Source organism: Lepidochelys olivacea (genome assembly GCF_965140295.1).
Source record: "Lepidochelys olivacea isolate rLepOli2 genome assembly, chromosome: 1".
In the NCBI taxonomy this organism is placed as follows: Eukaryota; Metazoa; Chordata; order Testudines; family Cheloniidae; genus Lepidochelys; species Lepidochelys olivacea.
In genome coordinates this window covers 124,790,536-125,076,954 of record NC_140411.1, presented here as the reverse complement: position 1 = coordinate 125,076,954, position 286,419 = coordinate 124,790,536, and the positions used below count along the sequence as shown (strand labels likewise).

Below are 286,419 nucleotides of genomic sequence, written 5' to 3'. Positions count from 1 at the left end.
AGTTCAGAGATGAAAAGTTCAAGCATCCTGCTGAGAGCACTTCAAGCAACAGACCACGTAAACAGTCTGGCACTCTGCTCCCATGATTAGAATGGATAGCATTGTGTGTGAGCACTCACTATCTTTGTTATTCCAAGACTTGCTTCTTAAATACTACCCTGGGAGAAACTGCTTGTTCTAGAGTGATGAAAATGATGAAGTTTACGCTTTAACTTTAACTCTTTAGAGCCTGCTGCATTATTCTTCTGGAGTGATAAATCCTAATAATGTCAGACATTTCCATTTGTAAAAACTTAAATCATTAGCCAACCTCAGAATGATGCGAACTGCTTTTCAGATTTTAGAGAGCAGAACCGGTCCAAATCAAATGGACTTGCCCATCTCTGGAGTCAGGCAAACCTTTATATGCAATTCAAGACGGGCTAAAAGCTGTCAGACTATTAGAGACAGGGTGGGTGCGGTAATATCTTTTATTGAACCAACCTCAACAAACTTGCCTCTCTCACCAACAAAAGTTGGTCCAATAAAGGATATTACCTGACCCACCTTGTGTGTCTAATATCCAGGGACCTACAAGGCTGCAACAACATGGCATACAAGAAAAAACTATAGTGGCTCAAAGCATTTCAAAAATACTATAATGAAGTGCCAGAGACCGAGCCTTTTTCAAAATTACTATTTTCTACTGCAAGACTCGCTCCAAGTTTTAGCACCATCCTGTACCAGAATGCTTCCAATAGCAGAGTTAAGACTGAGCATACTTAAAATGGAGTTAAATCTGAAATGCTAAACCTGAAAGAGGGGCCTAGTACCTTTCCTCTTAGTGTTTCATTCCTTGGCCCTTAACTTTAAAAACTAATGTAAAAAGTCATCTTGCAGCAAAGTTGTCTAGTACAGACAAAAAGAAAAGGAGTACTTGTGGCACCTTAGAGACTAACAAATTTATTTGAGCATAAGCTTTCGTGAGCTTATGCTCAGATAAATTTGTTAGTCTCTAAGGTGCCACAAGTACTCCTTTTCTTTCTGCAAATACAGACTAAGTGACCGCTGCTATTCTGAAACCTAGTACAAACAGTTGTCTGAATGTCAGACTGAGGGATAACTTAATTATGCACCCTTAAAAGGAAAGGGTTTTTAATTATAAGTTATACTTTAAAATAGTGGTTCTCAATCGGGGGTACATTTACCACAGGGGCTATGCAGAGATCTTCCAGGGATATATCAACTCTTCTAGATATTTGCCTAGTTTAGAACAGGCTACATAAAAAGCACTAGCGAAATCAGTACAAACTAAAATTTCATACAGAAAATGACTTGTTTATACTTCTCTATATAATATACACTAAAATGTAAGTGCAATATTTATATTCCAATTGATTTAAATATGGTAAAAATGAGAAAGTAAGCAATTAAGTGTGCTGAGACACTTGTATTTTTATGTTTTGATTTTGTAAGCAAGTAGTTTAAGTGAGGTGAAACTTCGGGGGATGCAACACAAATCAACTTCCTGAAAGGGGTACAGTAGTCTGAAAGGGTTGAGAGCCACTGCTTTAAAGCAGTGAAATGAACATGGTTCTTTCACTTTCAGTTTTGACTTCAACCTTTCTTCCCAATTTGGACTTCAGAATGAATCAAAGCTAAATAAACTAACAGCACCAACCACTTATTAATATGGAACTCATTAACCATTACAGAAAATAACCCTTTAATAGGATTTCTTTACTTAAAAACTCACAAGAAACCTTTAATCTTTAGCATGACATGTTTTACATTTTCAGCTGGTGCTCAGATTCTTCTCATTTGTAGGTCATGTGCTCTTTCAATTTACCTTGTACTGAAATTTTGCTCTAAATGTGAAAATCCTTTTCATGAAACAGTGTGATGAATTTTAACTTTATACCAGTACTGAAGCTGGGTTGTTAGGCTAGAGCTGGACTTAAACATACAAACAGATGTAGTAACAAAACTATGGAAAGTTACTGAAATTCCTTTTTTTTTTTTTCTCTCTCTCAAGCTTGCTCTGAGTCTCTGAATGGAAATCTGTTTAAGACTGATGAGCAATAAGGCAACCCCATACATTAGTATCTTAGTTAGATCAGAGTGATATTTAAGAGAGGGTCTTCCTGCTAACAGGTGAGAGTTGCTGAGTCAGACAGCCTACAAAATGTAAGATCACTTCATTGTCTGATACCTGTATCAAGGATGTGCCTGACAGCTGCCTGTGCATTATGCCTTCATAGCAGTAGCATAATATTAAGATATTAGTGTCAATTCAATATTTAAACTATGGCTTACCCAAAGTCCATGTATCTGTGGTTCAGGGAATAGGCTATGGAATTTGCTTAAGAACTGAGTTTACTGACTAAAAGTGCTTCACCTCTCTAGCCATTAAAACACAATTATTTTTAGTACTTTGAGTCAGCATGAGCTTTGTCCCAAATAAGATAGACAAAGTTAAGACGATAATTGTCTCTAACACTCCACAGAAGCTAACATACAAATTGTGTTGGGAAAACTCTTTTGCAGCTACTTAACGTCCCATATAAAAATCTTTAACATTCACTCAAACCTGGAAAAGCCATTGTAGTAAATTACCCAGTCCTAGTACCTGAACAGTCTACGACCCTAGCTAAACCTTGCTTGGTGTGCTCATGTATCCGCTGAAAAATTATGGAAGTGCTTTCAGTGGGGTCATGTGGAAGGATGTAAAAAAAAAAATAAATCTCAAACTTCTGCTTTTAATATGACTATGCTTGTTTCTTTGCCCTAATGCTCGTAGATGTGAAACTAATTTGTTGTGACAGTCCTGTACAAAAAAAACCAACAACTTTACTACCTCTCTTGCACAACTACCTCTTAGGCTTAACTACATCACTTACCAGTGGAATTTATACATGTGGATTACATGCAAACAAAATCTGTTAAGATTACTAAAGTTGCAAGGACAAGCTCTTGTGATAAGAAATACTACAATTAAGGTTCCTGTGACCTTAATTTGATCCTCTTGTGTGTATGCATGGCTAGTTTAATTATCACTTTTTTTTCCTACAGGACCTCTGCCTCATTCAGTGCACTCAATATTGTATTTTATCTCGCTTGTACAGTGTGTGGCCTATGTCTGATTTAGTGCACACTATCAAACCTGGCTCTGAGGACAAAAAAAATTATTTCCTCATGGGCTTTTCTATGGCACCTATTACTAGAATACAGGTGAGTCACAAAAACTCAGAGCACAATAGATATTAACCCAGTTTCACAGATAGTGGATACTTAATCTCAATCTTTGCTCAGTTCCAATTGTGGGGGCCAAACTCGACACCTATAACCTGTCAGAGTACTTCGTATTATATTAGCACTTTAGTTGTTCAAAGCACAGCTCCCATTGACTGACTTCAAATGCAGCTGAGTGCTTCCTCCTGCATGCTGCCTGGGTACCAGCAGAGGGGGTCACAGAGTACAGGAAAGACACATTCCCCCAGTTCCAGTGCCTAACCTAGAACAGGCAGGAGCATCTGTTGCAAGGAAATATCTGCCTTTGCCATGTAGTGTGAGTGGGAGGGAGCATGCTTTGGGAGGATGGCCCAGGCAGAGCCTGGTTATCAACACTAGGGGCTGAGAGAGGCTCAAACATGCTAAGCAAGGAGAGAATCTTCAGATTTTTTTTAGCAGCTAAAATGTAAGTATGAGCATGTGCTAACTGCCATTTTTGAAAGGTGTATATACAACTTGGCCACCTTTGGACAAACTTTCATAAGGATGGCAAAAGGCCCAGCCTCTGCCCAATTTAAAGTCCTTGCCCCACAGGATGGGGGCTCTAATTTTTTCAAAGAGGTCACTGGAATTTTGAAGAGTGAAAAATGTATTTTTTCCCCCCCAACTTCATTCTCTAAAACAGCTGAACCGTCTTGGTGAAATGTTCCAAAAAGATTTCAAGCTGAGGTAGATATCCAGCATGAAACATTTTAGCCTACATACTTACTGTTTGGCAAAGGATCACAATTGAAAACAAGGTCTTATAATGGGAAGTGCTGGGTAACCTGAACAGGTGCTGTTACCAGCTCTACCTATAATAACCAGAGGGCCCAGTTCTGTAAGCTTACACATGCACATAGCCCCATTGAAATGAATGGGGCTGTTTGTAAGTGAGAGTTTGAAGGACTTGGGGGAGGGATACCTCAGTAGTTTAAGCATTGGCTTGCTAAACCCAGAGTTGTGAGTTCAATCCTTGAGGGGGCTATTTAGGGATTGGGGCAAAAATTGGGGATTGGTCCTGCTTTGAGCAGGGGGCTGGACTATCCAACCATGATATTCTATGATTCTTCTACATAATTTCAGTTTAACAAAACCTACAATCTTTCTTCACACACTAATGATCAGAGAAGTGATTATTCACTTAAAAATTCATTATCTTTGCCTTCAGAGAAAGGTTCAGTGTTACCTTTTGGAACTTATGTTTTGAAGTTATAACTTACCACTAATAACTTGCTCCAACTCCATTTTGGCAGAGTCCCTGCTTCTGCACGTGAGTGAGAATGGAATTTAAGTGCTTAAATTAAAAAAAAAAAATAAAGCACAAGAAGTTAGGCCTTTTTCCTATCTTACAAGCTTGTCAGAGCGAAATCTGTATTCAATGAGTCATCTAGTAGCTATTTAATTTCTCAAAATATTCAGCTTACAGGCCAGAGAGGCTCAGTGGGATGTGAGTAGTGGGAGTAATACCCTTCATGTATATAGCCTAAAGTCCCAGAGAGAAGAGGGTGGGAAGGGGAATCCAAGGAAGCCAATATCACATCTTAGAAAGATCCAGTTCAAACTTCAGGGAGTGAAGCAGACCAGAACAGCTCAGTAACAAGAGCACGATTCTCATATATCCAGTGTGCATTGTAGGGCCAGAGGGCATTAGAAAGAGGATTTGTTCTTCTATTTGAAAATACTGTTTTAGTAAGACAGGTTTGCAGTATAATGTAGCTTAATATCCTTCCACTGTAGTGTAAGTTTTAAGCTTGTGGAAGAAAGTTTAAGATTCCATCGGATACAAATCCAAATGCCTCTAAAGTGGGTTTTTTATGCCATTTTGTAAAACAAGATTAGAAAAAATAAGCTTACATACCAGAAGAGGGAAAATTTGAAGGAACTGGTAAATTACAAAGCCAGAGAAATGGCTTAGAGATGCAGTTTTAATATAGAAATACTGCTGGAAAAAGTCATGCTGTGCTTAAAACTGAAGTCCTAAATTCAGCAGAATTCCCATTGAACTTTAGTGCATTTTTTTGCCAGAGGAAGGACTGCAGGGTTCAATACACAGTAAGGGTACAACATGCACTATAAGGTGGGTAGAAAGTTGGGTAGAGCTCAATGGCTCCATGTCTAGTTGGCAGCCGGTGTCAAGTGGAGTGCCCCAGGGGTCGGTCCTGGGGCGGGTTTTGTTCAATATCTTCATAAATGATCTGGAGGATGGTGTGGATTGCACTCTCAGCAAATTTGCGGATGATACTAAACTGGGAGGAGTGGTAGATACGCTGGAGGGCAGGGATAGGATACAGAGGGACCTAGACAAATTGGAGGATTGGGCCAAAAGAAATCTGATGAGGTTCAATAAGGATAAGTGCAGGGTCCTGCACTTAGGACGGAAGAACCCAATGCACAGCTACAGACTAGGGACCGAATGGCTAGGCAGCAGTTCTGCGGAAAAGGACCTAGGGGTTACAGTGGACGAGAAGCTGGATATGAGTCAGTAGTGTGCCCTTGTTGCCAAGAAGGCCAATGGCATTTTGGGATGTATAAGTAGGGGCATAGCGAGCAGATCGAGGGACGTGATCGTCCCCCTCTATTCGACATTGGTGAGGCCTCATCTGGAGTACTGTGTCCAGTTTTGGGCCCTACACTACAAGAAGGATGTGGATAAACTGGAAAGAGTCCAGCGAAGGGCAACACAAATTATTAGGGGTCTGGAACACATGAGTTATGAGGAGAGGCTGAGGGAACTGGGATTGTTTAGTCTGCGGAAGAGAAGAATGAGGGGGGGATTTGATAGCTGTTTTCAACTACCTGAGAGGTGGTTCCAGAGAGGATGGTTCTAGACTATTCTCAGTGGTGGAAGAGGACAGGACAAGGAGTAATGGTCTCAAGTTGCAGTGGGGGAGGTTTAGGTTGGATAGTAGGAAAAACTTTCACTAGGAGGGTGGTGAAACACTGGAATGCATTGCCTAGGGAGGTGGTGGAATCTCCTTCCTTAGAAGTTTTTAAGGTCAGGCTTGACAAAGCCCTGGCTGGGATGATTTAATTGAGGATGGGTCCTGCTTTTGAGCAGAGGGTTGGACTAGATGACCTCCTGAGGTCCCTTCCAACCCTGATATTCTATGATTCTATGAGGAATTTACTTGCAGTAACCCTTCTTCCCCTTCCACCACTTGATGTAAGAAATAAAATAGAAAAAATTCAAACTTCAGCAATGGCTCCCATGTTCATGTCAGGGTTAGGACAGTGGCTTTAACTACACTGCAGATTGTTTCTGAAGAGTTCAAAGAACAGCTGCTCAAAGCTACACAAACCAAACTCGAAGAAATCAGTATTTACTATGGAATGACTTCTGAATTGCTAATCTTAATCTGGTGAGTGTGCATCAATTTACAGAATCTTTCAAAACACTGTTGCATATCCCCCACACAAGGCTGGCCACATTTTAATCCATAGTGCATGCCACCATGCTGTTTCCTCTGCAAGTTACTCTATTTGATCTACTAAGTAATCTATACTGATGTCACTGGGCACTGACATTTGTTACAACCAAAATCATGATTGAGTGTGGCTCCTGTCCACAAGCATCTAGGCACAAAAGGATGGGTCCATGGTGTGGTGTCAGGGTAATCCTTTTTAAAATTTCTTGTCTATTACCACCCTTTAAGATTTTAAAAGGCTACTGGTAAGTTACTGTTCTCTGTTAGAAGCTCAGCTAGGGTGCCTGAAGCCTAGTCTGCACTTTGCTGATATAGCTGTACAGGGTCAGGGACTGAAATAAGCTATAACAGCAAAAGCACTTATGCCACTACAACTGTCTATACTAAGGCATTTGCAGGCATGGAAATGTCACAGAAAGTCCACAGCCTTAACAGGCACTGCTATGCGGGTAAACCTTTGTAATATAGACCTGGCCTGCTTGTCCAAACTGAGAGAAATACATGCCCATTTCAGATTTGCATTCCATAACAAAGCTGCAATGAAAGGATTTCTAGCAGCATAAGGAAGGGCTAATTCATCAGCTTTCCGTGGGAATTGTAGGCTATTAGTCCTAGCTTTTTTGTAAGACAAGCTCTTTGTAAGACTTAAATCTGGAGCCAAATTAAGCCTCAGATCGCACTGAATAAATGCCCCATAGCCTTAACATTCTTTTAAAAGGTTTATACAGTACATTAACAATGAGCACTGTGAAATCCCAGCTCTCAGCACCAAAGCGTTATTTAAGGTATGAGTTATAGACAAACTTGAAGTGGATTTTAGCTTGGCATTTCAGTAAGAGCTTAACACAAGGGTCAGAACCTCAGCTATGCCAACTGACACCAGTTAGCAGCCCTGAACTTTTTTCCCTCCTAAACAAACAGAGGTTTGTGCATTTTCTTGTAAGAGCATGGTGTGATGTGACTGTGCTTTCTGTGGATTCGGTCACAATGCAGTAGAAATGGAAGCAGCACTTCAACTGTTTTTCCCCCCCAAGGGAGAGTTTGTATAATCAAATTCACAACTTACTATATAATTTACTGTATTCAGAACTCTAAAAACACAGTCCTGGTATTAGGATAAAATTCCCCATTACAGGGTGGGGAACCAGAGCACTTAAAAAAAAAACTTCACCATTTAGATCTGTGAAAGTTGTGCTACAAATCTGAAGTGTACAATACTACGCTTACAAATACTGAGTTTTTGCAATGGTAGATGATTTGTCCAAGTACTGTCAGTAACTTTAAAAATTTAAGTCTCCTTGTTGCCAGAAAAAGCACCTACAACTGACCACAGACTGGCACCTTCAAACTGTAAAATAAACCACTCCATAGTGGAGGTTCATAGTTGTCCATATTGCACTGTCATATCCTTACTGGAAATGAAGTCATTGTGTCCACCTGTTTTAGATGATTAAAATTTGTTCTGCTATGCAAAACTGTACAGTTGTTAGCATTAACTGAAGTTCTGAAAAGATGTGGAATGTAATCTCTTCAGGGATGAATTTTTCTTCACAGTCCTTGGCTGTACAGTAACGCTTCCTTCCAATGTCTGCAATTCAAGCTATGGGAGGGGGGAAAAAGTAATACTGCATTAGAACATTGTTTTTGCAATTATCAGCTTTCAGTATTCTCAAAATAGAAGGCATGTTAAGAGAACAGTGTGATCTTTTAAACTAGGAATTTTAAGCTTGTAGCTCATAAGCTCAGTGTTGCAATTACATTAAGTAGCAATAAATTGTCAGTAAAATATACACAACTATAAAATTTTAAATGGGGATGGCTGAAGAGAAGAAATCAAGTTACAATAAAATAATGTGAAAGCTAATAGTATACTCTGAACAAAAGTAAAATAATTGTTGCTGTATGTATACTTATGTACTGTCAAACTTTTTTTAACAGATGGATTTAGCGATAATTAGTTTCAATAATAATCCAAGTGCTCATATTAGCTTATTCATACATGCAAGACTGCCGCCACTCATCCCTGTTCAAAGATCTAACAATATAAGACCCTCAGTGGATCAGTAAGATAACAAAATACAGACCAGGAGGAGTATGAACAAGTATGCCTATCATAAATGGACAAAATACACTTATGAATTTACTCGTACTTTAATCATTTACATTTATTAATTTGGAAACAGGCCTTGTCAAATGACAGGTACTTTATAGATATAGTAATACGTTTGTGTTCTAGTTCGCTATTAACTTGAAGATTTAAATAAAACTGAATATAGACATTGATTCTACTGTTTTCATTTTAATATTGAAACAAGACAGTCTGCTGTGGAATGAGAAATTACTTTGTTTCACAGAAATTTCGTACTATAGTAGGTAAGAATTGAAGGGGAATGTATGCTCTGAATTCAGTGAGTAGATATGCTAAACAAGGGCACAAAGTTGGAAAAAAGTTACTGTTCTTGGCTATACACAAAGAGAGAGAGTGCTTGCTATTCTGTCAACTCAATACTTTAGAGGTCTTGTTTAAGTACAGAATTTTTTAAAAAGAAAAGGAGGACTTGTAAAGCACTAAGCAGAACCCACTGCAAATTTAAATAAGCTCTGCCAAGGTCATAGGACCCCTCCTCTCAGCTATATTGCAAGACCTGTCCTAACTTCATACTGAATGAGTGAGCCCCTTAGTTTTCAGTTTAAACTAACTTTACTGAAAAAAAGCCCAGGTTTTACGGAAGTATTATTCATTTTTTCCCTGATTTTCACCCTACTTTTATATCAAATATATAAAAAATAACTTATTAGGAAAATGCAGTACATTGCAATAAGATATGTATCATGATAATACAATAGTCTGTGTGTATATGTAAAGCTGTTTGTAGAAGTAAGGCTATGTATTAATCTAGAAGATACACACAAACAGACATGCACGCAAGCTCTGAAGTGTGTGCACGTCTGAATGTACTGATTAATCTCACGCCCACCACAAACATTTTAAGCTGTTAGCAGTATAAGTTTAAATATCTGACACTATAATGGTAAGAAAACTAAAGTCTGTATCAGAATATGTTTCAGAACATAAAGAAGTATTCAAACCTTTTAAAAAATAAAAACAGGAGAAAAGGATGAAGTTGAGTGTATGCCCTGCAAATGGTATGGCCCAATTATTAAATGTAAGTATTTATAGGCTAGTAGTTCAAAGTCTACAACAGTGAACTGTTTATTCAAATGAAAAGTTTTATTTGGGGATTAGGGATATATTGTTTTCTTAAATTTAGAGGTGGCATTGTGTTTTGAATTCTGTTTTAGTTCTGCAGTAAATCACACTGAATTCCATTCATCAAAGCATTAATCTACTGAATACTTTCCCCCCGTCCTTCCGTCCACCAAAATAAACCCTGATATTTACCCAGAAAAATTAATAGATTTTCCACCAATTTTCACCTGTTTTGTTGTTGTAGTAATAAATTCCCAGGAAAAATTAAATAAAATAAAAACTGAAAACGAAGGGCCTTAAGAATGAAGGAGGAGGCCTTATAGTTACCACACTGGCTCTTAGCTAAGATGGTCAGAGATTCAACCCCATGCTCTGGGTGTCCCTAAAACTGACTTCTAGAAGCTCGGACTGATCATTTTATAAATTACCTTGTTCTGTTCATTCCCTCTGAAGCATCTGGCACTAGCCACTGTCCGAAGACAGGATACGGGGTTAGATGGACCATTGGTCTGACCCAGCGTGGCCTTCGTTATGTTCTCGTTCACTATGCACCATCCACAGTGCATAAGGATTTGCTGAGTTACAGTGGTAACTCCACTGCTTTTAATAGTTGTTCTGGGTTTATATTTGGAATTACAAACAGAATTGGACCAAGCATGAGGCAGGGATCTTGTCCAGCTTTCACAAGGAATGAGGCAGGTGTGCTGCATTACAACAGTAATCTTGGATCATATAATTCAAGTCCACACTGTAACACATACAAGGGAGAACAGCTGAAGTTCTGCATGTAACATCAGCTTTTCTATTTCCTGGCTTTCAAGTGCTTTACTTTGCAAAACTAACATTATCTTTCCATAATACTTTCACTGCTATTTGCCTACACACCATAAGAAAGCCAATGCCATTTTCTTGACACTGTTGTGCTCTATGAATGAATGGTCAGTGGCTCTATGCTCCCACAGCTTCATGCAGAGAAGTCAGTGGTGGAAGCAAGTGCTCCTACAAAGGATGTGCAGAAACTCTGGGGCAGGCAGTCACCAGCCCTTACATATTTCACCGCACCATCATCAGTAAGAAATAACCAATAAGCAGTTGTCTAACATTTGTTGCACACTAATTTCATAGTGCTGCAATGGGTGCAGAAAATGAGGTTACTTGCTGCACTGAAGTTACTTGCACAGAAAATACACAAATACACTACATTTTCCGTACTCCTGTATTTAGCTCCACACACACATGCAGTGCAGCCCATGTCACTCAGAATACTGGGAGGTAGTTAAAGAAAACACATACGCCAACCCCTGATTCAGCTAAATCTATTTTTTTTTACCCTAATACTCATGGTACACCTACACTTCGAGCTGGGGGAGAGAGTCCCATCTTGGGAAACATGCACACACACACTAGCTCTGACTGAGCTAGTGTGCTAAAAATAGAGCATAGTCTCAGAGGAGTGAGTGGCAGGAGGGGCTAGCCACCCCAATTATGTACCCCCCCACTACACTCAGCACATAACTCAGGGAGGCTAGTCCCACTGCTCACTCTGCCATGGCTACACTGCTATTTTTAGCATGCTAGGATGATCAGAGCTAGCATTTGTACATCTCCTCAAGCTTGGAATTATACCCCTAGCTTGAAGCATAGACAACATGCCCTAAAAGGCACCTCTCTTCCCTCAATGCCACCTTTTCTGCCAAATTTCTACTTTATACCACACCCTGCTCAGAACTAGGCTTCTTTTAGAATAAAATTACACGTTTTTTCATGGGCAGAGCTTTAAAAACAAATAAAATCATGCTTGCGCTCTGCACAAACATGAAAGGTGAACGTTTCAGGAAGCTTTAAACAACTGAGAAGGGGGGTTATTATGCACATGCCTAAGCAACTTCAGCTATTCATGGTAGCACTCCATCTATAATGCAGCTACCATACAAGGACAGGTACAGGCTGTCTGTACCCTACAGTCTATACTGAAAACTTTTGCCAGTATAGCTACGGCGGAGGTGTGATTTCCCCCCCCCGCAAATGTGATTGATATAACTATGCCAGCAAAAGCCCTAGTGTAGCAGTTACACCAGCAAAAGTGTCACTTAGCTGGTACAGCTTATTCAATCTGGGGTGCAAGCATAAGACATATTGGCAAGAATTCTTTTACCAGTATACGCGGTCTCTCCCCTATAAGAATTATAGCTGTACCAGCAAACACATTCTACTGTAGACAAAACCTACATTAAAGCTTCTCTTGGGCAATGTTCAGATACTTAGAACTATTAACCTGCCTCATGATTCAGCCAAACTGGTGTAAAGATTCTATGCAAAGTAAATAGGTGGTAAAACACTAAGAGTTATTGTAAGTGGAATGCACATCAGACCCAAGTCCAGTCCTTACACAAATAAAACTCCCTGAGATATACATTGTGAATTTTGCTTGAGGAAATTCAGAGTTAAGGTTAAACTTAAAAAGAAAAGGAGTACCTGTGGCACCTTAGAGACTAACCAATTTATTTGAGCATAAGCTTTCGTGAACTACAGCTCACTTCATCGGATGAAATCCAAATGTATTAACTATGCATTTTCATACCTGAAGGTACCCAAACAACCTTAACTCACACTGTGACACCATGGGGGGAGGGTGGAGGAAGAGATGGAATGAATGTCCTTATGTTGATTTGTCATCCCAGATTAAACTATTATATACTAAAGTATGGTTATTGCATAGTGTCACTACAGGAAGAGGTGATGGCATCTTAGCATGTTTAGATTTCTTTTTAAGTGTAACCTAAACCAAAAAGTTCTAGGGTGTTATAATGCTTGTTTTTGGAATAATTACAATATCTCTGTAATGTTTTTATACTTAAACTGTTATGTACTCAACCTTAACTGCAGTCAACTCCAGCTTACCTGGAAATTAAGACAGTATCTTCCACGGAAGAGCCATTAAGAACCCATGCATATGCTCGTTGAAAAGCTGTTTTAGGGCAGGATCGCTGCTTTTGCCAATGTCCAGAATTCCAAGTGGCAGTACAAGATCAAACATTTGCGTCCGTTAACCATACCCCTTAACTGAAAATGATTCTAGCTGCTTCATAATAAAATACTAAATAAGGATTCTTTACTCCCAACAAAGGCAGCCTGTACTCTGCGTGCTTGGGTCATTGTTTCCAACAGAAGAGATTACAAAATATGTTTTCTTTTATTGCAAGTTCAGCCCAGCTATTCAGAACCATGGGCCATTTGCCCATACAATTATGACATCCACAAAGCCATTCCTGGGCCAGTAAGTGGGCTGGGCTATGTTTCCAACAACATTCTGTCTCCAAATCCTTACTCATTCAAGAATGTTCCCACAACAGCCTCTGGGGCATCTGACTTCTAAAACCAGAACTCATGGTAGGAATTTTTAAGAGTTAGATACAGGCATGAGGGAACATGTTGGAATAATTCCAGGCAAACTCAATTTCAGTTTTAAAAGTAAGCCCAGCCTGTTGACAGTCTTAAAATGGCTTATTGGTAATTACATACTTTGTTTAGCCCCCAGTCAAGAGCGCTATATATTATGGAAAATAAAAAGCAGCCCAGGGTGTTACAGTACAAAAATAACAGAGGCTTTGTGGCTTTACAGCTGCTGAAGTAGATCTAGACCACAAGCAAAAGATTCAATCTACAGTGTCACTAATACAGACTGTGAATGGCATCATCCTTAGACTGACAATTAGAGCTTAAATTTTAAGCTCTTAGAGGAGAATTTTGACTAATGCAAGTATTACTTATATTTTAATCAAGAGGTTTATTGGAAGGCTTAACTTCAAATTAACAAGTTTATGATCCAAAATGTAACCTACGACTGAAGATTCCCTGCTTATTGTGAAATACAATAAGCATTTTGCATTTGTATTTGACCTGAAAGTAATCCTAAGTCACTTGTGTCCATTTTGTGTAAGTCTTCATCTTCATTAAAGACACAGAAACCTTTGTGTAGAGCCAGTGTAGGCATAAACAGACTAAGCAATTGCTTAGAGCCCCGAGCAGCTCAACAAGCCCCCTATTCACTTTTTATTGTGTTATGAGGGGGAGGCCCCCAAAATATTCCTGCTTAGAGCCCCCAATGGGCTAGTACTGCCTCTGTCTTTGTGAAACAGTGAAAACCAGCTTTAAGCAAACACCTCTTTTCAGAGACAAAATTGGCTCATACAAACCCTTAACATACTTATCTAGTTATCTGAGAAACTGACAGTTCTTATTTTAACTCAATAGCTCTCCCAGGCTTACGTTTCATGAAATACTATACTGTCATAGTAAGTGAATTAACAAAATAGAATTTAAAACTTTGTCAAAACAAGAAATGAAATATTTAATGAGACTTTGCTAAAATTAAGGCCTTCAGTCAGAGGAGATGCTAATAGATTATTTTCCAGTTAAATCATAATACAATATTTCCCCCAGAAGGACATACCTTACAGTTAGTTACTCCTGATCATATATTTCACATCAAATGTAGTTATATACTGTAACTAGTTCAGAATCAGCTTCTGAAAAGGAGCAGTCACTCAGGTCATCCTCCTCAAAGCAGCAGCTGCATTAATTGGGGAGAGTGAAGGAAGAATCCCAACTCTTCTGCCAACATAATTTAGGCATCTTATTTATTTTTCAGAAATATACAATACATTAAAAGAACATTTAAGGTTTCAAAATTAAGCACTCCAAAGTTAGGAAATGCCAGAAGTGAGGTTGCCTCTTGTAACATTAATGTGCTCCCCCTTGTGCATCTCTCTTTAATTAAAAAGAACAGGAAGACTTGTGGCACCTTAGAGACTAACCAATTTATTTGAGCATAAGCTTTCGTGAGCTACAGCTCACTTCATCGGATGTAGCTCATGAAAGCTTATGCTCAAATAAATTGGTTAGTCTCTAAGGTGCCACAAGTACTCCTTTTCTTTTTGCGAATACAGACTAACACAGCTGCTACTCTGAAACCTCTCTTTAATTACATGATCACATACCATTTTTCTCCCATAGGACACCTGCCTCTGTCGGTACACAGGATGGATAGTGCACTGTTAATGAGTGGGTAGTTGTTCAATATTTTATTTTCTCCTTATCGTTGAATGTGTGGCTATCGGCCGTATTTACTACACACTATTCACACCCTGCTCTGAACGCAGAATTATTAATTTTCTTGTGTGCTTTTCTATGATGCTCAGCACTATAATATCCAAATGAATCACCCGCTTTATCAATCTATCTTCACAAACCCCTGTGAGACAAGGGGCTGGTAATCATTCCCATTTTATAGATTGGGAGCAGATGCACCAAAAGATTAACATCAAAAAGTATCTATTCCTTTTGGGTGCCCAATTTGAGATGACAAAGTGCAGATTTTCCAGAGTACTTACCATGATACAGTGCTTTATATACTCAAGCACAGCTCCCATTGATTTCAGCTGCACTGCTGAGTGCTCTGCATGTCCGCTAATCAGACCACAGTGTCAAGTTGGGCACCCAGAAAAGGAATACCAGTTCATCAGTGACCACCTGTGAAAAGTTTAGTTCAAGTGATTTGCCAAGTATCACACAGTAACTCTGTGGCAGAGGCAGGAATAGAATTCAGTTCTCCACGACAACATTCAACTGCCTCAACCATGAGCCCATCCTTCCCTTTCTGCAATCCCCTACTTTATTTACTACACATCTTTCGACTTCTGCAACAAATGAAGCAGGGGTACTACAGACAATCTCCTTCACCACACAACCCTGATTCATCTCCAGAGCAGGTCCAATCTGTGTACTGAATGAGGCAGGGGTCCCGTGGGGAAAAAAAAACAACAACTAGCATCACAGAAAGGGGCTGAGTTAAGATTGCACAATCTTAATTCTGGCTTTTTCTAACTTTTGAGTGCTTGACTTTGCATAATGTTCTTTTAACATAATTTGTGTCCACTACTATTATACTATATATGCACATTTTGAAAAATAATTGATATCTTATCAATTTACACATACCACCCCCGTCAAAAAAAGAAATAGACTGGAGCCTCTTCAGGCTTGTAACCAATAGCATTTTAAACAGTAAAAGCTGTACACAGTGTCACTAGTCATATTAACCTAGGTTTTAAAAAAAGCAAACTGAAAAAAGAGAGAAATTCTATCATGTGGCATCATATTGACACGCAGGTGGTTCATCAAGAGGACTGGAACCTTTATCTCCACCACACAGACCCCTGCCCCTTGAGCTAACAGAGTAACTTATAGCAGTGGTAGGTTATCATGTGTGGACTAGAACTAGAAGGGGGAGGAGAGAAGTTTGCCAGTGGGTTTTATAGATATTTGCTGACAGCAGAGAAATTAGGAGATTCAGGACTCAGGTTCCATTCTAGGCTCTAAAGGTTCCTATGTTCTAGTGGGCAGAAAAATCTGCTTGTTTCCCTCAAGACTAACCCCTTGTGCCCCACCACCTCCAACCTATCCCTGTCCCAGTCCTGTCTCTTCCCCACCCCTGACTCCATACCATTTTCCTTATCTACCCAGTCACAGTCTCCACTTCTCAGGCTTCGATCTTGTCCCAGTCTACTTGCCCAGCCAGTCCTAGTCCCTGCCTCCAGGCTTGCAGTCTGCATCCCAGTCTCTCACTCACCTCTGCCCCAACTACTTGTTTCAAATCTCTTCCCCTTCCAGTCTGAGTTCCCTGCTCCCCAGGCTCCTTGTCTAATCTCAGGGTCTCTGACCCCATGCCTGGCTCCCTGTCCCAATTTCTTCACCCAGCCAATCTCAGCTCCCCCCACACTCCTACACTGGAACATTTCAGCCCAAGTGGTTGAAGTTTGACAACGCTGTAAGTAGCTGAAAACAGTGTCTGTCTTATAAGGGGAAATGTCTGGCAACCTTAATAACATGTGCTGTTAATGCCACCTAGAATAAAATCATCTTCATTTCAGTCAAGCAATGCAAGATAAACCTGGCTGTGAAGGGTCAGCACTCAGTAAGGTGGTAATGTAGGTCACTGTCACAGCTTAACACACCAATACTAACAGCTAGAGTTTCTTGGCACTAAATACAAAGATAAACATGCTCTCAGTACTGAGAAGTTATTCTGTCTTTGGCCTGTTGCTGGAGCCAAGGCTGCCAGATGTATCCCTCTAAAACAGAAGTAGTAATGGATCTCCCGCTCATAAAGTGCATTACATTAGGAGGCTTTTGATTGATTAAAAAGGGCTATCAATTTAAACTGAACATTAAATGATCCAGGTCAAGGGAATCTCAAACTGAAAGAGCCAGGATTAACAGAAGTAGGATCTTGAAAATTTCCTCTGTCAAATCAAACCTGTCACTGACAGTATTGCTCTTCCCATCCCCTTCTCTAAAATGGTAGCTCTCTTTCAAGTTTAATGCAAGTGGCAAACCAACATTTAATACAGCATGTGGCTCTATTCTGAAAAATGATTATGGGTAAGTCTACACAGGGATAAAAGACCCGCAGCACAGCCATGGCGGTCAGCTGACTTGGGTTTGCAGGGCTAAAAACCATGTAGATGGTCACCCTCGAGTTTGAGCTCTGGGACCCTCCACCCTCTCAGGTCCCAGAGATTGGGCTCCAGCTAGAACATCTACACAGCAATTTTTCAACCTTGAGCCATAACCCCAGAAGCCCAAGTCAGCTGATCCAGACAGCCATGGGTTTTTTTAGGACGCACCCTATTTCAAAATAGCACCTACTATACTTACTGTCCCTAACAGCCAGCTTTAGTGACAAGTTTTTAATTCTTTATATTCTTGTTAGGCTTACAAAGCCAATGCATCTCAGAAAATATTCTGTTTATTTTTAGCATAATTTTTCCCCCTTCTGAAATATAGTTCCATTGCATCAAGTTTGCATAAGTGTCTGAGGGCACAGATTTGGCCTGCTAAAACTTTTAGTGTTGATATCTGAGAAAAGGAAAGAACTTAGTTTGACTCTGGGCCTTTCTTTGAACTTGCAGGGTTGACGGGGGAAAAATAATCTTTAACTGTTCAGTGAACACATGCAATATGAAAACCATTAAGAAATGAGAAAGTCCACTGTCATTTAACCCTTCTCAGAGGAAATCAGTATCATAAATTTGTACATCTTTGCATTTATCAGGAAAAATATAAAAATACTACTGAACTATTAAGAGAGTTTCCTCTGTACTTGAAATACACCAGCATATTGCATGAATTTCTACAACTACCACCTGAATATTGATCTATGAAGTGCCAAACTAAAACAAAGTAAAACGAGGGGTAAATATTGCTGTCATTGGAGTTTCATCATTTACACAAATGTGTATCAGTACAGCAAATCATACAGTACCCTAGATTGTCAGTTTAAATGTGCAGATACAGTAACTCCTCACTTAAAGTCGTCCCGGTTAACGTTGTTATGTTGCTGATCAATTAGGGAACATGCTCCTTTAAAGTTGTGCAATGCTCCACTCTTACGTTGTTTGGCTGCCTGCTTTCTCCACAGCTGGCAGCCTCCCTACACCCACCCCTACCCCCCAGCGCCTCCCGCCCGCCAGCAGACCCCACAGATCAGTGCCGTCCCCCTCCTCCCGCCCCCGGCAATCAGCTGACTTGCAGTGTTTAGAAAGGAGGGGAGTGAGGGGGAGCCTGCACACCAAGTCCTCGCTCCTCCCTCCAAAACGCCACAAGCCAGCTGATTGCTGCGGGGGCGAGGGGGGGGGGAGGGAGTGAGGACTTGGTGGGCAGGCTCCCCCTGCCTCCCGAATGTGGCAATCATCTGGCTTGCGGTGTTTTGGAGGGAGGGAGGGAGGAGCGAGGACTTGGCCCACAGGCTCCCCCTGCCTCCCGAATGCGGCAAGCCAGCTGATTGCCCCAGGCAGGAGGGAGGAGCGAGGACTCAGCTCATGGCAATCAGCTGGCTTGCGGCATTTAGAAGGGAGGGGGAGCCTGTGGGCCAAGTCCTCGCTCCTCCTACCTCCCTCCAAAACACCGCAAGCCAGATGATTGCCGTGGGCAGGAGGTGCGCAGAATCCTTTGGAAAAAAAATATTTCCCTGGAACCTAACTCCCCCATTTACATTAATTCTTATGGGGAAATTGGATTTGCTTAACATCGTTTCACTTAAAGTCACATTTTTCAGGAACATAACTACAACGTTAAGTGAGGAGTTACTGTATATTGATTGTGTTAATGCATATGAATCAGAGCCTAGATCTGAAGTCTCAGATTTGGAGTAAATAAGTATAAGGTAATATTTTACCAACAGTTATACTGCTTGAGTTCCTACATATCTGAAGACAACTGCATGACAGCTAATCATTAAAGCAGATGATACAAATTATCCTTTGAACATTTATCAGTTTTGTTCCCGTTTTCCCATGAAATTGTATATATAAGCTGTTAATGCATTACATATGATGTAATGCAAGTATGTTGTTCCAAATCTCAGCCTAAACTGCTAAAATCTCATGAATTTGGCACTGATCTCTCCCTTCTAAGCCTGTGGAGTTTAAATCAGTGATGAAAAGTGTTTATGGTGCCACCCCTCCATCTTAGCGATCAATTATACTTTTTGTTAAACCATACCATTCACTAGAATTGGGATTTTGCTTTTTTTAAAAAAATGAAAGTAAAATCTCTCCTATGAAGAGCTAAAATGGTGCAAAACAAAGTGTCTCAGCAGTAATTCTCAGCTGTTCTCAGAATGCAATTATCTGTAGCTTCCCACCATCTCACTTTCAGCAAGATCCACTTCTACTTAATTCGAAAGTTCTCAAATACTAAAACTCTACAGCGCTAGTCCCAATTTAAGCTTTGTTCTTAATCCCCTAAATCAGAGTAGATAAATATCAATATTCTTTGTTAGCTGACACTATATTTTTGTGCTCCACACTCAATAGGTAAGTTTTCAGACTAAGCAGGGTATGTTGCAAACAGGTTGAAAGACACAATACATCTTCAAGGGAAAAATTCACCGCATTAAATGCATCGATGATGAAGTTTTCAAAAGCACTTTAAGTGATTTAGGGCCCAGATTTTTAGAAGTATTTAGGGATTGCTTCACTGAGCATTGCAATGCCTAACTTATGAGTCTATGTCTCATTGGAAGTCAATGATACTAAGGGTCCTAAATGCCTATGTTGTTTTTGAAAATGAGAGTTCAGATCCTAACTCAGTTAGGCATTGCAACACTGAGTGGAGCAATGCCCAAATACCTTTAAAATCTAGTGCACAAGTCTTATGGTCTTTGAATGTGACTTGTACTCTTAAGACCTAGATGCTTTTGAAAATCCCACTCTCAAGATTTTGAGCTCTACAAACTTTCTTCAATTATGTATATTGCCTAGTATTGGGTTCAGGACATTTAGAGTAATTGACATTAAAAACAGAAATGTGGAATGTTAACAGCTCATGTAGTTATACTGCAGAAATCTTGCAGGACAGACTTTCACAGTGGAGGAAAAAAAAAAACTACAAAAAGAATACATAAATACTCAGATAAAGTGTAAGGACAGGAAAATACATTTAAACTGATCACTAATAAAATAAGGAGCAGTGGTGTTAATGAACAAATTCAGCTGAGGATGTAGAAAGGACTTCAATATTGAGGACAAGTCAGACACCTGACAAATTTATCTATGCCAAACTCAATAGGTATTTGAGTGAAAATTAAACAGTTTCTGAAAGATATCTATTTTTCTATTGGATGCAACAGGTTAAGCTGGATCACTAGGCAGATTATGCTTCAGTTTTAGTCATAGTGACTTTAGAGAATGTGAAATTTTATGTTTTCATTCACAACAGTAGCATAGCACTCTGCTCACTGATCCTGATCCTGCAAGGTGCTGAGCACAGTCAATTGCCCCAGGAGAACTGAGTATTCTGATACTGCAAGGTGAAGATCCCTGGTTGAATTTGTTACAAGTGACTCAGCCCAAAATTGCTGAGGTTTTTGATGGAAAGACAGAAATCCTTTTTGACCTTTCAATATGCAATAAAGTCTTACCAGTTTCTGCTCAAGCACATCAGTACAAGTTAGGTAGGGTATATACATGGACAAGTTTTAGAGTGAGGTGACCTAATATGGGTACTGTTCCTCTAATAAAAGGTAAAATATTACTTAAGAACCAATTTCTGTTTGCACACTCTATGCAACCTGACTGCAATAAGGCTGCACGAGAACACAGAAATGGCCCTCAGGCTATAAAATAGGTCATTTCAGTACAAAAACAGTAAAAAGGAAACTCAAAACATGCTTGACAGAGTGAAATTAAATAATTTCTCAAGAACATTTTTAGGATATATTCTCCCTTAGAAGCATGCTTCTGCCAATAATACTAGTGTTAAGATTAGATCTTCCCCTGCAAAAGTGTATTAAGTAATTCTTTCCAGTGCAACATACCAGTCACGAAAACGGTCTACAATGTAATTAATTCAAATGCTCTTTCAGTAACAGTAACTGTAAAAGATTTCTTTTGAACTGCCTTTATTTTCATCACTTTACATGTATAGTTTTATTCTTGATCCAGGATTATCCCCGATTTGAAGTTCACGGTCTTATTTTGTATCTGAGGGTTACATATAAATGCGAGTATAACCTTGAATGCCCTTGAAGCTTTGTCTAAATGCCATCAGATTAAAAAAAGGAAGAGTCTAACAATTTAAGGATCCAATTCTCTGAAATACAACTTCCCTCCCCTTCCCCCAAATGAAAATATACCCTAGTATGCAAGTTCCAAAAAGTTCAACTGAAACCAGTATCTTTAAACTCAAACTGAATCCTAAAAATGTTAAACAAACTTCAGGGTAGGTAGAACTTGCCAAGATTGGTTTGTCTTAACCTTGTTAGGAAATATCTGTAAATTGTTTGGGTGCAAATTTACCAGCTGAGAGGATGTTATTGTTGGGATAGGATGTGAGGGACAGAATCCCGTGCACTGCTGCACCCTGTGTCAGGCAGGAAGTTAGGAAAGTAAAATGTTATTTCGATTAATGCAGAGAACCAAAGTTGAAATATCAAGTATCCACTTTTCATTCTCAGAAGTTTTTACAAGATAGCCAGAAGAATGTGAGAGTCACACTAGATATGACAAACCAATTTTAAAACATTCCTACATTAGGAATTTTGTAAAGAGAATTTAAGAGTTCCGATTAAACAAACATCTTCAAACCCCTTGCTGTTGCCAACTGCTTACTCCACTCCTGTGATCACCATCTACAGTACTAGAGACAAATACAAGGAAGTGGAAATAGCTCTCCTTCCCTTGACTTCATGCGTCTCCCACATACAGTATTAGCAGTGCTGTACTATAATCCATATAGAGAAAGATTATCTCCAGCCCAGTCACTAGGTTATTGGGTGAGTGTGAATGGAAGCAAAGCCCTTCTCAGGTGAAGACACTTTTCTCCATTGTAAACTTGCACCCCAAGCAGTTAAAAGGTCTGTTGGGCTTTATAAAACTTAATATAGAATATAAATTAAAGGCTTAACCTGTTGTGTGTTCTTATGAAAATAGTTTAAATTCTACTTAACATTTGTAGTCTTAAGGAATCATATGATAAAAGAAACATTAAAACCTTATATTAAAATTAGGATTTAAAAAAATGAAGATATGACTTGTTTAGGATGTATATTTATTCTTTGCATTTCTCTTAATTTAAGCAATGAAAAGAATCAAAGGAGTTACATTTTTGAATACTTCAGTTTCATACGATCTGGGATGTTTAATAATTGTTCCCATGTGAACTTTTAAAAATTCTAGAAACATTGGTTAGCTTTAGGTTTTTAATAAGAGCCTGCTTTTACAAGATGTAGATGTAAGGATAAATTAGGGTTGACATCCTCCCTTCAATGTACAATGCTTTCTAATTCCAAAGAACCATGAAGTGGCACTTACTTACTAGTTTTCACTATCCAAGACAAATGAAAAACAAGAAAATTGGGATAAGTTATTATAAAGCTTTTTCAGTTTTAACTTAAGATGCTACTTTTACCAGAAGTAAGGAGAGTATTAGTTTACTTCGACTGGGATCTCTCAGTTGACGGTGTGCCTTTAACATCAAATGTGGTCCAATCACAAATCCATCAAGAAAAAGTCTCAAGAGGAAGGAGTGAAAGTACCAATTCTTGGAACAGTTTAGGACTAGGTTTGCTAAAGCCCTAGGGAACAGAGATCTAACTAGATCTGCTCCCATCAGATTTGGGGAGGGTACACTATAATGTCTTCCTGCATCCCAACTCTTTTGCTTGTAGTCTAGGGATGTTACATCCCTAACCCAACTGCTACATTTTTCTGACCAATATAAAGTTGCAGAATGAGCTTTCACTTTATTAAAAAAAAAAAAAAAAAAAAAGTTTACAACTCTGTTGCAAAAATAACCTTGCAAGGATGGACAGAAATATTGCTCCTGGCCTGAAACAACAGCATTGTAGGAAGTGTAACTGTCCCTATTAATCTCAACAGTGCACTAACTCTGAAGCTTAACAGTGTTCTGGCCTCATTGGAGTGTGTGCAGTTAGGTGTGTGACAGTCCCAAAGTCAGTGGGGAGTGAAGTCCAGTGTGAATGGAGAGTAACTTCATAACCCTGGCCCACTTATCTTAATTAAAATCTAACCCAGTTCTCAACACAGTGAGGGGGGGACACCCTCCTCCAGCTCAAAATGCACTAAGGATGAAATCTTGGCCCCACTACAGTCAACGGCTACTCTTTGAGGTGGTGGTGTCATTTCCATTTCGGGGAGCCAGACCCACACTAGCTCTGACTGAACTTGGGCACTAAAAACATAAGTGTAGTCAGGATGGGCACCCAACAGTCGCAGGAGCTGGCTGCTTAAGTATGAGCAGGTAGGATCTTACTCCAGCGGCCAAGCTATCCCACCACTTGCATGGCCACAGCTATGGGTATGTCTACACATTAAAGAAAAACCCACAAGTGGCCCACTGTAGCTGACTGGGGCTTATGAGGCTGTTTCATTGCTATGTAGACTCAGGTTCCGGGATGCTCCAACCCCACAGGGTCCTTGAGCCCTGGGCTCTTACCCAAGGCCATACATCTACACAGCAATGAAACAGCTCCCTACCCCGGGAGTTAGCTGGCCTGTGTCTAGTTGCTGTGTAGACCTCATCAGTTCAATCAGAGCTAGCGAAGGTGTTTGGCCTCCTGCCAGAAGTTACACCTCCATCTCCAAGTGCAGAGGTGCCCAATGGTGAAAGTCCCACGGACTTCAACAGAGACAGGCTTTCACCCCCACCCCTTTCCTATCCCTAGGAGCGGGATTCCACCTGTCCTCCTCTCCCCTCTCTCAAGGGGAGGCTGCTGCATTATTGCCCGGGCCCTGTAGGTAGAAAGATGGGGGAGGCGTGTTACCTGCATGTCCCGTCCAGGAGGCGGCCGCTACCTGCTGCCCCCCTCCCGGGCTGCGCCGCCGGGCTCGGCGCTGGGCGGGTAGGACAAGAGGCTCATAGCTTCGCCGCAGGCGGCCTCCACCTGGCGCACCTGCTCCCGGCTGAGCCGCTCCCGCCAGGCGTGGATGGCCTCCCGCGCGTCCCGGGCGGAGATGAGGAAGGGCCGGTCGGAGGAGTAGGCGGCGCCGCGGGTCATGTTGAGCACGAAGCTCTCCATGGCGGGCGGCACGGGCAGGCCGGCGAAGCGCAGCAGGCGGCGCAGCTGGGCGCGGGGCTCCAGCACCAGGTCCTCGTAGCGCAGCTGGGTGTAGCGGCGGCGCAGCCAGGCCGGGGCGCGGCGGGAGGAGAGCAGGTCGCGGAGCCAGGCCTGGCAGATCACCTCCAGCGCGCCGCTCAGGAAGAACTCGGCCCGGTGCTGCTGCGCCCGCATCCCGCCGCCCAGCGCGGCCGCGGGCAGGCGCTGCCGGCGGGGGAGCCCCCGGGGCTCGGCGCGGTGCCGGCTCCGCAGCACCTGGATGCTCTCCCGCAGCAGCGCCTGCTTGGCCTTGAGGCGGGAGTTGTGCACGGCGCGGGGGTCGCGGAAGAGCTGGATGACCCGCAGGTTGAGGCCGGGCTCCCGCAGCAGCGGCAGCAGCGCGCCCAGCTCCAGCAGCCGCACGTCCTTGATCACCACCACCGGGTACTTGCGGCACTCGGCCTCCAGCTCCCGCAGCCCGCGCGGCGGGCAGCTCCGCTCGCAGGCGGCGCCGTCGATCAGGCCGATCTCGTGGCGCGGCCGGGGCGCGGCCGGGCAGAGCGGGGCCGAGCAGATCACCTTGTTCGTCCGCCAGCCGAAGAGCCCGGCCGTGGTGAGGTTGCCGCCGCCGCCGCCGCCCAGGGCCGGCGGGTCCCGGGGCGCGGGCGGGGCGGCGTAGAGGCGCAGCACGGAGAAGTCGCAGCGGAAGAGCGAGCGGAGCATGTCGCGCAGGGCGCCCTGCAGGCTGAGCGCGTCCGCCGGGTACAGGGCCTGCCACAGGTGCCACATGGGCTCGTACAGGTAGAAGACGTCCGGGTGCTGGTTGAAGAGCTCCCCCAGGAAGGAGGAGCCCGTGCGCCAGGTGGCGTGCAGGTAGATGTGCCGCTTCCCGCCGCCGGCCTCGCTCCCCTCAGCCGTCGCCCTCTTGCCCTCCGGCGGCGTCTGCTCCCCCTCGCCCTCCTCCTCCTCCTCCCAGCCCCACTCGCCCAGCGCCTCCTGCAGGCTCGGGCAGCGGGGCTGCAGCGGCGCCTCGCCCGCCCCTCGCCCCCGCCCGGCCCCGTAGTCCTGCACGTAGGGCACCAGGAGCAGCAGCAGCAGCGTGTAGAGCGCCAGCAGCAGGGCGAGGCGGCGGTGCTGCCCGCGCCACCGCCACCGCCGCCCCTTCATCGCCCCGCCGCGCTCTGCTGCCGGGCAGCGGCGTCTGCAGCTAGCCGCCGCCGCCAGGAGAGTCCTGCCCGTTGGAAGGCGCACAAACTTGGAGGACGGCGGCGGCGGGGTGTTGGCTCCGTGGGTCCCTCCCCGTCTGGAAAAACACGCCCACGTGCCGGAGACTCCGCGGCTAGAACAGCAAAAGAGGCCGCTGCCCCCGCCTTCCTTCCCCATAGCCAGCTGTTGAAGCTCCCCGCAGACCGACAACTGCCCCTGCTGGCTGAGGAGCCGCCTCGTCCTACCTATCTGGGGCTCAGAGACTGCAGCCTTCACTGGCCTCTTTCTAGAACCAGCCCAGGGGTGCTGTCTTGAAGTGGTTTCACTCATCTGCAGGGAGGGTTTATAATTTTGTTCGGTGACTTTCAGCACCACCACTATACAAATTGTGCCAATGACACTGAACCTGCCCCTTCTTCTGCATCTCTACCCAGTAGAGAGCGAGCATTGGTGGCCTTTTTACTAGTGAGAGGGGTGAGGCTCTATCAATGAACCCAGAGAGAGAGAGGACTCACACACTCACCAGAAATGATTTTGGAAGGCCCAGGGGTCCTGCAGAAAGGTGCAGGGTTGATTTAAAACCTTCACAAAAATGGAATGCAAACCCTTTTTCTGATACAAAATTGATACCCTTAGAGTAGTGATGGGCCTAATCTGGAACCTCAGATCCAAATCTACTGCAAACTTGGGGAAAGTTCCGATCCTGAGACAAGCTTTCTAGCTCACACAATCCTCTACACAGGATGTACAGAAGAAGGTGGGGGGGGGGGCAGGTATTTAAAATAATATTTCTATCTGAAAATTGAATAATTATTGTTACAAGTAAACAACTACATGATTATATCCTAATAGAGGAGAAACATCTTTTTCGAGCTTGTTGAACTTGTTTCATACGCTACACTGGGGGGAGCTCACTTGCCTCCCTTAGGCCCTGCAAGGGAACGTTTATTCCAGGAACAGCAATCAAAGAGATGAGACTGAAGAGGCAGTGGGTAGGCATGTGGTCTTAGGAACAGGAAGGGCATATTGATCTCTAGTAATGTTGCTCTTGTGCTGCCCACTCCGGAGACCTTCTAAACCTTAGTAGAAGCTCAGGAACCCCCCACCCCCCTTCAAATTGTAAAGGGATTTAGTTTTATTTTTAGGAAGTAGCACTGGATGCACAGCAGGTAAGAATATGTCCAAAAGACTGCAAAAATATTTCAGATTTGGTATGGGGGGGGGGTGTTAAATCTTAAGAGAAAAAATTTGCTACCATTATTGCAGTTCCAGAATTTTTCACTTAAGGATAGTTTGACATGAACTGTTGGTGTAAAGACCATGGTCCTGATTGCAGAGGTAAAGATTCTGCACTAGCAGATTCCAGTGCAGGATCTGGGCCCAAGTGAGAAATGAATGTTGTGCTTTGATTCACATCCATTAACCTTATTGGATTTGGACTGGGGAGAGAAAAGAGGGCACTCCAGCCCTGCTGGAAAAAAAAACACCTATCAAATGAATTTATAGGGGAAAACAATTTGTGTCACTTCTACAAGGGCTAACTTTTGCCCTGGAGATTGACTACTCATTTGAAACATTTGTATAAAGGTCTTCTCCTTTCTTCCTTCCTGCAATTACTTCTGTTATGGTCTCTCTAATGTTAACTCTCTATAACTCAGGTTGTCCAAAATCCAGCTGTTCATTTCATTTAGGCCCTGATCATGAAACGTCTTCTGTACCGGTAGACCCTTTACTGAAGTCAATGTGATTCAATATGAACAGAGGGGTCTACCTCCATGGAACAGTTTTGCAGGATTAGGGGCTTATTTTTGAGGAGTGTGGTTGCTACATTTTATTAAATAAACCAATTTTCAAGAATTTCCATTTATTCACAGAGGCAAGATCAAAAGGCACTTGAAGTGATAAATTCATTTTGTGGCTGCTGTAACAAAGAACATTTACAGCCTGAAACCTTAGCTTTACTCTGATTACATTTCGATGCTATGACAGGTAATTTCTCCTACTTCATCAGCAGTTGAAAATGGATGCATAACACACTAGTTAATAAAAATGGATTATACCATTAAATTAATGAAAAAAGAAAAAGGAGGACTTGTGGCACCTTAGAGACTAACCAATTTATTTGAGCATGAGCTTTCGTGAGCTACAGCTCACTTCATCGGATGCATACCGTGGAAACTGCAGCAGACTTTATATATACACAGAGAATATGAAACAATACCTCCTCCCACCCCACTGTCCTGCTGGTAATAGCTTATCTAAAGTGATCATCAGGTTGGGCCATTTCCAGCACAAATCCAGGTTTTCTCACCCTCCACCCCCCCACACAAATTCACTCGGGGGGGGTGGAGGGTGAGAAAACCTGGATTTGTGCTGGAAATGGCCCAACCTGATGATCACTTTAGATAAGCTATTACCAGCAGGACAGTGGGGTGGGAGGAGGTATTGTTTCATATTCTCTGTGTATATATAAAGTCTGCTGCAGTTTCCACGGTATGCATCCGATGAAGTGAGCTGTAGCTCACGAAAGCTCATGCTCAAATAAATTGGTTAGTCTCTAAGGTGCCACAAGTCCTCCTTTTCTTTTTGCGAATACAGACTAACACGGCTGTTACTCTGAAACCTGTCATTAAATTAATGAGGTACTAATTAACAAATTAATGAATAATGTGGGATACAATGTTTACAATTATTCTGTGTTTGTTGACAGTTGCAGCTACCATTTTAAAATTGATGAACCTTATATTTTCTGTCCTTGGGCTCATTCCCTGCCACCATCAAATACCCTAATATTTGTCCCTTGTTGACACCTCCCCATAAAGCATGGTAGATCTTCCAAAGCTGCCTACCACCATTTGGTATAGCCCCCTCTGGCTAATTGACACCTTGATACTTCAGTTCCCTTTCTCATGGTCCATCTCTTCTCTCTCTAATAAAACAAACTCATTTGACTAATTGAGTCTGTTTCTTCATGTATCCTGGTCTCTGAAATGTAGTTATTGTTCCCCTCTTCCTGACTGTCTTAACACTTAGCAGATATTGCATCAGATTCTACTGTGTGATACACATGTATCACCTCTGCAATCAGCAACATTACACCCATATACTGACAGCAGAGTTTGACCCATTATATAGATATTATAAACAACTTTATATATAAACTGTAATCTGCTATGAAGTATTCTGTCTGCTTCTGGAGGAATTACATTAAACAAAATTATTACACTTTGTGTGTGTGTGTGTGTGTATAATATGTGATTAACAAAACTATTAAGAAGTGGAGTCAAACAAACAACACATGCTTTTGTTCTGTCAGTGAGACAGAAGTTTGGTCCCCAGCAGCCTTCCCCTGACCTGTATCAGGAAAGTGTTAAAGTGGTAACATCTTACACTTTTAAGGAGTGTTGAGTGACAGGACTGCCGCAAACAAGACTTTGCAGACCACTAAACAAGATGGGGGGGGGTGGGGGGTTGAGGGCAGTGTTCAAGAGGGAGTCCGTTGGCTACATGCATTCCGCTGTTTTTATTTGTTATTATTGCTGAGTTTAATAAACCCTATGGGTACAATCATGGCCCAAATGAAATCAATGTGAGTTTTTTGCCATTGATTTCAGTGTGACCAGGATTTCACCCTAGATTACAATAACCTACAAATAAAAAAAAAAAAGTAGTATGAGGGAGTGATAACTATAATACAGACCAGTTGGAACTATTGAACCCTAGAGTGAGGACACAGTATGTAAGCCCATCTGGCATGCCGAAGTGACATCTGTGGGTTAATTGTCCTCTGTGATATGAATGTGCAAAAGAATCCTATTAAACAGGATTTAGGAAGCTTGACATCTCAAGAGGTGATTCAGAGAAATATAAACATGACCAGGTAAATACCAGGTTGCAGGGTTTACATTCCACTAAGACAAATACCAGTGTTGACAGAGCGAGCAGAGCTGTAAGAGCTATCCAGACAGTTTAGACAGATGAGATCTGAACATACTACACATGTAGCTGAAAACATTTAGCATTTGATTGGTTTCTAAAACAAGCATCATAGTTGGAGAGCTGTGTATGAAGACTATCAACCTATACAAAATGACAAAAGGATGCTGGATAGCTATCTATGTACACAAAATAAAACCCAGCCTAAAGAGAATGGAAACATTTTACAAAATTAGGCCTACCAAACTAAATGGGAAACTATAGAAATAAAAATATGTATACCTTATACAGAAAATGTATCAGATAATAAAAGCTATAAGCTCCTATGGCAATTATTTCAAGAAACAATAAGACACACAAATTACTTTACCATATGGTATTTTTTTCCCCACATGTAATATGTAAAAGTACTACTCATCAGGGCATTCTGTGCCAAAAAATTAAAAATTCTGTGCACAATATTTTAAAATTCTACAAATTTTATTTGTCAAATAAATGTGGATGCTCCAGCATGGCACTGGGGAGCACAGGACACTGGCCGCACAGAGGTGGGAGATCACTGTGCAGCTCCCCCCGCAGGACATGGACTTAGCAGTGAGGCTGCACCCAACTCTGATGCAGCACAAGGACAAGGCCTGCCACAGAAACACCCAAGGCCCTGCCTCTCCATGTCAGGTGTGGGCAGGCAGGCTTAGCAAGACAAGATCCAAGTGTGGGGGGATGCAGGTATGGGTTGATAGGGTTCTGTGTGGGGCAATCTGGGTGCGGGCGGCTCAGTGGGGGAGCCAAGTGCAGGGGGATTTGGATGCACAGGGGCTTCTTACAGATGCTGGGGGAGTGGGGCTCATCGGGGGTGAGGCTCGGTGGGAGGGTCTGGGTATGAGGGGGTCTGGATGCACAGGGCTTGGGTGGATGGGGGGGCAGCTCCCTGTACAAGGGATCCCTTCCCCTGCAGCTGAGGAGCAATGGGTGCAGGAAGCAGCAGGAGGGGGGAGTTTGCATAGCTGCAGCTGGGGGGTGGGTATGACTCAGCCCCAGATGCTGTGCAGGGGCAGAGGAAGTCCCATCCTTCCCCGCCCAGCCAGGAGTAGCAGCTGAGCTTGGCATAGGGTAGGAGCCACCAGCCAGGTCTTCCCCAATCCCGCCCGTTGCCCCACAGTGATTTACCTCTCTGGTGGCTGCCTTGGGCACCCGAAACATACTGCTGGGGAGGGTTGCATGACCGCTTTTTTGGCTTCTCTTTGCTTCCCCGTCAGAAAGTAATTTTTCTGGAAGGAAGCAAAGAAATTTGTCAGGGACATAAATTCTGCACATGTGCAGTAGTGCAGAATTCCCCCAGGAGTAAAGTACAAGAAGTTTTCAGAATAACTACCCCAACAGACCAGTTTTGTATAGCCTCTCCATGTGAACGGTTCTACTGATGCAAAACTAGCCTGCAGTGTCCTTTTGATTTTTACTTTGCGGTTTCCCTGGAAAGGACAAGTCTTGGAATAGGCGTCACTTACGTCTCGGCAGGTAGTAATCGATCTATTGGGGATTTGTTGTACCAATAAAATAAAAACCAGCAGGATCTTATTAAAGGGAAAAAGGCAAAATACCACATTTATTGTGAATACAGAAAGGATCATAGTAAGCAGTTAGTTATAGTTATAACATTCCATTCAATCTCAAATTTATTCTCACATTCATTCATTCATTCATACATACAAACATACACACACACACACACACACACAGGTTCTGCAAGGTTGTTATCATAGTTACCAGCCTTAGAGTTGCTCATGCCAAGTCACTGGCCAGGTGGCCTGGACATGAGGAGGGAGCAGGGCCTTGTCAGATGCTCATCTGATGCTCCTGGAAGTTGGTTTGCAGAATCAGACCCCAAAGTTCTCACTTTTTAGAGTCTATTTTTATAGGAATTTCTTCCTATGCCAGTCTATGGGAATTGCTTCATCATGCTGTTGCTGAATCAATCAGCAGATAGCACATTCCTGACGGCTCCAAGATGTTATCTTGTTCTTTGGTTCTCCCATTCTTGAGGCTGTTGGGTGGATTCCAGTCTGCCCTCCGGGTGGGGTCCTCTGGTTATTTCCACTTGACACCTTCTTCAGCCGATGGACACTGGATTCTTAGGCTGGCACCTCCCTGATCATTCAGTTATTATCCACACCAAGCATCCATCCACATACATCCTCTATCTCTATTTTAATCACAATGGTTAATACAACAAAAGGGTGGGGAGTCTCTGGGTGCTGTTTCTGTTGTTAGAGTATTGCTTTGAGTCTCTCTCTCTTGTGAATTGCTTTGAGAACAGACTCTGTCTTAGAATGTACTAACACAGTTAGCAGCTTGCAAGTTTCACACATAGAGGGAGAGAAACAGTACCAAAAACCAAGAGACCTCTTAATTAGTAATACCCTGGAATTTAAACTCTGGGGAATCAAACTCATTTGTGATTTTAATACAGAACTTCTTTAATATGATCCAACAGATTGACTTATCACATCTAGTGTACACACGATAAATCGATCCCCAATTGCTCTGCTCTCCTGTACTCCACCGCAGCAAGAGGCGGAAGCAGAGTTGATGGGGGAGTGGCAGCAGTTGACCCTGCGCCATGAGGACACAAGGTAAGTCAACCTAAGATACATCGACTTCAGCTACGCTATTCTTGTAGGCTGAAGTTGCGTATCTTAGGTTGATCCCTCCCCCCAGTGTAGACCAGTCTTAGTCTTATGAATTATCAGGTAGTTTGGGTGTAATAGAAATATTTTAGTTCCAGCCTTCACAGAGGATCATTTGAAATATCAGATCTTGTCACTTGGCCTTGATTACTGGTCTAGTATTGTAGGGAAAAGGGAACAGTTTTAGCTTTTCAGTAGAAAGCTCTTTTTTTTTCCTTATCATGCTGATTCACTCTCTGCCTTGAACCCTAATAGCAGAGAGATAGGGATGATTTTGCTCATCAGCCTTTTTATTATTATTATTTGTATTACGGTATCACTAGGAGCCCTAACCATGAAACAGGACCCTATTGTGTTAGACACAGAAGAAAATAACGATTTCCAGACATCATAGAGACGTCCACAGATGCAAGATGATCCTCTACACTTAACTCCAAGGGCATAAGAATTCAATATACAAAAATTCCAGTGAGATTTCTCCTCACTGATATGCTAAACAACCTGAGTGTTTGCATTGATCTGGCTTGTAATGGTTTTAAGTGACAAAATAAATTTAGGGGGAAAAAAGAGTTATGCAGTGGTAAAGCAGCATTATTTTAAGAACATGTTCTTCATAGTTTAACATAGCAGTATTTCCATTCTTGTTTCCAGCTTTGTTACCAAAGAGACTGTCTGTTTTTGTCTAACAAAGCATTGGCTTACTGGGTATTATCTGTTTCAACTGAAAATTTTCCCTTCTTCTCTAACCATTTGCATAATAGTTGAGAAGAACACAGGCACATGTTGGCACAATGTTGTGGATCTCAGGATCATTCGTATTTCCCTCATCAGAGGTTTCAATAGTATTAGTTGTCTCTTTTATCACTCTTTAGTGTCTTGTCTGCTGTCACTGACACAAAGGACACTGTGTGATTAAAAAGAATTGGTTAACTCAAACTAAATGCGTTTTAAAAGGTGCACCCCTCAAACATCCTGTCTGTTAAACAGGTTTCATACTTACATGCGTATTCAGCAGCAGATTCAGGCCAAAGGAAGGCAGTGGTTAATGAGATCTTCAAAATCTCAGATATATGCATGGCCAGAAATACATTCATGCTGCACTAATACATGCAATTTTTAAAAACAATTTTGAAATCTGTAAATGATGCACTGTAAATAAGTAACATGCCATGAAGCCTATAGAGTCTTAGCTTATTGTAAGGGGATTTTTATCCCCTTACTGAAACTTAGTAGGGATTTTTGGTTGGCACTCTCCCAGTACTGAAAGAAAAGAGAAGGGCCAATGAGAAATCTAGTCCCTGAAACGGACAGTTCCCAGGGCCAAGGGACAGGAGCTAACACTCCAACTCAGCCTGATTGACACAGGAGGCAGGCCAATTATGGAGTCAGGATTTGGCTCAGTGGATCAAATTCTTCCCTGGTGTAACTTTGAAATCAGTGGCAGTATCCCAGGAATAAATCTAGCTCAAAGTACATAAGATTTTCACTTTAGAATGTATCAACTCATTCTTTCACACCTCAGTGATGTATCAGCCTCTTAAGATAGGAACAGGCATATTTTAAACTAACAGCCAATATTTTAAGCTCTCCCTAGATCTCAGAGTTTGTGAACAAAATAATATTTCCTTGCCAGAGATAGCTTTCAAGGTCTCGCAGCTCTAGCTATGAGCAGCTACCTTGACATTAAAATGCTTGATGGGTCAAAGAAATTAATTTTATCAGCAGGAACCATCTTTTTCTGTTTCCTTCCATTGTCACAAGACTCCTACTAAATTAAAGAAGCTGATTAAAAATAACACTATACTTTTGGAACTCTGCAAATTAAAGCCTAAAAAGGAACCACCATTTACTGCTCAGCCAAGCAAAAAAACAGATTATAATATGCAGTGAGTCCTGTTTTCATTTGTACTTAAATGCTCACGTCCTCCTTCTTGGTAAAAAGTTCTCTCAGATGCCCAGACTCCACCTCCATTTTTAGTCTTAACTCAGACTTTAGCTTTTCTCTCAAGGCTAAAAATCTTCAATCCTTCTTGATACTTAATCTGTGCTCGCACATTTCCCTATTACCACCTCTGGAACATTGGCACAATTAATCTTAATCTTCTACCCCTACCTGTGCTGAAAGCCTTAGTTTGTTCACCTACTGACACAATTTGCCTCATCCATTGCTCTCAATCTGCTATATGGATTTCATCACACATTACAAAGTTTAAACAAGGAACTCGGCAAAAATGGAAGAATATATTTTGAAATGACTTGGGATTTGTAACATTTGAAATATCAGAGTGACTCCAGAATACCCCCTTGTGGTGTGGGATGGCCTTTCAAGTACCCTTCCCTCAGTTCCCTCTCAGGATCTTTGCAATAACAGACTCTAAAATCAGAATCCTTACAGTAAGTCCCTTTTGTGGGATCTTTTTTTTTCCCAGTCTTTTATCAACTATGGACCCTTTGGCTCCACCGTCCCTCTTTCCCAGAGCTTGTCAGCTTTCAGCTCTTTCTGGGCTCTTTTCAGCCCCTCCTGGGCTCCTTTGGGGTGCTCCCAGCTCTCAAGTGGGAAGCAACTCCCAGGGCAGACTAGCTAGCTGGCTTTTCTGCAGTCTTTCCTTCCCTTTCCCACTACCTAGGCCTATCTCTTATTTATCCCCAAGGCCTGATTGGGTTACACAATCTATTTTCCCTACCTTGTGAGGTAAGTTAACTGGGTCACAGATAGGGGTGCTACTTCCAAGACCCAGGAAAATTGGCCACTGGCTACCTCTCCTCACAGTAACAAAAAGGGTTGTAATGCCACCTACAGCTAATTATTACTAAAAAAATTTTAGAGAACCATTTTACACAAACAAACACAAATATGTGTATTTTTGTGTTATTGTGTCATTTTTCTTACCGTATCCTAACACGGCACTGCAGTCCGGAGTACAGACGTAAGAATTATAGAGCACTCTAACAGGTCCCAAGTGAAAAAACAACCCAGCATATTAAAACTTTTACCTAATAAGGCAATACAAAAACCAGCCAGGTGGGAACCCTAATCCCAGGTGGGGCTCAGACCGATATCCCCTTAAAGGGCCGGCCACTCTGTTACAGGATTATTTTCTTTAACATACGCAGAACAACAAAAGATCGTGCAATGGGTTAAAAAAACTGTGCAATGGGTATGGCCACAAAAATGAATACAGATCAGTTGTGTCAGCAAAAAACAGTGTTTGTAGGCACTAAACATAACTTTATGAATGAGTGTCTATTTGCACTTGTACTCATCTAGGCTTTTATGCACAAAGCCCTGTTTACATGCACAAATGAAAATTTTGCAGGTTTACTCATTGCACCTGTGTTTGCATATTGGTCCTATAGAGTTTTGTAGAACCTCATTTTGTAGACACAAAATGTCTAATGAAAACAATTTACAGGAATAAACAGTAAGATAACACTAGGTTTGTGTGAGATGAAGAGAAATTTGGTTCTAAAAGAAATGCTGCATTTCATAATGAGGGACAACTGACACTTTCATTAAAGCCATGGACTGTATTCTACAAAGGTTATTTTTAACCAAAGAAATAAGATTACTTATTTATAAAGTCTTATATAAGTTTCTATTTCTAACTGGTTTGATTAAATGTGGATCAACACCTTTTCCAGGCTCTGATCCAAGGTTTCAAACACTTACATAACATTTTAGCAAAAAGAAAAGGAGTACTTGTGGCACCTTAGAGACGAACAAATTTATTTGAGCATGAGCTTTCGTGAGCTACAGCTCACTTTGAGCTGTAGCTCACGAAAAAAGCTTATGCTCAAATAAATTTGTTTGTCTCTAAGGTGCCACAAGTACTCCTTTTCTTTTTGCTAATACAGATTAACACGGCTGCTGCTCTGAAACTTTTAGGTAATTTCCCTCACAGCAATGTTGATTTTCTGAATGGCAGGACAGGGAGTGGGCGCCTTCCGGTCCTTGTACCCTCCCCTGGTGTTGAGTGCAAGGGATACCGAACTTCCCTCCCCTCCCCTCCCCCACCCCCCCCATAGGACATTTCGGGGAGGAGGATGTGGAACTTGATGGCAGCAGGTTCAGCATAGGCTGCAGAGGGACTCTAGCATCCAGCATGCATGTCCCTGGTGTAGCTCTTCTCCCCCATGCCCACCTCAACCAGATGCCTCAACAGGTCTGATTGCTCCTTCATAATCCGCAGCATCTCTTCCTGCATGGCATGCTCGTGTTCCCTGCATACTCTCCTGTCCTCCCTGTCCATGTCCAGGTTCTTAGACAGTGTGATCCTCCATGCTCTGATCTCCATCCTGTCACTCTCGGAGGCGTGCGTTAACTCATTGAACATGTCCTCCTGAGTCTTCTTTTTTCCGCCTTCTAATCTGGGAAAGTCTCTGTCCCGGTGCGAAGGATACGCCGACGGACAAGGTTTCAGCTACAAGGAATGCAAAGCACATGGGTAGCATTGACAGTGCATACATTGTTTCTGGTGCCAGGTTAATTCTTTTTATAAAAAAAACACCCCTCAATGCACTTCCCTGCATGCTACAATGTAATCAAAACCACTGGCTATTGCAAGAGTAGGTTTGCTGCTCCAGCCATGGTGAGTGAGGCCACGAGGCATGGGCGAGAGGTCTTGTGCTGCAGCTTTTGTGAAGACATCCTTGGGATCACTGGCTGGAACTTGAGAAAAGCCCCCTTTCCTATAGCACCCTGGATGGTGCTTGAGGACAGGCACCAGTGTAAAGCTCCCAAACAGCTTGTTTTTCACAAAAGCGACATGGGGTTGGATGGGAAGGGAGACAAACAGGAAGCTGCCCACCGCCCCCTCCTCTCTTTTAAATGCTGGTTGCAACACATGGTGATCCCTTCCAACCACAGCCACAGCACATTTAGGAAAGCGTGGTTGTGTGACCCAGAATTCACCAAATGGGGTGGATTATTTGTTGAATTGTTTGTGGTTTAAGGGCTAGCATTGAAAACTTCCCCCGTTTCCCCTAGGTGACCATATGCGATATCACTCTCCTGAGAGTAACAGAGGGAACAGATGCTGAAAGCATCTGGGTACAGACCTGGTCCTTATGCTGCAATGTTGTGTGCTGCAATGATGCCAGCAGAGTTAATACTGCAGTGGAGTGGGAAAGTGTCCTATCATGGTGGATGAAATAAGGCAGCCCTTCCCAGAAACCTTCTGCAAAGGATTGCAGAGTACTTCCATGAACGCTTCCTAGAGATCTCTTTGGAGGATTCCTGGGCCATCCCCATGCACATAAACAGTCTTTTTCAGAGAGCGCCCTCTGTGTAGCTGGAGTGATACCCACTACACCTACTTTTTTGTTCAGATTAAACATTAAAAATAACAGCATGTAACCCCTACAGTTTGACTGGAAATGTGGACTCACCAGAGGTGCCTTCCCCGGCATCACGCTCTGCTGCCAACTGGTCCTGTGAAGGGACGGGCTCCAGGGTTAAAAACAGTTCTTGGCTGTTGGGGAGAATGGATCCTCTGCTTGCCTGCCTCACATTCTCCTCCTCATCATGAACAATGTCCTCCTCATTGTTGCTTGAGGTCGCCTGGGGCTCCTGGGAGATAATGGAGGGTTTTGGGGTAGTGGTGGGGTCGCCGCTGAGAATAGCATGCAGCTCCTCATAGAAGCAGCATGTCTGTGGGGCAGAACCAGAATGACTGTTTACCTCCCTTGTCTTCTGGGAGCTTGCCAAAGGGCCTTTATTTCCACATGGCACTGCTGCGTGTCCCTGGTGTAGCTCTTCTCCCCTGTCCCCTGTGCAATTTTGGCATAGATGTCAGCGTTTCTTCTGCTAGATTAGACTCTGCCTGCACAGACTTTTCACAGCAATAAGATCCAACACCTCCTGTGTGCTCCATGCTGGAGTGGGTTTGTGGCCTTGAGTCTCCATGATCAGCTGTGCTAGCGAGCTCTTCACACTGATCAACCAGGAAATGAAAATTCAAAAGTTCCCGGAGTTTTAACAGGGGAGCGGCTGCTTCCTGTGTACCTGGCTGACGTGCAGTGGAGTTGAAAGTGTTCTCCAGATTGGTCACAGCAGAGCACTGTGGGACACCTCCTGGAGGCCAATTCATTTGAATTATACAATGCAGTGTCTAAACCAGGGTTTCTCAAACTTCATTGCACCGTGATCTCCTTCTTACAACAAAGATTACTACATAATCCTGGGAAGGGGGACCAAAGCCTGAGTCCCACCCACGCCCAAGCCCTGCCTCGGCCTCCCTGGGGAGTGCCAAAACTTGAGGGCTTCAGCCCAGAGCTCTAGCAAGTCTAACACCAGCCCTGGCGACCCCATTACAAAGTTTGAGAACCGCTGGTCTACACTATGCCCGTGTCGACCCCTGGATGTCGAATCAAGCGCTATGCCTCTCGTGGAAGTGGAGTACAGAAGTCGAATTTACAGGCCACTTAGGTCTGCGGAAGGGACTCGATAGACTAGGCATACATATTATTAAATCAACCTAATGTGGCTTATGTGACCTAACTTGGTAGTGTAAGCCAGGCCTAACAAGTGGTTAAATAATTTGCATACTTACTAATGAACTGCCATGAGGAGTTACAAACTAGAAAATTTCTAAGCTCTTTCTGGGTGGTTGAAGACATCTCCTGAATTGCCTGCACTCTGTTAACTGGCAGGCAAATCCCCATGGGACTCAACTGCACTCCCAAATATTGTACCCCCTTTCTGCTCCATTGCCCTTTTGTCAATGAAACCTAAGCTCCAGTCTGATCCAACTGATATAACACATCTTAACTTCTCAGTTTCTTCACAGGAGAGAGTCTTAATTAGCACATCATCTACATTGGGTTCCCTCTTGCATTTGCATCAGTGTGGCGGGGTGCACAAACCCCATGCTAGAGAACAAGGGGTTAAGGAGCAGCTCTGGGCCCAGATGATCCCACCCAGTCACACCTGCAAAGTCTGCATAAGCCGGAGGTGGGTTTAAAAGGGGAAGCAATGAAAGGGAGCAGACCTTTGCTCTGGGTAAGTACTGCTCAGGAGTTGTTGTGGCCTGAGACCTGGAAAAGCAGACCCTACAAAGGAGAGATTGTTAACTGATTGGGAAGGTCAGAGACTTTAATAGTGATTCTGTAATTTACTGTGGGGAGAAGGGAAACTTGGGTAGGAAGTGTTCTGGGGGGCAGCTGTGTAGCACCCTAGGGCACAGAACATAGCTGCCCATGGTACAGAGCACAGCTGCCCACCATCAGAGCCTGGTGACAGGGTGGGCCTAGACTCGCCTACCCACTCCCAAAAGATAGGACATCATCAGAACCATGTATCTTGCCAGAGGATCCAGCTGGGGAAGACTGTTCTAGATCCCAAAGTCCCCATACTAATGTGACAGCCCTGAAGCCCTTGGGGAAGCTGAAGTGCAGGATTATAACTGAAAAGGGGTGACCACCTGCTGCATTAATGCCTGACCCCCAGGCAGCTCTGGTGTTGAGAGTTCTCCTTTTACGATCAGTCATAGACTTAGGAAGAAACATGCTGAGCTCAGTAGGAGCACTGGTATACCTAAAAGGTGGGATTGTATTCCAGGTGTATTGTTTGTTGTTACCTAGATTCATCTTCAGAGTCCCAAATCCACTTGAACAGGGATTGCCTTTCTCTCAGGAGAGCACTCTAACCACTGAGCCATGGTATACTCTGATGTAGGGCTCTCTCAGTCTCTCCTACTGAAGCTGATCCACAGTCGCTAAATACCATTGAGGCTAGGGGAGACTAAGCCTCCCTAAACCTCATGCTGCCGGGGAGGGTGCGGGGTGGGGACAATGGTGGATTTGGGGGCCCCTTAAAAATCTACCCCTGCCATGGCTCTCCCATTGATGTAATTAATCGACCTCAGCAAGAGGTGGAAGCTAAGTCGGCGGGAGAGCATGGTATAAGTCGATGTAAATTACATCTCTCGGGATTAATTTTTTCACATCTCTGAGCGATGTAATTTACATCGACATATGCGGTAGTGTAGGCAAGCCCATATACACATACTTTTTCTGCCATAAGAGTTACTTTGCTCCTGGATCTAGGAGGGCTAGAGACATAACATCTTGCACTCTCACATTCTCTCTCTGGCCCCTTGGGAGAAAGTCTTCAAAATATACTTTACCTTCACTCAAAAATAATAGATCCACCTGAAATAAATCAGTGTCCTGACAATGATGTGACCTAGCATCTTGAACCCCTAATTGGTCCCAGTTCATCAGCCAAAGGATTTTCTTTGGTTTGATTGGAGAGGATGTAGTTTACTTCAAAGCTATACTTAAAAAATATATATATACATTTTAAAATATAAAATTAGTTTATATGGTTTAGTGTGGGATGCTTTCACCCTCATGTTCTACCCCGATAGACTCTTTTCCCAAGCGCACATTTAAAAACTGTGCGTTTTAAATTTCCAAACTTCCGGGTTTTATTTATTTATTTTAGATTAATGAATCCTTTCCTGGCTGGCTTCTCTTCCTTCCGGACTAAATTGTCCCAGATTTTTTTTTTAACCCCTTAACTGTGAAGGTCCTTGCTCATCTAGGTCCCTAATCTTCTATGATTCTATATTTTAGAGTTGCACTCTTGAACTTGGCCCTGGTGGATATTTGTGTACCTAACTTTCCACCACTATGGCCTAGGTTGGCAATCTCTTATACCTTTGTCATGATGATCCCTAGTATGTGGAACTCCATCTTGAAATCCATCTAATCTTCTCCCTCCCTTCTCTTAAACAACACACATTTTTCAAAGATATTCTTTATAATAACCACTGGTACCCCTGTTATTCAGAAGTTTGTCCCTTCTCCCTGTTTTCTTGGTGGGATCCCTCTATATCTTGTTTGTTTGCAATATTGAAGGTGTTTTTATAGTGTTTTTCATTTATAAATAATTGATAAGTTATTTTACAGTGCTTTGAGGCACTTCAGCAGGTGAAAATGAGGAGAATTGTGGCTTATAAATAGGGTGACCAGGTGTCTTGTTTTTATAGGACAGACCCATATTTGGGGACTTTTTCTTATATAGGCGCCTATTACCCCCCAACCCCCTGTCCCATTTTTTCAAAGTTGCTATCTGGTCACCCTACTTACAAATGAAACAGTAATTCCAAAAATCTTGGGGGGGACAGCATATGTGGGTAGTGCTTTTATATTAATCCTGGATGAAGAGCTGGATTTAAAGAAATAATTAGATAATGAAAGTTTTGTTCAAGTAAATAGATTATAATTCCTTTTTTAAAAAATCACTCCTACTGTTTTTCTCATACTCTTTGTATGTTTAAGGATTTTGTTTCACTGACTGTTGCAAGATGATTAAAATATTGTTCTGTCCTTCATCTACTCTTGGACCTAAACACTTGTTTATCTTCACTGAACAGGAAAACAAATTACACTAATTCTCTGGATTACAGTTCTCTCAATTTCATGTAATTCCAAAATAATAAATTACTGAATGTATTGCTCTTAGAAACCTTTACGAAAAAAACTAAGTAGCAAATTCCTAATCCATATCAGGCTCTGCTCTAATCAGCTCTGAGGTGCACAGCTCCAGAGCAGACAACCCAGACCCAGAACTTTCCTGCCCCTCCCCCAGCTGTCACACTGCTTGTAGCCTGGTGAGTCATAAAGGACATAGAATCGTAGGAGTGGAAGGGACCTTGAGAGATCATCTAGCCCAGTCCCCTGCTCTCAAGACAGGCCTAAATATTATCTAGACCAGGGGTCTCAAACACGTGGCCCGTGGGCCGCAGTTATTTCCTGGGCGCGGTTATTTCCTGCGGCCCACCAGAGCTCCCCCTCACCCCCCCCCACCTCTGACCCCCACCCCCATGCATGCTGCATCCCCATTCCTCTGCCTACCTCCCAGTGCTTCCCACGCTCAGGGAAGGAGGCAGAGAAGAGGCGGGTCTGGGGTGTGGATGTGGGGAAGGGGTTGGAATAGGGGTAGGGAAGGGGTGGGAAGGGGTGGGGCTGGGGCAGGGCCTCATGGAAGGGATGGAGTGGAGGCGGGGCCGGGGGCAGAGGGGAGGGCTTTTGGATCTTTGTATTAAAAGGTCAGGGATGCAGCCCTCAGGCCCACGTACTAGTCCTCATGTGGCCCTCGTGATGATTTGAGTCTGAGATCCCTGATCTAGACCATCCTGACAAGTGATTGTCTAACATGCTCCTAAATACCTCCAATGAAGGAGATTCCACGACCTCCGCCGGCAATTTATTCCAGTGTTTAACCACCCTGACAGTTAGGAAGTTTTTCCTAATGTCCAACCTAAATCGCCCTTTCTGCAATTTAAGCCCATTGCTTCTTGTCCTAGCCTGAGAGATTAATGAGAACAATTTTCTCCCTCCTCTTTGTAATAACCTTTCATGTATTTGAAAACTGTTACCATGTCCCCCCCTTAGTCATCTCTTCTCCAGATTAAAAAAAACAATTTTTTTCCATCTTTCCTCATAGGTCATAGTTTCTAGACCTTTAATGATTTTTGTTGCTCTCCTCTGCACTTTCTCCAATTTGTCCACATCTTTCCTGAAATGTGGCACCCCTAACTGGACATAATACTCCAGTTGAGGCCTAATCAGTGGAGTAGAGCGGAAGAATTACTTCTCGTGTCTTGCTTACAACACTCCTGCGAATACATCCCAGAACTATATATATATATATTTTTTTTTTTTTGCAACCGTGTTACACTGTTCACTCATATTTAGCTTGTGATCCACTATAACCCCTAGATCTCTTTCCACAGTTTTCCTTCCTAGGCAGTCATTTCTCATTTTGTATCTGTGCAACTGATTGTTGCTTCCTATGTAGAGTACTTTGCATTTGTTCTTTTTGAATTTCATCCTATTTACTTCAGACCATTTCTCCAGTTGGTCCAGATTTTGAATTTTAATCCTATCCTCCAAAGCACTTGCAACCTCTTCCAGTTTTGTCCAGTTTATTGTCCAATGCTCTGACAAGCTGCTTATTCTCAAACCCATCATTCTTAAGTTGTTTTTATTTAACTCTTATCCCAAGTCTTACAGCCTGAATTCTTATCTTTCAACAGCCTTCTTGTGTGTTGGGTTCCTAATACCTGACCTTTACACTTCACCTTCCTAGGGAAGATAATTCTCTACCCCCTAACACTAGTTCAGCACTTCCAGATTCAAGAGCACAGATGCTATCTAGCAAGCCACTAGATGCCTTCCCCCCGCCTTCCACTGAAGACCCTTTGGTTAGTTGTGCTTTCTGAGTGAAGGTGACAATTTTCCTTGAAGGGGTCAGCTATCATCTTTATCCTCTGTCGCACAAAAACTGGTAGCTTCTTCAAATATAACTTATTAAGATAGGGATGATCATCTGGGTTGTTATCTCCTCCAACAGTAACACAGATACAACACCTCTCATCACAGTGTCTTGGGCATGCCATCTCTAACGTTAATTTCTGTACGGAGAAGCCCTACTGCTCTTATCACTTCTATATAATAATGAGTAATTCCTGACACTATCTCATTCTCCACTCACTTTGGGGGGAAGGGTATCAAACCAAATTCAAGGTGAACTCTATCAGCTTTTGCAATATTTCCAAAAGGCCTTAGGATTCCTAACCAGGGCAATAAGCTCTTGGATTTGTGCCCGCTTCTTACGAGGGTCACATTTGCCAATTTGCTCAGCTGACTCAAATAACTCCCTTATCTGATCCAAACCTCAGTCTTTCACGTAGCGTCAGGAGTGGTTTAAAGAGAAGCCCAATGTTCAGGTTCTGCAAAATTAGTTTCTCTTTATCCTTCTGCAAAGCCTGAACTTTGGGTTTCTCTTTAAACCATTCCTAACACAATGCCTGACTTAACAAGACTGAACCATATGTAATGTTATCTCAGTTTGTGTTATGGCACTGGTTCTCCGTTCCTTCCCAATTCAAATAAGAGTGTTCTGTAACTTCCGAGTCCCAGCCCTCCCAGTTTGCTGGGTCAAACCCCACTACTTTCTTAGCTAGATGTCAGAATACAAAAGGTGCAACCTCCGTATTATGATAACTTAGCAACCCAGACGATCACCCCTATTTTAATATCACCGTCAGCAAGTTATATAAATTTGTTGTGTGATGTTGGGGATGTGTTATCACTAGGTGGGGAGGGGATTCAAGAAAACTAACATTCTCTACTTCTTGAAGTAGACTCTCTAGCAGTACATCTACAGGCTCTCTGCTTCATGAATAAGACAGTTGGCTTCTCTCTTGAAGGACCTCACAGGTTTTCATTGTAATCTGAAGCTTGTTGACATGCACATGAAGGCAAAGGCAAAAATATAAAAAGTAGGAAACGCCTTTAAAACGCAGAACACACTTGTCTGTTTCAATTCAGGACACATCACAAACAAAACTGCAAACCACTATTTAAATACAGTTAGTCAGTCAAGCTGGGAGGCTTGTCCTTCCATTGAAATTCAAAAATAATGTAGATAATCAATAAAGCAATTTGGAGAAAATCCACAGCAGTTTCTCATTCTCTTTATCACTAAGAAATGGGTACTTCCTGTTTGCACAATGGCAGCTCCGTGGCTAGTGCTTGTTCTGCTTTCTGCAGTACTACTTGCTCTAACAGTCTTTGGATTCCAAGGACAGACTCCAGACAAATAATTCAAAAACAATTCAGTTCCAATAAGGCTAATCAATGTACTGTCAATCAATGTACAATCAAACCCTGCTAGTGCTCCCTCACCGGAACACTCACCAGGTTGCTGTGTTTCTGTCCCACCACACTGGGCCCATGTGCTCTTAAGCTTCCCTGGGTCTGAGTAGGCTACAGCCCTGTCTCCCTCCTTGGCCCCTCTAACACACTTTCTAGGCATAGGCTTTCTGCCTGTTACTCCTTTGTGGAAATGGTATCGCAGGGCCCAGCTGTCCTAGGTCCCCAGGACCAGCGCTAACCCCCAAATTCCCTAATAGCTTATCACACCCTTTCCCAGAGCTCTAACCTTGTGGGCACTAGGGGTTTACAGTTCACCTCTTCAGGGACACTTGATAGTGGCCCACATAATAGACACATAGGGTTCTTCCAAACCAGTCACTCTTTACATTAGCTAGCACAGGAAGTATATTGATTCAGATAAAAACAACAGCTGTACGCATCTCCCTGCCCCAGTCTCCTTAGCACTCTTGAATATTCTTTGAGCTTACATCAGAATCCTCTAAGGCAGGGGTTCTCAAACTGGGGCTAGGGACCCCGCAGGGGGTCACAAGGTTCTTACATGGGGGGTCGCAAGCTGTCAGCCTCCACCCCAAGCCCCACTTTGCCTCCAGCATTTATAATGGCATTAAATATATTTTAAAAGTGTTTAATTTATAAGGAGGGGTCACACTCAGATTTTTTTATATGAAAGGGGTCACCAGTACAAAAGTTTGAGAACCACTGCTCTAAGGAGTCCAGGATCCCCACCCCTTCTGCACACAATTTCTCCTCTCAACCATGGAGTCTTTCTTTCCTGTGCAGCCAGTTTTCTTCTTTGTTGGCTGGTCCCTTTGCTATGAAATCATGCCCTCTGTTCCTCGCCTGCCCAGGCTTCCTTTGTCTCACTTTCTGATCCATCCAATCTCTGGTTTTAAAGGCTAGTATCAGTACCTTTTTTTGGGTCACGCTTTGCGGGAAATCCACTCCTCCAAACACTAGCTCTCTAGACAAGCTGGGTAGAGCTTGTTCCATCCAGATTACAGCTACTCCACTCTTCTGTGATGGTCTAAATGACTATTCAGGTTCTTATAACTTTTACCAATCATCCTATTTAAAGCCAGATACATGTCTGTCCCTTCCCTCCTCAGCACAAGGGTTATGATGTAAGAATACTCTGAAAGACAGCCATAAGATATAAGGATACAGGCAGTTCAAATTTCAAACTGGAGAATTCATAAGCAGTATATAGAAGATTCCCCAAATCAATACATAAGTCAACTTTTCCTTCCTCTTCAGGCACCGATTCTGTGAGAACCAGACTCATTAGAAGGAACTAGATGGCTTCCAGACTGACAGGGTTGTAGCCATCCCAGACCCTAAAAGCTTCTGGTCCCATGTGGCCTACTGAAAGGAATGTGACTCATTATTGGTTTCTGGCTTATAAATGTTGTTGAAACTCTTAAGCTAAAATAAATTCAAGAAAACATATCACCAGAACCAAACTATTCATAATACTAAATGTTGTTTTTACTTAACAAATTACAGTAAACAAACCCAGTTTCAAGTTAGTCTCCACAATAGATTGGAATTAATCAAATACCAAAAATAATCAGTCCTTACATAAATTCTAAGAAGCTTGCTGCCTGTGAGCTTTAAAAATCCCAATTAAACCATTTTACCAAATTAAACAAACCTATGCTTTGAATCTAGTTAAGTACCTTAACACTGAAACCAAACTACCACCTAATGTCTGGGCCACAACCTCAGAGTCAATTAGAAACTACCTACCCGGACTTCAGTTACTATGGGGTCGCTAACCCTCTCCCACTCCACCAATGCCCCCAGCAAACGTATTATAAAACAAACTTTAACAGTACACTCTTGATAAGGAGAAGTTTAACAACTCTTGTTTACCAGAAAAGACAAATGACAATCTCAAGGTTCTCAGGACTTTTACACACAGAACACTCTTTAACAAGTGTCTTGAGACAATATTTAGAGCTGTTGAAACTTTTCTTTCTGATGCCTTCCTCATGTGGCTTCCCCATGCACATGTATACACACAGCCACACTCACTTCCACATCCTGAAAATAAAGAGAAAACAGTTGGGAAATCTCCAGCTAATAAAAACAAAAGATCTAAAATAGAGAGGAAAAAATAAGACCGAGGGTCACCAACGCTTTAGCTTTCTGTCTTCTAGACTTTTGTAGAGTTGGAGCTGGAATTGCAGTCAAGGAGACAGATGGCAATGATATGCTAGCACAGCCCTAAGTTCTCATGAGCAGACAACCTTCAGGTACAGGGAGAAATGGTTCTAAAGCTGGCATGGCCTGTTTGTTGTCTGTCTTGGAGATTCTGATAAGTCTGCCTCCCCTCTAATGGCTTGTAGACCTGTAAGGGAAGGCTTCTCAACCTTACCCTTGATTCTTAAAGTTTATGAATTTTGCTCACTCCACTTCTCAGTGACTCCCTCTGAGATCTGCAGACAAATCAGGTGTGAGGCTCACTTTGGAGTTTGGAGCAATGCAACTTAGTTTAATCAAGTTTGAATAGGTCCTTGTTAGTGAGCACCAACTTGGAAAAAGTCCCAGGCAAGCAGGCAATTTAAAAAGTATTCAGTGTTTTACATATCAGTGAATGGTGGTCTAGATAATAAAAAAAAATCAAGACACCTAAGACTACTTTTGAGTAAGCTAGCATAGTTTTATCTGGGTTATGGAAAGTTAAATATAACCCCCTATAAAAATAGCTAATGGGGGAAAAACCCTAGTACACCAACAAAACAAAATCAGGCCTTCAGCAAACTAAAAATAAATTCAGACTTATAATTTTTGTCATTGTCACTTTTTCCTCTGCTAATCTAAACCCAGACTAATCTTCTTCTTGGAAACAAGGTAATCATAGTAGTCTAACAGCTTATCTTCTAAAATCCAAAATTTAGTAGAGAAAAGTTACTTTAAAGTTCATCAAGATTAAACCCATTTACCATATAAAATTTTAAATAAGGTGTGTGTATATACCCACACAAGGATAACTTACTTAGCATACTATAAGAAAGATAGGGTATAAAACAAAACCTTAATTAAGCAACTGCTTTAGCTGATCTGTTTTAGGGCTTTTTAATTTCAATTGTTTGGGACACAAGATTCAGATTAGTTTGATAGGGTTTATTAAATATCCTTAATGGCAAATAACAGTATAGAATATAAAAAGGCAAAAACTATATTGGACTAAGATTTGGCTACATGAATTAAAAAGTTGTTTGATAGGAACATTTGGTTTTCAGAATCTAATTATATAATAAAATAAAAACACTCAATAATTACCTTGAAGGTAATTTTGTTTAGATTTTTGACCGAGTTCCTCAGAATAGGGCCTTACTTGTGTCAGTTGGTTCAGTTCTGGTGTTGCTAACACAACAGATGGAAAAACAATTCAAAGATAGATCACAAAACGATTTTGGTCAATTATTTACATGCCAATTCACTAAGGTCTCCTACCCAATAGATGTATAATAGTCAACCCTTTTAATCTATTTGCCTGTGAAAGATATGGCCCCAGGATCTGACTGACACTCCTAACTATCTAACATGAACTCTTACAGTTATGACAGACTGAGTGCAGTTCAAAACGCTTGTACACTTGGTCTCATTTTATGTCTATATCATCTAGAACTTGAAAGGTAGTAAGAAACCATAAACAATGGTAGACACAAGTACAGCGTTCTACAATCTTAGTTAACAATGGTAACTTGTTCAGTTTTAAAGCTACCTTACAACAATCTTGATTGGAATCAGTTACAAAAAAAAAAAAGACACTTCTGTGACCATCTTTAAATATGTACACAAGCATCGACACTTCCCTACTAATTAAGTACCCAGTTTCAGGAAGTGGTCAATTGACTGATTTGTGTTATCACCCAAGGGAAAGTCTGTGTGTTACTTATCACCAGATCTTTGCTCAGCCATCAGCGTTCAGCTCAGTTATTGGTCACAAATGGAGTAAAGGACAGAGAAGTCTTTTCTCAGTGCACTAGCAGGCAACCCAATACTAGAAAACAGAAAGGCAGTTAAAATTGCGTACTTGAGATGGGTACTTGATGTCACCAGGAGGACTCCCAGGTGGATGGTCAAGGACCTCCGTCTTCTCCTTTCCAAGTGTCTCTGACTTTTGGGAAGCAATGTGCTGAAGGTCACAGGCTGTTTTATCCTGTTTCTGCTGGATGATCCAACTTGGTTCCTCTTCTTGGATGTCCTAGCAGGGACCAATCAGATGGTGACTGTGGCTCACCCCTGCAGCGCCTCCTCCTGGTAGTCCAGGGAATTAGTGTTTCCAGCCTCCAGAGTGCCCTCTGCAGGCCAGTGTCCCGCTTGCCACTGGGCCCCAAGTCCCTCCCGGACCCCGGTGCCCCTTTCACACTGGGCTGCTGCCCCCTGGCAGTACCCCCACAGATCTGGGTCTCCCCACCTGGGTAACCCCCACCCTCTATCCCCACCTCGCCTCAGTCTTTGGCTACTGCCAGTCACCATCTAGCCCCCGCTCCCTGGGGCGGACTCATCATTAACTGCCACTCATCATCGTCAAGGAGGGTCTGGACCTGCTGCTTCTGCCTACCCTTGGGCTGCCCTCTGCAACCCCAGTACCCTTTTCCTAGTCCTTCATCAAGGCCTGCAGCCTGGGGCTTTCTCAGGCCAGAGCTCCCCAGCTCCTCTGGCCTTTCCCCAGCCCTGCTCTACTTTAGGTACCATGCTCAGCTCCCAGCAGTCAGACCCCTCCCTCTCAACATCTAGAGCAGTGGTTCCCAAACTTGTTCCACTGCTTGTGTAGGGACAGCCCCTGGCAGGCCGGCCCAGTTTGTTTACCTGCCGCGTCCGCAGGTTTGGCCGATCGCGGCTCCCAGTGGCCGCGGTTTGCTGCTCCAGGCCAATGGGGACTGCGGGAAGTGGTGCAGGCTGAGGGATGTACTGGCTGCCACTTCCAGCAGCTCCCATTGGCCTGGAGCAGCGAACCATGGCCACTGGGATCTGCGATCGGCCGAACCTGTGGACGCGGCAGGTAAACAAACTGGCCCATCAGGGGCTTTCCCCGCACAAGCGGCGGAACAAGTTTGGGAACCACTGCTCTAAAGAGAGACTGTCCTCCTGGCCCACTGCCCTCTTATAAACGCCAGCTGGACCCTGATTAGGGTGTGGCTGCAGCTGTTTCTCCCAATCAGCCGAGGCTTGCTGCTTTTCCTAGGAGCAACCCTCTCCCAGGGCTGATTTCAAGCCCTTCAGGGCAGGAGCGGGTGACTACTCTGCTACAGTGATCTTCTTCCAAAGATTTGAAATGTCTATCCAAAATGAAAATAGTCCTCTCTCACCATCCCAACAGAAAACAAGATATCAGCTTTTGTATTCTTGCAACTGGGACTGAAATTTTCCAGTCTCTTTATGTAACACACCAGCCTGTGTAGGACCAGTTAGGCCATAACTGTTGGTACAACCATCTTGGGACATACCTTGAACACAGGCTGGTTTGCTCTGGTCAGCAATTTACCTCTGAAAATCACTTTCTGTGGGCTCTGTGCTGGCTCATGTTGCAGTGTCTCCATCAACCCTGCTAGCTGTCAAAATGTCCAGTTTACAATTCCTATAATTGATAGAAAGTCCCTCCAAATTCTTTGATGCTCTTTAAACTTGTTTGAACAGTCCATTATATAATGCAAAGTCACTTCAAGAACTGTTCTGCAGCAAGCCCAAACAGCTATATAAATCTTCCATTTGTGTTCTCCTTGTTTTAACGATAATGGTAAAGACCTTGGTATGTACAGCTGAGCTGAGTCCAGGCATTATTAACCAGTTACATTTCTGTTTATTCCACTCTGTGGTCAAGTGTCTTTATAAATACAGTATTTGGTTTCAGTTTTTTATTTACTGCCTCTTTCAACACAGACGAATTTACTAAATTGATAGCATAAGCATGCTTGATTGAAAACATTAGCCATACTACTTCACTTTATCAAAAATAAAGTCTTCTTTACCACCCCCTCACCAGGACTGCCCAAGAGGTAAACCCTGTCATTAACGTTCACAATATATTGTCCAAAGCTGTATCACTTATAGCTGACTTCCCTTTTATACAAATTTTAATTAATATTGATTCCCATTTTAATAAGCATCTGGCACATCTAATAGCAACGTTAGATATTAATGTAATATGATTTTTAATTCCTTCATTCAAAGAGATTAAAGACAGGAAGTCTCTTTAGAAGCATCAGCAGTACACTCTTGCAAAAGACTGCAATAAACTTTGAGTTTTCTCAGACTTATTGAAGGAATCTGGTTGTTAGACCTTAGTTTTTTATTCTCTCAGTGCTCTGTTCTATATTTTCCAAAAGGCCTTGATACCTGTCAATTCTTAAAACAGTCATAACCCATAATTTTGAGGCCTTAGTTACTACAATGCATTGTGGCAATAATTAAGGCCCTGATCCTGCAAGCTGATCCATGCGAGCAGAGGCCCATCAAAAGTCAGTGTAGTTCCACCCAGGTGCAGATGCAGCTTGCAGATCAGTCTGCAGCATTGGGGATCTGCATTAGTAATTACATTGAAATATTAAATTAAATAATAAATGTTAAAATCCTCACTTATTGCAGCTTTGTAATTAGTAGAGATAGATTTATAGGAGATATGTGACAGGCTTAACCAGCATAAATGGAGAGCTGTCTCTACAAGATTTCACCTGAAAAAGCAAGGGAGGTTTTACATAATGTTTTTAAAATGTATTAATATGCCAAAGTATCTCATTGTTATTCTGATGTGTTCTTATAGCTGTGCAGAGAGGCATTGATTTTTAGCTGTGAAATGCAAATTTGGCTCACACTGCTCTGGTTGTTTTTTATAGATATTAAAATACTTGTGCAATGATATGCCTGACATTTTTGAACTGGGTCTTTAGATTTTAGTAATATTGATGTCTTATTGCTGCTACATACAATGTATGTAATCTTTCAAAGGCTTAGTGGACTAATCCTGCAAGGTACTGAGCACCCTCAACTCCCTGTCTTTTGTTTTTGTGAGAGTTAAAGGTTCTCAGCAACTCACAGGAAGGACTGAGCACACGTCTTGCATCCTGGATAGAACATATCTTGCAGGCCTGGGTACAATTTTAGCCTAATATATTTATTTTATTAATATTCTAAACAGAACTTTGTGATCATATGACCACACAGCCTTGTCACTTAATAAAAACAAGATGTGCCAAGAAAATAAAGGCAGCATTTACTTGGTGGCTGCCTGAAGGAATATATATTTATATGTAGGGAGGTTTGAAATACACCTCTACCGTGATATAATCCGACCGATATATAACACTAATTCGGATATAACACGGTAAAGCAGCGCTCGGGGGGGGGCAGGGCTGTGAACTCCGGTGGATCAAAGCAAGTTCAATATAACATGGTTTCACGGTTTAACGGTTTAACGCAGTAAGATTTTTTGGCTCCTGAGGACAGCGTTATATTGGGGTAGAGGTGTATGTCACATTTTAAATAACCTACACTAATTTAATTTAGACTTAAGAACAAAAGGTTTATTGTTATGGACCCTTGACCAGATCTCAGTGTGCTTTGCAAAAGACTACTTCTTTTTGGTGGCCACATCAAACACAGGAGACAGTTCACTGTTTACAGCTTGGTGGTCAGAATAAAATGGAAGTGTTAAATGCCAGGCGGCTGTACTTGAATCAGGGTGGTTGCTTCCATTTTCTGGGAGTCGATTGGCTGGTCTTGGGATAGAAAGGACAAGGAACAGGTAGCACAGGAAGGAAGAAAGACTGTCAGATCTGCCAGAAGAGGTACAGGCAGATCCAGGTATACGCCAATACAGAGAAGCCTGGCCTCACTTACACCTACAGCAAGGGCTTCTGGTTAGCCACTCAAAGGCCATGGAGAACATGGGCCGTTACTCTCACCTAGTGGTCCCAAGAGGATTGGTGCCTGAGATTCTGAAGGCGCTATATAGCAACAAGACTGTGGGACTTTTGGGGATAGAGAAGCTTATGCAAAGGGTTCAACATCAGCCTGGATGGGGTAGATCTGTTAAGGACTGGGTAAAGTCTTGCTATACCTGAGGGGCCCATAAGACAGCACATACTACACTCAGAGCACCCATGGCATGGTTGGAGAGGGTAGCTATGGATATTCTGGAACCTCTACCTCTCACTGAGAGGCAGTCACAGTCACTACTTCTTTGTGGGAGCCTATGACCACAATGAGAAGTAATCTGTTCAATCACTGCCTGACCACAAGGCATAGACTGTTGCTAAGGTATTACTTGAGCAGGTGTTAAGCAGATATACAAGGGGAGTGAGCTAGTTTGGGTCAGGGATCTCAGAAAGAAGAGGAGTTTGAGTGCCAAGTTACAACAGAAGTACAAGGGACTGTACAGGGTGGTCAAACGGGTATCTTAGGTACTCTATGAATTACCTCCTATCATGGAGATACACAACAACAGGCTAGAACCAAACCTGGGTCCTGACCCAGCTGAAGCAGGAACTGGGCAAGGATTAAGAAAACTCCAGTCAGTGAAGAAGTGGAGTCCCAGGGCAGCAAATAGGACATGGCCAGGGCAAGTACTGGCATATGTCCCACAGACCAAGGTGTGGCCTTAACAGAGGGAACCAAGTCAGGCCACGAGACAGAATTGCGTGTGGTCACCCCAACAACAGAACCTTCCCCATTTACCTATGGATTACAGGCAAACACACATGATAAAACAAACACTCAAAGAACTGCACATTTCTGGACTGCATACAACCCCCCAGGTGTATTTCAGTCATTGCACTACACTTCACCCTCCCCATGGTAGTTTTACTGTTTACAAGTGACTCATTATGCTGTGGCATGGCTGCTTTGTATAGTGTGATGAACTAAAAGAAATAACAACCTTATACTGCCTTCCAACACCCCAGCACATCTTTGTAAGAATGTGCAAGCACCAAGTAAAAAAGTAATTTTAAATACTTAACTGCTATTTTTGCTTCCTGCTCTCCATTTTGACCTCTTCCACCCTCCTCCCACCCACCAGGAGCAGCCCACTGTAGAACTGTCAGCAAAACCAGAAGAGGCAGAAGTAGCCCCAGAGCCTGGTAAGTTTGTTTCATGTTTCTTATTCATATATGAGTGGAACAGATATCTGACTTATGACTCAATGCAAAATTTATTACAAGCTGCAGGTAGCAACATATATCTACCAATGGCAGAATGCACACCAGCATCTTGGTGTCACCTGCCCCACATCTGCCAGATGGGATTGTGGGATAGTGCTGGAGGACACAAGTCTGCGGGACCTGGGCTCAAGCTGTGTCCACACTACACTGTGAATCCAAGTCATAGTGGGACTCAGGCTCAGAACTACCCCTTGTGCTGGGTTCTAGGGCCTGGGCCCAGAAGGCTTACTGGCATGATTTCATAGAAGATTAGAGTTGGAAGAGACCTCAGGAGGTCGTCTAGTCCAACCCCTTCCTCAAAGTAGGACCAACCCCAAATAATCATCCCAGCCAGGGCTTTGTCAAGCCGGGCCTTAAAAACCTCTAAGGATGGAGATTCCACCACCTCCCTAGGTAACCCATTCTAGGGCTTCACCACCCTCCTAGTGAAATAGTTTTTCCTAATATCCAACCTACTGCAACTTGAGACCATGCTCCTTGTTCTGTCATCGGCCACCACTGAGAATAGCCAAGCTCCATCCTCTTTGGAACCCCCCTTCAGGTAATTGAAGGCTGCCATCAAATCCCCCCTCACTCTTCTCTTCTATAGACTAAATAAACCCAGATCCCTCAGGCTCTCCTCGTAAGTCATGAGTCCCAGCCCCCTAATCATTTTCGTTGCCCTCCACTGGACTCTCTCCAATTTGTCCACATCCTTTCTGTAGTGGGGGGCCCAAAACTGGACGCAATACTCCAGGTGTAGCCTCACTAGTGCTGAATAGAAGGGAATAATCACTTCCCTCAATCTGCTGGCAATGCTCCTACTAATGCAGCCCAATATGCCGTTAGCCTTCTTGGCAACAAGGGCACACTGACTCATATCCAGCTTCTTGTCCATTGTAATCCCCAGGTCCTTTTCTGCAGAACTGCCGCTTAGCCAGTCAGTCCCCAGCCTGTAGCAGTGCATGGGATTTTTCTGTCCTAAGTGCAGGATTCTGCACTTGTCCTTGTTGAACCTCATCAGATTTTTTTTGGCCCAGTCCTCCAATTTGTCTAGGTCACTCTGGACCCTATCCCTACCCTCCAGCATATCTACCTCTCCCCCCAGCTTAGTGTCATCTGTGAACTTACTGAGGGTGCAATCCAACACATCATCCAGATGATTAATGAAGATGTTGAACAAAACCGGCCCCAGGACTGACTCCTGGGGCACTCCGTTTGATACTAGCTGCCAACTAGACATCGAGCTGTTGATCACTACTCGTTGAGCCTGACGATCTAGCCAGCTTTCTATCCACCTTATAGTCCATTCATCCAATCCGTACTTCTTTAACTTGCTGGCAAGAATACTGTGGGAGATTGTAACAAAAGCTTTGCTACAGTCAAGGTATATCCCGTCCACTGCTTTCCTCATATTCGCAGAGCCAGTAATCTCATCATAGATGGCAATCACGTTGGTCAGGCATGACTTGTCCTTGGTGAATCCATGTTGACTGTTCCTGATCACCTTCCTCTCCTCCATTTGTGTGTAGACAGAAGGAGACAGGGATTGGCTTGAGCCTGAGTCTGAGCCTGGGCTTACATTGCAATGTAGACAAACCCTAGGTGCTACTGTAACACAAATAATAGCAATAATATAGGACCCTCTGCAAATGTCAAAATAGGGGCCTTTACACTTGTCCCGGGATCATGAAAACTAACACCATATGAAGACCTGCTTTTAAGAGGGACACCTGGGAATTGAGTTTGACAAGGACTGCAGTGGCCTAAGCCTGACTTTGATAATACTCAGTTATGTTCCTCTGTGCTGCAAAAATTTTTTAAGTATCCCTCCTTTTAATCTGTTAATCAAGTATAGGGTTTATGTGTAGTACAAGGCACACTGGACCTTTACTTATTTAACTTTGAACTGTTTATTGAAATGGATTTAATTTGGAAGATGGGTTGCTAACCATTGCAAAGCAGTTCTTCATTAAATAAAAGTGAATAATGAGACTTCTGGAATGAGACCATGACTGCATATTTCAAGGGGACCAAGGGGCTGGATTCAGGACTCCTGACTTCTACTTGTGGGCTCTGCCACTGATTTGGGCAAATCACTTAAGCTAACATTTTCAAAACTGATTTTTTGGCATCTTAGTTTTAGGGTACTTAAGACACCTAGCAGTCAATTTTCAGAGGTGCTTTAAGCCAGCAGCTCAAATTCAGCTGCCTTAAGAAAGCAGAGAAAAATGCCAAGTAGTACCAACCAAACTGTGGTGTGTGGAGATGGTCTAGCAATAGAGAAACATGTGTGCATGGCTGAGCTCATTGCAGCTGCAGAGCAGTAAACATGACCACCATTTTTCACATCTGTTCCAGGCACAGGACATTCCCTACTGGAAGATGAAGAATGATGTGGAGCTGGAGGATGTATTTTGCTTCTGACTGAGCAGGGAATCAGCAGCCATTTTTCACATTCTCTTGCAATTCCATTTAGCTCAGCCTTGAGGATACAAGCAGTGGTTCTGCAGTTATAGCCGTGTTGGGTACAGGAAGAGAGACAAAGTGGGTGAGGTAATACCTCCATCCAATGCACTAAATGCCCCAATAACAACTATGGGTGAAACCAGACAATCACTCCACTCTTGAACTCACACAGGAAAATGCTAAAAGACAAAAAAAACCCTATCACCTGTGGGTGAACACTTTTTTTTCAAAGCAATCACTCTGTCTGATCTATCAGTCCTCATAATCAAAGGAAACCTGCACAACACTTTCAAAAGATGAGCCTGGAAGCTTAAATTCATAACTCTGCTAAACACTAAAAATCATGGATTGAACAGAGAGACTGGATTTATGGCTTATTACAACAGTCTGTAAATATCCATTTTTGTTCTATGACTGCAGGTGTTAATGGCCCACTCTGGCTTGAATGATCCCTTACAATATGTGCTACTTACACTAAACTACTTACACTAAACAATCTGTTCCACCTTGCATTTTGCTGTGATGCTGGGAGTTCCTTTCCCAGACCTGAAGAAGGGTTCTGTGTGGCTCCAAAGCTTGTCTCTCTCACTAATAGAAGCTGATCCAATAAAAGATTTTACCCTACACACTTTGTTTTGATTGCAACTTTTTTTAAATGTTGCATTATATTATAACACAGAATAAGTCCTTTCAAAACAAAATCAAAATGCTTCATTCCAAAAAAGTCAAAATGGGACATCTCAACAATGTTGGAACTTTCCCCCCCCTGGTTTTCTTCTAAAACTAAATTCTGGCAAAATCAAGCTGATTTTGCAAAGCATTTTGATTTCAACAGAACCACATGTTCTGACAGGATAGGGTTTCATCAGAATTTTTCGGACAATCTCTACTCCCCTCCCACCCCTCCTGTGTGCATGTGAACAATAGTAATATTACCCACACATGCCTCCTCTGGCCGTCACTGTCTCTCTGGTTCCTTCTCCCTTATCATATACAATGTGCTTGGAAAATGCTGCACAGGAGCCCTGGAGGACAGGGGCTCCTTGTACGCTTTCACCACCAATATACTCATACTGGGGCTGCCATTATTTGGCTCTAGAGAGCATTTATTTTGGCTGGGGGATGGGAGGAAATAGTATGGTATTTTTATGGGAAAAGGTAAAAATGAGGCAGGACTTATGTTGAATAGCCAAATAAAAAGGTCTGTTAGAATAGATCATCTAGTTCATTCTCCTGCTAGTGCAGGATTTTTTCCTGAAATACTTGACACAGTTAAAGATATGGGTATTCTCCACTCTTTCACTTCAGTTTTACACCAGTGTAACTCCATTGAAATGGATGGGATTATGCTGGTGTCAATCTTGGTAAAAGGGTGGAGAATCAGGTCCCTCCTGCATGGGCAGTGGGTATAATAGGCGGGGGGACGCTGAGCCTCCCCAAACGACTTGGTGTGCCCTGCCCATGCTCCACCCCCAGGAGTGCCTGTGAGTTCCTGCTCTTTCGTGGCCCAGGCTGGGGCTTGGGCTGGACAGCCTGCCGCCAGAACTTGGGGCAGCTAGGGCTGGTGCCCACCTGGTGTTCCAGCTGGGGATGCTGCGGTGCCGCCCGCCTGGCTGGGGTCAGGGGCACTGCGGTGGTGCCGCCTGTATCATAAATATAAAGGGAAGGGTAACCACCGTTAAAATCCCTCCTGGCCAGAGGAAAACCCTTTCACCTATAGAGGGTTAAGAAGCTAAGACAACCTCGCTGGCACCTGACCAAAATGACCAATGAGGAGACAAGATACTTTCAAAGCTGGAGGGGGGAGAAACAAAGGGTCTGTCTGTCTGATGCTTTTGCCGGGGACAGAACAGGAATGGAGTCTTAGAACTTAGTAAGTAATCTAGCTAGAGATGCGTTAGATTCTGATTTCTTTAAATGGCTGAGAAAATAAGCTGTGCTGAATAGAATGGATATTCCTGTCTTTGTGACTTTTTGTAACTTAAGGTTTTGCCTAGAGGGATTCTCTGTGTTTTGAATCTAATTACCCTGTAAGGTATTTACCATCCTCATTTTTACAGAGGTGATTCTTTTTACTTCTATTAAAATTCTTCTTTTAAGAAACTGATTGCTTTTTCCTTGTTCTTAAGATCCAAGGGTTTGGGTCTGTGGTCACCTATGCAAATTGGTGAGGATTTTTGTCAAGCCTTCCCCAGGAAGTGGGGTGCAAGGTTTTGGTGAGGATTTTGGGAGGAAAGACGTTTCCAAACGGCTCTTTCCCAATAATAAACCCGGTTAGACGCTTGGTGGTGGCAGCAATAAAGTCCAAGGGCAAAAGGTAAAATAGTTTGTACCTTGGGGAAGTTTTAACCTAAGCTGGTAAAAGTAAGCTTAGGAGGTTTTCATGCAGGTCCCCACATCTGTACCCTAGAGTTCAGAGTGGGGAAGGAACCTTGACAGCCTGCCTGGTGCTCCAGGGCTGGGGGTGCTGGTCTGGGACAGGGGATCCAGGGGCTGTGGTGGGGCTCGGCCACTCTGGGCTCCAGCGGGGGAGGGGCAAAACAGGAGGAGAGGGGCTTTGGGTGGAGGGGGAGAGAGCTAGCCTTCCCCAACTGCTGGTTCACCTGCTGCCCATGCCCTCCTGTCTTGAATGTGCCAGGAAAGTAAAGAAGAGGTTAAACGTAAATTTGACAAGAGTCAAGCTGCACACAGTCACCTTTCTCTTGCTTTCTCTAAAGACTATGGTTACAGAGCACTTATCACAAACAGCAGGAAGTTCGCACTGTCTTGCAGTTCCCACCTACCCTCCCCCTCCAATTTCCTCTTTGAAATGGTGTTGCACTAATTACAAGATTTTCATTTGAAAATGAATGTGCACTTAGAGAATATGAATTAAAAGAAATGCTAACCCCAAGATAGGGAAATTTACATCAACCAGATGAACTGATGGGGAAAAAGAATACCCCAAAGTGCACAGAGACACACAGGGTTATTGTACCTGTGTTTGAAGAGGTGGAGGTACCAAGAAAATAAACTGACTTTTTTCCAGTGAGATATTTCCTTGACATATTTGCACCGGGCGTTGTAGATCTCTCAAGGTTTAAAGCACTCAGAACTAAAAGGCGTACAAAGAAACACTGGAATACAAACTCCCCTTTTCTTCCTTTCTCAGTCCCAACAGTCTATGTAAGAGATTTGGAATCCTGCTACCTGTCCACAAGTGAATCACGCCTTAAAGTCAATAGGAATTGTGCATGTGAAGGTCCTCCAGAATCAAGTCCAGTTGTTATATTGTACTTTTTAAAAACCTGAGTGCCCAAAAAGCTCTTCGACTTTCACCCACCCACACACGCAAATTCAGTGTTTCCCTTACAGAAATAATGGAAATAGATTTGATGGTTGCTTTGTCAGCTCAGCTGTTAGTCCCGAGATGACTGGCATTAACAACTGCCTGAATGGTTTGCCTGTAATTAAGAGTCCTCTGCAAACACTGAAACAAATGCCCTTCCTTTTTTCACAAGACCATGAAAACTACAAACAACACTTTAAGATCCTCTTCTGGTGGGAATTATAGTCCTCCTACAGTCACAGGGTCACGTGTGCCCAGGGATAGCCTAGCCAGCTGCATTTAAAAAACAAACAAACTTGAATCTCACACATTAAATCTCTGAACAACACTAAAATAAATACATGTTGCCTGCATGCTCATTTCCTCTAGAAGAGCAATTTATGTAGCCATACATTTCTCAGCAATTATATGTTGCATCCTAACAATAATCTTGGGCAGATGAGAGGTTGTTTTTTTTTTTTAACTCCTCCATATGTGTTTGTTTTGTCAGCTCAGATGATCTCTGACTCATAGGGAACTATATGAACGGCATGCATTCCTCTGTCTAATCTATTTTTCATAGGTTAGTGTGGGAAGGGGACTTTTAGGCAAATAGGTTGACGTAAAAGGCACTGAAATGGGGTTACGAAAAGGAAACTAAATAGGCAGTACGATGACAAGCTTGAGAGAAGGGTATGGGACTGTATGAGGACATGAGGGTAGAGGATGAAGATTCCCCTCTAAAAACGTATCTAGGGCTTGATTCTGATCTCACTGTTATAAACCAGGAATACCCCACTGAAACTGGTGAAGTTACATAGGTATAAGGGAGATCAAAATGAAGACTGTACTGTGTCACTGAGAAGGACAAAGTAGGCCTTTCTCCAGATGAATTTTCTACTTTTGTGTCTTGTGTGAGCTTGTAGAGAAGGAATAGAACAAGTTGGATGTACATAATGAAAAATTAGAAACAAGTGGTGATGTGTACTTTTTTGAGGCCCACAGTCCTTATGCAACATTTCTGCCAGGAGGATAATAGCAGAAAAAAGAGTTGGGTTCAATATTTTTAGGATCCTTCTTCACAAACAACTAAACTGGCTTAAACCCACACCTAGAAATCTGGGAAAACTAAATGCACCCTTCCCGAGTGCCCTTCACAGGCTGAACTGCCACAAGTATTCCAAGACTGTGTCCAAACAAGGAAATCCTTATTATGAGAAATGGACATTCATAAACTTGTGAAAACACAAGGATGGGGCCTCAGGGAGAAGGGGCAGCACAGGGGGCAGGGCCACAGTTTAGGCACCCGTCTGCATTCCACCCCGCCCCCCTCACACACACACTTTTAGGGACCATCTGCCACTTCTGCTTTGAGGACTTTACATGTGTGTGGAACAGATTATATAGCATAAGTAGTTAGCACACATTGTAAGGGACTATTCAAGGTAGAGTGGCCCATTAACACCTCTGCAGTCACATGACAAAAAGAGGGGCTTAGTACATTAGAGATTGTTGAAATAAGCCATAATTCTCAGTATGGCACTCTATACATGGCCCAGTCGCCCCTAGGGGGACAAAGCAACACACTGAGTGGGTTACACATATTTTAGATAACTATAGTAAAATCCCCAGAAAACCTACAACCTGACTATTTCATGAACACATCATGAAGACCATACCTAAAATGCAATGGGGAAATCACCTATACGTTTTAAAATATAATGCCTGATCCTGCAAGTATTACTCATGTGAGCAATCCTTTTTCATGGGATCATGGGCGGCAGGTGGATCTCCCCCTTCGGGAGGCTAGTCCTGCAGCCCCGTCCCTTCCGCACGAGGCCCTACCCCCACGTGGCCAAAGCTCTGAGGCCCCCCCACCCATCTGCCTCTTGTGGCCAGAGAAGGCCTGGGCCGGCTGGAACCCCAGACTGCCACTCCACCCCCCGCGCTGCCAGAGGAGCCCCAGGCCAGCCCCAGCTGGCCAACCAACCTGAGCCCCAGCCCAAGCAGCCCCAGCCTAGTGTCCCACGGCAGCAGCTGCAAGCCTATTATACCCGCTGCCCGTGTGCGGGAGTGCTCCCACTGACATCACAGGGACTCTTTGTGCAAGTAAAGATTACTGGTGTGAGGAAGGTTAACAGAAAAGGACCTTGAAAGGGGCTCAATTCTACAGGGGGATGAGCACTCTGAACCCAATTCAGTTAAGCACATGTTGAAATGCTTTACTGGAACAGGGTCAGAGTGCTCAGCACCTTGAAGGATTAAATCCAAACTGTATATAAATAGTAAAGTACAGTACAAAACACATGGAGCTGCTGTCAGAGAAAGAATTTATACAGACAGCTCACCCACACGATTAAAGTGGAAATATTGATATGTGATGTAACATAGCTCACATTCTGCCTGTAATTACTGAGCACTATTAAATCACACTGGATCAATAAAATCTTCACTATCACAAGAAAAAAAAATCCATTTACTTAATCAACTCAGATTTCAGAATAACTAAATGCAGAAGAAATACTTACATTTCCCTTTGGACATTTTTCCCTGTATGCCAAGACCTTTGTATTCTACTTTGCCAGTAAATTTTTTTACTATAATTTGTTACATTTTGAATTTTATATCTTAATATATTACATAAATGATGCCATCATGAGGCATTATCAATCAGTGACATTATAATTCAACTATAAGTAATCAGTTTTAGATTAATAAAAGTTCCTGCTCTTTTAGCAAAAACTTTCAAATGGTTATACTTCCAACATAGTGCTTTACTACTGAATACTCCCCCTAGTGGTAATGAAACTGCTACAGTTGTAAGCACTATGTTTGGCAGTATTTGCAGGATCCCTCCCCTAGTAATTAAATTAAAAATTCAGGATGAAATATGCAAGCCAACCACATTTTAGAAAACAAATGTCAGTTTGTGCAGAATGGAATGCAATGACAGTCATGACACATTTAAAATGTTTCTTTAAAAATAAGATGCAAAGAGTAAGTATTTTCTTCTGATAATAGTTTGGGGGCCAAATTCTTTGCTAAACTGCATTCTTTGTAAATCCATTGACTTCATCCTCATTGATTTCAAAAGGGATTTTCAGAATGTAGGTGTAGAATTTGGCCCCAATGTCTGAATGACATTAGATCAGACATTAGACATTTCATAAACCAAATAGTTACACAATTTAACCTATTACACACCAGTTATGTCACTAGCTTGAGGTTCATTAGCAATTGTTATCATGTTGACAAACTCAAACTAATCTCTGATACTTCTTTGGTTCTTGATTGTAATTATTTAATATCCTGACAATTAGGGCTATCAATTAATCACAGTTAACTCATGTGATTAACTCAAAAAATTAATCGCGATTAAAAAAATTAATCACGATTAATCGCACTGTTAAACAATAGAATACCAATTGAAATTTATTAAATATTTTGGATGTTTTTCTACATTTTCAAATATATTGATTTCTATTACAACACAGAATACAGTATACAGTACTCACTTTATATTATTTTTATTACAAATATTTTCACTGTAAAAATTATTTTAAAATAGTATTTTTCAACTCACCTCATACAAGTACTGTAGTGCAATATCTTTATTGTGAAAGTTTAACCTACAAATGTAGATTTTTCTTTTGTTACATTACTGCACTCAAAAACAAAACAATGTAAAACTTTAGAGCCTACAACTCCACTCAGTCCTACTTCTTGTTCAGCCAATCGCTAAGACAAACAAGTTTGTTTACATTTATGGGAGGTACTGCTGCCTGCTTCTTATTTACAATGTCACCTGAAAGTGAGAACAGGCATTTGCATGGCACTTTTGTAGCCAGCGTTGCAAGGTATTTACGTTCCAGATATGCTAAACATTCGTATGCCCCTTCATTCTTCGGCCACCATTCCAGAGGACATGCTTCCATGTTGATGACACTCATTAAAAAAATAATGCGTTCATTAAATTTGTGACTGAACTCCTTGGGGGAGAATTTTATGTCTCCTGTTCTGTTTTACCAACATTCTGGCATATATTTCATGTTATAGCAGTCTCGAATGATGACCCAGCACATGTTCATTTTAAGAACACTTTCACAGCAGATTTGACAAAACACAAAGAAGGTACCAATGTGAGATTTCTAAAAATAGCTACAGCACTCAACCCAAGTTTTAAGAATCTGAAGTGCCATTCAAAATCTGAGAGGGACGAGGTGTGGAGCATGCTTTCAGAAGTCTTAAAAGAGCAACACTCAGATGCAGAAACTACAGAACCTAAAACACCAAAAAAGAAAAATCAACCTTCTGCTGGTGGCATCTGACTCAGATGATGAAAATGAACATGCTGTCGGTCCACTCTGCTTTGAATCGTTATTGAGTAGAACTGATCATCAGCATGGGCATATGTCCTCTGGAATTGTGTTGAAGCATGAAGGGACATATGAATCTTTAGCGCATCTGGCAAGTAAATATCTTGCGACGCTGGCTACAACAGTGCCATGGAAATGCCTGTTCTCACTTTCAGGTGACATTGTAAACAAGAAGCAGGCCGCATTATCTCCTGCAAATTGTAACCAAACTTGTTTGTCTGAGTGATTAGCTGAAGTAGGACTGATTGGACTTGTAGGCGCTAAAGTTTTACATTGTTTTATTTTTGAATGCAGGTTTTTTTTTTCAGATAATTCTAAATTTATACGTTCAACTTTCATTATAAAGAGATTGCAGTACTTGTCATGGGGGAAATGAAAAATACTATTTTTTTTAACTGTGCAAATATTTATAATAAAAAGTAAATATAAAGTGAGCACTATACACTTTGTATTCTGTGTTGTAATTGAAATCAATATATTTGAAAATGTAGAAAACATCCAAAAATATTTAAATATATGGGATTCTATTATTGTTTAACTGTGCGATTAATCACATGATTAATTGTGATTCATTTTTTTAATCGCTTGACAGCCCTAGTGACAATATGTGTCCCATTCTGTGCCTGGAAATTAGTTTTAAAAATACACACACTGGGGCCCCAGCTAGACATTGTAGTTCTATGGTACAGAAAAACCTTTTACTATATTATTCTCTGTTGTCACAATGCGACATTAGAAATGTCTCCACAACTATAGACAAGACATTTTTCACGCCAGCAGAGTTTCTGAATTGACTTCACATTTGCTGATTGCCTGCACATACAAGCGACAGTAATACAGGCAGTAGATCATGGTCTTTGGAATTTGTTCAAATCTATTTGGGCTTCTCCTGTGAGCCATGAAAAGGATTCTTTCAAACAGAACCACATGGGAAAACAACGGTGCGGAAAACTTCTGATATTGTCATGCAGTGGGAGACAACAGCTGGGTATTATGAAGAGGCCACAGCTGTTTGTTACTCTTTTAAATTGGTTTTCTTCACTTGAAGTTCAATATTTATTTGTACCAGTTTGAATTTTTTAAAATTAAATATATCTGTGTAGCTTTTATTTTCTGCTCTTTATGCACCTAATTCTGCACCATTCAAATCATGGTATTTGCTCCTTTTGCACTCACTTTGCATTGGTGTAAATGACTACCCAAAAGCATAAGGTAGTGGAGAATCAGGGCCTAGGTCTTACGCCTGAGCATTGCCCATTGGTTTCAATAGGAATTGTGAGTGCTTAGCAACACACTTGAGGATCAGGCCCTAACTACTTCTTTTTTTAAAGATTTCTTTTAGTGCAGACAATTCCAAAATCTTTCTCAATGTCCTAATTTCTTATTGTTCTATGATATTATCAGAAGCAGCCAGAAAGGGATTTGGGTGCAGATCCTTAGCTGGCATAAAATATCATAGTTTCACTGTAGTCAGTGGAGCTATGACAATTTACACCAGCTGAGGATCTGCCCTTTGGTCTTTTTCTCCCCTGTGACTAGCGAGGCATTTTCTGCTAAGATGTATATTCTAATATACAGTGCTACATTATCAGTAATGAATGTAAAATCTGGTGGGATGCAGGGAGCCTATGGAATCCCATCTGTCAATGCCAGTAGAAATGAATGTGCTGTTGGGGAAGAATTTCCAGCTACGGTTTTATGTTGGCCATACTGGTTTCTACTTTGTTGTTCTTGGCCTCATTATTTGGTACCCTTCTTTATGCCACAGTTGGCGCCCTTTTCCAAAAGTGCAGGAAAATGGGAGAGTCAGGTGACTCAAAGTCTGCCTAGTAACAATGAAGTTACTTAAAGGGTATTCATCCACCCTTCAGGGCTACTCGCCACTTGCTGCTTGTTGCCTCAGGGCTGCCAGAGGTAGTAGCCTGATTGGGACCTCTACTTCTGAGCTGAGGAGCAGTCCAGTGGCCCACACAATAGCACAGCTGCTAGAAACCCCCAAGACAGACCAGGTCTGCAGAACTTGAACTTATTCCATCTGGACCTCACACACACATGCATCTGTAATCATCAACTGTAGGTTCGCATACTACACACATGACCATGGGTCAAGAGTGGAAGACAGAAGATAGAAGATCAGCGAAAGACCAACGACTTACCTGTTCACCTGCGTGGTTCCTGAGTCTCCCAAGTTCCTGATCCTGCGCCCTGTCAGCTTGATTCCTGCTTTCCTTGGGGTCTGCCTATCTTCTCCTGTCAACGAGACATGGTAGTGTGGTTACTCTCATTACTCTTATTGTGGATCCCTCTTTTCTGTAAGGGCCTTTGGGGTTCTGGCTTTATACCATATTCCATCCATTGACAACCGAGCCTGTTTTGTACTATTTTAGTTAAGTTGAGGGTCCTTGTTTACTTGTACACATGTATTCAGTTAATAAACCCACTTACTTGCACCTTACCAACCAGTCATGTCTTGTCTCACCACCTAAATGGGCCGATGACTAGATGTGGGTGGGGGTTGAGAACCTGAATTTAGCCCCTCCTGAGGTCAACACACAGTTCCAGGGCTGACTGATTTGGTCCAAGGGCTAACAGTATACATATACAATTAATCAGTTGATACCCATTAAGAGGAGCTGCTCTGTCAGTTGACAGAGGAAGCTTAGATGTCCAGGTCTACTTGTAAAATAGAGGAGTCCAGAATATAAGTTTGATATTACCTCACTGTAGCCAGACAGCCAGCCCCCCCCTCTCAGACCAGCATTGCTGGAAACACAGGAGGAAGCAGGAACAGGGCACTTAACATATATTCCAGCACAGCCTTTGAAGCTGTGAAAGCACAGGGGTGCTGCTACAATGTGCCTCTGGGAACAGATACAACGATTAAGCTCACAGCAGGCAGAGGCCCTGTGACAGACATGGCTGTTAGCCCCTACTAAATTGCGTGATGCACACACACCAACATCCTAGTTGGGAAAATATTTACCCTGATAAAAGAAATGTCCAGTAGTCGACACTTATTGTTTCTCTCCTTTGCAAGTGTAAACTACTCTTGCGAAAGCTGGCGTCACCCCGACAGACCAGCCTCAATTTGGCATAAGAAAGGAGAAAGAGAATAAAGGAGTACAGAGGTATAAGTAGGGGACCTACAGCACCATGATTTTTGAGTGCTTTTCACTATCTATCTGCTGGTCAGATAAGTGACAGCCTCCCAAGGCTTCTGCAGCTAAGAGGGTCCCTACGCCTTGTCCCTTATTCATCTTTCCGCGGAATTGAGTGACCGATCCTGGCTTGGCACCGCTGGAATCGAGAGATGCAAGGAGGGTAAGAAGCACCCACACCTGATCTCCTATCTTTAGTGTACACATATTTTGACATAGAGCTCTATACTTTGTTTTCTTTCTTTGGGATTGTGGCTTCAGTTTTGTAACTTGTTTGTGTGTATAACATCTCTACATTTAAATAAGTAGGCACTAGCAATTTTGTAACCACATGATTAGAATCTAGCTTAATAAATTTTGGTAACCATTTATGCATAAGCCTGACTTGTTTTCTCTGGTTTACTGTAAAGCAGCCAACACAATTAAAGAACCTCAGCCGTTTTGGCTCTAAAGCCTGGCCATTAGGTGAGAGTACTAAGAGCCTAGCGTTGAGTTGTGCCGCCTCCACGGGGCAAACTCTTGGGGCACCTGTCAGTCAATCCTGGCTGCCCGCTGCGAAGGAGCTCTGAGCTCTAGCAGTTAAAGTCACGGGTGTGGAGAGGCTCTTAGTGCTGCCATTGGGGCACCTGTCAGTCAGTATTGACTGCCCGCTGCGAAGGAGCTCTGAGCTCTAGCAGTTAAAGTCACGGGTGGTTAGGACCTTGGGGCATCCGTCAGCCTAGCCCAGGCTGCCCGCCGCGAAGGGACAGTGCGTCCTAGCGGTTAAAGTCACGGATGGTATAAACGGGCATAGCTGGCACCTCACCAAACATCCTTGGCCGTCGGCTAACAGAAATTGGCGTCACGAACAGGATTGTGATATAGGCTGCACTACAGTAACACAATGAAACCAGTCATGATAAACACCACAGAATTCCCTGAGCTAGAGAAAAGTTTGACCCAAGAGGGATGGGGAAACCCTCTGTGGAGCAAAGAACTGCTGGAGAAATATTGGGGAAAACCAGCAGAGATCTGGCAGCATTTCTGTAACTGGAGAACTGCCTGCAAGATGAAGAAAGGGAAAGGAAAAGGTGCTTGTATATGGCTGCTTACTAACGTTTGGCAAGCTGCCTGTAAGGATTATCATGGTCTGGCAATAGAATTTAATAGGCTGCAACAGGAAAGGGACACACTGCGCCAGGAATGCCAGAATTTAGATACCAGAGTAAGAACACTGAATAGGGATATGGAACATCTTCAGAAAAGATTACTTCCCTTAATTGAGAAAGAAGGGATAGAACGAAGGGAAAAACTGGAGACTAAAACACGCAGTATCAACCGGGCTAAAGTTGAGACTGCTCTCTGGCTAGACCCTGAGGAATGGGATGGAGACATTTGGGATTCAGCAAATGAGTCCCCCTCCTCTGAGGAGGAAGGTCCCTCTGTAAAATTAAGACCAGCTATCACACATCACAAATCAGAAGAACATGAGGAAAATTTGAGTGGGGCAGAGCTGGATGAAGAAGGGGATGACAATTATCCATCCACCTCTTCAAAAACAAAGAAGGGAGGTAAAAAGGGAAAAGGGAGTAAAGCTCCAACACACTTTACCAAAATTACCACCCGCCAATATACTCCCATGGAGTTAAAAACAATCCAGGGAGATTTTGCTAAAAAGCCTGAGGAAGGTATAATAGAGTGGCTGGTCCGCCTCTGGGACACTGGGGGTGGATATATACGCCTGACAGCCCAAGAAACTGAGCGCCTTAACTTAGGTGCAGGAATATTCCTGGAACATTCAGAGGGGAACACCCCTAAAACACTTTGGTCTCTGGCTTGTCGATGGGCAAGAGGTATTTACCCAGCAGACCGAGATGAACCCACAGTAATGCACTGGACCAACATAGATGAGGTAAAAACAGCTCTATTAACTGTGGCTGTTATTAGCATGCTTGGCCAAAACCCTCAAGAGTTAGCCTATGAAAGCCCATGGGAGGGTCAGGTAGATGTAGATGATCTCAGACCCCTGCTTAAGGGAGTTCCGAGTAACCACAGGGCTATGGCACTGTCCCTTAGATCAGAAGCTGCAGCACATAACAGTACCTTTCGGGCACTGCTAAACCTTCTGGTGTCATACTTTAGAGAATTCGGAGACATCAGAGCACTGACAGGCAAAGCTAAGATGCGTTCCCTTCAGGGAAACAAGGGGGCACCATCTAAAGGACATAAAAACAAGCGAGAGCCAACCCAGGAGGAAAAGGAGCTTAGAGCCAAGTTGTGGAGACAATGTCTGGCTTTAGGTTATCCCAGAGATGTGATAAATGGACTGCCCACAGAGCGGCTAAAATTATTCACCACCTTTAGAAGAGCTGACTGGGAGACAACTAATGCTACTCCCAGTGCACCTCTGCAGCTCTCTCCTCTTTCCCCACCTGCAGACACCCGGTATACTCCATTGCTGCAGCAACTGCAAGAGTTACCAGAGCAGGGAAACTAGCTTGCGGGGGTCAATCTCCTCTCCTAATAAACCAGCTTAAATCCAAAGAGGAGAAAACAACAGCAAAAGACCCCCGGATACATGTAACTGTAAATGACAAACACATTATTCCTTTCTTAATGGACACAGGGGCTCAAAGGTCCATGATTAAGCGAGAAAGTTTTCAGGGCTTGCCACCTACTGGCCGAAAGCAAGTACTTGTTACAGGGGTAAATGGCAGTACCATAACTTACCCATTAGTTAAGATAAAACTGGATATCCCATTGCAACCCCACCATCAGCCCCGAAAATATGAGGTGATTTTGGGCAATGCCAACATACTGGGCATGGACGTTTTAAGAGGAAAGAAGGGAAGGATTAATGGGGAAAGATGGGCTTTTGGAGTCAGTTCTGTTCCTCATGCCACCCACCTGGAAGAGGAAAGCCCTCCCCACTATTCTGTAAACTTACTTAGCAGCGCGCCTGCTCTCCCGCCCTCAACAGTAACAAACATAAAGCAGTATAATGTCCCAGCTGAGGCCATAAGCCCTGTTACTGACCTGATCAAAGATTTGGAACAGCGAGGAATTTTAATTCGTACCCACTCTCGCTTTAATTCTCCTGTGTGGCCCATCAAGAAACCAAATGGCAAATGGAGACTCACTATAGACTATAGGAAGCTAAACAGTAACACTGGACCATTAACTGCAGCAGTCCCTAGCATAACAGATATTGTAAACACCATACAAACCTGGGATAAACCCTGGCTAGCAGTATTAGATGTAAAGGACATGTTCTTCATGGTCCCTTTGCAACCAGCTGACCAGGAAAGATTTGCTTTTACTTGGAAAGGTGTACAATACACTTTTACCCGAATGCCACAAGGGTTTAAACACTCACCCACTATTTGCCATGGGGCACTGGCAAAGGTCCTAGATGACCTTATACTGCCACACAATGTACAAACTGTGCAATACATTGATGACATCTTAATAGGTGGGAAAACCCCAGAAGAGGTACAGGAGGCTATGAATCAAATCAAAGGAGCACTAGAAGCCCTTAATTTAGAGTTACCAGCTGAGAAATGCCAAGGTCCCTCCCAAGAGATAAAATTCTTAGGTACTGTATGGATGGGAGGTAGGAGGTCTGTGCCTAATGACACTGTGCAAGAGCTAAATCAGGCACCCTCCCCTGAAAGTAAAGATCAATTGAGACAGATTTTGGGAACCCTGGGGTTTTGGAGAAAACATGTACCTGGCTTTGCCATTATAGCCAGACCATTGTACAATTTGTTAAAGAAAAGTGCTGCCTGGGAATGGGCTCCTGCCCATGAGGAAGCCCTCAGGCAACTGATAGGGGAGATACACACCTATCAGGCTCTGGGTCCCATACATCCTGAAGCCCCATTCCATTTGTACCTAACTGTGGGAGCCACTGGAATGTCTTATGCTCTCTGGCAAGAAAGTGACACTGCTCCCAGACGACCAATTCAGTTTGGTTCCAAGTCATGGCAAGGGTCACAGGCTAACTACACGCCTTATGAGAAGGTGCTTCTGGCAGCTTACACAGCCTTGAGAGAAACTGAGGAATTAACTCAGGATAAGGACATCACAATTCACACTCCTCTTCCAATCATTAAACCTATATTGGAAGGGAAAGAGTTACCACCTGGTGTAGCACAAAAGATGACTATCCAAAGATGGGCACTTTACATACACCACAGGGTAGGGAGTGCAGACACTGCACAAAACCCCACTATGATTCAGGAATCCCTATGGAAAGTAGGAATGCCTGATGAATACCGCCTACCTCCACAGCAGTCTCCCATTAAGGATGCTGCCCCATTTGATCCTTCTAAGCCTGAGGGAGTATGGTTCACTGATGGCAGTGCCAGGCTGGTAAAAGGAAAATGGAAGGGAAAAGCTGCAGCAGTGCCTGCAGACACCTCTGCAGCACCCCTAACTGCTGAAATTGATGGGTCAGCACAACTTGCAGAATTGGCTGCAATTAAACTGGCCTGTGAAGCAGGAGCCACCGCAGTATATACGGACTCCTATGCGGTATGGGCAGGTGCCACTCAGTGGATCACTAACTGGAAAAATAACCACTGGGAAATAGGAGGTAAACCAGTCTGGGGACTGGAATACTGGAAGTGGTTATATCAGCATGCCCTGCAACAACCCCTGTCTATAGGACATGTCTCAGCTCATCAGAGGAATAATACCCCAGCTGCACAGTTAAACAATTTAGCCGATGCAGCTGCCCAGCTCTTTACCACACAAGTAGAATGGGAACGCTTATATTCATGGTTACATGATAATTTAGGACACACAGGAAGTGATGAGTTAGTGCGGCAAGCACATATCAGGGGGTGGCCTATCACCCACAGACAGGCTAGAGACCTGGTACAAGCCTGCACTATTTGTGCTGAGACTAGAAAACATATAGCAGAAGGACAAAGGTTTGCCAGGCTAAGAGATGGAAAAACACTATGGGCAACCTGGCAGGTCGACTATGTCGGACCACTGCCCACTACAAGGCAGAGGTGGAAATACATCTTGACTGGAGTAGAAATTGTTTCAGGGATTGGTTTTGCATATCCAACCCGATTGGCAACAGGGTTGTCCACAGTTATGGGACTAAACCGCTTAACAGCAATTGTCCCAATGCCTCAAGAAATCCAATCAGATAATGGTTCGCATTTTAAGAATAAACTTGTAAGGGAATGGACCCTTAACCATGGAGTCCAATGGACCTTCCACCTTCCATATCGACCTCAATCTAATGGCATGGTCGAGCGCTGGAATGGGTTGCTAAAGAATCATTTGAAGCCTACTGATGGCACATGGGGAGACAGACTGGACGAAGTGGTGCAGAGATTAAACAACAGACAGACTCCTACAGGAAGTCCAATCAGCAGGGGATTCTTCCCTACAGGGAAAGCTATCTCCCCTGCCAGAACACCACTGCACAGTTCCAAGTATGCTCCCGGAGATACTGTTGTGATTAAACACCCAGCCCTGGGAACCTTTACCTGCGTTTTGCACGCCTATAAAGAGAAAGGTGTATGGAGTGCCTTAAATGCTGATAAAAGGCTAATAACCATTACAGAGGCTTGGATCGCATCCAAGACCGGCTGACCATGTGATTTATTGCAGGAATGGTCCCATCGTTCCGAGCAACCTGCCAGCTAACCTGTCAGCAAAATGGATCATGCAGCAGACCTGTTTGATCACTAGAGACTACTATGGACTGTTGATATATTTGCCATTACTTATAATAGCAGGTGTAATTTTTGCTTTTGGTTTTAAAATAAGTTTTTTAGCTAGAACACGACCCACCAGAGATATGTTCCTGCAAGCCCTCATGATCCTTCTGTTGGCTCCAGTCACCTTGGCAATACCAGAACATCCTCTTCGGGGAGCAATCCAAACCATCGCCTCAGCTGCTGGTGCTACAAATTGCTGGATGTGCACCTTGCTAGATTCAACCAATGGACTGGGAATTGAATTTGTACCACTACATGCAGTGGCTGAGAATGGACAAACCTCATGGATGCAATGGTTAGCTCAACACTTGGGATTCTCCCTCTCCCCGTTTTTACATTCGGTTGTGAATACTGTTTTAACCATTTTAATTATTGTAATTGTTTTTTGTGTAACTTTATGTATTATGAAGCGTTTGATTCAAACTGCTCTGTCCTCCACGCAAATCAGATACCTAGAGCTAAAAAGGGATCCTAACCAATTCCGCGAACCCTCATCCTCTAATTTGGTTGTTGGGTATTTCTAGATTTCCCCAAGGAGGGCAAGAGGTGCTGGCATCACCGCCACCTTGCAATCTGGGATGTAGTGTGGTGCATCAGGGGGTGGAATGTAGCCAGACAGCCAGCCCCCCCCCCTCAGACCAGCATTGCTGGAAACACAGGAGGAAGCAGGAACAGGGCACTTAACATATATTCCAGCACAGCCTTTGAAGCTGTGAAAGCACAGGGGTGCTGCTACAATGTGCCTCTGGGAACAGATACAACGATTAAGCTCACAGCAGGCAGAGGCCCTGTGACAGACATGGCTGTTAGCCCCTACTAAATAGCGTGATGCACACACACCAACATCCTAGTTGGGAAAATATTTACCCTGATAAAAGAAATGTCCAGTAGTCGACACTTATTGTTTCTCTCCTTTGCAAGTGTAAACTACTCTTGCGAAAGCTGGCGTCACCCCGACAGACCAGCCTCAATTTGGCATAAGAAAGGAGAAAGAGAATAAAGGAGTACAGAGGTATAAGTAGGGGACCTACAGCACCATGATTTTTGAGTGCTTTTCACTATCTATCTGCTGGTCAGATAAGTGACAGCCTCCCAAGGCTTCTGCAGCTAAGAGGGTCCCTACGCCTTGTCCCTTATTCGTCTTTCCGCGGAATTGAGTGACCGATCCTGGCTTGGCACCGCTGGAATCGAGAGATGCAAGGAGGGTAAGAAGCACCCACACCTGATCTCCTATCTTTAGTGTACACATATTTTGACATAGAGCTCTATACTTTGTTTTCTTTCTTTGGGATTGTGGCTTCAGTTTTGTAACTTGTTTGTGTGTATAACATCTCTACATTTAAATAAGTAGGCACTAGCAATTTTGTAACCACATGATTAGAATCTAGCTTAATAAATTTTGGTAACCATTTATGCATAAGCCTGACTTGTTTTCTCTGGTTTACTGTAAAGCAGCCAACACAATTAAAGAACCTCAGCCGTTTTGGCTCTAAAGCCTGGCCATTAGGTGAGAGTACTAAGAGCCTAGCGTTGAGTTGTGCCGCCTCCACGGGGCAAACTCTTGGGGCACCTGTCAGTCAATCCTGGCTGCCCGCTGCGAAGGAGCTCTGAGCTCTAGCAGTTAAAGTCACGGGTGTGGAGAGGCTCTTAGTGCTGCCATTGGGGCACCTGTCAGTCAGTATTGACTGCCCGCTGCGAAGGAGCTCTGAGCTCTAGCAGTTAAAGTCACGGGTGGTTAGGACCTTGGGGCATCCGTCAGCCTAGCCCAGGCTGCCCGCCGCGAAGGGACAGTGCGTCCTAGCGGTTAAAGTCACGGATGGTATAAACGGGCATAGCTGGCACCTCACCAAACATCCTTGGCCGTCGGCTAACACTCACCCACCTTGTCTCTTTCTAAATCTGAGGACAGAAATGGTGTTTTTATAGTCTGGAAATCCCAGCAGGAAACAACCCTCAGATAGGAAACTTTATTCTGTGAAGGGGAAAGAGGTGCGTCACTCAGGGAAATACTCTGCCCACAGTGGTTTCTTTAGATCTCCTGTTAATAAATACATTGCACATTATTTCAGCCTGGAAAGCCAAACATTACTGCACAAATTGTGTCATCCTAAGAACAGGGAACAGAAAAAAGAATGCTTCCAGAAGAAGGAGCTTCGGCCAGAGGGTTTACAATGAACAGAATATTTTAGATAGTTATTAAAGACCAAAATCTAGAAAGGGTTGAGTGGAAAAGGAAGACATCTATAAGTTGTAGCAACTCACCCATCCCCAACATGTGCTAAAATTTGCCTAAGGCTATGTCACTCTGCCACATAATTTATGCTGCTCAGAGGTGTGAATAAAACACTCAGTGACATAAGTTACACCAACATAAGTGCATGAGTGAGAGCTATGTCAGCGAGAGCGTCTCCTGCCAACACAGCTTCTGCTGCTTGTGGAAGTGGTTTTATCATGTTGACAGGAGAGCTCTCTCTTGTTGGCATAGAGCACAGGTGGGCAAACTACAGCCCGCTGGCCACACCTGGCCTGCGGGACCATCCTGCCCAGCCCCATAGCTTCCGGCCGGGGAGACTAGCCCCTGGACCCTCCCCTGCTGTCCCCCCTCCCCCGCAGCCTCAGCTCACCGCACCACCAGCGTTCTGGGCAGCGGGGCTGCGAGCTTCTGCCGAGCAGAGTGGCAGCGTGTCTCACTCCATCTGGGCAGATAAGGGGTGGGGGGGTCCCAGGGGGCAGTCAGGGGACAGGGAGCAGGGGGTGGTTGGATGGGGCGGAGGTTCTGCGGGGGGGGGAAGTCAGGGGATGGGGAATGAGGGGGGTGGATAGAAGAGGGGGGCCTGTCGGGGGGCCTATCAGGGGGCCGGAGTGTGGATAGGGGTTGGAGGACTGGGAGCAGGGGGGTTGGATGGGGGTGGGGTCCCAGGGGGCAGTTAGGGGTGGGGGATCCCAGGAGGGGGCAATCAGGGGACAAGGAGCAGGGGGGTTTGGACGGGTTGTAGGTTCTGAGGGGGCAGTCAGGAGCCTAGAAGTGGGAGGGGGCGGATAGGGGGTGGGGGCCAGGCTGTTTGGGGAGGCACAGCCTTCCCTACCTGGCCCTCCATACAGTTTTGCAACCCCAATGTGGCCCTCAGGCCAAAAAGTTTGCCCACCTCTGGCACAGAGTGTCTTCACCACACCCACTGCAGCGGTGCCGCTTTAATGATGCAGCTGCATCACTGCAGTGCTGTACATGTAGAAATGCCCTAAGAAGGTTTGGAAGCTTTTGCTGGAGCAGGAGGCAGCCCTTGCTCTAAAACAAATGTGGAGAAAGTGATGAAAGCAAAAGCAGAATATAAATGAATGTGCAATGAGAATACAGATTAGCATCTGTAAAGCTCAGGCCCATCGAGGATTGTTGTGAAATATATGCAAAAATAAACATGTTCCTAAAAAAGTCTGAATCAAGGCAGGGTTGCCAGACAAAGGATGTCTATTCACCTGTGTGCCTCAGTTCACATGGGGGGAGGAATAGCTCAGTGGTTTGAGCATGGGCCTGCTAAACCCAGGGTTGTGAGCTCAATCCTTGAGGGGGCCATTTAAGGATCTGGGGCAAAAATTGCGGATTGGTCCTGCTTTGAGCAGGGGGTTGGACTAGATGAGGTCCTGAGATCCCTTCCAACCCTGATATACTATGATACATGTAAATTAAGCATTGTAAGCCAATACAATGGAAGCTCTGTTTACAGGTGAAGTCAGCACACCAGGGAATAAACCCAGGGTGGCAGTGTGAGGGGATCATGCTAACTCTGGGGACAAACAATGGATTTTGGGGGATATATGAAGAAAGTGAAAGGACACTTTTTTACCCTGCATCTGAGGAAATAAGTGGCCAGTGTGATTACATTTGTGAAAATGGGATCCCAACCAGCCTTGGTTGGAAACACTGCAAGAAGGCTTTGGGTAAGAATAGACTGCTTTAGACGGATGGTTAGTCCAGGGGTTCTCAAACTTCATTGGTCTGCGATCCTCTTCTGACAACAAAAATTACTACACAACCCCAGGAAGGAGAACCAAAGCCAGAGCCCACCTGAGGCTTGCCAAAGCCCAAGCCCCACCACCTTGGGCAGGGGGACAAAGCCAAAGCTCAAGGGCTTCAGCCCCAGGTGAGGGAGAGTGTAACCTGAGCCCCACTACCCAGGGCTGAAGCTTCCACCCCAGCAAGTCTAATGCTACCCCCAGTGACCCCATTAAAATGGGGTTGCGACCCACTTTGGGGTCCCAACCCACAGTTTGAGAACCGCTGGGTTAGCCTATTAAAATTATGTTTTGTCTCCAGAAGGAGTGTATGGATTTTGTTTTATGTAATTTTTCTGTTTCCATTATTCTTACTCGCTATTTCTTAAATCTTAAACGTTGATAATAAACGTATGATTGTTTTCACTATAAATATATCTCAGTGCTGTGATGGTATATAAGAACTGATCCTCAGATGAATCAAACAGTCTGGCGTGTGCACTTTCCTCTTGGAGATAGCAAAACTGTGGTATCCAGTGATGGGCTGGATATCACAGGAGAATGCTTCAAAGGGACTCAAGGACTAGGGTACACCTATTGTTAACCTGCAAAGCAAAGTAAGAGATCAGAGGACATTGTTTGGGTGGCTAAGAGACCGGAGGTATCATGGAGTTGACACCTAGTTAAGCACCAGCAAGCCTCTCTCTCTCTCCTTGGAGACTGGTGGATAACAAGGTGACTCACAGTCCTGGGCACCCCAAGAAATCATCACACGAGACTATCTGCAACTTTTTTTGCAAGACCTAGTATAATACCCTTTCCCTTAGCCAGGTGTCTGAGTGGTTATTAGGGCCCACAAGGGCTAGTGCTTACCGAGGCCTAGCTACTGAAGCACCTTCAGAGCTTGCCTCTGAGTCACAGTAGAACTGGCACTGTAAGTGTTTGTTATACTCCAGTACTGAGCAACCCCCCCAATAATTACATCTACTTCCTAGCTCTCACTTATAGGCAACCTACAAAGAGGGGGGAAATGTGTTTGTTCCCCTTTTTGTTAATTTATGATTTGTGAAGGCCTTCCCCCTCCCCCAAAACAGAATGTATATGTGTGTGGTGGAGTTGGGTTCTTCTTATTTTTTAGATTAATAGTTTAAGTCTTTTCTACCTTGGAAGACATGATTTATGGTCAAGCTACAGCCCCTTTATTCTGGTTCCGCCAGAGCAAATGTACTATAAACCTGGTGAATCCAGCCCTTGGGGTATTCCCCCAATATTAAGAGAGTCCCCATGTGACATAGAGCTGATATACAACAGGCTATGTTCTGCCACCCTCCTTATTTCTGTGTAGAGAGGAAAGAGAACACCCAGGAGGACGTAGAACACAACTGTTGCATCTCAGTTCTGGCTCCAAAATCCATTCACTAAGAAGCAGAGAAGACATTGCAGTTTAGGGGTAGTGGAGATGGTCAGACTTGTGCTATCTGCTGGAGCTGAAGTGGGCAATGTCATTTTTTTCCTTTAATTTCCACAGATCAGTTAAAACTTGTCTACACTAAGGATACAAAGTACAATTTGCACTGTAGAAAGCTGCAATGGTGCACATTAGACAGCATATTTCAGGTGCACCATGTTCTCATGCAGCAATTCCTGCAACTGCTGTGGACCGTTGCACCTATCCCACTATTGTAGGGCACACCTGACTGTAATTCCTCCTGCTGGATTAGGATGATGTTGCAGTACTCCCTGCCTCAGTTTCCTTTATCCGGGAGCCAATAATTCCATTTCAGGCATACTTGATTCAATAATACTCTCCTTATGACTTGGTTATTACAAAAATCCTACAAAATCCTGCAAAAAGTCCCAAATAAATAAAAGGTACTTCTAGCTCTCAGGGTTACTTTGAAGCATGCCCTTTACACTCTGTGCCCAGTCCCCTCATTTTCTCTCAGTCTTTAAATCTCTCCTCATGGCAGGAGCCCCAGTTCTCCTCCTGGATCTGGGCAGCGCAAACAATTATTATCACGTATCTTGCTTCCTGAAGTTGGGTGGCAATTTCTCTCTGTGTATCTTCTCCGTATGGCAGTAGGCCCAGGTCTTCTCCTGGTGGTAGGTAATTCAAACAATTAATTATCCACCTCCTTATCAGGAGTCTCCAGCTCTTTTCCTGGGGCTGGGTTGCAATTTATTTCTCTCTGCTGGCCCCACTTACTCCTTAGGCTCAGAGGATTCAGCTGCCTTCTCCTACTGGTGTCTCCTCCTTGCTAAGTCAGGGACTGCACACTGCACGAGCTTTCTTATGCCTTACAATATCTGCAGGCATCTGACCCACTATGTAGGAGGAGACCAGCATGCTGGCCCCTCCCTTCTCCCTACTTATTCCTTACTGCAATGTTTCCCAATCGGTGTGCAGCAGATTTTTTTGAAAAGCTACACTTGAGAACAAAGAAACAGTCCCTTGCATTTTAATGAGTGTCAGAGCCGGATTGCATTCTGTACTTTTGCACTCCGGGACGAGGCCCCTCTCAAATATTATGCGTATGTCACATTCCATTCCCCAAAGTGAGGTTAAGATAGCAAATTTCAGTCGCTGAGTAAAGGCAGGGGAGGGTGAAGGAAGGGGGGGAAGCTGCCTTCTGATTGGCCATCTGCCTCACTGCCCTGCCTCCTCCAGGGGCAGAACAGCCAACCAGAGCTCAATCTCCCTCTCCTCCCCCACTCCCCTCCTGTGAGCAACAGGTTGGCTCTGTTCCCACTCTCCTATGCTAAAATGTAAGCCCCTGGAGCCACCCCCAAGCCTCGAAGGGGAGTGGGGATTCTACTGCAGCCCCGCAGGGTAGGGAAGGGGAAAGAACCCCTGGAGAAGCAGAGGTGAGGGGTGGGAAGCGGGGGGGCAGAACTGGTGTGATGTGGGAGCTGGGTGGGGATGGGGGCAGAACTGGTGGGGGTTGGGGAGCGGGGGGGCAGGGGTCAGAACCGGTGGGGCCTGCGTGGAGCAGAATTGCCTGAGGTGGGGGCTGGACTGGTGGAGGGTGAGGACAGAACTGATGAGGGCTGGGGCACAAGATTGATTTGGAGGTTGGGGGGCAGAATTCATTGCGGGACAGGGATGGAAAGATGTGGGGGTGAGAATTCCTGCAGCAGGGGCCAAAATCCTCATAGTCAATACATCTGGGCGCATGGGCATCACTAACACTCTTTCTCTGGGGATGAGCAGGGGCAGTTCACCAAGCATTAGAATGAAAAAAACAATATAATCTCTTTGTAAATAACCACATGTTTTGGAGGACAATCCCCTGACTTGTTGGGGTCTGACTCATTTATTTTTTGATCTCTTGAGGCTGGCAGCGCTCTGAGTGTGACTTAATTAATTATATTGCATTTAAAAACAGTGGAGAAAATTACACACACTTGGGAAGACTATTTTGGGAATGAGAAGAAATTATTAATTATTAAGTGCTTGTCATCCAAAAATATTATTCTCAAGTGCGTGTCGCTTTCTCCACTGAGCATGCTTTTGTCCAGAGTTCTTATATTTAGCTTTAGTGTTTGTTAGTTTCCACTGCTGAAAATGTTAATTCTGGCACAAAAGACAGATCGCAATCTAATGTTAGCTGCCATGGTTGTTTTGATTTTGACCCTATTAGCCCTGTTCTGGATTGGCTCATGAACATTCATGAGATCATTTGGAGACAATTTGGTGGGATGCCTCAAAATAAGTTAAGATATCCAGTTGGGCTGTGGCAGAGGAAAGGTTGGGAGCAATCTGGCTGGGTGAGCGGGGAGCCTTGCCCCACCCTCTCTGCAAGACTCCAGGTCCCAGACCACTGGGGTATGTCTACACAGCAAAAAACAACAACAACACAGAGCTGTCTAGGGTTGCCAGGTGTCCAGTTTTCCACCGGAACACTGGGTCAGGTGGGCTCAGTGGTACCCCAGTTCCAAGTTGCACTCCGTGGGGAACCTATCACAGTTCCATTGGACCTGCATTTACTGAATCACTAATTAGTGCCCCCAAATGGTTATTTAGACCAGTGGTTCTCAATCAGGAGTACATGTACCCCTGGGGGTATGCAGAGGTCTTCCACGGGGTACATCAGCTCATCTAGATATTTGCCTCGTTTACAACAGACTACGTAAAAAAGCACTAGCAAAGTCAGTGCAAACTAAAATTTCATACCGACAATGACTTGTTTATATTGCTCTATATACTATACACTCAAATGTAAGTACAATATTTAAAAATGAGAAAGTAAGCAATTTTTCAGTAATAGTGTGCTGTGACACTTTTTTATTTTTTATGTCTGATTTTGTAAGCAAGTAGTTTTTAAGTGAGGTGGGGTTCATAAGACAAATCAGATTCCTGAAAGGGGTACAGTAGTCTAGAAAGGTGGAGAGCCACTGATTTAGACAATCAGCTAGCAGTAAGTGAAAATGATTGCAAATGCCAGGCACAAAAAAAGAAGTAATTGCACCCATTTTGAAACTGTCCCATAATGTCTTCATTGCTGAAACACCACCATCAGACTCCCAATAGCTGCCAGATCAACCTCTAAGAGTAAAAAAAGGTCACTCCTCAGACAGCAAAACGATGTGCTGCAAAAGTTACTGTAATAGAATGTTATCACATGATCTCCTTCCTGTTATGATCATCCTGTTGCTTTTGCTGACATGGCTGCTTGTGTGATTACTAACCTTTACACAGACAACCCATAACTCTAATCAGTCTAGCTCCTCATACACATTTAATACCAAACACACTCAGTTACTATTGCACGTAGGCCACACGTTTGTTTTACTTTATCACATAACATTAACTGCTATTAAAACACTCTTAAAATATTATTTCCATGTACTGCACATAGACCCAATTTGTTTCTTTCCTGAACTAAAAATGAAACAACTGCAGAAATTTGAAATGAACTTTTTGAACTTTGAAATTTGAACTTTTCCAAACATTGATACAGCTGTGCTTCTGCAATGAAGTTTTGAACTGATGTGAACTGTAAGAAAAACAGTAAATGTATGTAAAAGCTATAAGCATTTATTTAGGAGTCATTGAAATGGGGCATATTTAAGATGATTCCATGTCTGTACTGGTTGGACTTAACAATTCAGGGAGAAATTGTAGTTTGCATTCCTTGTCCTCTGGTTCAAGTGATGGATGGGGTTTATTAGGAAATGAGTTACTAAAGTTATTAAAGACCTCGGCATCAGGCAATTGTTCATCTTGGTTATGCTTAGGGTTGATCTTGTTCCTATGTGTGATGGGGTGTCCACAGCACACAGGACTGGAATGGGTTAAGGTGTCCAGGTAGGCCAGTTAACTCCCTCGGTTGCACCTGGAGGAGGAGCCAGGGAGCAGAGGTTGATTAAATGAAGTTCAGCTAGGCTGGAACAGGAGGGGCCTGTAAAATCCCAGGAGCAGAGAGGGGCTGCAGCACCCCATGGGAGAAGAGAGATACCTAAGGGGCTACAGCAGTGGTTCTCAAATTTATTTGATCATGCCCTCCTTCTTTGTGTCTGTGCTCTCCTCTGCCCAGCTCTGAAGGCAGAACAGGGAGTGGCGGCTGGTGGCCAGGTACCCAGCTCTGAAGGCAGTGTAGCCACCAGCAGCAGTAAGGGTGGCAATGCCATACTATGACGCCCTTACTTCTGTGCTGCTGCTGTCAACGGTGCTGCCTTCAGAGCTGGGCACCAGGCCAGCAGCTGCCACTCTCCAGCAGCCCAGTTTTGAATGTGCACATTTTTTTTTCCCCTAAAGCTTCTCATGCTCCCCAGATTGAGAACCTCTGAGAGGGTAGTCCATGGTTACTCCCTGAGAGGAGGGAGTTGGGAGGCTGGGGAAGCCAGGAAGGTATAAAAAGGCTCAGGGGAAAAGCAGCAAGGTTGGACAGTGCAAGCTTTAGCTGCTGACCAGAGGGTCCCTGACCTGGAACCCGGAGGGCGGACTCAGATTCCTCAATGAGCCACTGAGGCTATGGCACAGGCCAGGCAGAGCACAGCAGACTGCCTGGAACAGTTTGCCCTTGAAAGACTTCATTTCCCCACCCCTGGAAGGGGAATATGTATGGTGATGCAGCTGGAGGGCTGTCACAAAGAGGAGGCTGCAGTTCCTGAAGTGAGAGGGGCTGCAGGGCAAGACAGGATGGGAGAGGACATGGCCAGAGGGTGCAACGCCTGACGGAGCTAAGGATGGCCAGGAGGAGGTGCCACCAGCAGTGAGTGGACCCTATCACACTAAGGCAGAGGTCCCCAAACTGTGGGGCACACCCCATAGGGGTACACAGAGGAACATTCAGTGGGGGGGATGGCTGGGGCCTGGTCCAGCCCCCCAGGGGGGGCAGAGAGGGAGCGCCACCCAGGTCTGCCCGGAGCCCCAGCTGCTCACCATGCCCGGGGTTCCGCTCCCAGCTCCTGGCCCTGCCCCAGCTGTAGCCCCACTCTCGGTCCCCTTACCCTGTCTGCATTTCCCCCCGAACCGTGGCTTAGCTCCTACCCCTGGCTCTGGGGTGGGGTGGGCATGGACCAGTTTGGGGAGGGGACCACTGCACTAAGGTTAAGGCCTAAATTGAAACTCAAGATGTGTGCAAAGGAAGTGTAAACTGAGATTCCTTTGTCTTTTAACCACTTTTCTTGCTTCTGCAAAAAAAACCCAAACCCCCAGGAAGCTTAAATCAGTTAGTAGTGCTTATAAAAGCTTATTGATGTTTGTTTTTTACCTTTAATTTTTCCTCACAGCAGTTTCTACTTATTACTTGGTGTTATTTTAGCATGTACCATATGCTTGGGTCCATCCAATGCATAAACAGAGATAGACCTGCCCCCAACATAGGCCCCAATCCTGCAACGTGTTGTGCATAGGCTGAGCCCTGGGCTGCATGGAGCCTGTTGAAGTCAAGAGAGCGCCGCCATTCCAGCACAGGGGCCGGCCCACATACAATGCATTGTAGGATTGGGGCCTTACAAGCTAACAGAAGCTTGAAACACAGGCCATTTGCTTCACACAAAATGGAGCACGCTGCCACCCAGCTCTTATTTAGGTTTGTCATTCATAATAACAATACTTTGCACTGATCCAGTCCAGCGTCTTCCACCAGAGACGCTCAAGGCCAGCTCCCTGCCACTGCCCCATTGGAAAGGTGGCTGGGGAGACAGAGAAAGGCTAAGGAACATGCTCAAGGCCACACCCTGCAGTGAGCACTTGCAATGGAGCCAGAAGCTGGGTCACGCAATTCCCAGGCCCGCTCTCTCTGTCCCCACTCCCATGGGCTGGGATAAGGTAGAGACAGAGCCCTGAGCCCAGCACTACGGCCAATCAGGGCTGCGGGGGGGGTCACATGATGTTTAGCTCCACCCACAATAGCAGGCTACTTTTTACTTATAGAACGCCTCCGACTCGCGCATGCGCACAGCTCCCGCGCCGCAGCCCTTCCTTCAGACTCCGGTGGGCTAATTTTACTGCTGTGGGAAATCTCGTGAGACTAGAAGGGAAAGTGCCGCGAGACGTGCTGCGGGACGGCGCGGCGGTGACAGAAACAAAGTACGGCGGTTCACACGCACCGCCGCCTCTCCCCCTCCCCCACCAGGCGCGCGCGCGCGCGCGATGGCCGCTCAGCCCGCGCGCTGGAGCCCCCTCGAGCAGGAGCAGGACCGGGACGTGCGGGCGCTGATCCGCCGCCTGACCGGCCTCCGCGAGGCGCAGGGCGGGGAGGAGCCCGGCGGCCGCTTCCAGACGGCGCTGAGCTTCGCCTGGTCCAACTTCAGGTCAGGGGCCGCGCGCTCCGGGTCTCGCTGCCCCCCCCGGGGAGCCAGGGGCGGGGCGGCTCCCTCCGTGCTCGGTGTGTGGGGCCCGCCCTGTCTGCGGGCGGGCGGGGGGGGGACGGACGGGGCCTCCCCCCTCCCCGGCTCGCTCAGGCTGCCGCCGTCGCGCGGGCGGTTCCAACGTTTCTGCGCTGCCGCCTTCACGCTCTGGCACGTGTCAGGCCTGCCTGCGCTGCCGCCTGCCAGCCGCGTACCCGGCCAGGCGCTCTCCTGGCAGCCCCCATCAGTCACCGCTGTCTGCTGCGCCCGTGGCACAGGCCCCGGGAGCGCACCCGCCTGTTCTCCCTCAAAGAGATCCGGGCTCGGCTTCATCAGGCGGGACCGAGTTACCCCGGCTTGTCAGAGGAGCAGTGGCTGCCCTTGAGGCAGCTCTCAATCTCTTGCTGGCCACTGTGTTACAGTATTAGTCTGTTGGCATAAAATAAGCTGCTTTTTTTTAGTGATTTCGGACAGAAACTATCAACATGACGTTCAAGGCATCAGGTTAGGGAAGAGAGGGAATAACACCTATTGAAATGAGCAAATATTTCAAACTGAGCATTGTCAGATAAAACACAACCAGTCAAGGTCTGCCTTGATAAGTGCACTTTTCTCTCCAAAAAACAGACATGCTTTTGACCTTAAGGCATGTGAAATGAGTTCAACATAGCCTTTATTAATCTGTAATCTTAAAAAATTATAAAGGCATAGTCAATTTAATCACTCTTCCATCTGAATTGTTTTATGAATTGTTACAAATGGCATGTAGCCTCTTCAAATTATTGTGATCTTAAGAGGGAATTCTCCCACCCCCCAATTGACAGCACTTTTATGTAGTCAGTTTCACTCTTTCCCACCTGTTGTCAACTAGTCCCTGCTTCTGCAAAGATTTATGCATGTACTTAATGCACTCTGAGTAGCTCCATTTGAAGTCAGGGGGAGTACATACAGTGCATAAAGTTAAGCACATGCCTAAATCCTTGTAGAAGTGTAGCATGTCAGTTTCTCCCTTGTTGAAAAGAACCTAAAACATCAATGGGGAGTAGACTTCTAAAAAAATAAAATTTCAGAGTTGCTAGGAACATTATTATGAGTCTACTGTCCATCTAATGAAGTAGATATTTGTTTTAAGGGTGAAAACCATAGTAATCATGCATAACTATGGATTGAAACCTAAAATTTGTTCAGCTTTTTTCAGGAGTGTACTGAAGTTAACTTTTTATCTTACATATGAACTTCTTACAATATGTTCATTACCAAACTGATAGGCTGTTATTGTGATGATGTTTTTGGTGGTAATGATGTGAGAAACAATTTAACAGGCTTATTTAAAAGTTAACAGTTACCATTATTCAATATATGACATCAAATGAGATGATACCTGCCAGAATGTTTGGCATGTAGCAACTGCTGTGTAGTGTAGGTGTTTACAAGTGAGGCTTCTTACTGTTTGTGTAAATCTAATACTTTTAAGCGAACATTAGCAGCGCATTGCAGATCCAGATTGCAAGCACAGTACTTGTTTATCTGCTTAAATAATAATGCTCTTCAAATAGTTATCAAGCATCTACTAGTCAGAGGCAAAAATAAAACACAGTGTGACAGAAGGGTGCATCAACATGGTTTAGGTACAATGCCCGGGTAAGAAGCCCAGCCCATCACCAGCTGCTGGGAAGGGTGCTGGTATTCTTAATAGGATACTGTTCCTTGATTCCGTTTGTGGATCTCTGCTTTCTCTTGCTCCATGCCCACCTCAGAGCCTCCTGTTTAGCTTGTGTAATGTGAATAGTAGGGATGGGTGCCACTCTGTCTTTCCTCCAGCCTCTTGACTATTGCTGGTGTCGTCTCTGCCAGTCTACTATCCTGTGCCTCTGTTTTTGAGTCCTCCTCCAATATTAATATGTCCAATTCTTTGCTGTTCTGTTTCTTATAGATTTCCCAAGCAATAAGAGTGATTTGTGTCACTTTCTGTTGCTCGCAGGGTTAGCAGAATGAATAGCTGTTTTAAAACCAATCATAAACTTTTACATTTTACTTTGCTGTTCAAAGATATTATCTTAAGTGACAGAAAGTGAACTGTTCCATGTTAGACTCAGTCTTAGACTTAAAGACAGCACTGCACAAATTCCCAGTTGGAAGGCTATCTTCATAACTATCAAGATAGAACCTTTTTTAAACAAATGGTTGTTTAAATTCTGCACAAATCGATGATTTAGGTTGTCACGCTCATCAAGGAAAGCTTTGTGCTCACCACTGGCCAAGAGGTAGGTGAGACTATGTTTCAAGTTCTGGGCAAACTTAGCAGAAGTACAGAGTAGCCTATTATTAATTTTACTGAATGCCTGCCTCCCCCCCGTTCCCATAAAATCAGACTTATCCATGTGGATCCAGTCATTTATATATGATGGCTAAATGTAAGTTTCACCACATTTTGCCATCCTAGGCATTAATTATAGATGTTTTTCTCATGAACAGTGAAATATAAAGTAAATGTTTGGTAAATATTTCTCTTGTTTTTTTAAAACTCATATAGAGAGCAATATTATCTTTGAATTAATCATGTTTTGAATATTTAACAAAGAAAATTTGTTCAACTGATTATGGTATTTATATATGACTTGACAAATGAGGTGCTTCACTTGTTAACCTATAGGTTTTTTCCCCCAAACATTTCCTTGCACAATGCAAAAACTGTATTCTGTTTTAATTTCTTATCTAGATTTCATCGATTTCTTGATGTAAGCAGTCACAAAGTAGAGAGGACAATAGAGGGGTAAGTTTGTCTTATTTTTACTATGTTGATTAATTCTGTTCATTTGAAGCATTCATTGATAGGATTTATTTATTTTTAAATCAGAATTCATGAAAAGCTGATTGTTCATTCAGACCTCAGTAAAGCTGCAAGCTGGAAAAGACTAATAGAAAAGTTTCTGAACTCACCACTTCTGAGCACTGAAGAAACAAAGGTGTGTAACTTTTTCTTCTTTGTTCTAATTTCTTTGCATTTATCCTGATGCTGGTCACTTTGTAACAGTTTTAGACCAGAAAGTACAAATGAGTTACATTACTACTAAGCTATATGATTGCTACTCTGTGAGCTGATTTTTAAAATTATAACCTACCCTCTCCCTATTACTAAAATATGTATTTATTGGGCATCTATTACCATGTGTCTGGGTGCACTTTTCATGGCTTAAATTTTATCATTAACATTGCAGATAAGAGGCATAGAGCTCCATTCTGAGTTGCATGAACATTTTTGATAGGACAGAGGGGGAATCTAGTCGGTCATCTTAAATAAACAGGATTTCATAGTTTTCAGTTGAAAAACTGTGTTGAGTCCCAGATCAGTTTATGGCTTCTGCTGGATTAAAACTGTGTGCTCTCACTTGGACCATGTCACTCTGGTTCCAGTGTGGTTGTTTTGAACCTGTTCTAGTTGACCTTTGAAGACTGAAAGCTGCTGCTGTTGTGAAATGCAGGCCCCTGAGCTGGCTAGAGACATGCTCTATGATGTCATACTATTTAGTAGGGCTGTGTGTTTCCTAATGCCTGTGCTTAGACCCTTAACTTAATTTCTAATTTAACTGAACTGTGACCTTTCTTTGGACTGGTTTAGATTTCTCAATGTTGGAAAAAGGAACAACTATACAGTAGCAATGTAAATGCACCCTGAATTGCTATACTTCCCCTCTGGAGATTTTCAACGTATATGTACTTTTATTTATGTTGTTTTTAGTGATTAAAGTGTGATCCAGTCTACATGCTCAGAAATGTCAGGTTGTATTTAGCACTCAGCAGTGTTGTATAAGGTAATTGCGGTGACCTTTAGCAGTTGCTCTTGTTGATGAGTGAACTTGGGTGTCTCAAAGATGATTTTGTAAATAAAGTACTTTGGCAGATTCTTGTAAGGAGAATGGTGTTAGCCTTAAAAAGGACTGTGATATTGTAATACAGCCTGGTGCTTACCAGGCTGCTTTTCTACTAATTTGATTTATGCTATTTTTTCCCTCCTATTCTTTGCCTGTGGCACACAATAGTTTAGTCTCCTGAGGGTAGTAGTACTTTGGTCTAATTTTAGTTGTTGGGTTTATGGTGCAGATAACTGGGTGCTGCTGGTGGTCTGTAATGCATAGGAGATCAAACTAAATGGTCTGGTGGTATCTTCTGGCCATAAACTTTTACTTTAATAGAAGTGCATGATTTCCTCTTAGCCCAGAAACAGCTTTTAAAAGGTATTTTTTAAATAAAAAAAGGTCAAAATATGTAGATGTCAGAATCATTAAATGGTTCCATTCACAAAGGGTGAGTGGCTGCTAATAGTCCTGTGTAATCATTGGCTGTATAGAAGAAATAAGTTTACAGAAGTCATTTAGAGTAAATGGATGAGGAGTCCTTAAACCTCATGTAGACTTTTAGTTGAGGTGCTTTAATTTGTCATGTTTAGCATAATTTAAACAAGAATTTTAGGTGACTAGATTTTCAGTTTGTATTGGAACAAAATAAGTAAATTAGGATATCCATTAATTTGAGATGAGCTGTGAGGGCTAATACTACACACTGTGGCATACCAACATTCTAGTCTGTTCGTTTCCTAAAGTCTTTTAAACCATTTTATTCCATTTATTGATTTTTTTTCTTGTGTGTTTTTAAAGACAGATGCTCATTACGCCATACTATCTCTCTTACTGTGCTTGTCTGATTCTCCTTCCAACACCAGCTATGTGGAAAAGCCAAGAGATAAAGAAGTGGGTAGGTTACAAGATCTTTATATTTGAAATGAAAAACATATAGACAAGTGACAATCTGATAGGACTTTTTTTCCCCTTTACAGTCTTATAACATCATGTCTTAATTCATTTCGAGATCCTCTACTGGTTATCTTTTGTGGGTTTTTAATCTTGTATCTAATTTACCTGTACATCTAAGACACACTGGAAACTAGAAGGCTTGGGGGTGGGGGAAAAGGTTAATGTTGTGACTTTCTCATCTGGGTTGCTCATTCAAATCCATCCCCGTTGGTTGCTATCTGAGGGCCATTTGGTGTGTTGTTTTTAAATGAGCCTGTGATCTCTCTTCTGTTCCCACAAGTGGGAAATGACTATCACAGTTAATACCCTCTCAGCAGAGGGGCCAGTGAGTGAAATATTCTGTCACTTGTGGAACCTCTCTGTGATGTTTGATGCATATTGGTGAGCCTGGAGGAAGCTTTCATTACTGCTGTATCTGCTGTGTGAGTAAATAAAGGACTTCACTTTCCAACAGTGTCTGTCCTGACCATTTCATTACACTGAACTGAGCCAAAAATAAAAATCTAAAACTAGTAACTTTGTATGTAATTTCACATAGGATAGTTATGCAGTAACTTGACATAATACAGTTTGGTTATTTCCGTAATCTTTTCATTTTAAGTTAAAAATACTGCTTTTCTGTTCTAACCAATTTTAAACTTGGCAACATCTAGTTATCCACTTTAACTTACCAAGAGTTAATTTTATGTAGTCTCCCGGTTTTGTAGTAATGTTGTACGATTTCCCTGTGTTTCTGACTATAAACAAAAGGTGGTAAATTTACTAGCCCCAGTGGATCAAGAATAAAAGGATGAGAAAAATGGAACACATGAGAAAAATGTGTTTGGGATACCACACATCCTTGTGGTATTCATTTGCAATGCTGAAAAATAGCCATTTAAAAAAAAATGGTTTGAAACAACATTTTAGTCTAGAAACTGGGGGGGGGGGGGAAGAAGCCACGTATCTTAAAATTCTTTTTAGAGTGGCCTCTGCACCTTTCCACTCTTGGAACGCACTGGTGATGCAGCTTGGATTGCATTGTCAGCACATCCCAAGAGTGTGAACATGCAGAGGTCATCTAAGAAAATTCCAGTTACAAGTGAGTAACCTTCCTATTGGATTAAAGTATATTATGTTATATGGTTTGTGTGATTATTATTTTATTTTAAAAATATTTATCTATAGCACTATGGTTGTACATATTCTTTTACACAGAAGGAAAGACAAGTTACCTGCCCTAAGTAATTTACAATCTGGTTCCCTGATCCTGCAAAGACTTGTCCATTTGTTACTTTTTTTAAATCTACACCACGAAGAAAAACCCATGGCACTGAGTCACAAAGCCCAGGTCATTTGGTGTATCTCTTGTCAGTCTGCACCTTTAGAAAAATTTCCAAGTCTTGTTATAGAGGAAGTTGGAAATAAGCACAAAAATATTGAGTCTCACTTGTACTCCTTTTAGAAAAGGAAGAAGAATTTGACTGGGGAAAGTACTTGATGGAAGGTGAAGAAATTGATTTTGGTCCTGACATAGACACACCAGTAAGTAATATCTTAAAAGTGACTATGTTCTTACAGACAGTATATATGATATTTAGGATTATAGACGTTCACAAAAGCAAATAATTTATGGCTTGTTGATGTAGGGAGCTATAGCTATGGCAGGGCACATTCTTTCTAGAGCAGTGGAGAGTCAGGAAATCAACTAATGTTTTAGATCACAGAAAGGGAGGCTGTATCATGGTGGACAAAAACAATTGTTTAGATTTTTTTATCAGTTTTTTTATTACAGGTTTATTTTTTTTAAAATGTCAAATTCTAATTTAATTTTTAATCTGTTAAGGCCTAAATTTACTCTAATCTGTTAGAATTTTTTCTATTTAAATTATTGTATTAAGCAGTACATGCTTGCTGCTGATGTTTTAAATAGGGTCAGACCACTGAACTGGTGAAAGTCACTCTGTAAGTACTTGGAACCAGAGTTAGTTGAAGTGTTAAACCAGCTTTTTACTGCATTAGCTTCTTCTGCAGGTGCAGAAGCCTATTTTGTTCATTTCAGATCAATGACAAGTAAATCCAAGGTTAAGCTAATTGGGAGTTGGAAAAAGCCGGAAAGTTTGTTTGTCTCTTCCAGTCTAAATAAAAATCAGGTGTTAGAGGATGAGATCTGCTATTTCTAAGATTTGAAGGACATGATGATCGGAAACAATTAATTCAATTCACTAACTACAGACAATATTTTCTTTGTTTAGATAAATCAGTCATTTTGAAATTCAAAATGTATTTTTATAAACTTTGATCAACTTTTTGTCTTATCTATCCAGCAGGTTTGAGTTTTTATTTAATGAAAAATGTTTGTGCATTTTGATTGAATTTCCATCCAAATAGAGCTTAACACAAATCACATGTAAAAAAAAAATTAAACAGTAAATAAGAACATAAAGAATCCAAGAATGGCGATACTGGGTCAAACCAAAGGTCCATCTAGCCCAGTAGCCTGTCTGGCGAGAGTGGCCAATGCCAGGTGCTTCAGAGGGAATGAACAGAACAGGAAATCATCAAGTGATCCATCCCCTGCCCCCATGGCAAACAGAGGCTAGGGACACCATCCCTGCCCATCCTGGCTAATAGCCATTAAAATGCATCCTTCGCCATTTTTGAACATAAGTAAAAATTAAGCATCTAAATAAATGTAAGTTACGTTATATAATTGCTTCAGTAAATGTGTATAGATAATGTATCCTAGTTAGTGTATCCATGCTGCACCCAACCCTGACACAGTGCAAGGGCTAGTCCTGCCCCAGAAACACCCCAGGGCTCTGCACCAGGTGTGTGCAGGCACGCTTAGCCCAGCAGGATCCAAATGTGGAGGGATTTAGTGTGCGGGGGATCCAGGTGTGGGGCAAGAGGGTTCTGTGTGGGGCAATCTGGATGTGGGCAGCTCAGTGGGGGGGTCCGCATGCATGGGCAATGAGACTCTTTGGGGGTGGGGGGGATCCAGGTGAAGGTGGTTGGGGCTCAGTGGTCCAGGTGCAGTTGGTTGGGGGTCTGGATGCTGGGGGCTCATCGGGGTGGTCCAGGTGCATAGAGGTTGGGGCTTGGTGAGAGGGTATGTGTGCAGAGGGTTCATGGGGGTGGTGAGGCTCAGCGGAGGGTCTGGGTATGGGGGTCTGAATGCACAGGAATTGGGTGGATGGGGAGGCTGCTCCCCCTACAGTGACCCTTTCCCCTGTGGCTGAGGAGCAATGGAGACAGGAAGAGGGGGGGAAGTGAGGTTGTGGGGCCAGGGGAGGTTTCTGGGGTGGGGTGCGTCTGACCCGGCCCTGGCTGCTCCAAGCAGGGGAAGTGTGCTCCTCCCCAGCTCAGCTGGGACTAGCAGGTGAGCCTGATACAGGGTAGGAGCTACTGGCTGGGACATGCTGGGTGCAGGGGGTTGTCTGGGTGCGGGGGACGAGGTTTGGGAGGTTGGGGTTTGTGTATGAGGGGGTCCGGATGCATGGGAGTTGGGTGGATGGGGGGTGGGTCTGACCTGGCACTGGCCGAGGCGTCCCCAGCACCACCCTGTCCCCCTACCACCCTGTCATGCAGTGATTTACCTCTCTGGGGCTGCTTCAGGCACCCGAAACGATGCACCTGCCCTGTAGGTAGCTTCCCTTTGTAGTCACTCTTGTAGCTTCCCTTTGCTTCCCTGTCAGAAAAACATTTTTCTGAGGGGAAGGAAAGAAATCTGCCGTGGACATGAATTCTGCGCACGACCAGTGGTGCAGAATTCCCGTAGGAGTAAGATATGTAGAAATACAAGGTCACTGCTCGGAAAAGCTTACTATTTTGATGATGTCTGTAACTTAACAGTTTGGCTCATGTTATAAAATAAATTTTGGGGAAAAAAATCAAATGATTTTCAGGGTTCCTTTTAGTTTCCCTCTTGCCTTTTTTTTTTTTTTTTTTTTAGTGGAAGACAGAAAGTAGACATGTTACATTGACTTTCCCTGCCAAGAAGGACTAAGTATACTTCCTTTCCTCAGGCACATTACACTAAAAATATACTTGGTCTTGTCATACTTGACAGGATTGGTCTGAAGAAAGTGAAGAGGAGGAGGATGCTCAACAACCTCTGAGCAGGGAAGACTCTGGCATTCAAGTAGACAGGACACCACAAGAAGAACAAGACCAAAACAAGAAAACAGTGTCTCAGGTCACATGGAAAGGTTTGTTGTTCAAAATTCTCTTCATAGAGGGATCTCATAACAAATGAATTCCAAATAAATGATTCTCACTCATATGTAGCTACCTAATTCTTCCATAGTTCTATATTAAAGTGCTCTGGTATTGTCACTATAGTTAAGGTTTTGAGTTTGGTTATGTATTATAGTTACTCTTATCAGAGTAAAATGGTAATGCCTCATTTGCGTGTAATGAAGGTTTGATCCAATTTCCATTAAAGTCAATGGAAAGACTTTCATTTATTCCTATGGGAGTATGCACACCAAGGCTGCAGTAGGGATAAATGCACATCAGATAAACACAACTTAAATATATCTAGACATAATACAAAGCTTGTGTTATTAAATGTTAACACTGAAATAAAAGCAGATATTAAGAAAAACATTTGTTGTGTGCTTGGGTATAGTATAATTCAATGAATGAAAATGCTTGTAATAAATAGGACACTAATGGCTCCCCTTCAGATTGGTTTCAGTCGGTTTCCATGACAGCTGTGAAATTATAGGAAAGCGCACAATAGGATATTGCACCTAGAATAGAAGCTGGTTATCTGTGAGGCTCAGTGTCATGGGGGTTGGAACTAGGAAAAATAATTTGTAGGTAATGTACTGAGTGCCTAGTATTAGGGGCACACTGACTATTGGGTGAGCTTACTGGTATTTGGCACCTTACTTTGTTACCTTTAATATAGGTTTTGTATATATTGTTTCAACAATTGTCTAAAATAAAGTACATTGCCTTAAGATGGAAAAATATATAAATATTAAAATACCTCATTTTTAGGGCCTGATTTTCAAAAGGTCAGGCACCTGTGTGTGTAAACTAACTTATAATTGCAATTACCATGATTGTACATGTAATAAAGTGCAAACAGAAGTAATTAGCCCTTTAATTGAATGCAGCTGTATCCTGAAGCCAATTCATTGTTTGGTTGCTTACTGGTGAGACTTTTTTGTCTTTTATAAGCCCTCCTTATGTAAATGAAAATCCTTCACTGACTATCAAATGTCTTACCAGTGGGTGAGCCTGATGCGCGCAGCTGGCTGGAACAACATGTGGTTCCTCAATATTGGACAGGAAGAGCTCCTCGTTTTTCTCACAGTTTGCACCTACATTCCAATTTAGCTGCTGTCTGGTAAGAAAAAAAGAACACTTACATGTTCACCGCTGATATTAAATAAAGCCAGATAATGGTTTAATGAATGAATAATGATTTTCATTAAGCTGTGATACTGTTAAAATGTAAAATGTGTGTACTCTTCCAAAATATGGAGTTAACATTCGTTACTAATTTAGTTTAAAATATATTTATGTATTGAAAACTAAGTAAGTGCAAATTGAACAAAATGAGCCAGTATAATTTTAGCTTTCGCTTATTGTGCTGAACAGTCATAGTTCTCCCACCCCAGTAAAAATGCATAAAATGTCTTGTGTGTTGCTGTCCTTCCCAATGTCAGAATTTAAAACAAAGCAAGTGCTGTTGTGTCTATCACAAATTCCAAATCTCAGTTTGGACAAATTTAGCATGTGTAGGGCAATACCAGATTGTGATTTGGTTTGTGCACACATTCACTGCCAGTGAACGTGTTTGGCTTCGTTGAATTTTGAGCTAAGAAATTGTATAAATAACTAGTCTTATCAGTGATAAAAATGAATTAAAATACTAAAAACTTCAATAATCCTAACATATTACACTAAAATCTTTTAATCTATCTACCGGTAAAGAAATCATGGAAGGTCTATGAATAATTGTAGAACTTTTCCCTATGATCCTGTATTCATATTTAGAGGTGAAGGAATTTCCATTCCCTTTGCAAGTTTTTGAGATAGCATGTGTTACTTTGAGGTGGAGGTGGGATTTGTGGGTTATTTGTGATCCAATTTTATGGTTACTTGTGACTTTAATATATTTAAAACAGCTACATGTTCTATTTGATAATCATTGAGTCAAAAAATGTATTCATCACATTACTATGTATGGTATTGGATATTAAGTAATTAAACATTTGAGTTGGAATATTAAAATTAATTTAATACTTCAAATATTTGCTAGTTAATGGTTGTTGGGCTATGACTGGATAATATTTTGGTGGCTTTTCATATTTTTTTGCCTCTAGAAAGGTTTAGAGTCAAACTCTGCTCTTGTTTACAGCCCACACAACTTCATTGAAGTCTTTGAAGTCAGAGGTGTAAATTAGAGGAAAAATGAGCCTTAAGATTACTGCTTGATTCTTATTTGTAAACACTTCAGCTGGGATTTCATTTTTTTTAATTATAGTACATTTTCTTCTTTTAGGGACCAACACTTGTACAGCAGTGATCCCTTATATATGCCAGAAGAAAGAACTCTTGTAACTGAAACACAGGTTATCCGGGAAACTCTCTGGTAAGCAGGAATCCCTGAAATACTTGCATATGAAATTTATTTCATATTAAAATGATAAAAAAAAAATCTTGCATCATAGTGTTTTTCCTAGGAGACAGATTTGCAGTTGGCTTTCAGTGTCAGAAAAGAAATATTGCTGTGTGCTTTCTTTCTAATGTGTGCACCATCACCAGTAGTAAAGATTCTGTAATTGCAATTTTCTTAATAGTTTTAATGCACAAGCCAGAAAATAAGCCAGCTCACTCTTTCATAACTGTATTGACTGTGCAGTACAAAAAAACTTATTTTTGTCATTTACATTGAAAGAACTCAATGCACAAACAGAGTGTAGATTTGTTGAGTAAAAAGATGTCATTTTATTTTTCTGACTATAAAAATACTTTAAAGCTCAATTCAAGTGAGGGTTAGGAGGAAACCTCTAAAAGAAAGAGCTGAGACCATGACCGTATGTTCTGTTGGAGATGTATTTCTGATCTTCAGCAATATCGTTTACATTCTCTGGGTCACAATGGACCCATTATTGCTCTGATTCGCAGGTGACAATAGTGCCACATAATCATGCTACTATGCCCTCTATTTATTCCAAGCTGGCCTAATGGTTGCAACCATTTTTCTCTGATTTTTACATTGTCACAGTGATCTGCTCCTTTTCAGTATCAGTGCTAGATTTCTATATTATACTCTACTTAGAGCCACCTTGGAAAGGTACCTGGAAGTTTCAGCTTGTAAAAAATGCTGGCATCTCTTAAGTATGACAAGTTGCTGCTTCAGAACTTTTTTGGCTTCCAAATGCAATTTACAATGTAGGTTACAATTTAGTAAACCTTATATGGCCAGCTGAGGGTTTGCCTCTCTTATGCTGTGTCTTAACACAGCAGTAACAGTCCATCAGTTCTTGATGTTAAATGCTTAAGATATGGCTGACATTGTGATGTGCACTGGAGGGCCCACATCTTTGAAACTTTCTTCCTTTAACAATCTACCAGACATGGGTTAGTTGAGCTTCAGAGAAGTTTAAGACTTTTGTGTCCAGGTTTTTTCTTATCCTATAGGTTTGCCACTGACAGGATTTGAGGATGTTTTAATGATTTTTAATTCAAAATTTTGTTGTTGTTGTGATAATTGTTGTTAGGGATTCAGTTGTCAGGCTGGAAATCCAATTTATAAATATTTATGTATAATAATGTAAATTATCTTAAATGAATTTTTAGAATTTACAGAAAGTAATTCCCAACATAAGGCTTTTTAGGACAAAAATTTAACCTGATGTCCCATTCTTTGTGATAAGGTCCACAAATTTGTTACAATGGTGCTTCAGCCGTCTTGCAGTTTGGGGGCAGAACCTGATTTGCCAGTCATTTTATGATACCAGAAGGTTCCTCAGTTTTCCCCAATCAAAATTTAACCTGGTTTCAGGTTACAGTCTCCAATCAGATGAGGGTTTATTTTATTTGAAGTTAGGAGCTTTCTCTAATGAGAACAGTATTGTACTTTTAATGTAGCCAGTTAGTCCCCAAACTGTCATTCCCTAAGTAAGTTCAAGAAATATTCCTCCTCTGGTTGAGCATCAAAGTCCTGTCTTTAGGAGCATTAGCAATCTCAAGGCAGAGTAGTTACGTCTCCTGCATTGAGATCTGTTGGGCAGCCATTAGTTCACCAAAGTCTGCATATTGGTAATTGAATCTTGGCCAGTGCAATTTATTTCCTTTTGGTTAATTCTTCTATATGCCCTAGTGCCCAGCAGAAGGCGGAGGAGATATTTATGTATTATCTACCTAGTTTTGGAGGTCCATATTTAAAGGATGATTCTACTTCACATTCTGGAGGAACACTGCTATGAAAATCCCACTAACATATCTGTGGATTTTAGCATGAAGAACAGGAAAATTTACCCTTGCTTAGCTGAAAAGATCTTTTTTTGAGTAATATGATTCACAGATCTGGCTGACCATGGAGACAAATGGATCATCCAGATTAGAGATGGAAATTGTCATCCAAGGATTTGGGTTTGTTTTCATTATGTGGAATTTAAAATGTTTTGTTTTTTCTTCAAAGTATACTTGGGTATTCCCATGCTGCCAGTGACTGACAGGTCTAGTTCCGTTCCCAGACTGCAAGCAGGCTGAAGTACCATTGTAATGAATCTGTGGATCTTATTACTTTGAAGAAAAAATGGCCATTGCTGGAGATGGAACACTAGACTGGGGGGACTGATGACCTGAGGTTGTATGGGGAATTCTCTTTCTTAGGTGCTTGGCTGGTGGGTCTTGCTCACGTGCTCAGGGTCTAACTGATCACCATATGTGGGATCAGAAAGGGATTTCCCCCCCAGAGTAGATAGGGGAGGGACACTGCAGGGAGGGTTTTCACCTTCCTTTGCAACATGGGTCACTTGCTAGGATCATCTGAATTTATACCACCACATCAGTTCCTTGCCAGTGCAAGGGCCTCAGTTATTGGTGCACCTTGGTCCATTTTGTTCTCTACTTGTGGCACTCAGTTGTTGAGTTTCTTGAGGGCTGTAGTACTTTGATCTAATTCTGGTTGTTGGGCTTGGCATGGCAGGGGCTGGGTGGTATTTAGTGGCCTGTGATTTTACAGGAGTTAATTCTGGATGATCTGGTGGTCCCCTCGTGCCTTAAACTCTGACTTTAAGGGTATGTCCACATTTTGAGTGGGGGATGATTCCCAGCTTGACGAGACATACCCATGCTAGCTCTGACTGAACTATCACATTAAAAATAGTGTGTAGCCACACTGGTATGAGGAGCGGGAAGGGTTAGCTGCCTTTAGGATAATCCCATTCAAGATTTTAGGCATGGACTCGGGGCTGCTCGTACCACTGTGGCTATATTCTGTTTTTAGCACACTAATTTGATCAGAGCTAACATGCGTTTGTCTACTGGAGCTCGGAATCACACATCCAGCTCAAAGTGTAGACCTACCTTAAGAAAGGAAATTTTCAGGTAAGCAAGACTAAATTTTCCTCTTAAGGATTTGATTTATATTTTCTAATCCATATAATTATGATGAATTTGTTTTTAAGAATGCTCATCTTTTCTTGCTTTCCAGGCTTCTTTCAGGGGTGAAAAAGCTCTTTATATTTCAGCTGAATGAGGGAAAGGTGACTGTGAGAAATGACATTATTGTAACTCATTTGACCCATGTAAGTTATTTGATCAACCTGGGTTGATTTTATTCAAATCATAATTTAATATACCTGTCTTCAGAGGGCTTGAATATTTGGGGGATAGGAAACTAAACTTCCTGTGGAAAAATAGCAGTGTTTCCACACCTGTTTTTAACTTAAGCAACACACATTTGGATTTAATAAAACAAAACTGAGTGGGCGGATGCCATAAAAGATGATAATTCAGTGATAAACATAATTTCACTATCTCTTAAATTCAGCCGTCATTTTACCTTTTATATCTCTTGGGATTTCTGGTCTTGAAAAAGGATTAATATTCATTAGATAATTCTGAAAAACCTTATTTTGTAGAACTGCTTAAGATCAGTGTTGGAGCAGATAGCAGCATATGGACAAGTTGTGTTTAGGCTGCAGAAGTTCATTGATGAAGTGATGGGGCACAGCTCAGAAAATGTAATACCTGGAACCATTTCCACTCCCAAGAAAACTACAGAACCCCCATTTAGAACCTACCAAGCTTTTATGTGGGCCTTGTACAAGTACTTCATTAGTTTCAAAGAAGAACTTACTGAAATTGAGAAATGCATAATCAACAAAGGTACAGTATAGGGGATATTTAATTTATAATAGGAAAATGTGAGAATGTTGTACAAATAAGATTAAACTATGAAAATCATAGAATCCTAGAATATCAGGGTTGGAAGGGACCCCAGAAGGTCATCTAGTCCAACCCCCTGCTCGAAGCAGGACCAATTCCCAGTTAAATCATCCCAGCCAGGGCTTTGTCAAGCCTGACCTTAAAAACCTCTAAGGAAGGAGATTCAACCACCTCCCTAGGTAACGCATTCCAGTGTTTCACCACCCTCTTAGTGAAAAAGTTTTTCCTAATATCCAATCTAAACCTCCCCCACTGCAACTTGAGACCATTACTCCTCGTTCTGTCATCTGCTACCATTGAGAACAGTCTAGAGCCATCCTCTTTGGAACCCCCTTTCAGGTAGTTGAAAGCAGCTATCAAATCCCCCCTCATTCTTCTCTTCTGCAGGCTAAACAATCCCAGCTCCCTCAGCCTCTCCTCATAACTCATGTGTTCCAGTCCCCTAATCATTTTTGTTGCCCTTCGCTGGACTCTCTCCAATTTATCCACATCCTTCTTGAAGTGTGGGGCCCAAAACTGGACACAGTACTCCAGATGAGGCCTCACCAATGTCGAATAGAGAGGAATGATCACGTCCCTCGATCTGCTCGCTATGCCCCTACTTATACAAATACAACTGTTTCAACCCAGAGAGAAAAGAGGAGGGATACCTGAAATGAAGAGTAAACACCAGTTGCTGATACAGTTGATACAAAATAGTTGTATAAAATGCTATACAATATTTAAAAATTATATAAACTTGCTAAAAATGGTTATCTTTGTATATTTTTGGTTTTGCAGACAAAACGGTCACTCTTTCAATAGTAGTAGATAAGTTGTCACCTCGACTGGCACAGCTTAAGGTACTTCACAAAGTTTTCAGCACAGGGGTAGCAGAAGTACCACCTGACACTCGAAATGTTTTAAGAGCATCTCATTTGCTTAATACACTCTACAAAGCTATTCTTGAATATGACAACGTTGGAGAAGCATCTGAGCAAACAGTATGTCAGATCTATCTTTTTATTTTATTATGACACACAGTAACTAGAATATTGTTTAACAAGTTTTTATGTGAAGTTTACCACTGAAAAATTAATTTATAAGTCTGTTAGGTCACAAATGAAGTACATGTCTTGGTCTCATCCTATTCTCCAGTTATCTACATTATAAACCACACAATCTGCTGTGGCTGGCACTTTGTGCTCAAAAGAGACTTAGGACTGGAAATAATGAAGGTTTCTGGTTAGGACTGAAGGGCATTGCGAAAGAAGTGTGGAGAAGGTTGCAGGGTGTCTGCTTACATTTAACTGACTGCACGGCATTGCTTTTAGTTCAACATTATGTTTGGTCAAGTTTTTAAAAAAATAGTATGTACACACGCATACCATAAATATATATATTTGCACAGTTCTTTAGATTGGCTTCTCTGCAGTGTATAGTAGCTATTTTATTTGAAATAGTATGTGTAATTTTGCCCGACATTTATAAAATCGCACAGCAACTGGTGTTTACTCTTCATTTCAGGTATCCCTCCTCTTTTCTCTCTGGGTTGAAACAGTAAGGCCTTATTTGCAGACAGTGGATGAGTGGATTGTCCACGGTAACTTGTTTGATCCTGCTAAGGAATTTATCATTCAGAGGTATGGATGATGATATTGAACGGATCAAAACATTGTGGCCTGCATAAACATTATAACTGTTGAAGAGACAAACTGGATGGTGGCATGACAATAATTTCATTTGATAAAACAGCTAGAAATGATCTGATTTTTTTTTTAAATCCTACTTTTTTAAATCTGTCTTTCTATTTTATTTATTAAACCTAAAAGCATCAGTCATTTGTAATTAAAGATCCATGGCACTTAGAATAATTAACTTCCTGAATAAATTCCAGTTTGAGCATTTGGTCTGGTTACTTACATTTCTCCTGGATTTCAGTTGTATGTATTAGTGTAATGGCATGGCACCCGTCTCACAGGAGCACCCCTTCTGGGCAGGTGTGTCTGTGATCTTTAAATAGTTCAAGCCCTGGTATTGGGCTATACCACCAGGGTTTTCTCTCTGAAGGCAATAGTTTTGCCCTCTGGGTCTATCCTGGTCTAAGATCTCCAGTTGGGCTACTAAGTAGTTCAGTTCCCCTTCTGGGGGTTTAGCAGTGTCTGGTTGTAGACCAGTTCTCCATGGCCTATGCGGGGGATCCAGGCCCACCCACTACTCTGGGTCTCAGTCCAGGAACGCTAAGAATAGCAGCCACGTGCCACCATGTCCCTTTAGCAAAACTGCCTTCAATTCCAAGGGCCACTTCCCCATGGTCCCATCTTCACCAAAGCTTCACCCTTACCTCAGGGCTCATCTAAGTTCAGGTTCAGGAGCCAGCACTGAGTAGTCCATGGTGCTGCAGTTCCCTTTGGCCAGCCAGGAGCACTATATGTACTCCTCCAGCTCCAGCAAGGAACTGACTGTCTCTGGCTCTGCTACTCCATTTATATGGCCCTCCTGGGCCCTGATTGGCTGCTCCCTGAAGCCTATCTGTCTGCTTCCCCTGCAGCTACTCTAGGCTGCTTGGAGGACTACTGTTCTGCTCCTTTCTTGGGATGGGTGTGGCAGGACACTAGTCCACCCCATCACAAGTAGTCTCTTGTTTCTTGTTCTAATAATCTATTGTGCAATGTTAAAGTTACCATCATTCTAGAGATGACTGTGTGTCAATCACAGGTGAAGTGATTACTTGGTGTGAGTTATTCAATAAAGATAGTTGCAAAGTTCTTCACTTAGAAAGGAAAAATCAAATACCCAAATACAGAATGGGGAATAACTGGTGGTAGTACTGCTGAAAAGGATTTGGGGATTATAGTGAATCACAAATTGAATGAGTCAACAACAGGACACAGTTGCGGAAAAAGCTAATGACATTCTGGAGTGTCTGAACAGGAGCGTTGTATGTAAGACACAGAAGGTAATTGTCCTGCTCTACTTGGTGCTTGTGAGGTGGAGTACTGTGTTCAGTTCTGGATGTGATACTTTACGAAAGGTGTGGACAAATTGGAGAGAGACCAGAGGAGAATATCAAAAATGATAAGCCAGTTTTTCTAAACCTTCCATAATGGAAGACTGAGTGGGGACCTGATAAGCCTTCAAATACGTTGAGGGCTGTTACAAAGAAAACTTATCGGTTGTTCTTCATGTCTGCAGAAGATAGGACAAGAAGTAATAGGCTTAATATGCGGCAAGGGAGATTTAGGTTAGCTGTTAGGAGAACTTTTCTAATTATAAGGGTAATTTAGCTCAAGAATAGGCTTGCAAGGGAGTCTGTGGAATCCCCATCATTGGAGGTTTTAAAGAACAGGTTGGACAAACACCTGTCGGGGTGGTCTAGACTTGGTCTTGCCTCGGTGCAGGGGACGAGGCTTGGTGACCTCTCGAGGTCCCTTCCAGTTCTACATTTCTATGATTCTGTCATTTCTATAGTGCTTTGGGATCATTCCAAATAGAAGGTGAAATATAAATGAAAGATTTATATTATTATTTAATAGTGAAGCTTTATCTTTTTAAAAGGATAAAGTGTAACGATTTTCTCTCTCCGTTGCAGAAACAAAAATGTCCCAGTTAATCACAGGGATTTTTGGTATGCTACCTACACATTATATAGTGTGTCGGAAAAGATGGAGAATGAAGAGAAAATGAGTGATAATGCCAGTGCCAGCTCTGGAAGTGATCAGGCTCCCTCAAGTAGGCAGCACACAATGGTCTCCTTTCTGAAACCAGTACTAAAACAAATCATCATGGCTGGAAAGTCCATGCAATTGTTGAAGAACCTTCAATCCAAAGATGATTCTCCATGGCAAGCTGCATCAAGAGGTGAAAATAAATTGTGTAAAATATTATTCTTGTCTGTGTCTAACAACATTTGTGTATTTAGGGTGTATTCGTGTTTCCACTGTTTAATAATCCACTGTTTTTAGAGCAGTGGTTCTCAAACTTTTGTACTGTCTGATTGTGACCCCCCCCCTTATAAATTAAAAACACTTTTTTATATATTTAACATCATTATAAATGCTGGAGTTGAAGCAGGGTTGGGGGTGGAGGCTGGCAGCTTGCGACCCCCCATGTAATACCTCGCAACCCCCTGAGGGGTCCCAACCCCCAGTTTGAGAACTCCTGTTTTAGAGTATATAACTCTCCTTATGCTGGCACTGTGTGGTTTGTAACCCACATCTGATTTGAAACAACTGGTTCTGTTCCAAAACCCCTGACACACGACAATGTGAGAACTGAATTTTTACCTTAATTCAGAATTTCTTTGCTTTTCTCAGTTTTAAGTTTCTCTTAAACATTATTTTAAATTCTCTCTTGTTACTTTGTACTATTTAAGATCTTTCTTCAAACCATAAAACTATTTTCTTATTATGTGATTAATCTATTGGTTCCCATTACCAAGTAGTTCATTGGTTTAGGAATGATAGGTAATAAATAGGATTCCTGATTTGAGGAAAGCCCGTTGATGATCTGCCCAAAGAGCTTGATATAACTGTAGGCATGCTGAATACTTGGAGTAACCATCATCAGTGATGGTACACAAAGGACAGTAGTGGGAGCTGTGATGTCTATTGTCTTCACATGGGACAATATAAATTTGCTATTTGTAGGTTATACAAGTCCCTTTCTATTTAAATGTAGAGTGAGGTGACTTTGAACTGTTTTGCACCCTCTTTTACATCTGTGTTATCCCTTTTGGCATGGGAGGGTAAACTGTCATTGAAAACAAGTTTTGTATTAATAGCTGACAGTTACTTTATATCCAAAGTCTTTAAGGGTTTAATATTTTCAGAAATATTAATTTCATATTTTAGGTTCCAGTTGAGCAAGATATTTCAGTATGTACCCAACATTAAGCATATAAATAGTCCTATTAATATCAATATTTAAAGTTAGATGTGTGCTTAAGTACCTTGCGAATCACAGCCTAGATTCTATTGATGCTGCATATGGAAATATAACAAGCAAAACTGGGTTTGTGTTAATCTCCTTAACTTAGTTGTTCTAGTATAATCAACATTGTTTCTTAGAATAATATTTACCATATATTTTACTATCCATTTCAGATGCAGAAAGAAAGAGTTTGTACACACTATTTCTGGAGTCTGTGCAGTCCCGTCTGCGGCATGGGGAAGAATCTGTTCCAGATATTATTACAGAACAACAAGCTACAAAGCAGAGTTTGATAAAGATGCAGTCTATAGCAGAGAGACACTTAGAGCTGGATGATGTTCATGATCCATTGCTGGCTATTAACTTTGCTAGGTAATTGAACACCTGAAAGATAACTGATCTCACCACTGTGTTGTCAGAAGCCACAAGGCATCAACTTTTTGCTATTGCTGCTTAAAACAAACAAGCTCAGGAACAAGCCTAAAGGGGAGCACGGCTAAGTATTGTCTCAGGCATCTTATGAATGGCCAAAGGTTCATTATAAATATAAACTATTAAAATGAGTATTCAAGAACGGTTCTATATATACCTGCTACATCTAGCAGGACTTAAATGTTTTTAGTCAAAATGGGAACTGTCTCTAGCATGGCAAATTTTATTACAAAAAAGTAGATATCATTTCTCGAATTATGATAGAACAAATGCGGTAGAAAAATGTAATATTTTTAATGTGTGTGCATGGCACATAATGTAAAATGTCTTTCATTTGAATCAACATGTTTCTTTTTGGCCTATCATCACAAAGATGTATCTTGCAAAATTCTACTGTGGTACTAACAGTAGTTTAAAACAAACCTTTCAGGAAAAAGGCCACAAAAATAATTGTTCCTTTGTGATAGGGTAATGTGAGGAAACTAGCAGAGCAGCAATACGTTGATTTTAACAGTCTTACATAGGTCATAATAGTTAGTGGTGAGAATGTTAGCTATTTATTTCTGTTACGTACCAATAGGTAGATCTGTGTTCTGGCTTTTCAAAAGGAGTTCTAATGTAACAATGGTGCCTTTAGTTCTTGGTTGTATTTAAAAGCTTTCATTGTGAAGTTAACAACCTTACAGTTTAACAGGGTACAATGTATTCTAAGAATACTGTAATTAATAGTTGAGCTATGTACATAATCTCTCTCAGTGGATGAGAATATTCTCTTAAAAGTTGATAGGCTGGTTAACTCAGTCCTTTTGTCGATCAAGACGATCTCTGCTCTGAAGTGATGGAAACCGGACTTGCACTACACTGATTTTACCCGTTGATAGCTTTTGCTGTACTGTAATGATGATTTTGACCCTACTCTGATAAACTAATTGGCTTTGGCTTACTAATGCTATGTTTACACTACAGCCTATGTCTGCAAAACTTATGTTGTGCAGGGATGTGAATATTCTACCCCCATGAGTGACAGAGGTTTCACCAACATAAGTGTTCGTGTGCACAGCACTATGTCTGTGGGAGAGCTTATGCTGCTTGCAGAGGTGGGTTTTTTTATGCCGACGGGAGAGCTCTCTCCTGTCAGCATAGAGTGTCTTCACCAGATGTGCTGCAGCGCACAGGTTTATCGGTACAGCTAAGCCACTACAGCACTGTACATATAAACATACCCTACGTGTTAAATGTCTGACTCAGAGATTTTCTAATGGTATAATATTATACCAGTTGGCCTTGGGTATTTAGTGGGGGAAAGCCCTGAGGCTACCGGAGCACTTTTCTTTGTCTGATTAAATTCTGTCCAGCTTTTGCTGAGATATATACTGTTACAAATTGCCATTTACCTTCTCTCACTTTGTTTCTCTGGCAAATGTTGTTGACAATGTGCCAAAATAATAATTGGACAGGAAAATTTTAAGGCCAAGCTGCCGTTGCTGCCACGACAGCAGGCAGTAGCATGTGGTTCATTAGGAACACCAGGTTGCTGCTAGAGCTGCTGTAGCAGGGTAGAGGGAAAGGGAAGAGAAGAAAGACATATTGGGCTCCCCCTTCTCCCAGGTCGTCCCAGTGACCCATGTCCTCCACTGGAGGACACTATATGGAAACACCCACCTTCTGGTGAGGGTTGGAAGGGAGAGTGACTGTGGTTTTTTTCCCCCCATCACATGTTGTTACCTGTCTTCTAGAGACCCGATAGCTGGCTCCAGCAGCATATTTCCACCCCTGCCTAGGGCTGGAGTTCTCCTAACTTCCAAGGTTTGTCTTATCCCATTAAGAGAGAGATTATGATTTATGTGTCTGTGCATTGAAGTAATATCCCCCTCTTACACCAGTACGCAGGCTACCCAAATCTATATTTGCCACTTTTGCGACTGCTACTGGAATACTATGTCCAGTTCTGTGTTCACAATTCAGAAAGGATTTTGATAAATTGAAGAGTGTTCAGAAAAGAGCCGCAAGAATGATTAAAGGATTAGAAAACATGCCTTAGTAATGATAGACTCAGGAAGCTCAATCTATTTAGCTTAACAAAGAGAGTGTTAAGGGATGACTTGATTACCATCTGAGTACCTACCTGGGGAACAAGTACTCGACAATGGACTCTTCAGTCTAGCGGAGAAATGTATAGCTGCATCCAATGGCTGAAAGTTGAAGCTAGATAAATTTAGACTGGAAATAAGGTGTAAATATTTAAGTGATGGTAACTAACCACTGGAACAATTTACTAAGGGTCAGAGTGGATTCTCCATTACTGGCAATTTTTAAATCAAGGTTGATTTTTTTTTTTAAAAATATATTCTCTAGAAATTATTTTTGGGAAATTCTGTGACGTGTTATACAGGAGGACGAACTAGACCACGACAGTGGTCCTTTCTGGCTTGGAATATATGAAAACCAATAACCCCTTGTTTAGGCCTTATATGACAGCGTAGCCCTAAAAGACCATATAAAACAAATATTTTTCTTATTTACTGAGGTCTACAGTATTTGTACTGGTATTGCTTTTCAGAACTACAACAAGAACTGGCATAAACACAGTGAGTGACTAGGTGGTTACAGCACATCATCCAAACTAGTACTCTTATGCCTTGTTGTATGAATAGTCACTCGAAATAATGGGTTTGTCTGAGTTAAGGCATTAATATCCATTGAGTTACCAGTACTGGAATGAAATTTTTACTACTTTTTCAATGCCTTTTTTTTTAAGCAGAAAGCTAAATGAGACCACAAAGTTTTAAATGTATGACACATTCTGTTAGGTATTATATGGATCAGTTCCTTTCCAGCTAAACAGTGGTTTTTTTTATTTTGAAGGTTGTATTTGGAGCAAAGTGACTTTCATGAAAAATTTACTGGTGGTGATGTTTGCGTGGATAGATCCTCTGAATCAGTGACGTGCCAGACATTTGAACTGACATTGAGGTCTTGCCTTTATCCTCACATAGATAAGCAATATCTGGAATGCTGTGGCAACCTAATGCAAACTTTAAAGAAGGATTACAGGTAAGAAATGAAATTAGATTCTACTTAAAAAGCATATTCCATTATCATTGGTATACCATACTGTAAAAGCATCAATTATTTTGAGAAAATTGATTTGTAGTTGAAATCTTTTACAAACTGTTTAATCTTCTCTTCTAATTCTGCTGTGATAAACAATAACAAAAGCACTAATAAAACATGGAATTAACATAGTATTTTCCAACTGTCACTCTATTCATTGTTCTTTTGTGTTCTATCCCTTTTTTCTGTATTGCCTACTTAAGCCTAGTCTACACTAGAAAATTATGTTGGCATAACTGCATCATTCGGGCATTAAAAATTCATATCCCTGAGTGGCATAGTTAAGTTGATATAAGTCCCCAGGTAGGCAGCGCTAGGTTAATGGAAGACCTAGCTATTGTTTTTCGGAGAAGTGGATTACGTGCACTGATGGGTGAATCCCTCCAGTCGATGTAAATAGCGTCTATACTGAAGTGCAGCTGCACTACAGTGCCGCTGTAGCTTTTTAAATGTAGACATGCCCTTAGTTTGTAAGGTCATTTTTTAAGGAACCATTTCTTAGTATCTGTACAGCATGAAGCATGGTGGGTGTCCAGTCTCTGATTGGGTCTCTAAGCACTATTGTAATACAAATAATAATGATAAAGAAAAAGTAAAGTGTTAGTAGCTTGAGAAAAACATAGTATTTTAATACGTTTGCTTTAATTAAATAATGTTTAAAGGTAAACAGACTTCTTAATTGAGACACTAGATTATGGTATTAAGTACTTCTGGGTAGAGAAGTATTAAAACTGAGTTAAAAATTGACAAATGTAAATATTCCTAGAAAGAACAATGGGTAAAATCCTGGCTCTAATTAAGTCAATGTCAAAGCTATCATTGAATTCAGTGGAACCAGGCTTTCACACATTCAGCTGAAAATATAGGAGAAATTTTAGGAAGACAGAGTATGATTATCTAAATTGGAATTTGGCCATTACACTACCACTAATTATGTGATATTGTCATGCTGTGAGTAAAGTGGCCTGATCTCATGACCTCTGAGCTAGTCCTAGGTCACCATCTTTCCATTTAAGGTACGGATGTGGCCCCCATCACCATAGTATCTAAGTGCCTTACAGTCTTTAAATGTATCCATCCTCACCGCACCTCTGTGAAATAGGGAATTACTACTACCCCTTCTTCCCCTTATTTAACAGATGAGGAACTGATATTGGAGCCCTTACTTAGGCAAAACTCCCAGTGACGTTGGAATTTTTTCAGGCTCTGCAGTTAGAGAGCTGCAATATTTCTCCCATAAAGCTGTTCTTGAATTGAGGGCCTGATCCAGAAAAGTGCTTGAGTACATGACTAGTCCTACTGAAGTCAGTGGCACTGCTTTCAATGCTTTGAGCTACGCACGTGGTTAAGTATTTTGCTACATCTGAGCTTAAGTGACGTTTATGTGAAAAAATAATGTATAATAAACTTCATTGGAGTATGGGATTCAATTGGGAGTTCTTGTTGTGATGAGACTTTTAAAGGTTTGCATTACATAATGTAACATTTTATGTTAAAGGAAGATTTATAATGCACATTGAAGAGATGTTTGTGTATTTGTATTCTCTGTTTAGACTGGTAGAGTACTTGCAGGCAATGCGAAACTTTTTCTTGCTTGAAGCTGGGGATACTATGTATGATTTCTACACATCTATTTTTGATAAAATAAGAGAAAAGGAAACTTGGCAGAATGTATCATTTCTAAATGTCCAGCTCCAGGAAGCAGTTGGACAACGTTACCCAGAGGACAGTTCAAGGTAAAACGCATTGGATTAAGTTTAAAGTAACAGTGAAAGAAAAAGTCAATTTCCTTTTCCCTTCCTGTTGAAATGATAGGTTTATGAAATACATAAATATTAGGCTCTATTGTGTTCTTAGTCATCGGTATAGGTGTAAGTTCAACCACTTTGGGTCATTCTGTCCCTGCGTTTTGAGTTAGAAACTATTGTGTGGATTGATAGAGTATTCAAAGTGCAGTATGGTGGAAGTAAGCATATGATTATCTACTTAAAATATCAGAGCATTAATTAATCTGTGCACTAGAACTACGTTTTACCTGTAGAGATTTGTTTTTGTTTTCCTCCACAATAAGTTCCCTTATATATTCACTTGCAATAGTGTCTTCATTAGTAATTCTGTCAAACAATCTTTTTACAAAACTTGGAGCAGAGGTATCTTTACAAATCTTTCCCTACCAGGTTAAATCTGATCACTAATATTTAGTAATGACAGATTAAAACAAAATATTTTAAGATAACCATGAGTTTCATGCAAACAATTGGCAACTAGAGTTTTTGTTTCTTTTTGTAGGCTGTCTATATCTTTTGAAAGTGTTGATACAGCAAAGAAGAAACTCCCTGTCCATACCTTAGATGGCTTAACACTGAGCTACAAGGTAAAATATAATGATTTTTTTTGCTTTAATTTTAAAATACATTTGAAGTGTAACCGCAAATCGCTCCATCAAATTAAGGGTTTTTTTTTGTGTTTTTTCCTCTTTAGGTCCCTTGGCCTGTGGATATAGTTATAAGTTTAGAATGTCAAAAAATTTACAATCAAGTGTTTCTTCTCTTATTACAAATAAAGTGGGCCAAGTATAGCTTAGATGTTTTACGATTTGATGGTAAGAAATTTCTTGAAATAGTTCTTGTTAATCTTAAATCTGTATCACTGAAAATATAAGGTCTTGTTTTATGGCATATTGGTATCCATGCTATTGACAATTGTTTGAATACATCCAGTATTACAGTAGCCTCTTTGAAAAGTCAGCATTGCAGCATAATAGCCCCTGTATGTAGCATTTACAAGGCACTGGGAAAGATAGTTGCTAAATTAATTTTGCTCAGCAGAGCAGTGTGAAAGTCACATTGGACCTCATCTAAACCCACTGAAATGAATGGGAGTCTTTCCATTGACTTCATTGGTGTTCGAATAAGGCCCACGGTGAGAATCCTTTCCTGATTATGTAAGCAGTTAAATGATTTTGGAAGTCAAGTTTTGAAGTAAAATTGACATTGCTAGGGGCAATGTCCATCCATCTTGATGGCAGATTTCTCTCATTTGTGGTAATGGATGTATGAGCATCCAGGATAAGAGATTATAAACTAGTTGGATCCTTGATGGCTTTACAGAGTTCATCATAGCTGTGTCTCATTTAACACACCTATTAAATATAGCTGGCTATATTTATTGAGGCATTTCTTTTGCAACCATCACTGTGCTATGGTATCTAGGCACCAAATACAGAATTGGTCAGTCCTACTTTGTCTGCAAAGGACCCCTACCATCCCTTAATTCAGCGATAGTTTTTTTTGTTTGTTTTTCAAATCTCTGAGATTTGTTGCTCAGTTATTCTTCAGCCATAGCCACTGAAGGAAGTCCTGTGCATCATATCCTAATGCAAATACAGCCATGATTTTACCAGTAACATCACTTCCTGTCCTAAGTGGTTGTGAAAATAGTTATTTACCCTTTATAAACTACAAAGTAAAATTATGTAGGTCAGAATGTGTACTTGGGAGTTTAATTTTCCTGTGCTGGCAGAATGTCTATGGGCTCTTTAATTGTGTGGTCAAGATCAGAAGGGTGTGTGGGAGTGCTGGGGAGAAGGGTCAGGGATTTTTCCAGTATTCCACTTCAGTAGCCTTTTGGTGTTCATACTATTAAGAGTTTTATATTAGGTAGTCCACTCTGCTTAACCTTTGAAAATAAATAACTATGTCATCCAGAGAGTTTGAGTGGTTGGGCTCAGGTTTCACCTAAAGACTTTCATAACCCTATTGGATCATTGTGTCACTGAAGGTATTGAGAACTGTACTTTCTAATTTGCTAAAATGAGTTTTAATTTGTAAGGGTGTGACTGGGCTTGGAAGTGTTCTCTCTTTTGTGGAGATAACAGTTTATGTTCATGTAATTTTTTTTAATATTGTAATTTATAAATCTCGGCACTTACATAACACTTTCTATCTTTAATACGTAGCAAACATTAATTGCATCACAATATCTCCTCCCAGTTACGATTTTAATATATGATTGTTATGTAGCTACTGATAAAGTATCTGAATTAAAGGACAAAAGCTATTTCAGTATATTATGTTCTGATAACTTTTAAAAAAAGATACATTTTTAGTTTTAATTAATATTTAAATGCAGTTAATACCTATTTATTTTATAAATATTCACCCAAACTTTTTCCTTTCCATTTTTAGAGCTAGTAAATGCTACTGAAAAACCACAGTTTAAGGAAGGACCTCAATTAGAACAAGAGACAGTTCCTCAGTTTGGATCACAAACCGAACTTATAAAACAACAAATTCACCGTATGTTCCTCTTACGAGTGAAACTCATGCATTTTGTTAACAGCTTACACAACTACATCATGACCAGGGTTCGTCCTTTTACAATAATCTGACATATTGTAGGAATTTCTAACTGTAGTCATAACGGCTAATAATGCAAAACAACTTCTGAGTAAGCATGTGTAAATAAGTAACGTCTTCACTTAATGTGTATTTTGTTCAGTTTTAAGTCCTGAACTAAAAAGGAATGTATATTGAAAATATTCATGCTGATTGTTTGTTTGAATTTTAAGACAGACATTTTAAATTAGTAAATATTAAATAGACTTCAGGAGTTTTTAATGTGGACAATTCTTTGATATTAGTAACACTTTTCTTCAGTCTAACTTTTCACCCCAAAGGTTTACAAAGAAAGGACGTTAATGTCAAGAGAAACAATAGATTTCAGTAAGCTGCTGTTATTCTGCACTCCTAATAGCATTACTGCAAAAGTTGTGTCTTTACATGGGTGTCTCTGGGAGTTAACTAATATCCATTTCCAAAAGTTTATATTCTCTTAAATGAAGCAGGAACCTGTGTAGATCCACACTTACCCTACTACTGTATATGTATTGCAATTCTGTGTTAATACATTCTTTTTGAAAGGAGAACAGATGGAAGCTGGCCCACTTTCTTAATGATGATGCTCTGTGTTATGCAAGAGGTTCTGAGTTCTATTTCCAGTCCCAGTCTCTTGATTCCTAGGCCTTCAGGAACTGGGATTTCTAATGGTGGTAGCATGCCCTGAATCAACACCTACAGAAGTGGCATATTCAGTCCATGGTACAACAGCAGCCCTCTCTATCGCAGCAGTTCTCAAACTGTGGGTTTTGACCCCCAAAGTGACTTGTGACCCCATTTTAATGGGGTCACCAAGGCCAGCGTTCCATTTGCTAGGGCTCGGGGCTGAAGCCAAAGCCTGAGCCCTGCTGCCCTGGGCTGAAGCTGAAGTCCGAGGGCTTCAGCCTTGGGGCAGCGGGACTTGGGCTCCAGCCCTCGCCCAGGGTCATGTAGTAATTTTTGTTGTCAGAAGGGGGTCGCAGTGCAATGAAGTTGGAGAACCGCTGCTCTATTGAATTAAAGAATATAATTGACATGTTGAAGGGAGTTCAGTTTTTGGTTATATGGATGGTGGCCATCAGACTGAACCTCAAAGGTAGTGATGGAAGAGGGGAAGAGTGAGGGAATAATTGAGGTTCAGACTCTAAAAAGACCTCCCCAGAGAATTGTAGAGAAAAGAACTATGGGGATTCCAGTCATAGAGGTAGTATTCATGTTAATCCTCCCTGCTTTTTCTTCTAAAGATTCTTCACAGTACAGGTTTGGAGTTTCAGCACCAAGTAGAAGAAGCCAAAGACTTAGATCAACTGATTAAAATTCATTATAGATATTTGTCTACAATCCATGATCGCTGCCTGCTGAGAGAAAAGGTATGTGTTAAGTAAAACTGAATACGTGGTATTTTCAGCCTAACAAGGGAGAAAATGTTTGTCATTACAAATCATACAGTATATGTTGGATTTTTACATATGGTAATTATAGATATTGTGGAGAGGCTATATGGCTATATCCATCCATATAACTTTCCAGAGTTACAATTGAGACTCATTTTCCTTGTAAACCTGCATTTGCTTCCCACTCAGAATAGTTTCCTTAATTATACAGTTCAGTTCTACTTCAAATTGTACATGGGTCACCTGTGGCTAGAAGATATGGGAATTTATGGTGATTCTTTGAGTACTGTCCCTATAGGTGCTCCACTCCAGGGGCTCTTGTGCCCACTGTACCTGTGATTGGAGATTTCTCAGAGCAGTGTTCATTTGGCCCGCGCGAGCGTGTTATTCAGTCTCGTGCTCTGTGCTGTTCTATAGCACTGCATGAGCAAACCACCCTCAGTTCCTTCTTACCTGCATTGGCCTGAGACAAAGCCTTATCAGTTGTCTGCATTGTTTTACCCCAGCTGTGTCGCCTTAGTTCTTTTAGTAGTTAGTTTATTATAGTTAGTAGTTAGTATTTGGTTGTAGTTTTAGCTGTTTTTGTCTTTTTTGGAAAGATTTTTAATTATATATATGGCTTTTAGATCGATAATGTCTCCTCTTCTGGGAATTTTTACTTTACTGGGAGAGCATGCTACGTTCTCCTGGTTTCAGATGCTGCCTGTTGTGCTAGCGGGGATTCCCGGTGACTGACACTCCTCATGCACCTGTTGCCTCAGGGAGTCTCATATTTTCTAAAAGTGCAACTTTTGTCTGGCACTAAAATCTAGAGCTAACAGGGAGCTCTAACTGACTCCTCACAATGGAGAGCTCACTATGCCCAGCCTCTGACACTGGTGAAGGGACCTCCTCTGTATGTTGGTCTCTGAGTAAGTCCGCTGCCTTCGCTGTCTCCGAATCGTACTCCTTGAGAGCACGATTCCTTTTATAAGATTCCCAGAGACTATCCCTGGAGTTTTCCAGGTAGGGAACCTACCTCAAAGAAGTCAGTCTCTGATGACTTCAGTGACTTCCACCCCTACTTCTCTCCAGCCCGGTACCCATGAGGCTGCTGGTTCCTCAGGTACTCAAAATATGGTTTAAACTAAAGACTATAAAGTTCTGCTGGTACATACTCAATAAAGGAGTTCAGCTTGGTATAATTTAACGCTTGAGAGTTGGCAATTCTGAATTGTAAAGTGGCAGGACCTTATCAAGAAGGTTGTGGATTCTTTGCAGATCTATCCTGAGGAGGTTAAAGAACCACATCATAAGCTACTTGGCATCCTTCATACAGTTTCATCTGCCTGCATTACCCTGGTTGTTAACGATCCTGCAATTTGGCATACCCCAGCGTCCATTCTGCCCACATGTAAGAGTGCAGACAAAAATATCTTGTCCCCTCTAAGGACTCTATTTGTATTTTCCCATCCCTTTCCTAACTCCTTAGTGGTTAAGAGCGTTAATAAATGTGGAAGTCAGCACCGTGCTATATGTACGCTCTGTGATACAGATCATAAATGCCTCAACCTGTTTGGTAGAAAAGGATATTTGTCAGCGACTTTACAGTTGAGAATCGCCAACTACCAGGCGTTAATGGTGAAGTATAACAGCTGAACTCCTTTTATTGAGTATCTACCAGCAGAACATAGAGAGCAATTCTAGGCAATTAATGCAGTAGGCCAACTGCTCACCCGAACATATCCTGTAGGCCTCTCTCAGCTCTGGTGATACTGCCACTCATTTGATTTCTGTGGCTGAAGTTATTAAGGGCCTTCTGGCTTCTGCTCTCAGGATTTCCCAAGGAGGTCCAGAATACGGTCAAGACCTTCCTTTTGATGGCACCAAACTGTTTGCTGAAAGCACAATCTCTACAAACGTTGAAGGACTCTTTCCCCTTCCCTCCCCCACCCGAAAGGTCGTGTCAGTAGTAGCAGGACATCTCCGCAGAAAGGTTATTGTAATGTTCCCTTACCTAGACAGTTGGCTTCTGAAAGATCAGAATGCAACTTGCAAAGCCATAGTCCTCTTTCTCCAATTCCGCCTGCAATTGAATATTCAAAAATCTGCCTTAACCCCTGTGCAAAAGTTAGAATATGAATTCATTTCGATTCAATAGGGGCAAGAGCCTACCTCTCAATGCACGGATTCATGGCTCTATCCATCATAGTCAGTCCCTCCCTATTAATGGTGCACTCCTTGAGCTTGCAAAGGTCCTCTAGAACATGCTGGCTTTGGTACCGCCTGAAGCACAAGGAAAAACGCTACTTCATTCTGGTGGAGGGATGTGAGGGTTTTTATTCCCATCAGGCCCCACGTTCCCTGGTCGTAACTGTGGTGAATGATAGAGCCTATCAGGGCACGTTCAAGTCCATTCTCAAGGATAAGGACTCTAAATGAATGGAGCTGATGGGCAGGAAGATTTATACCTCCTCTTCCTTGCAGATGCAGATTGTTAACCAGCAAGCATTGCTGTTCAAGTATGACTTTGTGAACTGGATGGCTACGTCTAAGTTTGCAGACCAGCTGCCATAAGCCTCGAGAGAGGAATTTTGGGCATTTGTCACCGACGGCTGCTTGGTAACTAAGACTTTGTTGCAGTCTGTGCTGGAATCTTCAGCCAGAGTGATGGCCTCAGGCATGACCACGAGAGGAGCTTCCTGGCTGCAGAATTTGGGCATTGCTCCCAATGTGCAGCAGGCCGTAGAGGATTTTCCCTTTGATGGCCAAATGCCATTTTTGGATAGGACAGATGAGACTTTGCACTTCTTCAAGCACTCTAGGGCTACCCAACAGTCCTTGGGAGTATATACGCCAACAGTGCAGAGGCACCACTGTGGTGGTCAACAGCAGCAGTAGCGTCCGCAGCGCACATTTGGACAGCCGTTCCCTCTCCCAAGACAGCAGGACTATGGCAGAAAGGGGCATAGATCCCATAGAAAGAAGCAGTCCTGTCTGGGGTTTGGCCAGTCCATGTGCCCTCCCTTGGCACCCGTTAAGCACCCATTTTGACTCCTTGGTCCATAGCAGTGTTCCAGTCATCATTCCTTTCTCCCTGTCCCTTCAATTTGGGGACAGGACGGCCTTATTTTACAATGCATAGGTTTTGATCACCACTGACAGCTGGGTCTTAGGCACTGTCAGATCTCATAGACTTTAAGGTCAGAAGGGACCATTATGATCATCTAGTCTGACCTCCTGCACAACGCAGGTCACAGAATCTCACCCACCCACTCCTGCAATAAACCTCTTACCTATGTCTGAGCTATTGAGGTCCTCAAATCGTGGTTTAAAGACTTCAGGGTGCAGAGAATCCTCCAGCAAGTGACCTGTGCCCCAAGCTGCAGGGGAAGGCGAAAACCCCCAGGGCCTCTGCCAATATGCCCTGGAGGAAAATTCCTTCCCAACCCCAGATATGGCGATCAGCTGAACTCTGAGCATGTGGGCAAGACTCACTGGCCAGATACCCAGGAAAGAATTCTCTGTAGTAACTCAGATCCCACCCCATCTAACATCCCATCACAGGCCATTGGGCCTATTTACCACTAATAGTCAAAGATCAATTAATTGCCAAAATCATGTTATCCCATCATACCATCTCCTCCATAAACTTATCGAGCTTAATCTTGAAGCGAGGTAGGTCTTTTGCCCCCACCGCTTCCCTTGGAAGGCTGTTCCAGAACTTCGCTCCTCTGATGGTTAGAAACCTTTGTCTAATTTCAAGTCTAAACTTCCTGATGGCCAGTTTATATCCATTTGTTCTTGTGTCCATATTGGTACTGAGCATAAATAATTCCTCTCTCTCCCTGGTATTTATCCCTCTGATATATTTATAGAGAGAAATCATATCTCCCCTCAACCTTCTTTTGGTTAGGCTAAACAAGCCAAGCTCCTTGAGTCTCCTTTCATAAAACAGGTTTTCCATTCCTCGGATCACCCTAGTAGCCCTTTTCTGTACCTGTTCCAGTTTGAATTCATCCTTCTTAAACGTGGGAGACCGGAACTACACACAGTATTCCAGATGAGGTCTCACCAGTGCCTCGTATAACGGTACTAACATTTCCTTATCTTTACGGGAAATACCTCGCCTGATGCATCCCAAGACTGCATTAGCTTTTTTCACAGCCATATCACATTGGCGGCTCATAATCATCCTGTGGTCAACTAATACTCCAAGGTCCTTCTCCTCCTCTGTTACTTCCAATTGATACATCCCCAGCTTGTAACTAAAATTCTTGTTATTAATCCCTAAATGCATGACCTTACACTTCTCACTATTACATTTCATCCTATTACTATTACTCCAGTTTACAAGGTCATCCACTGTAGTCTCCCTGTTAACCAGTTCCTTATCCACCTTTCAGTTTTCATATTGATTCCCATCTTTTCCAATTTAACTAATAATTCCCCTTGTGGCACCATATCAAATGCCTTACTAAAATTGAGGTAAATTAGATCCACTGCGTTTCCTTTGTCTAAAATATCTGTTACTTTCTCAAAGAAGGAGATCAGGTTGGTTTGGCATGATCTACCTTTTGTAAAACCATGTTGTATTTTGTATTACCATTGACCTCAATGTTCTTAACTACTTTTTCCTTCAAAATTTTTTCCAAGACCTTGCATACTACAGGTGTCAAACTAACAGGCCTGTAGTTACCCGGATCACTTTTTTTCCCTTTCTTAAAAATAGGAACTATTTAGCAATTCTCCAGTCATACAGTAGAACCTCTGAGTTTGCAGATTCATTAAAAATTCTTGCTAATGGGCTTGCAATTTCATGTGCCAGTTCCTTTAATATTCTCAGATGAAGATTATCTGGGCCCCCCGATTTAGTCCCATTAAGCTGTTCGAGTTTGGCTTCTACCTCAGATATGGTAATATCTACCTCCACATCCTCATTCCCATTTGTCATGCTACCATTATCCCTAAGATCCTCTTTAGCCTCATTAAAGACTGAGGCAAAGTATTTGTTTAGATATTGGGCCATGCCTAGGTTATCCTTAACCTCCACTCCATCCTCAGTGTTTAGTGGTCCCACCTCTTTCTTTTTTTTCTTCTTATTTATATGGCTATAGAACCTTTTACTGTTGGTTTTAATTCCCTTTGCAAGGTTCAACTCTACATGACTTTTAGCCTTTCTCACTTTATCTCTACATGTTCTGACCTCAATAAGGTAGCTTTCCTTGCTGATCCCTCCCATCTTCCACTCCTTTTATGCTTTCTGCTTTTTCTTAATCACCTCTCTGAGATGCTTGCTCATTCAGCTTGGTCTACAACTCCTGCCTATGAAATTTTTTCCCCTTTCTTGGGATGCAGGCTTATGATAGCTTCTGAAACTTTGACTTGAAGTTCCTGTCCATCCCTCCCCATCCCTCTTCAGGAACCCCTCTCACCAGATACTGCTCCTTGAGCAGGTTCACTCTCTACTGGCTTTGGGAGTGGTGGAGGAGGTTTTGCTGGAACACCGAGGTCACGGCTTCTGTTCCCAAATCCAAGAGAGGGTAAGACCCATTCTCGACCTCTGAGGCCTTAACAAATATATCCGATACAAGAGGTTCCAAATGGTCACTCTATCAACTATCCTCCCTACGTTGTCTCAGAATGACTCGTTTGCTGCCCTGGACCTTCAGGACACCTATTGGGCCACAGAAAGTTCCTTTGATTCGTCATAGCAGAGCTCCATCTTCAGTATATGGTGTTGCCCTTCAGCCTCTCTTCTGCCCCTTGGGTTTTTACCAAATGCATGGTCATGGTGACAGCATACCTCAGGAAGAAAGGAATCCACATCTTCCTATATCTGGAAGACTGGCTATACTGAGAGGCAAGTCTAGAGAGGACGTCAACATTACATTGTGCCTGCTCAACCGTCTGGGTTTCATTCTAAACACTGAAAAGTCAGGTTTCAGAGTGGTAGCTGTGTTAGTCTGTATCAGCAAAAAGAATGAGGAGTCCTTGTGGCATCTTAGAGACTAACAAATTCATTTGGGCATAAGCTTTTGTGGGCTAGAACCCACTTCATCAGATGCATGGAGTGGAAAATACAGTAGCAGGTGTATATATGTAGTACATTAAAAGATGGGAGTTGCCTTACCAAATGGGGGGTCAGTTTAACAAGACAGTTCAGTTAACAGTATTGAATACCAAGGGAGGAAAAATCACTTTTGTAGTGGTAATGAGAGTGGCCCATTTCAAATAGTTGACAAGAAGGTGTGAGTAACAGTAGGGGAAAATTAGTATGTGAATTTTGGTTCCCACTCAAAAAATAGACTTCATTGGGGCCCTAATAGACTCTCCGAGTTTGAGAGCATTTCTGCTGACTGACCATTTTCAGTCATTCACCACCTTTTCTTTAGTCTGCAATCTCAGCTTTCCCCAATGTGTTGAATGTATCTCAGGCTCTTGGGCTACATGTCTGCTGGCATGCAGGTGGTCCAGTTTGCAAGGTTGTGTCTTTGCCTCCATCAGATGTGGCTCAGGACAGTTTACAATCTGACTCTTCACTCCTTGAAGAGATTGGTCCATCTCCCTCCACTGGTCCAGGACTCCTTGCTGGGGTGGATGCTCCTGGAGAACGTTTGTCAGGGCACTCCCTTCATCCATCCAGGTCTGTCTCTGATGCCTCCAAGATGGGCTGGGGAGCCCATCTGGAGTTGCTGAAAGTTCAAGGTCTGCGATCAGAGCTGCAGTCCTCACTGCATATCGAAGTGCTGGAGTTTTGGACCATCTACAATGTATATCCCGCTTTTTTGGACCATATTAGATATATGGTCCAATATAGTCACATATTTACCAACAATATCACCACAGTGTATTATGTGAACAGGCAAGGAGGAGAACAAAAGGCCATCAGGTTGTGGCAGTTCTGCATTGAGGAGAGTATCACTCTGACAGCCAATCATGTGCCCAGAATCTAGAATCATCTCACAGTCTATTCTCAACAGGAATTTTTCCCTGAACCATGAGTGGTCTTTGAAAGCAAATTGTCCTCTGGGTCATTTTTGGAGTTTGGGGCATTCCACAATTGACCTGTTTGCCATGAGGAAACAGGAAATGTCTATCTGTTCTGCTCTAGAGGGAGCCTCAGTCCGGGATCCCTATCCAATGGTTTCCATCTCAGCTGGTAGTCTGCTTTCCTGTACACTTTCCTCCTGATCCTGATCATCCCACAGGTTATTCTCATTGCTGCAGTGTGGCCAAGGCAATGCTGGTTCTCCAGCCTTCTCACATTGTCAATTCAGCCTTTCATACCTCTTTCCTCTTCAACCCAACCTAGTTGCAGAGCATCACGAGCACACCTTGCATCCCACACTCAGTTCCCTGCATCTCATGGCATGGCTGCTGCTTGGCTAAATGAGGAGGAAGAGCAGTGTTCAGCAGCTGTTCCACAGGTCCTAGTCAACAGTAGAAAACCCTCTAACAGAATGGCCTCTTCAGCAAAATGGAAGCAATTTTTGGTGTGGTGGTTGGCCCACGGAATTCAATCAACACTGGCTTCCATCCAGGACATCTTGGAGTACTTGCCGCACCTTCAGTTGTTGGGAATTGCACTTAGCTCATTGAGAGTGCATCTGGCAGTGACATCGGCATTTCATCCCCCATGAAGGGAAGATCAGTCTTCTCCATTACTGTGGTAGCAAAATTCTTAAAAGGGCTTCTTCATCTCTGTCCTCTGGTCCAAGAGCTCGTTCCTCTTTGGGACCTTACCGCGGTCCTAGCAGTTTTAATGGGGTCTCCATTCAAGCCACTGGCATCTTGTACCTTTCCACTTTTGTGTCAGAGAACTGCATTCCTCGTAGCAGATAACATGTGCAAGAAGAGAATGAGAGTTGCATGCTCTAATGGCAGAGTCTCCTTTATATACAATTCTCTAAGGGCAAAGTGAATTTACAACCATACACTGAATTTTTGACTAAAGTGGTTTCTCAGTTCTGTTTGAACCAGGTGGTATATTTGTCTGTGTTCTTTCCTAAGTTGCGTTCATCTCCGGAGGAGCAGCATCTCCAGCCATTAGATGTCGGGGGATGTCTAGCCTTCTGTCTGGACAGGACTAAACTGTTTTGTGCTTTGCCTCGCCCGTTTGTCACATACAAATCATGTGAAGGGGAAAGTAGTCTCTTCACAGATGATTTCTAAATGGATAGCATCCTGTATCGAGACTGCATATGAAATCGCCTAGTCTGTGCCTCCTCATCAGGTGCAAGGTCATTCTGTGAGTGCAAGCAATGTCAGTAGTGTTCCTCAGTGACATCTCAAAATTGAAGATTTGCAGGGCTGCTACATGGACATCCATACATATATTTATGAACCATTATGCCTTTACCGCATCTTCTAGAGCGGATGCAAGTTTTGGTAGGCGGTCCTGCAATCCTTGTTTAGGTAGACTCTGAGCCCCACCTCATGGGGTGGGTACTGCTTGTGAGTCACCTAAGTGGAATACATGGCTGCATTTACTTACAGTGAGTAACCATTTCTTCTTCTTCTTCAACTGTGGTTCTTTGAGATGAGATGCAGATTTGTATTCCATGACCCACCCTCCATCCCCTGTATCGGAGTCTAGTCTCTGGGTATTCTGTGTAAAGGAACTGAGGGGGTGGGGGGTCAGGGAGACTCTGCTTCATGTTGCCAGAGGGAGGGGCTGGTCATTAGGTGCTATTGCCACCCCTCTGTGAGTACTGCTAGGCAAAATTCTCTGGCTCTGGTGTGCTGTGTGTGTACACACCTAAGTAGAATACATGTCTCTCTCATATCTCAAAGAACCACAGTTGTCATAAGTAACCATTTCTTTCCATTCTTCAGTAGAATGTTTTTCTGTATTTGCCCAGCCAGTGACGATGAGGATCCTGAGGGGTCTCGGAAGTCTATTTCCACCAGTCAGTCTATTCTGGTTTGGGACCTCAACCTGGTTCTTAAATGTCTTACAGGATTCTCTGTTTGAACCAATGACTACCTGCTCACTCCTCCATTTATCGATTGAAAACGTCATTTCTGGTAGCCATCACATCAGCACGAAGAGTTAGGAATATAGGGGCCCTTCTGGCATACCCTCCTTTCACGTTACTTTTTCAAAGACAAGTTCACATTATGACCACACCCCAAGTTTTTACCAAAAGTATCTTCCGAGTTCCATATTAACTAACCCATTCATCTCCCGATCTTCCACCTTAATCCTCAGCTAGACAAAGAGGACATGTTGTTACACACACTTGACGTCAGGAGAGCCCCGACCTTCTATCTTGACAGGACTAAACTGTTTAGAAAGACTCCCAAATTATTTGTCTCGATCAGATACATCAAAAGGGTCTGCAGTCTCTTAACGAAGGCTTCCCAAGTGAATATCTGATTGCGTTAACTGTTGCTACCAATCTTGTAATCTCCAAGCACACACGGGCATACGAACTCGCTCTACAAGATCAGTTTCCACTTCTACAGCCTTTTGCAAAAATGTTCCCATCAGTGAAATAAGTTGAGCTGTGACTTCAACCTCTGTACGTACCTTTGCTAAGTAACTCATGCAATAACTCATGACTTGGCTTCTGATGCTGTATGTGGCTCAGCTGTACTTCCTTGAATACTGGCCTCTGCTCTGAAGACCCTTCCTCCTTAAAGGGAACTGCTCAGTAGTCACCTAGAGTGGAGCACCCAGAGGGACAGTACTAGAAGACGACATGGTCACTCAACCTGTGCAGTAACTGTAATTCTTCAAGATGTGGGTCCCTATGGGTTCTCCACTATCTGCTGTCCTTCTCCTCTGCTTTGGAGTTCTCTGCTACACAGCAGAAAAGAAACTAAGGGCGGTTTACCTGTGTGCTGATATATAACGGCAGGGAGCAACACGCATGCGCAGGCTGAACAGACGCTGCTATGAGAAATCTCCAGTCATAGGCGCAGAGGATGTAAGTACACCTTGAGTGGAGCACCCATAGGGAGACACATCTCAAAGACCCACAGTTACTACACAGGGTGAGTAACCATTTATTGGGGTTTTTTTGGTTTTTTGTTTTGCCCAAATTTTAGGGGATTCAAACAAGCTGTTTGAGATGTGTCTAAAAATATATTCAAGATTATTTCTACTGGGGTAGCTTGAAGTGGGGGGTAAAGGAAGGTGCCACCCATTATAGAGTTTTGCCACATTGTTGAATTGTTGTATTTTAGAGCAGTGATTTTCAACTTGTGGCCTGCAGACCCATAGGGGTCTGCAGACTATGTCTAAGATTTCCAAAGGGGTCCACACCTCCATTTGAAATTTTTTAGGGGTCAACAAATGAAAAAAAGGTTGAAAACTGCTGTTGTAGAGGCAACATATGCTGTACCTGTTTGCAGTAGCTTTAGCTAATATCAGTAGTGTATTTTGAATAGTAATTTCAGGTTTAAATGAAGTGATAAAATATGCCAGATTGTATCATCTACGTTAATCTGAATTAAAAGTTCCTACAGTGCTGGGAAAGCAACTAGGGTGATGCACTGATTTATACAAAATATAAATAGGGACAACAAATATTGCATCATCTGCAATTTGTGAGATGTTTTAAATGTCAACATTTGTTCGAAACTTTGGCACTTCAGAGGTGATACACTTGGTACATGGAATTGCGCTGTAGTACTTTGTCCCAAATACTAGGTACATTCGGTATTGTCAAAATAGTCAACCTCAGAATTAATTGAACAGTTAATCCACTAAACAAAGAACATATTGTAGCTGGGAAATTAGAGTGTATCCTCAAGGTTGTTTTAATTGAAATCTTAATTTAAACGTCATGGAGTGTTGTCATCTCATGGCCTGCCAAAGTTCTTATTGAATTTAAAAATAAATTCCTGATTAGACTACTTGTATTTTTTCCCCATTATTATCTTAGGTTAGTTTTGTGAAAGAAGCTATAATGAAAGTGCTAAATTTAGTGCTGATGTTTGCAGATCGTTGGCAGGCTGGTTTGGGAGCTTGGAGGTAAGTAATATGTCATAATGTTTTATAATGTGATCATTTCACAGCTCCAGTGTTGTATTTGATGTGTATATCTTTTTGCTTTGCATGTTTAATGGGAGACTAATGTGACCTTTTGTTAACAAGGATAAAATTCAATGGAGCTGAAGCTTATCAGCTGCAGGCACCTGTTGGTTGTATAATCAGAATGTGTTTCTCAGTGAAAAAGGTGGCCAGTAAAAAAAAATTAAAAAAAAAAAATTGTAAGACTATAGTGTACAACAAATGGAAGTACTTTTTTTTTCTCATCATGTGTTTTTATAAACTAATAAAATGAAAGGCTCAATGGTCATGCTTGTACTTGCATCTTTCTTCTGAGACTTAGCTTAAACTCACAGGCACTGGAAACTAACATTCATTTGCTTGGTTTATGAGAACTGTGGGCATAACCAATAAGGACTCATTCTGGTCTGATAAAAAGGAAAAGTTAAACTTCCTTTGTTATTTCCTCCTCGGTAAATCTTCCTTTTTGATGTAGACTGCTAGTGATAGTAACCTTGTCTTAGGTCTCAGAAGGTGAAATCCTCGTTCTGTTAAAGTCAGTGCAAGTTTTGCCTTTGAGTTCAGTGGAGCCAGGGTTTCACCCAGAAAGTTCAGGACTCACATTGTTTCAAAAATATTAAGTCTGATAAACTTCTAAGCAGGGTACTTGCGTTATATGAGGATAATCTAAAATTATTGTATTCTATTGTTTTTTTTTCCCTTTATACCTCCTGCGTATTCTTAGGCACAAGATGAGAAATTTCTCTAAGGCAGGATTTTCAGGAGTGCTCAGTGCTGGCCTAACTGTTCCTATTGAAATCACAATCCACCCCCTAACTTTCAAGACTGTTTGTTTGTTTTAGGTCCTGCTGTTTATCTGAGTCAGTTATCCTGCTCTAGGCATCCCTCTCCTGGGCAAGTGTTTCTGATTTTGCCTGTGGAACCCATCCCCCATGTCAGGGGAAAAAGAGGAGCAAGTCATCAGGTAGCTCCCTAGCTCTAGGCTTTGAAGCAATGTGGAGCTCGAGAGCTCATCACATAAGAGAGGTTTCCTAGACAAGAACAGTAGATTTACTCCACACAGGATCAGTAGTTCTTCCTCAGAGTTGTTAGATGCATACCAGAGGGTAGAGTTAGCTCATTATTAATTATTTGTGTTGTGATAATGCCTGGAAAGCCCAGTCAAGGATTGGAGCTCTGTTGTGCTAGGCACTTTGTACACACACAACTGAAAGATGATCTCCACCTTATTTTTATTCATTATTAGAAAGAAAGGATATGTCATTTTATATAGGACTATCTATGTAGTTATTTATCCGTTTTATATTTGTTTAAATTAAACTGCACTTCTTTCTTAGGATGGAATCCATAGAGAAGATGGAATCAGATTTTAAAAATTGTCACATGTTTCTCGTAACAGTTCTAAACAAAGCAGTCTGTAGAGGCTCTTTTCCTCATTGTGAGTATACAGAACAATTTTAAAATAGGCTTTTCCTTTATTGACACTTCTAATTTATAAGCTTCTTTCAGAAAGTAGGCTTTTCTGGGTTTGTAGGAGTGAGGCTGTTTTAATGTTTAGTATGTTTTAAATTGAATTTTATTGTGTGCAAGAACATAGAGATTGGCAAAGCATTTTCTATTCCCTTTTAATACAACAATTTAACAAAATTTTTAGAGCATTTGTGCCTCACTTTGTTTATGAACAGCAAAACTTCCTTCATTTTGCCTAATGCCCTAAGGAGGGACATGCAAATGATGATTGGCATATATCATAAATCCTAACTTTGCCAAAGGAATTCACATGCCACTTAAAATAAAGTATTTGGTGATCAGTTATTTGACTACACATCTCTTAAGATGGCTGATGTTGAATTAATGACCAAAAGATGATTTGCAGTCAGAGCTAATCACTGTTAAACATAGATTGCATATTGTTGTACTTGATTCAGATTTTGTATTGCCTGGTATAGGCCAAGCAGAACTGATACCTATTTTATTGTTTTATGACATCGTAATGGACAGCCTAAAATGGATGCCATAAGATGCCATGCTCTATTTTAACAATTCAATAGTTTTTAGTGGTGGTTTGGTATGTTTTATGTATCATTATCATCTTGTATGGTGCTTAACAGGCAAATGAAGGCAGTGCCTGCCTGAGTAATTTACATTTTAATGGTTACATACGTTAGGAGTCAAAAGTTCCATTTTATATTGTCCCTGACAATTTTAACATGTCACAAACATTGGTAGAACCTCACTATTCTTAAACCCTTCAACTGATAGCGAGAACATCGTCTCTGTGCAGCAGTGTCACAGACCTTTAACTACAACTCTCAGACTTTTTTAGTGTAAATGTTGCACCCACTAAATATTTCTAAAGTTAGCAATAAAATATTTTCCTAAGTAACAGGTGCTTCTTTGGATGAATAAACATGCGATGATGTGGGTAGTGGTTCAAGAATAACACCAATTTCTTTATTTTAAATTATACTGGCTTCTAACAGTGACAGAGAATACAACCATGGGCACTTTTTGTAATTTCAAGAGCATAAATATGAGAGCAGAGCAGAACTTAGATTATGTCCACTGTTTCAAGTGAATTTACTCTGTATTTGCACTGATGTAAATTAAAGCAGAATTTTGTCCTGTGTTGTTGGATCTTTTGGCTGGTGGGGTTTATTGTCAGTGTAGATGTTTTAATACTGTTTATTTACAGTACAGGATAAAGGATACGTTTAAAGGATACATTATAAAGGATAAAGATACATTTGTTCAGTTTTGCACCTTTTGCTAAGGATAAGGTTCCACACCAACATCTGAAAGGAAATTAACTCTCCTCAATTGACCCCTCATTATTTCAGATAATGAAATTGATAACATTGAAAATGCCTGATGTAGGGACTTAAATCCTCAGGTGTTATTTGTCATTTGAATAATAAAAGATATCTGCCTCGTAAGCTATAAAACTGACAATTTCAGTAAACCTTGGCAGAGTGATATAAACAAGAATGTTTAAAATGTTTTAATTTTTTTATCTGTTTTGATTCACAGTGGAGTCTTTAGCTTTGTCACTCATGGCTGGCATGGAACAAAGTTAACAAAAGACCAAAGTGCATTGAACTGCTCAAGAACTGAACTCCTGCAGCATTCATCTGCAACATTATTTATTCAAAATTAGCATTTTATACTGAAATACATGTATAGGTAGATAAATGGCAGTTGATATAATTTCCTTTCATTGACTGTTTGAAACTGTAAATGGTTATGTACAATATTTAATGAGTATTGGTTGTGGTTGTATTTTTTTCCTGCGTGTTAGTATGCTATAACATCAGATTCATGCTGTCTTGTAAAAGTAGCTGATTTGAAAATACATGAAATGTTTCTTCTTGTGAAGAAGGAATTGTTCACTATTTTGTAAAATAGAATATTTGCTGATTAAGTCTTTAAAATAGTTTCCGTTAATTTTGCAATAAATGTTAAATACTTGCCATTTTTAACTAGGATCAAAAGCACATATGTAGAATATACTATAACTGTGAGAATGAGGAGTACAAGAATACTTGTTCTCAGCTCCTTACCCTTCCCTTGTTCTTCCAGGCCTTTCCACAGGTGATCTGTCCCTTCTCCAGCTTCCTGGTCTCTTGCAACCCAGCCTCCGATATTGGTAGTTCTTCAAGCGTCTGTAAATGTGGATCTCACTCCTGGTGTGCATGTGCCTCTTGCTCAACAAATCAGAATCTTTTAACCAGCAGTGTTCTTTGGGGTCACACACATGCCCTACATATCCTTGTGCTACCCCCCTCTCAGGGGCAGAAAAGATGGAGTATATTCAACCCACTCAATTCCTTCTTACCACCTGCAAAGAAACAGTCTCTAATCCTGGGAATAGCAGCCTTGTCCTGTCACCTGTTTTAAATAAATAATAAAAAGAGCCTGTAGATTGATTGAAATGCTACTTTTGCATCTGTACTTCTGCTGAAATACAGTCATGAATTTGTAAGTTTTAAAAGTTTTTTGGCTGTCTGAGCTCAGGTCAAGTCTGCCAACCCTAAGCCTTTAGGCTTCATATTTCCGAGCTTCCCTCTGCAACCACGGGGACTAGAAACTCAGTATTTTTTTTTTAAAATAAAAGTTGAGATTTTAGTGTAATCACATGACTCCAGGAGCAGGGCCTTTAAGAGCAGCACCAAATCATGAGAAAGCTGGCAGCACTGGTGTGTCATAGACAGGGAAACTGCTGGTGCCTTCTAGTATGTTCCATGTCAGTCTGTAGCTTATTATAGGATGTTATCTAAGCAAAACCTATACCATATTAGCACAGCTTCCCTTTTACTGCTATGACTCAGACTTCTGGAGGGACCTCCTTTGAAGGGCGGGGTGTCATCAAAGGTAATTTGTACCTTCATTCCACCTTGGTCTCTTCCCATCATGATATACCATGCTCTGTAGTGTACCTGTATTTGATATATCCATAAATACTTGCTGCTTGTCCAGTTTAACAACAGTAGCCTTAGCATGCTGTACTTGGGCGCTGAGGTCCAGGAGTTGCTTGCACTGGTTCTGGTATATTCATATGCTGTTTGGCCATATAACAAGTAGTTGTATACTTTGTTTTCTGAACTTTAAAAACGTGACTGATAAGATTGTTGGTGGTTTTTTATATACATTGGTTACTCCTAGCTCCACCCAAATATTAACTTTCTTTTCTCTCAACCTGCTTTAGGTGTTACATTTAGCTAAGTGGCTGAACAAAACCAAAATACCTGCCACATTTGATGCAGCATTAACTTCTTGTGAGTCCCCTCCACAGCAGCTACTGTCAGCAATAACTTCACTTGGAAAATCTGTGGGAGCAGCCTAGGAGTACATGGTGGAGAGTGGCTGCTTTGTGGGACCTTAACCCCTCCAAAATCTCGACTCCTTCACAGAGCAGTGGGTGTTGTGCTGGGTTTTCTGCTTAGTGTCCCTATCTGGTTCCCTTGATTTACACTTGTAACCCCCACTGCCATCATTTGTTACCCCCTGCTTTAGTTGATTCATTGTCTCTGTGGCCCTTTCCCCTTTCACGATGAGGGCCTTTTGTTATGTTGGGTTCCTCCAGTCCCCCTTCAAATAGGATTTCAGATTGGACAGCTCTAGTCATGGAAAAACTAGAGCTGATTATTTTTTAAGGGGGAGAGAAACTGTGCATGCGTATGTGCATTCGCGCTCTGTCTCTGATAATGAAAAGAGATTTGGCTCAGGCTGGCTTCTGTTGTATTAATGTAGTTGGAATATATGGGCCCAGAGTCAGCTATTTACATAACCCTTTTATTGTCCAACACTAACGTTTTAAAAAAGGTTCAGGTTTGGTATACAGAGACCTCAGCGTAGTACCAGGGCCCAAACGCTATTAAAACTCTCTGTAATCTGTTATTAAAGATACAGAAAAGAAGGAAAAAAGTTAAAGCATTTGAAATGCAAGTTAAGTAAGGCTTTCATTATAACCATAATTCTTTTCCCCTTTCCCTTTGCTGTAGAGTTTTTAGAATGAAACCCTACTGTCCGATGGTCTCTTAGTATTAAAGAGGGTGTTAACTGTTCTTTCTCTTTTTCCCAAAGAAGTTAGTTGAGATGGGCTGGAGCACTGGTGATTACTGCTGTTAAAGTTCAGTCCTGTTTCCAAGAAGACAAACATGTATAAGAGGCGAGAGGAAAAAAATCAGTAAAGATAGAAAGTGCTGCTTCTATCTCTGCTGTTGACTCTGACGTGCAGCCTCACTTCTGGAGAAACAAAGGCACAATGCACCATTTTATCAGCCACTCTGAGACCTGGCAAATTTGTACCAGCATTGGTGTGTTTAGAACCTTGCTATTAACTACCTCTTTACTTACAGGCTCATGGCACTGTTGCAAAATATATAGTCTTGGCCAGCTAAGCCAGACTGTTACTAGACAGAAGGCAAAAGGAGAGGGATAGGAAAAAGATACACAAAGGGAGGGAGATGTGACAGACTCACATCCCAGGTTGTTGGCTTTCAGCCAGAGCCAGTGGAGATGGTGATGTCAGGTAGGTCCCTTTTTTTGGACCAATCTGTTCAGGACACCTTTTTCCATCCAGCTGATGAAGGCCCATTGGTGTCACAGTGGATCCTGGGGTCATAAGAGGGGGTGGGTGGCAGGCAGCCATGAAGGTTACTGCAGCAGTTGCTGGCAGACAGCTTCTTTTAATTTTTGCACCAGAAGTTGTCTTCTTTATAAAAACTCCAATAATGAGCTCATTCCCTCATTATTTTGTCCACGAATAAGTAGTTAGTGACACACCAGTTTTGGTTCATTGATTTCCAGTCTTGCACTTCTCTTGTTTACCAGGCATGAGCTTAATGCAGTTCTTGAGTTACATCAGTAGTCATCTTATTTAAATTAGTCTCTCTTGCACCTTTTCCCACCAACAATTATTGTTTTAATAAGTTATTGAAACACTTTGTAAACTTCTATCTAGTTTCCCACTGTTAATCTCACAAGTGGGATAAATGCATAGGCCTAATTATTATGACACATCCCATCTGATAAAAGGTCTGGTTTAGAGAAGGGAAAGTTTCAAAAAGAGACTCTTTGCAGAACACTCCAAACTTTCAAAAGGTGACGTCTGATTTGAAACTCTTGTCTGTTCCAGGAAATGCCACTAGATGGAAGGATTTCAGATTTCCTGAACTCGCTATTACAGATCAGTTAATCCTCTCAGGAGTAGTCCAAGGCTATTGTTTTAATAGTTCCTTGGTCAATGTTTTAAAAATATGAAAAAAGACATCTGCCTCCTGAAAAGTTTCCACTCTAAAAAGATAACCTCCAGAAGAACAGTTAATTTTATAAACTACATATACTTTACAGTAAAAGGCTCATGGTGTAAATGACTGAGAAAATGTAACTTGAGGAGGAGAAGGAGGTTTATAGGTCCAGAGAGGTCATTCTGAGCATTGGGAGGGACAGGAATTATAGGGAGGGAACTGGCTGAGTATAGGATCAAAATAGAATGACAGGCACCCCGAAATAAGATGGATGCACAAGTAGGACTATCTGGGGCCTGGAAAATGAGGACAAAGTATTGGAAACTGATGTTTAAGGAGACGTGCAGCAGTAAAGGGTCTTGTAAAGGAGGACTGCTGTGACTGGGGTGGCAGACAGATTTTGGATAGACAAGGGTTTAAGCTTGAGCTTAAGTAATGTGAGATTGAACTAGGGTGACCAGATAGAAAGTGTGAAAAATTGGGACAGGGGGCGGGGGGAATAGGCACCTATATAAGAAAAAGTCCCAAATATCGGGACGGCCCCTATAAAATCGGGACATCTCGTCACCCTCGATTGAACAGAGGGGAAGAGGTCAGCACAGAGATAACTGAAGACAGAAAAGTGGATGAGGCCACTCAGGGATAAGATGTAGAAAGACAGGGCCCCAAGATGGAACCCTGTGGGACACTGACCAAAGTAAAAGGAGCGAGAAGTGGAAATAGGAAGTAAGACATTGAAGAAGTAATTCAAGAGATTAGGGAAATGGTGGTCAACTTGTGAAAATGATAGAAAAGTAGAGAAAAATAGAGGCTAATGTATAGAATTTTCAAAAATGCCTGTAATCCCCCCCGGTTACATTTCCAGTATTTTAATATCCAGAAAAAACAGCTATTATCTAGATCTTACATCCAAGTCAGATTCAGGTGGACCAGAGAGTTGCGGTAGTAGATCATAAATAAAAATATATCTGCATTTCAGTGTAAATGAAGCCAGGATGTCCAAGATCCATAATAAACCTGAAATGAGAGAATAATTGGTTGTGACCTATAAAAGAAATTCAAAATGAAGTAACATCAGTGTGGTGTTAGCAGCAATAAAAACAGTTGATTTTCTTTCTTTTCTGGATCTAATTTTTTATTTCCCTATCTTGTTCACGCCAATCATTCTCAATAGCTGAGGTTCACAATAAAACAAACTTTCCAGTGCTTCTCTTTTCCTGTAAGTCTGTGTAGAGATTGTGCAAAAGCCCTCAAGAAAAACAAGATCCAAGTCGTCTTTACCTCAGCAACTGCCTTATAAAGACTTCCATATTGGTAGCTTCTTAGGAAAAAAGTTCTCTTCTGAGGCAGTCCCTGACAGATTGTGGACCTGTAAATCTTATTTCAGCACCAGAAAAACAGTTTAGAAGTATATAGATATGCCTATAATATAATGACAAAAGAGCATGGTTTCTGAAAGGAGATATGTCTCTTTAAACTGTTAGACATCTTTGACCTCATTAATGAAATATTTGAGAATAAGGAGAATTGGTTGATATAGATGATTTACTCTGACTTTCCAAAGGCTTTTTATAGTCTTTCACAGAAGAGATATTTAAGAAAATTTAGAAGAGTGGAAATCTGGTTGGGGAAAAAAACTCAGAAAAATCTTGGTCTAGAATATGAATAAATGGTCAGTTCTCAGCAAAAGAGGTTAGTAGCATGGTGCCTTAGGAACTAGAGATGTTAAAAATTGCTGGCTCATCAGACCAGGAGGATGACTGGAAGCAGATATCAGAGGGCTAGCCGTGTTAGCCTGTATAATAACATTTAAAAGTAGCCATCCTTCAACAAAAAAACAGACTTCAAAGAGAAACTGCAGAGCTACACTTCATTTGCAAATTTAACACCATTAATTTGGGCTTGAATAGGGACGGGGAGTGGCTGGCTTGCTACAAAAGCAATTTTCCCTCTCTTGGTATTGACACCTCCTCATCAGTTATTGGGAGTGGACCACATCTGCCCTGACTGAATTAGCCTTGTCAACACTGGTTCTCCACTTGTAAGGTAACTCCCTTCTCTTCATATGCCAGTATATTAATGCCTGTATCTGTAATTTTCATTCCATGCATCTGAAGAAGTGGGTTTTTTACTCACAAAAGCTTATGCCCAAATAAATCCGTTAAGTCTTTAAGGTACCACCGAACTCCTTGTTGTTTTTGTAGAAGCAGATAAAATCTCAGATTATGCTTTACATAGTCCAGTGCATAACAGTACGCATTGGAAGGAACAATTTAAAAATTGTGTATACTCCTGATGGGTTCTGAATTAATTGTAACTTCTGAGGGAAAATATGTGGATATTGTGTATGGGTCAATTAAAGCATCTGATCAATGGTGGATAAAAATCAGTCAAAATAGGCTTATTAACAAAGAGAGTACTTTCTCTTCATGTTACAATATTGCATAACTTAGTTCACTAGTTGAGTTTTGAGCTTCATTATAAACACTCAAAATAGGAAAAAAGGATTGTCAAGAAGGTTAATTATCAGAGCATTTTAAAATGAACAGGAGAGTGTATTTGTGTGGGTATATTGGATTTTTAGAAAAATAAAATATTTAATATCAGTGGTTCCCAACATACATTGAATACAGAACTTACTTTTATACCTTCCTAAGAATCATTGATAGTGCATCCGATGAAGTGAGCTGTAGCTCATGAAAGCTTATGCGCTAATAAATTTGTTTAGTCTCTAAGGTGCCACAAGTCCTCCTGTTCTTGTTACTGATACAGACTAACATGGCTGCTAAATGGCCCACCTTGATTATCATGCACATTGTAGGGAGAGTGGTCACTTGGATGAGCTATTACCAGCAGGATAGTGAGTTTGTGTGTGTGGTTTTTGGGACGGGGGTGAGGGGGTGAGAGAACCTGGATTTGTGCAGGAAATGGCCCAACTTGATTATCATGCACATTGTGTAGAGAGTTGTCACTTTGGATGGGCTATCACCAGCAGGAGAATGAATTTGTGTGTGGGGGGGTGGAGGGTGAGAAAACTTGGATTTGTGCTGGAAATGGCCCAACTTGATGATCACTTTAGATAAGCTATTACCAGCAGGACAGTGGGGTGGGAGGAGGTATTGTTTCATATTCTCTGTGTGTATATAAAGTCTGCTGCAGTTTCCACGGTATGCATCCAATGAAGTGAGCTGTAGCTCACGAAAGCTCATGCTCAAATAAATTGGTTAGTCTCTAAGGTGCCACAAGTCCTCCTTTTCTTTTTGCGAATACAGACTAACACGGCTGTTACTCTGAATTCTGAAACCAGTGATAGTTCAAAAAGACACATATTAGCATCACCTAGAGGCAATGCATATTAAATGTTTTTTTTAAAAGTATGATTCTTTAAAGATACTAGCCCAGATCCTTGATTCTAGTCTAGCTTTACATGTGTGTAGGGAAGGGATAAGGTGCCCTTTTTTTACATTTCTGGTCTTGGTGTCAGTAGGATCTGCTTGCAATTGCCCAGAGCCCTGGTGCATAGCATGCTTTAACCACACCCTTTTCTCCCCCACAAATCATGGTATTCCTCTATGCAAGGGGACTGTCCAGCGATTTAAGGCAAGTGCCCCTTTGTGCCTTTCCCTGAGTTTTTCAAGATTCTTGTCCTGCCTTTCAATAGTGACTACCAGTTTGCAGTCCCCAAAGAGGTATATCCAGCCTGAGTCCGTTCGGGGGGGTCATTTTCTTCTTGGACTAGAAATGTAAGGACATATTGTTAGAATTTATACACAATACAGAAAAATAGAATGGGATTTCATGTTATTTTAGCTCCTGATCCAGCAAAGCCCTTAAGTGCAGTGGAACCCTGTTTATCTAATCTAATTGGGACCAGGGCCAGATCACCTAATCAAAAATCTGGATAATCAGGAGAACGGGTTGACAGCCCGTTGCCTGGGTCTGAAGCGTCAGTTTCTCACATTCCTGTGCGTGCACTGGTGGTTCGGTTAATACGGAGAGCTGAATAATGGAGGCTCGGATAAACGGGGTTCTACTGTATGTACTTTAAGTGTATGAATAATTTGACAGCACAGCGGGTAGCACCTCAAATTTCTGTAGTGTAGACAAGTCCTTAGAGATGGAAACAGATGCATCAGTGGAGAGAGAGCTTCCCTGGACAATGCCACTATATTATTTAGGCTATATATATTTGGTATGAAGCAAGAGCGAAGTTGCATTAGTGAGGAAAGAGCCTGCATGTTGGGCCAGGAATGTAACTCCTAAATGACCCCATATTGAGGTTCTAACCAGAATTTTTTATTATGATTATTTGTTCTGGCAGAATTTATTATTTCAATAATAGTGTTCTAATCACTTTCCAAACCTAGAAGGTGGCACAATCCCTGCCCCTAAGTCCTGAGCCTTGTGCTCCTCATCAACACATTCCCCCCCCCCCTGTAATTCCCAAGGTGTACACACTGCCAAGCCACTTAGTGTGCAGAAACTGCACTGTTGCAGTGCTGTAAAAAAAAAAAAACCACCCCAATGTGAGGCATAGAGCTTTCTGCTCTGGGGCTACAGCGCTGCTGTGCCAGTGTAGACACCGTGGTTGATTACAATGCTGTAATTGGCCTCCAGGAGGTGTCCCACAATGCCTGTTCTCGCCTCTCTGGTCATCAGTTTGAACAATATTGCCCTGCCCTTAGGTGACCAACCATCATCCCCACCCCATTCGTTCCTTTGGAATTTTGAAAGTCCCCTTCCCGTTTGCTCGGTGACGCATGCAGTGGTCTCAGCGCATCTTTCCAGGTGGCCATGCCTGCTCCACGCACCAGACAATCCCCCCCGCTCGGAGCAATGCTGAGCTGCTGGACCTCATCAGCATTGGGGAGAGGAGGCTGTCCAGTCTCAGTTGTGCTCCAGCCATAGGAACTATGATACCTATGGACAGATATCATGATGCATGACAGAAAGGGGCCATGACCGGGACGCACTGCAGTGCAGGGTCAAAGTGAAGGAGCTGCGGAACGCCTACCTCAAGGTGTGGGAGGCAAACCGCCACTCTGGTGTTGCGCCCATGAACTGCTGGATCTACAAAGAGCTGGATGCAATACTCGGCAGTGACCCCACCTCCACTGAGAAGACCACTGTGGATACTTCGTTGGCTTGTGTGCCAGTCGAGAGTGGACTAAGCCAGGAGGAGGAAATCTTAAATGAGGATGTGGAGGGGGAGGGAGACCCAGAGGCAGAGGATGACTCGGAGGTCAGAAATGCATGCAGCCATGAGCTCTTTTCTACCCTGGAGGATGCTATCTAGTCACAGCTGTCAGATCTTGGCGAAGCACAAACAGGAGAGGAAGCCCCTGGTAAGTAGATCTGATTTTGGGAATTGCTGAAGCGAGTTGTTGGGGGCAGGAGGGTTGCAGAAAGCCGGCTTGTCTCCCACCGCACGCCTAGTCTGAGCAGCGGAACAGGCTGTTGACTGACTCCCTCACTTCATGGGAATCTGCCTCAGAGATCTCCAGGAAATTCTCGTGGAGATACTGGGCAATCCGCTGCCGCAGGTTCTTTGGCAGAGCTGCTTTGTTTCTTGCCCGTGCCACTGTGCTGTCACTGGGTGGGCGGGGAGAGACCATTGCTGCACACAGGCGAACCACATAGGGGCCAGGGCAGAAGCCACAGTCTTGGAGAAGACCCTCCCTTGATTCCCTTCTCACCCTCAGCAGCGAGATATCTTCCATAATGATCACCTCCTGTGGAAAGTGTGAGGACAGGAATGATTATCAGGTCCCCACAATAGTGCTGGCTTTCCCCAAGAGCCAGGTGCCCGGTGTACAGCAGGGTCCAGGAAGAGTGATTTACCCTGCCCCGCGGCTACTCACCATTTTGGGGGTCTTGTGGCTCGTGTGCTTGCCTGGGGTCAGCCAGTTAGTGACAGTACTGGCTTACTGAGTACTGGCGGTGTTTTAAATCACTGAATCGGTGTTCTGTGTGTTGTAAACAATGCTGCTTCTGTAAAATGTTGTGTTTAAACTTCACAGGGATGACCTCGGGAGCCCAGCCTCCCTCTTTGTTATTGGTGGGTGAATGGCTGCTCAGAATTAGAAAGTGGTCAAGAAGAACTAAGGAGGACTTTCTGTGTGATATTATGATGCACTCCGCGGCCAAGAAGCAGGAATTGAAAGAGTGGAGGGACAGCAAGAAGAGGGATCGAAAGGAGAACATGGCGTGCCAGCATGAAGCCACGTAGTGGCTCTTAAACATTATGGAGCGCCAAGCAGACATGCTACAGGTGATACTAGCTCTGCAAACCGAGCAGCTCCATGCCCACCCTCCCCTGCAGCCACTGTCACAAAACTCTTTTCCATGCTTCCCCTAGACACCACCAACACACTGTTATCAACATCCTGGCTCCAGTCTATACCCACGGCATTCCACTCCTCCCCCATCATGGTCCAGCACTGCAGACTCCCACTACGCTCAACACCCATCCCTCTGCAGTTTGGCCCTGCTGAAGTACAGTACTCACTGTATTGTACTCCAAAGGAGAAGGTTGGATATGATCCTGGACATACACAAATCTTTAGCCGTCCTGGGATCCCACCTCCTCCTGAGACCTTCCCTTCCCTCATCGCCCTCACTGCTGATGGGTCTTTTTTGTTTGACTCTCTCCTCCAGTGGTTGTTCTTTTAATAAAAGAATTGTGTTGCTTTGAAAGCAGTCTTTATTCTATTAATTGAAAGCAAACAGAGCCCTGCAAAGCAACAGACAATTATGTTAAACCTTCATATTGCATCGTCTGCACCAATCACCTCCTAGCATTACAAACACTGCTCTCCTGAGCATAGCAACAAATATTAGTGGTTTTCAGCTTCAAATTGCTGCGTCAAGGCATCCCTGATCCTTATGGCCCTGCCCCCCTCTAATAGCCCCAGTCTCTGGCTGTTCAAACTGCCTCCAGGTACTAAGCCTCTGCGGTCCAGCCCTGAGTGAAGCTTTCACCCTTCCTTTCACAAATATTATGGAGCATACAGCACACATCTATAAGCATAAGAATATTTTCATCAGCCATGTCCAGCTTCCCATACAGTCATCACCAGCGGGCTTTTAAACAGCCAAATTCACACTCAACAGTCATTCTGCACTTGCTCAGCCTGTTGTTGAACCACTCCTTGCTGCTGTCAAGTTGCCCCGTGTATGGTTTCATAAGCCGCAGCATTAGGGGGTAGGCAGGGTCTCCCAGGATCACAGTGGGCATTTTGACTTCCCCTATGGTGATCTTCTGGTCCAGGAAGAAAGTCCCTGCTTGCAGCTTCCTGAACAGGCCAGAGTTCCAAAACATGTGTGTGTCATGCACCTTTCCAGACCAGCTTGTATTAATGTCTGTGAAACGTCCATGGTGATCCACAAGTGCCTGGAGAACCATTGAGAAATACCCCTTGTGATTAATGTACTCTGGGGCTAGGTACTCTGGTGCCAGAATTGGCACACGCGTGCCATCTATCGTCCCTCTGCAGTTAGGGAAGCCCATTTGTACAAAACCGTCCATACTGTCACGCACGTTGCCCAGAGTCACAGTCTTTCAGAGCAGGATGGGATTAATGGCCCTGCACACTTCCATCCACATGAATCCAGTGGTCAACTTTCCCATTCCGAACTGGTTAGCGACCGATCAGTAGCAGTCTGGAGTAGCCAGCTTCCACAGTGGAATCACCATGCGCTTCTCTAGCGACAGGGCAGCTCTCATTCTCTGCGCCGCAGGCCTGGGGGGAACTCATTACACAGTCCCATGAATGTGGCTTTTCTTATCTGAAAGTTCTGCAGCCCCTGCTCATTATCCCAGACGTGCATCACGATGTGATCCCACCACCAGTGCTTGTTTCCCAAGCCCAAAAGTGGCATTGCACTCTGGTCAGCACCTTCGTGCATGCCACAAGTATCGTAGCTACTACGTGTGGCGAGATCAATGTCACACTCCTCTTGCCTTTGTAGTTTAAGGAATAACTCCTCTGCCACTCATGACATGTTGGTCAGAGCGAGCAGCATACTGGTCAACAGTTCAGGGTCCATTCCTGTAGCCCGAAGAGGCAGGGGACGCAGTACACAAACTGTAGAAAGATGGTGCCAAATGTGGATGGAAGCACAGGGATTGCTGGGATGCGATGCAATGCATCACAGGTCATTGGGACAGGACCCAGGATGTCCCACGACCCCCTCTGCCTTCCCACAAGTCTTAGCAGCAAAAGAGAAAGACGTGCTCTGTGGGATAGCTGCCCAGAGTGCACCGCTCCAAATACCGCTGCAAGTGTGAACACTTTATTGCGCAGGCAGCTGATAGTGTGAACACACAACAGCGTTTTCCCTTCAGCGCTTTCTGAGCGATGCTGTAATTGCCAGCGCTGTAACTCTGCCAGTGTAGACATACCCTAAGGCTATGTCTACACTCACAATTATATTGCTCAGGGGTGTGGAAAACACCCCTCTGAACGATATCACCAATAGAAGCCCTGGTGTGGACAGCGCTATGTCAGTAGGAGAGACATAGGTACTGCCCCTCCTTGGGAGTGGTTTAATTATGTCAATAGGGCTATGTCTACCCTACAAAATTAGGTCAAATTTATAGACGTTGATTTTTTAGAAATTGGTTTTATACAGTCGATTGTGTGTGTCCCTACTTAAGACCATTAAGTCGGCGGAGTGTGTCCACAGTACCGAGGCTAGCATCGACTTCCAGAGCTTTGCACTGTGGGTAGCTGCCTTTCCTGCACCTCCAGAGCGTTACGCTGTGGGTAGCTATCCCTGCAGTCTCTGCTGCCCATTGGAATTCTGGGTTGAGATCCCAATGCCTGATGGGGCAAAAAACATTGTTGCGGGTGGTTCTGGGTACATGTCGTCAGCCCCCTCCCCCTCCCCATGAAAGCAACGGCAGACGGTCGTTTCATGCCTTTTTCCTGGGTTACCCGTGCAGATGCCATACCATGGCAACCATGGAGCCCGCTCAGCTCACCGTCACCGTATGTCTCCTGGGTGCTGGCAGACGGGGGACTGTATTGCTACACAGCAGCAGCTCATTGCCTTGTGGCAGCAGATGGTGCATTACGACTGGTAGCCATCCTCATAGTCTACTGCGTGCTCTTGGCTGGGCCTTGGTGCGGTCGGGTCGGGGCGCCTGGGCAGACATGGGTGCTCCTGGCGGACCTTGGTGAGGTCTGTCAGGGGCACCTGGACATAAATGGGAGTGACTCAGGTCATTCTCTTCTTTAAGTTTTGTCTAATTGAGATTCAGTCCTACCTGGAATATTGGTAGAGGGATAGCTCAGTGGTTTGAGCATTGGCCTACTAACCCCAGGGTTGTGAGCTCAATCCTTGAGGGGGCCATTCTGCCTCAGGCTGCTCTCCCAGCCAGCAGCACCACGAGCTGGAGACGATGACAGCTAGCAGTTGTACTGCACTGTCTGCTGCCAACCTACACCTTGCTCCTCCCTCCGTGAAAGCATTGGCCAACAATCATTTTGCGCCTTTTTCCGTGCGGGTGCCATATTGCTGTCAGCATCGTCATCCACCCGCCGATTCCGCTGCCACTCTGCTCTCCTGCTCATGCTATACCATGGCAAGCATGGAGCCCACTCAGATCACCGCAGCAGTTACGACCGTTCTAAACACCACATGCATTATCCAGCAGTATATGCAGAACCAGAACCTGCAAAAGCAGGTGAGTAGGCGACGGCAGCGCGGTGAGGAGAGTGATGAGGACATGGACACAGACTTCTCTCAAAGTACAGGCCCCGGCATATGGACATCATGGTGTTAATGGGGCAGGTTCATGCTGTGGAACGCCGATTCTGGGCCCGGGAAACAAGCACAGACTGGTGGGACCATATAGTGTTGCAGGTCTGGGACGATTCCCAATGGCTGCGAAACTTTCACATGCGTAAGGGCACTTTCATGGAACTTTGTGACTTGCTTTCCCCTGCCCTGAAGTGCCAGAATACCAAGATGAAAGCAGCCTTCACAGTTCACAAGCGAGTGGTGATAGCCCTGTGGAAACCTGCAACGCCAGACAGCTACTGGTCAGTCGGGAATCAATTTGGAGTGGGCAAATCTACTGTGAGGGCTGCTGTGATCCAAGTAGCCAACACAATCACTGAGCTGCTGCTACCAAAGGTAGTGACTCTGGGAAATGTGCAGGTCATAGTGGATGGCTTTGTTGCAATGGGATTCCCTAACTGTGGTGGGACGATAGACAGAACCCATATCCCTATCTTGGCACTGGAGCACCAAGGCCGCGAGTACATAAACCAAAAGGGGTACTTTTCAATGGTGCTGCAAGCACTGATGGATCACAAGGGACGTTTCACCACCAACAACATGGGATGGCTGGGAAAGGTACATGGCGCTCGCATCTTCAGGAACTCTGGTCTGTTTCAACAGCTGCAGCGGGAGACTTTCTTCCCAGACCAGAAAATAACCATTGGGGATATTGAGCTGCCTATAGTTATCCTTGGGGACCCAGCCTACCCCTTAATGCCATGGCTCATGAAGCCGTACACAGGCAGCCTGGACAGTAGTCAGGAGCTGTTCAACTACAGGCTGAGCAAGTGCAGAATGGTGGTAGAATGTGCATTTGGACGTTTAAAAGCGCACTAGTGCAGTTTACTGACTCGTTTAGACGTCAGTGAAACCAATATTCCCACTGTTATTACTGCTTGCTGTGTGCTCCACAATATCTGTGAGAGTAAGGGGGAGATGTTTATGGCTGGGTGGGAGGTTGAGGCAAATCGCCTGGCTGCTGGTTACGCGCAGCCAGACACCAGGGCGGTTAGAAGAGCACAGGAGGGCGCGGTGCACTTCAGAGAAGTTTTGAAAACCAGTTTCATGACTGGCCAGGCTACAGTGTGAAAGTTCTCTTTGTTTCTCCTTGATGAAAACCCCCGCCCCTTGGTTCACTCTACTTCCCTGTAAGCTAACCACTCTCCCCTCCCTGCTTCGATCACCACTTGCAGAGGCAATAAAGTCATTGTTGCTTCAAATTCATGCATTCTTTATTCATTCATCACACAAAAAGGGGGATAACTGCCAAGGTAGCCTGGAAGGGGTGGGGGAAGAGGGAAGGACAAGGCCACACTGCATGTTAAAACTTATTGATGCCAGCTTTCTGTTGCTTGGGCAGTCCTCTGGGGTGGAGTGATTGTGTGCCCAGAGGCCCCCCCACCGCGTTCTTGAGTGTCTGGGTGAGGAGGCTATGGAACTTGGGGAGGAGGGCAGTTGGTTACACAGGGGCTGTAGCGGCGGTTTGTGCTCATGCTGCCTTTCCTGCACCTCAACCATACACCGGAGCATATCAGTCTGATTCTCCAATAGCCTCAGCATTGACTCCTGCCTTCTGTGAGTAAGCTGACGCCACCTATCATCTTCAACCCACCACTTGTCCTCACGTTCATATTGTGCTTTCCTGGACTCTAACATTGTCTGCCTCCACCCATTCTGCTGGGCTCTTTCAGTGTGGGAGGACTACATGAGCTCAGAGAACATTTCATCACGAGTGCATTTTTTTCGCCTTCTAATCTTCACTAGCCTCTGGGAAGGAGATGATAGTGTGAGCGTTGAAACATTTGCAGCTGCGGAAGGAAATAAAAGGGAGAGTAGTAGTTAAAAAGACACATTTTAGAGAACAATGGGTACACTCTTTCAGAGTAAACCTTGTTGTTAACATTACATAGCACGTGTGCATTTGGTACAAGGTTGCATTTTGCCTCTTATATTGAGGGTCTGCCGGTTTGGTGTGAGAGATCACACACGCAGGGCCGGCAGGCAACAGAATTTGGCTTCCAGGCAGTCATGGTAAGCCACAGTCTTTTGGCTTCTTTAACCTTCATAACATGTGGGAATGGTTTCAAACAGCAGCGCCCTCATTTCCCATACCAAACAGCCATCAGGTTGGCCATTTAAAATGGGTAGGCAATTTAAAAAGAGGGGCTGCGGTTTTCAGGTTAACGTGCAGCACAAACCCCACTAACCCGCCCCCCCCAATTCTTTGGGATGATCGTTTCACCCCTCCCCCCACCGTGTTGCTAACAGCGGGGAAGATTTCTGTTCAGCAACAGGCAAACAGCCCAGCAGGAACAGCTGCCTCTGAATGTCCCCTTAATAAAATTACCCTGTTTCAACCAGGTGACCATGAATGATATCACTCTCCCGAGGATAACACAGAGAGATAAAGAATGGATGTTGCTTGAATGCCAGCAAACACTGGGACCATACGCTGCCAAGCTTTGTTATGCAATGACTTCAGACTACGTGCTACTGGCCTGACGTGGTAAAGTGTCCTACCATGGAGGACGGAATAAGGCTGCCCTCCCCAGAAACCTTTTGCAAAGGCTTTGGGAGTACATCCAGGAGAGCTTTATGGAGATGTCCCTGGAGGATTTCCAATCCATCCCCAGACACGTTAACAGACTTTTCCAGCAGCTGTATGGGCCGCAAATTAATCATTAAACACACTTGCTTTTAAACCATGTATTATATTTACAAAGGTATACTCATCAGACGTCCCTTCTCTGCCTGGTGGGTCCGGGAGCCCACCTTGGGTGGGTTTGGGGAGTACTGGCTCCAGGTCCAGGGTGAGAAACAGTTCCTGGCTCTTGGGGAAAATGGTTTCTCCACTTGCTTGCTGTGAGCTATCTTCAACCTCTTCCTCCTCCTCCTCCTCATCTTTCTCCTCCCCAAAATGCGCATCCCTGCTGCATGATAATCCATTGATGGAGTCAAAGCACAGGGGTGGGGTAGTGGTGGCTGCACCCCCTAGAATGGCATGCAGCTCATCATAGAAGCAGCATGTCTGAGGCTCTGACCCCGAGCGGCCGTTTGCCTCTCTATTTTTTTGGTAGGCTTGCCTGAGCTCCTTACGTTTCATGCGGCACTGCTGCGGGTCCCTGTTATAGCCTCTATCCCTCATGCCCTTGGAGATTTTTTCAATGTTTGGGCATTTCGTCTTTTGGAACGGAGTTCTGATAGCATGGATTCATCTCCCCATACAGTAATCAGATCCTGTACTTCCCGTTAGGTCCATGCTGGAGCTCTTTTGCGATTCTGGGACTCCGTCATGGTCACCTCTGCTGATGAGATCTGCACTCACCAGCAGCTTGCCACGCTGCCCAAACAGGAAATGAGATTCAAAAGTTCTCCAGCCTTTTCCTGTATACCTGGCCAGTGCATCTGAGTTAAGAGGACTGTCCAGAGTGGTCACAATGGAGCACTCTGGGATAGCTCCTGGAGGCCAATACCCTTGAAGTGTGACCACACTACCCCAAATTCGACCCTGCAAGGTTGATTTCAGTGCTAATCCCCTCATCGGGGAGGAGTACAGAAATTGATTTTAAGAGCCCTTTAAGTCAAAGTAAATGGCTTCATCGTGTGGACGGGTGCAGGGTTAAATCGATCTAACGCTGCTAAATTCGACCTAAACTCCTAGTGTAGACCAGGGCTGGGAGAGATCTCTCCTGTGGGCGTAGAGCGGCTTACACCAGACAGCTTGCAGCAGCACAGCTGCATCGGTACAGCTGAGCTGTGCCACTGTAAGATCCCTAGAGTAGCTACGGCCCTAGATTCCATTCCTCTGTTACGGTTTAGATACTGATTATCTGCATTTCTAATATCAGAGGGGGAGCCGTGTTAGTCTGTAGCCACACAAACAAGGAAGAGTCCGCTGGCACCTTAAAGACGAACAGATTTATTTGGGCATAAGCTTTCGTGGGTAAAAAAACCACTTCTTCAGATGCATGGAGTGGGTTTTTTACCCACGAAAGCTTATGCCCAAATAAATCTGTTCGTCTTTAAGGTGCCACCGGCCTCCTCGTTGTTTTTGCATTTCTAATAAGTCCCTCGGAGTGTATTACCATTAGTCCACATCAGTGGTATAGGAAGATCCCCATTTTTCGCACCGCCTCCTGCTCTCCCGCGGTGGGCCTTTGGCGGGGGACTGGGACCCCGCTGCCCGGCCGGGAGCGCCCCTGCTGCAATCCAGCCCGCGGGCAGATCAATGCTGTCGCTCCGCCGCAGAGGCGGCCAGCCCCGGCTCCTGCGTGTCCGCCGGGGTAGGAGGAGCCCGGCTGCCCGCGGGGAGGCAGGGCCGGGAAGCTGCCGGGGGCAGCGGGAGGAGGAGGAGGAGCCGCTGGAGCGGCAGGAAGGGTGTTTCCCTGCGCGGCTCCCTGTTGGGCGAGTGACTCAGGCAGGAAACTCCAAGCCCAGCGCGGCCCGGGGAGAGAAGCCGCCCCGGCCACAATAACCCGCGGCGGCGGGGAGCCGAGCCCCGGAGGGCGCCGAGCCCCCGGCAACACCCCGCCCGAGCAGCTGGGGCGGCAGAGAAGCGGCGACCCCGAGAGTCTCCTGCTACAAGCGGGTGAGAGAAACTTCCCTTGTTCCCGCCCCTTGCCCCGCGCCGGGGCTGTGCCCTGCCCGCACGGAGCCCGCTGGGGCGCGCAGCAGGTCTGGGGGGGCTGCTCCTCTTCTCCCTCCCGCCCAGCCGCCCCCGGAGCCCAGCTTCCCCCGAGCTCCCGCTTGGCTGGCCCCGGAGGGTTTGTTCTGGGGCTGGGCCCATCTCTGGCCGCAGCCTTCGCCTGCTTCCCTCCCCGCCCAGCGACTCCCTGAGCGCTGCAAGTATGTACCTCCGTGCCGGGACTGGCTTGATTCTGTGTCTTGTGCAGCGCCCAGCACCATGCGAGGGCTAAACGAGGAACTCCCAATGAGGCGCGTGGGGGGGTGCTTTGCCCAGTCGGATGGCAAGTGGGAGTGGGGGGCGCATTGCCGCGGGGATGCAGAATTGAAGCTCTAGCACAGTTTGTTTATAGTATGGTAGCATCTAAGGCAGTGGTTTTCAAACTTTTTTGTCTGGGGACCCAGTTGAAGAAAATTGTTGATGCCCGTGACTCAACAGCGCTGGGGATGAAGGGTTCAGGGTGTGGGAGGGAGCTCTGGGCTGGGGCAAGGGGTTGGGGTGCGGGAGGGGGTCAGAGCTCTGGGCTGGGGGTACAGGTTCTGGGGTGGGGCCAGGGATGAGGGGTTTGGGGTGCAGGAAGGGGTTCCAGGTTTGGGGGGGCTCAGGGCTGGGGCAGGGGATTGGGCATGGGGTTGGGGCACAGATTTACCTCTGGCGGCTCCCGGTCAGCAGCACAGCCGGGGTGCAGAGGCAGGCTTCCCACCTGTCCTGGCACCGCGGAGGGCACTGCACCCTGGAAGCGGCCAGCAGCAAGTCCAGCTCCTAGGCGGAGGCACGTGACTCTCGCCCACAGGCACCCACCCCTCCCAGTTCCCGTTGGCCGGGACCTGGCCAATGGAAGAGCGGAGCCGACGCTCAGGGTGGGGGCAGTGCGTGGAGCCCCCTGGCCCCCCTGCCTAGAAGCTGCACGCACAGCTGGCTGCTTCTGGGGCGCAGCGCGGTGTCAAAACAGGTAGGCACTAGCCTGCCTTAGCTGGGCAGCACCACCGACAGGACTTTTAATGTCTCGGTCGCCGGTACTGACTAGAGTGACCCAGTGCCTGACATGCCGCGACCCAGTACTGGGTCATGACCCGAAGTTTGAAAAAGGCTGATCTAAGGGCCTCAGTCAGAATCAGGATCTTTTGTACGAAATGTATATCCTTGTGTCCCACCATTAAGGAAGTGAAGGAAAACAGGGATTTCCAATGACTTAACTGCATGCACTGCTAACCTCAACAAATTGAGGGTTATGGTTACTGCTCAATCTTGTTATCCTGAAATTATTGAATGCTTTAGTATGCACCATATTGTTGTTTATTAATTATACCGCAGTAGTGCCCAAAGTGCTCCAATCACATGCTTATGTACTGTGTAACTACGGTCCTTGCTAATAAACTGTATGTGAAGACAGGATAGAGATAAAATAGAATCATAGAATATCAGGGTTGGAAGGGACCCCAGAAGGTCATCTAGTCCAACCCCCTGCTCGAAGCAGGACCAATTCCCAGTTAAATCATCCCAGCCAGGGCTTTGTCAAGCCTGACTTTAAAAACCTCTAAGGAAGGAGATTCTACCACCTCCCTAGGTAACGCATTCCAGTGTTTCACCACCCTCCTAGTGAAAAAGTTTTTCCTAATATCCAATCTAAACCTCCCCCACTGCAACTTGAGACCATTACTCCTCGTTCTGTCATCTGCTACCATTGAGAACGGTCTAGAGCCATCCTGTTTGGAACCCCCTTTCAGGTAGTTGAAAGCAGCTATCAAATCCCCCCTCATTCTTCTCTTCTGCAGGCTAAACAATCCCAGCTCCCTCAGCCTCTCCTCATAACTCATGTGTTCCAGACCCCTAATCATTTTTGTTGCCCTTCGCTGGACTCTCTCCAATTTATCCACATCCTTCTTGTAGTGTGGGGCCCAAAACTGGACACAGTACTCCAGATGAGGCCTCACCAATGTGGAATAGAGAGGAACGATCACGTCCCTCGATCTGCTCGCTATGCCCCTACTTATACATCCCAAAATGCCATTGGCCTTCTTGGCAACAAGGGCACACTGCTGACTCATATCCAGCTTCTCGTCCACTGTCACCCCTAGGTCCTTTTCCGCAGAACTGCTGCCTAGCCATTCGGTCCCTAGTCTGTAGCTGTGCATTGGGTTCTTCCGTCCTAAGTGCAGGACCCTGCACTTATCCTTATTGAACCTCATCAGATTTCTTTTGGCCCAATCCTCCAATTTGTCTAGGTCCTTCTGTATCCTATCCCTCCCCTCCAGCGTATCTACCACTCCTCCCAGTTTAGTATCATCCGCAAATTTGCTGAGAGTGCAATCCACACCATCCTCCAGATCATTTATGAAGATATTGAACAAAACTGGCCCCAGGACCTACCCTTGGGGCACTCCACTTGATACCGGCTGCCAACTAGATATGGAGCCATTGATCACTACCCGTTGAGCCCGACAATCTAGCCAGCTTTCTACCCACCTTATAGTGCATAACAAATAACAGAAGTAAGTACTGTAGACTTGAGGGGAAATGATGAGCAATTTCAGGTCCCAATCCTGCAATTGGTAGCATTCAGGCCATTACAGGATCAGGGCTTGAATGTATATAAAAATACTTCTATTTTATTGCTTGAAGCAATTTAGTCTATTCTCACGTGTGTGTGTATGTTTTGTTTTAATGCTTGTCCCCATATCTCAGGGGTGGGCAAACTATGGCCCGGGGGCCACATCCGGCCCTCCAGCCGGTTTAAACTGGCCCTCGAGCTCCTGCCGGGGAGCGGGGTTTGGGGCTTGCCCTGCTCCCATGCTCCAGCCAGGGAGCAGGGTCTGAGGTCACTCTGCGCGTGCATGCCAAGGTTCCCGGAAGCAGCAACATGTCCCCACTCTGGCTCGTACGCTTAGGGGCAGACAGGGGGCTGAGCGTGCTGCTCCCACCCCAACTGCCACCCCCATAGCTCCCATTGGTCGGGAACTGTGGCTAATGGGAGCTGCGGGGGCAGTGCTTGTGGACATGGCAGCATGCAGAGCCGTCTGGTCGCACCTCCATGTAGGAGCTGGACAGGGAACATGCTTCTGCTTCCAGGAACTGCTTGAGGTAAGCGCCGCCTGGAGCCTGCACCCCTGACCCCCTCCCATGCCCCAACCCCCTGCCCCAGCCCTAGCCCTGATCCCTCTCCTGCACCCCAACCCCAATTTCGTGAGCATTCATTTCCCACCATACAATTTTTCATACCAAGATGTGGCCCTCGGGCCAAAAAGTTTGCCCACCCCTGCCATATCTAGTGCACACACTGGTTTGTCATTGAAACGTTGTTAGGACTATGCTGCTTGTGTTATATATACAGAGTATAATAGAAAATTAGATTAAAAATAAAAAACCTATGAAGAATTACATAGATTTGCAGATGAAAGGGGGTAAAGGCCAATGTGTGTTTAAATAAAAATATTATCCAGAGCAAGACCTTTGAGGAAGTTGATTCTTCTCCAATTAATATAATGTTGCCTCTCTGTTGTAATGGAGAATATAAATAAATACGTCATCCACCGGAGGACATTGTGGTGATCCGACAACATTTAATCTATTTGCTCAGCATGACTTTCTGAACATTTAAATGGACTTAAATCTATTGGAAAGTCTTTCTAGTGGTGCAACAAGTCTGTCAACAGCCAGTATGTTTTAGTAAGGCACATCGCCTTTGTTTTTAGCCCTGCAGTATTTGCTAATGGGTTTGAAAAGCATTCAGATATGTTGCACTTTATATCGTGGAAGCATACTACAAGCAGTTCATGCTTTATGACATACAGTGAACCTGTCTTAAGAGACCACCCAGAGGGCCAAAAAAAATTTTTTTTTTAAATGGATGCCGTGGCATTTAAATATAAGGCCAAACAAATTTTTACTAGAAGCCCTGGAAATACTTACAGTAATCATATAAGAAATGGAGTTGCCTATTGGAGTTTCTAGTCCTTGCTGCTGGTCTCGCTGTACACTAATATTTGTTTGCCATAATGTATAATTGTAATGAACTATATATTGAAAGGGTTTATCCATGTACCATTTTTAATTTGTGTACTTCTGAAATTGGAATTTGTAATAATACTTTGTTGAAACTTATTTGTGCTTTCTGGGCCATATTATTACATATGTTTAAAAATGGTCATGCTCAGATCGAATAGCTATGATTTGAACAGTTGTTTACTCCTTACATCAGCATTCCAACTCATGGACTAGTCCAACTCAAATTCTGCCACTTTTCAAAAGCTGTTTTGGCATCTAAACATGGTGTTACAGCTTGCCTCTTCTAAAATGATTCTTTAAAAAGTGTTATCCTGAGTAATTTGTCTGTGAAGTTTAACTGGTGTAAAAAGACTCATGTTGATGCAGTTCACAGGGAGTGGGATTTGTTTAAAAAATGCAAATTGTAGAATGTTGGGGTAGGGCAGAAGGATTTTGTGTTAATCTGATCAGGATTTTTTTCTAGTAAGAGAGAATTCTGACATGAATACTGCAAATTAAAGTTAAAAAAAATCTGCAATGTACCGAATGTAGCAGGAAGGTGGTTTATAAAAACCCCAAAATAAACTGAAGTTAAATAAGTTGCTGTAATGGGTGATATGATTGGACTTGTGGAGTCTTCTCTATTGTAATCTAAAAATACAAAGGTTCACAAAAATATAAACACTAAATAAAAATAAAATAAAATGCAATTCAAGATAAAAACGGATATGTGAACAAAAAAGTACCGAGAACTATACTGAGAGTAACTAAGACCATGATCCTACCAGCTGTGCAGGTTAACCCCTGTGCCTGTGTAGAGCCCTGCTGACTTTATTATGATTTTCCACTATTTTCCCATGTAATTGTCTAAGGTTTGTTTGAAAATTTATATTGACCTTATTGAAATATGAGGATTTTATCTAAATATTATGTGACTGTACCTGTTAAGTTGGGCTAAACCATAACACTCTTTGAGCTGATTTTTTTAAAGGTTGCATGGGTAAAGTTAATTCTTGCATTTTCTGACTTTTGAGTGGTTGACTTTGCGACCTTATTGCCCTTTGAATGTAGTTATTCGCATGTAAGTTCCTAGGTTTTATTAAAGCAAACAGAAAAAACCAAAAGTTTCTTTATGTGGAACCATGCTGACCCTGTGCATGGATCATCATCAGGGTTTGAACCTAGGACCATGAGATCCATGGCACAAACCTTCACCACTGCATTTTTTATGTGGACCAGCCAGTAAAGGTCTGTGTGACACGCAATACGCATTGCCTTTGGCTTATATTGCTATTTGCAAAACAGCTAGGGAGTTGTGGGAATCGAGAGTCATGGGTTCTGTTCCTCACTCTGGAGGGGAGTAGGGTCTAGTGGTGACAGACAGCACAGCCAAGCACATAAATTTGGCACATTCTTTCAGAAAGACAGAGTGGTTTATTGGACTTGGGTCTGCCATAATAGAGACTGGGTTCTATTTCCATCTCTGACTAGAACTTGTAGTCTCTTCCTGGCTTCCATTCCAGCATGACAGCCTCTGTGCCAAAATGGGTGGAGGTGGGAATGCTGCTACTAGGCCTGTGTCTGTATGCCATCTAAAGTTCAAATATGGTGGTGCCTGGGAGTGTGCGTAGTGCAGATAGTGGGCCAGTGAGCATGGGAACATGCTCAGTGCAGATGGAATGTTGCTAGATTTTAGCAGCGAGTCTGTGACAAGCTTTACAGGGCATGTGCAAATTGTCATTTTCAGAGGCTTATGAATAGCCAGTGTCTGGGTGAATTTTCACAGCAACAGCAAAAGGCACCTCTCCGAATCCAGGGCTTAACACATTTCAAGCTCTTGTTCCATATTACACAGAAGATAAACATTTATGGTATACGCCCATTCAGTGGATAACTTTGGGTATTGTTTGTGTATTGCCTCTGTCATTTAACTGTAGTCAAAGGTATCCTCTAAATTTTAAATAATTAACCAAATCACTCATTTTTTTTCCATACTGACGCTACAGCTTAATTACTGCATGATGAAAAATTAGATTTCTGCCATCCTCCTATCTTTGTATTAACCTGGATTAAACATCTAGCGTCACTCAGGCTGAAGAACTGCTTTTACAACTTCCTGTAGATTAGGGCACGGAACCTGAAACACTAGTTCCTACCATGTTCAGGCACGACAAAGTATTGCAGTTAATTTGTGGTGGTCATATCTTACATTGTTTTACTAAACAAAAGTATTTTCCTAACACAAATCTAAAGATTTCCTCAATATCTATGGCTTCTCTATATGCTGTTTGCTCTCTTCCACTAATTTTATGTATCTGTCTGTCTATAAAAATTGAGTTTACAGAAATATTTGTAAATAGCAGAAAAGGTCATTTCTCCAGATAGCTCCATGTTTTAGGGAAGTCTGAACTGTGTAAACCTCAGCGTACTGGAAAAAGTGGGATTTTGAAACTGTTACACGCAGCTAACCAGTATGATCAAGCAGATTAAATTCTTTATAGTTTTGTTTCCCCTTTCTGGACATCCTTGGTGGTCCAGCATATTTGGGAGAGGGTTGTTTCTGCTTGGAGGCCCCCACCACCTTCAAAAAAGGATAGAGTTCATGTATCACTATCTATCATTTATCAAATTGCCTTTGTTGCTTGTGTTTTGGGGACACTTGCTCTCTCCCTTCATTACAGGGGAGTATCTTTGGGGTGAGATTGCTTGTCTTAATTTTCTGTAAATGAACGGTTTTGGGGGTGGAAAATCTTCTTTACTCTTCCACATTCCTCAACTGCAGGCAGCCCAAGAGCAGCTTCCTCTTCCCCATTGCTTCTGGATTTGAGTTGCTTCATTCTTCCTGTCTGCTGCTGCCACCATGAGGGATCCCAGCTGGCCTCTTCTCTTATGTGATAATAGGGTTTGGAGCTGGAGAGATTTCCCCTCTCCCTGTGACATACTGAAACAGTTGAGATGAGCAAAGATGCTCAAGCTGGAGACCCCTCAGTATAGGAGTGGGCTGCTGGCAGGGCATGGTCTGTGAGAGATCCTCTGTTTTGGAAAGTTGCTTACCCAACTTATGTGCCAGATATGGATTTGTTAATCTTCCGGGCAAGCCCATAAAGCCCAGCTTTTCTCTTTCCTGCACTTCAGGAGCAGCTGGACTGAGGGTTGGTATGATTATATTCATGGTTGAGGCAGTCCTTCTATACTATTGTGTGCATTTTAACCTAGGGGATAGATACCCAGGCCATAGGATGGACATCTATAGATATATTTCTATAAATTCAGATAAATACAATTTCTGTTTGGAGGAGAGAAGGGTTTCCCTCTACAGGAAGAAGGTTATAAGAAAAATGTTAACATCTTTAATTACTTAAAAGAAGGAGTTAACAGTACATTAATAAAATTATCAAATGCTACTAAGTTGTGAGGAATTGTAAAGGAGGACAGGACAATAATATAACGCAACCTTAAAGAGACAAGTGTGATCGTTACTTGGTTACCTGCACCTTTGACTCCTCCTGATTTCTGAGAGTTATTCTTTGAGTGCTTGAAGATGTCTGTTCCACTGTAGGTGGGTGCGCACCTCATGCACAGTTAGACAAAGAACTTTTTCCCTCAGTGATACCCACCAGGGTGGCTCAAGTGCTCATTGTTGCTACATGCTATTGCATGCTGGTATAAGAGGGCAGAGCGGCCCCTGATGCTCCTCGGTTCCTTCTTACCTCCAGTGAAGCATGTCAGAGCGACTTCAGACTTGTGACAAGTACTTCCCTCAATCCTTGTATATTAGGGTGACCGTATTTCCCAAAGGCAAAATGGGACACCGTGTGGAGGTAGCCTGAGGAGTCTCTCTCCCCCCACCCCCCAAGCCTTTGCTGGCCTGAGCCCTGCCCCCCTACCCCAGGTTTGGCGTCTCTGCTCTCCCGAGCCCTGTCCCCTGCCTCCCAGCATGGGGCTGGCATCGCTGCTCACCCAAGCGCTGTCTGCCCCCTGCTTGAGGGGGGGCTGGCGTTGCTGCTTGTCTGAGCCCAGCCTGCCCCCTACCCAAGCCTACCTCCCTCCCTGCGTGGGGCTGGCATTGCCGCTCACCCCTTTGCACGTTCCTCCACATCCCACTTCTCTGACAAAAGTGCTAAAAAAGCACTTTTGCGAAAAAAAGTTGGGACGGCTGGAACAGGGCTTAAGAAAGGGACTGTCCTGGCCAAAACGGCATGCATGGTGATCCTATTGTTTATATATCCTGCTACTGTAAACATTTAGTTAGTTGTAGCTATTTTAGCTAGTTTTAGTGATTGTTTTTGTGTTAGGCCATCTTTCCCCATTTTTGTACTGGGGATCAGTACCAAAATGATTCCTTGCTTGCTAGGATTTGAGTCCTACCAGGCTTGCGCTAAGCATATGCTGGTTAGTGACCCACACCCAACATACTTAAAATGTCTAGGAGAATCCCACGCTAGTGACAGATGTCACACATGTAAAGAATTCAAGCCCTGCTGAAAGAAAGAGTGGTGATGCTCAAATTCTTGCTTGTGGAGGCAGCCTTTTGTCTTCACTAGAGTCAGCACATGGGGAAAGCACCCTGAGCATATCAGCTTTGGTGTGGAGTGCTGCACCACAGATGTTTGTGGCTTCTGGGTCCCATTTGCTGGTATCAAAGAGAAGACTTAGGTCTGCTTCGCGTTTGGTACGTCGATCAAGTATATTGGTACCACTGCACAGTAGAGGCAGAGTCTCTGAAATGTTCGAGGGGACACTCTCCCTAGAGCACTCACTCCCCAGAAGGGATCGCTGCCTCTGGAACTGTGCCAAGTCTGTTGAGGCCATCCCCTGAAAGACCTTTACGGAGTCATCAGTTGCTGCCGCTCCCAACCACTCTGGAGGCTTATGCAGCCCCAAGAGACTTGCTTAGCCTCTCAGTACTGGTATTGCCAGCAGCACGGGAAGGTATACAGCTGGTACCGATGCCTACGGTGTCTGGCTCACCGCATCAAGAGCCTGCAGGATCTTTACCCACCAGAAGGCCACAAAAACTGGTGCAATTGAGAGGCAAGCTGCAGATGATGTCCTTGGTTTTGCCATCTCCGGGGTCTGGCTGTCTCTCACCATTCTCAGCTGGTTCTGCCCTGCCGTTTTCAGAGGCATTGGGTTTGTCTTCATCAGATTCATAGGTGAGGTGGTCTATATCCCGTCCAGGATGGGAAACATACCTGTCTCAGCGTCTTGGGGACTATGGACCGTGTAGCAGTCTCAATGCTGGCTTCCGTCTAAGAGACAATGGTCCAGGCAAGGATGCATTGTAGCGGCCCATACCAGTGGCCATTCTGGGCTCTATGGGGTGTTTGCCCTCCGGATAGGACTTTTCCTTACCCCATTTGCTCACTGTCCTGGAGAGCATACTGCTGCTGTCATCACCAAGAGCATCGCTCACAGGTACCCAGTACGGAGTCCAGTACTGTGAAGTCAGAAGCCACTCGGGCACCGTCTCTGCTGCAAGATACAGACCAACCACCACCTCAGATGCCTGCTGCATCCTCCTCCTTGTAACCAGATGAGGCTGTTGAGCAATCAAGTGTCTCACCACCACCAGAGGACTACAGAGCTCATCAAGACCTTTCAAAAAAAAAAAAAAAGTGGCCTCTATACTTGACATTAAGGCAGAGGAGGTGTGAGAGTTCTCACAAGTTGGTAGACATCCTGGTATTGGCCGCTCTGGCCAGGGTGGCTCTACCAATTCATGAAGCCATCATGGAGCCAGTCAAGGCCCTGTGGCTGACAATGTCCTCCTTGTCATGCACAGTGAAATGAGCTAAAAGGAGGTACTTTGCCCCTTTAAGGGGTATCAACATTTTTACTCCCCTCCCTCTCTTCTCTGGTGGTGGCAGCTGCCAATGAGTGTGAGAGGCAGGGACAACAAGCGTCCATGCCAAAAGGCAGACTCGGAGGGTAGATCTGTTTGGTGGCAAGCTTTATTCTTCAGGAAGCCTGCAGTTTAGGATTTCAAACCAACAGGCACTCCTGAGTCAATATGACTTTACCCTCTAGGAGACATTATACAATTTAAAGACAAGTTACCAGAGGACTGCAGACAAATGTTTGCGGTGATGGCTGAAGAGGGTAAGCTGGTCGCCAGGACAGCTTGTATAGCACAGACTTGGCTGCTTGAATAATGGTGTCAGGTATTGCTATGAAGAGGTGTTCGTGTTTGCAGTTGTCTGGGCTGCCCTTAGAGGTTCGACAGGCTATCCAGGACCTCCCTTTTGAAGGTCCCACCCTGTTTTTACACAAGACAGTTGACGATTCATCTTAAGGATACCCCAGCAACTAAAAGAAAACAGTTTCTTCACAGCAGTCATACAGGCACCAAGGATTACCTACCAGATCCCAAGATCCACCAAGGAAAAAGGGCAGGGAGGCAACCACCACCATCCTCCTCTTCAGCATCAGTGGGCTCATCCTGTCCAGCCGCTGTGTCCAAACAGGCATTTTGGTGGGTTTGTTGATGACAGTAGTACAGTTACTGTAGTTCCATGTGTTCCCCAGCATTTGTTTACCATTCTCCCATGCCACTTCCTGAGTGCTTAGGGCCATGTAACATCAGACTGCTGGGCCTTAAGCATCGTGAAACTGGGATATGCTCTCCAGTTCAGTTCTCACGCCCAATCCCCAAGCCTTCCTTCCTTCATCCCTCTTCAGGGATCATTCTCGTGAGATTGTCCTCCAACAGGAAGTCCAATCTCTTCTTCAGTTTGCCACTGTAGAGGAAATCCCATTGTGCTTCGGAAGGAATGGCTTCTATTCCCATTATTTCCTCATTTCCAAAACATAATGGGGTCTCAGGCCTATTTTAGATCTAAGAGGTTTGAACAAGTTCCTGAAGAAAATAAAATTCCTCATGGTTACCCTATCTGTCCCTGGAACACGGGACTGTTACGGTGCCCTCGACTTAAAGGATGCTTACGTCCATGTTGTGATACACCACAACCATTGGAAGGTTCTCAGATGTGGTGAATGGGTTCCATTACCTGTTTGTGGTACTTTGATTCAGTCTTTCAGCCACTCCTCGGGTGTTCACAAAATGCATGACCTTGGTGGCGGTGCATCTACAAAAATTAGGAGTCCATGTGTTCCTGTACCTGGATCACTCTACGATTGGAGGTCGGTCTGAGGCCCAAGCGTTAGCCAGTGTATCGACAATCCGGTCCACTTTTGACAGTAGAACTTCTAGTAAATCAAGACAAATCAATCCTAAAAACAGTACAGAGAGTAGAGTTCATTAGGGCAGTCTTAGACCTTAGGCCACACTATCTCAATCCAGGTTCGAAATATTATGGGACCTAGTACTGCAGTTTGAAAGCATACCCTTTCACCATGGCACGCAGCTGCCTCAGGCTTCTTGGTCACATGGCAGTGTGTACCTAGGTAGTCCATTATGCCAAGCTCCAGCTCAGAAGGCTGCAGGCATGGCTAGCTTAGGTGTATGTCCTAAGTTGTCTGTTTTTGGACAGGATGGTTTGAGTGCCAGTGTTGGTTTTGTCATCTCTGGATTGGTGGATGAATCCTCTGAAAATTTGCATGGGGGTCCTCTTTGTTCCTCCACTACTACCCCTCACTCTAGTCACAGATGCATCGTTGCTGGATTGCGGAGCTCATCTGGGATCTCTGCAGACTCAAGATCTCGGGTCGTCTCAAGATCTAAAGATCCATACAGATGTCAGAGCGTTCACAGTGGTTCATTTCACCTGCTTGACCTCCCTCCCCCAAATAGTAGGAAAGAATTTATTAATTCTAACACACAGCTCTGTGACTATGTTTTACGTAAACAGACAGGGAGGAGTGCAGTCGACCCAGCTATGCCAGGAGGCAATTTGCCTCTTGGACTTTTGTGTAAACAACTTGATTAATCTCACAGCTGCTTACCTTCCAGGGAAACAGAACATGGTAGCAGATCAGCTGAGCAGGTTGTTCTTCGATCACCATGAGTGGTCATTATGCCCAGATGGGGCCAAATCTATCTTCGAGCTCTGGGGGACTCCCCAAGTGGATCTGCTTGCAACAAAAGCCAACTGATGACATTTTCTGTTTTGTTCCTGGGGAGTTCTCTGCCCAGGCTTACCGACAGATGCCTTTCTCTCCTCTTGGAAGAATTCCCTTCTGTACGCCTTGACTCTAATCCCATTGCTACTCAGGGTTTTGTTCAAGGTCAGACAATATCAATGCTCACCTCATCCTTATAGCAGCAGCATTGCCTCATCAACACTGGTACTTGACCCCTACTAGCCTTGTCAATCAAGTTGCCACTCTCTCTCCCGTTGGATCTGGACATCATCTCCCAGGGCTAAGGTTGGCTGCTCCATCCCAATCTCTGAGCCCCCCTTCTGACAGCATGAATGCTTTATTGTTGACAGCATTTGAGAGATCTTGTTCAAAGGACATTCAAAAAGTGCTTTTGAATAACAGAAACCCCTTAGCTAGGAGTAGTTACTTGGGTAAGTGGAAGCACTTCTCCATTTGGTCCCATCAGAAAGGCGTATCTCCGGAGTGTGCACTCTTGAGCCTTGTACTGAACTAGCTCCTTTACCTAAAACAGAGTTTGTTCATTAGGTCTACTAGAGTGCATCTGGCAGTTGTTTCAGCCTTTCACATTTCGGTAGATGGTAGATCCTTTTTTTCCCCTAACCCCATCGTGACCAGATTCCTAAAGGGTTAGGTCAGGTTGTATCTTCATGTGCTCGATCTCATCCCTCCCTGGGATCTGAATTGGGTCCTAGCTAAATTGATGGGTCCACCCTTTGAACCACTTACATCTTGTTCTCTGCTGTACCTCTCCATTAAAGTAGCATTTCTAGTGGCCATTACCCTTGCTAGAAGGGTTGGAGAGTTAAAAGCCCTGCTATCAGGCTTTCCCTATACACTTTTCCATAGGGATAAGGTTTATCTCCATCTTCACCCAAATTTTTCTCTTGACCAGGCAATCTATTTGCTAACTTTCTTTCTGAAGCCTCATGCTCAGAGGAATGAGGAGAGGCTACATTCACTGGATCTCAGAATGGTCTCACTTTTTATCTGGACCGTATCAAGCGCTTCAGAGCTTCAACTCAGTTGTTCGTTGCAATTGTGGACAGAGGGAAAGGCAAATCAGTATCCATACAGAAGATCTCTCTGTACATTCCTTTATACTACCATTTGGCTAATATAACCCCAGCAGCTGGAGGATTGGTGCATTCTAGTACAGCGCAGGCAACTTGTGCAACTTTCTTGGCGTAAGTACCTATCATAGACATCGGTAAAATGGCGACGGGTACTACCAAAGGAAAAAGTTCTCCAACAGTTGTGCACGAGGCGCACACACACATTTATAGTGGAATGGATGTCTGCAGCACATCTCGAAGAATAGCAGATACAGAAAGGTAGGTAACTGTCCCCCCCCCCCCTTCCTTCCAGGTCTCAAGCTGTCACCTCTCTCAATGTGGAATCATGTAATTCTTCCATTCTTAGACCAGGACTTGGGCTGCAGTCCCCGGTACTAACCATGATGAAGCTCAGCAGGTCAGCCTTAGGTTCAGTACCTGCAGTTCTGTTCCCTCCGGGAGCTATTACCCGTGGCAATCCATTGACCAGACAGTCTTCTTAAAACAAGTGTTATTTATTTAGAACAAAAGAATTTCAGAGAAAACAGATCTTAAAACAATAAATAAGCTATACACATGTCTAGCTTACCAGGTGTCTGTCCATCTTCTTCTGTATGGGGATCTTTGGTCTAACCTTTCTGTTGAAGGTTAGACCAACTGCCCACTATTGAAAATTAAATTCACACCCTACCCTAATCTGTATTAAAGTGCAATAGCTATTCCTAAATATTCCTCAGGGTCCAAGGAAGTGTCTCTGTACAAAGGATAAGTTTTGTAGAACAGCGCTACTACAGGTGCACAGGATGCTAATGTACTATTTTCTCTGTTCTGAAGCAACGGCTGATAGGGGAGTAACGAAGTGCTACAATAGCCCGACCAGGGCTCAGAAAGTCCTGAAACTCCTTGAACCAGGCTCTCTGCTCATGAGTGTCTCAGGCATATCCTGGCAAGGGCTCTCTGGATGTATTGCTTGGGATTTTTGTTTTTATTTTATTGGGATTGGTTGGTTGGTTGTTCAATAAACTGGTAATTTAATTACTGAGGCTTGACTGTTGCAAGCATTTATCCCCAAAGAGCAACCCAGAAAAATCAGAGTACCATCATCCTGCTCTGATGAGGGCTTGATCTGATAGGTCTTTTTCCATCTCTAACATTTATGATTCTGTTAAATATGTGTGTGGGTGTGTTTCTGCAGATAGCATCTGTTGGGTGGTTCAGTAAGGGATGGAAACTTAAAATGTGTGAACTGTATTAGATCTTTGCTCAAATTAGTCAGCTGCCTTCTGCAACAGCAAAAGATTCTCTTCCTGTCTTAAACTGTAAACTAGATGTGCTTTTATAAAGTCTTCATGAGCCAAAGCCTTCCCCAGTGACTTTAGGAAGGGAACTACTTACCTGGGTTTCTCAGATATATCATCTTGTCCCTGACATGGCATTGATGATACTAAAAAAATAGGTTTCAGAGTAGCAGCCGTGTTGGTCTGTATCCGCAAAAAAGAACAGGAGGACTTGTGCACCTTAGAGACTAACAAATTTATTACAGCATAAGCTTTCGTGAGCTACAGCTTATGCTCAAATAAATGTGTTAGTCTCTAAGGTGCCACAAGTCCTCCTTTTCTTTTTACTAAAAAAATAAAAAGACTAAACACATTAGCAATTAAAGGGATACTGTCAACTTAAAACTTCACTTTTTTGAATTTTTTTACCTGCTGTTGTTGATAATGACACTTAAGAGACTAGCAAAAATAATTCTTTGTTTTGTACTTTGACTTGTGCATTTGACAGTACCTTTGAAAGCTCCCCTATTAGTCCCTTTCCCCTATTTGTGTGGCTCTTCCACACAGCAACAAAGAGAGAGACACTTAAACTTAAAAGAGAGGCATGGAAAATGCATTTATTAAAACAACAAACATTGTTCAGAGAACAACTGTAGGGAGCTAGTGTAAGACTTGAAACTACATTTATCTCGTGATTTGCTGGTGCCTCTTCAATTAAGTTGCCAAGGCTTTCCTAGTTAAAGAGAGTGAAGCTGACAATCGTGCATCATCATCATCACGTTCCCATTACGCCTCTGGCGTTTGGGGTAGTGACAAAGCTCCTTCACTCCTGTTTCTGGCAAGTCTTTCAGTGGTTCTCCAGCTGTGCCCCAGGTTTTTCAGCTCAGTTTCCACAGCTCTTTGCCATGTTTTCACTTGCCTTTGGGTGTCCATCTTCTTGCTATTTTGGTGATGGAATCAGTTTCCATCCGAAGCACATGGCCAACCCAGTTCCAATGCCTCCTGGCAATGATGATGCTCCTATCTTCTTGGCTGCACTGTGTGAATAGACATTCTTGCAGAGTACCAAAAGTATTGTGGAAAGGATGAGGAAATGTTGCATTGAATGCATTCTAACTAAGCTCTCCCATATCAAGGGGAAAAAATCCTATTTGATTGAACTGAACACCTTTCTAGGACCAATTGCAATATTACCACACTGAATATTCTTGTGAATAAAAATAATATTCAAATGATGCTGTCAGTTTTTAGTAAAAACATTTTGTTTTTTCCTGCCGTTTGCAAACCCAGTACTGCAGCATTATGCTAATACGCACATTCAATAATTGAATGTCACTAAATATAGTCCAAGTTAAATACACCTCTACCCTGATATAACGCGGTCCTCGGGAGCCAAAAAAATCTTACTGTCTTATAGGTGAGACCGCGTTATATTGGGGTAGTGGGAGGAACCGCTCCCCACCCCAGCTCGCCTCCACCTCCTCCCCTGAGTGCGCCACCGCCGTTCCACTTCTCCCCCCTGTCTCCCTCCCTCCCTTCCTTCCAGGATTGCCGTGCCAATCAGCTGTTTGGCGTGGGAAGCCTGGAAAGAAGTGGAGGGAGAAGTGGAGCGGCGGCGGCGCGCTCAGGGGAGGAGGCGGAGGTGAGCTGGAGTGGGGAGCGGTTCCTCTGCACCCCCCACCCCAGCTCACCTCCGCTCCGCCTCCTCCCACGAGCACGCCGCAGTGGTGCGGCAAGCCTGGGAGGGAGGAGAGGCGGAGCTGTGGCGCACTCGTGGGAGGAGGTGGAGTGGGGGCGCAGCAAATAAATGGGGGGGCGCAGAGGAACTGCTTGCGGTAACACAAATTCAGATATAACGAGGTAAAGCAGCCCCGCTCCCCGGAGCTCTGCTTTACCGCATTATATCCAAATTCACGTTATACCGGGGTAGAGGTGTAAAGTGCAAAAGTTAAACTGCATAAATGTTACACAGTGAGGCTCCAATCCTTCAAAGAAGTCAGTGGGCTTACTCACAGTACATAAAGGTAAGCACGTGTGAGTCTTTCCAGGCTCTTGTCCTAAATATTTAATAACCTAAGACACTGTGCTTATGACACCACGAAAATATTTCTTCAGAACATTTCTGTCTTGACAGTGGTGTTCCCTGCTGCAAGCCTACAATTGATCTATGTTCTTCCTATAATCTCTTCATAATTTAAGGCTGTCTCTACTCTACAGACCTTATAGCAGCATAGCTGTATTACTGCAACTGTGCTGCTATAGGGTCTCCCATGTAGCTGCTCTATGCCGATGGGAGAGAGCTCTCCTGTTGGCATAATTAAACCACCCCACAACGAGCAGTGATAGCTATGTCAGCAGGACAGCGTCTCCCGCTGACATAGCCTTTCCATACTGGTGCTTCTCTTGGTAAAACAACGTATTTTGGTCGGGGTGGGTTTTTTTTTTTTTTACACTCTTGACCAACTAAATTTTACAGACAAAAGTACTAGTGTAGACATAGCCTTAGTTACAATGTCTAAAAGGGTAATAAGGGCTTTTAGCTAGACTTTTGCATGCATTAAATAAGAACAAGGTAAGTATGATGAACCCAGTTTTTTTTAAAATGTTATGTAAAATGCAGCAAATTGCAGTGATGTTATGCCGCTTTATTATGCCTATCAGACATTACCATAAATAGAGCCACTGACTAGGAACGTTCTCTGAGTCTATATCATATTTTTTTCGATAAAAGTAAAAGGACCAAAGACGACTACTTTCCCGTTAGCTTTCTCTGCTAAGGGCCTAGCTATGCTACTAGTATAATGCTGGCTGTATTGCTCATTTAGTGGAGTCCATGTTTTAACATATTCTCCCATGTAAACTAGCCATAAAAATATACGGCTAAGGGACATTGAAATAACCGTACAATGCTGTTCTATAACATATTATTAGAAGCATTTTGTCCATCTACATTAGTAATTTTTTAAAACCTGTTGGAAGTTAGATATTGCACTAACCATGCCAGACAACTGTGCTAGCAGCCCGCAGTTATACCTGTTTTGATGAGCCCCAAGCGCTACTAGCATGTTGATGTTAACTCCCCCAATTGGAGAATGTGTCAAGCTGTCTCTGGGAATTTTAATGACTTTGCTGCTGGCCTAGTGCTGCATGGCCATGGCATAATTGTATAGTTTGAAATGAATGCTGACTGACTGCTCACAATGGAGAGAAAAATACAGCATATTGATTGTAAAACCAAGGGGACCAATTGGTATCCAGTAAAGGAGTCTTAATTTTAAATATGGCATTTTTATTTTAAAATAGAAAACAAATGCATTTCCCCTCCCTCCCCAGTGAATAAAAAAACATCTGAGTGGAATGCTGGGATCTGAACTCTGAAAAGACTGAGCGGGTCCAAAGAAATCACATGCACGTGACTGAGCAAGGGTAAACCCTGTCACTACAGCTTGGCTTTCAGAAACACAGCTTCCTTTGTGGTGGTGGTGGTGGTGTTTTTTGTTTCAAGATTTTACAGAGTAGCACTGATGTTCCTTATGGCCGAGATTGATTCCGTTGTGTGCATCTAACGCTCATAGCTCAAGTGAAGTCTCATTTTTCTGATTTCGAGAAAAGGGCTGAGTAGGCTTGAGTTGGTGCTCTAGCTATTTTTAATTCTTGGAGATCTGGGTTCACATTCTGAGATGGATCACAAGAGAAAATGAAGGTTAGTTTTCTCTTAATCCTCATTGGTGCACATGACAAAACCACTACAATATGTGGCACGTCTGTAGTAAAATGCACGTGGTGTTAAAATGGAAGAGAGAAAAGGCCAGAACAGAGTTTAATTGATACAGCTACACAGAGGCTTAGCCATAAATTGCCTCATTCTAGTTTAGTTGTTCCCATATCTTCTTGAGAGCCTTTTCACCTTACTCCCAATATTGGCTTTTGTCATATCCTGACACATGTTGCATATCTCTTTTCTTCCCCCCCCACCATATTTTCTCCCAGTAGTCTCATCTTTTCTCTCTTCTTGGTCCTCTTAATCTCCCTTCTCTTTTCTCCTGCTGTGTGTCTCCCACAGCTGTCCCCACAATCTGCTGGGTCTGTTTCTTCCCTACTATTTCTGTTTGGGACTGTTCTTCTTTCTGCTTGCCTTGCTACCAGCCTGTTGCTATAGACCAGTGGTTTTCAACCTGTGATCCACAGACATCTGGGGCTCCGCAGACTGTTTAAGATTTCCAAAGAAGTCCACACCTCCTTTTGAAATTTGTAGGGATCCGCAAATGAAAAAAGGTTAAAACCCATTTCTGTAGACGCTTCAGTGAGAGATGCTGTATAGTACCACATAGGGGTGCTGCAGAGAACATAAGGGTGAAGCTGGTAAGTAATTTCCCAAGGGAAAACTGTGTGACCCTGTAGAGGTGGTCTGGTACCCTCTTTTGCTCCCCATAAATTGGGAACCTTTGCTGTAGCTAATGCAGTACAGAAACTGCTGTGCAATTGTACTTAGGACAGCTTTGACTACAAAGTATTATAGAATAGTAATCCTCACAATAGCACTTTCTGATAGAAAAGCATTCGTATTCCCATTTTACATACCGGGAAACTGAGGCACAGAGGTAATGATTTGTCCAGGGGTTGCAGTGGAGAGTTAGTGTGAGACTGGGATTGCCTTTCTGTGAAAATTTCTAAACTTGGTAGTAAGGGATCTATTGTAGCAAGGACCACTGAGATGAAGACATCTCCTAGGGGTGCTCTGAATAATATAGATTATTTATATGAGAATTGGCTTCTGACCATATTGACTCTGGAGACAGCTGCTGACTTCAGAGTGGGTTGCATCCTTCCAAAACAGCTGAGAATTTCACTATTACTGTGATTTATATTTTGGCACATAAAGCTATATACGGAATGTTCAGGTTACACCTTTGGATTATGCAAGATAAATCTTAATCTTTGTCTCTTTATATTTTCTGCAGTGTAAGCCTGTGGTGCATACATTCATTTTTAATTGTTAAATGGACATTTAACTTTTTTTTACTCAACTTATGATGACAACTATTCTAAATAAAACCAAACCTCTTATTCTCTGTCTACCAGAAAGTGCTTCCAACATGGACAAATTTACATTTTTTTTAGAGGACTTTACATCCGGAAGGTGTTTTATAGAGTGTTTTATAGAGCTCACACATCCTTTACTGAAATGCAGCCATCCGTGGGGTGGAAAATAGCCGGTCAGCAGCTCGCCATAGTTCTAGATAGGAAGTGAAGAAGAATATTGTATGCAGTTGGAGCTGCAAGGAGTATGACAGACAGAGCTTAACACCATTACTGTTGCAACAAGTGTTGACTGGCTCTTTGGACCACAAGTGGTCAGTTACATAAGTTTGCCCCCTCAGCTAAGTGGCATCAGTTCTAGCAGCACAGTGGCCACCTAATACCGTGCTGGGTTATTGGCTCAGTACTGATTGGGGAGAAAAGAGCAGTACTGAATCGCTAACACCACTTCTGGGTCACTTAAATGGTCCCACGGAAATCGCTGACATTGCCTCGCCCTTAGAGCCCAAGGCAGTATGGCTGTTCCATGTGTTGCTAATAATAACAATGTCAACAGATATGTGTGGTTAGTCTGGTAAAGATTTTTCTGTCCCAATACAAGTTTGAAAACAAATGGGGGTTTACTGGTATTGTTAACCACATTGTTTTCAGTAGTGTAACGCACACTCGCAAGAGGATATGCGGTTTTACCCACAGTATATAGAAAGCTGACTGACAGCCAGGTGAAGCCTTTTTCATTAAAAATAAAAGTAATTGTGGTTGGGCACTCAGCACTTTATTTTGCGTGTCATTCTGGAGCTGCCAATTCCGCCCAGTATTTTTCACATGCAGTTCACTCTCCCCGTGGATTTGTACCTGCTTGTTGTAGCACTTACTGCAAGTTTCCTCCGGTGCTAGGTCATTCTGCTGCAGCTAGAGAGGGTGAACAGTGCAGCTCCTCCTTAGCCCGATGCCATGCTAATTGTTTCCCATCATGTGACAGTTCTTTTGGCTGTTGCCATGCTACCAAGCTGGTGTAATCAGACTTTGTTTGTCTTTTTTGTTTTGATCTATGATTGTAAACTTACCTTTTTAAAAGGCTTGACTGTGTATCAAGTCTGCTGCATAAAGGCCCTGGCAGCTGCTGCATGCTCTCTAGTTTTTGTTTTTACTTTAATCAGCTAAACTGGTGAATGACCTGAAAGTATTTTTTCCATACTGCTTCAATTTATGCACATCTGTTGCTCAGAAGCAAAGAAGGGCTCAAATCACAAAAAGAACACACCAGAATATTCCTCTCTCAATAAAACCTTCTGTCATCCAAGGCACAGAGAGAGAGAGAGAGAATTGTATATGAACACATAAAGGCTGCAGGATTTGGCCTACAATGTCTGTACAACCAGATAACTATTTTACTGTTTTGTGAAGCACTTTGAATACAATGAATGACACAGGTTTTTTTTTTTTTTAATTAAATCATATTCTGTTTAATCTAAACTGATATGTAAAATGTTTGTTCACATTAAACTGGCTTCTTTTAAATTGAAATAGAGCTATAGTAACCTCTTTCATTGGGAAAAATTGGGAGAAATCCTAGAATCCACTGCATGGAAGAACACTAGGTGTTAATATCAGCTCCCTACTATGCTTTTGCTGGAAAAAAAATTAACTCTTGGTAGCTGTTGTCTTACAAGGACCTATCTGATCAGTCAAAGTCTTATGATTTTTAACCATTTTCTTTGATAAGGAACATCATGTGGGATGATGCAAAGTTACTTTAAGTCTTCATAGAAAATACTTTAACTGGTTTGTTTCTTAAAAGCCAGTAAAAAAACAAACAAACCATAAACAACAACAACAAAACAATGAGCAAATGCAATAGAAGAAGTTTGAAACTAATGTGCTGGCATGAAATCAAAATGTATTCTCTCCGATAAACTCAAATTTCTCTATTACCTCGACTGAGCCTGCTCCCAGGGGAGTTAATGGCAAAATTCCCAATGACTTCAATGAGAGCAGGATTGGGCCGCTGGGCTCTTAGGCCCCAGAATTCAGCTGAGCATTTAAACATCGGTTTAAGTGCATACCTACTTAGCAAACTCATAAGGAGTAAGCATCTCCTCCTTTCTGATTAAGAGCTATATAAAGGCTATTGCCTTTTCCTTCCCAGTCTCCTCAGCACCTCCCTTATTTTACATCCTACTCCGGAACTTGGTGAGCTTTGATATTACTGTTTTAAAAAATAGCTTGCGGATTTACATTTGAATTAATTGAATGTAACGTAATTATAATTTTGGTATATGCATTCAGTCTGTAGTTACTCTGATTCAGGTGAGCTTGAGACACTTTTCCTCAATGTCAGGAGAGAGGAAAACTAACCCTACAGGAAACACTCTCTAAAAAGCAGACTGATTTCCTCTTTAACGTATTTTGAACAAAAGAACATGAATAAATGCTTGCAGGCTAGTTTTTAAAAATGTTGTCCAATTTGTAGCAGAATGGTGAAAGATGTTTCTGGGCATGTAAAATTTTGATTTTATGACATTTAAACTCTCTAACACTCATTTTCCTCCTCCACAAAATAGAAAATAATATTGTAAAAAAAATTTTTATATATATATTATTAGTTCATATTCAGGCACAGTATTTTGGATGAAGTTTTTGGAATTCATGTTGAAAATTTGCAAGTGACCTAATACAATAAAACTTTTCTTTGGGTTACAAAATTAATTTTTATTTTCAAATCAAGATTGCTGAGGCTCTTCTGGTTTGATGTAAAGTGTAATTTTCTGTACAAGTGGTGTTCAAGGAGCTCAAAATATTTAAGTTTACTGAGGCAGAGTTCACACGCATCCTCGTGAATTATCAATGCATATTTCTTTCTGGGTCTCTTGTCAGTTTTAAAGCCTTGCTTATAAAGAGCCAGATCATGCCCTGTCCTGCATGGCTATGCAAAGTAGAAGGAGATGAGTATGCTGCTATTCTTATACCATGCCGCCACTTCCTGCATGTGATGGGAAGCAAACTTTGCAGACCTACCGTTGCCTCTAGTGCAAGTTGGCAGACTGGATTCTCTCTGCCCACCCCCGCAATATGCCTATCAATGAAGTTATATTGGCATATTGGGGAGCATACAATACATGTTGCAGTTTACTCCTTCCTCAGAACAGTAGAGAGAGAGAGTGCAGCTCAGTAAGTCACAATCTCCATCTCCGGCTTCTCCAGGGCAGCAGGACCGGCTGTAGGCTGCATTGTAAACTCTGTCTGGCCTACAGCGAGTGAGAGTTTCCAATCCCTCCTTCTGAGCACTGACAGCAGCAATTAGTGCAATTCTGTAGCTATTGAGGTGGAGTACTGTGGTATTTCACCGGAAGATGGTATTTGCATTGGCACCTGTCATAAATATAAAGGGAAGGGTAAACACCTTTAAATCCCTCCTGGCCAGAGAAAAAACCCTTTCACCTGTAAAGGGTTAAGAAGCTAAGATAACCTCTCTTAGGGGGCTTATTCCTTCACCCACTTACTTCCCTGGTCCTTCTCGCATGAACAGAGAGCAACAATACCCGAAGTCCAAAGGTGCAAACAATTCGATGTTTATTGGGGTGAACTTCCAGCAAGCATGATTCCAGTTTCCTTCCTTAGTATCCTCCTTCCCAGCTCTGACACCACAGAGCCTTACACCTGTGTCCCTGTTCCCATTCCTGCCCTTAGTCAAACATGATTCGAATTTCCTTACCCCCATTCCCAGTTCCCACCCGCACCCCCACCCACTTCCTGATTGACTGCAGACTATATAGTAAAACTTGAGTTCTGCTTAGCTATACCTTTACCAATCATGTTCCTGAAATTTAACTAACCAATCCTAACATATTGTCACATGATTATATAACCAATTATATCCCACCACCTTAATTAGTTTACACCCAGCAAAATTAATTATACAGCAGACAGGAACAATCACAGAACCAGACAGAGATTATACAGACAAACAATAGCAAAGTGGGAACTATAATGACAAAACAATACAGAAGTGAGGATTTCACATCCCAGCTATTGATAAGTGAGTTCTTGCCAGACAGGATGCTATCGAACTAAGTTTCCTTTGACATCTTCTAGGTACTAGAAGGCATTATCAGGACAGGATTGTATTCCTAACAGCCCAATAGCACCTTATTTCGATGTGACTAGTTTGGAATGTGAGGATGTGACCGTTCACTTCCCAGCTTATGGCTGCCTCTGCTGGCTTAGCCAAAGATCTTAGCCTAAGAACTGGGCCTCAGACTGTCACAGTAAGAGAAGGCCCTTACACCGGCATACAGTGATTTTGATTCTTTTTTTTATACCTCTATAACTAGCCAAGTGATAAAAATACACCTAAATTCTTAGAGTATAGGCCTTTACAGAGAGGCCTGAATATCTATATCCTAACAACCTCGCTGGCACCTGACCAAAATGACCAATGAGGAGACAAGATACTTTCAAAGCTGGAGGGGGGGAGAAACAAAGGCTCTCTCTGTCTGTGTGTTGTTTTTGCCAGGAACAGAAAAGGAATGGAGTCTTAGAACTTAGTAAGTAATCTGGCTAGATATGCGTTAGATTCTGTTTTGTTTAAATGACTGATAAAATAAGTTGTGCTGAATGGAATGTATATTCCTGTTTTTGTGTCTTTTTGTAACTTAAGGTTTTGCCTAGAGGGATTCTCTACGTTTTTGAATCTGATTACCCTGTAAGGTATTTACCATCCTGATTTTACAGAGGTGATTCTTTTACTTTTTTCTTCAATTAAAATTCTTCTTTTAAGAACCTGATTGCTTTTTCATTGTTCTTAAGATTCAAGGGTTTGGGTCTGTGTTCACCTATGCAAATTGGTGAGGATTTTTATCAAGCCTTCCCCAGGAAAGGGGATGTATGGTTTGGGAGGATTTTGCGGGGAAAGACTTTTCCAAGCGGGCTCTTTCCCTGTTATATATTTGTTAGACGCTTGGTGGTGGCAGCAATAAAGTCCAAGGGCAAAAGGTAAAATAGTTTGTACCTTGGGGAAGTTTTAACCTAAGCTGGTAAAAATAAGCTTAGGGGTTTTTTCATGCAGGTCCCCACATCTGTACCCTAGAGTTCAGAGTGGGGAAGGAACCTTGACAGCACCCCTTTTAAATATTTGTGGACTTCCTGACTTGAAGGTTGTTTGCACTCTAGCGATCTAAATTGTTGGCTTTCTGATTTATGCTTCTTTTAAAGCTTAACTCAGAATTTCCAGAGTTTCAAGTGTGCTTTTTAAATGACTAAAATATTGTTGTAAATTAAGATATTTTGTTTGGGAATTTCCTTAGTTTTTTTGAGACACCTTAAAAATAGTGATGTGTGATACTTAATATGGATGAGTCCCCACTATTTGAAGTAGAGAGAGCCTGAAGGCTAGGAGACCTGTTGTGGCAATAAGCGTAGCTCCCAAACCTTGGCTTTATATCAGAATGATGCCTTTCCTTCTTACAGCTTCTCATACTGTTCTCCACATGCCATTCTGAGCCCTCTCTTGTTACTGAGTTCTGGTGAAGCTATATTCTAAAGGTAGAGCCTGCAGATAGAGATTATTTTGCATATGGGAACTTGAGGTTTGGGGCGGGAGGGGGGAAATTAAATAACTGTATAAGCTGAAATATTAAAAAGCACCAGGCCTCACTGAGGACAAAAGAATGTAACAAATTTTGAAGTTTCTTGGAGCAGCCTTTAAAAACAAAAAGAGTGAAACATAGGTGATTTTTATAAAAAAGTCATATCCTGTGAATGTCGTGGCCTCCTATCCACCCCCAAAATATCCTTAGGCAGCTGTAGGCATACAATAGGCTTGAGGTGGAATGGTGTAGTTTTGGCAGAGTGAGATGGTGGTTTCAAAATTGTGCTTAGTAAACAGCTAGTCACAACCTTAGCTACTGAGAGATGGTTTGTCACTTCAAAATACTTTGAGATTCACTGTCATATCATAAAAAGAAAAGGAGTACTTGTGGCACCCCTTTTCTTTTTGCGAATACAGACTAACACGGCTGTTACTCTGAAACCTGTCATATCATACTGGAGCCCCTTATGCTAGTGTAAGGGAGCTTGTGTATGTAGCTTTAAACCAGCTAAACTGTATGGAGAATCCAGCTAAGGCTCTATTTTGGCTACTGATTCAATAGTTGGCCTTTAAGTAGTGACAACCAAATAGCAATATCAGACACCCCGTTTGAAACAGTATAATTTCACCTCTGATTTTAGTGTCCTTCTTTGTATCTAGTTTAGGACTTGAATTGAGAAAAAAAAAATTTGTGGGTGTTGTTCAAAGCTCTGCTTACAAGCTAAACTACGCATGCTGGAGATGATAAAATGGGATGCCGCTCACAGTAGGTTGTTCAGACCTTCAGAATATGCTCATGCATGCTCTGGTGGGCTCTTTGGACTTGCCTCAATCTCAGTGGAGCTCCGGTGCTCTGCTGAATTCTATCAAGGATATTTGGGCTTGACTTCTTGATTTGAAGAGGGAGGTGGAAAATAAGTGGTGATATTTTCATTTACAGCAGACTGTGTCGATCCTCATAATATGATCTTCCCTCTCCTTTTTATGTGCTTTAACCAGCAATGAAATAGTTAACAATTTTAACACCTAAATTACGACTTTGAGAATCTGATCTAACACCTTACTGAGATGAACAAATGCTGTTCGCAGCTCTCTGTCTTTGTTTCAAGCGCAGGCAAGCATCCCTACATAAGCAACGGCATATTCAAGTTTTGAAGATTTCTTGCACAACCATGAGGATTATTTTTTTTTAACTTTAAAATGAATGCTTAAATTCTTGAGTGCAAGATGACAGCTTGTGAGAGCTCTGTTGCTGTGTACCTCTCTCGTACTCTTTCCAGTTTGAGCCCTGCAGACCCAGTTGTACAAGAAAAGCTATTCTTGTAATTAGTCAGGGCTGGAAGATATTTTGAAATACATCTTTATATTCTGGACAATAGGTACTGCATTAGCTATGCAAAGGGGGAAGATAGCCCAGCGGCTAGGGTGCTAGTCTGGGACTCTGGAGACCGAGTTCAGTTCCCTGCTCTGACACAGACTTCCTGTGTGACCTTGGGCAAGTCACTTAGTTTTTCTGTGCCTCAGTTCCCCATATGTAAAATGGGGATAATATCACTTCCCTACCTCACCAGGAGTATTGTTCGGATAAATACATTAAAGATTATGGCCTGGTCTACACTACACAGTTAGGCAGCTTACATCAACCATCAGTGTCTACACTACAGCCTTGCTCCTGCTGATGTAAGTGCCCTTCTACACTAACAGAATCACTGCACTTCCACCAGAGGCGTAGTTAGGATGTCACAATATCTGTGTAGACACTGCACTGTAGACACTTACTTACATCAGCTGTTGGCTGTCTTGTCAGTTTCAGGGCAGAAGCTGTGAAATTGACAAGAAAGCTGGGCAGCTAGAGTGCAGCTCATATTATAATCTCATATTTTCTATAAATTCATGTTTGTTGGCATTAATTATTTTCCTGTCTTTTAATTCTTTATTGGTTGTGTCTCACTTCAACCTTTCTGTGACTGTCTGGGATCGCTGTCAAGTTAACCAGCCTATAGTTACATGGGGTTGTCCCATTTAGCCATTTTTAATGATTTATTTACTACTGCCACTTTGAAATTTTCTAACTTCAAATCCAAGCCATTGGATTTTGTTACACCTTAGTTTGCTATATTAAAAAGCCACCTGTTGTCAGACATCATTTCCTTGTGTTAGCTGCTTGTTGACCTTCTCTTTGGTCTTAGCTATATGCAGACTTTGTGTGTGGCATGCTGGGGTGTAAAACTAAAGCGCACCAGCCTGCTACACACTGAGTGGGAACACAGATCCAACTGCCAGGCACTCAAAATTCCATAGTATGCTTTCACATACTGCGTTGCCCTTCCTCATATCAGCAACTTGCATGAAGGCTCAACAAATCAGGAGGAGTGTTGCCACAGTCTGCTATCCCCAAGCAAGTAAATCGATGCAGAGATGTCTGGCTGAATATACAGAGGGACTCAAACAGTGGTTCTGAGAGGTCTGCATTTCACCCATCTATTTTATTAAGGTGCTGAGTTTTCAGTCAGATGACCATTTAATTTACATTAAGTGGTCTTCAAAAGGGGACTGTCCCTTTCTGTTTAACAAAATGTGTAAAGGTGACCCAACAGTCTTTTCAATAATGTGGGCTACTGTAAGCACATGAAACCTGTCCTCTGGTCTCTACATTGCGTTTCCATAGAATAGTGAGTCCAGTTCAAGGTCCCGGTTCTTATTTTCAAGGTGCTCACATGTCTGGGCCTAGCATACCTAATAGATTGCTTAAAATGCCAGGATATAAACTGTAAAATTTCAAGTGCAGAATTTTAAAGTGCAACGGGGTAGCCAAACTCTTCCCAAACCCAAAAAAATCTCAAACTACCTCTGAGCCCTTCGAAGGCCTTCTCTATACATAACTAAGAAGCAAAAAAGAACACTGTGACTAGTACCTTTTCCAACCTGCTCTCAAAGTCCACCATGTAGATTCAGAACCTGCCCCCTCCCACATGTGGGGTGTGGATTTATTAACAAATAAATTAACAATAACAAAGTTCCATCCAAGCAGCCTTCTTCCCAAGCTGCCCCTAAAGTTTCTATATCAGGACTGCACAGATCACACCCTAGATTCTCTCTCAGTTGAGAGCCATTTCCATCTGCCTTATATCTAGGTGGGATAATAAGCCACCTGCTTCAGCAAATTGTCAAATTCCACTTAACCTTCTCAGCAGGATCAACATCCACTAACAAGAGGCAGTACTTAGTTTCACGCAAACACTATCAGCCTGTTAAAGACATTAGTCTAGTTTGAAAAAAAATAATTTTAGGTTACCTTTAACTTATTTTACTGTTTATCTTTCCTTCCTATCAACAATTAACAAGCAAACTGAGCATGATGATACATGTGCCGGATGTAGTGACAAATAGTGGGGAGGGATACAGTGGGGAAGGTAGTTTTTGTCAAAACTACTGCAGTGAAAAATAGGTTCCCGTTCCACAAATGTCATTACCTCTGCTCCTGCCCATAGGGAACAGGGAAAGTGGCAATTTATCCCTTTGCTAATAAGAATCAAACACCCACATCTTCCTGAATATCAGAAGCCTCACCTTTTCCCTACCTGCACCTCCTTTCTTTTAGTTGGACGAGACTGTCCTTCCAGACTTCGTAACTTATTGAACGGGATGCAGGGGGCCCAGGGTATGATTCTATACCAGGGTTGAAACAGAGTTTTGGCTCATCTACATGGACAAGACCAAACCATGTTGTAACATGGTTGGGGACTTACTTTATACAAAACCATCTGCTGACTGGGTAAGGTTATTTGTTCAGATGAGCCCTGTGTCAGCTGTTTACATGTCATACCCAGATAATGACGCTCAGCTTGCTTGCTTAATTGTTGATGGAAGAAAGTGTGAATCTTCCTTCACAAAATCTGCAAACTTGTCAAAACTAAACAGGAAGATGCCTGTTCCTCTTCCACATCTTATTCTCTTACTGAGAGTTAAAGCCTGAGACAGAACGGTGAACAAAAATATTGAATTCATGGTAGCATTACAATCCATTAGGTATCTAGATTAGCAGAACAAAGGATTCCGATACCATTTTGCACTCTTATTTTGTCATCTCCAAAGCAGTTGAACGTTTGAAATTGCAGCAGTGTGCGACAAACAGGAGAAATGAAGTCACCAGGCACAGGCTGTCATTGTAGAATCAGACAATGCAGGTCTTGAAAAACATGTGTACCTGTGTTTCTCCAGCAAAACTCTGAATGGGCAACAGGAAGCTTTTCTTTTACCTAGCATATCCCCCAAGTAGAGTTTTCTCTGCAATGCACTATTTAAGTGAATGGAAAGATGCAGTGTGAGAGAATTTTCCTTTGCTTGTGCTTTGGTGGATTTTTTAAATGAACGTTTGAGAACATTTCATTAAAGCAAACAGTCTAAAATATTTAGTCTGAAGATAGAAGATGGAAGTAAAGAGGAGAGCTGCTTATAGAATTTAATCCATTAATGCTAGAAAGAATGTGACTGTTCTACTTGAAACAGAACATCTGGGGACCAAGGGGACTTAGGTGGGTTTTTTTGAGGGTTTTTTTAGAGTGCTTGGGCCACAAGTGTAAAAACCCTGTCCTTTCTTGGTTCAGAGCTATCTGACTGTGGTTTGTACTAGGAAACTGAACTGTTCTCTCAACACTTTTTATTTTATTTTTTCTAGCAACGGCTTCCCCTTAAACAGATGTCAAATACAGTTTTGTTTCTAGTGTAGACCTGACAAAACAGTTTTTCATGCAGTTTCAGAAAGTATATTTTGAGACTTTATCCATATTTTGATCTACTTATGCTGCACATCTTCGTTCTCGCTTGCTTGAGTAATTGGAGTTTTATGACTGTTCAGCTGCATTGGTCTACTCGGTGATAGTGTTGCTAACTGAGCCATAAGACTCTAGCCTTACCTTAGATTTTAATTCTGTGGATGAATCTAGTGCTGGTGAAATAGCTTGAGTTAGGTATAGGCAGGTGTTGTGCAGGTTTCCCAGTACAGCTCTGCCAGTACACTCACCTTTTGTTCCAGTCCTACACCTTTTTCTTTTTTTTTTTTAAACAGGCTCTGCAAATTGTGCAGTAAGTTTGATGTGAACAAATAAATTGTTTTTAAAACCTGCCAGCTTTGGGCCTAAGTTAGGGTTTGAATGTGATTCCCAAGCGGTGAAAGACCCATGTTCTCCAGAGCCCTGCTGCCAGAGCCCCAATTTAAAGGGCCCAGGGATTTAAAGGCCCCGTCCCTTCTGGTTGAGGCCCTGCCCACTGCTCAGGACTCCGGCATACCGGTAAACCCTTTAAGTTACTTTCACCCCTGGCGAGGGTTGGGGTGCAGGAGGGGGTGGGGGTGCGGGTGCGGGGCGGGGCGGTGCTTACCTTAGGTGACTCCCGAAAGCCACCGGCACATCCCTCTGGCAGCAGCTCCTAGCTGGGGGGGGGCTCAGGGAGCTTTGCGCACTGACCCTGTCCATAGGCACTGCCCCCACAGCTCCCATTGGCTGCAGTTCCCAGCCAGTGGGAGCTGCGGAGTCGGTGCTCAGGGTGGGGGCAGCGCACAGAGATCCCCTGCCCCCCAATCCCTCAGAGGCCGCAGGGACGGTGCTGTCCGTTTTCGGGACTGGTGTGGAGTGGGGGCCCTGTCTGCCTTAGCCCTGCTGTGCTGCCAGACTGTTAGCTCCCAAAATCTCCCAGTTTGGCTGCTGATTCCAGGAGACTCCCAGCAAAACTGGGAGGGTTGGCAACCCTAGTTATACAGGAGGTCAGATTAGATGATCAAAGTGGTCTTTTCTGGTCTTGGAATTTGTGAATCTATCCCCTGCTCACTGTACAGCACCAATGGGGTGTGCACTGGTATTCTAAGGAATCACAGTGGAACAAAATCCTGGTTGCAAGATTGTTGTTCAGAACACCAGATCAGTCTTGGAAAACAGAAAGCTGGTTACTCTGTAGATTCGTTGTGTCAGCTGAGCTAGTTATTTTCTTTTAAAGGAAGTGCTTGCTGTGATGACAATCCCCCCCCCCCCCATAGCTGCTGCTGGGGGAATGTACAGTTTTATGCAAAAGGAAAGTAGGGAGGCGGTGTTTACTGGTTAAAGAATTGTGAGTCATGAGGTCTGGATTCTGTTCCTGACTCTGCCACTTGAGTCACTGTGACCTTTGGCAAGTCAATAAACATAAATGTGCATGTTTCCTTTCTATAAATGGGAATAATGCATTTTGGAAAAGGGTTCTGTAATGCTCTGAAGAAGGTCCTATATAAATGCTAAGTACTGATAATATTTTTATTCTAAATGTATTGACGGCCTATGGAACCCCTGTGTTTTGAGCCCGACGGGTAGTACCAGATGTTGTCTCCTGTAAGATGCACATGTTAATTTTGCTTTTTGGAAGTTGTTCCAACTTTTAAGGAGACGACAGAAAAACTGTGGTTAGAGGAAGGGCCAGTCTTGTCTTGTAAACTAGTGGTTTCATGCTGTCTGCTAATCCTAATGTGTACAATCTATTGGTCTGGTTTGAAAGTTATGCACAGAAACATCCAGTTAAACCAGTATACTGTAGTACTGTAATGATGGAAGTATGATACAGGTGCTCTGTCATTTTTCACCATAAAATTTCCTATTATAGCTATCGACAGTTCAGATTCATTTGCAGTATCAACCATGGGAGGGCTAGTGTGTACAAGGCTGTACGTGGTCCCCAGGTTTTTAAGTCCCACATCATTAATTTTAATCAGAGCAGCTCTAGATACCATTGTGTTTAAAATGCTAGTGGCTGCTGACACTGTGTCTACATTTAATTCTCCCACAATTGTTGAGCTGGTGGTAACAACTGTGTAAAATCATGGAAAATGCCCTAAGGGGGCGTTGTCAACTGAAAATGTTATACCTACTTTAGTTACAAGACTCTCCCCAGATTACTATAAGTGAAAGAAACTACAGGAAACAGGATTTCCCTATTTTTCTAGTTTGCTTGCCTTGACAACGCTTTGTTCAATTAGTTTCTATTTTTCTGCTGTATCGTCAGTCAGTTTTCTCTGTTGTTTGTGTGGGTCTGTCACACTGTGATGGGGAGAAAGAAACATTTTAAAAACACAAAAATTGGCAGGAGTATGCAGAGCAGGTGTGGAACCTGAAACTCCTTTTAATTCGTATTGAAACAGAGGTTTCAGTCTGATACTGTCTCTTCTAGGGTGGTCTCTAGCTAAGTGGGCCTGTGCGAGGGATGTTGTGCATTTCCCACACTAGGAATAAATTGTTCCCTTGCTCTTCATATTAGCCTTTTTTCATAATTGTCCCCCCACAGAGGCAAAATGACTGCTCAGGTTACTTTAGAGGATGCCTTGTCCAATGTGGATCTCTTGGAAGAATTACCATTGCCGGATCAACAACCATGTATTGAACCCCCTCCGTCATCTCTGCTTTACCAGGTAAGGAGTATCTATTATGAATCTGTGATGCTCCTCAGAGGTACTCAGGATTGTGAGGCCCCTCACTACCATCTACCCTTAGTGTGAGAGAGCCTTGTCTGAACCTGCCAGAGGTCAGCCCACTAACTATGGCCAACGCAAGCACTCCCCTGTCAACCTCTGCAGGTTAGCAATGGGCACACTCCAACCCCCGAACCCTTTGAGTGTCCCTCTGGAATATGCAACCTCTGGTCCACTGGACATTCACAGAATTTCCAGGTCTGCTGTTCCCAAAGGAACAGTACCCCCAGCTTACCAGCTGCCCTCAGACCACTGCTTTGCTTAACTCACAGCACTTACATTTGTTTATAGTGAAAACGAATATAAGTTTATTTAACAAAGAACAGAGGTTCAAGTAATAAGAAGTCGATAGAAGTATTGCAAACAACTAGATACAAAGAAAATAAAAGCATAATACACATTCTAGAGCCTCCATTTAATTAGCAAGATATTTTCCTGTCTAATGAAGTTTAGCACAACCCAAGTCTTTGTGACAGGGCTTAACAGCCCTGGTTGGCTGTGATTCTGCTTTCATAAGACATGCATGCTGGCAGCTTGTCCCTTTGATGAAGGATCCAAGGTGAGCTAGTGCCCCAGGTATATCCCAAAAATCCATTTTCTACACTCACAAACAGGATAGCACCCCTGGCTGTTTTGGTTTTGTTTTGTTTTGATTCCCCAACAGCTTTTTCTTTTTTGTGATTTTGCAGTTTTGATTAGCTTGGTGGATCAGTATGCAAATAGATTTACATTAAGAGGGACACAGTACATGACCAGACAGGAAGATAAGTGTCTACTATGTCCTGCTTGGGAGGAACTTGTTTATCACCTTCTGGTGACCAGCCCCAACTCACAGATTTTAAGAACATAATTATCAACATGCATACGTGACTCCTGAAATATTATTCATATATACATTTTGAAATGATTGACCACCAGTGAGCTACTGGCTTTTGGTAGAGACCTTACATGCCACCCTTTGGTGTATATATATGCATATACTTGACCTAGGGGATCCCTGTAACCCCTTTAAGCCCTTTCTGTGCCCTCTGCCTCTTGGTACCAAGAGGTCCCTGGGTCACAGATTCCCATTAATTTCTGGAAAAGCAGATAAATACCAGCATTTGAAATTTTTCCCCAAGGGTTACATGTTTGTTTATTTTCTTTCATGAAGCCAAACTTCAATACTAATTTTGAAGACAGGAATGCATTTGTCACAGGCATTGCAAGATACATTGAGCAAGCTACTGTTCATTCGAATATGGTAAGTAAACATTTTCAACATATACTCTTTTTATTTAAAAAAAAAAATTGTGAGCGAAGAGGCATATATCTTTGACAAAAGTTTCTTACAGAGGGATGAACGTGCATGGAGAAAATAGGAAACCAAAGTTAGCAACCACACTTCAAACAGGCATAGCTGTCAGAAATGATCTCTCATAGCAAAAATATAGCTAGCTCACTCTTTTCTTGTGCATCTCAGATGAACCCAGGCGTGAGGTTGCCAATATTGCCTGAAGTTTCTGTACCCAAGCCTTCCTTAAGGGATTCTGTATTTTCCAGTTTTCCAAGTTAGGCTAGTATTATCAACAGCCAGGCTCTGACTGTCAGAGAATAAATTTATCTTTTGTGCTTGAAACTTCCACTACTCCTCTAGCATTTTGGTCAAGACCTGAGGGGTTGCTGTATGTTATTTTTTTCTCCCCTGTCCCTGAAAGTAATACTAAAGCATTCAGACTTCTCTCTTGTTTTCCATATAAAAACCCATGGATCCTAATATATTCCCAGTGTAACTGTTCTGTTTTCTGGGATTTTTAATGTGTTAAATTTGTAAAATATTACATACTTCAGGCTTAATATTTGTTTGGTTTTGTCAGTAGCAAAGTTTGACCTGTTGGACTTCATATTTCAGTGGATGTAAAGTGTCATTTAGTAATCTGATACATATTCATTGCATTAAATAGTCCATATTCATTCATGGTAGAATATTATTGAAATGAGTGACTAAGAACAGATTGATTTTTAGCTTTAGGATTAATTTTTCATGTTCAGTAGCTGATCTAATTGTTTCCATAATTGATGAATCAGGTTGAGTTGTGCTTAACCATAGAGAACTTGCTTTCCTAAAAGAAAAACAGTATGACCTGACAATTTGAACATGCTATTTTTTTTCATGTTCTGTGTGTATATAAATCTCCTCACTGTATTTTCCACTGAATGCATCCGATGAAGTGAGCTGTAGCTCACGAAAGCTTATACTCAAATAAATTGGTTAGGCTCTAAGGTGCCACAAGTCCTCCTGTTCTTTTTGTGAATACAGACTAACACGGCTGCTACTCTGAAACCTGTATTTAAGATGATATATCAGTTAACATTCAGTATGTGTGACCTGTTATGTGTACATCCTAGTAAGAGAAAAACGTTTGTTTGGCTCAGGGTGTGTATGTGTGTCATAGAGAGAGAGAAATAATGGAAATTTTTATTTTTTTTCTGTATTTACCATCCTTCTCATATTAATACTAATTAGTTTTTTTATTTTAGAATGAAATGTTGGAAGACGGTCAAGAGTATGCAGTCATGCTGTACACATGGAGAAGCTGCTCAAGAGCCATTCCTCAGGTAAAGGAGCAAAATTCAATTGTCAGACAGTGCTTGAACTTTCATCTCAAGTTCTGTCCTGTTTGTGTGGGTACATAGCTTTAGGGATAAACCTTACCGCTCGAGAATGAGCATTTACTCCTGAACCAGCAAGACTGGGAATGTTATTGAAGCAAAACTTTCAGCTCCTGAGGACTGGATGTTTTTTTGGTGAGGGAATTAAGGAAGCATTTCATGTCACTTTGCATTGAGCTTCCTCCTGGCTGGTTTGCGAATAGAGTAGCAATAATGTGCACTGGATGGGCAGTTTTGATAGTAGTGTTAATTTGACACCAAAATTTCCCATGTCATTTAACAGAAAACAAATGGAGATCATAGTGCCGTCAAGCATTTAAAGCTTAAATTCAAACTGGTTGTGATAGGCAGCTGAACATATTGTTAGTTGATGAAGTAAACTAGGCATTAAACACCGCTCTGGAGATTGTTAAATAGGATATTGGGTCTGGTCACTTTTTCTAAATGTTTGAGGCAATCCAGATTTTGTGTGTGTGCTCATGCATGTGCTTATTTATATAATGCACACAGGTGGTGGGAGTCCAAAGTTAGGACTTAAGTACCTGAAAAACAGAAGTTTTTGAAAATAGAGTTAAGATGAGCTGGAAAAGCAAATGAAACCACAATCCCCTTTTGACAGCACTCTGATTTTAGGGTCTTTCTAAAATATAAAATGTGCTGACATGGAAGGAAGGGGATCGTCTTTTGTTGAAATTACTGGACCTCAGAAGATCTGGGTTCAGTTCTCCACTCAGTCACAGTCTTTGTGACACTTGGAAAGTAACTTAATGTCACTGCGCCTTGATTCCCTAGCTATAAAATGGGGAAAATACTGCCCTACCTCACAGGGATGTTTATAGGCTAAATTCATTGTTATCTGAGGCACACAGATACTGCTGAGTAACAATTCTGCCCTATAAGAACCCAGGTAGGTCTGAGAATTTTTTTTTAGTCCCTGAAAACCGTGTTTGAGATGTTAAAAACAACAATTTAGCCATAACTTTGGATAAATAGCAGTAGAATACATTTTCTTGGTTTGATGTGCCATTCTGGAGCTGTCTCTCTGCTGAAGTTTTATTTGGGAGTGACTTTTCAGTATCACTATCTCTTTGATTCTCTTCAGGTTAAATGTAATGAACAGCCTAACCGAGTGGAAATTTATGAAAAAACTGTGGAAGTTCTGGAGCCGGAGGTCACAAAACTGATGAATTTTATGTACTTTCAGGTAAAAAGAGTTAAACCAATAGCTACTTAATAGGGGTTTTGTTTTGTTTTTTTTCTTCTGCGATGTGGTGTTGTGTGCTCTGCTTTAGCTGACTTCGCTCAAAGACTATAGTCCTGGAACCAAATGTTGTAAAGATTTTACATGGGAGAGGCTACGGTCCTGGATATGTCACTTCAACTTTGTGTGTCTTCTAAGTGCAGTCATATTTGTGCATGTGACTTGTCGCCTGTGCTCAGCTTCTTGTTCCACACACACTTCTTGCACAGTTTAAAATTCTTTTCTTTTTCATTCTCCATCTTTACGCTCACTTTTACTTGGCCATTTGTTTTTCCCGGAAGCAACTGCAACATCTCTTCCAAGCTGTAGAGTGAATCAGTTTTATTCTTGCCCAAAGACCTTTGATTCTATTCTGCAAACGCGTAAGCACTTGAGTAACCTTACTTGTGATTCCTGTTGGAATCAGTGGGGCTGTTTGCGTGAATAAAGTTAGGTAGGTTTAGGTTTACAGGACTGGGGCCTATGTTTGCTGGGGTCTAGGTTTCCACTGGGCACTATGCATGCTTAATATGTTTTTATCTGCTTAGTAGCATATGGCTGCACAGATATTTCCTTTATGTCAATTAATGATAGGTGAATGGTAGCTGGGATATTTTTTTGTAAATTTCTATTATTTATATGAAGCATTTAGACATGGAGAAGACTTATCAAGTCATCTAGTTCATACCCTTCTTGAAGGACCATTGTAAGATTGCTCCCTATAGTATTTTTATGTTTTATTGTGGTGGTTTTCAATCTGTGGCCTGTAGATCCCTAGGGTCTGCAGACCATGTCTTCGATTTCCAAAGGGATCCGCACCTCCATTTAAAAGCTTTTTTAAGGGTCTGCAAATGAAAAACGATTGAAAACCACTGTTTTATTGCATTTTGTCTAGCTAGTTGTGTGTATACTGCTTCCTTTCAGACACTAATTCAAAGTCTTAATAGACCCATTTTACTGTTAAATACCAAGAAATGTTTCCAGGTATTTCCTTTGTGCAATTTTAATCCTTTTTGCTGGCTATATCTCCTTGAGTTGTCCTCCCTGATTCCTCACTCTCTTTGGTCTTTAAGGTACTCAAAGCTATGTATGTTTTAAGCTTCCATCATCAGTCAAGTCAGTGGAAGGGAAGGGAGGAGCTATTTGTTCAGCATGGTTCTCTTTACTTCCCTCCCATGGCTTGGACTTTATGGTCGTTTTTGAGGAGAGAGGTGGGAGCTGGTCCTGCTTTGAGCAGGGGGTTGGGCTAGATGACCTCCTGAGGTCCCTTCCAACCCTGATATTCTATGATTCTAAGTGAACCTATGAAAGCAGCTCCACTTACGGGACTGGGGTAGAGCTTAATGGAGTGCTTCTTGGGCTTCCTCTCTTGAATCCCTGAATCTCTCACGGTCCGGCAGAGGAACGCTTAGTGGTAGTCTGCTACTCTCTTTCCTTCCACCCTAGCCTGTCATCTCATATGGTGGGCTGTGTTTGCTGCTGGGCAGCTGAGTGAGGAGCAGCTGCAGCTCAGAACTCCCAGCTCAGAGAGGAGGCAGCTACTGGGGGAGAAGGTGAAGAGTGAGTAGAAAGGCAACATTCCCACCACCACCCAGTGCGAATGGGCCTGGTCAAATCCAAACCAGGCTGTTCCATTCAAGGCATTTAAGGTGCTCTACGAATCATGGAGAACATCCTTTTTACAGCATCAATTAAACTTCCTCGCAAAAGAATTTGAAAACTGCAAACTCGAGCAATAAAATTTAAAGTCATTTAAAGAAAACGAACAAAACATTTTGATCTCAGCCACTGCGCTTCATGCTCCAGCAAAATCCTATGGTTGTTGTAATGTCACCTGCGCTAAGCATACTGATTAGTAACATATGGCTGTACATATCGGGAGCTGGAGAGGTCATTCTGAATGCTTATCTTATCCTTAAGTATTCTGAAGTTTTAATGGAATTGTTTCACTCCTACTCACAGATGTCTTCTAGGTGAACTTTGGAATTGGATGATGAGTTACTTTAGTAGCATTCTACCGTTAAAGGACTTTATAGGAAGAGAGAGGGGATCACCTAGATTGGTGGCTCTCAACCTTTCCAGACTACTGTACCCCTTTCAGGCATCTGATTTGTCTTGCGTACCCCCAAGTTTCACCTCACTTAAAAACTACAGTAACTCCTCACTTTAAAGTTGACCCGGTTAACGTTGTTTCGTTTTTACTTTACTGTTCAATTAGGGAACACGCTCGTTTAAAGCTGTGCAATGCTCCACTCTTGCGTTGTTTGACTGCCTGCTTTCTCCACAGCTGGCAGCCTCCTTATGCCCCTGCCCTTCCTCCCCACAGCACTTCCCGCCCACCGGCAGACCCCGCGGATCAGCACCTTCCCCCTCCTCCTGCCCGCAGCAATCAGCTGGCTTGCAGCGTTTTGGAGGCAGGAGGGAGGGGAGAGGAGCGAGGACTTGGCGCGCAGACTCCCCCTCCCTCCTCTGCCTCCGGAACGCCGCAAGCCAGCTGATTGCCCCGGCCAGGAGGCGGGGTGGGAGGGGGAGCCTGCGTGCCAAGTCTTCACTCCTCCCCTCCTGCCTCCTAAATGTGGCAAGCCAGCTGATTGCCCCAGGCAGGAGGGAGGGGGGAGAAGCAAGGATTTGGTGCGCCTCCCCTCTCCCTCCCCTGCCTCTTACCTGTGGCAATTAGCTGGCTTGCGGCATTTTGGAGGCAAGAGGGAGCGGGGAGGAGCGAGGACTTGGTGCACAGGCTCCCCCTGCCTCCCAAACGCAGCAAGCCAGCTGATTGCCCCATTGTACGGGGGGGGGAAGAGTGAGGATTTGGCGTGCCTCCCCCCTCCCTCTCCTGCCTGCAGCAATCAGCTGGCTTGCGGCGACGTTTAGAAGGGAGGGGAGGGAGGCGGGAGGAGCGAGGACGCAGCATGCGAAGTGAAGGGGGAGGAGGTGGGGGGGGAGAAGAGGCGGGTCAAGGATGGGGGCTTGGGGGAAGGGGGGGAGTGGGTGGGCTGAGGGTTGAGCCCCTCCCCCGCCCTGGTGCTTGCAGAGTAGGGGAAGCTGCTGCTGCGCAATGTGCTTCTCCTAGCCTACAGCATCTTCAGCCTCCTTGCCTGCCTCATTGTCTCCAGTGCCAGTGGGCTATGCCTGTGTAGGGTAAGGCAGGGGCACCTCCTCTGTTTAAAACTTATACCTGTATTCAATTGCTTGTTTAAAATGTATATAATGCCTTTCGTCTGGCAAAAAAAAAATTTCCCTGGAAGCTAACCCCCCCCCCCCCATTTACATTAATTCTTATGGGGAAATTGGATTCGCTTAACATCGTTCCACTTAGTCGCATTTTTTCAGGAACATAACTACAAAGTTAAGTGAGGAGTTGCTGTACTTGCTTACAAAATCAGACATAAAAATACATAAGTGTCACAGCACACTAATACTGAAAAATTGCTGACTTTCTCATTTTTACCATATCATTATATAATAAATCAATTGGGATATAAATATTGTACTTACATTTCAGTGTGTAGTATATAGGGCAGTATAAACAAGTCGTATAAAATTTTAGTTTGTATTGACTTCACTGGTGCTTTTTATGTAGCCTGTTGTAAAACTAGGCAAATGTCTAGGTGAGTTAATGTACCCCCGGAAGACCTCTGCTTACCCCCGGGGGGGATACATATCCCTGGTTGAGAACCATTGACCTAGATATTGCAGTGAAAGTAAAACATTGAAACTGTTTCTTTACTAAACTATGGATTTCTGCTCTTTCCCTCCACTAGAGAAATGCAATTGAACGATTCTGTGGGGAGGTGAAACGCTTATGCCATGCAGAGAGGAGGAAGGATTTTGTGTCGGAAGCATATCTGATCACTTTGGGCAAGTTCATCAACATGTTTGCAGTATTAGATGAGCTGAAAAATATGAAGTGTAGTGTGAAGAATGACCACTCTGCCTACAAGCGGTGAGACATTGTTATAAGAAAGTATTTGTCAAGCTTACTGTTATTGAAATACAGGAACCCGCACAAGATGGCAGTAGTAGCTCTTTTTACACCACCTATATTATTTAAACGTAATCCCATCTACATTAAAAAAAAATACCATGAAACTAAAGTGAACTGACAGAAAAAACTGTCTGAGCAAATCTGTTTTTCTTCTGCTCTTCTACAGTAACAAAATAGATTTCCAGGTGTAGAGTCCTTCAGCCTGTCTTTCATTATGTTTTAAATTTAATGAGAATACATTGCTTGATAAATCTTTTAATTTAGAAATTCTTTCTTTCCAGTTACAGAATTCCCACTTTTAGCAAACACAGTTGATCTTTTGTCAATGGCCATTGATCTAATTGTCCTTAAGACCCTCTGGCTTTGCTCTGACAGGTTCCTGTGATTTACAGATGAAATGAGAGGGGGAGAAGGCTAGAATATCAGGAATAAAACCCCATTCTCAGCCTGACATTGCAGCATGTAGCATTGATAAAGTCTTATGCTATGGCAGATGCAGGAAGCAAAGAGAGTGTTTGCCTCCACAACAGCATCTGCAAAGTCTTGTACAGAACAATACCAATAGGTCAAGATCTATCCCTCACTCAACTACCTTAAGAAGAGGTCTGCGCTTTACCCATGTTTAACTGTAAAGCCTCCATTCCGGGCTGAGGTTTTCTTCCTATGAGGAATTCTTTTTTGTTCTGTGGCTAAAAACCCTTGGATTTGGATTGACCTTCTCTTCCAGAGCAATGTCCTGAGGGGACAGACACTATTCTCTAAAGGTTCGATGTGCAACTGGTATAAGTTGGCATTGAATTCCGTGGAGCTGTGTCAACCCGCACCAGTTGGTAATCTCGTCCTAACTCTCCTTGAGTATAAGCCAGTGTCACTCACTGGTAGGTGAGATGCTGAGGGTGCTTTGATTCGTAAACTGTGAATTGTATCTATGTCCATCCTAGCTAATTAAGACTCATGGGAGCCAGTGAGCCTACTGTTAGTGGGGATTGTCACCACCTTTGTAAGAGGCGGGTGCCGGTGTTCTCAAGTAGGGTCTGATGAGGCCTCTTAAGAAACCAACTTTTGACCTGGACAGTTTTACAAAATTTAAACCTGTGTTTTGAATCTCACATTCTCAGAAGGGTGTAACAAAACAGTCTAGTAGTGTCTGGTGTGCTCTCTTTTGCTTGATCACAGGTAATTACAGTCGGATCAACATCACCAATGCAGTTACTGTGATCTCGTCTGAGCAGTGAATAAAGCATCTGTGTTGATTCTATAAGAGCTGTCATCTACCTTTGACCAAGAGGTAGCATTGACATATATGTAGTTTCAATCACGAGTGACTGGACTTGCTCATGAGTGGCTCTGCTATAGGGAAATGTTGTTGATTTTTTCCTTTAACTGGGTTCTTTTTCTGTTTCCGAAGAGCTGCTCAATTTCTGCGTAAAATGGCTGATCCTCAGTCCATCCAGGAATCCCAGAACCTCTCCATGTTCCTTGCTAATCACAACAAGATTACACAAGTAAGTTTTCATAATCTTACACTAAATAGAAAATATTTTATAAGCTATTAAAAACGCACTCAGTTCTGTAGAGAGACAAGGCGGTGAGATAATATCTTTTATTGGACCACTGCTGTTGGTGAAAGAGACAAGCTTTTGAGCTTACATGACGCTCTTCTTCAGGTCTGGGAAACTTTCTCAGAGTGTTACAGCTCAATACTTGATGGGACAGATTGTTTAGTATAAGTAGTTAACACGTATTTCAAGGGACCATTCAAGGTGAAGTGGCCTGTAAACACCCCCCCAGTCAGAGGGAGGAAAGGAAGTGGGAGGAAATACAGCCATGGGAGGGGGAGTTGTTAGTGGGTTATAGATTATTGTAATAAGCCATAAATCCAGTGTGTCTATCCAGTCCACGATTTTTAATGTTGAGCAAAGTTAAGAAAAGGTCCAAGGCATGTCTTTTGAAAGTGTTGTGCAGGTTTCCTTTGAGGATGAGAACTGATATGTTGGAGATAGAGTGATGGCTTTGTGAAAAGTGTTCACCTTCACCCACAGGAAATGTGTGTTTATCTTTTTCCTGTTTGAGTTCATTTGATAACATAGTGATTGTTTGGTTTCACACACACATGAAGTGGGTTGTAGCTCACGAAAGCTTATGCTCAAATAAATTGGTTAGTCTCTAAGGTACCACAAGTCCTCCTTTTTTAGTTGCTATTGGGGCATTTAATGCAGTTCTGTAGTAACTGCTGACATCTTATGTGTATAATTAGTAGACTTAATGTTTTTATTTTGTTTATTTTATTTTGTCTTCTAGTCTTTACAGCAACAGCTTGAGGTGATTTCTGGCTATGAAGAACTGCTGGCTGATATTGTGAATTTGTGCGTGGACTACTATGAAAATAAAATGTATTTAACACCCAGTGAGAAACACATGCTCTTAAAAGTAAGGATTTTTTTTTTTTAAAGTGTTGCAAGGTTTAACTGTAATGGAGAAGGGCACAAATGCTTGTGAATTTCACTTCAACCAGTCCTCTGTTTGCCAGAAGCAGACAGCCAAATAACTCATGATGATTAATGTCTTTATATAAAGTTTTGCCACTTCCTTTTTCCCGTATCGCCTCCTTTTCTTCTACATGTATTACACACTGCAAATCCTTGATTTTAGGAAGTGTCTAATTAGTTCTATTTTGTGCATATTGGAGATGATCTAATTGAACTGAAGCATGGGGTGGGAAAATGTTTCTATAGAGTTTTAGTGAAGGCAGAATTGAAGTAATCCATTTTATTTTTCGATATTTAGCATGTTTGGGCAAAAATGGGTGTTCGAAGGTGGTTCTGCATATTGAAACTTCAATTGCCGGTTGTATTCCTTCCAGGGACCAGATAGCTCAAGTTATGATTAAACTGAGCAGTTGGTAGATAAATTTAGTAGTTTGGAACTTGCATATGTAATATTGTGGTGGATGAGGGGAAATGTAAAATGTACTTCATTTAAGTATGGTATTTTCAGGTGAATGTCTCAATAGATGAAATTATATAGATTAAAAATATGGAATAGCTCTTAAAATGCTTTCAAGTAGGACAAGCTCTTCTGAGGGGTTTGGGGTATTTAATCTCCAAAGAACTAGGTACAGTATTTGTCATGTAGATGAGATATGCTGGCACCTGAAAGAACCACAGAATGTACTGGATACATTCTACCTGTAAGGATCTCTCAAGTGCCCATCAGTGCTCAGTGCTGCTGAGCCGTTAAACATGCACATGTATTATGGACTGTAGTTCTGGATTTCTAGTACTAAGTAAGTCCTATTGCCTGTGTAGAATTATAACTGTTTGCTATTAATTCCAGAATTTAATCACTTTTTTTTTGTGATTTTTTGGCTGTGCCGTAGTTCTCTTTTGTATAATCTAAAAACAGAGGGCTATAAAAAGCAGGAGCTTGACAATGGTTGACGTAAATGTCTGTTACATAACCAACTCTGCATCCATCATTTTAATAAGAAATAGGAATTTAAATGAAATATCTAAAAAGAGCCACATTCTAAATGAAATGGGATAACATTTTTGTATGTCTAATCTTTATGCAACTAAGGCTTGTTTATCAGGCTAATATTAATTGCTACACACTGACATGACGACTGTAAATTTAAAGTATTACAGAAAAATTAATTACGTACTTGTGAGTCTCATATTTTGTCACTGGGAGTTTTGAAAAGTGCCTGGTGTGCTTTAGATGTGTGTGGTTGTGGGTGTGTTAACCAGTTGTGTATTCTTATGATAAAAGAACATAGTCTTATTTTCAGCTGAATCACTATTTGTGAGCTTGTCTTACAGAAAAGTTATATGGTTTGTTCTTTTTCCAGGTAATGGGCTTTGGATTGTACCTGATGGATGGAAGTGTCAGTAATATCTATAAATTGGATGCAAAAAAAAGAATAAACTTGACCAAGATAGACAAGTTCTTTAAGGTTGGTTAAGAGAGTAATGTTCTAATTAGAATTCATAAAATATTATATTTTAATGGTGATTTTTCTCCCATTTAAAATACATAGTAGTATACTGCAACCAAATAACGTGATACTTTTTCATGAGTGGATACTCTTAATTGTTCAGATCTGTACATTGTTTTTGTCATCCTACTAAACTGTCTTTAACAAAATAACACTGTTAACTAAGCCAGATAATTTTGGGTTTTTTTCCTTGAGTACAGCAGCTGCAAGTGGTCCCGCTGTTTGGTGATATGCAGATTGAACTGGCAAGATACATTAAGACTAGTGCCCACTACGAGGAAAACAAATCCAGGTAGGAATGCAGCACAATATTGGGGAGAGGGGAAGATCCTGTGGTGCAAATTGTCATTGTCCTGGTAAAATCAGTGGGCCTGTGGCAGTTTACCCCATCTGAGGAACTGTCCCTGGATCACTGCCTTGGGCTATGTTGTGAGTATGCTAATGATAATATGGGCAATACATTTGGTGAGGAGCATTCTGAGATGCTAAAAACATAAGGCTAGTGTTTTTTCATTGCTGTTGTTTAATTTGGCATGTTTGATAATAGTAGCATGCCCTTTGTCCTTTTCTGAGGTTATACCGTTATGAAATTTTGTATTCAGGAACACACAGTAACTGGCAGGCATTATAGTTAAACATGAGCAAAGCGAAGACCTTTTCATAACGTAGTTGAGTGAGGGATAGATCTTGACTTATCGGTATTGTTCTGCATTGCATTGCATTCCTCTCTGAGACTGGGTTTATTCCTGATCCTGTGCTTCCTAAAGGAAGGAGGGTTTTGTATCTCTCAACAGCAACCCTTTCATCTGATTAAAAAGAAGCATTATTTGGGCTCTTTAATACTTCTAGGCCAGAGAGAGGGAAGTCATGTATGTGATATCAATTTGTGATGTCTGTGAGGTCAGGATTTGTTTTTTCTCATGTTCTGAAATAGATGGACATGCACCTCTTCCAGCAGCAGTCCCCAGTACAACATATGTGAGCAGATGATCCAGATCAGAGAAGACCATATGCGCTTCATTTCAGAATTGGCTCGTTACAGCAACAGTGAGGTGGGTTAATGCTGTTTGTGCCGATTGCACTTGAGTAATGAACATTGCTACAATTAGATGCATGAGATGTAAATAAACCTCAGACTATGTTAAAATGACCTTACTTAAACACTTAGATCTCTTGATGATGTTTTTGCACAAGCTTTTGAGAGTGAACTAAGTTTGTATTAGCCTTAATTCTGTATTCGCAGACTTCATCACACTTCTTGCATGCCAGTACATTCCAGAAGAGGTGGGGCATTTTCTTTGGAATTGCATGTCAAACTCATAGCCTAAGAACATACAAATAGCTTTATGAATAAAAATAGAGATTAGGAGAGCATGCATCAAAAAAGGCACATCTTTCCTCATACCTTATACCATGTCTTCTTGACTTACTCCGCGGTAATGTTTTGGTGATAAAGGATACAAGTACTTTATTTCTAGAATTTGTGAATTTTTAACTAAGTAAATATATGGGCTGAAAAGGCAGTAATTGGTGTATTGAATGCAAGGTGTAGTGCATATTAACCAGCACCAATCTTTAATTTCAAAGAAAAAATGTTTTTTTAGTGCCACACACAGTGCATTTAAATACTTGTGGTTACTTTATTTTGTTCTAGGTAGTGACTGGGTCTGGCCGTCAGGAAGCTCAGAAAACAGATGCGGAGTATCGAAAACTCTTTGATCTCTCTCTCCAGGGACTACAGCTCCTATCTCAGTGGAGTGCACATGTTATGGAAGTGGTATGTTACCTGGGGAGCAAAACCAGACAAGGAGGAAGTTTAGGGAGAAGAGGCAACTAGATCAGGGGTGGGCAAACTTTTTGGCCTGAGGGCCACATCGGGATTCCGAAACTGTATGGAGGGCTGGGTAGGGAAGCCTGTGCCTCCCCAAACAGCCTGGCCCCCGCCCCCTCTCTGCCCCCTCCCACTTCCCACTCCCTGACTGCCCCCCGACCCATCCAACTCCCCCTGCTACTTGTCCCCTGACAGCCCCCTCCCGGGTCCCCCCGCCCCTAACCGCCCCACCCGGGACCCCACCCTCTATTCAACCCCCCCTGCTCCCTGTCCCCTGACAGCCCTCCAGGACCCCCCACCCCCCTTACCATGCTGCTCAGAGCACCAGGACTGGCAGCCACGCTGCCTGGCTGGAGCCAGCCACACCACCGCACAGTCTAGAGCACCAGGGCAGGCCAGCAACTCTTACAGCCGTGCTACCCAGCAGGAGCTTGCAGCCCCGCCGCCCAGAGCGCTGGTAGCACATCGAGCTGAGGCTGCAGGGGAGTGGGGGACAGCAGGGGAGGGCCCGGGAGCTAGCCTCCCCGGCCAAGAGCTCAAGGGCTGGGCAGGACGGTCCCTCAGGCCGTAGTTTGCCCACCTCTGAACTAGATAGTGAGGCCGGGTGGTTTTTGCTTTGATGAAAAATATTTACGTGCTCTATCTCCATTTGTTTAGTGGCACTTCTATTTTCACCCAGGGAGGAAGACAAAATGTTTTTTTCTTGAGATAGTGGCATTACAGCTGTATTAATCAGCTGACCAAGATGCAATATCTCTCGCATCCTCTTGCAGTAGGCTGAATTTAGTAATTTTAAGATTTAGAGATTCTTTTTAAGCCAGAGCCAGCTATTTTTATTTCTCTTTTGAACATATGTTTTGTGGTTTTAAAGCTTCCTTTATTTTGCTACAATACAACTTTAAATGATCTTTCACAGACTGTATCCCAACACACTTCCCAAAGTGAAAAAGACAGCAGATGATATGTGGTATAAATAACAGAAAGCAGTTGTATTTTGACATTTTATGGTGAATAAATTAAAACATTTAGGGCCTCATCCAAAGGTGATGAAAGTAAATGGAAAGATTCCCATTGGCTTCATTAGAATCAATCATAGAATCATAGAATATCAGGGTTGGAAGGGACCTCAGGAGGTCATCTAGTCCAGCCCCCTGCTCAAAGCAGGACCAATCCCCAACTAAATCATCCCAGCCAGGGCTTTGTCAAGCCTGACCTTGAAAACTTCTAAGGAAGGAGATTCCACCACCTTCCTAGGTAACGCATTCCAGTGCTTCACCACCTTCCTAGTGAAAAAGTTTTTCCTAATATCCAACCTAAACCTCCCCCACTGCAACTTGAGACCATTACTCCTCATTCTGTCATCTGCTACCACGGAGAACAGTCTAGATCCATCCTCTTTGGAACCCCCTTTCAGGTAGTTGAAAGCAGCTATCAAATCCCCCCTCATTCTTCTCTTCCGCAGACTAAACAATCACAGCTCCCTCAGCCTCTCTTCATAAGTCATGTGTTCCAGTTCCCTAATCATTTTTGTTGCCTTCTGCTGGATGTTTTCCAATTTTTCCACATCCTTCTTGTAGTGTGGGGCCCAAAACTGGACACAGTACTCCAGATGAGGCCTCACCAACGTCGAATAGAGGGGAACGATCATGTCCCTCGATCTGCTGGCAGTGCCCCTATTTATACATCCCAAAATGCCATTGGCCTTCTTGGCAACAAGGGCACAGTGTTGACTCATATCTAGCTTTTCGTCCACTGTAACCCCTAGGTCCTTTTCTGCAGAACTGCTGCCTAGGCATTCGGTCCCTAGTCTGTAGCAGTGCATGGGATTCTTCCGTCCTAAATGCAGGACTCTGCACTTGTCCTTGTTGAACCTCATCAGATTTCTTTTGGCCCAATCCTCTAATTTGTCTAGGTCCCTCTGTATCCTATCCCTGCCCTCCAGCGTATCTACCACTCCTCCCTGTTTAGTGTCATCTGCAAACTTGCTGAGGGTGCAATCCATGCCATCCTCCAGATCGTTAATGAAGATATTGCACAAAACCAGGCCCAGGACTGACCCTTGGGGCACTCCACTTGATACCGGCTGCCAACTAGACATGGAGCCATTGATCACTACCTGTTGAGCCCAACAATCTAGCCAGCTTTCTATCCACCTTATAGTCCATTCATCCAATCCGTACTTTTTTAACTTGCTGGCAAGAATACTGTGGGAGACAGTGTCAAAAGCTTTGCTAAAGTCAAGGAATAACACATCCACTGATTTCCCCTCATCCACAGAGCCAGATATCTCGTCATAGAAGGCAATTAGATTAGTCAGGCAGGACTTGCTCCCTTGGTGAATCCATGCTGACTGTTCCTGATCACTTTCCTCTCCTCTAAGTGCTTCAGAATTGATTCCTTGAGGACCTGCTCCATGATTTTTCCAGGGACTGAGGTGAGGCTGACTGGCCTGTAGTTCCCCAGATCCTCCTCCTTCCCTTTTTTAAAGATGGGCACTACATTAGCCTTTTTCCAGTCGTCCGGGACTTCCCCGGATCGCCATGAGTTTTCAAAGATAATGGCCAATGACTCTGCAATCGCATCCGCCAACTCCTTTAGCACTCTCGGATGCAGCGCATCCGGCCCCATGGACTTTTGCTTGTCCAGCTTTTCTAAATAGTCCCGAACAACTTCTTTCTCCATGCTTCTCCTTCAGATCCGGCCTTTAGTCATAAGGCCTGTGAACACAGAGAAAAAGGAGGAAAAACAGAGAGCAAGAGAGGGAAATATGAGAGGGGAGGTATAGGAAAGCTGTAATGATCTATTTTTATTTAAACAACTAATCTTGCTGAGAGTAGATGCCAGTTGGGAAAGTGATAAAAAATCTGCAATGTTGACTTTAATGTAGACAAGATATTTGTAATGGCAACAACTGAAAGAGAGGATGCTACAAGTATTCTTCTTCTTTTTTTTTTTAATGTCCCTGGCACTCTCAGGTTAACACTGCACATCCTATCTGTACCATGGCCTAACCAAGACAACTTAGATTAGAGCAACCCCTTTTTCTCTGGCCTCCAAAACCCCTCTTGCTTCCCTGGTTTCTGTCTTTACAGACCGCTGCTTCCAAATCATCTCTCTCTCCTGCACGCCAGCTATGTGATCTCTCTGCTACAGGACTCTTTCCTGGCTCTGCATTGTCTGCTGGATCAAATTCACGCTTTCTATGCGGGTTCTATGCAGCTCTGCTCCTGCCCATGTCTTGTCTCTGGTTGCTCACCGCTCTTCTGTCTGGTTATGTCCTATGCTCGGCTTTTCTGATTTCTCAGCCCCTTATTTCTTACTCATGCAAGCACTTCAATATCTTCTCCCATAGTCCTGTCAGTCCCTTCTCTCAGGCCACCCCCCCCCCCAATGCCGAGAATTTCTTTCTGAGCCTGTGTACAATCTGTCCTGCCGCTCCCTTTTCAAATCCCTCCTCAGAACCTTTACCCACATTCTCAACCCTCAAGCTTTATTATGTAAATAGAATACAAATAAGTAAAAAAGTCCCTATTTTAAAAGTCCCCATATTGTGCCATCTTAACAACACAAACTAGTTTTTATGTGTTCCATCCCCTTGCCTACTATTTTCTCCTGAGATCCTCTTTGTTGTACTCAACTTAAATTGCAAGACAAGAATTGTTTTTCTTTACTTGCTGTGAAATATATAATGTGACTCTCTGACACTTAATATGGGGCTGGAATGAGCCCACGGCGCTGGAAGTGATTCAAAACAAATTTCTTTGAAAGATTTTTTTGTCTCCCAAATAATACCCCAGCTGTTCTGAGACAGGTATAAACTCTATTCTGTCCAAAGTGCAATATAGCAATATTAATATTAATCTTTGTATTCACAGTATGCCCCCACAGTGGTTGCCAAAGTTAAGTGTAGAGGAACAGCTCACTAGGTCTTTCTCATGTCCACTTCCTCAGTTAGAGTATATTCAAAACTCTCTGCATTCTCTAGGTTTCTCAGAATCAGAAATTTATTAGATTTAAGTTTAAAAATGTGAAACCCACAATCAAGTCGAGAATAGAGAATATTAATAAGCAAATGGATATAAATAAACAATAAAGAAACAATAAGCATTTGTTTCTCTTTCAAATATCACCTTGATTACCCCCTTGTTAAAAAGACTCATGGGTTTGCCAGATATTTAGATGGTTTATGTAAATAGCATGCTAAGGAGGGCCTTTACAGCTTTCCATTTTAAATCCAAGCAAATGGCTTAGAAGGCTGATAAACTGGCACTGAGAAATGTAACCACTGTTGTCTCTGCAGCTTAGGGCAGCTGGAAGACCTACCCCATGATCTGTTACACTGTAATCTGTATTGTCACTTGAGGTCAAAATGGCTTTCTGTGTTTTTGTCCTGGAAGTCTTTTTCTATGACCTCTCAGGAAATAGAATGTTTGTTAGGAACTGACAACCTTCCTGTGATCCAAGTGTTTGTTCTCTTTGCATGGGCAGCCAATCAAATAAGGAAAAGGCAAATGGCATGGTGATTATGTATGGTTTGATAGTATCTGGCTTTTAAAAAAAATCTTTATAAGTATTTTAACATTAAACAAAACCTAAAATTATAAAATGTTTTATTATAATACTTTTTGGTTTTTGTGCATTGGCCTAAGGCTAAGTCACTATTAATAAACTTTGCTTTGGCACTTGGTATTTTAACCAATAATAATGTCTTATACAGCACTATAAATCTGTCTACCACTCAAGTTGTGGTAGGTGTCACAACTCAGTTCTTGTTGCTAAAATTAAAGTTGTGGAAAACTGGATTAGTAAGTAACTAGAATTTTCCAGTTAATGTAATAATTGATATGATCAGTTCCTGCCAAAAATCAGTTTTGGAACATCTTGCACTATGTTACCATGATATTTTGATCTTGGTACCTGAACAGGATGCTTGAAATATTGCATTTCAGAGTCGCAGACAAAATCAATCTCTCTCTCTCTTTTTCTTTTTTTTTTGGCCTAACAGATTTCAGCAAGTCTATTTGGCTTCCAACTGTCTTTAAAATCTAAACAGTCAGTCATTTCAAAAGCGTCTCTTTACACTTGTTTTTGCATTTGAGGCGTCTTTCTCAGTTCTTTGTAGGTGAAAGGAAGACAGGCTTTTACTTACGTTAATCTTCATTAAAACGCTAGACTGAACCACATCACAAGCTGAGAATTTCTTGTATTCTTTGAATTAATGTAGTGTAGAGATATGTGTCTGATAGATCTTTTAGAAAGTAGTGAATATGGCAAGTGATTTCTGTCAGGAGTTTTAGAACTTACAGTACTGTTCTAAAACCATGCAGTATCGTATCATCACTATTACTAAGAATGATGGAATGTCTTATTAGAATAAAACCTGCATTACAGGTCGGGTGTCCTGTGGTCTTTGTGTTATTTCTCAATCTTTTTTTTTTCTTCCATATATCTTTCTTCACCTACCTGTGTGAATTACAGTATTCATGGAAACTAGTGCATCCAACTGACAAATACTCCAATAAAGATTGCCCTGACAATGCAGAAGAATATGAAAGAGCAACACGATACAATTATACCAGTGAAGAGAAGTTTGCTTTGGTTGAGGTAAAAGAAACTTTTCCCCTTTATAAGGCTTTTTCATTCTTCCCCCTTCCATTTATTTATATATATATATTAAAAAATGTATATATTCTCCCTGCAGGTTATTGCCATGATCAAAGGTCTTCAGGTGCTGATGGGGAGGATGGAAAGTGTCTTTAACCATGCCATACGTCATACCATTTATGCTGCTCTTCAGGACTTCTCCCAGGTTACACTGAGAGAACCATTAAGGCAGGCCATAAAAAAGAAGAAAAATGTAATTCAGAGGTAGTATTCATATTTTCACACAATGTCCTATATTCCTTTTCCCATATTTTACTAGTTAAATATTGTCTAATGCTAACATTCATATTTCAAAGGCAACCCACCATCATTGCTCATAGTTTGAATGTCAAAAATTAGCTTTGCTGACTACGTATTAGTCTAAAACAACCTGCTTACTTTAAGATAAGAGAACTAGAATGGGTAACAACATGTAATCTTTAAACCTTTTAATACTACCATTACCATTAATGGTATGTGTTGTCTTGCTTTTATTTTAAAGAGAAACTGAGGGAAACCTTCTGATGATTCCGGTACTAGTACTCCTTGTTTGCCTATATTGCTCGTCCTTCTTCTCTATCTCTTTATCCCGATCCCCACCACCATAAAAAAAGAAAAAAGCCTTCTGTTGTTGTTGAATTTCCCCTTCCACAACTCAGTTTTCCCTACTGTGGTCAGTGCCATCCCTAACCTTGTTTTTGTCTCTCTAGCTGTTGCCTTTCCTCATGACACCTTTCTGATTTCCTCATGACACCTTTTTGATTTACTCCTACCCATTGCTGGGTGCCTTGCAAAATTCTTGTAGGTAAAGACCCTTGACTGGTCATGCTACTGCTAAACTCCACGTTCACTAAAATACCGTCTCAAATAAATGAATGAAATGTTCAGATTATTCCAGATCTTAAGGTTTGCAAGTAGATTCTCACACTGTTTTTCTCTGGTTACTTTCATATTCCTTATGTAAATCTGTTGTAGTCTAAGGTTTTCTTGGTGTGGAAACAGAAAAGTGTTTCTTGAGCCATTAAAGTAACATTTTTCAGAAATGTTTGAATGTGGGAGGTGGAGTTCACTTGATCACTCAGTACACTATGAGCAATGCTTAGATGGTTTTTGAGAAGTATTCATATTCCAATTCAATACTTAGAATTATAACAGAAGAGCATTATAATGTTGGATGTGTGAATTCCAGCCCTTCATGTACTTGTATTCATTACATCCCAAAATAATATCTTTCCAGTTTGATGCATACAATTTAAAAAGATTATTAGCATAGTATAGTCTTAACTACGTACTGGAGTGATTTTGAATTTTTAATATTTAGGGACTATACTATAAACATAGGTATTAATCACCGGTGATGAAAGTCCATGATACTTTTCTAGCAATCCATTGCTGAAGAAGACCAACAGATTGATCCAGTGTGAAACTTTTCTCTATCTAGATTATTTTGATAGTTTCCATCTACTCTACAGGGGAACCTATGTTAGCCAAAACCATTTTTAAACAAGCTTTTCCTAAAAGCTGCTAACTTGGTTACTCTGGCTAGCGTAGATCAGGTCTAATAATGTTGAGCAGTTTTGAATGCTATGTTGGGCTATCTATGGAGTAGGTGAGTGATTTGTGAAATGTAAAATAGATGAGGCCAAAGGGGCAGGCTGTCTTTGTCAAAGGGGCCACTTTTTACTTTATGCAACAGTTTCATATTATGTAATATAATAGTAACATTCAGTTAAATGCTGCTGTTCTTAAATGCCACACCTATGCAAACTTTTAAGAGATTATTTTATCAGAATCCTTCTTAGAATTTTAAAAATTATTATGCATTACCAAAATATTTTATAAGCAGAAGCTTTCTTCTTTATTATTGGTGTTCTTCAGGTCTGATACATTTGATGGTAAATTCTAATGTTATATTGAATTTGTGTCTGTGCTGGTGAATTATGATGGTGTACAACCCGTGGTCAATAATATACATGTATATCTTGCTAAAGGTATCCATCAATGATGGAAAAAACGAATGCTGTCAAAGTATGACTCAAAAATATAAGTTTGACTGATAAAATACAGCCCCGCTAGAAAGTTTGCTTCAACATGCTTGTGGCTCTGACATAAGCATTTATATTTGTTTGGGTGCTAACACATTTTGGATTGTGTTTAGTGTTCTTCAGGCCATCAGAAAGACCGTTTGTGATTGGGAAGCAGGACATGAACCATTTAATGACCCAGCACTCAGAGGAGAGAAAGACCCCAAAAGTGGTTTTGACATCAAAGTTCCTAGGCGAGCAGTGGGTCCCTCCAGTACCCAGGTATTTCCTGTTCTTCCTGTATGATAGTCATAGCATCACTGACTGACATAGAAATCTCTTCACTGGTGAGCCCTGTTAAAAGCTGGAGTGGATTTAGATTACTCCCAAGTTATACTTTAAAAATATATACATTTTTAAGTATAAATCCACTATGAATCTGGATTAGTGAAAATTCTCTATCTGCGATGCTTTCACTTTCATTTTCTACCCTAATGTATTCTTTTCCCAAGCACTCCACTTCCATATTTTTGACCTTCTTCCAAGGGAATGCCCACATTTTAAAGCCGTGCCTTTTTAAGTGTTCCAACTTCTTCTGTTTTTGAAATGACTGGATCCTTTCCTGGCCGGCTCCTCCTTCCAGACTAAATTGTCCTTGTTTTTTAAACCCCTTAACTGCATAGGTCCTTGCTATATTTTAGACTTGCATTCTTGGACTTGGTCATGGTGGATATTTATGCTGACCCCACCTATCCTTCCACCACTGTGTCTTAGGTCCGTAATTGCTTGTGCCTTTGCAGAATTCCACCTTGAAATCCATCTAATCTCTCTCTCTCTCTCCTGTTAAACAGCATACTTTTTTCAAAGATGTTCTTTATAATAACCACTGTTACCCCATATTTAGAAGCTTGCCCCCTCTCTGTTTTCTAGGTGGGATCCCTCCTTATCTTTTTTGTTTGCCGTTTTGAGGGAAGTTTGTATAGTAGTGCATTTATGATTGATAAATTACTGCACAGTGCTCTGAGCACACTGAAACATGAAAATGAGTGGAATTTTGGTATATCAATGAAATACAGTGATTCCTAAAATCTTGGGATGGAGTTGGGGAAGAGCCTGTTTAGGCAGTGCTTTCATATTAGTCATGGGTGACTGAGTTGGGTTTAAAAAATTGTCTGGGAAAATGTTTAAATATATAATGAAATTTTTGTTTAAGTAAATGAAATTAGTACAATGCTTTATTCTAATAATAATTCTTTTTTTCTTTTTAAATCACCACCGATTTTTTTTTCTTGGTATGTTTAGGGGGCTTTGTTTCACTGGTTGTTGCAAGCTCATTAAAATACACTGTTCTGTCTGCTGTCTGTTCTTGGATATAAACACCTGTTTATCTTTGCTGAGTGGGGGAAACAAATTACAGCAATTCCTTGGATTGCAGTTCTGTCAATTGTATGTAATTTCAAAACAATAATTCACTGGATTTACTGCACTTAGAAATCTTTGTGAAAAAACCGAGAAGCAGCTAGTCTCTTAGGACCAGATTCAGCTCTCATTGAAGTCAGTGGGAGCCTTTCCATTGACTTAAATGAGCATTGTATTGGACCTTCACAGAATAATTAGGCCAAATGAAGAAATTTGCCTACTTTAGAAGTGGATGTTTCCCTCTGCATGCTTACTGTATTGTTTTTCATCCCTTAACACACTAACTCACACTTTTTCTGCTTCTGTTTTCCCTTCCTTATTTACCCACGTGTTGTATTAACTGTTTCTCTCCCCCCTGCCTCTCCTTGTCTGTTGGTTTTTAGCTCTACATGGTTCGCACTATGACAGAGTCCTTAAACTCTGCTGAGCTGTTGAAGCAGCTCAAGTCTCTTGGAATGGAAAAGCTATTGCATGTGATAAACAAGTTTCTGAGGCAGTCCTACATCTATCCGCCTCTTTTAAACTTTGGTGGTAAGATATTACTTATTATTTTTATTTGTGGCAAGTGAACTGTTCCACTGCAAATTGTCTATGGCTTTATATTAATGCAGGCTCTCTTTACATGGAAGGCTTTCTGGCTAGGCATTTGTATTGGCATTAACTTTTGGTGGGAGCAGTTATCTTTTTCCCAAAGGAGAAAGGCATGGCTCTTGCCGAAATTGTACTAGGTTTCAGTTTGAAGTGGAGCAGTCACTTTCTTGATAGTATTTCTCAGTGTTGCTCAACTAATGTACCATGTGTATTTTCCTTTTTTCCTTTCCACCGCAAATGTTTCCTTTAATGATACAGCTTTACATGGTGAGAACTATGTTAGAGTCTCTCATTGCTGACAAAAGTGGTTCCAAGAAAACCTTGAGAAGTAGCCTTGAGGGGCCCACCATATTGGACATAGAAAAATTTCATCGCGAGTCTTTCTTCTACACTCATTTGATAAATTTCAGTGGTAAGATACGTAGATGATCAGTGTCCAGCTTAGCATGTCCTAACACCTTTAACGTGCCCTGGAAAATGTTTCCGATTGCCTAAGCCAGTTAGATCTGGTTTGTTTATCTCAAACATTGGCCTGTCAGAACTTTTTGAGATATTACAAAAGAAAGATTCACCTAAATGCTCTTGGTTTTTTTCCCTTTTATACATTTGTTTTAATGGGCTTTATTTTTTTTTCTTGTTAACTTATATTTTTATATAATAAAGACACAAAACATCAAACCTGTTTTAAATAACAAAAATTTAACAATTTTATTTTTTTTAGAAGACACACCAAGTCCCTTGTAGTGGTAAATTTGGTATTGATTAACTACCCCTCTGTATTCTGTCAGTTGTAATCGGAAACATGCTATCCTAATGGATTCACCTACTGACATTGAATGTATTTAGTCTTTGTCATCACCATGTTGTGTTGTCTTTCATCTTTTCTTTTTTTTCTGGAACCCTTGGCTCTCAAAGGAGAGGTACCTGTTAGTTCCAGTACTAACGCTTTCCATAAACAGCACCGTGTTCATTAGAAAATGTTAAAATAAAAAGTTCATCCTTGTTTTGGTTCTCTAGCATTCTGAAAACATTGCCTGTTGTGTGTCTGTTACCTGGTGAGACTAAAGGAATCTCTCAGCATCTCAGAATTATCTTCCCTTATTCCAGACTCTCTCCCTCAAGAGTTCAGATAATTCCCTGCCCTTCTAATCTGCAAGGGTCATGTGGGCCCAGTCAATTCTACTGCTTAATCGGATGGATGGAATAAAAATGATGGCCACAAGATGCTCCAGCCTTCCTTCTCCCCAAGCTACTTCCTGAGCTGAGAGCATTGCTTTTACAGCACTTTGAGCCCCTGCTGGGGAATTAAACTTGGCTCTCCTCCAGGGTGGTATAATATACTTTTGCCACTAAACCAGTGGGCTGGCCCACTTTGGCAATATTTTCTGTAATAAAACACTTGAGGTTTTGTGTGTGTTCATAACTATTTTAAAAACCTCACAGGTTTTACATTTGAATTTGATTTACATGTAGCTCTAGTGACTCACCTGCTTTGTAGTTTCACATTTACCATCATAATCACATTTTTTTGTTGTTGTTAACATGTTTCTCATATGAGAAGAATAATGGCTTGTCATTTATTCTTAAAGAAACCCTGCAGCAGTGCTGTGACCTGTCCCAGTTGTGGTTCAGAGAATTCTTCTTAGAACTCACCATGGGTAGAAGAATCCAGTTCCCCATTGAGATGTCTATGCCTTGGATTTTGACTGACCATATTCTGGAGACGAAAGAGGCATCAATGATGGAGTAAGGTCTATGTGTGCTCTTCTGTTGCATTATTTTAAATACCATTGTATTATAAAGTTAGTGCCTTTACTCATGTTAACAAGTTTTTTCTGGGAAAGTATTGCAAACGTAATTCTTTAAAGATACTGTTTCCTGGATTCCTACTCTTTCATCTCTGCGCTCTAGGGTGAGTTCCCCTGGCTCTCAGCGATTTTATTTTTTTGAGGCATGGGCAGACCAGCCTCATTCTGAGATGAACACCCAGTGCTTGTCTGCCCCCTCTAGAACATAAAGTTTCCAGGTGAAATCCTGATCCTATCAAAGTTAATAGCAACACTCGTATTGCCTTCAGAGCAGCCAGGATTTAACTCTCAGTTCCTTGATGAATGGGAAGCAAATAGCTCCCCACGCTAGAAATGTAACAAGCATCAAAGAATGAAAGGACAAGACCTTCAGAAAAAAATTTAATTGAAAATGTACCCTGGTGCCTTACCAGTTCTGAGGTGGATGTGTAGGAGTCAGTCAATACAGTGTGTTCAGAGAAATAGAACTGCAGGTGAATAATTGTTTGTTCTCAGTATCCTGAGTGTATGTACAAGGAAAAAGAAAATGAAGCTAAATTGTCTTATTTATTCTCATCTCTTTTTGAGACCAAGCTGATAGCAGTATTTTAATGTTTTTCTTTCTGTGGCTTCCTATTTGCTCCTATTCCCTTCGGGGGCCTATTGTGCAATGGCCAGAAAAGTTGATCTTGTGTGGTCTGAAAGATCTTCCACTCCACACATTTAAATTGTCATGCTTAGTAAAAACAATAGCTTGGGAAATGTTTTGGAGGTGTGGCATACCGAGTGTTATGTTCTGAGGCTTGTATGGTAGTGGTCTCTGCTGTCTCCTGCTGCTATCTGCTTGACTTAGCTCAGGAGGGCCATCGTTCTCTGGAGTCTGTCATGCAGGCCACATAAATGCCTGGATCAGGCCTCTGAACTGGATATTTGGTGCTGTTGCTCTGACTCTTCACTCCTTTCTGTAGAATTTAGCAGTCAGATTTTTTGTGGCAGGGCACATTGCAAGTAATAGACTTGCTTGCCTTCTGCATTTTTAATCTTTTCAGTCTAACCTACAAATGAGGTATAATTTTTTCAGTTATCAAGTATTTTTGTTAATATATTTACGGAGAAGCATTTCACAAACTATGAATATTTGTTCTTTGAGTACCTGTCAGTGTGGATCCCGCTGTAGGCGTGCATGGGCCCAAGATCAGAATTTTCTGAGTAGCTGTGCCCCTCAAGGCAGCATCTTCACTCTGTGCCTCCCCAAGCTCCCGTTCAAGGGCAAAAAGGAATAAAGAGGGGAGTGCCTTCAGTTCTCTCTTACTGTCCACAGAAGTGAGATGGAACCTGGGGAGTGTCCAATCTGCTACTCACTTCAAGCTCTATTTCTAACTTTTTTTTGTGGAAAAAAAATCCTTCTTCAGCTCTTACCTTGTTAATTTTTTATTTGGCCATCTCCCCCAAAAGAGAGGACACTCCCTCATAGTCCCCCGTACAGCATGGCAGGTACTTGGCACTAACCACCTTGGCAGGCGCCAAACCCTTATGGTTTAATTCCTATCTGTCCTACAAAGAACTCGTCCTGCTGGTCGACTGGCATCACCAGTGCCTTTTCTGTTTTGGGAAAAACCACAAATGAGTGGTGTGTAAATCCTTCTCACTGAGTGCTCACAAGTCGAGGGATGTGCAGCTAAAACTCCACCTGCTTGAGTAATCAGTGTGTATCACCTCAGACCTGGAGGAGACATCCAACTCCAAACAACCCAAAGGGGTCATCCCTCAGTAAAAACTCCCCTGAGTAGACTTGTGAGCTTACAGACCTGAAGAAGAGCTTTATAGGGCTCAAAAACTTGTCTCTCTCACCAACAGAAATTGGTCCAATCAAAGATATTACCTCACCCACCTTGTCTCTCTAATATCCTGGGGCCAACATGGCTACAACTACATTTAATACAATTTTGAATAAGGGATAGTTTGTGAGATGGCAGCTTTTAGCATGTTTTCATGAGACAGACAAAAACAAAACAAAACTAAAATTGCTAGAGTTGGCAGTACAGCTGTCCACCTCCCCCCTGCCCCTCCACCCCACAGGAAGTACCCAGGATTCATAGAATCATAGAATATCAGGGTTGGAAGGGACCCCAGAAGGTCATCTAGTCCAACCCCTGCTCAAAGCAGGACCAATTCCCAGTTACATCATCCCAGCCAGGGCTTTGTCAAGCCTGACCTTAAAAACCTCTAAGGAAGGAGATTCTACCACCTCCCTAGGTAACGCATTCCAGTGTTTCACCACCCTCTTAGTGAAAAAGTTTTTCCTAATATCCAATCTAAACCTCCCCCACTGCAACTTGAGACCATTACTCCTCGTTCTGTCATCTGCTACCATTGAGAACAGTCTAGAGCCATCCTCTTTGGAACCCCCTTTCAGGTAGTTGAAAGCAGCTATCAAATCCCCCCTCATTCTTCTCTTCTGCAGGCTAAACAATCCCAGCTCCCTCAGCCTCTCCTCATAACTCATGTGTTCCAGTCCCCTAATCATTTTTGTTGCCCTTCGCTGGACTCTCTCCAATTTATCCACATCCTTCTTGAAGTGTGGGGCCCAAAACTGGACACAGTACTCCAGATGAGGCCTCACCAATGTCGAATAGAGGGGAACGATCACGTCCCTCGATCTGCTCGCTATGCCCCTACTTATACATCCCAAAATGCCATTGGCCTTCTTGGCAACAAGGGCACACTGCTGACTCATATCCAGCTTCTCGTCCACTGTCACCCCTAGGTCCTTTTCCGCAGAACTGCTGCCTAGCCATTCGGTCCCTAGTCTGTAGCTGTGCATTGGGTTCTTCCGTCCTAAGTGCAGGACCCTGCACTTATCCTTATTGAACCTCATCAGATTTCTTTTGGCCCAATCCTCCAATTTGTCTAGGTCCTTCTGTATCCTATCCCTCCCCTCCAGCATATCTACCACTCCTCCCAGTTTAGTATCATCCGCAAATTTGCTGAGAGTGCAATCCACACCATCCTCCAGATCATTTATGAAGATATTGAACAAAACTGGCCCCAGGACCGACCCTTGGGGTACTCCACTTGATACCGGCTGCCAACTAGATATGGAGCCATTGATCACTACCCGTTGAGCCCGACAATCTAGCCAGCTTTCTACCCACCTTGTAGTGCATTCATCCAGCCCATACTTCCTTAACTTGCTGACAAGAATACTGTGGGAGACCGTGTCAAAAGCTTTGCTAAAGTCAAGAAACAATACATCCACTGCTTTCCCTTCATCCACAGAACCAGTAATCTCATCATAAAAGGCGATTAGATTCATGGTGGGATCAAATCATTACCAGTATTAGGTCTGCCATTTTGACTCTTCATGGTACCAAGGGTCTTCACAGGACATGTTGTGAATGTCTGAGGAGATGTGGCATCTACACATAATTGGACAACTGGCTGATCAGAAGCAGGTGAGAGTAGAAGACGTTATCAGGGTGGGACAGTGCTCTATCTGTATTCACCTGGTTGGGTCTCCTAGTGATCGGTTAAAAAAAAAAATGACATTTACCTCACTTCAGATGATAGAGTTCAAAGGAGTCCTGGTTGCCTACAGATCAGGAAAAGTGTACTTGCCTGAGCCTTCCAGTCTCTACAGAGACTCAAACTCCAGCTGACATCATAACCAGCACAGTATGAACATGCCTCACAGTGCTAGGTCACAAGTTGGCATGCATGTACATGACACCACTTGCCAGACTTCACCTATGCCCCCTTCAGCTCTGCCTCAGGACAGTTTTTTTTCCTCTGGGGAAACACTCAATAGACAAGGAGGTCATAGTACCTCATCATGTCACTGCTGAACTTGTTTGGTGGTTAGAATCCACAAATGTGAAAAGGGGTGTGTGTCTCCTTTTCAGTCCCCTCTATGAGAAAGACACTAATTACACGTGTGTCAGGGAGAGGTAGGAGAGTTCACTTGAATCATCTATAGATCCAAGAAACTTGGACCCTAAGTGACATGTGGCTACCTGTGAGGGTCCTAATGCTCAGAGCCATCAGACTAGCCTGTGTGGCTTTCCTGCTGGTCCTCCAAAACTTGATTATGTAGAGCTTCAGACAGCACGACAGCTATGCGCTACATAAACAAGCAAGTGGGTGTCCGCTCCTCGCCCTTTGGTCTTGAAGCCATCAACTTCTGCAGTTGGTACCATCAGAATGGGGTAACTCTGAGAGGCTCTTTGCATCCTGGGAGCCAGCAACAACTTAGCAGAGTTTCTGAGGCAGTCAGTGACCAGCCACAAATGCTCATTGCACAGATCCACCATGGAGGTGATATTCCATCAGCGAGGATTCTCCATGGTACACGTGTGCGCTGCCAAGAATAGTGCAGAACTTTTGTTCTAGAGGATGCCTGAGTCCAGGTTCACTGCTGGATACCTTCCTCCTACTGAAGAACTAAGAGTTGCTGTACAACTTCCTGCCTGTTCCTCAGATTTCCAGGGGGATTTCCAAGATCAAAAGAGACAAAGCCATGATCATCCTGGTGGCTATGTACTGGCCAAGGTAGCTCTGGCTGACAGATGTTCTGTAGATGTCTATTCAGCCTTTGATACAACTTCTAGACCATCTGGATAAGATCTTGCAGCATCACAGCCAGATACTCCACACAGACCTGAAGTCACTGAATGTGATGGTGCTGGTGTTGCCTGGCTGAATGCTACAGATAGGTATTGCTCCTTGCCAGTCCAGGAAATCCTGATACAAAGCAGGAAGAATTTACCAGAAAAACTTTTCAAAATGGAAGGGGTTCTCAATATGGGCAGCCTGGAAAGGCCTGGGCCAAGTACAGGCCTCTGTACTGAAGATGCTTGACTACCTACAACACCTTTGGCTCAGCTCTATTGGAGTCCACCTTGGAGCGATTTCAGCTTGTCAATTGTCTGTACAGTCATGCTTGGTATTCACTCATTCCATGGTATAAAAGATCTGTAAAGGTCTATTACACAGTTATCAAGCAGTCAGAGAACCCCCTCCGGCCTGGGACCTCGATATAGTCCTCCTGAGACGCATGGAGCCTCTCATTGAGCCTCATTCAGAATGCTCCTTATACCACTTTACTCTGTAGATGGTCTTCCTAGTTGTTATTACTTTGAGTGAGCTGCAGGCACTATGGCTAACCCCCATCCCACAACATTTCAAAGGGAAAAGGTCTTGCTAAGAACTCACCTGAAACTCCTTCTCAGAATGACATCAGAATCTCATCTGAACCAATCGATCAACTTACCTGTCTTCTTCCCAAAGCTATATTTTTCACTGGGAGAAGAGAAGTTACACAGACTAGGCATATCTAGAGCTCCCCTTTTATTATATTGACAGGACCAACCCATGCAAATTGTCGCCCCATCTATTTCTGGCTGTAACAGGATATTCAAAGGCCAGGCTATCTCATCTTAAAGAATATTGAAACAGATAACACAAGGAGATATATTGTGTTACCAGCTGGTGGTGTACCTCTCCACCCAACACCAAGGCTCGCTTCATCAGAGCTTAGGTGGCTTCTACCTGCTTTAGAAATGTGCTGATATGAGAAACCTGTAAGGCACCAACATGAGTAACCCACTGACTTTTGTCAAACACTATGTCTTGGACTTGGCAGCTAGATGCCAAGTTTGTGACCAGTACTACAATCACTGTTTGACTTATGCAACTGAAACACCTTATTTCCACCATCTCGAGAGGATGCTTCCCGCCAGTCACCTACAGCGGGATTCACGCTGACACATACTTGGAGAAAGAACAGTTACTTCCTTTATAGTAACTGTGGTTCTTCAAGGTGTTATAGTTAGTTTAGATGTTTTGACCTGTGCTGTCTTTGAGAAGTCCCTGCCTACCATGGCTTTGATTTTCAAAGGGACTGAGGCAGCACCATGGCAACAGTGCCTTTTATGCCTTCGCATTGGAGCACAAGGAGGCCCAAGGTACATGCACCGCCCCAACTCTGCTATTCAAAAAAATATGATCTCATGCCATGGGCCATATGCGCACCTACAGGGGGATCCAAAGTGACCAAAACATCTCAAAGAATCAAAGTTGCTGTAGGGTGAGTAACTGTTCTTTTTTTCTTTTTCATTCAGGTATGTTCTCTATTCTTTGGATCTTTACAATGACAGCGCTCATTATGCGCTTACTAAATTTAAGAAGCAGTTCCTCTACGATGAAATTGAGGCAGAGGTAAAGTAAACTCATCTATTGGAGAAAACGGTTATGTATCCTAGTAGGGAGACTGAGTCTGTTAAAGGTGAAGGAACATTATGCAGCAATATGTAGATCTTCAAAGCAGATGGTGATATAGAATGAAAGTGGTGAGAATGCCAAAAGAAGAAACAAAGGGAGGAGGATGCAGTCTTCCTTGGTGATAAGCTTTGAATAAACACATACAGTACAGACCCATTTACACGCGAATCCGCTTAATGCACAGTAGCGCCATGCCTCCCAGTGCTACCTGTTTAACACATGAGACTCGTTAACACGCGGTACAGGAACTTGCTATGTAGCGCTACAGATTTGCTCACTAACTCACTGACATAGAAATCGACAGGAAGTGCGGAGTGGAAATGTGTTGTACATCTTTACCGATGTTGGTAAAGACGTATCATGCATGCTTAGTCATTGTTATGCTAGAGATATAGATATATAGTAATATATATAGTAATATATATACTACATTAGAAAATTTTAACCGTAGGCCTAATATAATGGTAGAGGGCAAGCGTCAGCATTCCTACACTGTAGAAGAAAAGCTAGCTGCAATAGATGGAGTAAATAGCGGTGAAACCCAGGCCAAAGTTTCAAAAGATATTGGGATTGCCGAATCTACTCTCCGAGGATGGCTAAAAAATGAATCTAAACTGAATGGCTTTGTACAAAATATCAATTCTGCCCCAGGGCTTAAGCGAAAACATGTGCGCTATTCAGCAAAACCCACAACAGACAAAGCCATGTGCACGTGGTTTGTTCAGGACAGGCTGAAAGGAATGCTGCTAAGTGGGCCAATTCTTCAAGCCCAAGCGACAAAATTTGGAAATGTAATGGGGGATGAATCATTCCAAGTCAGCAAGGGGCTTATAAGTCGTTTTAAAAAGTGTCACGGCATAGCGCAGGTATCGATTTCTGGAGAAAGCCAATCAGCTGATGAACTGGCCGTGAACGCATTTCCTGCCGAGTTAAAATCTATTTTACAAAATGAAGACTACCACGAAGAACAACTTCATAATTGTGATGAAACAGCTTTATTTGCAAAACTGCTACCTGATAAGACTTTAGCCTTTAATTATGAGACACAGAAAACAGCTGGATTTAAAAAGATAAAAGATCGTGTGACTCTTCTTTTTTGTAGTAATAAGACGGGCAGCCATAAGCTTGCCCCTCTTCTTGTTGGCCACTTTCATAACCCTTGCTGCTTTAATCACTTCATTAGAGCCAAACTGCCAGGAATATATGCTAATAGCAAAAATGCTTGGATGATGAGACACATTTTTGATCACTGGTTCCACAACAGCTTTGTTCCAGCTGTTCGTAAGCATCTGCGGTCGAAGAAACTTGAAGCCAAAGCACTTTTGCTACTTGACAATTCTCCAGCCCATTCTCCAACCCAATCACTGGTATCAAGCGATGGAAAAATTTGAGTGCTATACCTACCATGCAACACAACATCAAAAATTCAACCTTTAGACCAGGGCATTATTCAGAATTTTAAAAACAATTATCTGCGGGAGCTGATTTCAGCGATCATGTCACGCAAGTCTTCAGGCATTTCCGAATTCTTGCAACAGTTAAACATGAAGGAAATTATTTAGTTAAAAAAGCTGGGGGCGGAGTAAAACAAAAGTCCATTGAAAACTGCTGGATGAAGTCTCTCGGTGGTGCCTTTTCCGTCAAAGATGGCTCAGACTCGGAAAACTCCAGCAGTGGCACTGATTCAGAGCCAGACTTTGAAGGATTTTCGGAAGAAGATGTCCTAGAAACATGCACGCAGACAAAAGAGGATAAATGCAAACTTCTCTTTCAACTGATAAAAGTTTTTAGTTAGGATACATCACCGGAAATCATTACCAAGTGGCTGGAAATGGATGAAGATTGCCCGACTTCAGACTTTCTGTGCGAAGAAGAAATATTAACCGGCTGTGAGGCTACGTTGGACCGCGAAAGTGATGGCGAGAATGTCGTTGAAAAGGTCAAAATTTCACCCATAGAAGCCTGTAGTGCTGTAGAAACTGTTGTAAGATTTATGGAGGAGCAAAATGTGGAAAATATCAAAATCATTCATCTGCGGCAAATGACCGACTTCATAAGAGAGAAAAAAAATGCGAGTCAGAAAGAGCAGAAAATAACGGTGTTTTTTTCTAAATGAATCATAGACACTTTTTTCAGCATGGCCCTCTTAACCCACGGTCCGTTAACATGTGGTCATGACGGCTTGACTCCCGACACCCGCGCGTAAATGGGTCTGTACTGTATCTGCATATGTCCAGTTTTGGCATTGTTTAGATTGAAGTAACTGCTCTTCATGGGGAAGTAGAGGAATTTTGTACTGACTAGCTCTTTTTGATTTGTTTTTGTAGGTAATGACTAGGATATGTCCCCCTTTTTTTTTCTGTGCAAATACTAATAAATAATATCTCTACCATTTTCCAGGTAAACTTGTGTTTTGACCAATTCGTCTACAAGTTGGCAGACCAGATATTTGCATACTACAAGATTATGGCGGGAAGGTAGCTATTCTGATAGTAACATCTTTTATACATGTATTTTTTTTTGTTTCCGTTTTCACCAAAAAGGTTCGTAGCGATTGGACAGCTAACATAGTGAATGCCAGTGAAAACGAGGTAGGATCAGAGGCTAAAAGAGGGAAAGAACAGGTTAAAAATTACTTAGACAAGTTAGATGTCTTCAAGTCACCAAGGCCTGATGAAATACATCCTAGAATATTCAGGGACCTGACTGAGGAGATATCTGAGCCATTAGTGATTATCTTCGATAAGTCATGGAAGACGGGAAAGATTCCAGAGGCCTGGAAATGGGCAAATTATAGTGCCAATCTATAAAAAGGGAAATAAGGACAACCAGGGGAATTACAGACCAGTCAGCTTAACTTCAGAACCTGGAAAGATAATGGAGCAAATAATTAAGCAATCCGTTTGCAAACCCCTAGAAGATAATAAGGTGATATAAGTAACAGCATGGACTTGTCAAGAACAAATCATGTCAAACCAACCTGATACCCTTTCAAAAGAAAGCTAACAAGCCTTGTGGATGGGTGAAGCTGTAGATGTGGTATATTTTGAGTTTAATAAGGCTTTTGATACTGTTTCACATGACCTCATAAACAAACTAGGGAAATAAAATCTAGATGGAGCTACTACAAGGTGAGTCCATAACTGGTTGGAAAATCATTCCCAGAGAGTAGTTATCAGTGGTTCACAGTCAAGCTGGAAGGGCATATCGAGTGGGGTCCCACAGGGATAAGTTCTGGGTCCGGCTCTCCTCAGTATCTTCACCAATGATTTAGATAATGGCATAGAGAAAACACTTATAAAGTTTGTGGACGATACCAAGCTGGGAGGGGTTACAGGTGCTTTGGCAAATAGGATTAAAATTCAAAATGATCTGGACAAACTGGAGAAATGGCCTGAAGCAAATTCAATAAGGACAAATGCAAAGTACTCCACTTAGGAAGGAACAATCAGTTGTACACATACAAAATGGGAAATGACCGCCTAGGAAGGAGTACTGAAGAAAGGGATTTGTGTGTCAGTGGATCACACACTGCTGACTCATATTTCATTTAACACTATTGCAAAAAAAAAAAAAAAAAAGGCAAACATAATTCTGGGATATATTAGCAAGAGTGTTGTAAGCAATGTGAGAAGTAATTCTTCCGCTCTACTCTGCGCTGATTAGGCCTCAACTGGAGTATTGTCCAGTTTTGGGTGTCACATTTCAGGAAAGATGTGGACAAATTGGAGAAAGTCCAGAGAAGAGCAACAAAAATGATTAAAGGTCTAGAAAACATGACCTATGAGGGAAGATTGGGGAAAAAAACTGGGTTTGTTTAGTCTGGAGAGGAGAAGACTGAGAGGGGGACATAACTGTTTTCAAGTACATAAGAGATTGTTACAAAGAGGAGGGAGAAAAATTGTTCCCCTTAACCCTTTGAGGATAGGACAAGAAGCAATGGGCTTAAACTGAAGCAAGGACAGGTTAGATTGGACATTAGGAAAAACTTCCTAATTGTCAGGGTAGGTAAGCACTGGAATAAATTGCATACAGAGGTTGTGGAATCTCCATACTGGAGATTTTAAAGAGCAGGTTAGACAAACACCTGCCATGGATAGTCTAGATCAGGGGTTCCCAAACTTCGTTCACTGCTTGTTCAGGGTAAGCCCCTGGCAGGCCGCGAGACGCTTTGTTTACCTGAGCGTCCGCAGGTACTGCCACTCACAGCTCCCAGTGGCCGCTCTTCGCCGTTCCTGGCCAATGGGAGCTGCGGGAAGCGGTGGTCGCTGGGAGCTGCGAACAGCTGTACCTATGGACGCTCAGGTAAACAAAGCGTCTTGCAGCCTGCCAGGGGCTTACCCTGAACAAGCTGCGAACCAAGTTTGGGAACCCCTGGTCTAGATAATACTTAGTCCTGCCATGAGTGCAGGGGACTGGACTAGATGACCTCTCTAGGTCCCTTCCAGTCCTACGATTCTATGATTCTTTGATTTTTGCAGTAGTTTCCTGTGTAATGTACAGTAACCTCTTTTTTCCTCATAATAGTTTGCTTCTGGATAAACGGTTACGCTCCGAATGCAAGAATCAGGGGGCAACAATTCACTTACCACCTTCCAACCGCTATGAGACACTGCTGAAACAGAGACATGTCCAGGTGAGTAAAACTGATGCTACGGTATCGTATTTGAATTCCTTGCTTTTTTCCCCTCTTCCTCCACCACTCATGTTTTTTAATACTGTTGATGTACCTAGTGCTTATTCCTCACCTGAGGGCATAGTATTCCGTTTCTGTTGTCATCCTATCCACACAGCTTGACTGTGACCATCTGAGACAGAACATTATCATTTCAAGCAGCAGATGACCTCTAAAGCTGCAAAGATCCTGTTTTAATGCAAATATTTATAGTTTTTAAAAGTTCAGAAATATGGCACGTGGTGGAATTGTCTTCCTAAACCGAATAATTTTTCAGTCTTCTAAAGTTTATCATCAAGTCTTCTTTGGAAACATATTCATAATTAGCTCAGTGTTTGATTAGATTTTGATGCACCACCCATAGTATTTTTTGCGTGAGAATGTGGGATGGGGTAGCTTGTGTACACAACATACGTGTTCATATCTATTATCTGTATGTTATATGTATGTCTGAATATAATATACACATGCAGGTCTTCATTTTATCTGTTAATTAAGAAAAATTGGTTTTCTTACCTAATCAAGATTAGTCTCATGCCATTTTGTCTGATACATTTTTGGGGGGTTGTTTTTGTTTAGCTTCTTGGTAGGTCAATAGATCTGAACCGCCTAATCACTCAGCGGATTTCCGCAGCCATGTATAAGTCAATGGAACTGGCAATTGGTCGATTTGAAAGTGAAGACTTGACTTCCATTGTTGTAAGTATTGTTGCTGAAGCTGACCTACAGGGTTTTCTTTAGAAGTGTGGTCCTAATGCTACACTATTACTTGCTTGTTGGGTCTGGGAATGGCTTAAGCAGCTCTGCAAAACTAGTGACATATCTCAGGCCTTGTCTATATTCAGAGCTGCAGCCATGTTTTTCAGCCTTATGATATACAACAGGGGAGGGCAAACTATGGCCCGCGGGCTGGATCCGGCCTGTCAAGGCTTTCAATCCAGCCCGCGGGATTCCCAGCCCTGTGGCGCAGCAGGGCTAAGGCAGCCTGTCCTGGCCCTGCGCCGCTCCTGGAAGCAGCAGCACCACGTCCCTGCGGACCCTGGGGGGGCAGAGGACTCAGTGCCTGCAGGTACCACCTCCTGCAGCTCCCATTGGCTGGGAACAGGGAACAGCGGCCAATGGGAGCTTCAGGGGTGGTACCCGCAGGAGAGGGCAGTGTGTGGTGGAGCTGCCTGACCCACCCCACCCCCAGGAGCCACTGCCAGACATGCTGGCCACTTCCATGAGCGGCACGGGGCCAGGGCAGGCCAGGAGCCTCCCTTAGCCCTGCTACACGCTGCTGCCACCCCAGAGCTCCTCAAGGTAAGTGGCGCTGAGCCCACTCCTTGAACCCCTCCTGTATCCCGCACTCCAACCCCCTGCTCTGAGCCCCTTGAGCCCCTTGCTACACCCCTCCTGCACCCCAACCTCCTGCCCTGAGCCCCCTGCCACACCCCCTCCTGTACCCCAACCCCCTGCCCTGAGCCCCTTCCTGCACACCTCACTCCCTCCCACACCCCGCACTCCCGTCCACACCCCAAACCCCTACTCCAGCCCTACATTCATGGTCATGCATACAATTTTCCCACCCAGATGTGGCCCTCAGGCCAAAAAGTTTGCCTACCCTTGATGTACAAAGAAAGCCTGAAAGATTTCTACAAAATACAAAATAAAACTGTTTTCTTTTTTACCTAAGAAATAGGAAATTTTCTTTGGTTTTGTTGGAATATTTCTTGGGTTTCTCCTGATATGCCAGGAACTCTCACATATGTTATCGAAGGGGCGGGAGTGTTGTCGGACTAACAAAGATATTTGCTTTGTCCCAAAGATGAGTTAAATAGGTGTAAACAGAAAAAAACGTAAGCAGACCAGCTGAAAATCTCTTTTCCTCCGTTGTTCAGCATTCATTCTTTCCTCTCTCATGCTGCTTCATTAGTATTCCTGACAAATGAGATCATGAGATGCCTGGGCAGGCTAACATGGTGCACTCTCTTGTGTTACAGTGGTGTTTGAGACTGTCTAGTTCATTTTCCTGTGCTTGGGGACTGGGAGCACTCCATATGCAGCAAGCTTGGGAAGAGTGAAGGGGGAGACCCCACCTTTTCCCTTCTTGAAGTTGTCCTGGTCAGCTCATGAGCAGCATTAATTGGTGTTGGAAGAAGCTCTGTTTTGCTTTGCTGGGCCAGAAGAAAATTTCTCTCAGTGCAGGGCCTTGAGAGCAATGGAAGTAAAAGGCAGGCTGCACGATATGCTTGGAAATTGACCTGGGGCTGCGGGGCAACCGGGAGACGAGGTTTTCTAATTATTTGCATTTGAAATAGCAACTTTTATATGATCAGCTGTTCTGCATTCGATATGTAATTGCAGACCAAAACCAAATAATCCAGGGTCTGAGTCTAGCATACAGTCTCATTAGACGCATGAAGTGGAATAGCTGTCTCTTTCACTAGACACCCTGGCTCTGTAGAGTTGCCAATAGGCAAAACTTGTTTTTGTCAGTAAAGTAATCAGATCTGACTTGCTGCCTGTGGACATGGAGAGTGTCAGTTTAGTTAGTTTCCTGATTAAAATGTTAATGGACAAACTCTATTTCCAAAGCTCCACTGACGGGCAAGAAGACTTATGCTAGGTCTCACCATAATCTTACATCCTTAGTTTAACCTGGGGGAGAAGGAGAAAAATACTCTGGACACTTCAGTTCTTGCTTTGCAAGTTTAATATGCAACATCTTCAGCTGGAATACTATGTTCAGTTCTGTTCACCCTTTATCAAAAAAGATACAGTAGGCAGAGGGGTTTCAGAGCTACACAACAATGAAAATGATGAAACATGGAGAGACTTGCATACAAGAAAAGAGTGAAAAGTCTAAGATTGTTTAGTTCAAAGAAGAGGCATAAAAAGAGGGGGCAGAACAGAGACATACAGAATAATTGTATAGAGGTGCCTTGTGCATATGCATTATTGATACAGCACTTGTCTGTATGAACAATTATTTTGTGGTAAACTGGGAAGAAAATCTACCGTGCATTAGCCTGCTACCTGCTAAGTTTTCGTGTGGACCCTGCTGCTGCACTCTAAAAGTTCAAAGCAGTGTAGATCGAAGCACACTTGGAAACTTTTAATGCATTGGCAGCACAGTCCACGCAAACACTTAATGGGTGGCCGGCTAGTGCAGGGTAGATTTACACCCCAGCTTGCTGCACATTAAGTATTTATGTAGACATGTCCACAGTCTTCAATTACATATCACTTCCTTTCCCCCCACCCCTTTCTTCCGATTTGCCTCATTCAGTGCAGCGGATGGAGCAGCTCTGGGGATGAATCAGGGTTGTAGAACTCCAGCCTCATTTGCTGTAGACGTTGAAAGGTGTGCAGGAATGAGGCAGGGGATTGCAGGAGAGTCCAAGGACAGTCTCATGGCTAAGGCAGTTGAATGTTGCCCCGGAAACCTGGATTCTATCCCTGTCTCTGCCACAGCATTTCCTATGTGATGCTGGGCAAGTCACTTTAATCAGACTTTTTACTGATGGTCATTAGTTGTGTGTTCCTCAATTTCTGTGTGCCCAACTTAAAGCTGGGGCGGGGCCTGAATTTCAGAAGTGTGACTGAAGTCATTGGGAGTGGTGTCTGAATATATAAAGTGCTGTACATAATGCTAAGTGCTCTGAAAAATCAAGTCCTGGGTGTCTCAACTGGGGCACCCAAAGTTAATATAAATTTATTACCTTCATCTCTCTGTTCCTCAGATCCCCATTTTACTGATGGGAAAAATATCATCCCTTCTCCTCACTGGGGTTTCTGAAGCTGGATTAATGTTTGTGAATTACTCAGATGCTATAGTAATGAGCACCATAGTACAGCTTATAAGGAAATTTGATAATTCTCCTCATGTTTCTTCCCCCCACCCACCCTTCTTGTTTTAAATGTTCCCAGGAGCTCGATGGCTTGGTAGAGATAAATAAAATGACACACAAGCTACTGAGCAGATACATGACCTTGGACAGCTTTGATGCCATGTTCAGAGAAGCCAATCACAATGTGTCGGCTCCCTATGGAAGAATCACTCTTCATGTCTTCTGGGAGCTCAACTATGATTTCCTTCCAAACTATTGCTACAATGGGTCCACTAACAGGTTAGCATGGCAGCCTTTTGAATAATTGTCTTTGCATGCGTAGTTTGTTGTATCAGCAGGATGAAATGTACAGTAGATTCTGTTTACCTGGTATAAGTGAGGGCTGCCAACTGTCCATATTTTGGCAGTATTTTTAAAAATACAATTTCTTATTTAAAAAAAATCAACTAATTGACTCCCAATGGGTAAATTGGTTTCCCTTTTTTTAAATTACCTTATATACTCGATCATAAGCCGGTTTGTTTATAAGCTGACTCCCACAAGATGGATAAGTAAAAATGGAAAATTTTTATGACCCATTCATAAGATGACCCTATAATTCAGGAGTCAGCAAACTTTGGCTCCCAGGCAATCAGGGTAAGCCATTGCTGGGCCGAGATGGTTTGTTTACCTCGAGCGTCCACAGGCACAGAGGTAAAACTAAGTAAACAAAGTGTCCTGGCATGCCAGCTGCTTACCCTGACAGGCTGGGACAGCAACTGGTGGGGACATTTTTTTGCGGGGGGAGAAGCTGGGGGTCAGGGGAGTAACCCCTGTGACCATGACCCCACCCCTAGCCCGGGACCCCCACAATCTCCCCATCCCATCCCTTCCCACCTTATCTGGAGAGGGCCAGGGGAGGATGTCTCTGGCCTGGCTGGAGCTGCTCCGGCAGGCGGGACAGTGTGGATGCAGCCTGCTCTGGCGGGCCATACCGGGCTGCGCGGCCCCAGCATGTTCCGGCGGGCCAGGCGGCATTGCCACAGCCTGCTCTGGGGGGTGGGGCCAAGCGGCGCGGCTGCAGCCTGCCAGCCCCGGAGCTGCAGCTGCTTCGGAGACTGGGGGGACAGCAGCGTGGCCAGAAGCAGAGACTCTGGCCCCGCCTTGTCCCTTCTGGCTCTGCTGGCTCTCCTTGCTCCCTCTGTTGCGGGGATAGGCTATGTCCCACCTCTCCCTCTCTATACCCTATACCCCTTCATAAGCCGACCCCCTTCTCTGATGCTTCCCTTTTTTACTAAAAAAAATTCGGCTTATGAACGAGTATATACGGTAGTTTGTACAAAACTTGAACTTTTATGATTATTTATAGTCAGAGGAAGAATTATATACAAATGAAGATTGTAACAGCTTATCTGTGCCATAATATCTTTCATAACAAATGTTGGTGAATCCTGTCTCTGTCGTCCTCATGTTATTCCTCTGTTTTTAAATGTTCAGAATAGTTCGTGTAGCATACAAATGTACATGTGTAAGAAAGAAAAGTGATTCACACTACTTATCCATTCATACATTTGACAGTGCTAGTATGTGTCCACAATAGGAGAAAAGCCAAACTTAACCTGAGCTGCCAAATTCTGTGAAATTTTAATGATCTATCTGCAGTATGCTGTAAAATAAAGAATATCTGAAAATAGTTCAAGATACATGTTAGGAGGAAATTTTCATAAACAAAATCATGTAGTAAAACATTTTACAGCAATAAGTAATGGAAGCAAAATTATATCCCTTGATTCTATGATAATGCAAAGAAGAGAGGATGAATTACTGGTTTGAGACAGAGTTCAGTGGTTGTGTGTAGCCAAGTATCTTTGTACATGTGTCGTCACTCTCTTCTGCACCTTGGCAGTTCTGGTTACACTGTTCCTATTGATTGTATTACTGACCCCCTCTTTTGTCATTGAGGGCAAGTGCCTTTTCAAAGTTGACCACAGTACAATGGATTCAAGTGTAAATGCACTTTTTTTAAATCACAAAGGTTATTAATATAGCAATGCAGAATTCCCAGCCGTTAAAATTGAGTGGATTTTGCAAGTAAGCCATAATTCATATCCCTCAATCTTTTTGTTTTCCCCCCCGTGAGAGGTTAGTGGCATTTTTGCATACCTGTGTATTCTGATCCAGGGCTTCTCTTGCTTACATAGCTGACATGTTCACAAATATATACTGTAATTTCCTGCTGCCATGGCAGATTTGTTCCATGTCTTCCATTCCTGCTTTTCAAGATACAGAATGGTAGAGATGTTAGGGCAGAATATAAAATACAGAATGCTTGATTAGTTGAGGACACTCTAAAGGGAGAAGAGTTTGGTGGGTTTTTTTTTTTTTTTTGACTTGCGTGGCATTTAATTTCTTTTCAGTTCGTGGTTAGAGTACAGTTACCTTCAGGAGTAAAATACAATGAGAAACCTCCTGACTGTGAAATGATATTGAGTTACTCGGCAGTGGGGAGAAGTAGAACAGCATGATTTCACCTTCCACTCTCCCCAGAGAGCTTCCTCTGTTCTTCCCTTTCAAGAATACTTGTATTTTGGGTCAAAGTTTCTGGCTGTGCAGAAAGGAACAAGGTCCTTTTTGTTCTGGAGGTATTAACTAAACAGTTTTTATTGCTCGAGTCTTCCTATGGAGAATACCTGGCTGTATTTCTTATGAATAATTGCATATGATTAATTCTTGTCAAAATTCTCAAATTCAGCCCCAGACTCGTTCAATATGATGAGGTATTTTAGGAATAACTGGAATATAGTTACCTGGAAAAACACTGTATAGTCCAACTTTGACTTTCCTAAATTCTGAAAGCTTCACCAATGAAAGAAATTAAACATCTATTAAATGTATTTAGTCTGTGTTCAGTCATCAGCTCGGAGGCTGCATGTGCTATACTCCACTAAAAATGTTTAGGAAGTTAATGTGGAATCACTGAGGAAATCTAATTGGGTTCTGTGGTACGGCTGCTTATTTATATAAAAGTGTGTACACAAATCGGGTTAGGCTGAGCTCCAGCCTAGCAGGATAATTAATTTGAAAGATGATAAAGTGAGGGAGATCTTAGATAACATCTGTCCTAGTCATCCAGCTTGATTGATTTCATTATTGTGCACAGAATTGCTCTGATATATGCAGAAAGCTTTAAGCATGTGTGATCACATAGTTATGTGCTTTTTTGAATTGTGTGCACGTACACAGAATTGATCCAGTTAATTTTTTTCTCCCAGGACTCTGTGGTATCTTGTAGTTCTTAACATGTTCGTACACATACAGACATGATTGCCATTAAAGTGCAAAGTACAAACTGGAATATAATGGTATATTATCAATTTGTCACACTTTAGTCACACAAATTATTACAAGTAAGCCCAATGATTAAGTTTTCAATTTATTATGTGTATTTGACAGCTCTGTGTGCGTAGGCAGTTTCATTCTTCCCCTTCCATAGACTATTTCCTGTGTGAAGGCTACACACAAATGTCAGAGGAAAGAAAAACATTTATTTTTTAAAAAAGTAATTGTAAAACTACAAAAATTAGTGAGGCAGGGGGGTCTGAGGGCAGGTGTAGAACGTGTAATTTTTTTCAGATGAATTAGTCTCTCTCTATTTAATCTTTAGTTATTCTTTAATGTAAATGCTTAACAATAAAATTAATTTGTGCGTAGCATGTCTTGGAGCTCTTCCCCCATTCCCTCAGAACACTGGATAATTTTTTTTTAAATTACTGTATTTGTTAAAGGTTTTCAGGCATTTACAAAGGCTTCAGTCTCGAGGGCACAAAAGTTTAAGTTGTTTCTGTAGAAGTATTACAGCAAACTGCATGTTGAAGTACCTGACTATCTGTAATTATTTTACATTTGATAATGCACTGAGATTAAACAATAGGATGGACTGCTATTAAAAGATTTAGAGATTTACTAATTGCAGCTGCTGGTTTTCAGAATTTTAGTCACATGAGTTTGTTAACCTCCCGTACATGCAAGTCCAAGCAGAGGCTGCAGCCTTGGTTATTGGTGGAAATGTAGGCTTTGAAACGTGTGGCAACATCTCAACTCCACTAGTCCTGTTGTTCAAGTTAGTCATGAGATCCAGGGGATTTTTAATTTACCTATATTAGAGTGCAAGAGAAACGGGACTGACTATGATGAAGGCTACATTTTAGTCACGGATATTTTTAGAAAAAGTCACAGGCAGTAAACAAAAATTCACGGCCCATGACCTGTCCATGACTTTTACTATATACCCCTGACTAAAACTTGGAGGGGGAGGGGGCTGCCCAGGGGTGCTGCAGGTGCTGGGGATGGATGGCGGTGCACAGCCTGGGCCCCCCACTGGTGCTGTGGGGGGCATGGGTGGTGGTGCACAGCCCAGGACCCCTTCTGGGGGTGGAGGGCTGGGGAGCTAGCAGGCTTCCTACCTGGCTGTGCGTCTCCCGCCTTTCCCCCAGCAGCAGCAGGGTGGTGGGAAGGGGCAGGGGGTTGGGGCATGGGATGGGGTGAGGCAGGCTCTGGGCGATGCTTACCTGGGGGACTCCCCGGGAGTGGTGACATCCCCCTTGCTCAGCGCTAGGCAGAGACGTAGCCAAGCAGCTCTGTGCACTGCCTCCACCCGGATCACCAGGAGTCGCGGACAATGGGAGCTGCAGGGGGGTGTCTGCAGGGGGGTGTCTGCGTGACGTGTGTGATCCAATGAAACACTGCAGCTTGTACAAAATAGTTTGTCACCATTGGCATGTAGAATTTGGCTTCCAAATTCTTTCGCACAATCCGCTGCAGTAATCATTTTTGAGGTTTTTTGTTTACTTTGGACACTCATCTTACAGTAATTGCATGTGTCTTCTGGTAGGCAGTCAATTGAGATCACTACACTACAAAACCTCCCAAATGTCCATATCTACCAATCAGTGAGTTCAGCCGTGAGTGTGATTTGCTGCTATAAAGTGTCAGTCAAAAAATTCTGTCAAGTGCCTCACCTTTCTTTTTATTTTTATTAAAATATGCTTATAGTTGCACCAGGTAGAGGGGGCAGTTTCCTGTACAATGTCCCCTCCCCAGGCAGCTGCAAAGGGAGGGGGACAGGAAGCGAGTGGGGAGGAGGGGTGCAGAGCTAGGTGCAGCCAGAGGAGATACCCAAGAGCAGCCCTGCTTGAAGAGAGTAAGTCCTGTCCCTCCCCAGCCCAGCTGGAGCTAGGAGCGTCCTGCAGCAGGAGGAGACACCCGGAGGTGGGTCTGGTCTTCCCACTCGCACCACCACCAGAGAGGTTGTGCAGGGGAGGGACAGGACTTGTCCACCCCCAGCCCAGCTGGAGCTAGGATCCTCCTTTGCTGGAGTGCTCCTAGGAACGCGGGGACGTCAGTTTTCACTGAGTAATTGGTAGGGCCCTATCTATGAGGTACATCATATCGGCTACTTAATCTCCTCTTTTATGCTGGCCCAACATAAGAAGAGGAGAGGAAGGCTAAGAGGTTCCCTCCATTAGATACGGGCCACTTCTTCTCTGCTAATGTTAGTCCCTTCCGCTGCTGTTCTTTTCCTGCCCTCATTCCTGGCATCAGACTTCTGCAGTTCAGTGGAAGGAGAAATTCTCCAGAAGGTTTAACACACGCCCTTAGCCCCAGGGAGGCTATCTGTCATTTTGCCATTTATACTTTGAAACTACTATTGTGCCAATGTCAATAAACTTTGTTTATGTAATGATATTTGTATCTTCCCCTTTACTATCTTAATCAGCGAAGTTAGCAGTGTAAATGAAGGACATGTGGAGTAAGTTCTTTGTCCTTTCTGGAGTTTATTTTAAAAAAAAATCAAATGTTTAATAAAACCCAAATATTTTCAAAACAAACTAAATTGCTAAAATGTTTTTACTATAAAAAGATTGATTAGGGGGTTCAGTATGGCAATACCACTGCATCTGTTTAGTCAAAAGTTGGCATGCTGTTTGCTGTGCTGCCCTCACTGTGTACAGCGGCACAAGTGAACACAGTTTAATAGAAAAGCTCCTATTTAATTGACATGTTTGCTGAGATTTGAGGTCAGCTGTTGCAGGGTTCAGTTACTAATATATTCTGCAGTGATTGGTTATTTAATCGTGCTACTTGTGCCTATTTATTGTTCCATCCACTCTCCAGCTTTGTATTTGACTTCAGATGGGTCCTGTTTTGAGTTGCTCTGTGTTCAGCCCAATTCTAATTATATAGTAGTAACAACACCTATTTTATATGGCACTTTTCATCAGTAGATCTCAAAGTGCTTCACAGTCTTTAATGAATGTATCCTTGTAACCCCACTGGGAGGTAGGGAAGTGCTGTTATTCCCATTTTATAGTCGGGGAAGTGAAGCACAGAGGCTAAGTGACTTGCCCAAGGTCATACGGACGTTTGTGGTGGAGCAGAGAAATGAACCCAGGTCTTCCAAGTCCTAGGCTAGTGTCTTGACCGCTTGACCTTAAACGATCAGTATACCCCTACAGGGAACAAAATCTAGGTTTCATGTAGGTCTAAAAATAAAATGCACATAACTTTTTTCACTTTAAATATTGCATTCAAAGCATGATTCTTTAGCTTTGGTATGCTAACTTACAGGAACAGACTAAGACCCTGATCCTTATGTTCAGGCAATCTCACTGGTCGGACTGGGACCTGACAGATTTTTGCAGTGACTGTATACTTGACTGTCTAAGGATTGGTCTACAGTTAAAAGTTACATTGGTATAGCTGCAGTAGTCAGAGGCGTGAAAAGAACATGGACATAGCTATGTTAGTAAAATCCCGGCATAGATTCAGCTAAGTCGACATGAGAGGGCTTCTGTCCACATAGCTACCATTGTTCGGGGAAACAGTGTTCCCATACTGACAAAAACCCCTCCAGACTAGATCTACGCTAGAGGGCTATGTCAATATATCTTTGCTAGCATAGGCTCCATAGGGTAGACATAACCTTAGCGTATAGCCTTCAGTTCAGTACAACCCTCAAAGAGCTGTAATTGACCACTGGTTAATCGATACTTTTTTTCTGTAGTGTGTTTTTATTTAAATTGGTATCAGTTTAGGTGGTGCCTGTTGTCCTGTGAGTTGACTGTTGCAAACTCCCTCACCTTGGTCTCTCATTGGTAAGAGATTATTTGAAAGTGAAATGGTTATTTCCAGTCCAGTGTTGTATTTTATCAGTCATTATTTCAGAAGCACTGGTAAACCAACCAACGGGTTTTTGATCTCTGTAATCAACTTTGTTTTGATTGCTTAGAACTGTACTGATGAAAATGGATACATTTCTGGACAGTCATCAACACAGATTTAATCTAACAAGAACTTGTTATCTTGGAGCATGCCAAAACATATATAGAGCAGTACAAAGCAGTTATTCACCAAATTAACTTTTCCTCTTTATCAGAGGAAGTGAGGGGAAGAGAATCTGTCCAAATTATTGCCAGTCTTAAAGGCCTCATTCTTCCACCTCTTCTATCAAACCATTCAAATATCAGCATTTCTATTTGAAAAGAAAACTGAGAACATAACACTTGCAAGGAATTTTTTAAAGAAGATTTTTCTTTATATTTAAGAATTACAGATGATGTTGGAACTGTGACTAAGCTCTGTCCTTGCCTCCGTGGGTCCCGTGTTTCCTGGCGGATTTCGCTAGCCTCAGAGGCTCACTGTGACCCTCCACGTAACCCTTCTCTCTCTAGAGACAAGGGTCACAGTCTACTGAGCCATTTTCATCATAAGCCAGTGAGAGAGGTGAGGATAAGTTATCCTTCCTTGCACAGTCTCTGTTGTCTCCCAGTCTCAGTGATACATCAGGGGGCAAAGGTTGGGGGGGAGCTCGGGCTCACCCTCTACTCCGGGCTCCAGCCCAGGGACCCTATTAGTATCAGCTATGGTAGCTGACCTTTTAGAAACATGACATGTACAATTCCCTGGGCTGCTTCCCCCCACCGCAGCCCTCACTTCCTCATATGGTGTGTACTACTCAGTCTCTCCAACAATGCAACTTCCTCCCACAGCTCCTGACATGCGCACCCACCTGGGAGGCTTTTAACTAGTTTCAGCCAGCCCCTGATTGCTCTGTTGATTGGGACACCTGAAGCCATTCTCCCTGCCTTCTGAAAAGTTCTTAATTGGCCCCAGGTGTCTTAATTGACCTGGAGCAGCTGCCATTTCACTTATCCTGGGACCGGGGATTTGTTTAGCCTGGAGCTAATATATCTATCTCCTACTACTTTTCTATAGCCATCTGGCCTTGCCCCTTCACATATTTCCCCCCACCCCTCGCTCAACACCATAGAATTGGGCAACTTGGGATGCCAGGCAGTATGCTCGTGACAGACCATCAGCGTTGCCATGGTGGCAGCCAGCCCTGTGCCATATGCGGAACTGGAATGATTGGAGGGATAAGAACCACCTGGTGACCCTTGCATTCTTTTCCTTATTCCGCTGCATCCACTGGAGGGGTGCATGGTCCGTCACAAGACTAAATTAACGGCCTAAGAAGTAATAACGCAGTGTCTCCATAGCCCATTTGACAGCAAGGCATTCTCTCTTGACTACTGCGTATTTCTGTTCTCTTGGGAGAAGCTTTCTGCTTTGGTAGAGGATCGGATGTTCCTCTTCTCCCACCATTTGTGACAGAACTGCCCTCACCCCCACCTCGGAAGTGTCTGTTTGTAAAATAAATTCACTGTTAAAGTCCGGGGCTATGAGTACGGGGTCATTACAGAGGGCCGTCCAAAGGTCTGTAAATGCCCCCACTTTACCATGTCTGGACCTTGGGCCTTCACCAGGTCCATTAGGGGACTTGCCCTAGTGGCGAAGTGGGGAATAAAATGTTGGTAGTAACCTACCATGCCTAGGAACGCACAGACCTGCTTCTTTCGGGTCGGCTGGGGCCAGTTTTGAATTGCCTCTAGCTTATTCGTTTGGGGCTTCACTATGCCCCTTCCCACAATATATCCTAGGTACCTAGCCTCTGCTAGCCCTATGGCGCATTTAGCGGGATTAGCAGTGAGGCCAGCCCGCCTTAAGGTGTGCAGTACTGCCTCAACTTTCTCCAGGTGGGTTCCCCAGTCTGGCGTATGGATGATGACATCATCTAGGTATGCAGCTGCATAACTAGTATGGGGGTGCAGCAGCTTATCCAGGGGGTGCAGCAGCTTATCCATGAGGTGCTGGAATGTGGCTGGGGCCCCATGTAGCCCAAAAGGGAGGATGGTGTACTGGAATAGCCCATCCGGGGTGGAGAATGCTGTCTTTTCTTTAGCTTCTTTGGTTCAGAGGAATCTGCCAGTACCCTTTTGTCAGATCCAGTGTAATCAAGAATCGGGCACTATCCAGTCGGTCAACCAGTTTGTCGATGCGTGGTTGTGGGGTGTGCATCAAACTGGGATATTTCATTCAGTCGGCGAAAGTCATTACAGAATCTCATGGTACCGTCAGGTTTAGGCACTAAAACAATTGGACTGGACCACTGACTGTAAGATTCTTCAATAACCCCTAATTCTAACATTTTCTTTACTTCGGCCTTGATTTCTTCTCTTTTTTGGCTGCTGGGATTCGGTAGGGTCTCAATGTTACCTTGGCTCCGGGGATCGTGCGGATATGGTGATTGGTCTCAGTCGTCCACCCTGGTTTTGTAGAGAACACATCTCTGTTGCGATTAATCATGTCGGCTGCCTTGATCTTTTGGATCGGCGTCAAGTCGGATGATCTCCTTACTTGCTCGTGTAAGTTATCCTCCTGGGGAAGGGTCTCCTGCATGACTAAGCATGCCTCTTGATCGTGCCAAGATTTTAGAAGATTGATGTGGTAAATTTGCTCCAATTTCCGGCGGCCTGACTGTCGCACCTTATAGTTCACCTCTCCCACGGCTTCAGTTACTTCATAGGGTCCCTGCCACTGGGCCAACAATTTACTTTCTGCTGTGGGCACCAGTACTATCACCCGATCTCCTGGTTGGAACTGTCGAAGCTTCGCTTGGTGGTTATAATGGGTTCGTTGGGTCTCCTGTGCTCTCTCCAAGTGTTCCCATACAATGGGTGTAACTCAGGCTATCTGATCTCTCATCTGCAATACATGCTCAACTATATTCCTTCTGGGATTTGGCTCCTCTTCCCAGGCTTCTCTGGCTATATCCAGTATGCCCCAAGGGTGGCGCCTATATAGTAGTTCGAATGGAGAGAAACCTGTGGAGGCTTGCGGAACCTCCCGGATGGCGAACATGAGGTAAGGCAATAGGGTATCCCAATCTTTCCCATCCTGGCTCACCACTTTCCTGATCATGGCCTTGAGGGTCCTATTGAATCTTTCCACAAGGCCATCTGTTTGCGGGTGGTATACAGAGGTCCGTAGGGCTTGTACATGGAGCAATGAACAGAGATCTTTCATCAGCTTGGACATGAAAGGTGTCCCTTGATCAGTCAGTATCTCCTTGGGTAGCCCAACCCGGGCAAAGATCTGTACTAGCTCCTTAGCTATTGTCTTGGAAGCTGTGTTGCCTAGGGGAACAGCTTCTGGGTACCGGGTTGCATAGTCCAGTACAACAAGCACATGTTGGTGGCCCCAAACTGTCTTCTCTAGGGGCCCTAGCAGATCCATGGCTATCCGTTCGAAAGGAACATCTGTTATTGGAAGAGGTATCAAAGGAGCCCACAAGTGTGGGCGAGTGCTATGTAACTGACACTCCGGACAAGAGGTGCAGTATCGCCGGACATCTTCATGTACTCCTGGCCAGAAGAACCTCTGCAGGATCCGTGCCTGGGTTTTCTCTACCCCACGTGTCCTCCAAACAGGTGACTGTGGGCGAGACTCAGTATGGCTTCTTGATGTTTTCATGGCACCAGAAGTTGTTGTATCTCTTGCTCCTGCATTTGCACCACGCGGTACAGGAGATCTTTCTTCACTATCAAGTAAGGTCCGGGACCCCGGACCTTCCCATCCACAGGTATCCCATCGATCTCTAACACCTCTTTCCTGGCATTATCATATATGAGGTCCTCCGCCTGGTCCCACCCAAAAGTCTCTCTCCGAGGACTAACCTGCCCAAGCTCCCAGGGTCCGGCTTCTGCTTCTTCCAACAGCTCGCCGCCGTAATGGCTGGGGGCAGCCTCTGGCTCACCTTCTGTGGTGGAAGTTTCTCTGTTGGCTGCTCGCATCCATCTGCCTACTAGGGAGGTCTTCTGGCCCTGGGTCAGGATCCGGGTTCCCAAGGCCTTCACGGCCTTCCTCTTTTTTTTTGTCTTCCTGGTCTTTTGGGGGGCTGAGAACAGATCCTGAGAAATCTCAGCGAACATCAGGGGTTGACATTCCCCCGGTGAGGAGTCGCTGTCCTCAGGGTCCCCACCTCCCTCCAGCCTCTCTGGGTGGAGTAAATTATCAAACCCTGGATAGTCCCTCCCAATGACTACAGGATATGGGAGTTTAGGAACTACGCCCACGGTCACCTCAATGGGGTTTCCCTGAACCTCTGTCTCCACTGGGATGGTGGGGTAATGGCTCATGGCCCTGTGCACGCATGTCATTGCTACGCGTTGGGCTTGTAGCAGCTGACTACTTTTTACCAGCTTACCGGATATGAGGGTGATAGCACTCCCAGAGTCCACAAGCGCTGTAGTCTCTGTTCCATTTATCCTCACTGGCCTGGTGTAATTATGCGGGGTTAATGCGACCCCCGCAAGGTGGATAAGGGAGCATGGGACCTCCCAATCCCCCAAGTTACATTGCATAGGCTCCTCGGTGCTGGGACACTGTGCTGCTATGTGTCCCCAGTCCCCACATGCATAACATCTATAATTGCTTTTAATCACTCCCCTATCATGGGGACTAGGGGGTTTAGTCCTGGGGTTCCCCCCCCCTCAGGCCACTCCCTTCCTTCTGGGGTCCCCGCTGGTTTTCGTCCGTCCCCCCCCTTCTTCCACCTAGGACTCCCCGGGGGTTTGGCTGCCCAACCTTCCAGGGTTGGGGTCAGGTGCTTGCTTCGAAAGAGGCCTTCCTTGGGTAGTCGGGTCAGTTCCCTGGCTGTCATCCATCTTTCTACCAGTGTGATCATCTTGTTGTACGTGGACGGATTGTTCTGGCCTACCCATTTGCGGAGATCTGGCAGCAGTCCCCGCATGTAATGGTCTATGACCAGGGTCTCCAAAATTTCCTCCGGCCTGCACACCTCGGGCTGTAACCACTTCTGCACGAGGTGTATGAGGTCGAATAGCTGGGACCTCGGGGGATTGTTCTCCTGGTATTTCCACTCATGGAACCTCTGGGCCCTTACCGCTTCCGTTACCCCTGATCGTGCTAGGATCTCTGCCTTCAGATAGGTATAGTCAGTGGCATCCGTGGCAGGCAAGTCAAAGTAGGCCTTCTGGGCCTCTCCACACAAAAAAGGGGCGAGAATGCTGGCTCACTGCTCTTCGGGCCACGCCTCATGCTGAGCAGTCCTTTCGAATGAGAGGAGATAGGCCTCTACGTCATCTCCTGACGTCATCTTTGGCAGACAACCAGTGGCCCTCAGGGTTTGCATCCCGTCGGACCCCCGGGCCTGGGTGGTGAGGATCTTCAGCTGGTCCACCACCTCTCTCAAGAGGGCATGATCTTGGTCGCCTGGCTCATCAATAATTAATTGGTTTCCTGCTGTAGCCTCATAGACTCCTGTTATGCCATTGCCTGAACCCAGGTGGCCTCCTGCTGGGCTGCTGTGGCTTGTACCAGAGCTCTTACCACCTCCTCCATTGTGGTATGAAGCAAACAAACAAACCAAACCAAACCAAAAAAAATCCCAAACTCCAGTGCACTTTTTTTTTTTTTTAAAAAAACCTCTTTCTTCTGCCACACTATGAACGAAATCCCACTGCTGATACCAGTTGTGACAAAGCTCTGTCCTTGCCTCCGTGGGTCCCGTGTTTCCTGGCGGATTTCGCTAGCCTCAGAGGCTCAGACCCTCCACATAACCCTTCTCTCTCTAGAGACAAGGGGCACAGTCTACTGAGCCATTTTCATCATAAGCCAGCGAGGGAGGTGAGGAGAAGTTATCCTTCCTTGCACAGTCTCTGTTGTCTTCCAGTCTCAGTGATACATCAGGGGGCAAAGGTTGGGGGGGAGCCCGGGCTCACCCTCTACTCCGGGCTCCAGCCCAGGGACCCTATTAGTATCAGCTATGGTAGCTGACCTTTTAGAAACATGACATGTACAATTCCCTGGGTTACTTCCCCCCCACCGCAGCCCTCACTTCCTCAAGCTCCACTTCACCCTTACCTCAGGGCCTCCTTCCTTGTGCCTGATATGGTGTGTACTACTCAGTTCCTCCGACAGCTCCTGACATACACACCCACCTGACTAACTGGGAGGCTTTTAACTAGTTTCAGCCAGCCCCTGATTGGCTTCAGGTGTCCCAATCAACCTAGCATTCTCCCTGCCTTCTGGAAAGTTCTTAATTGGCCCCAGGTGTCTTAATTGACCTGGAGCAGCTGCCATTTCACATATCCTGGTACCAGGGATTTGTTTAGCCTGGAGCTAATATATCTATCTCGTGCTACTTTTCTATAGCCATCTGGCCTTGGCCCGTCACACTATGTTCTAAAGCATTCCGTGCAGTCCTTGGGATTGAAGGATGGAAGTTGTAATGCACAGTCTCAGAATCGATAATATGAATCAGTCAAGGATACTGAAGACCTGTTCATCTTTGTTACCCTCTGGTCTCTTCAAAGCTTCCTTGGCCAGAAGGTAACAAAGATTAACAAGGATGATCCAGTAGAATTTCCCCCCACATCTTGAGATCATATACAACACAAGTTCCTGGCTCCAGACGTTTCACCGCAGCACCTTGCTAACTTTTCTGAAAGGGAGAAGTTGAACAAGTGGGCTGAATGTGAGAGAACTTTGGGACTGTGTCTAATGAACAGCCTGAACAAAGATGCACGTTAGCTCACTATCAATGGCTGTGGTTCATGTGAATTTCTGCTAGGACTGTGCTGCCCTACCCGCCCTGTGCTCTGCTCCAAGTACAATGAAAGTCTGAATGGCTCTCTTCTTTCCCCAGTCACCTGAAGTCACTGTAATTACTTATATCCCTAACACTTAAAATTAATAATAGAGATGGGTCCGAGTAAAAACCATGGCTCAACATGCAAACGGGTACAACTTTGCAGCTCTGGGCCATCTTTAGTTATTCACTGTGACTGCTGAAGTCCATTTACAGTTGAATAGACCTTGACTGTTTTGTGAAAAGTAATTGAAGATTCTCAAGGAAATTGTTGATAGCCCAATAAATCTTGCACAGTACGTCCATTCACTGCAAATCCATTTTATCTTTAGTGACATGGTATAGGTGATACTCCTGTCCTTTCTTTCATTTGTTTAAGTTTTCACTGGGCATGAAAATTAGTGTCAGTTTAAAGGGAACGGGGGGGGGGAGAAAAGAGTAATCTCAGGCAATGTCATATGTCTAGGATTACTTTGAGTGATCCCGTCAAGTGTTTACAACATCCCTGATAAACTCCATTAATGAAAAATCTCTGTAAAGAACAAATAATCTCAAGAGGAAGTTCCTAAATAAGTGCATTTCAATTATACAAGAGAATGGAGAAGCTAATAAATCCGGGAAATCCAAATGAATAGCGATTTTATATAAAATCATAGATTTATTGTATCAACTGCAATATACCTAAGTGACCTTTTCTTCCTCAGAAGCAGCTAAATGCAAGCAGAAAAGGAGTACTTGTGGCGTCTTAGAGACTAACCAATTTATTTGAGCATGAGCTTTCGTGAGCTACAGCTCACTTCATCGGATGCATACTGTGGAAATACAGTATGCATACAGTATGCATCCGATGAAGTGAGCTGTAGCTCACGAAAGCTCATGCTCAAATAAATTGGTTAGTCTCTAAGGTGCCACAAGTACTCCTTTTCTTTTTGCGAATACAGACTAACACGGCTGTTACTCTGAAACCTGTCATAAATGCAAGCAGTTACTGAATTTTAACAAATGCAGATAGCTTGGAAAGACATGAAAATACATCTTAACAAACAACTGAAACTCTTAGTTTGCTTATTTTTGTGCAGTTTTATAAAATACAGAAAAACCCATGATGATGTAAGATCCACTAAGAGACCTCAAGTTACACAAAAATAAAACTCCTAAGCATAAAGGAGATCATTGCACACTGATGCTGGTTTTCTGTATTCTACAGTTTGCATGCACATTGCTATTATGCAAAACGTCTTTCATCCTTGAACATTCCCAGTCTTCAAGTATTTGGGTGAAATGTTACAGTTAATGATCAGCATGGATGTTTTTATCTTTAGCTGGATAATAAATATCTTTATTGTATGCCTGAATTGTGGCTAGAACCAAATTTTGGCTAAAAATTATTTCTTTTGCACATTATTCTGTTTCTAAATGTTACGGGATGGAATGTGCCAACTATCCAACCATTCAATTGTTCGTATGGCCAGTATTTCTTTCCCCACATATTTAAAGGTTTGTGTGCCATTTGCCTAGTTAATTCAAAATCCCCTTTGCTAACTTCAAAAATTTAAGCCACTTGTGCTGCAAACACACACACTTGTCTCTTTCCTCATGCTACATGTTACACATGTGCGTTTCTATTTGCAGGATTGTTATCGCAGAGTAGAAATTAATAAAATGGCAGTAGCATACTAAAATCAAAATCTTGCAAAACTTAAATAAAAGGTAAACTTGCAGCAAATATCAAAAATCAAATTCTGCAAACCCTTGGTCATGAAAACAATTCCTCTTGTGCAAAATTCTACTGAGAGCCCAACCATAGATTTCTTACCGGAGTAAGGATTGCTTTTAAGCAAGTATGTACAGATGCTGGGCCTTACTCACTCTAAATTTCACAAACTACTGTGCCAAATAGCTCCTTGTGGACACTATTTCCACTGGTTTTCCTTTTGCCTATAATATACTTAAATACTACTTTTTCCTCTTGATTTTCTTAGCTTGTTACATTTTTCTTCTTTTTTTTTTTCTTTTAACTTTGGCCTCACAAGTTTTGATTGGGTACTGTTAATTGCTCAGTGGCTTCCCTGTTCTTCACATAGGATTGCTACCTCTGAGGTGCAAAAAACCCCAGGACATCCAGAATGATCCTGAGCCTACAAAACTGAACAGTTGGCAGTGTGTACAGGGTGCCCTTCAGTTTTTCTAGGATAGCTACCTCAAAAGAGGGACAATCTTGGAAAACCTGGACAAGTGACAACTCTTATCTTCACATGTGGAAACCCTTCTTTCTGTTCTATATATAGCTGGATAGATAGCTTGGAAAGACATGAAACTCCATTAATGAAACTCCATTTCCATTTCCAGTTTCCATTAATGAAACTTGTCTTACCACTGTATTAGAAGCAGAGAAGGTCAGGGTTGGAAGGGACCTCAGGAGGTCATCTAGTCCAGCCCCCTGCTTGAAGCAGGACCAATCCCCAATTTTTGCCCCAGATCCCTAAATGGCCCCCCTCAAGGATTGAACTCACAACCCTGAGTTTGGCAGGCCAATGCTCAAACCATTGAACTATCCCTCTCGCCCAATTAGGTTAATTGAAGGAAGTATCTGCCTTTGTGTACCATTACAAATGTGTATGCCTGGGAAACAAGTGACCTGAGCACAAATCCGATTCTGTATCTGTCCAAAAAGCATGACTAAATGGATGTCTGCAAATCTGAATTCTCTGCCAATGGTATTTTTCTGAAGTCGATACCAGCATTATATTCAGGAAAAAAATAGCATTGGGAGAGAATTCAGATTTGCAGACATCCATTGAGTCACACTTTTTAGCTATGTATAGAATTGGAGGCATGTTCAGATCACTTGTTTCCCACACATATGCATTTTTAATGGTGTCTAAAGCAAGGCTTACTTCAGTGAACACTGGAATTAAAAGTATAATGGTGCTTGCCATACACTAATCTTGACAGAATTAGTATTCTAATCTGTTTAAAACTCTCTGGTAGCAACGCAAGCTGCATCCGATGGTGAAGTTCCTCTAAAAAAACGTTAAACAGGAGTGGCAGTATTTTAAAGAAGCAAGGTGGGTGATTTGAACATGGAGAACAAGTGTTACTTATGCACTGACATAGAATCGGTATGGCAAACATACCAGATGTATCACTGCACTTTCTGACAGGAGTGTGTCTATTAGAGGTACATTCTTTTTGTGCAATGAAATTGTCTGCCACCAGGGTAAATTGTTTGCCACCTTCCGTTCCAGGTGGAAGGAGCACTTTTCTACTTGGCCTTCACTAATAAAAACACATAGCACCTCAGCACACTGTGCATACATTTAAAAAAAAATAAAAAAATGTATTCCACACAGATTTTCTCTGTGGATAAAGGAAGATGGGTAGGAGGAAAGAACCACATACAATAGATGCTAGTTATTTTGTTTACTGCACTATTGGAAGGCATTCTGTGTTTAAACCTGTAGGCATATGGGTAGAATTATAGTAACACACACTAGTATGTAAACTGTAGGGAACAATTCTGCATTTTCTTAATTGGCAGAGGATTTGTAGTTCTGTTCAATCTCTAACTATTGAGGACTCAATTGCCTATGCATGGGAGTAAGGAGGTGTAAGGAAATCCTTTTCTCCCCTTTGTGCGCTACCCGTATCATTAGCACCTACATGGGGAAAGAGGGAGAGCAGCCAACATTGGGCTGCTAATTCTTCTCCAATGCAGGTGCAAGAGAAGTACCCTTCGGTGTGCTGATGGGCATATTGGAGCCAGCACAAAATGGGAAGAAAGCTGCAGCAGCAAAAAGGTGTGGAATTGCAGTGTGGTTTCTGCCCTGTTCCTGGGGCAGTGCAACTGTATGCTGCCCCTTACTTGACTTGGACTGTAGGGTTAGAATGGCGATTTGATTTTGTGTGTGGACAGAAGAAGCAAGTATTTAGGTATATTAGATGTGCCAGTGTAACTAACTATGTCTATATTTTGCTTTTGTAGATTTGTTCGTACTGTGTTACCCTTTTCTCAGGAGTTTCAGAGAGATAAGCAACCTAATGCACAGCCCCAATATCTCCATGGATCGAAGGTTAGATTTTACTACCCTATATTTGTCGTTTGTATATACTTGATGACAGAACTTTTCTGAAAAATGTTACAGTACAGAAATGATTGATTATGAAATTTACCCTTAATTTGCTTAAGTATTTAGTGCATATGCTTCTTGAGGATATTTTAAATCTAATTTGCTCTTGGATTTTGAGTGAAAGGTGCAGTGATATTTGCAAGACAGTGTAAACTTTGTGGTTTGATGTTTGACTGTATCTAATGTTGTTAAAAATTAGTTCTCATGTCAAACTTAGATTGCACAATTCTCCACGGTGGCAGAGGAGAACTGAACAAAAAATGAGCTGTAGAATTTTTGTCAACCACAGAGAGAGGGAACATGAGCCCACACTGAGAGTAGCTGCTGCTTCTTTGCAATTACTGTGATGGTGGTTATAAAGTGAAATGAAACAAATAGGAAAAGCTGCCCTTTGACTGTAATCAGACTTTAAAATAAACATAAGGACTCTCTCTCAAAATCTCAGACATTAAACTGTTTAAAAAAAACCTCTGCATTTCTATGGTATCTACATTTCAAGGATCTGGAAAGTTGCTTTACCAACACTAATCAACTCAGCTTTCCAGCAACCCTGTTGGATAGATTAGAATTGTCCTCCTTATTTTACAGATCAGCTAACAGAAATGGGTAGAGGATGATGGCTTTATGCCAGGTTACAACAGTGAGTGTGTAGCACTCCTGACTCCTCATCCTGTGCCTTAAGCATGAGACAGCTTAAGCATGAGACATCTGATACCCAAAATGCCCCATCCTGCAAATGCTTATGTGTATGCACATAACTTTAAATGAGTAGTTTTATTTACTTTAATAGAACTACTCACATGCTGAACTCTGTAATATTGTATATTGGGGGTATAAAATCCTTTCTCATCCCTGAAAGCTTGGGAATTAATTACCCGTTCTTAGCAATAAACATTTTATGGTCACAAAGTTATCTTACTTCTTTAATATCCAGCTACAGTACTTTAATGTATCACAAGAGCAGTAAATTCCCAACTTGACACTTCCATTATAACTCCATGAAGTCACATTTCCTATTATTTGTTTAATTTTTAGACTGACACTCATTTTGTGTTTTGCTTATGGAATGTGTATGTATAGGAATTAATACGAAGCTTTTATTAAATGGATGGTGAGAAAGAAATAATTCCTAAATTTAGTAGTGTAAAAAAAACCCTGAGTCTATATTCTTCTTGCAGCAGCATCGCTAGCTTTTTAAAAAACACTTTACAAAATAAACTTCATTTCCTAGATCCTGATTATGACGGAATCCTTCAGGGTGCCGCCTGGAACTGGGGTACCACTGAGCCTGCCTGACCCACTAGCCTGGATTCCGTTTTAAACTGTATTGCTATGCAGCCTGCCAAGCCTTCTCCCAGGCTTCAGACTGCACTTTACCAGCACACATACAGGTAGAGATGCACCCAGCTGCAGCTGTACACACACATGCTGAGATCAGCTTTGCATGGGAAGGCTCAGCTAAGGAACTGCCCAGTACTCAAGTGCACATCCCCCTGACTGTGAACCCAAAATTATACTGTCTTGCACTGCACAGAGAACTATACAGCGTAAGATCATGAAATTCGCCCCCTCCCTCAGTGTGGAGGGGAATATACACAGCTTTCTATCCCAAGTTATGATTTCCACACACGCTGGTTTTAGACAAAACAAAAGCAAGTTTATTAACTTCAAAAGATAGGTTTTAAGTGATTATAAGAGATAGCAAACCGTTCAAAGCAGGTTACCTAGTAAATAAAACAAATATACAATCTAAGCTTAATATACTAAAGAAATTGGTTATAAATAGCAAATTCTCACCCTAAATGTTGTTTTAGGCAGATTGCAGATTCTTGAAGGCAAGATGCATTTGCTTGCAGCTTAAAACTCCTGATATTTCTTTCACAGGCTAGACAATCCTCTTGCCTGGGCTCAGCCCTTCTCTCCTAGTCCAGTCTTTTTGTTTTCAGGTATTTCCAGCAGTCCTTTTTCTTGGGCGGGGAGTCAATGAAGAACCAACCTTGATGATGTCACTCCCCTGCCTTAAATAGTTTTTGCATATGGTGGGAATCCTTTGTCTCCCAGTGTGATTCCCACCCCACCACCCAATCAGTGGAAAAACACTAGTATCATCATGGAGTCCAGTACCAGGTGACTTGGTCACATGTCCCTGCAGCCATAACTCAGAGGCTGTTTGCAGCATCCCCAGGAAGGCTCCCTAGTGGGAGATTAGCATCTTCAAAGACCTATTGTTCCCCCTAATGGCCTTTCCCAACCTGCCATCTGGAATGATTGCATTCTGTCCAGTGGGCGTTCCTCAGGTGCAAACACATGTGTAAGAGATGCATAGATAATATTCCTAACTTCAGATACAAAAATGATACACGCATAGAAATAGGATAATCATATTCAGTAAATCATAACCTTTCCAATGATATCTCACATGACCCATATTGCATAAAACCCATCTTAGTTATGACATAATCATATAATAACCATATCTCTATGAAGAATATGGGATGTAGTGTCACACTGATATCCTAAAAAGTTCGTGGGAAGGAATGGGTGGTAATTTTTCTGAACATCCTGTCCCCCATCCCAGCCCATAGTTTTGGAGTAACAGTGACTTGTTAAGGCACTTAGAAAGTATTTTAAATAGAGGAGATGAATTATCACTCTAATTTTGCAGCATTTTTCAAGTAAGAAGAGAGACAAAGTGCAAGAATATTTCTCATTTTATGATACAGTTAGATGGGTATTAATTCAGAAGAGGTTGCAAATCTTATGTATTGCATTTAGAATTATAACTGATTCAGTGAGCCACCTAGGTATGTTTCGTTCTTGTGTGGTTACTTTTCATTATCTAATTATACTTAGCATATCTCGTTTTCAAAGTACTGTATATACATAAATTAATTATTGCACCACCACTCTTAGGTGTTGTCAGGATTATAATATCAATTTTTACAGATGGAGGAAACTGAGACAGATTGATTTAAGTGATTTGTCCAGGCTTATATAGCTAATTATAGACAGAGAAATTACAACTCAGAAATGCTAAACTTGCAGTCCCAAGGTAATGATCGCTATTGTAAAATGTGTGCTTCTAAAACATGAAGGAAAAATGAGAATTAATCTTTCTTTATATGGAAAATTTAAAAGTTGAACTGAGTGTTGCCACAAGTAGTGATTTTAATTAGACTATTCACTTCCAAGCAGTTATTGAACAGTGTGTTGGGGGAAAGCAGAACTCTACATCACATTAGATTTATTATATTCTTTACTCCTTCTTTGAATGATGGTCCGAATGTGTATGCCTGTTGTGTGTTTCCTGCAGCAGAGAACTTCACTATTGAATTTAAAATATTTGATGTATGATGGTGGTAGGGCATTTGGGGTCCAGGAAAAAAATATCTGCAATCTTTGGATTATTATGCAAGATTCTGAATGCTCTGCTGGAGATGAACTTTCAGAGATTTACAGATTCCAAGGCTAAACTTGTTTACCTAGAAGATTAACCTGTTGCAGAACCCTTTCAAAATAAAATGCCCTCCATCTGCAAATAATGGAGCCAACTGAGAAGTGAGGACAGATCATGCCATTGAGTTCCCCTTTTTCATCATCCAGCACTCCCAACCACATTCTCTTCTTTAACTTCTCACAGCTCTGCAATAAAAGAGGTATTAACTCCCACTGTGACTGCTGATAAGATTAGCAACCCATCCTTCAGTCAGCAAAGTATTTTAAAAATAATTTAAAAAACCCATAACAAAACACCCCACCTTTTTTGATTTGGGAGATTTTCTGATAAGAAATGAACACACACACTTCAGGTTGTGTATGCTTTCCTGTTATGCTCTTCTGGTTAACTGGTCAGTTCCTACAGGAGGATCAGGGACACCTGATTTTATGTACCTACAGGCCCCTGCTTTCACATCAGTAATGAGATATAGGCCAGTGGATATTGTGAACTGCTCCTCCTGGCTGGCATTGGGAATGGAACAGTCAGCTAGAAAAAAACCTAACTGCAAAATGACTGACTTTATGTCGGCGAGAATGTTTGAGAGCATGCAGAATGATGTCTCTTGATTTCATTCAAGAGTCAAATAGCCTTATGGGACATACTGCCATCAGGTTATGGAGAGATGGCTCTGGAGGAGGAGGAAACATTGGATGGCCATATAAAATATTGTATAACTCCCAAATGGGAGAATATTACCTTAAGAATCATGATTAGCTTTATCTGATTATGAAGCATAGAATTCTTATGGGGGATATATAGACCAGCCACTACAGAGGCTACTTTTGGCTTAGAGAGGATTTACTAATACTTAAACAGTTAATATACAGTTAGGTCTTCAGAGCTCTGTGTGTATATCATCTAATTTATTTTGTAGAGGAAAAATATTCCATCATCCAAATTAAAGACATAGGGTGAAATCTTGGCCTCATTAAAGTCAATGGCAAAACTCTCACTGACTTAATCGGGGCAGGATTTCACTCATGATGTATACTTGTCTTTGATGAGAAACTATTAATCGACAAGTAGAGCATTCTGAGTGTCTCTTCTTCCATCTGTAACCTCGCCACTCTTTTTTTCTGTTAATGTCAGTTATGTGTTATGCAAATAACCATAGGAACACGAAGCGTATTTTGATAACAGTTTGGTAGGAGGATTTGATGTCTTAGGGGAGTGGAGATAGTACAATGAGCTTTTCACCTCTAAACCACTTAGTACTTAACACACACACACAAAAAGCATGGCCGTCTGGCTGTTCTGTTGATTTAATATAAACCACTGTAGTTTCAGTTCAGTTCCTAGTGGACACAGGTCAATATTAATTTGCACTAGTTGGTTCTTATTAGCAGTCTCAGTAGTTACTCTAAATATATACCTTCTCATTTAATCGAAGGGCAAGCTGCCAAAACACAAGACCACCACAGTGAACCTGAGATGGTAGAGAGATTATCTGACTGCAGATTCTCACAGGTTAGAAAGCCAAATCAATCAATATTGCTCAGAGCAGAAGATTATGAATGTTCTAATTCTATATAGGGTGAAACTTTCAAAAGCTCCTATGTCGCATTTTCAAAACTGACTTAAGCATTTAGGCTTAACAGTCTGTTCCATGGTGTATTTAGCTGTGAGGCTGAGTACCTTTCCCAAATCAGAAGAGCTCTGTGTAGCTCAAAAGCTTGTCTCTTTCACCAACAGAAGTTCATCCAATACCTCACCCATATTAGAATCATAGAATATCAGGGTTGGAAGGGACCTCAGGAGGTCATCTAGTCCAACCCCCTGCTCAAAGCTTGTCTCTTGAAGTCCTTAATTCCTGTTGAAAGACACTGCGACTTAGGCTTTTAAATGCCTACATTTTTTGTCATTGCTGTGTGTACAGGGCTGTAATAAGTAAAAGCCTGAAGTAATACAAAGATTTTATCACAGTTGAAAATTGTAAATCATATAATACTTCTATAGCAGTTTCTATCAAGGATCTCAGTGTGGCATACTAACATCAATTAATTGACCCTCTCTAAATCTTTGGGAATTTTGTTGAGTCCCTGTCACAGGGCAGCTGCCCTTAATGGGAAATTAGGGCCTTGTCTGCCTGAGACAGCCCTACCTGGGGATTATTAACTGCCTCAGGTGGCTAATTAGTAACCAAGCAGCTGGACCTAATAAAGGTTATCCAAGCTCAATTAGAGGGAAACTCCAAAGGGAGACAGGATGCTCCTGTGGAGAGGAGCTCCCAGAAGAGGCCTGAGCAAGAGGGCTGGGTAGGGAGCCTAGAGGATGAGTTCTCTGGGGAACACACCAGAATGGGGAGTCTGTCTGGAGAGGAGGGTCTGGTCTCAGCCAGAGGTCTCCAAGATACTGCCCTGGCGAAGATCAGCTGCTGTCCTAGAGAAGAGTTGCAGTGGTTGGACCTCCCTGGACCTCTGAATCCAGAGAAGGGTCTTACTCCAGTAGGAGCAGTAGGCCTAACCGCAGGGGCAGAGACAATCTTGGGGAAAGAGCCTGGATGGAAACAAGCCCTGGACTCAGGTCGGGGACAGAAGGGCTAGGAACGACTTAGTCACCCAAATGAGATGCTGGAGTGAAAGTTTTGTTTATATTCTGTTTTGGCTTTTCTGTTAAGAAATGAAACCCTCCACAGGGAGGTGCTCTTTAGCATCGGGAAAATCTAGTAAGGGCTCACCTGTAACCCTATGCCTACCTGCAAGGGGGCACACCAGTCAGCCTGGAATGATGACAGTCCCCATGTCACAAATTAGGAAACTGAAGTACAGAGAAATTAGTAACTTTGCAAAGTCATGCTGTAAGCCATTGGCAGAGCTGGGCACAGAGCCAGGTCTCTGATCTCATGGACTTATGTCATAACCACAGGATAATCTTTCCTCCCTATATGAGTCTCTCTGCTCTGAATTAATTTAACTAGAACAAGTATTTCATCATAGTTGATAAAAAGAGGCATGCAGTAGTTTATTTCTCTGCATTCGTTTTGGAGATAAAACTGCAGGGACAACTTCAGTTTCTGAGCAGACTTTATTTCAGTTGCTAGTGTTTGCTTTGGGTAATTATCTCCATTTGAAACACCAGTAAATTTTCAACATCGGACACAGTTTATTTAAAAGACAAAAGGACAACACAATCAACTGAAAAAAAATGTATGTGACATTATTAAACATTTACAGACCAGGTATAAAGGTTAATTGAGTACAGCAATATAATTTTGAGCATATTCCTATGAAAGGAGAGTCACCATCCATTTGGCACACAATTATGTCGTGTTATCTCCCAACGGCAAAGCAAATGGAGCAAATTTGTTTTCTGATTGTGCCAGCTATGATTTCCATCTGTATGACTACCTTAGCACTAAGAAAACTGAAGAATCAGTTACAGAATGGTTGAAACACTTCAGGAGTGGAGTAGCTGGAAAAGCCACACAGCCTGCTGTGAAGTATTTAAGTGGCTGCTACATTATCAGCCCTGTCTGTAATAGACCCCCTTGGCTTCCAGAAAGCCATTAAAATTGATGGCAATGGCTATGCTAACAGTTGCCCTTCTTTGTCTGCTAGAATAGATCAAGCTGGCTAAGTGAATGTTGAGTTCCAATATACATTCTTTTAATATCAGTTTAAAACAAATGCATAAAATCACAGTATATTGTACAGCCACACACACACACACACACACCATATTATATAATAACACTAAAATATATCAATTTAAAAGGAAGAAATATGTGCTTAATAGATTGAAAACTGTGGAATGTGATGAATGTGTGAAAACACTGGACGTATCATTCTTCCAGGGTGCCCACATTTCCAGTTCAAGGATAGTGTTGACAAGATCTTCAGGACAACTGTAGTTGCCTGTAAATTTCCATAATCTCAAAAATACATGTACTCAGTCATAGTCTAGCTGCTTTTACTCTTGGTACATTAACAGAAATTGGTGGCTGGATAAAGACCTGCCATTGTGTTCTGTTCTCCCCCTTCAGTTTAGGGAAAGAGCAATCATGAGTCATGGTTTTGGGTCTCATGATCTCCCCTTTCAATGCTGTGCAATGAGCACTTCCCTCTTATAGCTGCAGCTTTAAGCATTAAACTGCAGCATTAAGCGTTGAATACCTTAACCTCTCATGGTGGTGTAACTAGAGTGCCTCTTGCTGGTGTCACCTTCCTGAGTGCATATTTAAATTGGGTGAAATAGGAATCCTTTTTTTTCGAATATCAATGAATTTAACTGGTGTCCTACAACTAGAACTTGTTTTGAATGGAACTGTCAAGTACAACGTACAACCTGATTCTGAATAATGTGGATAAAAAATGTGACAGGCCATTATAGATGTAGACATTTAATACAGGGCATTCGAGCTGCCTGCAGCATGAGAATACAGGTCTCAGTATGCAATTTTCAGTTTGGTTTATTATTTAATAATAATTCTCCCTTTGTCCTTTTCATTCATTTATTTATTTTGGTTTACCGTTTTAGAATAAACCTTATTCTCTGCCTCCAAAACAAAAATCAAGAATACCCTTTGATTTCTATGCTATATGCTTGATAATATTTTCTTAATCAAATCAAGAGAATACTAAGTTCTAAACCTTAATATTGAGACCCTCCCAGCTGTGCGTGTGATGGTGGGAGGGGCAGTTGTGGTTAAGAATGCTGATAAGAGTGCATCAGCAATAATTAAACACCTCAAATGCAAACTGTAAAAGGTATAGAACTCTGTAGGTTAAAATATTTCACACATGGTGCACAGTTAATCTGTGCAGTGGTGTTTACCAATTAAAATGGCCCAATTGTCATCGGCACTAATTCCTGGCTTTTAGAAGTTTGCATGGTAGGCTCCTTAGAAGTTAAGGGATTTTCTATTATGGTAGCCAGTTGGATACCTTCTGCATTCTTACCCTCAACACTTTGGACTAATCTGCCTTGCTTGTTAAACTGCTCTGGGGTGTGTGACTTGTTTATTGTCCAAGCCTCCCCCTTGTCCTGTTCTGAGTTCATGTTTTGTCCTTCTACATGTTCTCGTCTCTTGCGGTACCATATATGCAGGCAGCCGTAAAGGAGGATCCCGGCAATGATGAGAAGCAGAATACTGCTAGTTAGCCAGATACCCAGGGCCAGATCTTTTTTTTTGTTGCTTGCAGATGCTGGATCTTCTTCTAATGTGTGAAAAATTCTGCACTGGTCACTGGAGGGGTTTGCAGATTGGCAGGTTACACACAATATGTAGGTGGTTAGTGGAGTTAGGTTTTCTATGACAAATGAAGACCGACTAGTAGGCACTCGCTCTTCTTTCTGAAAATTTTTTCTTGAATAACCTGACAGCATGTTGTTCCTGTTGGGATGATACATAATACTGTAAAAGCTGTCATCACAAATGGCCATGGGTGGCCAAATTACCATTGCTGTGCTTCCTGTTACATTTTGTATTGTTACTCCCATTGTGATGCCACTCAATATTTTTTCACAACTGTCTCCCCACAAGAAAGGAAGATTATAGTTGCAGTTCCAGAAAAATAAGGAGATGTCCCAGAAGCTTCACCACGGAGAAGAACTATGTGGCTCTTAAACATTAGTGTTCTGTAATTTAGAAAAGTAATTTATTAGGAAACAGTGCTTTTAATTTTTCTATGGGCAATTTAAAATGAAGTAATCTGATCAGTCTGAATCTATAAGCAAAGAGAATCTTTGGCACTTGCATTTGTTTGAAAAATAAATCATAGAGTATTTTCATACCTTTCCAGTTGCAGAAATGTTTGGTACTATTGTGTAAATCACTGAATATTTCAATCCTAAGGAATCTGCAGTCAGACAATACACCAGTGGGAGTGAAATTACCCATAATTTAAAAACTTCTGTTTATTAAGAGGGAAACTTTCAAAAGAGGCATAATGAGCATAAAGCACTAAACTCCCACAGACTTCCAGTGGGTGTTGGGTGCCTAACTCCCCTTTGTGCCTTTTGAAAATCTTCTCCTGACTCGGTTGCCGTGTAAAAACTAAACAGTCAGAATTTTTAATGGACACATGAGGTAGTACGCATGTCTGTTGACATGAGAGATCATGGAACAATTTTTTTGTTAATTGCATACATTTTAAATATCTTTAACAGAAAAGGGAGCATGATATTCAACATTGCTTATCACTTTGATAGTATAAAGTTACAGAGGCTTAAATATTGAGCACTATTGGAGAGCTGACCCTAAAAACTTCTAAGAAAGGAGATTCCACCACCTTCCTAGGTAACGCATTCCAGTGTTTCACCACCCTCCTAGTGAAAAAGTTTTTCCTAATATCCAACCTAAACCTCCCCCACTGCAACTTGAGACCATTACTCCTCATTCTGTCATCTGCTACCACGGAGAACAGTCTAGATCCATCCTCTTTGGAACCCCCTTTCAGGTAGTTAAAAGCAGCTATCAAATCCCCCCTCATTCTTCTCTTCCGCAGGCTAAACAATCTCAGTTCCCTCAGCTCTCTTCATAAGTCATGTGTTCCAGTTCCCTAATCATTTTTGTTGCCCTCCGCTGGACTCTTTCCAATTTTTCCACATCCTTCTTGTAGTGTGGGGCCCAAACCTGGACACAGTACTCCAGATGAGGCCTCACCAATGTCGAATAGAGGGGAACGATCACGTCCCTTGATCTGCTGGCAATGCCCCTACCTATACATCCCAAGATGCCCATTGGCCTTCTTGGCAACAAGGGCACACTGTTGACTCATATCCAGCTTCTTGTCCACTGTAACCCCTAGGTCCTTTTCTGCAGAACTGCTGCCGAGCTATTCGGTCCCTAGTCTGTAGCAGTGCATGGGATTCTTCCATCCTAAGTGCAGGACTCTGCACTTGTCCTTGTTGAACCTCATCAGATTTCTTTTGGCCCAATCCTCTAATTTGTCTAGGACCTTCTGTATGTTCACATTTCCTGGCTGCAGTGTAGACATATACTAAGCACTTAAGTGTTTTTGAAATGTTTATGCTAAATTACTAGCATAAATGACTTTCGCAATGATTATGAAATAAAAGATTAGTGATTTCACTACAGTGTGAACATATTATTTCATATTGTGGATGTAATGGATTCTGTCTCCTGTCTAAATAACAATTTAGTATTGGAAAATTTTTCTGAGAATGGAAGCTTATAAAATTCTGACATAGCAGATATTCTGAAGTTTATGTGAGGTAGTACACATGTCTGTCTACCTTTCTTTTTTTAAGTTGGAAAAACCACTGGAAAAATTACCCATCTGAGGATCACATTAAAATAACTGTACCTTATGCACCATTTTCATTGAAGCACAATAGTCCTTAAAAAAACCAAAACTGCTACTCATATGTGGGGACATATTTCTCAGAATTCTCAGTTGCAGTTTGTGTATTTTGCTTATTTGGGAAGAATATAAGGCATATGCTCATCTACAATACAACAATAAACATATTTTTAAAATATAAATGCCAACACACCCATCTAAATTATATAGGCAGTTCTAAAAAATAACAAAAACAAAACAACCCACCCCTCGAGAATGTAGGTGCCCTTCTTTCTAACCACCATAAAATATAGGCAATGAAACAGCTGCATCAATTTCAAAGAAATGAGTTTGCCATTGAATAAACTCATTGGATAAACAGATGGGGGCACACCACAGACTAGAGTGGTTTTTATAATACTAAACTTGGCCATCCATCTTAAGTCTCTTAGGTATCTATACGGTGGTCTACACTATAATATCAGAGCATCTAGTTGCTCATGAGTCCCATATCAAGTTTTAGTTAAATAGATCCTAGATAATTACATTTTAAGTAAAAAGATTTTTTTAAATATTGCCTGATCATATTTAGAATCCATCATCTCATTCGCAGAGCTATTTGAGTAGAATTTTGGTTTTTTATTTTTTTTAAATGTAATCACAATGTTTTGTTTTGTTAGCAAGCATTAATTACATTTTACTATTTAGACGTAACGTACATAACATGATATCCTAATGTTTGAAAAATTAACTTAGTATTTTATTCATTATAAAATCTTTACTGACCTTCACTTCCTGATATAAATCCTTAGAATAAGATTTTCAGATGGAGAGATTGCGAAACTGAAAACTGAGATTTTCTGTGTCCTTTTGTGTAGGTGATTTCCTCCTTCATGATCTGTACTTGCCAGTTTTCTCTCTTAGATTCTCTGAACTAAATTCTAGTTGCTTGACACTTGCAATTCTATTCTCCAGGGATGCTGGTGACACTGTTTCTTTCTCTTCTACTTAAATTCGTACATGAACACATCTTGTCTAAGTAGCCTGTTGCCTAGGTTTTTAAAGAACATGCAGGAAAAAAGACATACATTCTCTCACTCGCTACCTCTTGGACAATATAGTGTATGAGCACTCCAGTTACATGCAGCTCTGTATGTACCTAGGCTTGCTTCAGTGATGCTGTGAGTGAATAAGGCTAGCACTTTTGTGACATCGGCAGAACAGGATGTTTGGTTGGTTTTTTTTTGTTTTGTTTTGTTTTTTGGAATTTTTTTTTAGTGAAAGGATGTGGGGGAAGCAATAGCTTAAAAAAAGGCAAGCTTCTCCCAGTGATTAATGAGAACTTTGCTGTTTCAGGTTTCTGCTTTAGTCTTTTTGTATTCCTCTGCAATATTTTTTATTATTATTTTTTTAATAATCCCTTGTCACAGTTTTATAATGCGCCACTAATCCATCATTTACTGGTGGATTGTTCCAAACTGCTTTACATGTTTGATGTAAAATGTCCAAATATTCATGGGGAAATATGGTATTTTTGTAGGCTGGCTATTTCTGATTCTTCTGCCTGGTTTTTTGAAGAATATTTTAGTGCCTGCTTTTTCATAACTGTTCTCTTCCTTGAAGTATGCAGCTGTACCCTTTCTCCTCACTCTAAACATCTGTAGAATAATAAAATACTGTATAATTTGATAAAGGAAAATCGTCTCTACACTGGGATGTTCTGTAGTGCAGATATTTTTGTTACTCAAAGTCTACAAAGTTATAAACCCCAAGAACAAATGAATGCAACAATTAAAACCATTACTGTGAAATATAAAGCTTCTGCGTTTAGGGATAATTTTTTTTTATAGTATCCAGTATACTGAAGCATTCATCTGTGTTTGGTTTTTAAAGTCTGTTTAATGTTTTATGAAACGTTTGGGAAAATTAACTCTGTACTTCATCAGTATCAATAGGCAACAAACTTGTAGACTAAGGTTGCTCCATTACAGACCTGTCTATTATCAGTTAAAGACCTAAATAGAAGAGAGATAAAGGATATTCCATCAGCTATTCTCTTACTTGAATGTTTATTGAGTCATCTGCTGTCATACATTATTTTAGCAATCATAAATAGGGTACCTATTCTTGCAAGGACACAGCAAATCAAGAAAATAGCCCAGGAACCAAGCTGCTGCGGCAAGCTAGCTACACTTGAAATAAGAGCATAAATCAGGAGTAGCATGGTTTGTAAAATTAAATATTTTTCAAGCATTCATCAAGCTTTACCATTTGATTTCCCAGTCCCTACTTCTGCATGTGTTTGTGCAGTTTTGCATTTAATACTCAGTTGTAGTTTTGGGCTCTCTGCCAGTCAGTGTTAATTTAGAATTCAGTATTTCAATCAGCTGTGATCTAATAACAGGATTTTTAGCTTCTTCCTGAGCAGTGTCCTTTGTGGATTCTGATAATCTTCCAAACATCTGTTGCAGTTTGAGTTCACAAAAAGAATGGCTAAATAATTTGAGAAAATATCCCCGCCCCATCATTATAAATATGCAATCTGTAACAGATGTCAATAGTTGTAATTTAAAATACGATAGAGGGACATATTTCACTGTGTAGTCTGTTCACTCTAGCGGAGACAGCTCCCTGAGCAGAAGAAATGTGATAACATTAAAAATAAGGTGAAGTGAAACTTCTGGATCTCCAGAGTACAAAAATACTTGGTTGGTTGTAACTCCTTTTCTGTAATAGTTAGCTGAAATAATGTTAACTTGTTGGATATTTTCTGTGCATATTTTATAATATTAAATACAAAGTTGCTCAGTTAAAATCAGAGTCTGGAAATGGGAAAGTTAAGGTTCCAACACCAACATTTAACTTGGCCATCTTATGTCTTATATGTTTTATAGCGTATACATTTACAACAGCTGCATGTTTTTAAATGCTGACAAGTAACTGCTTTTCTTTAGTAGACAGTTGTTCAAAAGTTGGTGGAATCCAGCTTCCTGCTTATTAGTTTAGTTCCCAAGTGGCCTCACTGTATAGCCACAGAGAGCATATTACAAAAATCTAGTCTTGACTGGCAAGGGCATGAATAACTGTGGTGGGCTCAATATCGGAGAGAGGTCACGCTCTTCTCCCTAGGTGCGCTCTTGGAACATGTCTGCATTATGAGGACTATACCTGCACAGCTATGGCATTATAGCTATGCCAATATAACCCCGTAGTGTAGATGCAGCCTACCCCAACAGAAGGGGTTGTCTGTTGGTATAGCAACACTACCTCCCTAGGTGATAAGAGTGTCTATACTCAAGGTGGGGTCCACATAGCTACAATGCTCACGGGCATGGATTTTTCACACCCTGGAGCAACATAGCTATTCCAACCAAAATTATAAGTGTATACCAGACCTTGGTCACAGCTGCTTTCTGAGCAGCCCAGGATTTAATAGTACAATTAGCTTGCACTCATGTCTTAAAATCAGTGAATACTGAGGAGAAGCAAAGCGGATCCAACAGAACCTGCAGAAACAAAAGATGGGCAAGCTCCTGTGAAAGAAGGAACCAATATAATCTCTGCCACTTCCTATGATTGCTTTTCTCCATGCTGCAAATATTACCCCTCTCATATAAGTGGAGTTTGACAGCAAGCTCTCATCCGAGCCCCAATGTGAGTTAGAAATCATTTTCCAGATTCTCAGAGGGTATAAGTCTACATAGTTATATTGACTGAGGTGAAAAAAACACTGATCGAGAACAGCTAAGGATCTTGCCTTGTATATTAATTGACAGAATTTCTGTCAGCCTGTGTCACATGTCCATTTATAGATATTATGAGCTCAAATGAGAACCTTTATCAATTAGTTGTAGTGATCACTAAGTTTAGAAATCTGATTTTACTTACTCGAGCCTTCAGAACGTTACATGAGACAACATTAAATGGAAACCGTAACAGTTTCTATTGATTTTTCCCCCCCCAAATGTTCTGTAAGTGAAACTACAGTACCAGGATATGCTCCAGTTATGTTTGGTAATCTAGATCAGTGGCTCTCAGCCTTTCCAGACGACTGTATCCCTTTCAGGTGTCTGATTTGTCTTGTGTACCCAAGTTTCACCTCACTTAAAAACTACTTGCTTACAAAATCAGACATAAAAATACGCAAGTGTCACAGCACACTATTACTGAAAAATTGCTTATGTTCTCATTTTAACCATATAATTATAAAATAAATAAATTGGAATATAATTATTGTACTTACATTTCAGTGTATAGTATATAGAGCAGTATACATTTCAGTTTGTACTGTCTTTGCTAGTGCTTTTTATGTAGCCTGTTGTAAAACTGAGCAAATGTCTAGATGAGTTGATGTACCCCCTGGAAGATCCCTGCATAGCCCCACTGTTACGTGTACTCCTGGTTGAGAACCACCGAGATATTAGCTTGAGCCACTTTTGTGCCCTTTTAACATGGTGTAGTCATAAAATTGAGGGAGGAATTATAGTGGTAGTATAAATAGTAAGTGGAAGATGTCCAGTCATCAACAATTAGCGTTTATTACATTCAGCTTATTAAGGAACATTTTAGTCAGTCATGTCTTCTGTTTTAAAAGGAAGCTTTGAAACTCATCTTCTATATTAGAGCTAAAGAGGCAAAGTTCTGTCTGAATTCTGTATAATTTAATATGCTTAAAAATAGCACTGTCAAATGATTAAAACTGTGATTAATCACAACTATTTTTTTAATCACACTGTTAAATAATAATAGACTACCAATTTAAATTCAGCATGGAAGCACATCCTCTGGAATGGTGGTTGAAGTATGATGGGGCATACGAATGTTTAGCATATCTGGCATGTAAATATCTTGCAACCCTGGCTATAGCAGTGCCATGCAAACACCTGTACTCACTTTCAAGAGGCATTGTAAACAAGAAGTTGGCACCATTATCTCCCATAAATGTAAACAAACTTGTTTGCCTTAGCAATTGACTGAACAAGAAGTAGGACTGAGTGGACTTGTAGGCGCTAACATTTTACATAGTTTTGTTTTTGAATGCAGTTATGTAAAACAAAATAATTCTACATTTGGAGATTTCACTTCAGAACTTGTATGAGCTGAACTGAAAAATACCATTTATTTTGTTTTATCTTTTTTACAGTGCAAATATTGGTAATAAAAATAATATAAAACAAGCACTGTACAGTTTGTATTCTCTGTTATAATTGAAATAATTATATTTGAAAATATAGAAAAACATTCAAAAATATTTATAATAAATATAAATTGGTATTCTGTTGTTGTTTAACCATGCTATTAAAACTGATTAATTGTGACTGTTTTTTAGTCTAGTTTATTTGTTTTGCATTAATCGCATGAGTTAACTGTGATTAATTGACAGCCCTACTTAAAAATATTGCACAAAAAGTAATGTACATTGTATCCAATGAGAGATTTTGACAGTGCAGGAAATTGAGTTATTTTTGTTAATACTATTTTTTTTCTCCCATCAGGCTTTGAATTTGACATATTCCAGCATTTACAGCAACTACAGGAACTTTGTTGGTCCCCCTCACTTTAAAGTCATTTGCAGGCTCCTTGGGTACCAGGGCATCGCTGTGGTAATGGAGGAATTACTGAAGGTGGTCAAAAGCCTGGTATGTTAACAGATTTTCTCTCTCTTTCCACGGGACACGGACTTGGAGATGAAGCTGCACCCAACCCTGACACAGTGCAAGGGCCAGGCCTGCCCCAAAAACACCTGGGGCCCTGCCCCTCCACGCCAAGTGCACAAAGATAGCAAGCAAGAGGGGCAGAGTCTTGCATGCATGCCAAGCTCTGGCCTCTGATCCAGGAGTGGTGCAGGCAGGCTCAGCCTAGCAGGATCCTTGGGGTGGGGGTGGGGGAATCCAGGTGTAATCCAGGGAATCCCCAGCCCCATCCTGCAGCCCTCACCCCCGCATCCCAACCCTCTGCCTCAGCCCTGAGCCCCTCCCACATACTGAGCCCGTCATCCCCAACTCTGTTGGGTCGCGGGCATCAACAATTTTCAGCTGGGTCCCAAGAAAAAAAGTTTGAATCCAATGCATCAGTTACCCATTTTGAAGCTGGGTAAACTGGAGGTGGCCTTTCTGTGTGTGAGTGAGTGAGACTCAAACCCATGACTTTCAAGATTGTAGGTGAGTGCCTTAACCACACAGGCACTGTACCTCTGAGTAGGGTGGGATAGGCTTTTGAAGATAATGACAAGAAGCTTAAACTTGATGCACTAGCAGATGGAAAGATTCGACGAGGGGAGTGACATGATCTAGTCAGATAAGGAAGATGAGGATAGTGGCTGCATTTTGTTTGGATGGCAGGGGACAAAGTTGAAAATGTTGCTCTAAGCAAGGTGGGATGTAATACTTCTACACTCCTATATAGTGTTTTTCATCTATAGATCTCAAAGCGTTTCACAATCTTTAATATATTTATTCTCACAAAAGCCCTCTGTGAGGTAGGGAAGCATTGTTATCCCCACTTTGTAGATGAGGGAACTGAAGCACAGAGAGGCTAAGTGACTGCTGAAGCTCACGGGGGAATTCTGTGGTGGAGCAGGGAATTGTACCCAAGTCTCCCAAGTCCTAGGCTGGTGCTGTAACCACTGGACCATCCTTCCTTTTGCTGAGAGCCTGAATGAAGGATTTGGCTATGGGGATGGAAAGCAAAGGATAGATCTTGACGATGTTGAGGAGGAAGAAGCAGTGGGATTTGGTTATGGGCTTGGAGGTGTTGGGCAAGGGAGGGGAAACTCCAGAACAACCACCAAATTGGTGATGGTGTTGACAGCAATGGAGAGTGGGTAAGTGGAGAAGCTTTGGGAGGGAAGATGAGAAAGTTTGGTTTTGGCCAAATTAGAAGATATCCAAGAGGCAATATTAAGAGACAGGCTGGGATATGGGGTTGGATGGGAGGAGAGACCTGTGTACTGAATGGTATGTGAGAATGTAATTAAAGACAGAACCACAGTACCTATGCACAAGGGGGCCTGAATTCATGTTGCTGGGGCATCCTTAATTCTGGCATTTCCTAACTCATAAGTGCTTGATTTGCAACCTTAAAAAATAAATGAATGAATAATGTAACTTTTTATATATGTTTTGGGCCTTTGTTTCCTAGATAAGATTTTTCTGTTGGCCTTGGTTATTGTGCTGTTGCCACTGTAACACACACCGAGAGTGGTTAATAATATCTAAATAATGCACATCTGTTTATAACGTGCTCAGATATGAAGTCCTCTGATCATTTGATGATAGAAACCTTAAACCAGTAACTTTTTTTTTTTAATTGAAGCCTTTCTAAGTCAAAAATTAGCAATACAGTGAAGGAAAAAATGTGTTGGGGGAAGCGATACGTTTGTCTTCGATACCTATGACCAATTCAGTTTTAATACATTTGTACAGCGTGACCGTTTAGACCCCAAACCTGCAACCCTTCACGCACATGAGGAATTTAACATACACGAGTAGTCACATTGAAGTCACTGGGATTACCTGCATGCATAAAGTTATTTATGTACATAAGGATCAGGATCATTGGCAGGATCAGGGCTGTGTACTGTCACCCAGTTCAGTTGCTCTTCACGGTTTGGGTGCTGTGGTTAAAAACTGTGAAATGGTAACTCTAATAGTCACTTGAAGAGTTCATTAGAACTGCTGTAATTCCTCACTTCCTTCCTTTTTTTTTTTTTTTTTTTTTTAAAGAAGATGCAACTACAATCATTTCTTTTAAAAAGCTGTTTCTTTAAGCAGTGCAAAGACTATAGGAAGAACTGTAGGACATACAGAGTTAAGAAACATAAGATTTTAGAGCATATTCAGTGCATATGTAGAATGAACTGCATAAATGTCGTCTTCGTTAGTTCCACAACAATAATATTGTTATGCATGTCTGTCTTCCCTTAGCTGCAGGGCACAATTCTTCAGTATGTGAAGACCTTGATGGAAGTGATGCCTAAAATCTGTAGATTACCTAGACATGAATATGGCTCTCCAGGTTGGTTTACCTATGATGTTACCACCATTGAATTAATAAGAGGACATTAATTCCTGGCTTCCAGTATATTTTTTTATAAACAATTCATGTATGTACATCTCATTGTAAATTATTTGCTCTCAAATAGCCATTGGGCAATGAGTGTTGGGGCAGAATAGGAATTGTTTCCAAATTTTCTGTTGCTATCTTTCATACTTGCATAGGGTTCCCTGCCTGGCAATCTCTAGTTCCCAGTTCTCTGGAAAAGTTTCCTGCTCATTTCTTGTCCTTGTCAGATGTAATATACGGTTTATTAGACAATCTTTGAAGGAGTACTCAGTGCAAACTGGGATATAGTTCTGCAAATAATTAAGTTTAAGGTTTGGTGGGGGCATCCTAGCCATTTAATGAGTCACAGTAGTTGCAGGAGAAGAAGCTGCTCTGGAAGCTGGATGCCATACAAGAGAGAATTAATTGGTAATTAGTATTTGTCATATTGTTGATTCCAATTTTGAAACGGCTTTCCTACCTCCAAACATCCCTTTTCTACAACTTCTAACAACACAAATGAATCCTTATATTTGCCACCCACCTTTTTGAGCATTCTTTTATTTTTCCTGTGTTACTTAGGTTTATTAACTGGAATGAGGTTGATTTTGCTCCCCATAGCATATTTGACTTTCATTGCAAAGGCTGAACCAAATCAAAGATTTGCTAAGTGTTCCTTCCTGTTTTTCTCTTTGGAGCATAGAAATGGATGAGTCATATCAATTAACCATTATAAAAATTTGAAGGGTTTAGATGTCTTTGTGCCTGGATTTAGGAATAAGCAATAGGTGCTACCATACATAGAGTCACGTAGGCCCCTATGTGGGGAAAGCCTGAATAAGGATTAGGAAGCTGAATTTCACCTCGGCGAGATTCCTTCAGAAGATTCTTTTTGGGGACGGGGTCCTTCCTGCCCTAAGGAATGAGCAGCAGGGAAGAAGTGGCCTGGGCTCCTTGGAGAAATTTGCTCAGGACTCTTTCTGCAGGAAGAGTAAAACTCAGAAAGGGTAAAACTCATTTTTGTAGGAGACAGAGCTGCCTTCTTTTGGAGCTAAACTTTCTCAAACCTCAGCACTTTCCTTTCCAAGTGCCATGTGCCTTTCCTCGACCTGGTTTTCACTAATAAAAAACCATAGTGTAGCATACATTTAGAAAAAATAACATGTCATCTTCCCTTTGCGGGGGAAAGAAGGAGAAACCTCGTTAAACAGATGCTAGTCATGTTCCTCAGTGCACTACAGGAATGTGCTTGGAAACCACAGGTGATGGGTGTGGTATAAGAAACTGAATAGAAAACTTGTGTGGAGACTCAGGGCATCCATATTACTCTCTGTGTGACCTTCTTCCCCAATAGTAGCATTGCTCCCGCTGGAACCATACTATATTTTCATGATCTCTGTTGGCTGCTGCCCCAACCCTCATTGGTGGGAAGGAGGGGAAAGCTTAGTGCGACAAGGGGGAACCAGTGTTGTTGTCTGTGGGGAGAAAATGTTGCAGACAGTAGCCATCCCTCTCCAGCCTGTAAAACTTCGTTTCTTCCTCCCTCTGGCCTACACAGCGCTAACCCAGCAGACTGAGAGGGGAGGGACATGTGCCGTACAGTCACTGTTCTGTCCTCTCCCTTCTGTGCCACCCTTCCCCACACCAGTTTCTTTCATGGTTTGCTCCTTTTGGCTCACGTTAGTGGAGGGAAGCGTATAGGCCAGGGGTGGCCAACCTGTGGCTCCGGAGCCACATGTGGCTCTTCAGAAGTTAATATGCAGCTCCTTGCATAGGCACCGACTCCGGGGCTGGAGCTTCAGGCACCAACTTTCCAATGTGCTGGGGGGGTGCTCACTGCTCAACTCCTGGCTCTGTCCCCACTCCACCCCTTCCCCTAAGCCTGCAGTGCCCTTGCTTCTCCGTCTCCCCGCCTCCTGCACGCCACAAAACAGCTGATCGGGAGGTGCGGGGAGGGACGGGGAGGCGCTGATAGGTGGGGCTGCCAGCAGGTGGGAGGTGCTGGAAACATGGGGGAGCTGATGGGAGGCTGCTGACATATTACTGTGGCTCTTTGGCAATGTACTTTGGTAAATTCTGGCTCCTTCTCAGGCTCAGGTTGGCCACCCCGGTATAGGCCATAACTTCTATGTGCTGTTCACTCCTCCACCTCCTACAGCTCTCAGCACAAGTACCTTAAACAAATGGGCAACTGTACTAGCCATACGCCTGGGCATCACTGAAGATACTCTGCTGCTATTTTAGTTGTCTGGTACAAACTCATTCACACATCACTCTCATTGTCTCAGCCACAAAGACCAAAGCTGCTGCTGTGATCCAAAGCTTTAATGCATAAGGATCGGGGCTGGCTTAAAGTACTGCACATTTATCAATTCAGAATCTATTTCCCAGTTCACATCTACATATGAATAGCCATCATTCTCTATCTAAGTACACTTAGTAAGCCCCTAATTATGTTACACGGCTCAGAGTTTTCATTTGGAATGTTTTGTTGGACGCCATTAATTATATAGGACTTGAGCAATTCCAATCATGTCTGTCCGTGTGGATTTTTAATGACTGTTTATCCATGCTAAAAGGAACAGAGGATGGAGATATGGGCAGCTGAGTTCAAGAGACCTCCTTGCCAACGATTTTGTTTCCATAGAAACGGTGTTTAAGTGGTGTGCAACTTACTCATCCTGTATTTTAGATAAATATTTTTATGTCTGCGTTAAACTAAAGGATTTTGGAGGTGAGGGGGAGACATTGCAGGTGCTGTCAAGTCCTTAAAGGAACTCTGTCCTGTAAATGTTTAAGCATATTTAATTTATCTGTTTAAGTCATCTTAGAAATATAGTTGTCCCATATTTATCTTTTACTTTTCTATCACTAATTTCTTTTAGTGTTTGGATACGACTACGGTTGTTTTTGATCATCTAGCCGTACTAAAATGTCCTTGGGAATCAGAAAAAACATGCTTATGTAGGCGCTGCTGCAGTGATAGGGTTAGACTTGTGCTACTGCTGGAGAACCTGCCAAGGGAGGGAGGGGTAAAGACGGAGCCTTCCAAAATATAAACTGAGAGAGGGGATAGACTTTTAAAAAATTATTATTAAATAAATAAAATTACCACCGAAGATTGCATTGGAGTAAACTTTTTTTTAAAGGTGTATGTCAAATTTTGTGACTAAATTTGAAAATACATATGAAAATGGAGTCAGAGAGGCAAAAACTGGCCTAGGACAAGGTATGACCCAAGAGAATCCCTGAATCACACTGAAACTGTTTTTTAAACAGTCCTTTAAAATATTTTTTTTCTGTCCTTTAAAATATTTGGGAATGTTTCACTGCAGGTGAAGTCTCTCCCACAGGAATTTGGGGAGTTGCCTCTTCAGGGAAAGTGCCCTGAGTGCACAAAAACTGGAGTTCCAGGACACAGCAGAAGGGCTTTGACAGCAACTGGTTCTTTGGTTTTTTTTAAACAAACTGGGGGCTATGGAAGCAGGAGCTCATCTGTGGGAAAGAGGATGGGGGGAGGAAGCTCACTGGAAGCCTGCTGCAGTAAGACTGCAAGGAAGTATGTTGTAGGTTACTCTGAAGACTCTCCTTTGGGGAGGGAATTTGGAGGGATGCAGGGGCCCACAGGGTACTCGCATGAGTGTATTGGGGAGGGGATGTATGTCAGAGGCAGGCAGGAGAAGGCAGGGACTATTGAGGAGGAAGGGAGAAGGAAGGGAAGGCCCCTTTGAAAGGTCTGATAGTAGTTTACTTATCAAAATGAAGCTTTACTTTCAAGTGTTTAGTATTCTGAATTTGAGATTTCATTGCAGAAAGGAAAATGAAAGAATTTCACTGAGGTCATTTGAAAGCTGATTGCCTTGGAGATGGCCTTCAAATCTCTATATGTACTGGATGGGAAAAAAATATTCTAATTAATTGTCAGAAAACAAGGCAGAAATTGAAACAGCATTTTCATCAGATGAAAAACAAAATGGTCTTGGTTAGACAATAAGCAATCTACTAGATATGAATAACATAATTTTTGTTCAGTGAATACAATAACCAATGGGTGTAATACATGCAGGCCCTGATCATTCAAGAACAAATACATGTGCTTAACCTTGTGCGCTGAGCATAATCCAGCTGAAGTCAATGGGACACAAAGCACATGAAGTTAAGTGTGTGTGTATTTCTTTGCATGGTCAGGGCCAGAGTTTGTATTAAAAGCTCTATGAGAGAACGTAAAATTAAAGGTTATGCCATAGGACCCTGCTTCTTAGGAGGCATTTTATAATGAACAGTAGCAGAGATTTCATTTAATAATAAAAACCCAACAGGCACTGTGCGGAAAATCATAGAGCCCAGCTTAGTTCTTTCAAAGAACAAATGTCATTAGTCTATACTTTAAACATACCATAGGTGGCAAATTTTGTGTTCTTTTGGACCGTTGGGACATGGTTGATCAGAGCTTTTAGCTATGAACCAGGATAGTTTTATAGAAAAGGAAAGAAATGGAGAAACCCAACCCGTTTTAAATTGCCTATGTTGACTTAATCTGTGTGCTAATTAATTTAGAAAGCTAGACCACATCACTGAAATGTGACATCTGCCATGTGAGCTCTTTTGAGATAGGATTTAGGAAGCAGAGATGGGGCCTAATCCTTTGTTAATCCTCTGCATTTACGAAATACATTTTATGTCAAACAACCTTTGTTTCTGATGAGAGTGATGTAAGACAGCTGCAGAGGTTATACGTATGAATAACATTAAATACTTCCTAGTTACACCTACCCTCCCCAGCCTTGTACAAATGAAGGGATTTAATTAAAATTACTGTTAGCCTGGAAAAAAAACTAAATGTTTTTATCTTGGGGATATTGTGTATATTCAGATGATTCAATAACTTACAAATGTGCATATTGTATTTATGTTCACAAATTAGCAGTGGGGAGAAGGAATGCTGCAGACAAAGAAATAAGACTGTCGCTGCCAGGGCTCTTTGGTGATCTGAGCTTTTTTTAAAGGCTCCTAGAAGGGTTTCCTCCTTTTTTGTTGTATATTAATTGCTTAATCTTTTCCAAAAGCAACATATGTACTTCTTATGATGTGGTCAGATGTAGATAAAGGTTGGGGTCACTGAAGCACTAGCCAGAACTTGAAGATATTTTCTGCTCTGATCTCAAGCAAATACTGCTGTTTGTACAATTGTTGTTTCGTGGTTCCATAGCATCTGACTTGCATAGTCAGAGCTGTAGGGGGAATTTGTTCACCCTCTGGGTAAGGTGGTGATTGCATGTGGGGAATACTGGTAGTGTCATTTAATAACCACCGTCATCCCATGCTCATTCTGGCATTTATAACTTAATTCATAAAGAGCTTTAATCTAAAGTTGCAGTAGCATAAATATTAAAATTAGTTTTACAAAGTTTCACCCTAATTTGAATCAATCAAGGATTTGAATTCCTCCACCTTGCCAGAGGCTGGCTAACCTAGTGAGGAGGGCTTTAAACTAGGTTCACCGGGGGAAGGAGACCAAAGCCCTGAGGTAAGTGGGGAAGTGGGATACCGGGAGGAAGCACGAGCAGGAGCATGTGAGAGGGCAGTGGTCCTGCCTTATACTGAGAAAGAGGGATGATCAGTGAGTTCTCTCAAGTGCCTATACACAAATGCAAGAAGCCTGGGAAACAAGCAGGGAGAACTGGAAGTCCTGGCACAGTCAAGGAATTATGATGTGATTGGAATAACAGAGACTTGGTGGGATAACTCACATGACTGGAGTACTGTCACGGATGGATATAAACTGTTCAGGAAGGACAGGTAGGGCAGAAAAGGTGGGGGAGTTGCACTGTATATAAGGGAGCAGTATGACTGCTCAGAGCTCAAGTATGAAACTGCAGAAAAACCTGAGTGACTCTGGATTAAGTTTAGAAGTGTGAGCAACAAGGGTGATGTCGAGGTGGGAGTCTGCTATAGACCACCAGACCAGGGGGATGAGGTGGACGAGGCTTTCTTCCAGCAACTCACGGAAGGTACTAGATCGCAGGCCCTGGTTCTCATGGGAGACTTCAATCACCCCGATATCTGCTGGGAGAGCAATACAGCGGTGCACAGACAATCCAGGAAGTTTTTTGAAAGGGTAGGGGACAATTTCCTGGTGCAAGTGCTGGAGGAATCAACTAGGGGCAGAGCTCTTCTTGACCTGCTGCTCACAAACCGGGAAGATTTAGTAGGGGAAGCTAAAGTGGATGGGAACCTGGGAGGCAGTGACCATGAGATGGTTGAGTTCAGGATCCTGACACAGGGAAGAAAGGAGAGCAGCAGAATACAGACCCTGGACTTCAGAAAAGCAGACTTTGACTCCCTCAGGGAACTGATGGGCAGGATCCCCTGGGAGAGTAACATGAGGGGGAAAGTAGTCCAGGAGAGCTGGCTGTATTTTAAAGAATCCTTATTGAGGTTACAGGGACAAACCATCCCGATGTGTAGAAAGAATAATATGGCAGGCGACCAGCTTGGCTTAACAGTGAAATCCTTGCTGATCTTAAACACAAAAAAGAAGCTTACAAGAAGTGGAAGAGTGGACAAATGACCAGGGAAGAGTATAAAAATATAGCTCGGGGATGCAGGAGTGACATCAGGAAGGCCAAATCCCACCTGGAGATGCAGCTAGCAAGAGATGTTAAGAGTAACAAGAAGGGTTTCTTCAGGTATGTTAGCAACAAGAAGAAAGTCAAGGAAAGTGTGGGCCCCTTACTGAATGAGGGAGGCAACCTAGTGACAGAGGATGTGGAAAAAGCTAATGTACTCAATTCTTTTTTTGCCTCTGTCTTCACGAACAAGGTCAGCTCCCAGACTACTGCACTGGGCAGCACAGCATGGGGAGGAGGTGACCAGCTCTCTGTGGAGAAAGAAGTGGTTCAGGACTATTTAGAAAAGCTGGACGAGCACAAGTCCATGGGGCCGGATGCGCTGCATCCGAGAGTGCTAAAGGAGTTGGCGGATGTGATTGCAGAGTCATTGGCCATTATCTTTGAAAACTCATGGTGATCCGGGGAAGTCCCGAACAACTGGAAAAAGGCTAATGTAGTGCCCATCTTTAAAAAAGGGAAGGAGGAGCATCCTGGGAACTACAGGCCAGTCAGCCTCACCTCAGTCCCTGGAAAAATCATGGATCAGGTCCTCAAGGAATCAATTCTGAAGCACTTAGAGGAGAGGAAAGTGATCAGGAACAGTCAGCATAGATTCACCAAGGGCAAGTCCTGCCTGACTAATCTAATTGCCTTCTATGGCGAGATAACTGGCTCTGTGGATGAGGGGAAAGCGGTGGACGTGTTGTTCCTTGACTTTACCAAAGTTTTTGACACTGTCTCCCACAGTATTCTTGCCAGCAAGTTAAAGAAGTATGGGCTGGATGAATGGACTATAAGGTGGATAGAAAGCTGGCTAGATTTTTGGGCTCAATGGGTAGTGATCAATGGCTCCATGTCTAGTTGGCAGCCGGTATCAAGTGGAGTGCCCCAAGGGTCGGTCCTGGGGCCGGTTTTGTTCAATATCTTCATAAATGATCTGGAGGATGGTGTGGATCGCACCCTCAGCAAGTTTGCAGATGACACTAAACTGGGAGGAGAGGTAGATATGCTGGAGGGTAGGGATAGGATACAGAGGGCCCTAAACAAATTAGAGGATCGGCCAAAAGAAATCTGATGAGGTTCAACAAGGACAAGTGCAGAGTCCTGCACTTAGGATGGAAGAATCCTATGCCCCGCTACAGACTAGGGACTGAATGGCTAGGCAGCAGTTCTGCAGAAAAGGACCTAGGGGTTACAGTGGATGAGAAGCTGAACTGAGTCAACAGTGTGCCCTTGTTGCCAAGAAGGCCAATGGCATTTTGGGATGTATAAGTAAGGGCATAGCCAGCAGATCGAGGGACGTGATTGTTCCCCTCTATTCGACATTGGTGAGGTCTCATCTGGAGTACTGTGTCCAGGTTTGGGCCCCATACTACAAGAAGGATGTGGAAAAATTGGAAAGAGTCCAGCGGAGGGCAACAGAAATGATTAGGGGACTGGAACACATGACTTATGAGGAGAGGCTGAGGGAAACTGGGATTGTTTAGTCTGTGGAAGAGAAGAATGAGGGGGGATTTGATAGCTGCTTTCAACTACCTGAAAGGGGGTTCCAAAGAGGATGGATCTAGACTGTTCTCAGTGGTAGCTGATGACAGAACGAGGAGTAATGGTCTCAAGTTGCAGTGGGGGAGGTTTAGATTGGATATTAGGAAAAACTTTTTCACTAGGAGGGTGGTGAAACACTGGAACTGCGTTACCGAGGGAGGTGGTGGAATCTCCTTCCTTAGATATTTTTAAGGTCAGGCTTGACAAAGCCCTGGCTGGGATGATTTAGTTGGGGATTGGTCCTGCTTTGAGCAGGGGGTTGGACTAGATGACCTCCTGAGGTCCCTTCCAACCCTGATATTCTATGATTCTAGGCAGGATGAGTCTGACTCGGAGCTGGGGAGGCTGACTCAAGTGTGTGTGTGTGTGTGTGTGTGTGGTACGTCTCTGGGAAGTCCCATGGCAGGGACTGTGATGAGAGAGCAGAGTGGCAGTGTGTGACAGGAGAGCTGGAGGTAGTCCTTGCCCTCAGCCATCCTGCTGACAGTTTCACTGTCTCAGGAATTTATTTAAAAAAAAAAAATCTGGGACAAAACCTTGTTTGTAAAACCAACTGGGCCAGGCCCTGAAAAGCGGGACATTCCTGGTGCTCGGGGACATGTGGTTACTCTAAATTGTAGATCCAGAGCATGGATTAAAAACAAGCTCACTGTTTGGTAAAACAATATAATAAGCTTTCAGGGATTTATTATTAAGCATCGTGTAAAACTGAACACTAAAAATATTTTCATCAAAACCTTTTTTGTGTCTTATTTGCTTCTTGTAGGTTTTTTTTTACTGAAATAAACTAAAATAGGTAATATGCAGCTCTTAAGCCATAATTTCAAGTGCAGGTGAAGGATAGCAGTGTGTGAAATGGGACCCAGCTAAATGTCTGTTTATAACACACACTCCTTTAACAGCATATCCTTTATGGAGCCTGGGGCTGTGCAAAGGAAGCAGATGTTTTTTCAGAGTGGCTGCAAGGAGCTCTATCGCTTGGGGTGGATATAGAATACCCAGTATTTTATTTTAGTATACAAAATATTAACCCTTATTAACAGAAGATCAAAGTAACTTGATAATGGTGTGTAAGTACCTTGGTGGGGAGAAAATACCAAGTCCTAAAGGGCTCTTTAACCTAGCAGAAAAAGGCAAAACAAGAACCAATAGCTGGAAGTTAGTCAGACAAATTCAAATTAGATATAAGGTGCATTCCACTGGGAGCGCATCTTCAGTTGTTTGACCACTATGATCCCAAATCCTTTTCAGGGTCACTGTCTTGCTGGATACAGTTCCATGTGTTCTCCCATCCCCCTGCCCCCTGCCTTCTGTAGACTTGGCTTGCATTCCTTGCATGAAAGATGCTACTAGAAAAAAAGTTGTACAAAGCTCTACAATTATATTCATCCTCAGTGAGCCAGTGAGGGACTTGATATCTACATCAACTTTTCCCTCTTGTTCCACTCCACATCTCACCCCACTATCTGCTGTTTTGGTAAAGGGGAAACTATTTCTGCTCCATATGATTTTATCCACTTAACTAGATTTTTTATCAGCTGATTTCAGCAAGCTAATAGATGTGTATGTGATAACTATTGAAATAATTAGCCTTGACTGCTCAAAGGTTTTCACCTTTTTTCTTTTCTTTTTTTTTTTATATATATATATACACACACACACACATCTCAGGTATCCTGGAATTTTTCCACCATCAGCTGAAGGACATTGTCGAATATGCAGAACTGAAGACTGTGTGTTTCCAGAATTTGCGGGAAGTGGGAAATGCTGTGCTCTTCTGTCTACTCATCGAACAGAGTCTGGTAGGTGCTTAGGAAGTTACTCTAACACCATATGTATCTAAAAACATTCTTCAAAAATCAGTCATTGATGCCTTAAGTGAAAACTACAGACATAACGTTGGAAAGTTTTCTGCAATTGCAGAAAAATCTCCCTTTAGAAAAAATATCTTCTGGGTGCAGAAACATTGGTGAGTTCTCTCTTACAGCCTTGCAAAGCTCAGACTCGGTACCAATGTATGGACATAGTTGAATGCTGAGGACAACAGTGCCAGCTCCACTTCTTTCTCAGCTCCCCTTGCTGTCCAGTTTATGGGTGGTTGGGGATGGGTCTGTGCATCCTGAAGGTTGGGGTGGGTCTATGCATCTTAACTTCACAAGCAAAGGTAAATTGCCACAGTGGTAGCAGATGGAAACGGAGAAGGTAGGGAATACCAGTCCTAGAATAAAAGTGCGAAATAATCAGAAGAGAGCTTTGGCTCACAAACAAGGAGTACCCTCTCTTTGTCTACATAATATAAGCCCCTCTACTTAAAATTAAAATGTAATCATGACTGTATGGTTTATATTATCTTCTGCTAGCACTAATCACACAAGCTATTGAAATTGTATGTAAAAATCCAAGAGCCTAAAAGAACACATTTGGTAAAACTCTTTGCCTCATGTTTTGTTGTTAGATCTGGTACATCATTTTTGCCGTGAAACATGGCATAGTCTGCTTAAGAGAGTATGTAGTCCCCATAGCTTGAGACATTTACCACTTGACTGGGGAAAAAATGTAGAACACCTACTGCTTTGCACAGTCCTGCATTAGCAGTGGGAGTGGACTAGGCTTGAAAGGTTTTTCCCATCTCTAACATCTGCAATTCTAGTGGACATTTTGAAATAAACTCATTTAGGGAAAGTAGAAATTTAAATCCTTGTTTCTCCATATACTGTCAATCATACCTCAGGTGTTAAAGCCATTGCTCTTCCTATGTGGGTTATTGAATGTCCGTGAGATGGCACTACACCAACCATGAATTTGTGCATGCCCCCTTGGAACTCCATGTGATGGAAGAGTGCATCTGAAAATATTGTACCAGTGAAAACAGATACAACTTCCAAATCCCATCTGTACTAAGTTGGCTGTCTGTGGTTGCAATATTTTCAATACACTGTTCTCTATACCATATAGTAATCTTCTTATCCTGTGCTCCAGGTTTTGCTTAGTGTTTTTTGGAGGAAGGCAGTAATTAGTTCTCTCTGTATGGGTACTTCTGGTCTCTTATTGTCATAAAATCTGAGTGCCTCTCAGGTATCTAAAAAGAGGAATAACAATGTACTGGATTTGTATTCCATGATTCATGTATAGAAACTAATGTGGCACATAAGGTGGTCTTCAGGTTGTTGACGGCTTGAAATGGATACATCCTACTTATTTCTGTTTTAAAATTCTTGAATTTCTGTTAAATTCCCATACCCCTGTGTGGAGGGGACAGATTGGTAGGGGAAAGGGAGATCACATATGGAATATTCCGTTTGTTCTTTAAACTCAGAGTTTGTGTAACAAATGACTAGATGACAAAGAAAATGAGGGAGCTGTTTTTTTCTCTTTAGAAACATAAACATTAGCATATCAAGAATTTATGTGGCTCTATATTTAACTGAAGAACAGAGTGAACTGGCACAACAGACTTCATCAATGAGCTTCTAGATGTTCTTAAGTACACAATGTAACACAACATCACTATTAAGTACTAGCTGAGGGTCAGGCAGTATATCTGCCAAGGCTGCAATAGCAACTCAAACACATTTTTATTTTTATATTTTAAATTGCCAGAGGATGTTGTGAAGGCTAAAGCTATATAACAGGATTCAAAAAAGAACTAAATAAGTTCAGGGAGGATAAGGGTCCATCAATGGCTATTACTAGGATGGGCACAGATGCAACCTCATGCTCTGAATATCCATAGCCTCTGTTTGCCAGAAACTTGGAATTGGCGACAGAGGATGGCTCACTCAATGATTACCTGTTCTGTTCATTCCCTCTGGGGCACCTGCCATTGGCCACAGACGGAAGACAGGATACTGGGGGCTGGATGGACCAGTGGTCTGACCCAGTATGTCCTCCTTATGCTCTTAGATAATGTACAATGGGCTGTATGGTGTGGGAGCTAAGGAGATCTGGGCCAAAGACTTGCTGTGTGACCAAGTCTCTCTCTCTCTTTTTGCTTCAGTTTTCCCTGTCTGTAAAATAAGGATACACAGGGATGTTGTGAGGTTAAATTATGTGCTGCTTTGTGACCCTCAGGTGGATACAAGGCAGTATAAAGGGGGGAAGTGGCACAGGTGGCGACGCCTCTAGTTTAATGTGTGTGACACTTCCCATTATAAGACCTTGTTCTTCTTTGAGTGCTTGCTGATTTCCATTCCACGTTAGTGTGCGCACGCTGTGTGCGCAGTCGCTGCAGATCTTTCCCTCAGCGGTATCCGTCAGGCTGGCTCTAGTACCCTCTGGTGCCATGCGCCAGTATAAGGGCCCTAGGCGGCCCCGTGCCCTCTCAGTTCCTTCTTTACCGCCTGTGACCGCCACTGGAACAACTTCCCTTGCCTTGGCCAGGCATTCGTGGGTGGTTCTGTTGTTCTGTTCTTTCACGAGTTTAGTTACCTTCAGTTTATCTCTTCTAGTAGTAGTGTTATACACGTAGACCCCCACTTGCTTAGAAGAACATCCTCTGCCCTTGGGGCCTGGCATGCCCCAGTATCTGGGCTTCAAACCCTGCGCCTCCTGAGGCATGCCCATGCCGGTGAGTGACCTGCACTCCAGGTGTCTGAAGTGTCTGGGGGAGGCTCACATACGAGAACGTTGCCAGATCTGCTGCCAGTTCAAGCCTCATATGAAAAAGGACAGGCGGGCTAAGCTAAGGTACATCCTGATGGAAGCTGCACTCAGACCAAAGTCCGAGCCAAGCCGGTCGGACTCTGCGCTGAGTACCTCAGCATTAGTGTGGAGTGCTATTCCAGCAGCGACTCCTGTATGCCGGCAAGCAGCACCGTCGACTCCACCCTGCTCATAAGTCCAGTGCAGCACCATCCTCGGACACCGGGTGAACGTTGTGGTGCCAGCGGGACGCGGTGCTGTCCGCCCCAGAGACATTTGCAGCAGTCAGGGACCTAATGGCTCTCCTGGTTCCGCAGACCCCAGCGGAGCAAGTTCTGGCACCGGTGAGGTCATCAAGCAGAAGGAAGCATATTGCCCCAAGCTCCTATCCAGCACTGATACCAACCTGCTGATGTTAGCGAAGACTTCCTGCTCCAGCGCTGTTCCCTGGACCCTCGGCTCTGGCTGACGGAAGCGAGGGGTACCATCCCCCAGGGTCCTCTCGAGCCAACTTGTCCTCAGAGTCAGAGGTGGAGTCCTGCACCCAACCGAGGGACCAATAGCAGTACCCAACCTACGGTCCATCTGATCCCGGTGGGGGTGCTCCTCCAGGCGCCTGGCCCAGTGGGCAGTGATCAGTGCCAGACCAATGGCCTTTTTGGAATCTATTGGATATCCCCCCGGTATCAGGACCGCCTTCCAGTCGTTTGTACTTGGTGGCGTCTGAGAGAAGGGCCGCTCTGTCAAAATTCAAGGACTCTCTGCCACAGGAATCCAGACAGGAATTCTCCGCCCTGATGGAGAAAGGGAAGACTAGCCAGGGCCTCCCTTCAGGCTTCCCTTGACATAGCTGATAGAATAAAGGCATCAGCAGTGGTCATGCAAAGCTGCTCTTGACTCCAACCCTCAGGACGATCACTCGAGGTTCAGCAGCCCATTCAGGACCTTCCGTTTGAGCTTCCCTCTTCTCTGAACAGACAGATGCGGAGTTCCCTGGCCTGACAGATTCTAGAGCCACCATCAGTGGCCCCTGGGCTTCTATGCCCCTGCATCTTAGCGAAAGCACCCTGGTCTGCTTCCCGGCTCTGTCTCGCCAAGACCCGTTTAAGAAACGAGGCAGGGGTTAAGAGCGCGTGCCACAGCCACCTTTCACCTCTACCTCATTACTGGGCTCTCACAGACCTCCACAAGGTCCCAAGCAGAATTTTTTTGAAGGGGCACACTTGAGGGGTGTTCTATCAGTTCCCATACCAAATCCTGCCCCTTCCCCCGCCCCTTGTTTCCAGACAACTCTCCTATTTCAGCCTGGTGTGGTCCCGTATCACATCAGGCCACTGGGTGCTGAGAACAGTGGGAAAAGATTGCAGGTCCCCTCCCCAGTCTTCCTCGCCAGGCCTTATGCAGTCAGCTCCTCGGCACCCTGAGTCATCAAAGCACTCACTTTGACGAGACACTCGAGGTCAATATCGCAATCCCCTCTGCACTAGATCCAGCGACCCCCATTTTCCAACCACCTTTCTTATGTCCTGGACGCCTGGACCCAAATCACCTAAGACCACTGGGTTTTCAGCACAATTCCTGTCCACCCCACCTTTCCATCCCCCCTCCCTGTCCCTCTTCAGAGACCCATCTGATGGAGCAAGAAGTCCACTAACTCCTTCGGGTGGGAGCTGAGAAGGAGGTTGCCTTTCACTTGAGAGGAAAGAGGTTCTATTCCTGCTGCTTCCTAATTCCAAAAGCCAAAGCAGGTCTAAAGACTCATTTTAGACTCATTTGGCCTCGACTACTACAACATTCAGATAGTCCATTCAAAATGCTACTGCTAAGATCTTCCTGGCTCTTTGTTCTGACCACAGCACCCCTCTCTTGAATCCCTCCTCTGGTTCCTTTTTCACCTCTCCAACTCATATAAGCCTCTTGTCTCTACCTTTGCAACATAGCCCCATCCTAACTAGCTGATTGCACCCCCCCGCCATTGCTCTGGCAGCATTCCCAGCCTTTACCACCCAGCAGTCAACCTTCCCCATAAGCACCTTCATGCTACCCACATTGCCCTTTATGCATGGGGGAACAGCTCCCTGATGCTATCCATACAGCTCTCCTTAGGCTAACCTTTGCCATGATGACTATGTTGTTGTCTGCCTATCAGCAGGCAAGGATGTTATGACTGTCCCTCTTCTCCTTCTTTTTTCCTGCTCCCTTACTCTAATTTCCCCACTTATTGCCATTCTTCTACGCCCATTAAAAATGCAAAACCTGTCACTAACAAAGCTGTGCCAGTTCTTCATCGAATGCATTTGTTTGTAGGTTTTTGTGAGGGAAGGAGGGCAAGGAGAGATCCAAGGCGCCCCGGTGTGTGCAACGTACTTGACCTACAGAAGCAACAACTGTGTGTGACACCCTCTAGTGTCCCGGAGCCCTACTCTTCATGTGCTTGTGTCTTTCTTAGATTGTAAGACTTCTGGGCAGGGATTACCTCTTACCTATGTGTCCAGTGCTCAGAAGTACCATGGGGCTCCAGTCCCAATTAGGCCTTTGAGTGCTACCACAATATAAATGTGTACTACTGCTACTAATTAGATTGACTGACTGTTAGAGAATTTTACTCACTGTGGGTAAATGATTTAATTTCTTTGGAAAAGGGCCAGTTCCTTGTGTTTGATTGAAATAAGTCATGGAACATGAAATCGTCTCTCCTCTCTGGGGATTGTTAAAACCATTAATGTTAATGAAAAATAAAAATGAAAACATACTATTTCTCAAGTTTGGTTCTGAAGAGGCCTCAGATGAGTCTAGCTCTTATCTCAGGTTCTGCTCTTGGCTGTTTCATACACTGAGAACATACAGGGATTTCCAGAAGCAAACACATCCAACTTTATGGATATTTTTTAATATTTGTGAAACAATTTTATTTTTTTTATTCCTTATAGTTTAAAGATTTGAAATGTTCCATGCTGGGCCCCCTCTCTCCCATGCCATTAGTTTTCTGCATCTGAGACTTTTTTTCTGGGAGACATGTTTCTGGGTGATAATGGGTTATGGGAACAGTGTTGGTAAAAATAAAAACATAACTCACTGCTTTGTTCACATTTGTGTGTGTCTACACAGGAGCCGTCTGCCACTTTAACACAGAACTTCGTCATTCTGCATTCGTCTTTTCAATAAATAGCCTCTGTCCTTTAAGAACTGCCAACCTCTGGGTGGGTAGAGTTGCTGTAAATCTTTGTGAATCCAAGGTAACCTGCAAAAGCCAAATTGCTGCTAAGTACTTCTGTGAAAAGGGAGCCAAAAGCAGCATGTGTTTGTTCTAACTGTAGATGCTTGGTGCCCTCTGGTGTCAGCCGCTATTTGTTTTAGAATGTCAGCATGGTTTTAGAAGCAGATTTTGGTGCCCTTGACATGCTGTTGTTTTTTAACTCCTAAATGCTTCTTGTTTCTTTTTGTTCTAGTCGCTAGAGGAAGTTTGTGACCTGTTGCATGCTGCACCGTTCCAGAATATACTACCAAGGGTTCATGTCAAAGGTATGGGCTGGACGAGCATTTGTTCTCCAGCAGTATTACCCCCGATGTTGCTTCCTTGTTGGTGAATTCATCATTCTGAAACTTTCTTTACACAAGAACTATTCATTTGCAACGACAGCAAATTCCTGAGTATCTGCAAGCCTGAAAATTGTACAGGACACAGAAAAGCAGGAGGCCTAAGCCTATAATCAGGGCCTCTGGGGGTGGGGTGATCGAGAATGCTCTGTGCAGCACACTGGTGATATGCCCACCGCTGCCTCATCCCCACTTGGTGATGAGGTTGGAGAATGCTGGACTTGCTATGAGGTCCCATCCTTCATATCAGCCTTGGCTTGTAGGTGTGCAAAATAAACTTGGGGATGGGGAGGGTTAGGGCTAGATCCTGCAAGGTGCTGAGTACTGTCTCACTGATCCAGCAAAGCACAACCACATGCGTGATTGCCACAGACTTTTCACATGCTTAAATGCTTTGCTGAATTACCTTGCAGGATTTGTTCCTCTGTCTTCTTTTCTCCCCTTCCTGACTGCTGGAAGGTGAGCTGCTTCCGTTCCCCATTTTATCCTTCTACTGCTCTTTCTTTTTTTTTTTTTGGGTGGTCCTCTTTTCCTACTTCTGCCCCACTGCCAGCAGCAGCAGATCTATCTATGCCTCTGCTCATAGGATTCACATACATAACAAAGTGAAAGAGCCTGATCAGATTTATTGCAGTTACTCAAGTCCCTGTAGACAGCCATTTGACTAACCAGAGCATTGCAAATTTTGTTCACCCAATCACCAGAGAACATTTCCTACTCACTAGTGGTGAGTGTTGGGGTTTTTTGTTGGGTTTTTTTTTTAATCTTTCCATATATAAAACACCTTCAGTATAACCCCATCCTCTGAAGGCAAGTATTTTGCATGTGATAAGGGTGATTTTAATTGTCTAAGTATGCATGGGGGTCAAAGTATGTTATAGACAGCATAAGAGCCTTATTTTGAGGGCAGAAATGAGTTGATAACAAAATGAGTTTCACTGCTAGTTTTTGCCTGTATAGTTAGTTTCTTTAAACTTGAATGTATAATGTAACATTGTTAAAGGAATAAACCTGTCAGTGGATACTATGCATCAAATAAAATGCATACTGAAGAAAAAGCAAGCCATTTTGAATGAAATTACCCATCAAAGGAACAAGTTACACAGCTCCTACTGTGACAAAAATAAACTGCAATAAAACCACGAATTTCTGTACAGCAATGTTCTTTGTTTATAAAGTGAAGTCACCTAACTTTAAAGGATAACGTGGGTTGTTTTTTTTTCTCTCTTTCAGAGGGTGAAAGACTTGATGCTAAAATGAAAAGACTAGAATCAAAATATGCTCCACTCCATCTTGTTCCTCTGATTGAAAGATTAGGAACACCCCAGGTAATGTCCTACGTTTTGTGCCCCAGACATTTTATGCAGAAATATCAGTGCACAAGAAACCTGAGACCCTTACAATATCAGTAGCCATGTCAGAATTACAAATGTCACACAAAAATTGTTCACACAATGGGGCCTCTAGTAAATCCATGGATTCAGTAAAGTTGGTCAGCAGCTTGTGTGCACAGGTGGCTTATTGTCTGAATGTTTGGGACAGTGCAGAGGTGACATTTTAGGTTTTGGGAGAGGATTAAAGTGTTAATTTCCATGCACACTATTGTAATATAATGTGTAAAGCAAAGGATTTGCACCCAAGGGGCTCCCAGTTCAAATTCCACCAAAAGCAACTGATTTTCTCTGTGACCTTTTAAAAAAGTCATTTGTTCTCTTGTGATTCAGTGAACAAATTGGATAAAATCAGAACCTTTTTGGAAACCAGCTGTTCTATTTGATCTGAGCTTTCCTGGAAAATTCATTACCAACAGAGAACATTCTTCCTCCTCAATGCCTTGTCAGTGAGCTGCTCTTGCTGTCCAGAGGCCATTCTCCTCTGTGTCCTTGTAGAGTGTGTTTCATTCCCCATTTGCTTCAACAGCTGACTCCTTGTACTTGAGAGATAGGGATTTGGGGGGCCAAAAGGGAATGATGTCAAGTATAGAGTTCAGACTACCTTTAGCACTCTGGGTAGAGTTAGGTGAACTGTGCTGAGCAAGCAACAGTCCCTACCGCAGAGAACTTACAATGGGAGGGCATAAGCTGGTACAATATAGAGAGAGCAAGTATTGATTATAAATCTCAGTTTACTACAGTGGTACAGATCTCTTCATGCTCACTTTGAAGCACATCAGCCTCTGATAGCAGCAGGCCAGGGAATCAGCAATGTGAGGGAGGGACCATTACCTGGGCCTGCCAGCGGACAACAGAACACACCAATTTTTGTCTTCTGACTCATTTCAGTTAAAAAAAGCAACCAAACAAAAACCAACCTTGCAAACCATGGCGCAGTACAGCAGCATCTGACCTTTCCACTCAGAAAGGTTTTCTGGCTTCCATCTTTCACTTGACCCTTGACTCCAGGAGACCTTAAAAGCACTGGTTCAAAAAGAAGAGTCAAAACTAGTGACCCAGCTAGAAATATACTTTTGTTTAAACAACTCAGTCTGAATTCACTTGAATGAATCTGCTCCAAGGCGAAGTGCCGAACTGGAATTGGGGCATGCAGGTAAACTGTTTTACAGCACTCTTGGAGTGTGTCTACACAGCAAATTAAAACCCACGGCTGGCCCGTGTCAGCCGACTTGGGCTCACAGGGCTCGGGCTGTGGGGCTGTTTCACTGCGGTGTAGACGTCTGGGTGGAAGGGCCCCAGAGCTTTGCTCCAGCCCGAGCCCAGAAGTCTACACAGCTATGAAACTGCCCTGCAGCCTGAGCCCCAGAAGTTGGCTGGCACAGGCATCTTGCTGTGGGGTTTTCTTTGCTGTGTTTTCAGATCAGCATAACACCCTAATAGAGCTTCGTCCTGCGCTAATATAAGGTTTTCAGACAAACCACACCTCCCCCATAACTAATCTGAAATGCTGTTTCATTTACTTTTTATTTCGTCCTCTCAATCTTAGCAAATTGCAATAGCAAGGGAAGGAGATTTGCTGACCAAGGAACGCCTCTGCTGCGGCCTATCCATGTTTGAGGTCATCTTGACCAGGATTCGGACCTTCCTAGATGACCCAATCTGGCGTGGCCCCCTTCCCAGCAATGGTGTGATGCATGTGGATGAATGTGTGGAATTTCACCGTCTCTGGAGTGCGATGCAGTTTGTATACTGCATTCCTGTGGGAACACACGAGTTTACTGTGGAGTATGTATCGTAGGCTTCCAATTATGCACTTGTTTGCAACAGAACTTTATTGTATTTCCCAGCTAGAAGTGGGGATACAAAACATAATGCTGGTGTTCATATTTCTGACATAGCTCAGTGAGGCAAGCCCAGAACAAAGAACAAGGGATTGAGAGGGCCTATTAGCACAGGAACACAGATATTAATTGTATCTTTTAAAAATCATGTATTTTAAATACGTTGGTACATAATAGAAGGTCCCATAAGGAAGAGATCCTAGCGTACACCTCTCAACACCAGTGATGCTTACCCCACTACATTTGCTGAATTTAAGTAAAATAACTTTTATAAGCAATTTATCAGGTACTTGCTTATTTTCTGTGGGTTAGCAGCAGGAATGAGAATTCAGAAGTTAGTGTCCTGCAATCTTCAATTCTTTAGTTCTTTGCATTATGTTTGTCAGTTTTCAGAGGGAAAGATTGAGCTATCATTTGCCTGTCATTGGCCAGTTGTTGATGGGAAGTCTTAGGACATTGCTCCCCTTAATCCACAGGGACCAAATAAATGTGGTGGTATGGCATTGCCAGTTTGTTCTGTTGGTTAATGTGACAGTAGCACTGCTGCAGAGGAATGGGAGCAAATATTTTTGGAAGAACTTAAAATTGGATAAAGATTTTCAGCATTTCTAGTGCTTGCAGTTTCTAAATATTGTTCATTTAATAGAGAATGATCCTAAATGAGAGGGTTTTAAACCTCAGCCTGGAAAACATCTTATGCATGGTTTTTAGACTCCTATTTTTTGAAGAGAAAATGTCCGATGACTCAATAGTTCATGCTAACTGGTTCTTGGGAGTTTTAGGTGAAATATACAATTTTCATAGACTTTGTACTCTATTACAGACAGTGCTTCGGAGATGGGCTGCACTGGGCTGGCTGTATGATCATTGTGCTTTTGGGACAGCAGCGTCGCTTTGATGTTTTGGATTTCTGCTACCATTTACTGAAAGTACAAAAGCATGATGGCAAAGATGAGGTCATCAAGAATGTGGTATGTTGAAAATATTGGTTTTGTACTCATTTGCAATGACTTGTCGGAAAAAACTGGAATTATTTGCATGGAGCTGCATGGTATCTGTAACCATCACCGTTTAAAGTGGAGTCAAAGCCCAAGATTATGCAGTAGAGCATTTGCTAATAGCACTCTATGTTAGGGTTGGCATTTTAATTGAGCCAACCTTTACCTTTCATTATGACATGGGTTTTCTTACATTTAATGAAACAGATGATGCCATCTAGATGCACATATGTACCTTTAGAACAGGGCTAGTCCTACTGAAGTTCTAATCCCCATCTCCAAGGACTATTTCAGGAATTCTGATAAGCAGAGTGGATCTTTAAAAACAAAATTTTAAGTGGTTTTTTGCATCGACCACTGGTTGGAAAACATTCATAACTTATCCAGACCACACCCCACCACTGGGGCAGACTTAAGAGAGTTGGCACTATTTCCTCTTTCCATTACATAAGGTGGCCATACTGGGTCAAACCACTGGTCCATCCAGCCCCCAGTATCCTGTCTTCTGACAGTGGCCAATGCCAGGTGCCCCAGAGGGAATGAACAGAACAGGTAATCATTGAGTGAGCCATCCTCTGTCGCCAATTCCAAGTTTCTGGCAAACAGATACTAGGGACACCATCCCTGCAAATCCTGGTTAATAGCCATAAATGGACCTATCCTCCAGGAACTTACCTAGTTCTTTTTTTAACCCTGTTATAGTTTTGCCAGAGGATGTTGTGAAGGCCAAGGAGTTCCACATGTTGACTGTGCATGGTGTGAAGAAATACTTCCATTTGTTTGTTTGAAATCTGCTGCCTATTAATTTAGTGACCCTTAGTTTTTATTATGAGGAGTAAATAACACTTCCTTATTTACTTTCTCCACATCAGTCATGATTTTATCGACCTCTATCATATCCCCCCCTTAGTCTTCTCTTTCCCAAGCTGAAAAGTCCCAGTCTTATTAATCACTCCTCATATGGAAGCTGTTCCATGCCCCTAATCATTTTTGTTGCTCTTTTCTGTACTTTTTCCAGTTTCAATATATCATTTTTGAGATGGGGCAACCTAATCTGCACACAGTATTCAAGATGTGGGCACACCATGGATTTATATAGAGGCAATATGATATTTTCTGTCTTATTATCTATCCCTTTCTTAATGATTCCCAACGTTGTTGGCTTTTTTCACTGCCGCTGCACATTGCTTGGATGTTTTCAGAGAACTATCCACAATGACTCCAAGATCTCTTTCTTGTGTGGTAACAGCTAATTTAGACCCCATTGTTTTATATGTATAGTTGGGATTATGTTTTCCAACATGCATTACTTTGCATTTATCAACATAGAATTTCATCTGCCATTTTGTTGCCCAGTCATGCAGTTTTGTGAGATCCCTTGTAATTCATCACAGCCTGCAGTCCCTGAATAGTTTTGAATCATCTGCAAATTTTGCTGCCTCACTGTTTACCCCTTTTTCCAGATCATTTATGACTATGTTGAACAGTACTGGTCCCAGTACAGATCCCTGGGGGACACCACTATTTACCTCTTGCCATTCTGAAACTGACCATTTATTCCTACCCTTTGTTTTCTATCTTTTAACCAGTTACTGATCCAGGAGAGGACCTTTCCTCTTATCCCATAACAGCTTACTTTGCATAAGAGCCTTTGGTGAGGGACCTTGTCAAAGGCTTCCTGAAAATCTAAGTACACTATATCCACTGGATCCCCCTTGTCCACCTGCTTGTTGATAGCCCTCAAAAAATTCTAGTAGATTGGTGAGGCATGATTTCCCTTTACAAAAAACAAGTTGACTCTTCCTCAACAAATCGTATTAATCTATGTGTGACAATTCTGTTCTTTAATATAGTTTCAACCAATTTGCCCATTACTGAAGTTAGGCTTATTGGCCTGTAATTGTCAGGCTCACCTGTGGAGCCTTTAATTAAAATTGGCGTCACATTAGTTATCCTACAATCATCTGGTACAGAAGCTGATTTACATAACTCTTGGGTGAATACCGTCTGGTGCTGCTGGCATATTACTCTTTAATTTATCAATTTGTTCCAAAACTTCTCTAATGACACCTCAATCTGGGACAGTTCCTCAGATTTGTCACCTAAAAAGAATGACTCAGGTTTGGGACTCTCCCTCACATCCTCAGCTGTTAAGACCGATGCAAAGAATTCATTTAGTTTCTCTGCAATGGCCTTATCCTCTCTGAGTGCTCCTTTAGCATCTTGATCATCCAGTGGCCCCATTGGTTATTTAGCAGGCTTTTGGCTTCTGATGTACTTAAAATTTTTTTTGCTGTTACTTTTTGAGTCCTTGGCTAGCGGTTCTTCAAATTCTTTTTTGGCCTTCCTAAATATATTTTTACATTTCACTTGCCAGAATTTATGCTCTGTTCTATTTTCCTCAATAGGATTTAACTTCCACTTTTTAAAGGATGCCTTTTTGCCTCTAACTGCTTCTTTTACTTTGTTGTTTAGCCACAGTGGCACTTTTTTGGTCCTCTCTGTTTTTTAATTTGAGCCTCGATTATGGTGTCTTTAAAAAGTTTCCTTGCAGGGATTTCACTTTTTGCACTGTACCTTTTAATTTTTGTTTAACTAACTTCCTCAGTTTTGTGTAGCTCCCCTTTCTGAAATTAAATGTTACCATAGTAGGCTGCTGGGGTGTCCCCCTCCTCCACTCCCCCCAGGGATGTTAAATTTTATTAGATTATGGTCACTATTACTAAGCAGTTCAGCTATATTCACCTCCTCGACCGGATCCTATGTTTCACATAGGACTAAATCAAGAATTGCCTCTCCTCTGGTGGTTCCAGGACTAGCTGCTCCAAGAAGCAGTCATTTAAGGTGTCAAGAAACTTTCTCATACTTATGGCCAGACTGGTTCATGAGGTGCTGAATTGGCAGAAGTCTGCTGGGTTGAGGCAGTTGCTCTCCTTGGTTTTATCAAAGGCTGGTTCTGATTTTTTTATCTCAAAGCTTCTTTTCTGAATGTATGTTTTTGACATTGCAGCCTTTGAAGAAAATGGTTGAGAGAATTCGCAAATTCCAGATCCTGAACAATGAGATAATTACTATTTTGGACAAATATATGAAGTCTGGTGATGGAGAAGGTACACCCGTGGAACATGTGCGCTGCTTCCAGCCCCCTATCCATCAGTCTCTGGCTAGCAACTAAGCGTGGAGAGACATCCTTGCTTTTTACTTTAGTGGCAGTACTTTTTCACCTAGTTAAGCTCTAAGCTTAAGAGGAGGAAAACCCTTGTAAGGAATATACCCTAATCTGTATTTCATTATTTCCTGTGCCTTTTGAAGGGTGGTGCTTTGTCATCTTCAGTCTCCAAGCACAATAATTGTATACAGTCCATACTTATTTTTCTAGACTAAAATTTTATATACTTTGATAAAAAGCCTGCAATGTAAAGAAAAAGGCTTAGTGTCTTACAAACCCCTCTGCATCCCTCACCTGCTGTGATCATTTTAGACTGGATTGGTTCAAACTGGTTTTCCCTCATCTGTCAAAATATGAGTCAGGGTGGTTAAAAAAACATGAGGTTGTTTTGGGTTTTTTGTAGAAACATTTAAAAAAATTGACTGTAATTGTTTATGTATTAGAAAAGCATTAATTGCTTGCTTAGTCTTTATAAAAAGAAGGTTCCTGCGGGTGCTTTGTGAATAATTTTTTTCCTTGGCAAAATTAAATTGCATTGTGTGATTAGTGATTATGGAAATAAAGGCTAATTAATTAAAATTCTCACTTTTTAAGCAGTGATTCTTTGGAGGTGGTTGATACTCACTACATTAAACTAATTATTTTAAAAGTTCTAGCACAGTGGGGGGTCTGTTCACTCTTCCTTTTGAAAACTTGTATCATACAGAACTCATTTTCTGGTTTGAGGTTATTAAAAATGAAAAAGTTTTCTTTACAAGTTGAGGTTAAGCAATCCCTGTTTAAAATGATCTTTTGAAAGGGATCCTTGCATACACTGAACTGTTGTAATGATTAGTATCATTAAAGCTAAGTGTGATGATATAGGCTACTATAGGGGAGAATATTTAAATTATATTATGTGACCCCTGCTTCAGTAAGTTTGTAAAACTTCTTTGGCTTTAATTCAGATTGTACTGTTGCAACATGATCAGGTATACCTGGAAAGTGTTTGACCGGTTGCCGTTTGACTGGTGAACAATACGGACTTACCTGGTGTTGTGTCTTTGTCACATTGTACGGTCTCCACAGTTACTCTTCCAACAGCTGTTAACAGCATGTAAGATGTTCCTAGCGTGGCCATGAATGGCTAACGATCTATGTCTTGGATAGAGGTTACATTTGCAAATGATATTGAAGCTGCTCTTTCTACCCAGTATGCTGTAAGAAAATCTTCTGAGGATACAATCCTTTAAACCAGTGATGGAGGAGAGCAAAACAAAGGGACAAATTCAAATTCTAGTGTATCCTCTCCCTGGACCTCCTGCACAGCATGACCTATGCCCCTGCTCACAAGTCCTGACATTTTTGGAAAGCTGGGAGCCAGAAGGAATGAGTATAGTAATGTGTAGAAGTAATAGCTAAGCAGGAGGATGAGACTAGTGGTTAAGAAGACATTGAGGCGGTCTTAAATAGCTGTAGGAGAAATTTTTTCTTGGGGGAACAGAAACTAGAATGAAAGTGAATAAGCTAATTTTAGTAATTCTGAGCAGAAAAAGATGGGGGCATTTTAAGGGCTGGTTACCCACAAACTTGCATCAGAATAACTACATTGGATTTAATTAGCCCCTTTTTTTTAAGTGCATCCAGTTCACATGAGCTGTTGCTTTAGAATATAAATGTCCCACTTCAATTTTGCTTAAACTTTTCTGATGGGAAAGAGTGTGGTGGATGAAGTTTACAGTTTGGGAAATGGGAGGGAGGGTAATTCACCTGCAGCGGTTCCCTTACTTTGCATACCCTCTCTATGCAATAAAACTCTACCTTAGTACTACAGACACAAAAACCCTTATCTAGAGACTAACTCACTCTTCCTTGGCGCTGTGCTTTGCACCTCAAAATTCCCCTAGAATTTCTAACTAATTCTTTAGCTCTTCAAAGTACCATATCAACCCAATTCTGATAGCTCAAAGACAGAGCGGAGGCAATGTTCCATTTCACCAATACTTAAATTGGCAAGTTAAGTGACTTGCCTGAGATGCACTATAGTTCAGGTAGCCCCCTACTCAGAGAAGAGTTTTAATCCTGGTTCCGGCTCTGACTTCCTCTGTGATACCTTAAGTAGGCCTTGACTTTCCTAAGAATTTTTTTTTAATGTGTTAAAATCCTAGTGTGTACAAGGCAAAATGCAATTCCTACATGTTAACTGGCAATGGTAAGTCCTAGGAGCGACCTTCTAGTTTTCTTCAACCAACTAATGTGTTAAAACTGCAACTTGCCTTGTCCACACTAAGATTTTAGTAGGTTAAAAATACAAAACAAAACCAAAAAAACCCACAATGTAGCCATGAGTAAAATGTCAAAAGCACCTTAGGCCCTTAAACGTTTGTCAATTTTGAAGATTGAGCTTAAGTCCCACTGAATCTCAGTGTAACAAGAGTTTGCACACACTGTAGCGCTGTAACTATACTGATACAGCTAGAACAGTACAACCCACTTATGGGTTGACTAGGGCTGCTAGGTGCTACAGTAATACAAATAATAAAAGTGCTTATAGCTCATTCCTCTTCCTATACAGCAATAAGCTATACCACTATAAGGCACCTTTTTTTTACTGGTAAAACTGAATGCACACTAGGGTTTGTACCAACTTAACTATCCCAAACCAAACCAGTTTTGTGTTCGTGGACCAGCTCTTTTGACAATAGAATTTAAGCTCTTAAGTCACTTGTGTGCTTTTGGGACTTCTACCCTCAAACTCTAAATGTCTTTCTCCATCTGCAAAATGAGGATAAGTGGGAAAGTTATTCAACTGGATCTGTATATTCCCACATCTGGGTATCACACTGCCTAGTGGTGCCTCATGGTAGAACCGTGTGCAACCAGTTCTTACTGTTAGAGCACTTTGCCCCCTCCTGCAGCTCCCCTTAGCACCCCTGAACATTCTGAGAGGGAGGTTATATGTGGGTCACAGCCCCCTCTACTACTTCAGTTATTCCCAACTGCTGTGACAAAATAAAATGAACTGCTCTGGTCCATTCAGATCCAGGCTTTTCTTCATTCTTAGTGTCTTGATATCAGTAAACTATAAACTACAGCTAAGTAGAAAGAGTTGAATTAGCTGGTATTTCAGTTCTGGGTGATGGTGGAACTGAAGGAGCTGAGATTCAAGAGGTGTGCTTCATGCCTGGCCGTTTTCCTGGCGTTGGATGATCACATTAGGTAACTGAACTGCTTGGACAAGGAACACTCTCCTGCGTGTTTCATCTGTTGAATTTTCATGCCCAGACCTCACCAGGAGAGGCAGAAAAGATTGTAAGTGCTTCTCCTTAAAGAGGGATATAAGGGTCCAGGCACCCATCTGATCCAAGGCCTGAGACACCTGCTTTGGCTCCTGTGACTTCTTCCAGCAAGTCAAAGCACCTCAAAGGTTCCAGGAAACTGGAACTTTCTTGGGTCCTACTCCAGATCCTGTGGCTCAGGCAGTCAGAGTTTTGAAGGCACTGTTGGTGGAGAAAGGCCAAACCACCTGCCTTTGAACTTACAGCCACGTTTGCTCCAGCTGTGTCGGATCCAAAAAAGGCAGTAAGGGAGGAGAAGAGAAGACCGACACTGTTAGATGTGACAAGGTGAGGGACACGATATCTTTTGTTGGACCATCTTCTATTGGTGAGAGAGACAAGCTTTCAAGCTATACAGAGCTCTTCTTCAGGGTTAGGCTGTTAGAATGCCGGATCACATGTGTTCAGATTTGTTGGATCCGTCCAACTCTGTCATGGGCCCCCTGGCTCAGCTCCAAAACCCAATCCTGTTTCAGCTTCAATTTTGAGAACCAGTGGTATTTCATTGGCTCCTGCACTATCCTGCTCTTCAGCTCCAACCTCTGCTCTGGTTCTGGGTCCCTCTTCAAATCTTATGTGGACCCTTACTTTAGTGGCAGATATTCACTGTTCGGCTTCTGAGCATTCTTCTGATCTGAGTAAGAAATAGAGGATCTTGAGGAAGAGAGAGGCTAATGTTTGTCTTCACCTGAAAAAAGGAGAAGAGCAGGGGATTATTAGCCTCTCATCTGATCTGTCTAGACTTCCTCCTCCAGTCTCCTACAGTCTCCATGAAAAGCTTTCTCCCTGTTTATTTCTCTCCACCCTCTAGGACCATTGCTCTCATCTGTGTGGTCCAGCGCAGAGCCAAGGCTGGATCCATGTTTAGAGGAGGATAAAGGAGGAAGAGAACGGATTCCTCCTGGTTCATGCCTCCTTTTGCTCCTCCTCCTCCTGTGGATTTGTTCCCAGATCCAAGTTGCTGGGGAGTGGCAGTCCTGGGCTCTAAATGGGGTGCTGCTACAGGAATTTGTTAAGTTGTTATCCTTGTAGATGGAGAAAGGATGTTTCACTTGTAGTGAATCTGGCAGCTGAGAATCCCTGGACCCAGTTCCATTGGATCCATCTGCATCTCAGGTAGTGACACCTGATACTCTATTGAAAGAGGAAGATGAGGAGATTGTATGGTCTTGTTCAAAAAGCGCTGAGAGACTACAAACCTGATTTATCACCAGATGAGCATCTGCCTCTTTCCATTCTGAGGATGCTCTACAGTTCCATGACCTGGTGGGTCACACAGCATCCATATTGAATTTACCTTCAGTAGCTGTGGAGGAGACCTCCCATCCAGTGTTTGACATTGTTGGGGATACCTCCAAGAGCAGGATATCTTTACCAATTCTCAATTGCCTGCTGCAGCCTGCTAGGCTGTTAAAAGGCAGGAGTTGACCAATCTCCTTCTATCAGACACAAACCTGAGTGGTTTTTATATTTTCACGTGTCCTGTGCCTCGCCCTCACTCTGTTCAGAGATGCTGAGGAAAGGAATCAAAGGGGACATCAAGTGCAATACCCATAATACGCAGTCTCATCTTGAAGACGTCCTGTTACAAGTAATCCAACTTCATTTATTCATCTGTAATGCCTCTTGTAGTTTTTCCCTGCCTTACAGCCAAAAACATTTGAGGCCTTTCATGGTTTCACCTACCCAGAAAAAAAGCAAGGCTCTGTCAATCATAGCTTAAGTATAAGGCCCTTTGGCTGTTGCTCTCCTTTTATTCCTTTTATAATTTCCCAGCTTTGCTTCATTTTTTTGCACTTTATAGCAGGAAAGAGAGAAGAAAAAAAATCATTAAAAGGCATATGATAAAAGAAGTCAGGTGCACATTAAGCACTTCCAGAAAAAAGGAGCCAAAAGAATTGGAGGGAAGGGAAAGGAAGTGTGTCTAATTCATAAGGCAGAAGAAGAATGTACAATATTTACCTCTTTCACAGAGGGTGGGGTGAGTTCCTAACTGCATGCTTTATGTGCAAATTGTAATAGAATTTGGTTTATTCCTCTCTGCCCTATTGAGCCCTGAACACTACAAAATTACTTCAGTGTAATTACATCACTGAGGGGTGTGACTAATCCACACTGCCTGAGCGACATAGTTACACTGACCTAAGCACTGCTGTAGACAACGCTATGTTGGCCAGAGAGCTTCTCCTGCTGACAGCTACTGCCTCTCACAGAGGTGGAGTTATTACACCAACAGGAGTGCGCTCTCCTTGCTAATATAGCTCTCTGTTGGCTTAAAGTGTCTTCACCAGAAGTGCTATAGTGGCACAGCTTAGCTGCTGTACATTTGTAGGGTAGACATGCCCTGAGACTTACAGGCAAATAAAACACTATAAATATCTGTAAAGTGCAGTACACATTCTTGAGTCATAGCAAGTGGGGGTTGTAAGGCTTCATTAGTGTTTGATAAGCAAAGGGAGAGCCTTGGGTGAAGGATATAATAAATGCACTTTTAGCAGCTAATCAAGCAAAGGACCCTAGCACAATAACTGACCCTTACAGGCGTTACCACTATTCAAAGCATGTACAAAAGCCTACATTAGCAGGTTAACATGTCAGGCATCCCAATGTGTTAGTGATTCCGTATGGCCTTTAACTACACATTAAACTGTAAGTAGGAAACAGGGATACAGTCAATAACTAAAACCCTACCCAGCCAAGGGGGTGACAAAGTGCATTTTGGTGGGTATTTTTAACTAACTGAATGTACCCTCATTCATTAATACTCCTCATGTAAATAAGCAATATTTCAACATTTGTCAAACATTTCAACTCAGCTACAATTGGAAAAAACGTTATCTTGGTTTAGGGCTTGTCCAGCAATGCTCATGGTTTAAAGGGATTACTACAGGCATTTGATTATGCTACCTTTTTTCCAGGAATGTAATAGGCTCAAAACAATCTACTTTTCAACTGTCATACTTGTAGACACAGTTTTGGTCTGTAAAGTAAGTTTGCATTTAAGCTACTTTGAATGAGAGTTATTTAGCAGTACTTGATCTTGTTTTCCTCCTCATCAGAAGTGTCCTACTTGATAGCACTATTAATATTTAAGTGATTGTCAACAAGTTATTTACAAGGGGCCAAGAGACACACAGAGGCGAAACAGGGACATGCTGCATTCTGGATCAGAGTTAAAGTTGTGGAGTAACTTTGTAGAACAAAAACATTTCATAACAAAGTATACATGGACTCAAGCATTGATATTGCTTATGTTGGGGGATGTGTGTTCCTTGTACTCAGAGGCTTTGTG

General features: G+C 42.7%; 4 protein-coding genes and 1 long non-coding RNA gene across 8 annotated transcripts; 3 read left to right on the top strand and 2 right to left on the bottom strand.

Moving 5' to 3' along the window:
• Positions 1–5,682: 5,682 nt before the first annotated feature.
• On the bottom strand, positions 5,683–27,818 carry CHST7 (carbohydrate sulfotransferase 7). Its single transcript, XM_084616879.1, has 2 exons — positions 24,236–27,818; positions 5,683–8,277 (listed from the first exon to the last, which is right to left on the bottom strand). Exon 1 carries the CDS (start codon positions 26,042–26,044, stop codon positions 24,263–24,265), a length of 1,782 nt encoding a protein of 593 aa, XP_084473005.1. The 5' UTR covers positions 26,045–27,818; the 3' UTR covers positions 5,683–8,277; positions 24,236–24,262.
• Positions 27,819–67,344: 39,526 nt separating this feature from the next.
• On the top strand, positions 67,345–74,615 carry LOC311510452. The gene is made up of 2 exons (XR_014709092.1): positions 67,345–67,646; positions 73,097–74,615. It is a non-coding gene; the product is annotated as an uncharacterized lncRNA (long non-coding RNA).
• A 10,065-nt stretch (positions 74,616–84,680) lies between these two features.
• On the top strand, positions 84,681–134,360 carry TUBGCP5 (tubulin gamma complex component 5). Its single transcript, XM_084617876.1, has 23 exons — positions 84,681–84,957; positions 87,713–87,766; positions 87,851–87,959; positions 89,649–89,745; positions 91,249–91,328; positions 93,856–93,994; positions 95,028–95,145; positions 96,307–96,396; positions 99,469–99,562; positions 99,899–100,145; positions 100,986–101,188; positions 101,712–101,827; positions 103,777–104,045; positions 105,290–105,488; positions 108,414–108,602; positions 110,216–110,398; positions 110,952–111,036; positions 111,144–111,264; positions 112,850–113,028; positions 114,283–114,408; positions 125,307–125,395; positions 126,772–126,872; positions 128,465–134,360. Exons 1-23 carry the CDS (start codon positions 84,797–84,799, stop codon positions 128,509–128,511), a joined length of 3,096 nt encoding a protein of 1,031 aa, XP_084474002.1. The 5' UTR covers positions 84,681–84,796; the 3' UTR covers positions 128,512–134,360.
• Positions 134,361–146,385: 12,025 nt separating this feature from the next.
• Positions 146,386–280,339, top strand: CYFIP1 (cytoplasmic FMR1 interacting protein 1). Of its 2 annotated transcripts, none has more exons than XM_084634969.1 (31): positions 146,386–146,560; positions 178,969–179,092; positions 180,306–180,395; positions 181,673–181,750; positions 182,907–183,008; positions 186,806–186,987; positions 188,438–188,534; positions 189,331–189,459; positions 190,880–190,984; positions 191,227–191,318; positions 191,961–192,078; positions 192,681–192,803; positions 198,336–198,461; positions 198,559–198,725; positions 200,659–200,806; positions 202,327–202,474; positions 204,124–204,280; positions 210,441–210,537; positions 213,001–213,077; positions 215,128–215,236; positions 215,855–215,974; positions 219,188–219,387; positions 237,084–237,171; positions 253,467–253,610; positions 255,897–255,987; positions 265,842–265,972; positions 272,261–272,333; positions 273,642–273,736; positions 275,349–275,587; positions 276,467–276,614; positions 279,652–280,339. In XM_084634969.1, exons 2-31 carry the CDS (start codon positions 178,976–178,978, stop codon positions 279,814–279,816), a joined length of 3,756 nt encoding a protein of 1,251 aa, XP_084491095.1. In that variant the 5' UTR covers positions 146,386–146,560; positions 178,969–178,975; the 3' UTR covers positions 279,817–280,339. The 2 variants fall into 2 exon arrangements, with proteins under 2 accessions (XP_084491095.1, XP_084491094.1); XM_084634968.1 differs by lacking the exon at positions 202,327–202,474 and adding an exon at positions 202,793–202,946 and having other exon boundaries at positions 146,387–146,560.
• Positions 243,733–249,139, bottom strand: LOC311519394 (fibronectin type III domain-containing protein 9-like). Of its 3 annotated transcripts, none has more exons than XM_084625843.1 (2): positions 248,758–249,139; positions 243,733–246,304 (listed from the first exon to the last, which is right to left on the bottom strand). In XM_084625843.1, the coding sequence occupies exon 2, from the start codon at positions 246,164–246,166 to the stop codon at positions 245,504–245,506; it is 663 nt and encodes a 220-aa protein (XP_084481969.1). In that variant the 5' UTR covers positions 246,167–246,304; positions 248,758–249,139; the 3' UTR covers positions 243,733–245,503. The 3 variants fall into 3 exon arrangements, 2 of the variants coding, with proteins under 2 accessions (XP_084481969.1, XP_084481970.1); XM_084625844.1 differs by having other exon boundaries at positions 249,060–249,093; XR_014711265.1 differs by having other exon boundaries at positions 245,972–246,059.
• Positions 280,340–286,419: the final 6,080 nt, after the last annotated feature.

Excerpts from the sequence above, each read along its gene's own strand:
- CHST7 (XM_084616879.1), bottom strand. The coding sequence starts at position 26,044 with ATGAGTGAAACCACTTCAAGACAGCACCCCTGGGCTGGTTCTAGAAAG.
- TUBGCP5 (XM_084617876.1), top strand. The coding sequence starts at position 84,797 with ATGGCCGCTCAGCCCGCGCGCTGGAGCCCCCTCGAGCAGGAGCAGGAC. Across the intron at positions 101,189-101,711 it reads GAGAAGCATCTGAGCAAACA|GTATCCCTCCTCTTTTCTCT; the intron begins GTATGTCAGATC and ends TCTTCATTTCAG. Across the intron at positions 108,603-110,215 it reads ACTTTAAAGAAGGATTACAG|ACTGGTAGAGTACTTGCAGG; the intron begins GTAAGAAATGAA and ends TTCTCTGTTTAG.
- CYFIP1 (XM_084634968.1), top strand. The coding sequence starts at position 178,976 with ATGACTGCTCAGGTTACTTTAGAGGATGCCTTGTCCAATGTGGATCTC. Across the intron at positions 204,281-210,440 it reads AAAGAGGCATCAATGATGGA|GTATGTTCTCTATTCTTTGG; the intron begins GTAAGGTCTATG and ends TTTTTCATTCAG. Across the intron at positions 273,737-275,348 it reads AAAGATTAGGAACACCCCAG|CAAATTGCAATAGCAAGGGA; the intron begins GTAATGTCCTAC and ends TCTCAATCTTAG.
- LOC311519394 (XM_084625843.1), bottom strand. The coding sequence starts at position 246,166 with ATGGGAGTAACAATACAAAATGTAACAGGAAGCACAGCAATGGTAATT.